The sequence below is a fragment of the Rattus norvegicus genome, chromosome 2 (assembly GCF_036323735.1).
Source record: "Rattus norvegicus strain BN/NHsdMcwi chromosome 2, GRCr8, whole genome shotgun sequence".
Taxonomy (NCBI): Eukaryota; Metazoa; Chordata; class Mammalia; order Rodentia; family Muridae; genus Rattus; species Rattus norvegicus.
This window is the reverse complement of record NC_086020.1, coordinates 192903630-193165095: the sequence shown is the minus strand read 5'-3', so window position 1 is coordinate 193165095 and position 261466 is coordinate 192903630. Positions and strand designations below refer to the sequence as shown.

Here is a 261466-nt window from a genome sequence, read left to right as displayed (position 1 = left end):
ACACACACACACACACACACACACACAATCTTTATAAAACTCGAGAAACAAAACCAGGAAAAAGCATGTTTAAAGAGATTAATCTGTGTGATCAAAGACAGGAGAATAAAATATTAAGTTTAAGATTAGTTTCTTTGTGCTTTTCTTTTCTTTTTTCTTTCTTCCTTCTCTTTCTCTCTTTCTCTCTTCCTTCTTTTTCTTTCTCTCTCTCTTTCTTTCTTTCTTTTTTCTTTCCTTTTTCTTCCTTCCCTTTCTTTCTCTCTCTTTCTTTCCTTCTTTCTTTCTTTCATTCTTTCTTTCTTTCTAAAATAGGGTCTCATTGTGTAGCCCTGGATGGCCTAGAACTCACTATGGAGATCAGGGTGGTCTCGAACTCACAGATATCTGCCTGTCTCTGCCTTCTAGGTGCTGGGATTAAAGGCTGGGATTTAATGCCTGACCCTAGGGTTTGTTTCATTCATTTCTTTTCTTTTTCTCTTTTCTCTTCATCCTGATTCTCTTCTTCCTCTTCCTCCTCCTCTTCCTCATCATCCTCCTCTTCTTGTCTTTCTTCTTTTTTGAGAAAAGGTCTATCTGTGCATTCCTGGCTATCCTGGAGCTCACTGGATAGACCAGACTGTCCTTGAACTCTCAGAAATCCACCTGCCTCTGCCGGTATTAAGAGCATTCACTACCAGGTCTGTCTCTTCATTTTTGGTGAACATTTTCACATTTTACTTTAAACTCAATACATATAAGCAAATGTCTTCCCTACTTTTAGAAGAATTTGATGCTGGAACAAAATATGACATTATAAAGATCTTTTACCCATGACACCTTTTTTTTGTGATTGATAAAATTTACACACTTGGAGAAAATTTGAAATAAATGACTTCTATGATTCTAAGTCAAAAGAGTTTTAAAGTGTTTTGTAAAGGAAGGGAACACACTGAAAATCTGGGAGTGAGGGCTTGTATTTGCAATATTTGTGAAGAGCAGAAGCTTCTTTGATAATAACGGTTCTGAAGCAGTCTAGCCCTTCAGTAATCAATCACCACCGGGATGGGAATGCAGGCGGGTGGGAGAGTACTTAGCACCTATTTTTGGATTTGATCCTAGCACCCTCAGAAACAAAACAAAACAACCCAAACAACAGAAAACAGTCTCACCAATGTAACACAAATAAATGTGTTTGTTTAGGGTAAAATTTTACCTGTAAATCTTACACTTCAACACTGGCAAAGAATAGCCAAACGAAATGAGGTAACAGAGTCCAGGGGAGAGTAGTTAGGCAGGGGTGGCTGCTCTTGACCTGGTAACTGTTAAAACTGAGCTGAATAGTTTAAAAACCAGAGCTGAGATTTTTATTCCTTCCTCGAATTGAAATGGTGAAGCTCCATCTCTCAAGTGACCACCGGAAGAGAGTAAGTGGCCGGGTTTTAAATGGAGTTTTGACTGGTGCAACAGCTCACAGGAGGGAGAGCAGGGAATGGTAGGGGTTACTTTGTGAAAGGAGGTTCAGAAAGAGAAGCAAAAAGCTTTCTCCAGGCAAGTGCTCCAGAAAGGGAGAGGGGTGGTCTGCAGGGGGCGGGACTTTCTGAGGGGCGGAACTGCCTTTGTGGGCTGAACTCAAACTATGAGGGCTTAGAAAAGAGGCTTTTCTGATTATTTTTGTTTATTTTAGGTGGCCACGTATCCTCTCAAAGGAAACTTGAGAGATGCTTAATGGGCTCTTGATATTTTGTAAAATGCAGTTTAAAAAATTCTTATAGGTAATTTACCTATATAGGAGGGTAGAGAGTTGTCTTAATGTGATAAAGATACTCGGTTTAATCTCCTGATGTTATAAAGAAAGACCCTGTCTCAGGATGTCAACTGAGGTATACCAACTGGGAAAAATTACATAACTTTCCAGATCAATGTATATTTAAAAAAAATATTCGGAGAAAAAAACCCTATTTAATTGAAATACTTTAGTTAACTTGATTACTTAACTATAAAGGTAAAATGTTAATAAAAATGAGAAGTAACTAAAAATATCAATGCTAAACTTTGACAATCTTTGTCGTTAGGTTTTTTCCGACGTAGCATTACCAAAAATGCAGTGTATTCCTGCAAGAACGGCGGCCACTGTGAAATGGACATGTACATGCGCAGAAAGTGCCCAGAGTGCAGACTGAAAAAGTGTAAGGCGGTGGGGATGTTGGCGGAATGTAAGTGTCATTGTCTTCTTCGGGGTTTGCTTTTCTGAAGGGATTTAACCTTCCCCAACCTGGCTTACCTGGCAGGGGAGGCATGACAAAGGTGGTGGTTTTCCAGTGCTCACCCATGGCCCTGGGGGTGTGCTGACTGACTCCTGTGGGAAAGTCGGGCGTGTATTTTGTGTTAGTGGAGGACTGTATTCACACTCCCCTCTACATAATAAAATTGAATTTAAAAATAATAAAACTAAAAATCCCCCAACCTCACTGATAGCGTAAAGCATCCTTCAAGAGTTATTTAGAGCACACCCATGTTTGTTTGTGTATGTACACCACACACATGTGTACAGTAGTTGCTCAATACAGATGACCCATTATCAGTTTAAGTAGTGGTTTCCATAAATGTTGCTCTGTACTGTGTTGCTTTAATTTTGAAACCTGTCATAGTTTCATCTAAGTTAAAAGTTCTTTGAGAACTGGAGAGCTAGCTCAGAAGTTAACAGCATTTGCACAGGACCTGGGCCCCATTCCCAGCCTCCACAGAGCAGCTCACAATCATTTCTAATCCCGAGTCCTGAAGATCCCACGACTTCTTCTGACCTCTGCAGGTGTGAACGTAGTGTGCATACACACGTGCAAGCAAAACACTTACACACATGAAATAAAATAAGTCTACGTAATCATTTAAAAGAGATCTTGTATTTTTATGTTACTCAACCTAAAATTATATACTGCCTTGAAAAAGTGCAAAGTTAAAACTAGTAGTTCCCAAAAAGAAAGAGAGGAGGAGAAAGAAGAAAGAAGAGAAAAGGAGGAGGAGGAGAAGTTGTTCTCGGGTACTAACACATGGCAGTCTTAGGACAACTGAAGGGTGAATGGATCCTGGACCCCGACTTCTCTGTGTGCAAAGCCCACTAATGTTCTCATGTGTGTGAGGATCAGTCTCCGAATATCAGCACATCAGAGGGTAGCACTTTAGTGAATGAGTTTTGGGAGATACAATTCAGTCCAAAGCAACCCTTGAAAAAGTTTTATTATTTTATTAACTTAATTGGTATTCAGGATCTCACTATGTAGCTGGCCTGGAACTTGCTATGTATGCCTCAAACTCACAGATCCCCCTGCCTCCACCTTCCAATTTCTGGGGTTAAAAATATGTGCTACCACGCCTGGCCCAAAAGTTGTCTTTTTTTTTTTTTTTTTGTTCTTTTTTTCGGAGCTGGGGACCGAACCCAGGGCCTTGCGCTTCCTAGGTAAGCGCTCTACCACTGAGCTAAATCCCCAGCCCCCAAAAGTTGTCTTTTAACCTGCATCAGGAAACATATGTGAAAGGGAAGATGGAGTCTTCTGAGGACTCTACATAAAATGAATCGTCTCTTTAACTTAAAGGAATTCTGGGAAGGTGAAGCTCAAGAGAATTGGTGAGCACAGTTACCTTAATTGGTGAGCATTAGGTCTTGTCCATGTGTTCACATCCATACCCTGCCACTGCTGCTTGGATCGGCCCACTGCATTTACCCTTCAATTGTCCTAACACCGCCATGTTAGTGTTCTCACGGCCCCTTCTCCTCTCCTCCTCCTCTTTTCCTCCTTTCCTCCTCCTCCTCCTCCTCTTCTTCTTCCTCCTTTCCTCCTCCTCCTCCTCTTTTCCTCCTTTCCTCCTCCTCCTCCTCTTTTCCTCCTTTCCTCCTCTTCCTCCTCCTCCTCCTCTTTTCCTCCTTTCCTCCTCCTCCTCCTCCTCTTTTCCTCCTTTCCTCCTCCTCCTCCTCCTCTTTTCCCCCTTTCCTCCTCTTCCTCCTCCTCCTCCTCCTCCTCCTCCTCTTTTCCTCCTTTCCTCCTCCTCCTCCTCTTTTCCTCCTTTCCTCCTCTTCCTCCTCCTCCTCCTCCTCTTCCTCTTCTTCCTCCTCCCCCTCCTTTTTCCTTCTTGTGGTACTCAGGTTTCCCACTCCTAGACAATCTACCACTAAGCTACACCCAAAGACTCCTTTTCTACTAAACATTATTGCAGACGGGAATCCATTTGAGTCGCCATGGCTGGCGCTCTGGAGTAGTTGGGGTCACAGGTGTTTACTTACATGTTCAATACTTGGTAGGTTTAAAATGGCTTCTTTTTTGTGTATTCTTGTTCTTTGACAAATAATGAAATAATATGGAAGGGCTTTAAGGTTTTTGTTTTGTTCTATACTTCAGCTCCTCCTTAGTTTTTTATTTAACAGGTATGTTTTTTAAATAGTTATGAAAATGACAGGTATATTAATGCTTGAATAATTTTAGTAGCTGCTAAAAGTATTTAGGGTAGATGCTGCTGGTCCAGTAATGGCACAAATGGAAAATTAAACACTCTATAGAAACAACAATCCTCAGGCTGGAGAAACAGTTCAGTGGTTAAGAGCACACACTGGGGGTTGGGGATCTAGCTCAGTGGTAGAGCGCTTGCCTAGCAAGCACAAGGCCCTGGGTTCAGTCCCCAGCTCCGAAAAAAAGAAAAAAGAAAAAAAAAAAAAGAGCACACACTGCTCTTGCAGAGGACCTGAGTTCAGCTCTCAGCACTCATATTGGTGGCTCGCAACCAACTATAGTTCCAGCTCAAGGGGATATGACCCCTCTGGGCTCTGTGGGCACCTGCACTCACGTGTACATTTCCCCATACAGACTCATACAAATAATTATAAAGTATTTAAAAACAAGCACACGAAAACAATCCTAAAATAAATATTATTCACATTTGAAAAAGAATTAAATGCTTTGTCTGGGTTATAGAGAAAATTGACTTAGCTTATTTTAAAAATCCTAAGATAATCTTTCTCAACTTTATTAATAAAACCAGTGATGATAGTTATAGATAATGTAATTCTACTACTTCATAAAATGACTCTCTCACTTCCAAGATGCAACTAATGTATAATTTCTCATGTAAAAATCTAAACATAATTTGGAAATGAAAAATTCCTAATCTTTGTCTGTTATAACTATTTTCTTTTTTATAATTTATTTTTTTATTCTTTAATCCTTCTTTACAGTCCAGAATTCATCAACCCCGCCCCCTGCTCTGTCCTCCAACTGCTCCTCATCCCATGCCTGCTCTCTCACTGCCTTTTCCAAGAGGGTGCTCCCACTCCCCCATAACTGTATTTTCAAGCAGACAAAGTAGCTATGAAGAAAGAAGGAATATAAGCAATTTCATAGATGCATACATGAACAAGAGATGCCTATGGCCATTTACTCCCTCAAGACCACGCTAATCACACCTACAGTGTTGTTTTCCGAGCCAAAAGTACTTAGTGTGAATTTTGTAATATTGCAGGTTTGCTCACAGAGATCCAATGTAAGTCAAAAAGACTTCGCAAGAGCTTTAAGCACAGGCCGACCCTGTCCTCGGCCATCCAAGTGGAAGATGAAGGAACAGACACGAAACACGTGTCATCCACCTCCAGATCTGGAAAAGGGGCAAGACTTTTCTTCCATACAGTGTCTTGTTTCTTTATGAACAGTGTGTGTAACAGGCACACATTACAGGTGCCCCTCTGTGTCCTTACAGGCTCAGGACGACATGACTCTAACTGCAGAGGAACGTCGCCTTCTGAATACCATAGTGACTGCTCATCGAAAGTCCATGGTTCCTGTAGGGGAAATAAGTGCACTTGTATGTATCCACTACTGGCAAGAAATAACGTGCAATGAATGCTATTAAGAAATGATAGCAAGAACAGCAAAAAAAAAAGCCCTCAGTAATTATCAGAAAGAAAATACTATGAATCATTTTTATTTCTTTTTATGGACCAGCTGCAGGAGTATTCCAACCCCGAACTAAGTTTTTTGAGACTCTCAGAGGCATCAATCCTGCATGCGAATTGGCTAATGAAATTTACCAAGGGACTCCCAGGTAAAATTCTGTTTCATTATTTTTTAAGATTTATTTATTTTTACATATATGTGTCATGCATGTTTTGCCTGCAATTATATATTCACACTATGTACACACTGTCTCGTGGAGGCCAGCAGAGAGTGTTGGACCTCCTAGAATTGGAATTACTTACTGATGTCATAAGTTTCCATGTGTGTACTGGAACCAGAGTCTCTCAAAAGCAACAAACGCCCTTAACTGCCGAGCTGCCCTTCCAGCCCCGAACGTTCTGTCTTTAGGATACGGGAGAGTAGAGCAAAGAAAAACTTCTGACTGGTACTGGATGTGCAGCTCAGAGGCAGAGCACCGGTCTAGTGTATGTGAGACCCTGGGTTTTCTAGCGGTGTTGCTTCTAATTTAACAATTGCTTATTTTATCTTTGTCAATTAATCAGGCGAGTGATGACCTAAATATTTACAAAAATTATTATAATGATGTGGGTTTCCTTAGATGAGACAAGGAACGAAGAAAGTTTCCTCCATAGAACAAGCCACAGTTTGACCAAAACGTAGTTATATATGTATTTACAGGTACAGAAACTCTTTATAAAGTTACATTCTTCAAGGCTAACACAGCTATGCTTGATTTGTCCTTGCCATTAGAAAGTGTCACCTAGTTCTGATAAAAAAGTGCCCTAAAATATTACCATGTAGAATCAAGAATTTTATTCAGATTTGAATTTATGTATTAGGGTTATCCCCAAGAAGCACTTAGGGTTAAAAAGGAAATAAATATCTTTAAACATTTAATTTATGAACATAATCTTTTGATTATTTGTTTTTCATGTTTTATTTTTTTAAGGATTTGAAAATTTAACTGCTGAGGATCAGACTGCATTACAGAAAGAGTCAAAAACTGAAGTGATGTTTCTTCATGTAGCCCAGCTTTATGGTGGGAGAGACTCAACCTCTGGAAGTAAAAAGAAAAAAAGAATTTTATTCAATCTTAAGCGTACACACACACACACACACACACACACACACACACACACATTTTGAAACACACACACATTTGTGTTTTGAAAATAGAATCTCATGTAGCCCAGGCTACCTAGAACTCAATAGAAGCTAAGGAGGATCTTGACCTCCTGCTGTGCCTGCCAACCTTAAGACTAGAGACCTGTGTCTCTGTGCCTGGCTTCTGTGGTGCTGGGGACGGAGCCCGGAGCCTGGCCTCGTGCATTAAGCCAGAACTCCCCTGAGTGGGATCGTCAACCTCTCATTTATCTTTCCACTTTACTTTGCCTGCTAGTGTAGGAACAGACGTCTCAAAATAGCTGCTTATAAATAGCTCCACACTCATCTAGCATTTTCTCTCAACAAAGTAATTCTTTCTTTCTTTCTTTTTTTTTCCTTTTCTTTTTTTCGGAGCTGGGGACCGAACCCAGGGCCTTGCGCTTGCTAGGCAAGCGCTCTACCACTGAGCTAAATCCCCAACCCCCAAAGTAATTCTTTTAAAAGTTGTATTTCTTATTCTTCTGAGAAGTTTATACATGTATTAAGTTTTTTTTTAAATCTTAGTCAACTCACTTCCTTCCACCAACTCCCGAAGTCCCCACACATCTCTCTCCTAACTTCATGTCCTCCTCTGATCCTTCTTTTTAAAATTAACCCATCTAAATAGTCTGACTAGTGCTGCTCATGTACACAGCGGGGTGGGGTCATCCACTGAAACATGGCCAACTTTGAGGGCTCAGCTCCTAAAGAACTGGACTCTCCCTCCCCTAGCAGCCAACAGCTCCTCAGCTGTGGGTGGGGCTTCTGTGCTCCTAAGACAGGCTCTTCCAATGAGGAGGACTTTTACAGGTGATCAAACCCTAAGGCATTACGGATTCTAAGACACAAAGGAGCTGTGTGGGAAGGCCTGCTTGAAACTCATAACCACTTGTTTGGGCTACTTGTTTGGGGGACACCTCTGTAGTGGGGTGAAATGTTATTTAGGTTCCTGTTGAACCAAGTATGCAGGACCTCGCTTCCATAAAACTACAAGCATTTTTAAAAAAATCAATAAAGCCAGTATTGTTTAGTGTGTGAAGGTGAGAATTCGGTCTGTAAAGTTGTGTGTTGGTTGAGGACATGAGAAGAGGCAACGTGACAGAATCAAAGCCAAAGCCAACAAAACATTTGCCAGAGGCGCCAGCTGCCTTCACTGACTGCTTGTTACAGTGCGAGTCTTTTTTTTTTTTAATAAAGATTTATTTATTATATTTATATTACACTGCAGCTGTTCAGGCACACCGGAAGAGGGCATCAGATCTTATTACAGATGGTTATAAGCCACCATGTGGTTGCTGGGATTTAAACTCAGGACCCTCAGAAGAGCAGTCAGTGCTCTTAACCACTGAGCCATCTCTCCAGCCCACAGTGCGAGTCTTTTAAAACATCTGTATTTATTCGTTGTTCTTCTCTGCAGACATTAGACCAGAAGGCTGTCAAAGGGAGGCCCTTGATGACCTGGCCCATGATTGCTTGAGTAGTGTTTGCTTAAGAGTCCCCACAGCCTCTGGTGCACTGAGTGGTTTGTGGAGGGGGTGTGTTTAAGAAAGTCATTTCTAGTTTCCACTCCATTATAGTATCATGGACGACTCATTTTGGAGGGGCTTCTGTACAATCTTTTTACAAAATGGGAACTAACATCTGGCTTTATGTTTCAGTAACAAAAATGAGAAAGACACCACTTTAGGGGGTAGGTTTTGTTTCACATAATAGATACGCTGGATTCTGAAAAGATGCTGTATATCCTATTTATATAATGACCAGGAAAGAATATCAGACTCTGTGCCTTCCTCTTTTGCTAGGTACTGTGAGACCAGCAAAGCCCTCAGCTGGGACACTGGAGGTGCATAATCATAGGGGTGATGAATGTGTTTATTCTTCGGAAAACTTTTTCAAGGAAGGCTACCCTTCGGCCACTCTAACCGGTAACCTTGTGCAGTAGGAAGTGTCTATCACCTTGGGTGGACATACTTTCTTTTCTCCCCCTTTCATTTTGTTACAAGGAGAAGCCCTGGGCTTTCTCACAGTTCACAGGTTCTCTGTGGTGGTGACAGCATTTACAGACCCAGCCCATACAGTTGCTAGTGTTGGCAGGTCATCAGTGAGCTTTCTATTTGTAACCATTTTCTTATTTTTGGTAACGTCATGGCAATTCTTTTTCTATTTAATTGGGAAGCTATTTGGGGCCTCTGAATTATTCTTTGGGGTGTTTTTCAAAGTTTCCCAGAATGATGATGATGTAATAATATACAGGCAACATCCCAGTGTCAACCCCTTTTGTGGGTAGAAGGGTAAGCCTTACTATGGATAGTACAGAAACACTGAGAGCGGCTTTTGCAGGTTAAAGGCCCTCAGTCCCACAGCCCCCTACTTGGTCCACATGATTACACCCTCTCATTGTTCTGGTCTTTTTCAATAGCTCACCTAACAAGCCCACTATTGAGGCCCAGACCCCAATTTCAAGGGCACAACAAAGGGGATTGATTGTGCTGGCCACCACACAGGCAGCCATCTTGAACCCCACCCTCATTTCGAGTTTCTTATACTAGTTTGAGAGAAGACAAGGCAATCACAATGGGTTTGCTTCTGTGCTACATTTGGATGAAATTCACTTATATTAATCTTTTCAGGTATTACTAGAGAATTCATTGCTTCACTGTCTTACTTCTACAGAAGAATGAGAGAACTTAATATAACAGATACTGAATATGCTCTGCTTACAGCGACTACAGTGCTTTTCTCAGGTACAGGCTGTGAGAAGGAAGGCCAGGGGTGAGCTCTGGACGGGGAGACGCAAAGTTCTTACTGAGCTATTAGGTGATGTTGAATGTAGCGATCAACCCCATCACGGTTTGATCTCTGTGCGCATTCCTTTAAGCTCACCACTGTGTTATAGTTTCTTGCATCTTAAAAAAAGCTTTCTTGCCCTCGGAACCCCTTGGATATACTCTCCCAAGTCCCTGATAGAGAGAGGTTCTTTAGGGAGTTAGCTATAGTCTAGACTCTGTCTTACTCCTGCTCACTCCTGAGTCCTCCACAGTCACATTTCATTCCACCCTCTCCTCTCCAATCCACTACAACCTCTCAAGATCTTCAGGACTTGGCATTGCTAATCTACTGGCCAACACTCTATCTTTGTCTTACTTGGCCCAGGGATGTATTTTGTAGAGAAGATCACAAATATTTGAAAGAAAATGTGGGGATATCCTGTTTCCTGTGAACCCGTCGGCGGAGCTCTGAAGTTGTGGTGAAGATGTCTGGTGTGTTAGGAGAATTTCTCATTCGTGTGTGTGTGTGTGTGTGTGTGTGTGTGTGTGTGTGTGTGTGTGTGTGTGTGAATTCATAGTCTTCTTGATATGCTTGTAACCTGCATTACATACTGGACCCAGGTTGAAGTAAGACAGTTGCTTAGCATGGGTAACCCATTGCTCAAGCCAGTAAAGTCTCCCTAGGGTACCACTGTCCTGTCTCCTTCACTGATCTGGACATATTTGTGTTCTTTTGTATTCTAACTTGCTGTGATATCAGGACTCACTAGATAGGCACAGCCAAAGTTCAGTCACGTAGGCTCCAGTGCAGCTACGTGATATTGTCCACTTTCCAGTGTTATACTTCATTCCAGGAAGTTTTGTAGGCAACTGTGTGATGAAAAGGATAGGGTAAAGGACTTGGAAGGCTGGAGGGACGGACAGTAGTGTCACTGTCATCTGGATCTGAATATTTGGAAAACCAGCTTGGAGTATTACCTAGGGACAGTTCACCATGGCTGGACCACAAAAGTCTTCTTTCTCTGAGTTCAGCTACGAATTCTGGATGGTGCAGTACCTTAGAGCCTTGGTGTGCTGTGAGAGGATTTATTTCCCTGCCTCTCTGGAGTGGGAGTATCAAAGTCTGTGGCCTTCATCCTTTTCTTCCTGGGTGGATCTTTTTAAACCAGGAATGTGTCATGCTCGCTACGGTTAAGAATGTTTCAATGGGGCCAAGGGCTCCCCTAGATTACAAATTTGTCATGAAGATACGTTTATCACATTCCCTTCAGTTGATCTTTGTTTGTTCAGGGCTAATATTTTATTCCCAAGAACTTACCCTTTCATAATCTTGGCATTCTATGCACCGTTAGGTGGAAACTGGTAAGTTCTCCTTGTAGACTGCAGTCCACCTAACAACTTGCCTCCAGCCTTGTTAACATTCAGAACTACAAAGCAGAGCTAAAATCATGCAGAACACTGCACAAGCACAGTGGTCTCAGGAACTTTCCACTCCAAAATAACCACCCACCCACTAACTCACATGGGTGGTTTTGTTTCTTTTTGTTAAATGTATAAAATTCTATCTATCTATCTATCTATCTATCTATCTATCTATCTATCTATCTATCTATCTATCTATCAATCGTGTGTGTGTGTGTGTGTGTGTGTGTGTGTGTGTGTGTACATGTCATTCATGTGGAGGTCAGAGGACAGCCTATGGGAATTGTTTTTCCACCGTGTGTGTCCTGGGGTTCAGGTAGTCGGTCTGGGTGATAGCATTTTTCCTGCTGAGTCATCCCACTGGCAGTTCTTGTTTCACTGAACCTCTTGAACATCACCTCTCCTGACTTCCACATTCATTGGCTAATCTTTCCGTGTCTTCTTTATTCTGTCCTCTTCGTCTCTCACAAGGACAAATATTTAAGTTGTCCTACGAGTCAGTTTTCTTTTAAATTACTTCATTATTTCATGCATTTGTTTTGCCTGCATCTATGCACCACAGTGTACCTCATGCTGTTGAATTCAGAAGGTGTCAGATCTCTTGGGACTCAGTTTACAGAGGTTGTGACAAGGCCCTATTTTCTTCTGCACTGGCTTCTCTTCCTGATTCCATTCTGACTCTTGGCATTAAAGGCCTGTGTAGGTTTGTTACTCCCAGACTTATCTGTGAACTTGCTGTGCTCAGAATGCATTAAAGCCTCCTCAAGATTTCCATGTGACTGTCAAGCAGGTGTATCAAGTTGAAAATGCCCAAAGCTGGACTCCTGATACCTTTATACCTTAGCTTTTCATATCCTTCCCCCACTTGGACTGAACGATATCTCTGTCTTCCAAATTGCACATGCAATTTGTTTTTATTTTTTTTTATTTTTTTATTTTTTTTTCTTGCTATGACTAATACTTTATTCCTATCTCATGGAGAAGCCCCGCCGCAATTTGTTTTTAATTCTTTCATTTCTTTTCTTCCTCTTATATTCATATCATACATGCACCAATTCTGTTGATTCAACCCTAAGGTATAGCTAGCACTTAACCATTTCCTATTGTGAATAGCCTAGGCAGTGTAGTTGAATCCACTTTTCTGGCTGGATTTTCCAACTCTATCCTCTATAGACTCTCTCTGTATTAGAACACAAGGGTTCCCTGAAAATGTGAGTCAGATGATGGTATTCCTCTGGAGTTGTCGGTGGCTTCCTAGTTTGCACAGATTAAAACCAAAGTTCCTTCAATTAGTCTAGTCTGTCTTGCTTCTTTTTTGTCCTCTCCCTGTCTGCATTGCTTTGACACAAACATCCCTTGAGCCCCGCAGGCCCCTGCCGCAGGCTGCACTGTTCTCCATGCATCTTTCACCCCCTTCGGATGCCCACATGAGGCCTTCTTACACTGCTTTGTCATTTTATCTAGTTCTTTTTTCTTTTACCATTTTGGGTTTGCACTAAATGTTGTTATATCTCTGATTAGTTTTTGCAAGTAGCTACCATCCCTCCCCCCAAGAGTCTTACCTATTTCCCTGTTTACTTTTCTCTATAGCACATCATTATTTTACTTTTGCTTTTTTAAAAAAACATTTTTATTCATTTACTTTTATTGATGTGTATGTCTCCTTTGTCTGTGTGTGCACTCCACGTGTGCAGTATCTGTGAGTCCACAGAAGGTGTCAGGTCCCTTGGAACTGGAGTTATAGATGGCTGTGAGCCACCATGTGCATGTGGGAATTGCACCCCAGTATTTGGGAAGAGCAGCTAGTGCTCTTAACTGTTGATATGTCTCTCCAGCCTCTGTTTTTACTTTTTTAAAAAAAATTATTATATATTTCTTTACTTACATTAGAAAGGTTATTCCCCTTCCTGGTTTCCTGTCCATAAGCCCACATCCCCTCCCCCTCCCCCATATGAGTATTTCCCCTATACATCCCCCTTATTTCCCTCCCCCATATTCCCCTGCATTGGGGGTCCAACCTTGGCTTCCCCTTCCACTGGTGCCCCAACAAGGCTATTCTCTGCTCCATATGCAGTTGGAGCCCTGGGTCAGTCCATGTGTAGTCTTTGGGTAGTGGTTTAGTCCCTGGAAGCTCTGGTTGGTTGGCATTGTTGTTCTTATGGGGTTCCAAGCTCCTTCAACTCTTTCAATACTTCCTCTAATTCTCCCCTGTTTTTACTTTTTAAGATATGTGTAACTCTCTCCTTCCCCACCTGTTTCATATTAAGAGTGTTAGTACAATAAAGGGAGAACATTTTGCCTGTGAGTTTCATCATGGTATAGCCAGCAAAATGACCTGATGAGTGAAGGCTGTCTAAGCCTTCAGAAATTCCTGGTTAGCATATCTTTTATGGTAAGAAACCAAGAAGGCTCGTGCTTTACTGCCTATTGACTGTAGAGAAGTTACTCATGACTATTTTAAAGTTTCAGGCAAGTCTTCATGGCTGTTATATCCCCAACCTTACTCACCAATCCCATTTCAGGGAGCGAATCTGAAAAATGTGATAAAAATAGAATGCAGCTCAATAGACTATAGTGAAGATGAAGTAAAATCACGAACAAAGAGAATTTAATTAGCGAACCTAATTTGTATTAGGGCTCTGTAAGTACTTGTGCTTTTGTAACTTGTGAAGATGAAGTAAATCATGAACAAAGAGAATCTAACTAGCAAACCTGATGTGTGTTAGGGTTCTGTAAGTTCGTGTGATTTTATAACCTAGTAACTCACTGTTTCGAGAGCATTCATTATTTCACCACTTGGAATCAACATTAAGGTAAATATGTTTTTCAGATCGTCCATACCTTAAAAATAAGCAGCACGTAGAAAACCTACAAGAACCAGTCCTGCAACTTTTGTTTAAGTATTCAAAAATGTATCATCCAGAAGACCCACAGCACTTCGCTCACCTCATAGGGAGGCTTACTGAGCTGAGGACTCTGAGTCACAGCCACTCTGAAATCCTTAGCACTTGGAAAACAAAGGACCCCAGGTTGGTTATGCTATTCTCTGAGAAATGGGATTTGCACTCACTCTATTGAAAATTTAGAGTCAACACTAAAGGTTTGCCTTAAAATGTCAAAATCAAAATTGGATGAATGATTTGAAAAATGTGAACAAATCCACTGAGTTATCATACATCGCCATGGAGACCTTAAGTGCTCATCACGTGGACTTTTCAACTCTTAGATGAACACTCCAGGATTCTTCTCAAGATTGGATGCAAAGGAAAAAATAATGGAGCTATGTGGTGGCACAGTCTCTATACTTGAGAGACAGAGGCAAGAGGACCTTACATTTAAGGCAGTCCTGGGTGATGTAATGAGACCTCATCTCAGAAGAAGAAAGAGAAGAATTAATGGCCATTGTTTTTTCTCGAGTCCTCACCTGAAGAAACTATTTTTTTGTTTAGTTAAAATACATAATGTATAGATGTGAACAAAGGTTAGTTATGATTAGGATAAGGCAGTTTGTGTGCCTCACCAATTAAGGATACACGATGGAGTAGAAGCCAATGCTTAGAACCTCTGTTTCATGAGTGACTAAAGAAGAACAAAACCTTTTCAAATTGTATCTGCTTTGTATTTTTAATAAGTATGTGCTAATTGCACAGAATGGTAGTTTCATTATGAAAGTTTCATACATATATATTAGGTATTTCCAGCGTATTTGCCACCCACACTGTGCTCTCCACCCAATACCAGTACCCTTCTCATCCCCCTAATATTTCCCCTTCCCCTTCCATGCCCTAAAGCACCAGATTCACACATGCAAGAAAATATTCGATTCCAGTCTGAGTCTGGTTTGTTTCCTTTGACATGAAGATATCATCTATTTCTCCTGCAAGTGACATATTTTCATTCCTCTTAAGGACTGGATTGTGTGTGTATATCTGTACATAGCACATTCTATTTATCCATCATCTGCTGACGGCACCTGACTGGATTGTGTGTGTATATCTGTACATAGCACATTCTATTTATCCATCCATCTGCTGATGGCACCTGACTGGATTGTGTATGTATATCTGTACATAGCACATTCTATTTATCCAATCCATCTGCTGATGGCATCTAGTTTGATTCTGTACCTTGGCCACTGTGAATTGAAAGACCAGGAAAAATTCAGACCCCCTAGCAAACAGAGTAGAGTCAAAAATGTAGGTCAGCCAGTTCAGTGACTCTGTTCCAGGAACTGGCTGACCATAAAAGTTAGATTAAAATCTTAAGAACAATCTTGAGAAACAGGAAGCTTCTCCTTGTGATTTTTCACTGGTATTCTCGACATTTTCCAATGACGCCATCCCTACCCCCTTGGGTTGTGGTTTCCTCCTTTAAATACCCCTTCTCCCAGATACTCGGGGTTGAACTCCTCTACCCCTGCGTGGGATACGAGTCTCGACCCCAGTGCACTGGTTCCTATCAATAAACCTTGTGTAATTACAGCAAGGATGGTCTCTCGTGAGTTCTTGGGGGGTCGAGTCATCCCGAGACTTGAGTGAGAGTCTCCCCGCTCCGGGGGGTCTTTCAGAATCATGCTGTAGTAAACATGACTATGAAAGTTTTTGAGGTTTTATATAGCTCTCGATTCCTTCAGGTGTACTTCCAGAAGTGGTATGGATTACAATGTAGCTCTATCTTTAGATTTGAAGGTAACTATGTAGTGATTGTCACAGTGACTACCTTCTTCTTAACAGTGTATAAAGATTATTCATTTCCCTTCACAATTCTTGCCAACTTTTGTTTTCCCCTTTCTTTTTTCCTTTTAACTAAAAAAGTGTGTGTGTGTGTGTGTGTGTGTGTGTGTGTGTGTGCTCACGAATGTATACATGCCAAAGCACATACATACCAAAGCACATTTTGGACATTAGAAGACAGCTCTGTGGAACATGTTCTGTCCTTCCACCTTTATGGGCTGTCAGGCTTAGACACAAGTGCCTTTAGCTGCTGAACTATCTCCCCTGACCCTATCCTGCCACAGCCTGCATGGCTTGGTTCTGGGAGCTTGACAGGGGTGATGAGTGAATGAAGAAATGACAAACACAAAGACACAAGTACAGAAAAGCTAGGATTGGGTGGTGTCTTAGTTTCTTTTCTATTGCTGTGAAGAGACACTGGGGCCAAGGCAACTTATGAAAGAACACATTGAGTTGGGAGCTTGCTTACAGCTTCAAAGGGTGAGTCCATGATGATCATGGCAGGCAGCATGGCACTGGGCATGCACTGGAGCAGTATCTGAAGAGCTTACATTCTGATCTGCAAGTTGGAGGCATGGGAGAGAAGAAAGCGGCTGACTGGGCCTGGGGCAGGGTTTGGAATTCTCAAAGCCCATCCCTAGTGATACACCTCCAACAAGGCCACACCCAGTTCCCCTCAAATAATTCTACCAAGTAGGGACCAAGCCATCAAATATAGGAGGGAGTTGGGTCCATGCTCATTCAAACCCTTACAGGTGGGCCTCTGATGGAGGGCACCAACTACACCATAACTTAGAAACTTAGCACATTTATTATGCATACTATAAGGAGTCAGGTTAGCTAGTCTTGGTTGAAGGTTCCTGTGGCTGGGCAGTCAGGTTGTAGTCATTCCAGGGGAGGAAAATGTGGTGCTAGTTTTTGCACACACTGTCAATAGTCACACATGGAACAGAGGAAGGCTTTGCGATTCCCATAGGTCTGAGGCATCGATCTTTGACATGGCTGTACTTCCGTCAATAATCCACATTCACTTAGGATTTCTTCTGGTTTACACTGCTAAATTTACCTCACCAAAGGAAAGACCAGCTGAAGATAAAGGAGCATGCTTTTAATGTTCTGTCAAACACACAGACAACCTGTTTGTATGCATCACACTTTTCTCTTGAGAGTACCCAGTGCAGCTTGATTTCAATAGCTGAAATTTTAAAGGGAGATCTGAAGTAAATGCTAATGAGAGATCTGGCTCTTTGATGAAACTATCAGGGTTGGTGAACTTGTCAGAATTAATGTGAAGCTGAGGAGGTGAAGCTGAAATGCTTTGGAGAGCAGTGTTTTAAAATAGCTCCATTTTTCTTCCTCTTTAGAGCAGATGCAAAGTAAATGGTTTCTGTGTGGATGCACAGTGATATCCTCTTCTGCTGCTTTCTAAATGTAACCCTGTGGGCTTAAACAGCATGCTTACATTTATAGCATGCAAATAATAGCATAGGCTAGAAAAAGAAGCATTTAACCTTATGATCATTATTTACGAAATGCATTGATATGTCTCTTTGGAAAGAGGAAGGGGAGAATGAAAAAAATAGAGCAAAAAAGATAAACAGAAAAGAAATAGTGCCCCCACCCACAAAAAATTAAAAATAGCTATCAAGGTACCTCAGGAAACTTTTGAGTGTGGCTACAATATAAGTAGCCACAGCCACATTCTCCCGCCTCCAGGCTTTCTTCCCAGGACCAACTGTGAACCAAAGTCGCTACTGTTGTTTGATCAGAAGAACAAGAGATGGACATTGGTTCTGAGAAGTTGGACCAGTGCTACAGCAAATCTGGCCTGTGGCTGGGCTTTTGCAAGGAGTTTGTGGCAGGATTTTGGAAACCTGTGGAGTTGTTGCCTAGAGAGACCCTAGCCTGCTTTAAACAGAGCTTAAGTGTGAAGGACCACAGTGCTACTGGTGTGGACAGTAAAGGCCTGGCTCATGAGGCTTCAGAGGGAAACAAAGACTCTAATAGAAATTGGACTAGAGACCATTTTTGTGACATTCTGGCAAAGAACCTGGCTACATTATTTCCATATCCTGGGAAATTGAGGTTTAAATAAAAAGAAATAATAATAACAACAATAATAATAGGCTAGTTTGGTAAAAGTCATTTCAAGATAGCATGTATTGGGCTGTGGTAGTTATTACTTACTGCTTTTAAGCAGTGTTTACAGCAACTGAGCAGAAAGATTTGAAAAAAATGTGCAGTTTTGTGGGTGGAAAGGATCTTGATCAGGCTTAAAGTGGCAGATAGAAGGGTATACATGTTACAAATATTACTGCAGTTTAAGAGAGGCTTTCAAAATGGAGAGGCTCCTTAGGATCAATGACTGATACACTGAGGACTCTAGCTTTCAAAAAAACCCACATTCATTTGGAAGGAGAGAGTGAATTGAGAATGGACCTGAACGAATGGGTTCTCTGCAGGACTCCCTGTCTGAAAAAACCTCCTAAACAAGTGTTTCCCTAGATTTGGCTTTGAAGGCAGATAGAGGATGCTGTAGTTGCAGTCTAAGAGGCCAGCTTATGTCTTCAGATGGTGACAGAACTTGGAAGTCAGCGCTGATTTTGCAAGCAGGCTAGAAGCAAGAACGAGGGGTTATGAAAAGTGTACTGACCACTGAAGTCAGGCAATGCATAGAAGGGTCTGATTCCTTGCAAGGAGGTCCTGGAGGTCACTGTATGAATCCATGAAGGTCAAGCCTAGGTTATAATGGAGACTCCAGCATGGTTGGAGATGCCAGGACTGTGAGAGGCATCTGCTGGGAGAAATTGCAGGCATGAAGTAGAGTCAGCCCAAAAGAAAGGCTATCTGTGCCTTGGGGAGAGTTGGGTCATGGCATCCGTCTCAAGACTACAACGATGATATATCTAGTTAGCCAAGTCTGTTCCTTTGATTTCTTTCCCTTTCACTTAAGTTAAAACACACTAAGTTGACCTTCTGACCAGCTGAGACTTCATCTCCACCATCCCTGTGATCGATCATTCAGATCCTTACATCTTGTCCTAGGTATTAAAACGGGCTCATTCCATAAACCGGAAGCATTCTTCATACTAAGAAGTTTGTTCCAAACATGATCATGCTAACCTTGATGCTCAAAATTTCATGATCCACATCTGTAAAGTCCAAAACATGCCCTTGCCCCCAACCACGGTTTTAGCCTTCATCTCTTTTTATGTCCAGCCTCAGCACTTTCCATTTTCCCACCCAGCACACACACACACACACACACACACACACACACACACACACACACACACACACACACGTGTATCCTACTTCCTAGTCTCTACAGACTCCCTGAGCCATCTTTAGCACCCAGCATCCTCAGTTTTCTTAGAAATGACTCTGTAGGGGCTCACGGCTGTAGCAGAGGACTCGTTCGGGTCCCCTTTTTATGGGGTTTATGGGCTGTAGCAGAGGACTCATGTTTGGTTCCCAGCATCCACAGGACAACTAACAACCATCTGTAACTCCGATTCCAAGGGATCCTACTCCCCGTTATGGCCGCCCAGGACACTGCACGTGGTGCACATGTGTACGCACATACATTCACACGAAATACTCAATAACACAAACCAGAAAGTAATAAATCATTAAAAAAAGAAAGAAGGAAAGAAATGAGACTCCTTTAAATGGCTATAAGCCAATGTGATAGTTGGACGTTAAGGTTGTGAGCGCCTCAGCTCTTTTGTCTGAGCACCAGCCAGGAAAGCTTTCCCAGAGTCCTCTGAATTCTGACTGCAGAGTTGGTGGAGAATCAGAACTCGGCCCCGTGGGAAGGGAAATCCCGCGAGAAGTGTGCACGAGATCCCGGCCAGCTGGATCAACGGTTAAATTTAGCCAGTACAGCCCAGCTGCCCAGTCGGGCGTGTTCTCGGGCTTCTAGGAGGTTCTGAGGCAGAAGCTCTCAGTTCCATTCGATGTCTTCATAAAGAAGCGCTCGCGGGCACGGAGCCTGCCATCGGTGAGGGTGTGGAGGGTTTCCGGGGCCAGGGCCCACGTGCGCAGCTCTGTCACGCATGTCCGGGTGCTTGGCTTCGCGGGCTTCTCGGGCCAGGGAGGCCAGGGCCTGGGCCTCAGGCTGTCGCAGGCGGCCTTCGAGGTTCTGGCTGGGCCTGTGAGTGGGGAGATGGCGGGACCGCGCAGGCCACAGGCGCCGTGGGGTGACACACGGACGCTGGACCCCACTGTGCTTCAGCCTTACTCACCAAGCCGTGTGAACTCTTCCCTTCCCCTGAGGCCCGGTAGGCGCCATGGAGAAGCAGAAGCCCTTCACGTTGTTCGTCCCACCGAGACTGAGCAGCAGTCAAGTGTCGGCTGTGAAACCTCAGACGGCGGGAGGAGACTCCAACTACTTCAAGGTCAGTTTGCATGTGCTCCTTTAACAGTGCCTGGACCCGGGAGAGGACTGGGGAAAGGCACGAAGACCGAGGTCCATCCCCAGAACCCGCGTGGTCAAGGGCAAGAAGCAACTCTGCAGGTTGTTCTGACTTCCACACCACGGCACGGCCGCGAGTCCACAGAGACACACAGAGATAGATGCTAATGAGAAAAGCATGCCCTTTCACTTTGTAATGCTACCGTAATAGCTGCTAGACCCTAACAGTTTGAATGACTTCCCCCCACCCCGGCCCCCAGAATTACAGGCCTTACGGTATGTTGACAACACTCAAAGTTTAAAAGAGTTATTTCAAAGCGATTCTGGTAAAGATCCACGCTGGGCTGGAGAAATCGCTCTGTCCCCAAGAGCACATACAGCTCCCAGTACTTCTGCACTCGCAGGGCTGGGTCTTTGATAGCATTTCTTCTGGTAAAACCATACACGCACATGCATGCACGCATGCATGCACACTCAAAATATTTAAAAGAACTGTTGCTGTAAAACTACATAAATAGGATTTGCTTATTTAAATTATCTCTCTGCTTAAATAATTTGAAACTTTTTAATGTTTCTATTAACATATTAATTGTATGTAATGGGTTCATTATGACATTTTCATGTATGTAAATTATACTTTAAACACAATGTAATTCAAAAGGTTTATAATTACAGTGGCTTATTTTTAAGTCATTGTATGTATGTATGTATATGTGAATATTTATACATACATGCATATATATGCACATGTATATCTACGTATATGTGTACACATATACACACATATACATATATACATATATATGTGGGTATGTATGTATATATATATGCTTAAAATGTATTTTAATATTAACACTGTTGAGTATCAGTGATATTGAATACTATATCTAATTTTTTAAAAAGATGTATTTTATTTATATGAGTACACTGTAACTGTCTTCAGACACACCAGAAGAGGGCATCAGATTCCATTGCAGATGGTTGGGATCCACCATGTGGGTGCTGGGATTTGAACTCAGGACCTCTGGAAGAGCAGTCAGTGCTCTTAACCTCTGAGCCATCCCTCCAGCCCTGAATACAGCCCTGAATACTATATTTAAGAATTTCCATTCTCCTCTCATTCTCCTCCCACTAATTTCTTCCCTTCCCAACTAGCCCCTTCTACTTTGATGTTTCTTTTGTGTGTGTGAGTGATCCAGTGTGTTTCACTAGAGTGGCTTACTGCAGCAGGAGCTCTTACCCAGCGGCTGTACTACTGAAGAGTATGTCTCTCAGGATTTGAGGCAATTTATAAGGAGAAAAATAAGAGAAGGGCATGGATTTTACCAAGGAAAATTAAGTCTCTTTGGACAAATGGCTATATGTGGGTAGTAATTAATATTGTGACTGAGCATCTTAGTAGATAGGGTAAGAGGGAAATTCATTTATTTAGTAAAATTTTAATTGAAAAGAATTATGCAAGATTTCTCAGGTGAAACAGCTTTTTAAATTATTTAAATTTTAAGTGATACTTTCTATGGAAATGATATACAGCTAATATTTTAATTTTACTTGCTGCAGATAATTTCTGCTGTAGCCAAGACATATCACTGATATTTGATTTGTGAAGATCTCAGTTTGGTTGAGGGAGATTGAAGGAAACCATATAGTATTGAAATTACTAATCTAGAATATCTACAAAGCTTCTGTATGTAATCTGTAGTGTAGTCCATCTTACTAGAGGAAATAATTAAAATTGTTGCTTTGTTTGCTTAGTGGAAGTATTTGATATTTTAAACACCATAGATGAAAAGATTTATAATTACAGTGACTTTAGATATTGAATACTACATTTGTATATTACACAGGTATGAAAGTGGTATTGAGCAGAATATTTAAAGAACCTCTTTGTATTTCTAGACTGTCAACAAATGCACAGAAGGTGATTTTGGTGTTCCATTGACAATGTCCAGTCTATCAAAAAATCGGGAAAACATTGATACAGGTAGGTTTGCACAAATATGTAAACTTTCATGGAAACATTTGTTGTACACATTGCCAGTTATACAACACAAGTATTTCACTAATACTCTTGACATTCAGCTTAATACAATAATATAAAATAATGTTCTCTTATTTAGTAACATTTTCTTGTTTTACAGATCCCGCTTTTCAAAAACTTAGCATTTTGCCCATGCTTGAACAGGTTAGTAAGAATGTGTCAGTACAATCTGTTAGAGATTGAATTATTTGAAGAAAAAAATTGGTAGTTGTGGGATTAGTAGTTTTATGTAATTTAGTTCTTAATACATTTATGTGTATATGTGCTTCTGTATATTTGTATATATGTGGGTGTGCACATAACATGATATATGTGTGGAGGTCATACTACAACTTATAGACCTGGACTCAAGTCAGGTTATCATTGTGGCCATCATTGTTAGTCTTGGAACCATTTTGCTAGTAGTCTGGTGTACTTAATTGTCATTTGTTTTAAAAATATAATCTTAAAGGTTTGTTTTTGTTTTTAGGTTGCAAATTCTGGCAGTTGCCACTATCAGGAAGGAGTAAATGACTCTGATTTTGAGGTCAGATATTTCCTTCTTGTTACTGGAATTTCATTTATTATTTGAATATACCTTTTTAAGTTCCCAAAGTATTCATATTGGTTACTGATTTAAAATATATTCTTTGAAGTCAATGTTTTGGTGACTCTGGGGACTAAAGCAGAACCTCACCCTCTAAAGTGGCAGCTATTCTACAACAAGGTTTGTAGCCACACTCCAGACAGTTTCCCTCTTAGAGTATTTGAAGTGCTAAACTTTTGTATTTTCCTAGGTAAAAGGAAACAATTCTTTTGAGGAAATTAAATTTTAAATAAAAAAATTAAAACTAGAGGAATAGAGATAGATATGTGGAAAGGCCAGCACTTTACAAAAATAATCTTTTAACAGATAAAATTGTCATTTTCTGTTTTATTGTATAGGAAATTTATTTATAGAATATGGCATAGTTTTTGTATTATAAGAATCATTCTTACAGAGTATCTTATAAATTAAGGGAAATTTCAGGGCCTGATAAGTGCTGTATGTCTATCGCAAGGGTTAATAGTGTTGTAAAATAAAAAAAAATGGAACCAGTTTATATTTTGGTAACAGGTTAAATGCAATCAGATATCAGTTTATTTTTCAAGTACGACTTGAGTTATACCTTCATGTTAGAGTTATGTTATTTGTTTAGCATGTGAGATGCCCTGAGTTAGCTCCCCAGCTCCAACAGGAAAAGCAAACCTAAGTTTCTCTGGCAGTTATAATGTGATGTGGATAAAAAAGGCAAGAAATCTAAAACCTCAGGTTAATTGAAAAGTATTTGTTAGCTATTTTCTTGTCATATTCTTACTATACTTTTAATTCTCAAATGATTTCTCTAAAGGAAGTGCTTTAAGACAGTTGTTAACATTTAAATATCTCCTATGGAGTGATGCATTTTAGCTGTTACTGAGTCAGCTTCTCTTACTGACTTAAGTTGTTTTGAACTTTAGCATTTTTCAGTCTTGATTTTATTCAGTAATTTTAGCAAAGTATCATATGATGTCTTGATACTATGAAAGTTAATCTTGCTACAGTATAAATTGAATACACAATTTGTCACCATTAGTATATATGTATGTGGTAGGTAACTATTGTTAGTTACATTAAAATTTAGACAATTAACTTTTGGAAATCCATTTAAGTAGAATTCAGAGCCAATGAGCAGACTGTACTCAAAGCTGTATAAAGAGGCTGAAAAGATAAAAAAGTGGAAAGTGAGCATAGAGTCTGAACTGAAGCAGAAAGAAAATAAGTTGCAAGAAAACAGAAAGATAATTGAAGCCCAGCGAAAAGCCATTCAGGAACTTCAGGTATAATGATGTTTTGAATTGTAAATATGGCAGATAAATACTATTTGAATAAAAAATAAAAGAAAAAAGATAAAAATATGGCACACAGTAAACATTAGCACAGTACTGTTGGAAATAGAATAAATTCAATGTTAATTGGGTTAATTTTGTTTATGTGGCAGATATTTGGGAACAAGGCTTTTTGAAATTTCACTAATAAACGTTACTGGTCAGATTCAGGAATGGATACAGGACAAATTCCATAAAATTCCATGAAAATGATTAAGGAAATAATTAGATAATGACAAATTTAGTCACATTCATTCATTAAAAAAGTTTAAAATTTATTAAGTCCTATTATTGATGTTTTAACTCGATGTGTATATATCAGAATGTATTTATAAAACTTTGAAACTGTTTAGTTCTATTATAGCATAACTGAGAAAAAAGTCAAAGTACAAGCAGCTAATACACTTCAGTAGTAGTAGAGATAATAGTCTCTAAATATTATTGAATTCTTTTACTGGTCATTCAGAAATTTTAAGCTGATGAAAGTGAAAGGTTAGTCCCTCCCTTTTTACATTATTTAGTGTATGAATGTGTGTGTGTGTTCAGGTTAGAGGACAACTTCTAGAATTCAGTCTTCTGCCTGTATCATGTAGGTTCTGATGATTGAGCTCAGATCGCTAGGGATAATAGTACATGTCTTAATTGGCTGAGCCATTTTGTACCACCTTTTCCTTTCTTGAGATGGGTTTAGTCTTGTGTAGCTCAGGCTCTGCCCAGACTCCTGATTTCATGCCTCCACCTCCCAAGAGAGACTCATATTTTTATGGAAAATTCATAATCTATAACAAAAATTTTCCTTTTATGTGGAAAGAAAATAATCTTGTAGAATTTGTATAATAACATGCTAATAAAGATAACTTGCTTAATGATTATACTCTATGCTCACTTATTTTTAAATGAAATGTAATTAACTTACTTTATTTTATAAATTAGTTTGAAAATGAAAAAGTAAGCTTGAAATTAGAAGAAGAAATTCAAGAAAATAAAGATTTAATCAAGGAGTAAGTAGTAATTTTACTTCCAAATTTATTAAAATAGTTTTTATTTGTTGAGTCCTTTCTTTGTGCTATATATCATAGCAATAATAGTTTCTATCTGAGTGTTTGGGGAGCCTAGAAAGCCCTGAGTGATTGTGGAGGGAGTGGATGAAGTCCTAAATGAATGTGTATTATTTGATGTTAGCTAAGCCTTAGACCCTCGAGCATGGCAAAGCCTTCCCAGGGTTAGGCGTGAGGGATAACAAAGCTTTCCTCTGGTCTAAGAGAATGTTAACTGTATGCAAGTAAGAATGTCTATGAATGTTTGACTACTGTGTTTAAACACTGGTAACTGAGCTTCTTCCTCCTATATGATTGATACCTGAGACTGCTCCCCTATGGAGTCCTCCTACCAAGACTAACTAGCTCCTCCTAGTGTGTTGTACATGCATTTATTAAGTTTATTAAATAATTTCATATTATTACATATATACAATATAACATTTTATAACCATATAACTATGTAATTACATATAATGTATAATAGAACAACATACTTTTGTAATATGTAATTGTTACATTATGTAATATATATAATATACAAAGTATATGAAATATACGACCTATATTATTTATATGGTATATTTCAAATATTTGTGTGTCCTTTCTTAATTTCTTTGCCACTTCAGTTAGATTTCGAGGACTAAGCCATCAGGTCATGGCATTAATGTTATGGAAAAAAAGGAAGTATACCCATTTTACCTTTTTAGATTTAGCAAGCTGGCTAATGATGAATAACTTCTCACTTTCTAAAATGTCAGGTGTCAGGAAGAATCATTTCCTGAGATCAAAAAAGAAGCCTGAAAACTTGGTATCTAGAACTACCTTGGCATATTGTCCTCCTACCAACACTGGAAGCAACACTTAAAGAGTCAGCTCAATTTGGAATTGCTTTTCCCTCTCAAATGTCTTTTTTAAAAAAATCCTTTTGGGATGTAATAATTCATTTGTACTGTAAAATTAAACTGAATTGTTCTTTATAATAGTAAATTATTACAGATAGAGATCTTATTCACACAATGAGTAATATCTACTGAGAAAATTAACCTTTTGGTTTTGAAAGTTAGGCATTATGCTTTTTTCTTTTCTTTCCTTTTTTTTTTTTAAAGTCTGTTAGAAGCTTGAGTCATCTTGGATGAGGGAGCCTCTAGCAGATTGAATTGTGTGTGGGCAAGTCTGGTACATCTTTTCGATTGATTATTGATGTGGGAGGGCCTAGCCACTATGGGCATTGCCATTCTGGATAGGCAGTCTCAGCTGTTAAAGGAAGCAGGCTGACTAAGCCATGAGGAGCAAGCTAGTAAATCAGCATTGCTCCATGTTTCCTGCTTGCTTGGGTTCCTTCTCTGATTTCCCTCAGTGATTGAATGTGATCAGGACTTGTAGGTCAAACTCTTTTTCTAGTTGGTTTTAGTTATGGTATATCACAGCAATAGAACTCAAACTAGAACAGGCATCAAAAACAGTTTAGGAATAATTAGTAAATGAAAAGTTTATCCCTGTACACTTCTTATCACTTCCCCTAGACAAATCTGGAATTTTTTTCTGAGAGGGTATTCACAGCAATAGTAATTTGGTAGAGACTGGGAAGGGGCTGTCCCTTTTACTTAGAGGAGAAAAGCAGTTAAGTGATTTGCCAATAGTACAATCTCTACTTGATTGCTACTGAGTGATATACAGTACATACAAAATTAATGTTTAAAAATTTCTGAACTGCATGTCTCAACTTTCATGTATGATTTTTGCTTTCAGATCAGATTACACTTAAGGAAACTTATTTTTTTTCAGGAATAATGCTACAAGACATTGGTGTAATTTACTCAAGGAAACCTGTGCTAGATCTGCAGAAAAGACAAGTAAATGTAGGTATCTTTCTTATTTTATGTGGTTTTTATCAATTTATTCATTTAATGGTGAAGGCAGGAGGAGAATCTGCCTTCTCAGTTTTTGGACTTTTGATTTTGATGAACTTTATGTATCTCAGACCTTACTTATGTAAGTAGTGGCTAAGTTTTTCTTTTTGAAAGGTAATAAATGTCAAGAAGTACATATATTTGCAGTTAATATTCGTTTCACTCATTAAACTGTGATTTTTTTTGAAACATGGTTTCTCTAGCCCTGGCTGTCTTGGTACTAACTATAGACCAGGTTGGCCTTGAACTCAGAGATCCTCATGCCCCTGCCTCCTAAGTATTGGGGTTAAAGGTATGAGCCATCATCATCTGACTTAAAGTGTCCTCTTTTCTGTCTAGAACTAGAACTAGAATAAGATATATAGCCATGTCTGTAATAGGAAATAATAGTGCTGTGGGGGGGGTAGGCATGGTATAGTAATACATTTTATAACTACATTAAGGTCAATAATAGAGTACACACAGGGCATTGGTACCATAAAATATAAAGAGTTGAAAATTTTCATCTAGCAATGGATCCTTTGTAACACTCTAGACACAAATTTGTAGTAATGTTGCTGTAAACAAGTTTGCATTGCTAGTTGTGTAAAAGTATATCACATATTAATTATATAATACTTGGATAATAAGCAAGCATTACTGCTTTTTATTTATTTATTTCTTAAAGATTTATTTATTGTATGTAAGTACACTGCAGCTGTCTTCAGACACGCCAGAAGAGGGCATCCGATCCCATTACAGATGGTTGTGAGCCACCATGTGGTTGCTGGGATTTGAACCAGGACCTCTGTCAGTGCTCTTAATCTCTGAGCCATCTCTCCAGCCTACATTACTGCTTTTTAAATTTTCTAGACTATATTTTAGGTTTCTTTTTAAAAATGTGCTTTCATATTAAATAAAGTTAGCTTTAAAATAGCCTGAGGCAAGTCCTTCAGAGATATTCCAGAAGAAAGCATTGTTATCATAGTAACGTTCCTTCTATAGTAAGGATATAAAGAAACTATTTTTGTATAGCTGTATAATATTTTGTTTTGACTCTTGTAGAAATTAAAGTTTATAATGTAAAACAGCTGCAACAAGCTTAGGTTAATTTGTTATTAAAGGAAAACAAAACCAAAATCAGTGTAGTCTAAATGGGCAGGTTACCAGTGGTACGTAGTCATGTTCTAGGCCTTCACATTCACTTACCCCTCACTCATTGACTCATTCAGTAAAACTTACATGGATTACATGTTGGACCAAGTAAGAATATGGGTACAAGACTAGCATGGGGGCACATGCCTCTAATTGCAGGACTTGGGAGGTAGCAAGGCCAGCGTGAGCTATGTAGTGAGACCTTGTTTTAAAAAAGTGAAGGACTGTGAATGTAGCTTAGTGGTAGAGAACTTGTCTAGCATGCTTAAGGCCCTGTGTTTGATCCTAGTACTGAAGAATTTTTAAAAAACTTACATTCATGTATTCCTTCTTTGATGCTTGTTCTTTACGCAGATCTGGATTTCTTACCTATGCTACTTCTTTCTCTCTAAAGAACTTGTAACATTTTTGAAACTTGTGTACTGACAGTAAATTTTCTCACTTTGTTTAGAGAAAGTTTAAAATGTTAAATTACGTTTATTTAGTGTGTGTGTGTGTGTGCGCGCGTGTGCATATGTGTACTATGGCATATTTGTGGAGGTCAGAGGACAACTTTTGGGAGTTGATTGCTCTGATTCACCATGTAGTGCAAGGTGACTATCATTGGGCCTCTGTTTTCTGATCTGAGCCTTACAAATAAAAATGTTTTTATTTACTTTCATATATTATTTGTTTTTATATTTTTATTTATTTTATAATTCTTTGTTTCTTCATTGGTATTTTTCCTTTTAGTTTATCTTTGGTTTCATTTAGGTTGAACATGATAGAATTAGATACAATTTTTTTTCTCTTTTGGTGTTTATCCTGCTTTTGTTCCCTGAATCTCCTGGATATGTAGTTCAATGTCTGAATTTGGGGAAATTATTAACTGTTAGTGTCAGAAATAGTCCTTTTGTTCCTTTTTTCTTTTAGTGTTTCTGTATGCATATATTTTATCTTTTACAACTTTTATCACAATTCTGCTGTTTTTTCCTGAAAATTTCTCCTTAATTTTCATTAAAATTTTTTCTCCATCTTTATTAACTCAGGTATTTCTTATTTACATTTCAATTGTTATTCCCTTTTCCGGTTTCTGGGCCACTATCCCCCTAGCCTCTCCCCCTCCCGTTCTATATGGGTGTTCCCCTCCCTACCCTTCCTAAAATTTTTATTATTTTTTTATGTTTATAGGTAATTCCTGTCATCTCTGCCCTGTTTAATCCTTGTTCTGATGTGTGCTCTGTGGTTTTTTTTCTTACTATTTTATAGCTGGACATGGAACTAGTATAAATTAGGCTTTAGAAAGGGTGATGTTGTATAGACGATAGGGAGAAGTGTAGGATATATTCTGTAGACCTATGATTAGGCCTCAATTTTTTTGTAAATACTTGCCTACAAATTATGAACTTTCAAGTATTTTTCTTCTCTTTAGGTGGGATATGATGCAAAATAGCTAGTGTGTGCTGGAGTTTGCCTTTTAGCCTTCTCTCTTATCTTTCTCCTTTCCTTCTTGCCTTCTTCCCCCTTTTATTCCTTTCCTTTCCCCTCACTTTATTTCCTTCCTTTTCTTCTCCTATATGGTAGTCTAGAGAAGGGTTAAACAATATCTTTTTATTCTTCTATATGGTAGGCTGGAATTGGTTCTCTTTTCTACTCCAGGTCTGTCAGTTTATACTTTTTGCCCTAGTTTAAATAGTTTCTTCCATGGGAAAGCTCTATTAAGAACAGGATGCCTTAATGTATTTTAAATAGTCTCTATTTGCTTCCTCTTTTTGGAACATGAGAATTATCTTTGAACCTAGGAAAAATTTAAGAAGTTAAACGTATAAGGGTGTTGTGCCTACTCAGATTAATCCACGTTGAGTGTCTAGCAATGCCAGTTACAGTTTAAGTATTTTGGCTTTTTTTTTTTTTTTTTTGAATGCTGGCTCTGATTTCTGAATTTTTTTTTGGTCCTGGTCTTTCTGCTCAGATAAGTGGTAAATGTGGTTTTTCCTTCTCATGTCTCTAATTTTGAAGGTTGTTGCTTGCTCTGTGACCTTGCTTCTTTTGGGTCAGAGAATTTTCAGTTTATCTTCTTTATTGTTTATGGAATGGAAACTTTCAAGCTTCTTGCATAACAGATCAAAACTCAGACTATTTCTGATGCTATTTTTAGAAACTCAGAACTGAATTTACCTCAGAATACCTACAGAATTTTAAGCATTTTTATGTTTTCTGAGATAAGTATTGTCTTGTTGATGTTATATTTTAAAATTTAGTTTTGAAGTTTTTAAATAATAATTACAGATGAATATGAGCGAGAAGAAACCAGACAAGTTTATGTGGATCTAAATAATAACATTGAGGTAAGTGTTAGTGAAAATATGATTATTTTAAGTAAAAGAATTTTTAGGCAGAAGGAGTGAGAGCTACAAAGGTTTTGTCAACTGAAATTGCTATAAATTGCAATAAATAAAATTGTTTATTGATGCATAATTAAATCACCAGTAAAATTCTTAAGATTCTAAACTATGAATACTTATGTTTTATATATAGTAGCCCTTTTTTGGAGAGGGGATATAAGACATGGTCTTATTATATAGTCTAGGCTCGTTGTCTTCAGGCCTCAGCATTCTGATGACTGGGGTCATATGTGGAATTGTAATAGCTTCCTCACCCCCTTTTTTATATTTGTGTGTATGTGTGTTCACATGAGTATGAGTGCATGGCTATGCATGTATGGGTGCATGGCTATGGGTGCCTAAGGTTGATATCAGGAATTTTCTTTTAGTGCCTTACCACTTTATCTATTGAAACAAGGGTATCTCAACCAAACCTAGGTCTTGCTGATACGGCTGAGCTTTCTAGCCAGCTTGCTTCAGGGATCTCCTGTCTCTGCCTTTCAGGCAGGCCACCACTCTCACTCAGGATTTACATAGATTTTAGGGATTCAATCTCTGGTTCTCTTGCTATATGGCAAGTGATTTCATTGTAGAGTCATCTCTCCAACTCCATAATACCGCTCAAATTGACATGTTAGTAATATAGTTTAACTTGTTAAACATTTATTGACCATGTGGGTAGGGACAGCACACTGTGACATATAACTATTAATTAAAAAAAGGTGGGTATTGCTAATCTGTATTTTGTTTCTGCTTACGTTTGTTGTTTTGTACCACTGAAGATAGCATAGTTTTTTTTATGTGTTTCAACAATTTCTGCTATAGTTTTTTTGTTTTTTTCCCCTCCCTCCCTCCTTCCTTCCCTCCCTCCCTCTTTCCCTTCTTCCCTCTCTCTCTCTCCCTCCCCTCTCTCTAAATCAGTCAATCTCTCTCTCTCTCTCTCTCTCTCTCTCTCTCTCTCTCTCTCTCTCTCTCTCTCTCTCTCTCTCTTTCTCTGAGGCAGAGTTTCTCTGTATAGCCCTGGCCGTTCTGGAACTCATTTTGTAAACCAGGCTGTCCTTGAACTCGATAGTCCTGTCTCCCGTGAGTGCTAGGATTAAAGGCCTGCACCACCCTGCCTGGTCCTTTTCTGTTTTCTGTTTCTTGTGTTATCAAATACTTTCCGACTTTAATACTGTTTTTTTTTCCCCAGAACTTTTATATTTATGCTCTTATGTATGCTTATGTATGCTTGTGAATATTTTCCCTTTTAGTTGTACTATTTAATTTATTTATTTTCTCTTTTAATTGTACCAAACATTTTTATTCAACTATTCTCTATTTCATTTAACTACTCCTCTTCCTCCTCCTCCTCCTCTTCCTCCTCCTCCTCTTCCTCTTCTTCCTCCTCCTCCTCTTCCTCTTCCTCTTCCTCTTCCTCTTCCTCTTCTTTTTTCTGGAGCTGAGGACCGAACCCAGGGCCTTGTGCTTGCTAGGCAAGCGCTCTACCACTGAGCTAAATCCCCAACCCCTCATTTAACTTTTATGAAGAATATTTAAAACTATATTACAGTTATTTGATATTCAAGCTTATTTTATATGCATGCACACTATTTTCTCATATTCAATGTCAAATTTCTAGATTTTGTGCTGTATCCTAAAGTTTATATCCTAAAATAAGTTCAGACACATAATAGACACTCAGTTAATATTTAGTGGATGAATGAATGAAAAATAATTTGATTTTACAAAGCAAGATTTATTGAATGCTGAGCAAATGCATTCTACCAGGTGATGCAAATACATATTTGAATTTTTGTGGGACTGCCTCACATTAGTGGTGAAGAAAGAAGTTTAATAAGCACAAATAAGTCTAAGATGATAGTTTCGATACTATTATATTTGTTTTTGCTACCCCTTTAAAATCTTACGGATTGTGGCAAGGGATTAGTTAAAATGTGTTATTAAGAGAATAGAGTGAAAATATTCACTTTGCTGTTGTGCTGTGTTATGTGATGTTAGGCATTCTATAATAGTTACATGTATATATTTAAATATACAAACTATTAAAAACATAATTCGTATGTATATGTGTGTGGGTGTGTCTGCCACAGTGTACATGGGGAGGTTGGAGTTGGTTTTTTATTTGTACTGTATGGATTTCAAGGATCAAATGCTGGCTGAAAGGTTTGTTGATAGTACCTTATCAGCTAAGGTATCTTATTGGCCTCATTATAGTAAATTGTTATGGTGTTTTCATTTTTCAACGGTGTATTAATTTATAGCTAAAGATGATGTAAAATTTATTAATATTTTCAAAGTTTAAAAAGTATTTAAAAAGTCTGATTTTAAAGTTAAACTTTGTATTCTAGAAAATGATACTAGCTTTTGAGGAACTTCGTGTGCAAGCTGAGAATGCCAGGCTGGAAATGCACTTTAAGTGTAGGATTCCTATTTACATTTTCATGTTGCTTTTCTGTTACTTATATTTTACTAGATTTTGTTAATATTTGTGTCTCTTTAATTTGATGCCCTCAACTATTGTATATTTCATATTTTCGTTGCTTTTGTAGGCCCCTCAAAATCTTATTGGTGGTAGGGAATTAATATTTGTTACATTTTCTTTTGGTTTTGAAACTACTCTTTCTATGAAATAATACTTTTTTTTTTTTTGGTTCTTTTTTTCGGAGCTGGGGACCGAACCCAGGGACTTGCGCTTCCTAGGCAAGCGCTCTACCACTGAGCTAAATCCCCAGCCCCGAAATAATACTTTTTATGGCTTATATTTAATTTTTAGAGGCATAGTTTTGCCTTACTTATATATTTCTTGGTAAATTATTAAGGTACAAATAACTAAGGTTTGCTATTTTAGATAAGTAGGTACTGTTATAAAAGCTGTAGGATTTTAAGCTATAATTTTGATAGTGTACACAGTCACTAATTTATTAAAAAGAATTGGCAGTTTTAGTGTACTAGAAACTTTTGAGGTTTAATATAACTTTGAGATAAAGAAAAACAATATTTAAATTTAATTAGCAATGGAAAAGTTATGCAATTATGTTAAGACAAGGTTTATTTATTCCTTTTTAAAGTAAAGGAAGATCATGAAAAAATCCAACATCTTGAAGAAGAATATCAGAAGGAAGTAAACAACAAGGAAAACCAGGTTTTAAAAAATAACTCACTATTTATAATCTTTTAAAATTAATAAGGTTTATACAGATTTATAAGGTATGATGTAATGTTTTGGTTTTTGTCCACATTGAGTAGTGATCAAATTAGGTTAGTTAGCATATCATATCCATCACTTAAACTTTATAGTCTGTATATTTAAATTCTATTTGGAGATTAATGCTAAATTCTTTACATTTTTTAACATAAAATGCCTAATATATCAAAAGCATTATTTGCAGACATAGATAATTTATATAAAAAGTTAATATTATATATATTAATCTTTAGCCTTTTGCTTAGTCAAATTAATTTTCATGATTCAATTAGACACTCATTGGAAGGTTCGTCCTTAGTAGTTTTGAATCAATGAATCTATAATATCATTTTACATTGCTACAAGAATATGAGAAATTTTGTTTAAAAAAACCTAATAAATCAAGATGATCATTGACAACTCATTTCCCATTTTGCAGTTTATTTTGAAATTAACTCTCTTTAACACCAATGAAAGGAAACTAAAAAGTTCTCTTGCTTCTTTCACATAGTGGAAATGGTAAGCCTATATTCTCTGATATTTTCAAGAATATCAATTTTAGGTTTGTATTATGCTATCTCTTTTTCATGCCTTATGCTTTTCAAATAGAAAGTGATATATAGTAAGGGATCCTAGTATTTAGGAAGGATCAGCAGCCAGGTTTCTGAATTCAAAGCCATCCTGGTTTACACAATGATTCTTAGGCCATCCAGAGTTTCATAGATCTTGTCTCAAGAATGTGCAAGGGATCCTCTTTATTTCTTTCCATCGCCTCCAGCTTTCTATAAGATAACCTGTTAAGGGGATATCTATTTAAATAATAATAAAATAATTAGAAGTACAGAAATCATGTTTAGAGTTTTTTTTCCATCTTTATTAACTTGAGTATTTCTTATTTACATTTTGATTGTTATTCCCCTTCCTGGTTTCCGGGCCAACACCTCCCTAACCTCTCCCCCTCCCCTTTTCTATGGGTGTTCCCCTCCCCATCCTCCCCCCATTACCGCCCTCCCCGCAACAATCACGTTCACTGGGGGTTCAGTCTTGGCAGGGCCCAGGGCTTCCCCTTCCACTGGTGCTCTTGCTAGGCTATTCATTGCTACCTATGAGGTTGGAGCCCAGGGTCAGTCCATGTATAGTCTTTGGGTAATGGCTTAGTCCTGGAAGCTCTGGTTGGTTGGCATTGTTGTTCATATGGGGTCTCAAGCCTCTTCAAGCTCTTTCAGTCATTTCTCTGATTCCTTCAACGGGGGTCCCTTTCTCAGATCAGTGGTTTGCTGCTGGCATTCGCCTATGTATTTGCTGTATTCTAGCTGTGTCTCTCAGGAGAGAGCTACATCTGGTTCCTGTCGGCCTGCACTTCTTTGCTTCATCCATCTTATCTAATTGGGTGGCTGTATATGTATAGGCCACATGGGGGGCAGGCTCTGAATGGGTGTTACTTCTGCCTCTGTTTTAAACTTTGCCTCCCTATTCCCTGCCAAGGGTATTCTTGTTCCCCTTTTAAAGAAGGAGTGAAGCATTCGCATTTTGGTCATCCTTCTTGAGTTTCATGTGTTCTGTGCGTCTAGGGTAATTCAAGCATTTGGGCTAATATCCACTTATCAATGAGTGCATACCATGTGTGTTTTTCTGTGATTGGGTTACCTCACTCAGGATGATATTTTCCAGTTCCATCCATTTGCCTGTGAATTTCATAAAGTCATTGTTTTTGATAGCTGAGTAATATTCCATTGTGTAGATGTACCACATTTTCTGTATCCATTCCTCTGTTGAAGGGCATCTGGGTTCTTTCCAGCTTCTGGCTATTATAAATAAGGCTTCAATGAACATAGTAGAGCATGTGTGTTTGTTATATGTTGGGGCATCTTTTGGGTATATGCCCAAGAGAGGTATAGCTAGGTCCTCAGGTAGTTCAATGTCCAATTTTCTAAGGAACCTCCAGACTGATTTCAGAATGGTTGTAGATAGTCTGCAATCCCACCAACAATGGAGGAGTGTTCCTCTTTCTCCGCATCCTCGCCAGCATTTGCTGTCACCTGAGTTTTTGATCTTAGCTATTCTCACTGGTGTGAGGTGAAATCTCAGGGTTGTTTTGATTTGCATTTCCCATATGACTAAAGATGTTGAACATCTCTTTAGGTGTTTCTCAGCCATTCAGCATTACTCAGCTGTGAATTCTTTGTTTAGCTCTGAACCCCATTTTTTTTCTTTTTTTTTTCGGAGCTGGGGACTGAACCCAGGGCCTTGTGCTTGCAAGGCAAGCGCTCTACTACTGAGCTAAATCCCCAACCCCAAAGCTTTGCAGTTTTATGAGATTCCATTTGTCAGTTCTTGATCTTAGAGCATAAGCCATTGTTGTTTTGTTCAGGAAATTTTCTCCAGTGCCCATGTGTTCAAGATGCTTCCCCACTTTTTCTTCTATTAGTTTGAGTGTATCTGGTTTGATGTGTAGGTCCTTGATCCACTTGGACTTAAGCTTTGTACAGGGTGATAAGCATGGATTGATCTGCATTCTTCTACATACTGACTTCCAGTGGAACCAGCACCATTTGCTGAAAATGCTATCTTTTTTCCATTTGATGGCTTTGGCTCCTTTGTCAAAAATCAAGTGCCCGGGGCTGGGGATTTAGCTCAGTGGTAGAGTGCTTACCTAGGAAGCGCAAGGCCCTGGGTTTGGTCCCCAGCTCCGAAAAAAAGAACCAAAAAAAAAAAAAAATCAAGTGCCCATAGGTGTGTGGGTTCATTTCTGGGTCTTCAATTCTATTCCATTGGTCTATCTGTCTGTCTCTGTACCAATACCAGGCAGTTTTTATCACTATTGCTCTGTAATACTGCTTGAGTCCAGGGATAGTGATTCCCCCGGAAGTCCTTTTATTGTTGAGGATAGTTTTAGCTATCCTGGGTTTTTTGTTATTCCAGATGAATTTGCAAATTGTTCTGTCTAACTCTCTGAAGAATTGGATTGGTATTTTGATGGGGATTGCATTGAATCTGTAGATCGCTTTTGGTAAAATGGCCATTTTTACTATATTAATCCCACCAATCCATGAGCATGGGAGATCTTTCCATCTTCTGAGGTCTTCTTCAATTTCTTTCTTCAGAGTCTTAAAGTTCTTATCATACAGATCTTTTACTTGCTTGGTTAAAGTCACACCGAGGTATTTTATATTACTTGGGACTATTATGAAGGGTGTCGTTTCCCTAATTTCTTTCTCGGCTTGTTTCTCTTTTGTGTAGAGGAAGGGTACTGATGTATTTGAGTTAATTTTATACCCAGCCACTTTGGTGAAGTTGTTTATGAGGTTTAGTAGTTCTCTGGTGGGATTTTTGGGGTCACTTAAGTATACTATCATATCATCTGCAAATAGTGATATTTTGACTTCTTCTTTTCCAATCTGTATCCCTTTGATCTCCTTTTGTTGTCTGATTGCTCTGGCTAGAACTTCAATAACTATATTGAATAAGTAGGGAGAGAGTGGGCAGCCTTGTCTAGTCCCTGATTTTAGTGGAATTGCTTCAAGTTTCTCTCCATTTAGTTTAATGTTAGCAACTGGTTTGCTGTATATGGCTTTTACTAAGTTTAGGTATGGGCCTTGAATTCCTATTCTTTCCAGGACTTTTATCATGAAGGGGTGTTGAATTTTGTCAAATGCTTTCTCCACATCTAATGAAATGATCATGTGGCTTTGTTCTTTCTGTTTGTTTATATAATGGATTATGTTGATGGTTTTCCATATATTAAACCATCCCTGCATGCTTGGGATGAAGCCTAGTTGATCATGGTGGATGATTGTTTTGATGTGCTCTTGGATTCGGTTTGCCAGAATTTTATTGAGTATTTTTGCGTCGATATTCATAAGGGAAATTGGTCTGAAGTTCTCTTTCTTTGTTGTGTCTTTGTGTGGTTTAGGTATAAGAGTAATTGTGGCTTCATAGAAGGAATTTGGTATGCTTAGTGTTTTAAATTGTGATTGAAATATATTTCAATTTCTAAGCTATGCTTACATTGTGTGAAAGAGTTTTTAAACAGTCTTTTTGTATTTTAACTTTATTTTTTAACTATATTTCTGGAAGAGGGAAGTCTTCTTAAAAATTAAAATTGTGCTTATTTCACAAAATGTAAAGATAGAATAAAATGCTAAAAAAGATCATTTTGTAATTTTTGGTGCCATGTTTGAGTTTGTAGATTGTTAGACTTTCCTAAGTTCCTGTTTGGCCTGTTAGTTTTTTTTCCTGTGAGATTTATATATATATCTACCATTTTTCTAAAGTTTTTTTTATAGACATTCAAAATCCCTGCCTCATGATAGAGTGTGAGAAATGACATTATGTAGCAGAGCTTAGGATTGTAAAGGTCAGTTGAGTGTTACTATTTTTATGCTGACTTTTATACTCCTTTCTTACCTGTGATATCCATTTTAGAGAAGATTTTTCTTTTGTTTTGAGGTTCTTGAGTGTGAACCCAGAATCTTAGGTATGCTAGGTAAATGGTCTGCTACTTCACGATCTCTAATTTAAAGGTTCTTTGCAAAGGTAGAGCAGAGTTACTTCTCTGATGGCATTGGCTGGTAGGTGGTAGAGTCCAGAGTAAAAAAATGAATTTTCTTTTTTTGTACTTAAATCCTTCTGAAGTGTCCATGGCCTTTAGTCATCAAAAAGTTTCAGGACTCTTTGGGTTAAGTTATCTTGGTTCTCATTAGTATCTTCCTCTGTATATTTGTTCCAGTTGCTTTTCTTCTTTACATGTTATAATTTGTGATAAACTATTCTCCACCTATTAAATGAGCCAATTCAAGCCAAATTAAAGTATATAAAACAGGTTTATTGGGAAATAGCCAATTCATCAACTTCGTAGGAGATGAGGGAAGTTGACATGAAGAGGGAGACAAAGGGGAGGGGAAGAGCGAGATTGCGTTCTTGCAGGGAGAGGGAGAGGAAGAAAGGAGAGAGGAGAGAGAGAATGAGAATGTGAGGAGAAACAAGAACCAAAATCCTTGATTATGTAGGGAAGAGCTTTTGGGGGAGGGAAAGCCCAGCCCTCTGGGTTGGAAAGTTCAGCATAGAGGGCTGGGTATATGCCCACCATGCCCTGTAACAGGTAGGGACTGAGGGATGCTAGGAGAACCCCATACACCAGGTTGGCTTTGGTATGTAAAATATGTAGTTTATCTTGGGTCTAAACCCCAATTTGGATTATTGGATTATTAGAGTCAAAGTTATCTCTATTATTTCCTTGGTGAATTTTTAGGTGATTTGGAGATAAAAATAGGGAGTTAATTATTTTTTAAAATTTGAATCTTTAAGTTTGCTATTTCTTTTTTTTTTTTTTTTTTTTGGTTCTTTTTTTTTTCGGAGCTGGGGACCGAACCCAGGGCCTTGCGCTTCCTAGGTAAGCGCTCTACCACTGAGCTAAATCCCCAGCCCCAAGTTTGCTATTTCTTTATACCAACTGTAGCCATCTGAATACTTTTGGTTATCTATATAAAGATATCTCAATAGTTTGTCTTCTTCTTTTTTTTCCTTTTCTTTTTTTTGGAGCTGGGGACCGAACCCAGGGCCTTGTGCTTGCTAGGCAAGCGCTCTACCACTGAGCTAAATCCCCAACCCCAATAGTATGTCTTCTTAAATCAGCCTAGAACAACCATTACTTTTTGCCTGCTTGTCTTGCTGCCTACATTCCTTTCTGATTTTTGAGACAGGGTCTTTCTAAATAGTCCTGGCTGTCCTAGAGCTTGCTATGTAGACCAGGCTGGCCATGAACTTACGGAGAGATCCATCCTTCTACCCCAGTGCTGGGATTAAAGGTATATGCTATTATGTCTGGCTTGCCTGATTAATTTCTATATATCAAGGTTCATTTTAACCCTTTGAAAGTTTTACTACTTTCCACAAGACTGATTTAGATGTTCCTCTCCTAGACACATGCCTAAAGTCTTAGCACTTGGGAGTCAAAGACAGGTGGGTCTCTATGAATTTGAAGTCCTCCTGATCCATATAAAACTCCAAACCAGTAAAGGATACAGATAATAACTCTATCCAGAAAAACAAACACAAAACAAAAGATAAAAAACAAAACAAAAAACCCTAATACAAATACTAGTAAAAAGATTGCTTCTTTCTTGATTTTGATAACTTTTTTTGTTCTATTACTGATGATAATGCTCAGGTGTAATTGTTTGAATGCTGAGTTTCTTAAAGGTGAGCTCTCATTTCTACATATTCAATTTCTGGTGCTCATAATATTGAGCGAATGAATTTTCATTATGTACTTTCTCCTTAAAAGTTTGAAATTAGTAGTTTAATACTGAATATATTATCCAGGTTTACTCATTCATTCAATAAATATTTATTTTATAAGCATGTATTAAATGATATGCACAGTATCTAGAAACATGAAATAAGTATATATAATTATAGGTGATAATGGATATCAAGGTGCTAATTTTAACTTTTTCCATCTAAAATGTTTTTTTAAAATTTATTTTAGGTATCACTACTATTGATCCAAAGTACTGAGAAAGAAAATAAAATGAAAGATTTAACATTTCTGCTAGAGGAATCCAGAGATAAAGCTAATCAATTAGAGGAAAAAACAAGTAAGAATTCATATAAAAATATGAGACTATGCCTTATGCATTCTTTTTCTTTTAAATTTTTGGGTTTTGTCACAATTTTTAATGATACTTTCTATTGCTTTGCTCTTAAACTTGGTTTGATCAGTTGAAGGAGGGCATAATTGAATCACTTGGGAGATCTTTATCAAAACACACATGCTCCTCTTTTTCCCTCTTTCATACTTTTAACCTTCAGTTTCAGCAACATTCTTTGAAAAGACATTAATTTTAGTTGTTTGGGACAATGCATTTTTTGTATATATGATGTACAAGGTACAGTTTTGATTAATGTACATATTACTATTGATCACTTGTCATTACCATTTCTGTCATTACTTTATGATGGGTGTTCTAGTTTGGGTCCCTGCTGCTTTGATAAACACAACAGGACCAAAAGAAAGGTGATGTACACAGTTCATCACCAAGGGAAGTCAACAGGAACGAAAGCAAGAGCAAAAACTGAACCTTCAAAAGAAATTGCCTATGTCTTGCTTTCTAGTTTGTTGCCAGCTCATGTTCACCCAGCTTTTTATTATACAGCACATAATTTGCCAGCAGTTGCACTATCCACAGTGGTCTAAGCCCACATATGCCAATTAGCAATCAAGAAAAACCCATAGACACACAGACCTACAGAGCAGTCTGTTAAAGCAAGTTTTCAGTTGAGATTCTCTTTCCCCAGGTGTGTCAAGTTAACAAAAAACAAAACAAAAACTAAACCAAAACCCCAAAAAACTAAACAGGACAGTGGGCATTTTCACATTCTCTTTTGTTCCTTTGTTCATCTCAAGTGCTTGGAATAGTGCCTGAAACATATGAGGCACTCAGATATTTTATAAATGAGTGAATCCTGTGGGAGTAGTCCTGAAGAAATTACTCAATTTTAGAGCAAGTTTTGGAAAAGCATTGAAAAAATTGTTGAATTTTTCTTTAGATTATTAATAGTTTGCTAGAGAACTCTTCAAGACAATGAATAAGAAGACATGTCTTATAACAATTCATGGGAATGTGAAGGTAAATGCATCTACGGTAAACTGAGGAGTGAGGCTGTTACTTAGAGAACTCAAGCAGATGAGACTATAAATGTGTGTATCTATTGATTCAAGTAGCAAAATATTTAGGAGTTATAATATACTGTGTAAACACCATTTTCCAGAACATAGTAACATTTTTTGTTTTTCTTTTCTTTTTTTTAAAAGACTTAATTCTTTATTATATATAGTGTTCTGCCTGCATGTATGCCTGCATGCTGGAAGAGGGCACCAGATCTCATTTCAGATGGTTGTGAGCCTTCATGTGGTTGCTGGGAATTGAACTCAGGACCTCTGGAAGAGCGGTTAGTGCTCTTAAACTCTGAGCTGTCTCTCCAGCCCCATGTTTTTCTGTTCTTGAGAGAACTTTTTCCAGTGGCTAATATATCTGGGTCCTGCTAACTTAGGCTTCTTAATTTTACCTTATATTACTTTAATATAAATATTGTGTATTTTATATATTTATATACTACTTTATACCTGGTGTACCTTTATAATGAAATTATTTAACTTTTGCCTCATTTTGAATTTTGAATTTTTGTGAGATGTATGAACATTTGTGTGTGTGTGTGTGTGTGTGTGTGTGTGTGTGTGTGTGTGTGTCAAAATGAGAGAGAGGGACAGAGACAACCAGAGAGACATACATACATGCAGACAGACAGAGATAGAGATTAATTTCGTCTTCTGAGGTCAGTGTTTCTCATCCTTTGGGTCGTGACCCACTTGAGGATTGAATGATCCTTTCACAGGGGTTCACCTAAGATTATCAGAAAACACAGACATTTATATTATAATTGATAACAATAGCAAAATATAATTATGAAGTGGCAGTGAAAACAATTTTAATGGTTGATGGTCACAACATGAAGAACTGTATTAAGCATTAAGAAGGTTAAGAACAACTGTCCTAGATTGTTCTTTACCATATAATAAAATATGTAATTAATAATCTATAATATATGTTATGCTATAGTATATTGAGGCATGTTCTCTTCACTTGAACCAGTTCAGCTAGTCTATAGTCATTTTGCTTACGGATGTCTTGTCTTTGCCTTACTGAGTACCGGAAGGCTGCTACTCTGGGATGTTGATATGCTTTGTATCCACTGAGCCATATCCCCAACTGCTTCCTGTTCTGTTCTGTTCTTTTCCTCTTCCTCCTCCTCTTCCTCCTCCTCCTTCCTTCTCTCTCTTTCTCTGTCCTTCCTTCCTTCCTTCCTTCCTTCCTTCCTTCTTTCTTTCTTTCTTTTTCTTTCTTCACTCCAGATTTTATTCCCCTCCCAGTTTCACATCCCATACTTCCTCCCCACCACCCTCCCACCCATTGCCACATGGATGTCCCCACCCACCCCACCAAATCTCCAAACTCCCTAAGGCCTCCCTCCAGTCTCTTGAGGGTTAAGTGCATCTTCTCTGACTGAACCCAGACCCAGTAGTCCTCTGCTGTATATATATTGGGGGACTCATCTCAGCTGGTATATGCTGCCTGGTTGGTGATCCAGTGTCTGAGGGATCTCTGGGGTTCAGGTTACTTGATATTGCTGGTCCTCTTACAGGGATGCCATCCTCCTCAGCTTCCTCGAGCTTTTCCCTAATTCAACCACAGGGGTCTGCAGCCAAGGTGAAGGGCCCAAGTGAGGATGCTTCAGTCCCACTTGGGAGGGAGAAGAAAGCAACCACAAGTGGGGAGGGAGGGAGGGATCTGGGAGGGAAAAGGGGATGGGGGTGGAGAGAGGGGAACATGATCTGGTATTGGGTGGGGGAAAGGAACTGAAGCCCTGAACCTCGGGAGGAAGGAAGTTGGGAGGACCCTCTAGAATGTACCAGAGACCTGGGAAGTGAGAGACTCTCAGGACTCAAAGGGGGGGACCCTAGATGAAATGCCCTACAGTGGGGAGAGGGAACTTGTAGAGCCCACCTCCAGCAGAAAGAGACAGGGCATCAAAAAAGGGATGGTTGCTATTCCACAGCCAAAACTCTGACCAGTAATTGTTCCTGTCTGAAAGAACTGCAGGGATGAAAATGGAGAAGAGCCTGAGGAAAAGAAGGTCCTGCAACAGGCCCAAATGGGGATACAGCTTAAGGGGAGGGCCCTAGTCCTGACACCGTTACTAAGGCTGTGGAGTGGTCACAAAAAGGGGCCAATCATGACTGCCCTCTGAAAGACCCAACAAGAAGCTGAAAAAAATCAGATGCAGATATTTGCACCCAACCAATGAACAGAAGCTGCTGACATCTTATATTCTTACTTCATCCTGTACTTTGGTTATTTCTTCTACCTAAAAGTTGCCTCCTATTTTAAATTTGTTGGTTAAATTGTTATATATCTTTGCTAACCATTCACCCCACCCCTCACCTCCTGAGACAAGGTTTTTCTGTTTCTCTGGCTGTCCTAGAACTCACTCTGTAGACAAGAGTTGGCCTATGAACTCAGAGATCTGTTTGCCTCTGCCTCTCAAGTGCTGGGATTGCAGGTGTGCACAACCACATCCAGCTCCTTCCTTATCCTTGGTAAAGGCCTTCATTGCAATTCATTTGAAAGAGTGGATTCTCTGATTAAGGCATATTTTGAGACAGGATCTTTGACTTAACCAGGATTATACTGGATAGATTCTGTAACTTCTGCTTCCCCACCACAAAATGTGCCTTCTCATCCAGCTTTTTAAAAGTGGGCTCAGGGAATCAAACTCAGGTCCTCATGTTTGCACATCAAGTACTTTACTGATTGAATCATATTCCCATATCCCTGTGGTGGCTTGAATGAGAATGGCCCCCATAGGGTTATATGTTTGAATATTTGGCTTTCAGTGGATAAAAATGTTTTGGAAGGATTAGGGGATGTGGCCTTGTTGGAAAAGGTGTGCCACTAGGGGCAGGCTTTTAGGTTTCAAAAGTCCAAGACATTCCTAGTTTGCTGCGTCTCTGTGCCTTGTGCTGTGGATCAAGTATTGGGAACCAAATATTTAAATATATGACCTTTGGGGGGTTCATTCTTATTCAAACCACCACAAGGAAGATGACTCTATTAGTAAAGCACTCCTAGCCATTGCTTCAGTGACATTCCTGCCTGATGCCATGCTCCTCATCCTGTTGGTAATGGACGTTAATTCTCTGCAACTGTGAGCTCCAAATTAAATGCTTTTTTTTTTTTTGAAAATTAGTTGCCTTGGTCAGGGAGTTTTGTTTTGGCAATTGAAAAATAATAGACACTTAACTTTCTAAAGAAAACAGTCTTCAGGACTGGATAGATGACTCAGTTTTTAAAATTATTTTCATTGTTCATTTTATTTGTTTACATTTCAAATGATATCCCCCTTCCTAGTTACCCCTTTACCAACCCCCATCTGTTCCCCCCTCTCCCCTTTTCCTCTATAGAGTGCTCATCTATCCATTTACCTACTCTTGCCTCACCCCTCCAGCATCACCCTATGCTGGGGCATCAAGCCTCCCCCTACCACTGATGTCAGATAAGGCCATCCTCTGCTACATATGTATCTGGAGTCCAGGCTCCCTCCATGTATACTCTGTGGTTAGTGGTTAAGTCCCTGGAAGCTCTGGGTGGTCCAGTTAGTTGATATTGTTCTTTCTATGGTGTTGCAATCCCTTTCAGCTCTTTAATCCTTCCCCTAGCTCTTCTCTTGGGGTCCCATCTGATGGTTGGCTGTAAGTATCTGCATCTGTATTGGTCAGGTGCTTGTAGAACCTCTCAACAGCCATATCAGGATCCTGTCAACAAGTGCTGACAGGATCAGCAATAGCATTGGGGTTTGGTATCTGCAGATTGGATGGGTCCCCAGGTGGGGCAGTCTCTAGATGTCCTTTCTTTCCTTTGGACAGGAACATTTCTGGGTTAAAAATTTTGAGATGCGTGGGTGGCCCCATCCCTATACTGGGGGCCATGCTTATCTATTTGAGGTGGTCGCTACAGGTTGTATCTCCCCTTTGTTGGATATTTTAGCTAAAGTCATCACCATTGTCTCCTGGGAGCCTCTTGCTTCCCTGGAGTCTGGGTCTTTGTAGTGGCTACACCCAGTTCTCCATCCCTCACTGCTACATGTTTCTATTCAATTTTCTGATTCTCTGTACTTTTCTCCTGTCCCTTCCAATACCTGTTCTTGTCCCCCTTTCCCCCTCTCCCTTCTCTCTCCCTCCCAGGTCCTTTTCTCCCTCTCCCTCCTGTGATTATTTTGTTCCCCCTTCAATGGAGGACTGAAGCATCCACACTTTGATCTTAAGTTCCTTATGGTTTATGGGTTGTATCTTGGGTATTCTGAGCTTTTTGGGCTAATATCCACTTCCCAGTGAGTGCGTACCATGTGTGTTTTGTGTCTGGGTTACCTCACTCAGGATGATATTTTCTAGGTCCATCCATTTGCCTGCGAATTTCATAAAGTCATTGTTTTTAATAGCTGAGTAGTACTCCATTGTGTAAATGTACCACAATTTCTGTATCCATTCTTCTGTTGAGGGACATCTGGGTTGTTTCCAGCTTCTGACTTAGTAGTTTTAAAAGCACTTTTTGTTCTTCCACAGGACATGGGTTCAATTTCCAGCACATATGTGATGGCTCATACCATTTGACCTTTGTGGGCACCATATGCATGTGGTGTATGGACACATGTAGATAAATCACTTACACACATAAAAATAAATCTTGGAAAAAAGTCATCAACCTAACTTTTGAACCTTTGATAGTAAGGAATCTTTTCTTTTTTTTTCTATTTTCTCTTTTTTAGATTTTCTTTATCTTTGTTTTTAGCTATTATAGTATTATACTTTAAGATACCAATACAATTTTATAGTGTCCAGAAATCATAAATTAGTACTCTTTATTTGCTTATGAATTCTCAGCAGTGATCTTTTTTAAATAGTAAGCTGCTCCATAATGTTTATTTTAGATAGGATCTTGCTGTGTAACCCAAATTGACTATATTGCCTTGCTATCTTAACCCAAGCTGGGCCTTGAACTTAGCATCCTCCACCCTTAGCTCTTTGTGAACTGGGGTGTTTTATAGGCATATGCTACCATGTTCTCCTTATTTGTACTACTGATCTGGTTTCCTTTCCTTAGTAAAAAGAATGTCTAGCAAAACCAAAAATAAGAAAAAACAAAAACCAAAAAACAATCCAAAACAAGAGAAAACAAAAGCTATGGTCATTTAAAAATCCTGTTTTCTGACATATTCTATTCTATTAATATCTTTGCTTCAGTATTCTTTAATTTGGCTAATATCTTTTGATCTATCTTGCAATTAATTAATTCTCTTTTTAACTAATTTTTAAGTTACCAAGTAGTAGGTTTCATTTGGTATATCAATACATATATTTCCTTATACTTTATTCTTATTCATTTTCTATTTCCATTATTCTCTATCTTCATTAGAATTTTTATGTGGACTGTATTCAGTCTGTAGTTAATTCTTGGTTATGTAGCTGCTTTCACAATATTCTGTTAATTAAGGAGCATGGAAGTTTTAAATCTAGTTTCTTGTTAAATTTCTGTTTTCAGTGTCTTAAAGTTTTTACTTTAGAAGTCTTTTTTTTAAAATTAGGCTTATTTCTAGGAATTTACTTTTTTGAAGCTTTTGTGAATATGATATTCTTGGTATTCCTTTTACCAAATTTGTTTTTGGTATAATTGAAAACTACTGAGTTTTTTAACATTGATTTTTTGTTTCTTGCAATTTATTAAGTGTTTATCTAATTTAAGAGTGTTCTGGTGCAGTAACCATAGTATTTTAAAAAAAGAATTTTATGTTGCCTGAAACTCTGGATTATTTGACTTCCTCTTTCCCTATTTGTATCCATTTTATATCTTTCTATTGTGTTACTATTTTAGCTAATGCTTCAAGCAGTATATTGAATAAGAGTTTAGAGAGTTCTCTTATTCCAGATCTTTAGAGTAAATACTCTTTCTTCCATTTAGTATAATGATGGTTATAGCTTTGTCACAATAGCCTTTATTATCTTGAGGTATATTCCATCTATTCTTAATATTTTCATGAATTCATGTTGAGCTCTGTCAGCTATCTTTTCTGCACATACTGTGGTGATCATGTGCACTTTTTCTTGTGTTATTTGTGTGGTGTTATTAGATTAATTGATTTGCATATGTTGAGCCTACTTTGCATCAACTTTCATAACCACTTGCTTGTGATATATGATTTTCTTAATGTGTTCTTGAATTTGATTTGCAAGCATTTTGTAGAGAATTTTTGCTATGCTCACCAGATAATTGGTCTGTAGTTTTCTTTTTCTCCCTCCCTAACATTTTTCCTAATAAAATTTTTGTTTCTATTTTGGTGTCAGAACAATACTGACTTTGAATAATAAAACATAGAATAGTTTGAGAAGTATTGGCATTAGGTTTTTTTTTTTTAATAAAACTTTGGAAGAGTTCAACAATGAGTGTACCATGTTCTGGACTTTATTTATGAAAAGCCTTTTAGCTCTTAGTTACTGTTTCACCCTCACTGCTTGTTTTAGTGCTTTCAAAATTGTTTACATATTCTGAGCTGACCATGTTGGTGCATGACTTTTAATCCTAGAAACTGGGAAATAGAGCCAGATGAATTACTGGGTGTTCAAGGTTAGCCTGGTCTATTTACACAGTAAGTACCAGGCTAGCCAATGCTACATATTGAAACCTTGTCTCAAAAAACAAAGCCTGGTTATTCAGGAGTTAATTTTATAGGCCATATGAATTTATAAATTCATCTATTTCTTATAGCTTTTCTAGCTTCTTTGTATATAAAATTTCAAAGTATTATCTAACGGTGTCTCGGCTTTCATTTCAATCTTTTGTAATAAGTCTTGTTTTCATCTCTAACACTACCCATCTACTTAGAGTTTTTTCCCCTTTTGGTTAGTGTGGCTATGGATTTGTTGATCTTGTTGCTCTTTTTAATTTTTGAATTTTAAGTCTCCATTTCATTTTGCCCTAATCTTTATCATTGCTTGTCATCTTTGGTTTCCTTTTCTTTTTCTGGAATTATGATGTGATCATTGTGTTTGTGTGTGTGTGTGTGTGTGTGTGTGTGTGTGTGTGTGTGTGTGTGTGCGCGCGCGCACGCGTGCTTATACTTATAAGCTGTAAATTCCTTCTAAGACTGCCTTGGCTTTATTCTAGAAGTTCTGGTAGGTTGTACTGTTGTTCTCAATTACTTCTAGCCCCTAACTCTAACCAATATTGGTTATATTTGTATATTTGGTTTGTGTCTTTTCTATATTCTTCTGCAACCTCTAGTAAAAACTCATCACTACTTGTCATTGTTTATTGGTCTCCCTTATTGGTTGCATTACAAATACACACACACACATATATATATCTATATCTCTCTCTATATATATATCTCTATATATATCTAGGCCCATTCTCTAGCATACACTACGATTATTAACATAATAATGGCATTTATTGGCTATATATCAGATATTGTGGTTGAACATTTTAAGTTGTATTATAACAGGAAGTCTTTCAAAATGTCAATAGTCAATATTCTGATTTCTCAAGCAGATGGGAATAGTAGAGTCAAAATGGTTAAATATTCTGGCATCTAATAAGAAAAGACAGTAGTAGATGATGAGATGGCTCAACAGCTAAAGGCCTGTGCTCCAAGCTTGATGACTTGAGTTCAGTCCCCAAAATCTGTATGGTGGAAGGAAGGAACCCAGTTACGTAAGTTTTTTCAGATGCATGCTCCCATGCAGACACAGAGACACACACAGATACAGATAGACACACACACACACACACACACACACACACAAGTAAATGTAGTAAATTTTTAAAAAAGAAGCAGTAGTATAATTTGAATCCAGAAAAGATTTATATGAGGTTTAAAAATTAATGCACATATAAGGTACATAGACTATTTAACTGAGACTTAGAATTTAGTGAACACAAACTATTAAGTGGAACCAAAATTGGTCAAAAAACGGGCCTCAACAGGTACAGAAAGATAGAAATAATCCCATGCGTGCTATCGGACCACCACGGCCTAAAACTGGTCTTCAATAACAATAAGGGAAGAACGCCCACATATACGTGGAAATTGAACAATGCTCTACTCAATGATAACCTGGTCAAGGAAGAAATAAAGAAAGAAATTAAAAACTTTTTAGAATTTAATGAAAATGAAGATACAACATACTCAAACTTATGGGACACAATGAAAGCTGTGCTAAGAGGAAAACTCATAGCGCTGAGTGCCTGCAGAAAGAAACAGGAAAGAGCATATGTCAGCAGCTTGACAGCACACCTAAAAGCTCTAGAACAAAAAGAAGCAAATACACCCAGGAGGAGTAGAAGGCAGGAAATAATCAAACTCAGAGCTGAAATCAACCAAGTAGAAACAAAAAGGACCATAGAAAGAATCAACAGGACCAAAAGTTGGTTCTTTGAGAAAATCAACAAGATAGATAAACCCTTAGCCAGACTAACGAGAGGACACAGAGAGTGCGTCCAAATTAACAAAATCAGAAATGAAAAGGGAGACATAACTACAGATTCAGAGGAAATTCAAAAAATCATCAGATCTTACTATAAAAACCTATATTCAACAAAATTTGAAAATCTTCAGGAAATGGACAATTTCCTAGACAGATACCAGGTATCAAAGTTAAATCAGGAACAGATAAACCAGTTAAACAACCCCATAACTCCTAAGGAAATAGAAGCAGTCATTAAAGGTCTCCCAACCAAAAAGAGCCCAGGTCCAGATGGGTTTAGTGCAGAATTCTATCAAACCTTCATAGAAGACCTCATACCAATATTATCCAAACTATTCCACAAAATTGAAACAGATGGAGCCCTACCGAATTCCTTCTACGAATCTACAATTACTCTTATACCTAAACCACACAAAGACACAACAAAGAAAGAGAACTTCAGACCAATTTCCCTTATGAATATCGACGCAAAAATACTCAATAAAATTCTGGCAAACCGAATTCAAGAGCACATCAAAACAATCATCCACCATGATCAAGTAGGCTTCATCCCAGGCATGCAGGGATGGTTTAATATACGGAAAACCATCAACGTGATCCATTATATAAACAAACTGAAAGAACAGAACCACATGATCATTTCATTAGATGCTGAGAAAGCATTTGACAAAATTCAACACCCCTTCATGATAAAAGTCCTGGAAAGAATAGGAATTCAAGGCCCATACCTAAACATAGTAAAAGCCATATACAGCAAACCAGTTGCTAACATTAAACTAAATGGAGAGAAACTTGAAGCAATCCCACTAAAATCAGGGACTAGACAAGGCTGCCCACTCTCTCCCTACTTATTCAATATAGTTCTTGAAGTTCTAGCCAGAGCAATCAGACAACAAAAGGAGATCAAAGGGATACAGATCGGAAAAGAAGAGGTCAAAATATCACTATTTGCAGATGATATGATAGTATACTTAAGTGATCCCAAAAGTTCCACCAGAGAACTACTAAAGCTGATAAACAACTTCAGCAAAGTGGCTGGGTATAAAATTAACTCAAATAAATCAGTTGCCTTCCTCTATACAAAAGAGAAACAAGCCGAGAAAGAAATTAGGGAAACGACACCCTTCATAATAGACCCAAATAATATAAAGTACCTCGGTGTGACTTTAACCAAGCAAGTAAAAGATCTGTACAATAAGAACTTCAAGACACTGAAGAAAGAAATTGAAGAAGACCTCAGAAGATGGAAAGATCTCCCATGCTCATGGATTGGCAGGATTAATATAGTAAAAATGGCCATTTTACCAAAAGCAATCTACAGATTCAATGCAATCCCCATCAAAATACCAATCCAATTCTTCAAAGAGTTAGACAGAACAATTTGCAAATTCATCTGGAATAACAAAAAACCCAGGATAGCTAAAGCTATCCTCAACAATAAAAGGACTTCAGGGGGAATCACTATCCCTGAACTCAAGCAGTATTACAGAGCAATAGTGATAAAAACTGCATGGTATTGGTACAGAGACAGACAGATAGACCAATGGAATAGAATTGAAGACCCAGAAATGAACCCACACACCTATGGTCACTTGATTTTTGACAAAGGAGCCAAAACCATCCAATGGAAAAAAGATAGCATTTTCAGCAAATGGTGCTGGTTCAACTGGAGGGCAACATGTAGAAGAATGCAGATCGATCCATGCTTATCACCCTGTACAAAGCTTAAGTCCAAGTGGATCAAGGACCTCCACATCAAACCAGACACACTCAAACTAATAGAAGAAAAACTAGGGAAGCATCTGGAACACATGGGCACTGGAAAAAATTTCCTGAACAAAACACCAATGGCTTATGCTCTAAGATCAAGAATTGACAAATGGGATCTCATAAAACTGCAAAGCTTCTGTAAGGCAAAGGACACTGTGGTTAGGACAAAACGGCAACCAACAGATTGGGAAAAGATCTTTACCAACCCTACAACAGATAGAGGCCTTATATCCAAAATATACAAAGAACTCAAGAAGTTAGACCGCAGGGAAACAAATAACCCTATTAAAAAATGGGGTTCAGAGCTAAACAAAGAATTCACAGCTGAGGAATGCCGAATGGCTGAGAAACACCTAAAGAAATGTTCAACATCTTTAGTCATAAGGGAAATGCAAATCAAAACAACCCTGAGATTTCACCTCACACCAGTGAGAATGGCTAAGATCAAAAACTCAGGTGACAGCAGATGCTGGCGAGGTTGTGGAGAAAGAGGAACACTCCTCCATTGTTGGTGGGATTGCAGACTGGTAAAACCATTCTGGAAATCAGTCTGGAGGTTCCTCAGAAAATTGGACATTGAACTGCCTGAGGATCCAGCTATACCTCTCTTGGGCATATACCCAAAAGATGCCTCAACATATAAAAGAGACACGTGCTCCACTATGTTCATCGCAGCCTTATTTATAATAGCCAGAAAATGGAAAGAACCCAGATGCCCTTCAACAGAGGAATGGATACAGAAAATGTGGTACATCTACACAATGGAATACTACTCAGCTATCAAAAACAACGAGTTTATGAAATTCGTAGGCAAATGGTTGGAACTGGAAAATATCATCCTGAGTGAACTAACCCAATCACAGAAAGACATACATGGTATGCACTCATTGATAAGTGGCTATTAGCCCAAATGCTTGAATTACCCTAGATCCCTAGAACAAACGAAACTCAAGACGGATGATCAAAATGTGAATGCTTCACTCCTTCTTTAAATGAGGAAAAAGAATACCCTTGGCAGGGAAGGGAGAGGCAAAGATTAAAACAGAGACTGAAGGAACACCCATTCAGAGCCTGTCCCACATTTGGCCCATACATATACAGCCACCCAATTGGACTAGATGGATGAAGCAAAGAAGTGCAGACCGACAGGAGCCGGATGTAGATCGCTCCTGAGAGACACAGCCAGAATACAGCAAATACAGAGGCGAATGCCAGCAGCAAACCACTGAACTGAGAATAGGCCCCCTATTGAAGGAATCAGAGAAAGAACTGGAAGAGCTTGAAGGGGCTCGAGACCCCAAAAGTACAACAATGCCAAGCAACCAGAGCTTCCAGGGACTAAGCCACTACCTAAAGACTATACATGGACTGACCCTGGACTCTGACCCCATAGGTAGCAATGAATATCCTAGTAAGAGCACCAATGGAAGGGGAAGCCCTGGGTCCTGCTAAGACTGAACCCCCAGTGAACTAGTCTATGGGGGGAGGGCGGCAATGGTGGGAGGGTTGGGAGGGGAACACCCATAAGGAAGGGGAGGGGGGAGGGGGATGTTTGCCCGGAAACCGGGAAAGGGAATAACACTCGAAATGTATATAAGAAATACTCAAGTTAATAAAAAAAAAAATTAATGCACATATAAGGTACATAGACTATTTAACTGAGACTTAGAATTTAGTGAACACAAACTATTAAGTGGAACCAAATCTTTTTATATAACATAGCCCACCAATAAATATAATATTTAATATTTATGGTAGAAATTAGAAGCAAAGATAGGAAATTATGAAAATAAAATCATGAATAATTTCATTATTGGAATATAAATTTGAGTACTTTTTGTTAATTTGTTTATGTTCATGGCTTATACAAATACTATTTTAACCTGTCACTTGCTCCTATTTTATGACTGTCAGTGAGATATCTATTGTCATTTATAATGACTACATGGTATATTAGTCTATTTATGTACAATCATAAATTAGTGTCAGCTTTTGAACATTTATGTATTACTCAGTGTTTTGCTATTCTAAAATATTTCATTCAGGCATGGTGGCACATGTCTATAATCCTTTAAGAGAGTCATGCAAGAGATTACCAAGTTCAAAACTAGACTGGATTACACATCAATTTCTAGGCTATCCTGAAATATAAAAATGAGTTTTAGGTAACTAGGGGATGCATAGTGAGTGAGACCTTGTCTCCGAAACAAAAGCAGACACCACTACCACCACTACTAAAACCCTCCAGAACAAAAGACAAAACACCCTCTAGAAACACATGTTTAACATTTTAGAGTTAAATATTCTTTGATGGAACCCAGTTCCACCCTGTGTTATAATAAAAGAAAAAATTCTTTCCTTCAAAATCCCAAATACTGTATTTTTGAAGACCACCTGAGGCTCGGGGTTTTGTATACTACCTATTAGTTATGATATTCATGACCTAACAGAGCCTTAGCTTGCCTCACAATGGACAAAGCCTTTTTTATTTTTAAAACTTATTTTTGAGAAGGAGCATGAGCTACTCAGGGTTTTTTTTCTCCAAGTTTTTAAGACATGGACTTGCCAAATTGCTTAGTTTGGCCTCCAACTTAGAATCCTAGTTCAGCCTCCCTAGTAGGTAGTATTATAGACTTGTACTCACTGGACCTTGCTCCAAAATGTGTTTGTATTAACAAATGGAATAGCATGTGACGTGTATGAGCACTTGACTCCTTGACAGCAATGTATAAATGAAAAATAAGGAATAGTCTATTAGTCTTCCTGTTAAAGCTAGGTTATATGTCTGTTTTTATTCTATTGTAATTATAAATGTATATACTGAAAAATGTTAAAAATGTTCATTTTTAAGGGTTAGGGAAAAACAGTCTTATGAAATTTAGTGTGTATATGTGTATTGTTCTTTTTTTCGATTGTTTTCTAGTTCAGGAAAAGGAGTAATTGCTATAGCAATTAATTTTCCTGATAACCATTTCTAGTAAACAATGCCTATCTATAATTTTACCTTTTAGAATTACAAGATGAAAACTTAAAAGAATTAAATGAAAAGAAGGATCATTTAACATCAGAACTTGAAGATATTAAAATGTCCATGCAAAGAAGTATGGTATGATTTAAAAACTGACTAGTGACTATATACTATTGGTTATAACTAAAATGTATTATGACTCAGAGATTCGAATAGAGAACTCAATTCTACCTTTAAAATGCTTCTAATAAGAGGCATTGGATTAAAAATATCTAAGTACCAATAGAATAACTCAATCTAATAAATTTTCATTAACAGTTCTAAGAGTGGGGAGAACTGTGTGGGCTAACTGCAGGGGAATTCTCTGTGGAGGGGTCAGAACTATAGAGAATGGTTACTTGAAATTTGATAGTGTATGGGTTATTTCAGCATGCCAAGGAAGAACAATGGGAAGGAGGAAGTATGGAGTGCAAAGGCAAACAAATGTATAGAATCAGATGACTTAAGCCTTTAACCATTTTAGGCTTTTGCATTATTCTTTCTGTTCTGTGTTTTATTTTACTTAGAGCACTCAGAAGACTTTAGAGGAAGATTTACAGATAGCAACAAAAACGATTTATCAGCTCACTGAAGAAAAAGAAGCTCAAATGGAAGAACTCAACAAAGCTAAAACTACTCACTCACTTGTGGTGACTGAACTTAAAGCCACTACATGTACCTTGGAGGAATTACTGAGAACAGAACAGCAAAGGTGAAACAATTTTTAAACATATAAATGCATAAAAATGATTTACTTTTGATATTTAGTACCATTAGAAGTCAGGCATTCTTTGGAATAGTTTCCAAGCATGCTTTGCCACAGGGTCAAGCAGTATAGACAAGTTCTTTTTTTTTTTTTTTGGTTCTTTTTTTCGGAGCTGGGGATCGAACCCAGGGCCTTGTGCTTCCTAGGCAAGCGCTCTACCACTGAGCTAAATCCCCAGCCCCTAGACAAGTTCTTAAATGTCCAGTGATAGGACATGTTTATTAATAGTGTGGACCAGTGGTTCTCAACCTTCCTGATGTTGTGACCCTTTGATACAGTTCCTCATGTTGTGGTGACTCTGACCATAAAATCATTCTCATTTCTCCTCAGAACTATAATAGTGCTTTGTTATGAGTCATAATGCAAGTGTTTTTGGAGACAGAGGTTTGCCAGAGGGGTTGTGACCCACAGGTTGAGAACCACTGAGTATGGATTATTAGTGTCACAGGAATAATGTTCAGGTTAAAGAAGTTCTTTTACTGAGGTCTGTAACCTTACTTACAATATCTTTTTAAGATTTTTAATTAATTAATTAATTATTTTTACATTCCAGATTTTATACCCCTCCCAGTCCAACCCCCTGCCCCCACTGCCGACAATTCCATATCCCATATCTTCTCCCCACCCCACCCCTGCCTCTGTGTCTCCACAAGGATGTCCCCACCCCACCAGATCTCTAAACTAACAGTCTCTTTGAGGATTAGGGGCATCTTCTCAGAGTGAATCCAGACCCAGGAGTCCTCTGCTGTATATGCTACTTACAATATTTTAATTTAGCAACTATCTTGGCATAAAGTAAATACTATTCCATATGTGATAAGTACTCATTTGCTTTTAACCTAAATAATATTTGTTTAAAATTAGATTGCTAACAACTGACTCTATTTTCCCTGCTTTTTGCAATTTTAGTATAAAAGTATGTTGAGGCATAGGCATAGGTAATTTTTTGTCCTGTTAGCATGATGTTTAATTAAATTTTGTGGAGTAAAGGAGAGGAACAAATTTCTCTCCTAACTTATATCCTGGGTCTACTTAATTTTCTTCTATACTATACATAGTGAGGATGAAAGTATAGCCTTTTAAATTGTTCTATTATATATTTCTGATTAACTTGTCAAAGCAATTTTAAATAATAAAATTGTAAATTACTGTAGAGTCATCTGTTCCAATTACCTTAGTTAAATTTTTTATTTACTAAAAACTAAAAAAAAAGGACTATGTGTGTATGGGTGTTTTGCCTGCATGTATGTCTCTGTATCACATGCATACAGTATACATGGAGGCCAGAAAAGGGTGTTGAATCTCCCAGAAATAGAGTTACAGACAACTGTAACCCCACTGCTGGGAATCAAACTCAGGTCCTCTGGAAGAGCAGTCAGTGTCCTTAGACACTGAGCCATCTCTCCATCTTATTTAATATATATATACATGTATATATATATATATATATATATATATATATATATATATATATATATATATATATGTATGTGCTTGTGTGTGGAGATCAGAGGACAACTTGTAGGAGTAGGTTCTCTACTGGGGATTAAATTCAGGTTGTTAGGCTTGGTAGCAAGCCCACTTACCTGTTGAGCTATCTCTCCTAAGTTTTATGGTTTAAGGAAACAGAAAATAAGAAAAGCTTAAAATACATTTTTTAAATTTTGTTTTTGTTTTTCCACACAGGATTTCTCTGTGTAGCCTTTCCTGGTTGTCCTGAAACTTGCTCTATAGACCAGGCTGACCTCAAAGATCTGCCTGCCTCTGCCTTCTAAATGCTGGGATTAAAGGTTTACATTACCACCATTCAGTAGTTAAGATACAAATTATAAGCCTTAAGGTTTTAGGTAGATATAATTATTATTACAATTACAATTTTGATTTTAAACTGCATTATACAGATTAATACTTAATGTTTAATTACTGAATGAATCTATTTTAGATATATCAATTGTTACATTGTGTCAGTTTTAGTTATTATAATGAATGGTGACTAAAATAATAATTTGAATTTTAAAATTTATCTCATAAGATTGGAAAATAATGAGGATCAACTGAAACTGATTACTATGGAGCTCCAGAAGAAATCAAGTGAACTAGGTAATATTTAGAAATTAATATGCTTTGATATTACACAAATAAATTTGGGATTTTTGTTAAATGTATTAAAGTTTTAAGAAACACTTACTTAAACTGCTCTTGCAGAGGACTTAGATTTGTTTTCCCCATATGATGCTCACAACTGTTTATAATTCTAGATTCAGGGAATTTTACTTGGCCTCTGTGTATAATATGCATGCATGTGGTATTTATACATACATGCAGACAAAATACTCATGTATATAAAAAATAAATATAAATATTTATTTATATTATATATTTTATATTTATAAATAAATATAAATATAAAAATTAGGGAAAAATCCTAATTGAATATAGAATTTTTTTAAATCTGAAGAAAACTGTTATTTTTTTTATGGGGTTTATAGATGTCTGAATACAAGCCTGAGATGTTTTGTTTTCCTTATTTTAGGATTCAAAGGCCTGAATAATCCTTAGGGAAATGTCAATTACATTTCAATTGAAGAGACAAATTTTGAGGCAGGATCATATTTCATAGTTCAAAATGGTCTTGAAATTTTGATCCTTTTGCCTCATGAATGCTGGGATTACAGAAATGCATCACTTCCTGGATTGACTTGTTTGTTTTTAAAGTCTTGCTATGTAGCTCCAACTGGCCCAGTACTCTCTGTGTAGACCAGGGTAGTCTTGAACTTGCAACATTCTTCCTGCCTCTGCCTCCTCAGTGCTGGTATTACCAATGTGCACTGTCACACCTGGCTCATCTCTATTTTGTGGATCCATAGTTTATTGGAGTTGGATCATAAAATATTTTTAGTAAAAATGATTGTATATTATCATATAATACTGTTAATATTCAAGAACTTACACAGATAAAATAATTTATAATTCTCTGAACTTATGACTAGTAGTTAGCTAATTACAAGTCTATACTTCATATTTATTAGATTGAATATCCGCAAGTATAGACAAAAGATAAAACAAGTTTTTTTCAATTTCAATTAACAGATATTTTTAATTAATATACCTGAATTGACAGGTATTTTTCTATATTATTTTTATAATTTTCTATAAAATTTTATATTAGTTATATTAGTTACATTGTTAGTTGAATTACTTGTACAATTAAAATAATTACAAGTAATATTACTTTGTATTTGAAATGCTTACTTAATATTTTGTAAGTAGTTAGTTCTTTGGTTGATTTCCTTTTTAAAAATATTTTTATAAGCATATATTATACATAACCAGTGTGACATTTTCATACGTTATAAATTTTGATCACATTTATCTTTGCTTGTACCACTCCCATTCCTGATAATCTTCTTGCTTTTCCCAACCAGTCCCCTTTCTAGTTTTATGGTCTGTGTGTATGTGAAAGACTTGCTGAGTTTTATTACAGTGTTTATAGGAGTGTAGGTGACTGTGTTTATTGGAGCAAAAGTACTTTACCAGTGATTGCATCACTGAAATGTCTGTGCTATCCTATCAGATTTGGTTGAATTATTGAATCATATTAATACCTTTCCTTTTTCAGTGCTTACTTCCCACTGTAGATTAATACTTGGTTATCCAACCTTGCAGTGTCCAAATAATTTTATTTATAACTTTACTTCTTAGCATAATTATTAAAGATGGCCAGGCATAATGGCATAGCACTTGAGAGGCAGAGACAGGTGGACCTTTGTGAGTTCAAAACCAGCCTGGTCTACACAATGAGTTCCAGGACAGCCAGGGCTTTATAGACAGACCTTGTCTCAGAAAATCAACTAACTTGGCATCATGGTGGTGGTGCATGCTTTTAATCCCTGTTCTTGAGGGGCAGAGGCAGGCCAATCTCTGAGTTCCAGGACAGCCTGGAACTACAGAGTGAGTTTCGGAATAGCCAGAGATAGACAAATGAACCATGTCTCCCACGCTCCACACCACCAAGGAAAAAACACCAACCAATCAACTATCACCACACAACCCAATTAACTAACTAACCAACCAACTAACCAAACAAAACCCAAATGTAATGGTTAAAGACAATTTCTTTTAAATTCAGAATAAAAGGTATTATTTTTAAATCATTGCACTTACCTACTGTCGTTTGAAGCATTGAATGTTAGTGAACTGATACTATCCCACAGTTCCCTGCACCCAAATCCCATGGGTAAGAGAGCTGAATACCCAGGAGTGCAGACATCCTGAGACTGCAGGACAGACTGCCACCTCTGCCCACATCCCTGGTCCAACGGAAACTGCACAGTGCTTCTGGATACAGGAATATAGGAACAGACAGTGCCTGTACCTGCGGTTCTGATCTGCGCCCAGGACCGAACTGAACCAGCCAAACGGCTCCCTGCACCCAAATCCCATGGGGGAGAGAGCTGGACCCTCAGAAGTGTGGACACTCCCGGCAAGTCAGAGGAGACTACCCTCTATCCACAGTCCAGACCCAAGAGTGAATCACATAGTGCCAACTGTGCCCCCGGGGTCCGAGGACATAGGAGCAATCAGGGGCAGGACCCTTCGATTCCTGCCCATGCCTAGAGCTGAAAGACAGTCTCCAGTAGCACCAAAACACCTGAAATCAGAGCACCTGTTCTCAGGAAAGGCTGAAAGAAAACAGGAAAACAGTTCTACAGGAGTGCTGATACAGAGGCCTACAGCAGGGCCAAGTCACTCCTAGAAAGATCAAGAGAAGCAAACACCAGAGACAACCCAATGGCTAGAGGCAAGCGCAGGAACCTAAGCAACAGAAACCAAGACCACTTGGCATCATCAAAGCCCAGTTCTCCCTCCAGTGAAAATACTGGATATCCAAACACACAAGAAAAGCAAAATTTAGATTTAAAATCACACTTTTTGATAATAATGGAGGACTTTAAGAAAGACATAACTCCTTTAAAGAAATGCAGGAAAACACAAGTAAATAAGTAGAAGCCCTTAGAGAGGAAACACAAAAATCGCTGAAAGAATTACAAGAAAACACAACCGAACAGGTGAAGGAATTGAAAATGGAAATAGAAACAATAAAGAAAGCATAAAGGGAGACAACCCTGGATATAGAAAACCTAAGGAAGAGACAAGGAACCATAGATATAAGCATCAGCAACAGAATACAAGAGATAGAAGAGAGAATCTCAGGGGCAGAAGATACCATAAGAAAACACTGAAACAACCATCAAAGATAATGTAAAATGCAAAAAGCTCTTAGCTCAAAACATCCAGGAAATCCAGGACACAATGAGAAGATCAAACCTAAGGATAATAGGTATAAGAAAGTGAAGACTCCCAACTTAAAGGGTCAGTAAATATACTCAACAAAATTATAGAAGAAAACTTCCCTAACCTAAAGAAAGAGATGCCCATAAACATACATACAAGAAGCCTACAGAACTCCAAATAGATTGGACCAGAAGAGAAATTCCTCCCATCACATAATAGTTAAAACACCAAATGCACAAAACAAAGAAAGAATACTAAAAGCACTAAGGGAAAAAGGCAGACCTGTAAGAATTACAACAGAATTCTCACCAGAGACCATGAAAGCCAGAAGATCCTGGACAGATGTCATACAGACACACAAAAGAACACACATGCCAGCTCAGGTTACTGTATCAAGCAAAAATCTCAACATAGGTGGAGAAACTAAGATATTCCATGACAAAACCAAATTTATACAATATCATTCTATAAATCCACCCCCACAAAGGATAATAGATGGAAAACTTCAACACAAGTTGAGAAACTACACTGTACAGAAAGCAAGAATATAATTTCCTTGCAATGAAACCAAAAGAGATACAGACAAACATAATTCTACCTCTAGCAATGAAAATAACAGGAAGCGATAATCACTTTTCCTTAATACCTCTCAACACCAATGGACTCAATTGCCCAATAAAAAGACATAGACTAACAGACTGGATACATAAAGAGGACCCAGCATTTTGCTGCATGCAGGAAACACACATTAGAGAAAAAGACAGACACTACCTCAGAGTAAGTGGCTGGAAAAGAAATTCCCAAGCAAATGGCCTGAAAAAACAAGCTGGAGGTGCCATTCTAATATCAAGTAAAATTGACTTTCAACCAAAATTCATTAAAAAAGATAAGGAAAGACCCTCCATATTCATCAAAGTAAAAATCCACCAAGATGAACTCTCAATCCTAAATATCTATGCTCCAAATGCTAGGGCACCTACATTCATAAAAGAAACCTTACTAAAGCTCAAAGCACACATTGCAACTCACACGATAATAGTAGGAGATTTCAGTAACACACTCGCATCAATGGACAGATCATGGAAACAGAAATTAAACAGAGACATAGACTAAGAGAAATCATGAACCAAATGGACTTAACATATTTATAGAACATTCCATACTAAATCAAAAGGATATACATTCTTCTCAGCACTTCATGGCACTCTCTCCAAAATTGACCATATAATCGGTCATAAAACAGGCCTCAACAGATACAGGAAGATAGAAATCATTCCATGCATCCTATCAGATCACCATGAACTAAGACTGGTCTTCAATAGCAACAATAATGACAGAAAGCCCACATATACATGGAAGTTGAACAATGCTCTCTACTCAAGGATAACTTCGTCAAGGAAGAAATAAAGAAATTAAAGACTTCTTAGAATTTAATGAAAATGAAGATCCAACATTTCCAAACTTATGGGACACAATCAAAGTGGTGCTAAGAGGAAAACTCATAGCTCTGAGTGCCTGCAAAAAGAAACAAGAAAGAACATATGTCGGCAGCTTGACAGCACACCTAAAACCTCTAGAACAGAAAGAAATAAACCCAAGAGGAGTAGAAGGCAGGAAATAAACTCAGGGCTGAAATCAACCAAGTAGAATCAAAAGGACCATACAAAGAATCAACAAAATCTGGAGCTAGTTTTTTGAGAAAATCAACAAGATAGATAAACCCTTAGCTAGACTAACCAGAGGTCACAGGGAATGTATCCAAATTAACAAAATCAGAAATGGAAAGGGAGACATAACAACAGAGTCAGAAGAAATTAAAAAATCATCAGATCCTACTACAAAATCTTATATTCGACAAAATGAATCTGGAGGAAATGGACAATTTTCTAGACAACTTTTTTTTTTTTTTTTTGGTTCTTTTTTTCGGAGCTGGAGACCGAACCCAGGGCCTTGCGCTTCCTAGGTAAGCGCTCTACCACTGAGCTAAATCCCCAGCCCCAGTACCAAAGTTAAATCAGGAACAAATAAACCATCTGAACAACCCCATAACTCCTAAAGAAATAGAAGCAGTTATTAAAAGTTTCCCAACCAAAAAGAGCCCAGGTCCAGATGGGTTCAGTGCAGAATTCTATCAGACCTTCATATAAGACCTCATACCAATACTGTCCAAACTATTCCACAAAATAGAAACAGATGGAATGCTACCTAATTCCTTCTATGAAGCCACTCTTATACCTAAACCACACAAAGACCCAACAAAGAAAGAGAACTTCAGACCAGTTTCCCTTATGAATATATCAACACAAAAATATTCAATAAAATTCTTGCAAACTGAATCCAAGAACACACCAAAATAATCATCCATCATGATCAAGTAGGCTTCATCCCAGGGATGCAGGGATGGTTTAATATAAGCAAATCCATCAATGTAATCCACTATATAAACCCACTGAAAGATAAGAACCACATTATCATTTCATTAGATGCTAAGAAAGCATTTGACAAAATTCAACACCCGTTCATGATAAAAGTCCTGGAAAGATCAGGAATTCAAGGCCCATATCTAAACATAGTAAACACCATATACAGCAAACCAGTAGCTAACATCAAACTAAATGGAGAGAAACTTGAAGCAGTCTCACTAAAATCAGGGACTAGACAAGGCTGCCCACTCTCTCCCTACCTATTCAGTGTAGTTCTCGAAGTCCTAGCCAGAGCAATCAGACAGCGAAAGAAGGTCAAAGGGATACAAATTGGAAGGGAAGAAATCAAAATATCACTATTTGCAGATGATATGATTGTGTACTTAAGTGACCCCAAAAGTTCCACCAGAGAACTACTTAACCTGATAAACAACTTCATGAAAGTATAAAATTAACTCAAATCAGTAGCTTTCCTCTACTAGGAAGCAGGCTGAGAAAGAAATTGGGGAAATGACACCCTGCACAATAGTCCCAAATAATATAAAACATCTTGGTTTGACTCTAACCAAGCAAGTGAAAGATCTGTATGACAAGAACTTCCAAGTCTCTGCAGAAAGAAATTGAGGAAGATCTCAGAAGATGGAAAGATCTTCCATGCTCATGGAGTGGCAGGATTAATATAATAAAAATGGTGGTTTTGCCAAAAGCAATGTACAGATTCAATGCAATCCCCATCAGACTTCCTACTCAATTCTTTATAGAGATAGAAAGAGCAATTTGCAAATTCATTTGGAATAATAAAAAACCCAGGATAGCGAAAACTATACTCAACAATAAAAGAACTTCTGGGGAATCACCATTCCTGACTTCAAACAGTATTGCAGAGCAATAGTCATAAAAACTGTATGGTATTGGTACAGAGATAGGCAGATAGAACAGTGGAACAGAATTGAAGACCCAGAAATGAATCCATACACCTGTGGTCATTTGATTTTTGACAAAGGAGCTAAAACCATCCAATGGAAGAAAGCATTTTCAATAAATGGTGCTGGTTCAACTGGAGGTCAACATATAGAAGAATGCAAATCGGTCCATTCTTATCACTATGTACAAAGCGTAAGTCCAAGTGGATAAAGGACTTCCACATCAAACCAGATACACTCAAACTAGTAGAAGAAAAAGTGGGGAAGAGTCTGGATCACGTGGGCACTGGGGAAATTTTCCTGAACAAAACAGCAATGGCTTATGCTCTAAGACCAAGAATCGACAAATGGGACCGCATAATACTGCAAAGCTTCTGTAAGACAAAGGACCCTGTTCTTTGGCCAAAATGGCAACCAACAGATTGGAAAAAGATCTTTACATCTGGTAGTGGGCTAATATTAAAAATATAAAAAGAACTCAAGAAGTTAGACTCCAGAGAGCCAAATAACCCCATTAAAAGGGTTAATTATTAGGGCACAGAGCTAAACAAAACATTCTCTGCTGAGGAATATCAATTGGCCGAAAAGCACCTAAAGAAATGTACACAGTGCTACCTGAGGACCCAGCTATACCTCTCCTGGGCATATATCCAAAAGATGCTCCAACATATAACAAAGACACGTGCTCCGCTATGTTCATAGCAGCCTTATTTATAATAGCCAGAAGCTGGAAAGAACCCAGATGCCCTTCAACAGAGGAATGGATTAAAAAAATGTTGTACATCTACACAATGGAATACTACTCAGCTATCAAAAAAAGTGACTTCATGAAATTCATAGGCAAATGGAATTAACTAGAAAATATCATCCTGAATGAAGTAACTCAGTCACAGAAAAACCCACTTGGTATGCACTCATTGATAAGTGGATAGTAGTCCAAAAGCTGAAACTACCAAAGATACAATCCATAAACCACAGGAAGCTCACGAGGAAGGATGACCAAAATGTGGATGCTCCCACTCCTTCAAAAGGGGAAAAAAGATTCATAGAAGGGTATATGGAATAAAGTGTAGAGCAGCAACTGAAGGAACGGCCATTCAGAGCCTGCCCCACATGTGGCCGTTATATACAGCCACCAAAACTAGATAAGATTGATGAAGCTAAAAAGTGCATGCTGAGAGGGATCAGATGTAGACATCTCCTGAGAGACACATACACAGCATGTCCAATATGGAGGTCAATGCTAGCAGCAAACCACTGAACTGAGAACAGGATCCCCTTGTCGGGAATTAGAAGAAGGATTAGAAGAGTTGAAGGAGCCTGCAACCCCATAAGAACAATGCCAACCAACCAGATCTTCCAGGGACTAAACCACTACCAAAAGACTATACATGGACTGACTCAGGACTCCAACTGGGTATGTAGCAGAGAACAGCCTTGTTGGGGCACCAGCAGAAGGGGAAGCCCTTGTTCCTGCCAAGTTTGTCCAAATACAGGGGAATATGGGGGGGGGCAGCAGGGAGGTGGAGGGGATGGTTGGTGCTTATGGACAGGAAACCGGGAAAGGGAATAACATTTGAAATGTAAGTAAAGAAATATATCTAATAAAAAAATTAAAAAATGAATCAGTGAATGTTATAGATTAAGGAATAATCTTAGTACTTTTAAATATATTTGTTGCATATTTATAACAACTTTTTACAACTAAGTGGCTATCATATATTATATTGCAATTTCAATACTTTCCCATACTAGAGAATTATGAAGTTTGTATAAGGAATTTTAGAACTGAAGGAGCAATGTGTATATTTTGGGAACATGAAAGTAGAACACCAAGCTCTTGAGAAATCTTTAATTGCTATTAGGGAAAGGTTAAAGACAATAAAATCACTGGGGTAATAGTATCCGGAATGAGGGGATATACAAAAAATTATGTTAAAGTAAAAAGTGAAAATATCAATGCTTCTATTTTAAGTTATATTTATGGTCAATATAATACATATTTATATTACAATTTTAAAAAACAAATACATTTTCACATTTTTTACACATTTATATATTTGAGGTGATTTATATATTTGAGGTTGGATAGGAGAAAACAAGGATCCCTCTGCACAAAGTAGGTATGTTTTAGAACAGATAAAGTTACAAAAGAAGGGGACATTAAAATACAAAGTGCAGTGATCAGAATGAATTTGAAAAAAAGATCTATTCTTTTAAAGTTGAAAAGAACATGATAAGCCAGATAGATTCAAGAAGTAATGAGTTTTGAAACAAAAGGTACACACCCCATTTCAAATTATTTTATGTAGACTCATTGTTTATTTTGTTTCATGAGTTTTGGATTCATTTGGCTATACATTAACCCAGAAACATGAGTGTTAGTATTTATTTATTATTACTTTTACGTAGTTGATTTAGACTCCATATAAGCTTCCTTAATTAATCTCTTTTTAGGGGTGTATGTGTTCATTTAGCAGCATAATAGTAGTATTTTCTCCCTAGGCTTTATATCCTTTTTAGGCACTGGTTTTTGGCCTGATAAAGGCGCCATATATGGGTTGATTCTTCTTTTCAGATGTCACCATGCTTATTTTTTATCTTTCCTACCTTTTAATCTAGCTATTAACGCATTTTATTTGGGTTATTTTAGAAGAGATGACTAAATTTAAAAATAACAAAGAAGTGGAACTTGAAGAATTAAAAACCATATTGGTATGTATATATTCTTTCTTAATAATATCCTGTAATTACTTTAAAAATAATTTTGAATTACTGGCCTATATTTTCAAGCTATACATATTTCATTCTAATTTTTCTCCTGAATGTAAAACTTTTATATTTGCTTTTGAGTAAAGCTGCAATTTTAAGTATATGTATTTTTATAGATTTTTATTAACTATCTTGGCCAGGATGTTTATAATATTCAAATATGTTGATAGCATACTTAAAGTCAGAACCAAGCATTCATATTATGTTATACCACAAAGATTCAGTGAATAATACACACACTTATCCTACAGTGTTCTGAAATTGTTTAAGTTTGTTTTTTTCAGTTTGATTGGCTATGGGTTTGTCAAATATAGTTTTACTACACTGAGGTATTATTTTTCTATACTCCATGTACTCAAGGATGTTTAATTTTTATTAAAAGCTGTTTATGTGCCTGTTGAAATGATCATGTGATTTATACCCTTGATTCTTTTTATGTGCTATATTGATTTGTGTATGCTGAACCATTCTGGCATTACTGGAATGAAACCAGTCGATCATGGTACATAATCTTCTTAATGTGATATGATTTTGATTTACCAATATTTCATTGAAGGTTTGAACTTATGTTTGTTAAATATATTCATCTGTACTATTCTTTTTATTGTCTTCTTATCAAGTTTTGGTAGAAGGGTAATATATAGGATTTGTAAAATTATTTAAAAATTATTAAAGAAAATTCTGTGGACTGTTGGAAAGAACATATATTCAATAGTCATTGGGTGGGATATTCTGTAAATGTGCATTAACATTTGATCTCTGATGCAGTTTTATTATTTGTACAGTTTATTATATACTTTTTTTTGCCTAGACAATATGTGAACTGGTGAAATTGAACATTGAAATCACTTATTATTATTATCATTCCATCCACTTGTGTCCAGTAGATTTTGTTTTATGAAATTGGGTGCACTAATATTTGATGCAAATTTATTTCCATCCATTATATCATCTTGTTGGATTATCACTTTATTAATTTGTTGTGACCTAGTTTTTGTCTTGAAGTCCACTTTTTCAGATACTAGTATAGCTCCCCTTCTTGTTTTCAGTTTCTGCTTGTTTAATATGTCTTAAAAACTTGCTTAAAAAAACGGGTACAATCAAAAACTCTGGCGACAGCAGATGCTGTTGAGGATGTGGAGAAAGAGGAACCACTCCTCCATTGTTGGTGGGATTGCAGATTGGTACAACCATTCTGGAAATCAGTCTGGAGGTTCTTCAGAAAATTGGACATTCCACCACCTGAGGACCCAGCTATATCTCTCCTGGGCATATACCCAAAAGATGCTTCAACATACAACGAAGACACATGCTCCACTGTGTTCATAGCAGCCTTATTTATAATAGCCAGAAGCTGGAAAGAACCCAGATGCCCTTCAACAGAGGAATGGATACAGAAAATGTTGTACATCTACACAATGGAATATTACTCAGCTATCAAAAACAATGACTTTATGAAATTCACAGGCAAATGGATGGAACTGGAAAATATCATCCTGAGTGAGGTAACCCAATCACAGAAAAACACACATGGTATGCACTCATTGATAAGTGGCTATTAGCTCAAATGCTTGAATTACCCTAGATGCACAGAACACATGAAACTCAAGAAGGATGACCATAATGCGAATGCTTCACTCCTTATTTAAAAGGGGAACAAGAATACCCTTGGGAGGGAATAGGGAGGCAAAGTTTAGATCAGAGGCAGAAGGAACACCCATTCAGAGCCTGCCCCACTTGTGGCCCATACATATAAAGCCACCAAACTAGATAAGATGGATGAAGCAAAGAAGTGCAGGCTGACAAGAACCAGATGTAGATCTCTCCTGAGAGAGACAGCCAGAATATGGCAATTACATAGGCGAATGCCAGCAGCAAACCACTGAACTGAGAATGGCACCCCCGTTGAAGGAATCAGAGAAAGGACTGAAAGAGCTTGAAGGGGCTTGAGACCCCATATGAACAATAGTGCCAACCAACCAGGGACTAAGCCATTACCCAAAGACTATACATGGACTGACCCTGGGCTCCAACCTCGTAGGTAGCAATGAACAGCCTAGTAAGAGCACCAGTGGAAGGGGAAGCCCTGGGCCCTGCCAAGACTGAACCCCCAGTGAACGTGATTGTTGCGGGGAGGGCGGTAATGGGGGGAGGATGGGGAGGGGAACACCCATAAAGAAGGGGAGGGGGAGAGGTTAGGGAGGTGTTGGCCCGGAAACCGGGAAGGGGAATAACAATCGAAATGTAAATAAGAAATACCCAATTTAATAAAGATGGAGAAAAAAAAACCAAAAAACCCCTTAGGTTTCTTTTCACATCAATCTATCTTTGCCAGTTAAATGTGCTTCGTCAAGCGAACAGTTTCATTTTTTAATACAGTTATTTAATCTGTGACTTTTTTTTATTTTTTATTTTATTTTATTTTATTTTATTTTTTTTATTAACTTGAGTATTTCTTATATACATTTCGAGTGTTATTCCCTTTCCCGGTTTCCGGGCAAACATCCCCCTCCCCCCTCCCCTTCCTTATGGGTGTTCCCCTCCCAACCCTCCCCCCATTGCCGCCCTTCCCCCATAGACTAGTTCACTGGGGGTTCAGTCTTAGCAGGACCCAGGGCTTCCCCTTCCACTGGTGCTCTTACTAGGATATTCATTGCTACCTATGGGGTCAGAGTCCAGGGTCAGTCCATGTATAGTCTTTAGGTAGTGGCTTAGTCCCTGGAAACTCTGGTTGCTTGGCATTGTTGTACTTTTGGGGTCTCGAGCCCCTTCAAGCTCTTCCAGTTCTTTCTCTGATTCCTTCAATAGGGGACCTATTCTCAGTTCAGTGGTTTGCTGCTGGCATTCGCCTCTGTATTTGCTGTATTCTGGCTGTGTCTCTCAGGAGCGATCTACATCCGGCTCCTGTCCGTCTGCACTTCTTTGCTTCATCCATCTTGTCTAATTGGGTGGCTGTATATGTATGGGCCACATGTGGGGCAGGCTCTAAATGGGTGTTCCTTAAGTCTCTGTTTTAATCTTTGCCTCTCCCTTCCCTGCCAAGGGTATTCTTTTTCCTCATTTAAAGAAGGAGTGAAGCATTCACATTTTGATCATCCGTCTTGAGTTTCGTTTGTTCTAGGGATCTAGGGTAATTCAAGCATTTGGGCTAATAGCCACTTTTCAATGAGTGCATACCATGTATGTCTTTCTGTGATTGGGTTAGCTCACTCAGGATGATATTTTCCAGTTCCAACCATTTGCCTACGAATTTCATAAACTCGTTGTTCTTGATAGCTGAGTAATATTCCATTGTGTAGATGTACCACATTTTCTGTATCCATTCCTCTGTTGAAGGGCATCTGGGTTCTTTCCATTTTCTGGCTATTATAAATAAGGCTGCGATGAACATAGTGGAGCACGTGTCTCTTTTACATGTTGGGGCATCTTTTGGGTATATGCCCAAGAGAGGTATAGCTGGATCCTCAGGCAGTTCGATGTCCAATTTTCTGAGGAACCTCCAGACTGATTTCCAGAATGGTTTTACCAGTCTGCAATCCCACCAACAATGGAGGAGTGTCCCTCTTTCTCCACATCCTCGCCAGCATCTGCTGTCACCTGAGTTTTTGATCTTAGCCAATCGCACTGGTGTGAGGTGAAATCTCAGGGTTGTTTTGATTTGCATTTCCCTTATGACTAAAGATGTTGAACATTTCTTTAGGTGTTTCTCAGCCATTCGGCATTCCTCAGCTGTGAATTCTTTGTTTAGCTCTGAACCCCATTTTTTAATAGGGTTATTTGTTTCCCTGCGGTCTAACTTCTTGAGTTCTTTGTATATTTTGGATATAAGGCCTCTATCTGTTGTAGGATTGGTAAAGATCTTTTCCCAATCTGTTGGTTGCCGTTTTGTCCTAACCACAGTGTCCTTTGCCTGACAGAAGCTTTGCAGTTTTATGAGATCCCATTTGTCGATTCTTGATCTTAGAGCATAAGCCATTGGTGTTTTGTTCAGGAAATTTTTTCCAGTACCCATGTGTTCCAGATGTTTCCCTAGTTTTTCTTCTATTAGTTTGAGTGTGTCTGGTTTGATGTGGAGGTCCTTGATCCACTTGGACTTAAGCTTTGTACAGGGTGATAAGCATGGATCGATCTGCATTCTTCTACATGTTGCCCTCCAGTTGAACCAGCACCATTTGCTGAAAATGCTATCTTTTTTCCATTGGATGGTTTTGGCTCCTTTGTCAAAAATCAAGTGACCATAGGTGTGTGGGTTCTTTTCTGGGTCTTCAATTCTATTCCATTGGTCTATCTGTCTGTCCCTGTACCAATACCATGCAGTTTTTATCACTATTGCTCTGTAATACTGCTTGAGTTCAGGGATAGTGATTCCCCCTGAAGTCCTTTTATTGTTGAGGATAGCTTTAGCTATCCTGGGTTTTTTGTTATTCCAGATGAATTTGCAAATTGTTCTGTCTAACTCTTTGAGGAATTGGATTGGTATTTTGATGGGGATTGCATTGAATCTGTAGATTGCTTTTGGTAAAATGGCCATTTTTACTATATTAATCCTGCCAATCCATGAGCATGGGAGGTCTTTCCATCTTCTGAGGTCTTCTTCAATTTCTTTCCTCAGTGTCTTGAAGTTCTTATTGTACAGATCTTTTACTTGCTTGGTTAAAGTCACACCGAGGTACTTTATATTATTTGGGTCTATTATGAAGGGTGTCGTTTCCCTAATTTCTTTCTCGGCTTGTTTCTCTTTTGTATAGAGGAAGGCAACTGATTTATTTGAGTTAATTTTATACCCAGCCACTTTGCTGAAGTTGTTTATCAGCTTTAGTAGTTCTCTGGTGGAACTTTTGGGATCACTTAAATATACTATCATGTCATCTGCAAATAGTGATATTTTGACCTCTTCTTTTCCGATCTGTATCCCTTTGATCTCCTTTTGTTGTCTGATTGCTCTGGCTAGAACTTCAAGAACTATATTGAATAAGTAGGGAGAGAGTGGGCAGCCTTGTCTAGTCCCTGATTTTAGTGGGATTGCTTCAAGTTTCTCTCCATTTAGTTTAATGTTAGCAACTGGTTTGCTGTATATGGCTTTTACTATGTTTAGGTATGGGCCTTGAATTCCTATTCTTTCCAGGACTTTTATCATGAAGGGGTGTTGAATTTTGTCAAATGCTTTCTCAGCATCTAATGAAATGATCATGTGGTTCTGTTCTTTCAGTTTGTTTATATAATGGATCACGTTGATGGTTTTCCGTATATTAAACCATCCCTGCATGCCTGGGATGAAGCCTACTTGATCATGGTGGATGATTGTTTTGATGTGCTCTTGAATTCGGTTTGCCAGAATTTTATTGAGTGTTTTTGCGTCGATATTCATAAGGGAAATTGGTCTGAAGTTCTCTTTCTTTGTTGTGTCTTTGTGTGGTTTAGGTATAAGAGTAATTGTGGCTTCGTAGAAGGAATTCGGTAGGGCTCCATCTGTTTCAATTTTGTGGAATAGTTTGGATAATATTGGTATGAGGTCTTCTATGAAGGTTTGATAGAATTCTGCACTAAACCCGTCTGGACCTGGGCTCTTTTTGGTTGGGAGACCTTTAATGACTGCTTCTATTTCCTTAGGAGTTATGGGGTTGTTTAACTGGTTTATCTGTTCCTGATTTAACTTCGATACCTGGTATCTGTCTAGGAAATTGTCCATTTCCTGAAGATTTTCAAATTTTGTTGAATATAGGTTTTTGTAGTAAGATCTGATGATTTTTTGAATTTCCTCTGAATCTGTAGTTATGTCTCCCTTTTCATTTCTGATTTTGTTAATTTGGACGCACTCTCTGTGTCCTCTCGTTAGTCTGGCTAAGGGTTTATCTATCTTGTTGATTTTCTCAAAGAACCAACTTTTGGTTCTGTTGATTCTTTCTATGGTCCTTTTTGTTTCTACTTGGTTGATTTCAGCTCTGAGTTTGATTATTTCCTGCCTTCTACTCCTCCTGGGTGTATTTGCTTCTTTTTGTTCTAGAGCTTTTAGGTGTGCTGTCAAGCTGCTGACATATGCTCTTTCCTGTTTCTTTCTGCAGGCACTCAGCGCTATGAGTTTTCCTCTTAGCACAGCTTTCATTGTGTCCCATAAGTTTGGGTATGTTGTATCTTCATTTTCATTAAATTCTAAAAAGTTTTTAATTTCTTTCTTTATTTCTTCCTTGACCAGGTTATCATTGAGTAGAGCATTGTTCAATTTCCACGTATATGTGGGCATTCTTCCCTTATTGTTATTGAAGACCAGTTTTAGGCCGTGGTGTTCCGATAGCACGCATGGGATTATTTCTATCTTTCTGTACCTGTTGAGGCCCGTTTTTTGAACAATTATATGGTCAATTTTGGAGAAAGTGCCATGAGGAGCTGAGAAGAAGGTATATCCTTTTGCTTTAGGATAGAATGTTCTATAAATATCTGTTAAGTCCATTTGGCTCATGACTTCTCTTAGTCTGTCGACATCACTGTTTAATTTCTGTTTCCATGATCTGTCCATTGATGAGAGTGGGGTGTTGAAATCTCCCACTATTATTGTGTGAGGTGCAATGTGTGTTTTGAGCTTTAGTAAGGTTTCTTTTACGTATGTAGGTGCCCTTGTATTTGGGGCATAGATATTTAGGATTGAGAGTTCATCTTGGTGGATTTTTCCTTTGATGAATATGAAGTGTCCTTCCTTATCTTTTTTGATGACTTTTAGTTGGAAATTGATTTTATTTGATATTAGAATGGCTACTCCAGCTTGCTTCTTCTGACCATTTGCTTGGAAAGTTGTTTTCCAGCCTTTCACTCTGAGGTAGTGTCTGTCTTTGTCTCTGAGGTGTGTTTCCTGTAGGCAGCAGAATGCAGGGTCCTCGTTGCGTATCCAGTTTGTTAATCTATGTCTTTTTATTGGGGAGTTGAGGCCATTGATATTGAGAGATATTAAGGAATAGTGATTATTGCTTCCCGTTATATTCATATTTGGATGTGAGGTTATGTTTGTGTGCTTTCATTCTCTTTGTTTTGTTGCCAAGACAAGTAGTTTCTTGCTTCTTCTAGGGTATAGCTTGCCTCCTTATGTTGGGCTTTACCCTTTATTATCCTTTGTAGTGCTGGATTTGTAGAAAGATATTGTGTAAATTTGGTTTTGTCATGGTATATCTTGGTTTCTCCATCAATGTTAATTGAGAGGTTTGCTGGATACAGTAACCTGGGCTGGCATTTGTGTTCTCTTAGGGTCTGTATGACATCAGTCCAGGATCTTCTGGCCTTCATAGTTTCTGGCGAGAAGTCTGGTGTGATTCTGATAGGTCTGCCTTTATATGTTACTTGACCTTTTTCCCTTACTGCTTTTAATATTCTTTCTTTATTTTTTGCATTTGGTGTTTTGACAATTATGTGACGGGAGGTGTTTCTTTTCTGGTCCAATCTATTTGGAGTTCTGTAGGCTTCTTGTATGTCTATGGGTATCTCTTTTTTTAGGTTAGGGAAGTTTTCTTCTATGATTTTGTTGAAGATATTTACTGGTCCTTTGAGCTGGGAGTCTTCACTCTCTTCTATACCTATTATCCTTAGGTTTGATCTTCTCATTGAGTCCTGGATTTCCTGTATGTTTTGGACCAGTAGCTTTTTCTGCCTTACATTATCTTTGACAGTTGAGTCAATGATTTCTATGGAATCTTCTGCTCCTGAGATTCTCTCTTCCATCTCTTGTATTCTGTTGGTGAAGCTTGTATCTACAGCTCCTTGTCTCTTCTTTTGGTTTTCTATATCCAGGGTTGTTTCCATGTGTTCTTTCTTGATTGCTTCTATTTCCATTTTTAATTCCTTCAACTGTTTGATTGTGTTTTCCTGGAATTCTTTCAGGGATTTTTGCGATTCCTCTCTGTAGGCTTCTACTTGTTTATTAATGTTTTCCTGTGTTTCCCTAAGTGTGTTCATGTCTTTCTTGAAGTCCTCCAGCATCATGATCAAATATGATTTTGAAACTAGATCTTGCTTTTCTGGTGTGTTTGAATATTCCATGTTTGTTTTGGTTGGAGAATTGGGCTCCGATGATGGCATGTAGTCTTGGTTTCTGTTGCTTGGGTTCCTGCGCTTGCCTCTCGCCATCAGATTATCTCTAGTGTTACTTTGTTCTGCTATTTCTGACAGTGGCTAGACTGTCCTATAAGCCTGTGTGTCAGGAGTGCTGTAGACCTGTTTTCCTCTCTTTCAGTCAGTTATGGGGACAGAGTGTTCTGCTTTCGGGCGTGTAGTTTTTCCTCTCTACAGGTCTTCAGCTGTTCCTGTGGGCCTGTGTCTTGAGTTCACCAGGCAGCTTTCTTGCAGCAGAAAATTTGGTCTTACCTGTGGTCCCGAGGCTCAGGTTCGCTCGTGGGGTGCTGCCCAGGGGCTCTCTGCAGCGGCAGCAACCAGGAAGACCTGTGCCGCCCCTTCCGGGAGCTTCAGTGCACCAGGGTTCCAGATGGTCTTTGGCTTTTTCCTCTGGCGTCCGAGATGTGTGTGCAGGGAGCAGTCTCTTCTGGTTTCCCAGGCTTGTCTGCCTCTCTGAAGGTTTAGCTCTCCCTCCCACGGGATTTGGGTGCAGAGAACTGTTTATCCGGTCTGTTTCTTTCAGGTTCCGGCGGTGTCTCAGGCAGAGGTCCTGCCGCTCCTGGGCCCTCCCCCACGGGAGCCCAGAGGCCTTATACAGTTTCCTCTTGGGCCAGGGATGTGGGCAGGGGTGAGCAGTGTTGGTGGTCTCTTCCGCTCTGCAGCCTCAGGAGTGCCCACCTGACCAGGCGGTTGGGTCTCTCTCTCACTGGGTCTGGGCTTATTTTATTTTTTAACTTGAGTATTTCTTATTTACATTTCGAGTGTTATTCCCTTTCCCGGTTTACGGACCAACATCCCCCTAATCCCTCCCCCTTCCCTTTTCTATGGGTGTTCCCCTCCCCATCCTCCCCCCACTGCCGCCCTCCCCGCAACAATCACGTTCAGTCTGTGACTTTTCAACAAAATTGGTATAATCAGAAATCTGTAGAAGGCATTTTGATAACATGAACAATTCAGCAAAACAGTAGCAAGTTCTCTTTTAGGACATAATATATTTTTAATCATGGGTTTTTTTAAAATTAGGTTTACCATACTAGGCATGAAATCAGCCTTTGGACCAGGCCTCGTACCTGATCACTTGACTCTCCCTTTAACAGTGGTTATCCACATTGTGCACTTATAGACACATCTTAGTAGACAGACGAGTATTTTAGTATTCCCTTTGGTTAGTCTAGCTAAGTGTTTATCTATCTTGTTGATTTTTCTCAAAGAACCAGCTCCTGGTTTTGTTGATTGTTTGTATAGTTCTTTTTGTTTCTAATTGGTTCATTTCAGCCCTGAGTTTATTTCCTGCCGTCTACTCCTCTTGGGTGTATTTGTTTCTTTCTGTTCTAGAGCTTTCAGGTGTGCTGTCAAGCTGCTAGTGTATATTCTTTCCAGTTTCTTTTTGGAGGTACTAAGAGCTATGAATTTTCCTCTTAGCACTGCTTTCATTGTTTCCCATAAGTTTTGGTATGTTGTGCCTTCATTTTCATTAAATTCTAAAAAGTCTTTAATGTCTTTATTTCTTCCTTGACCAATCATTGAGTATGGCATTGTCTAGCTTCCGTGTGTATGTGGGCTTTCTGTTGTTTTTGTTGTTATTGAAGACCAGTCTTAGTCTGTGCTGATCTGATAGGATGTAAGGGATTATTTCAATCTTCTTGTATCTGTTGAGGCCTGTTTTATGACCCATTATATGGTCAATTTTGGAGAAGGTAGCATGAGGTGCTGAGAAGTTATATTCTTTTGTTTTAGAATGAAATGTTCTATAGAAATCTGGTAAATCCTTTTGGTTCACAATTTCTGTTAGTTTTACTGTGTCTCTGTTTAGTTTCTGTTTCCATGATCTGTCCATTGATGAGAGTGGGATGTTGCAGTCTCCCACTACTATTGTGTGAGGTACACTGTGTGCTTTCAGCTTTAGTAAAATTTCTTTCTTTCTTTCTTTTTTTTTTTCCGGAGCTGGGGACCGAACCCAGGGCCTTGCGCTTGCTAGGCAAGCGCTCTACCACTGAGCTAAATCCCCAACCCCGTAAAATTTCTTTTATGAATGTTGGTGCCTTGCATAGATGTCCAGGATTAAGAGTTCATCTTGGTGGATTTTTTCTTTTGTGAGTATGAAGTGTCCTTTCATATCTTTTTTGATAACTTTTGGTTTGAAAGTTGATTTTATTCAATATTAGAATGGCTACTCCAGCTTGTTTCTTGGTACCATGTGCTTTGAATTTTTTTTTCAGCCTTTTGCCCTGAGGCATGTCTGTCTTTGTCACTGAGGTGCTGTTCCCTGTAGGCAGCAAAATGCTGTGTCTTGTTTATGTATCCAGTCAGTTAGTCTTTATCTTTTTATTGGGGAATTGAGTTCACTGAGGTTAAGGAAAAGTGATTGTTGTTTCCTGTTACTTTTGTTGTTAGAGGTGGAATTATGTTTGTGCGGCTATCTTCTTTTGGGTTTGTTGAAAGATTCTTGTTTTCTCTAGGCCGTAGTTTCCCTCCTTGTGTTGCATTTTTCTATCTATTATCCTTTGTAGGGCTGGATTGGTGTGAAGATATTGTGTAAATTTGGTTTTGTCATGGAATCTTCCAAATTTCTAAAAGTAACTTTTTCCTTTGTTGCCTCACACCTAAGGTCTGTGAGCAGGCTATTGCCTGGCTTTCTGAATTGTGATTATGCCTTCATTTCAGACCCCTAGAGTAGCTTAGTCTCAACCAATAGACTAATTGTCAAGATAGTACACTGGGACAGCCATCTGAGACAAGAGAAATGACAAAATTGGCTTATTTTCCAGTAGTCATTTTCTTAGCAGATTTAAAATTGGATCCATGTCTTAGCAAGCATTGTGGACTTGTTCTATGTGAAAGACTGGCAGTGTCTTTTCTCTAGGGACATCTGGCTTACCTTTTGGATGAAACTTCTGTCTTTTTTCAGTGTTGGAGCCTCAACTGGAGCAGTGCATTGCCCATTTCTGTTTGCTGTTTTCTTGTGTCTTTCAGCTATGCTTTGTGATTTCTAGTGTTCTTGCAATTATTTCTTCCTTGGAATAGAGCCTGACTTTTGTTAGCCTGACCTTTCTCATTTACTCTGTCCCATGAAGGTGATTTCTGTTTCACCATAGAAATCTCAGTTTTTATATAATTTTTTTTTGCCTCAAGGGTTCTGTTCATTTTTCTTTTTATCAAATTTTGTTTTTGAAATTTACTTAATGACTATTTCTCTATTGAAGCATTTTTAGTCAACAAAACACACTGTAGTTCTTTATGTTATTCTTTGGGAATTTTAATTATTTTCAATATGTATGTAATTTGAACACTCATGGTTTTTATTTCCTACTGTTTTTAGGCAGAAGACCAAAAACTTTTAGATGAAAAGAAACAAGTTGAGAAGCTTGCTGAAGAATTACAAGGGAAAGAACAAGAACTAACTTTCCTTTTGCAAACCAGAGAGGTTTGTTAAAGAAATGTTTGTTCACAATGTTTTGTTAAGAGAATATAGATTTATAAAATATATTATGGTGTAGTTATTTGTTATTTGCTTTGTGAAGGATTTCTTTACGATTTCTTAAAAGTATATGTTCCTATTATATTTAATGTGCTAATGACTGATTTAAAATATACCTAGGGAACCTTCATGTTATAAAGTGGGAGAGAAAGGTCAACATTTAAGAATCCAACTTATCAGAGGCTGGAGAGATGGCTGAGTGGTTAAGATCACTGACTGTTCTTCCAGAGACATGGATTTTAGCACACACTTGGTGGCTTACAACCATTAGAATAAAATGGTTAAAATTATGCATAAACTTTCGTCTGAGCTTTAGGATGTCAAAAAAGAATTTACTTGCATTGAATTTGTTATTGTTAATTTTAAAAATTAAAGTGATTATCACTTAAATTTAAAATATTTAGCTGGACATGATATTTATATCTGTATATAATCCTATTACTTGGGAGGGAAAAGGAGGATAACCAAGGTTCAAAGTTAACCTCATTTTACATAGTGAGTTTGAGACCAGCCTGGCCTGAATGAGACCCTGTCTTAAAAATATTTTTTACTATCCTGCCAAATTTTCTCCACTATATTGCTTGATTACTTAGAACAACCATATCTTTTTTAGTTTTTCTCTTTTTTTTTTTTTGAGACTGTCTATGGAGCTCCTGCTTTGCTGGAACTCACTATGTAGATCAGGATAGCTTTGAACTTATAGAGATCTACCTGCTTCTGTCCCACAAGTCTACAGGATTGTGCCACCATGCCCAGCCTAACTATGTCTTTTATATGGAAAAAAACTACCATAGAACATATGTATTTTATATAAAAAACTGATAGAACATCTGTCATAAATATATACATTTATCTTACAGAAAGAAATCCATGATTTGGAAGTACAAGTAACTGTCACTAAAACAAGTGAAGAACATTATTTAAAACAGGTTGAAGAAATGAAAACTGAGCTTGAAAAAGAGAAGTATGTTTCTCACCTAACTATATATAGTTTAATTACTAAGCTTTATGGTAAAAGTAAATAGTATTTACTATTTATATCAATGGATTTGAAATTGAATGGTGGTGCACAAGTGTAGTCTCAATACTCTGGAAGCTGAAGCAAGAGAATAATGGATTCAGGGACTGTGCTTTGTAGTGAAAACCTTTGTGTCAGGTAAGTTTGTATTGTTTATGTAAAAGAATAAGTAACAAGTTTAAATCATTTCCTATCAGCATATAGTTTTCTCTTGGTGTTTCTGAGCATTTCTCTTGGTGTTCAAGAAACCTTGAACATATACAAATCTGTAGATACTCAAGTCCTACATGCAAGGAGCATAGTACTTGCATATAAACTATACATATCCTCTTGCAAGTAAGTTTTAGCTTACTTCTAAACTATGTGCAGTACTGAATATATGAATTCTGTGTAAGTGTTTGTTCTACTGTATCCAGAAAATAATGGCAAGAAGTTTATGTGGTCAGTCCAGACATATTTTACTAAGCAGTTTCAATCTCTAGATGGATAAGCCCATGGGTGTAAAATTTTAAGATACAGATGGTCTAACAGTAATTTTGGGGGAAGAATTTAGTTTCCCATGAAGATATGTGTTGATAAGATTTCAATGTAAAAATTATTTCTCATATTATCCAAATATTCAGTGGAATGATTGCACTTATTCAGCAAATTTAGTTTGGTAATAATAATTTATCATGGGGAAAGAAGTAAATTTAAATGAATGTTGATGGTAAACATTTTTACCTTTGATTCCTCTCAGGAATTGATAAAAATGGCAAGTAAAGTATTAGGTATGATGCCTTGTGCCTGGAATTCTAACATTTGTGAGGCCGAGGAAGAAGGGTTGCTGTGAATTTGAGGCCAGCTTAGTCTGTATCATGAGTCTCCAGCCTCACCCTTTTCTTATAGCTCCATTCCCTCCTTCTGATATTCTTTCAACAGTTTTTTTCAGGAGACCTAGGTAGCATTCATTTATTAAAAATCCCCTTAAGAATGGAGTGGTTATTTATATTTTAGTACCAAATTATATTATTCTTGCTATATTTGCTCTTTAATCTCTCATTACTTAGGGGGAAAAAGCCTCTTCCTTTCTGCTGAGTTTCCAATATTATTAAGGAGGGGGAAGCAGTAGATGCTTCTGAAATCATTTGGTGTTGCCACACCCTACGTGTCCTTTATTTAAAATAGATACTGGCTTCAGCTAATAGCAACAATAATTTCTCTTTCACTATGGAACATTTGTGACTTTGTAAGAATGGTTGCATTTAATTGCAAATGTTCATGCTTCAAGAACTATTCTAATTAAAGTTTCAGAGGTTTGAAATAAAATATTAGGTATAAAACAATTATTTGAAAAAATGTGTGCTTCATATTTTTAGAAGAAGGAATGATAGTATTGAGAATATACATAGAAATATAATGTGTGGTATATGAAATGTTAATATGGAAATAATTTATATATATTTGAACAAATAATGTAATGAAGCAGCATGAAACTATAACTTTGCTTCAAGAAGTAATGGCAAATCTTATTTGTATCATGCCTTTTCCACCCATTAATATCATTTTGAATTAAATTTTATATCTTTCATTTAATTTTTCTATATGCCTTTTTAAAAAAATAGACTTAAGAATATTGAATTAACTGCAAACTGTGACATGCTTTTGCTTGAGAACAAAAAATTGGTACAAGAAGCAAGTGATATGGTCCTAGAACTCAAGAAACATCAAGAAGATATCATTGTGAGTTGACAGTTATCAGTGACTTTGCTTTCTTACCTTCAAAATTAGAGGTTCTTTAAATATATGACCACTGAGTACCCTTTCAGCTTAAAAAGTTTCATTGTAAAATTATTTCATTGATTTTTTTTATTTTTGAAGAAATATGCATACTATTCTGTGATATGATGATACTGGACAAAAAAATAGAGATTACCAATATATGAAGTTAATATAATTTTAAGCATTAGCAGTTGTATTTAGGGCTGGAGAGATGACTCAGTGGTTAAGAGCAGTGACTGCTCTTCCAGAGGTCTTGGGTTCAAATCCCAGCAACCACATGGTGGCTCACAACCATCTGTAATGAGATCTGATGCCCTCTTCTGGTGTGTCTGAAAACAGCTACACTGTACTTACATAAAATAAATAAATCAACAAATAAATAAATAAATAAATAAATAAATAAATAAATAAGAAGAAACCCAGTTGTATTTAGTAACATTTAGTCATAGATTTCTATGGAAGATAAAATAATGAATAACCTTGTCTTCAAGAACATATGAATTAATATAAAAATAGTGTTCTAGTATTTTAAGTAAAATTAGTATGTTATATATTTTGATAATGTGATCAAGTGTTCTTTGAATTCATCAGTTCACTTCTGCCTTTATGGAAGAGTAGTTGTCAGAGAATAAGATTGATTTTGGTCCTTGAAAGATGAATTATGAATCTTGTAGTTAATGATTAATGAAATACTATGAATAACATAAAAACCTCAAAAGTACCACTGGGAAACCAAACATTTTATTAACTGCTATATATTATTAGGATTGTTTTCAATACATGTCTATAAGCTATAATTATACAAATTAAATAACTCACTGTATTAGTTAGCATTATATTTCTGTGATAAAACACTATGAAAAAAGTATTTTGGGATCAGGAAATGTAGGTTTGTGGGCTAGTGCAACTGGATAGAATGGACCTGAAACAAGAAGTAGGTCAAGAAATATACAGAACCCTGAAATTCTCATCTTGAGACCAAAATCTCACCTTGAAATCAGAAGTAGTGTGGATGGCTCCCTCCCTATTCTCATCCTGCATGCCCCAGGGCATATAGCCTCACAACTCCCCACCTCCATCCTTGGGGAAGTCACAGTAGCCTCTTAGCCAAATTACAGGTTTAAGCACCCAGAATCTCTCTTCATGCAAATAAAGCGTTCCCAGCTCCTCGGCTCTAGCCTATAATGTACACTCTTCTTGAAAAACTCCTACCCACTTCCCAAGGTTTATTTGCATTGTTACCCAGGAATAAAAAGAGCTGCTGTAGCAAACCACTGAACTGAAGGTATCAGAGAAAGGACTGAAAGAGTTTGAAGGGGCTCGAGACCCCATATGAACAACAATGCCATGCAACCAGAGCTTCCAGGGACTAAGCCACTACCCAAAGACTATACATGGACTGACCCTGGGCTCCAACCTCATAGGTAGCAATGAACAGCCTAGTAAGAGCACCAGTGGAAGGGGAAGCCCTTGGTCCTGCCAAGACTGAACCCCCAGTGAACGGGATTGTTGGGGGGAGGGTGGTAATGGGGGGAGGGTGGGGAGGGGAACACCCATAAAGAAGGGGAGGAGGATGTTGGCCTGGAAACTGGGAAAGGGAATAACATTTGAAATGTAAATAAATGCCCAGTTGAATAAAGATGGGGAAAAAAAGGAAAAAAAAAAAAAGAGCTGCTCTTTATGGAATCTCATCTAGAAGAGCTATTTTACTTCCCCCCTCCCCATAAGAAGAGCTCACAACTAATGGTGCTTGAATCCCCTGAGGGCCGAAATAGAGCCAGGCCCACTCATAGAGGTTTATTTGGCTTACATATCTCAAGCATAGTCCATCATGAAGGGAAGTGCTCATTACCAGCTTGCTCCTTGGGGTTTGTACAACTGACATTTTTAGAGTCTAGGACATGTGCCCTGGGGTGATACTGCAGTCAGAGGCCTGAGCCCTCTCAGGTTAATCATCAGTGAAGAAAGTGTCTCATACACTTGCCTACAAGTCAATCTTATGGAGGCAGTTTTTTGACCCTAACTTGTGTTACATTGACCAAAAAATAATTAGTACTCATGTTATTGCTATTTTGTATAATGAAATATAATTTATGCTGACATATGAAGGTTTTAAATATTAATTTCACTTATATTTTTGTTGAAGAAAAGTGATTAACATAAGCATTGTTGATTATTTTTGTAGAATTGCAAAAAGCAAGAAGAAAGGATGTTGAAACAAATAGAAACTTTGGAAGAAAAAGAAATGAATTTAAGGCAAGAGTAATGAGTTTGTCTCTGTCTCAAAAAGGACTTTAGAATTTTTTATTGTTGATTATTGTATAAAGTGAAAAGAAAATTATTTATATTTATTACTGAAACAGTAAAATTATATGAAAATTATTTTAAAGCATCATAAACCTAATTTTTTTCTTTTCTTGGATTTTTTTATTTACATTTCAAATGTTATCCTCTTTCCTGGTTTCTCTCTGCTTCTATGAGGGTGGTCCCCGATTCACCCACCCACTTCAGCCTTCCTACCTTGACATTCCCCTACACTGGGGCATTGAGCCTTGACAGGACCAAGGGCCTCTCCTCCCTTTGGTGCCCAACAAGGCCATCCTCTGCTACATATGCAGCTGGAGCCATGGGTCTGCCTGTGTGTACTCTTTGGTGGTGGTTTAGTCCCTGGGAGTTCTGGGAGGTCTGGTCGGTTGATATTATTATTCCTATGGGGTTACAAACCCCTTCAGCTCCTTCAGCCTATCTTTAACTCCTCCATTGGGGACCTAGTGCTCAGTCAAGTGGTTGACTGGGAGGGTGAACATCCACCTCTGTATTTATCATGTTCTGGCAGAGCTTCTCAGGAGACAGCTATGTCAGGCTCCTGTCAGCATACACTTCTTGGCATCCGCAATATTGTCGGTTTGGTGGCTGTATATGGGATAGATCCCCAGGTAGGGCAGTGTCTAGATGGCCTTTCCTTCAGTCTGTGCTCCACACTTTGTCTCTGTATTTCCTCCTTTGTGTATTTTGTTCTCCCTTCTAAGAAGGACTGAAGCATCCATACTTTGGTCTTCCTTCTTGAGCTTTATGTGGTCTGTGAGTTGTATCTTGGGTATTCTGAGCTTTTGGGCTAATATCCACTTATCAGTGAGTGCATACCATGTATAAACCTAATTTTTTAAAGCTTAAAAATTATACTAACTGCCTCTAGAAAAAAATTAGAATAAAAAATTTAAAAATTACTTTTAAGAGCAACACTATTATATAATGTTAGAATATTTATCTTTACTGTTTTAAAATATTTAATTCTTAGTCATAATCATATATAATCTTAAATTGCAATTAGTATTCTCAGCAATATATTTCTTGATTTTTTTAATAATATATTTGTATATATAATATTGACTTTAGTTTTGGATATTTACTATTTTGTATTTTACACTATTATTAATACTGAAGTAAAAAGGTACATGTGTATTTTCTTTACTTTAGATTTGCGAGAATAACTTTAAAATTTATTAATAAGATCATAGAAATAATGATTCTAGTGACTTGGTAATTAACTGGTTTCTAGTAATTTTTGTTAATTGTGAATTATGAAATACAGCTAAGATCATGTGAAAGCTCTGTTTCCAAAATGTTTCAATTGTTATTTGGTATCATCACTATTTTATTGATAATTTAAGACATAAATAAGAGTTTTCATGATTTTCAGTCATTACATTTTGTATAAACTTTAGGAGTTTCTGAAATTTGCCTATAACTTTTCTTTGTAAAATTATCTGCAAATATCTATACCATTTAATCTTTTAAGGGCTTTATCATTTGCTGTTTACTTAAACATTAACATAGTATTATTTTATTTATAGAATTTCTATAACTTTTTATAGAAATTTTATTTTTGGCAATTTTTTATTTTTTTTATTAACTTGAGTATTTCTTATATACATTTCGAGTGTTATTCCCTTTCCCGGTATCCGGGCAAACATCCCCCTCCCCCTCCCATTCCTTATGGGTGTTCCCTTCCCAACCCTCCCCCCATTGCTGCCCTCCCCCCACCAGTCTAGTTCACTGGGGGTTCAGTCTTAGCAGGACCCAGGGCTTCCCCTCCCACTGGTGCTCTTACTAGGATATTCATTGCTACCTATGAGGTCAGAGTCCAGGGTCAGTCCATGTATAGTCTTTAGGTAGTGGCTTAGTCCCTGGAAGCTCTGGTTGCTTGGCATTGTTGTACATATGGGGTCTCGAACCCCTTCAAGCTCTTCCAGTTCTTTCTCTGATTCCTTCAATGGGGGTCCTATTATCAGTTCAGTGGTTTGCTGCTGGCATTCGCCTCTGTATTTGCTGTATTCTGGCTGTGTCTCTCAGGAGCGATCTACATCCGGCTCCTGTCGGTCTGCACTTCTTTGCTTCATCCATCTTGTCTAATTGGGTGGCTGTATATGTTTGGGCCACATGTGGGGCAGGCTCTGAATGGGTGTTCCTTCAGTCTCTGTTTTAATCTTTGCCTCTCTCTTCCCTGTCAAGGGTATTCTTGTTCCCCTTTTAGAGAAGGAGTGAAGCATTCACATTTTGATCATCCATCTTGAGTTTCCTTTGTTCTAGGCATCTAGGGTAATTCAAGCATTTGGGCTAATAGCCACTTATCAATGAGTGCATGCCATGTATGTCTTTCTGTGATTGGGTTAGCTCACTCAGGATGATGTTTTCCAGTTCCAACCATTTGCCTACGAATTTCATAAAGCTGTTGTTTTTGATAGCTGAGTAATATTCCATTGTGTAGATGTACCACATTTTCTGTATCCATTCCTCTGTTGAAGGGCATCTGGGTTCTTTCCAGCTTCTGGCTATTATAAATAGGCTGCGATGAACATAGTGGAGCACGTGTCTTTTTTATATGTTGGGGCATCTTTTGGGTATATGCCCAAGAGAGGTATAGCTGGATCCTCAGGCAGTTCAATGTCCAATTTTCTGAGGATCCTCCAGACTGATTTCCAGAATGGTTGTACCAGTCTGCAATCCCACCAACAATGGAGGAGTGTTCCTCTTTCTCCGCATCCTCGCCAGCATCTGTTGTCACCTGAGTTTTTGATCTTAGCCATTCTCACTGGTGTGAGGTGAAATCTCAGGGTTGTTTTGATTTGCATTTCCCTTATGACTAAGGATGTTGAACATTTCTTTAGGTATTTCTCAGCCATTCAGCATTCCTCAGCTGTGAATTCTTTGTTTAGCTCTGAACCCCATTTTTTAATAGGGTTATTTGTCTCCCTGCGGTCTAACTTCTTGAGTTCTTTGTATATTTTGGATATAAGGCCTCTATCTGTTGTAGGATTGGTAAAGATCTTTTCCCAATCTGTTGGTTGCCGTTTTGTCCTAACCACAGTGTCCTTTGCCTTACAGAAGCTTTGCAGTTTTATGAGATCCCATTTGTCGATTCTTGATCTTAGAGCGTAAGCCATTGGTGTTTTGTTTAGGAAATTTTTTCCAGTGCCCATGTGTTCCAGATGCTTCCCTAGTTTTTCTTCTATTAGTTTGAGTGTGTCTGGTTTGATGTGGAGGTCCTTGATCCACTTGGACTTAAGCTTTGTACAGGGTGATAAGCATGGATCGATCTGCATTCTTCTACATGTTGACCTCCAGTTGAACCAGCACCATTTGCTGAAAATGCTGTCTTTTTTCCATTGGATGGTTTTGGCTCCTTTGTCAAAAATCAAGTGACCATAGGTGTGTGGGTTCATTTCTGGGTCTTCAATTCTATTCCATTGGTTTATCTGTCTGTCTCTGTACAAATAACATGCAGTTTTTATCACTATTGCTCTGTAATACTGCTTGAGTTCAGGGATAGTGATTCCCCCTGAAGTCCTTTTATTGTTGAGGATAGCTTTAGCTATCCTGGGTTTTTTGTTATTCCAGATGAATTTGCAAATTGTTCTGTCTAACTCTTTGAAGAATTGGATTGGTATTTTGATGGGGATTGCATTGAATCTGTAGATCGCTTTTGGTAAAATGGCCATTTTACTATATTAATCCTGCCAATCCATGAGCATGGGAGATCTTTCCATCTTCTGAGGTCTTCTTCAATTTCGTTCTTCAGTGTCTTGAAGTTCTTATTGTACAGATCTTTTACTTGCTTGGTTAAAGTCACACTGAGGTACTTTATATTATTTGGGTCTATTATGAAGGGTGTCGTTTCCCTAATTTCTTTCTCGGCTTGTTTCTCTTTTGTATAGAGGAAGGCAACTGATTTATTTGAGTTAATTTTATACCCAGCCACTTTGCTGAAGTTGTTTATCAGCTTTAGTAGTTCTCTGGTGGAACTTTTGGGATCACTTAAATATACTATCATATCATCTGCAAATAGTGCTATTTTGACTTCTTCTTTTCCGATCTGTATCCCCTTGACCTCCTTTTGTTGTCTGATTGCTCTGGCTAGAACTTCAAGAACTATATTGAATAAGTAGGGAGAGAGTGGGCAGCCTTGTCTAGTCCCTGATTTTAGTGGGATTGCTTCAAGTTTCTCTCCATTTAGTTTAATGTTAGCAACTGGTTTGCTGTATATGGCTTTTACCATGTTCAGGTATGGGCCTTGAATTCCTATTCTTTCCAGGACTTTTATCATGAAGGGGTGTTGAATTTTGTCAAATGCTTTCTCAGCGTCTACTGAAATGATGACGTGGTTTTGTTCTTTCAGTTTGTTTATATAATGGATCACGTTGATGGTTTTCCTTATATTAAACCATCCCTGCATGCCTGGGATAAAGCCTACTTGGTCATGGTGGATGATTGTTTTGATGTGCTCTTGGATTCGGTTTGCCAGAATTTTATTGAGTATTTTTGCGTCGATATTCATAAGGGAAATTGGTCTGAAGTTCTCTTTCTTTGTTGGGTCTTTGTGTGGTTTAGGTATAAGAGTAATTCTGGCTTCGTAGAAGGTATTCGGTAGTGATCCATCTGTTTCAATTTTGTGGAATACTTTGGATAATATTGGTATGAGGTCTTCTATGAAGGTCTGATAGAATTCTGCACTAAACCCGTCTGGACCTGGGCTCTTTTTGGTTGGGAGACCTTTAATGACTGCTTCTATTTCCTTAGGAGTTATGGGGTTGTTTAACTGGTTTATCTGTTCCTGATTTAACTTCGGTACCTGGTATCTGTCTAGGAAATTGTCCATTTCCTGAAGATTTTCAAGTTTTGTTGAATATAGGTTTTTATAGTAAGATCTGATGATTTTTTTGAATTTCCTCTGAATCTGTTGTTATGTCTCCCTTTTCATTTCTGATTTTGTTAATTTGGACGCACTCTCTGTGTCCTCTCGTTAGTCTGGCTAAGGGTTTATCTATCTTGTTGATTTTCTCAAAGAACCAACTTTTGGTTCTGTTGATTCTTTCTATGGTCCTTTTTGTTTCTACTTGGTTGATTTCGGCTCTGAGTTTGATTATTTCCTGCCTTCTACTCCTCCTGGGTGTATTTGCTTCTTTTTGCTCTAGAGCTTTTAGGTGTTCTGTCAAGCTGCTGACATATGCTCTTTCCTGTTTCTTTCTGCAGGCACTCAGCGCTATGAGTTTTCCTCTTAGCACAGCTTTCATTGTGTCCCATAAGTTTGGGTATGTTGTACCTTCATTTTCATTAAATTCTAAAAAGTTTTAAATTTGTTTCTTTATTTCTTCCTTGACCATGTTATCATTGAGTAGAGCATTGTTCATTTTCCAAGTATATGTGGGCATTCTTCCCTGATTGTTATTGAAGACCAGTTTTAGGCCGTGGTGTTCCGATAGCACGCATGGGATTATTTCTATCTTTCTGTACCTGTTGAGGCCCGTTTTTTGAACAATTATATGGTCAATTTTGGAGAAAGTACCATGAGGAGCTGAGAAGAAGGTATATCCTTTTGCTTTAGGATAGAATGTTCTATAAATATTTGTTAAGTCCATTTGGCTCATGACTTCTCTTAGTCTGTCTACATCTCTGTTTAATTTCTGTTTCCATGATCTGTCCATTGATGAGAGTGGGGTGTTGAAATCTCCCACTATTATTGTGTGAGGTGCAATGTGTGTTTTGAGCTTTAGTAAGGTTTCTTTTACGTATGTAGGTGCCCTTGTATTTGGGGCATAGATATTTAGGATTGAGACTTCATCTTGGTGGATTTTTCCTTTGATGAATATGAAGTGTCCTTCCTTATCTTTTTTGATGAATTTTAGTTGAAAATTGATTTTATTTGATATTAGAATGGCTACTCCAGCTTGCTTCTTCTGACCATTTGCTTGGAAAATTGTTTTCCAGCCTTTCACTCTGAGGTAATGTCTGTCTTTGTCTCTGAGGTGTGTTTCCTGTAGGCAGCAGAATGCAGGGTCCTTGTTGCGTATCCAGTTTGTTAATCTATGTCTTTTTATTGGGGAGTTGAGGCCATTGATGTTGAAAGATATTAAGGAATAGTGATTATTATTGCTTCCTGTTATATTCATCTTTGGATGTGAGGTTATGTTTGTGTGCTTTCATTCTCTTTGTTTTGTTGCCAAGACGATTAGTTTCTTGCTTCTTCTAGGGTATAACTTGCCTCCTTATGTTGGGATTTACCATTTATTATCCTTTGTAGTGCTGGATTTGTAGAAAGATATTGTGTAAATTTGGTTTTGTCATGGAATATCTTGGTTTCTCCATCTATGTTAATTGAGAGTTTTGCAGGATACAGTAACCTGGGCTGGCATTTGTGTTCTCTTAGGGTCTGTATGACATCAGTCCAGGATCTTCTGGCCTTCATAGTTTCTGGCGAGAAGTCTGGTGTGATTCTGATAGGTCTGCCTTTATATGTTACTTGACCTTTTTCCCTTACTGCTTTTAATATTCTTTCTTTATTTTGTGCGTTTGGTGTTTTGACTATTACGTGACGGGAGGTGTTTCTTTTCTGGTCCAATCTATTTGGAGTTCTGTAGGCTTCTTGTATGCCTATGGGTATCTCTTTTTTTAGGTTAGGGAAGTTTTCTTCTATGATTTTGTTGAAGATATTTACTGGTCCTTTGAGCTGGGAGTCTTCACTCTCTTCTATACCTATTATCCTTAGGTTTGATCTTCTCATTGAGTCCTGGATTTCCTGTATGTTTTGGACCAGTAGCTTTTTCTGCCTTACATTATCTTTGACAGTTGAGTCAATGATTTCTATGGAATCTTCTGCTCCTGAGATTCTCTCTTCCATCTCTTGTATTCTGTTGGTGAAGCTTGTATCTACAGCTCCTTGTCTCTTCTTTTGGTTTTCTATATCCAGGGTTGTTTCCATGTGTTCTTTCTTGATTGCTTCTATTTCCATTTTTAATTCCTTCAACTGTTTGATTGTGTTTTCCTGGAATTCTTTCAGGGATTTTTGCGATTCTTTCAGGGATTTTTGCGATTCATCTCTGTAGGCTTCTACTTGTTTATTAATGTTTTCCTGTGTTTCCCTAAGGGAGTTCTTCAAGTCTTTCTTGAAGTCCTCCAGCATCATGATCAAATATGATTTTAAAACTAGATCTTGCTTTTGTGGTGTGTTTGGATATTCCATGTTTGTTTTGGTGGGAGAATTGGGCTCCGATGATGCCATGTAGTCTTGGTTTCTGTTGCTTGGGTTCCTGCGCTTGCCTCTCGCCATCAGATTATCTCTAGTGTTACTTTGTTCTGCTATTTCTGACAGTGGCTAGACTGTCCTATAAGCCTGTGTGTCAGGAGTGCTGTAGACCTGTTTTCCTCTCTTTCAGTCAGTTATGGGGACAGAGTGTTCTGCTTTCGGGCGTGTAGTTTTTCCTCTCTACAGGTCTTCAGCTGTTCCTGTGGGCCTGTGTCTTGAGTTCACCAGGCAGCTTTCTTGCAGCAGAAAAGTTGGTCTTACCTGTGGTCCCGAGGCTCAAGTTCGCTCGTGGGGTGCTGCCCAGGGGCTCTCTGCAGTGGCAGCAACCAGGAAGATATGCGCCGCCCCTTCCGGGAGCTTCAGTGCACCAGGGTTCCAGATGGCCTTTGGTGTTTTACTTTGGCGTCCGAGATGTGTGTGCAGAGAGCAGTCTCTTCTGGTTTCCCAGGCTTGTCTGCCTCTCTGAAGGTTTAGCTCTCCCTCCCATGGGATTTGGGTGCAGAGAACTGTTTATCCTGTCTGTTTCCTTCAGGTTCCGGCGGTGTCTCAGGCAGGGGTCCTGCCGCTCCTGGGCCCTCCCCCACGGGAGCCCAGAGGCCTTATACAGTTTCCTCTTGGGCCAGGGATGTGGGCAGGGGTGGGCAGTGTTGGTGGTCTCTTCCGCTCTGCAGCCTCAGGATTGCCCACCTGACCAGGCGGTGAGGTCTCTTTCCCACGGGGTCTGGGAGCAGAGAGCTGCTGCGGGCCGGGATCCTCGGGTGTCGCAATTTTTTTTTATTAACTTGAGTGTTTCTTATTTACATTTCCAGTGTTATTCCCTTTCCTGGTTTCCGGGCAAACATCCCCTAATCCCTCCCCCTCCCCTTCTTTATGAGTGTTCCCATCCCCATCCTCCCCCCATTGCCGCCCTCCCCCCAACAATCATGTTCACTGGGGGTTCAGTCTTAGCAGGGCCAAGGGCTTCCCCTTCCACTGGTGATCTTACTAGAATATTCATTGCTACCTATGAGGTCAGAGTCCAGGGTCAGTCCATGTATAGTCCTTAGGTAATGACTTAGTCCCTGGAAGCTCTGGTTGCTTGTCATTGTTGTTCATAAGGGGTCTCGAGCTCCTTCAAGCTCTTCGAGTTCTTTCTCTGATTCCTTCAACGGGGGTCCCGTTCTCAGTTCAGTGGTTTGCTGCTGGCATTCGCCTCTGTATTTGCTGTATTCTGGCTGTGTCTCTCAGGAGCGATCTACATCCAGCTCCTGTCGGCCTGCACTTCTTTGCTTCATCCATCTTGTCTAATTGGATGGCTGTATATGTATGGGCCACATGTGGGGCAGGCTCTGAATGGGTGTTCCTTCTGTGTCTGTTTTAATCTTTGCCTCTCTCTTCCCTGACAAGGGTATTCTTGTTCCCCTTTTAAAGAAGAGTGAAGCATTCATATTTTGATCATCAGTCTTGAGTTTCATGTGTTCTATGCATCTAGGGTAATTCAGGCATTTGGGCTAATAGCCATTTATCAATGAGTGCATACCCTGTGTGTTTTTCTGTGATTGGGTTATCTCACTCAGGATGATATTTTCCAGTTCCAACCATTTGCTTACGAATTTCATAAAGTCATTGTTTTTGATAGCTGTGTAGCATTCCATTGTGTAGATGTACCACATTTTCTGTATCCCTTCCTCTGTTGAAGGGCATCTGGGTTCTTTCCAGCTTCTGGCTATTATAAATAAGGCTGCTATGAACATAGTGGGGCACGTGTCTTTTTTATATGTTGGGGCATCTTGTGGGTATATGCCCAAGAGAGGTATAGCTGGATCCTCAGGTAGTTCAATGTCCAATTTTCTGAGGAACCTCCAGACTGATTTCCAGAATGGTTGTACCAGTCTGCAATCCCACCAACAATGCAGGAGTGTTCCTCTTTCTCTGCATCCTCGCCAGCATTTGCTGTCACCTGAGTTTTTGATCTTAACCATTCTCAGTGGTGTGAGGTGAAATCTCAGGGTTGTTTTGATTTGCATTTCCATTATGACTAAAGATGTTGAACATTTCTTTTTTTTTTTTATTTTATTTTATTTTTTTTTTATTATCTTGAGTATTTCTTATATACATTTCAAGTGTTATTCCCTTTCCCGGTTTCCGGACAGACATCACCCTCCCCCCTCCCCTTCCTTGTGGGTGTTCCCTTCCCAAACCTCCCCCCATTGCCACCCTCCCCGCATAGTCTAGTTCACTGGGGGTTCAGTCTTAGCAGGACCCAGGGCTTCCCCTTCCACTGGTGCTCTTACTAGGATATTCATTGCTACCTATGGGGACAGAGTCCAGGGTCAGTCCATGTATAGTCTTTAGGTAGTGGCTTAGTCCCTGGAAGCTCTGGTTGCTTGACATTGTTGTACTTTTGGGGTCTCGAGCACCTTCAAGCTCTTCCAGTTCTTTCTCTGATTCCTTCAACGGGGACCTATTCTCAGTTCAGTGGTTTGCTGCTGGCATTCGCCTCTGTATTTGCTGTATTCTGGCTGTGTCTCTCAGGAGCGATCTACATCCGGCTCCTGTCGGTCTGCACTTCTTTGCTTCATCCATCTTGTCTAATTGGGTGGTTGTATATGTATGGGCCACCTGTGGGGCAGGCTCTGAATGGGTGTTCCTTCAGTCTCTGTTTTAATCTTTGCCTCTCCCTTCCCTGCCAAGGGTATTCTTTTTCCTCATTTAAAGAAGGAGTGAAGCATTCACATTTTGATCATCCATCTTGAGTTTCCTTTGTTCTAGGGATCTAGGGTAATTCAAGCATTTGGGCTAATAGCCACTTATCAATGAGTGCATACCATGTATGTCTTTCTGTGATTGGGTTAGTTCACTCAGGATGATATTTTCCAGTTCCAACCATTTGCCTACGAATTTCATAAACTCGTTGTTTTTGATAGCTGAGTAATATTCCATTGTGTAGATGTACCACATTTTCTGTATCCATTCCTCTGTTGAAGGGCATCTGGGTTCTTTCCAGCTTCTGGCTATTATAAATAAGGCTGCGATGAACATAGTGGAGCACGTGTCTCTTTTATATGTTGAGGCATCTTTTGGGTATATGCCCAAGAGAGGTATGGCTGGATCCTCAGGCAGTTCAATGTCCAATTTTCTGAGGAACCTCCAGACTGATTTCCAGAATGGTTTTACCAGTCTGCAATCCCACCAACAATGGAGGAGTGTTCCTCTTTCTCCACATCCTCGCCAGCATCTGCTGTCACCTGAGTTTTTGATCTTAGCCATTCTCACTGGTGTGAGGTGAAATCTCATGGTTGTTTTGATTTGCATTTCCCTTATGACTAAAGATGTTGAACATTTCTTTAGGTGTTTCTCAGCCATTCGGCATTCCTCAGCTGTGAATTCTTTGTTCAGCTCTGAACCCCATTTTTTAATAGGGTTATTTGTTTCCCTGCGGTCTAACTTCTTGAGTTCTTTGTATATTTTGGATATAAGGCCTCTATCTGTTGTAGGATTGGTAAAGATCTTTTCCCAATCTGTTGGTTGTCGTTTTGTCCTAACCACAGTGTCCTTTGCCTTACAGAAGCTTTGCAGTTTTATGAGATCCCATTTGTCGATTCTTGATCTTAGAGCATAAGCCATTGGTGTTTTGTTCAGGAAATTTTTTCCAGTGCCCATGTGTTCCAGATGCTTCCCTAGTTTTTCTTCTATTAGTTTGAGTGTGTCTGGTTTGATGTGGAGGTCCTTGATCCACTTGGACTTAAGCTTTGTACAGGGTGATAAGCATGGATCGATCTGCATTCTTCTACATGTTGACCTCCAGTTGAACCAGCACCATTTGCTGAAAATGCTATCTTTTTTCCATTGGATGGTTTTGGCTCCTTTGTCAAAAATCAAGTGACCGTAGGTGTGTGGGTTCATTTCTGGGTCTTCAATTCTATTCCATTGGTTTATCTGTCTGTCTCTGTACCAATACCATGCAGTTTTTATCACTATTGCTCTGTAATACTGCTTGAGTTCAGGGATAGTGATTCCCCCCGAAGTCCTCTTATTGTTGAGGATAGTTTTAGCTATCCTGGGTTTTTTGTTATTCCAGATGAATTTGCAAATTGTTCTGTCTAACTCTCTGAAGAATTGGATTGGTATTTTGATGGGGATTGCATTGAATCTGTAGATCGCTTTTGGTAAAATGGCCATTTTTACTATATTAATCCTGCCAATCCATGAGCATGGGAGATCTTTCCATCTTCTGAGGTCTTCTTCAATTTCTTTCCTCAGTGTCTAGAAGTTCTTATTGTACAGATCTTTTATTTGCTTGGTTAAAATCACACCGAGGTACTTTATATTATTTGGGTCTATTATGAAGGGTGTCGTTTCCCTAATTTCTTTCTCGGCTTGTTTCTCTTTTGTATAGAGGAAGGCAACTGATTTATTTGAGTTAATTTTATACCCAGCCACTTTGCTGAAGTTGTTTATCAGCTTTAGTAGTTCTCTGGTGGAACTTTTGGGATCACTTAAATATACTATCATGTCGTCTGCAAATAGTGATATTTTGACCTCTTCTTTTCCGATCTGTATCCCCTTGATCTCCTTTTGTTGTCTGATTGCTCTGGCTAGAACTTCAAGAACTATATTGAATAAGTAGGGAGAGAGTGGGCAGCCTTGTCTAGTCCCTGATTTTAGTGGGATTGCTTCAAGTTTCTCTCCATTTAGTTTAATGTTAGCAACTGGTTTGCTGTATATGGCTTTTACTATGTTTAGGTATGGGCCTTGAATACCTATTCTTTCCAGGACTTTTATCATGAAGCGGTGTTGAATTTTGTCAAATGCTTTCTCAGCATCTAATGAAATGATCATGTGGTTCTGTTCTTTCAGTTTGTTTATATGATGGATCACGTTGATGGTTTTCCTTATATTAAACCATCCCTGCATGCCTGGGATGAAGCCTACTTGATCATGGTGGATGATTGTTTTGATGTGCTCTTGAATTCGGTTTGCCAGAATTTTAAGAGTATTTTTGCGTCGATATTCATAAGGGAAATTGGTCTGAAGTTCTCTTTCTTTGTTGGGTCTTTGTGTGGTTTAGGTATAAGAGTAATTGTGGCTTCATAGAAGGAATTCGGTAGGGCTCCATCTGTTTCAATTTTGTGGAATAGTTTGGATAATATTGGTATAAGGTCTTTTATGAAGGTTTGATAGAATTCTGCACTAAACCCGTCTGGACCTGGGCTCTTTTTGGTTGGGAGACCTTTAATGACTGCTTCTATTTCCTTAGGAGTTATGGGGTTGTTTAACTGGTTTATCTGTTCCTGATTTAACTTCGATACCTGGTATCTGTCTAGGAAATTGTCCATTTCCTGAAGATTTTCAAGTTTTGTTGAATATAGGTTTTTATAGCAAGATCTGATGATTTTTTGAATTTCCTCTGAATCTGTAGTTATGTCTCCCTTTTCATTTCTGATTTTGTTAATTTGGACGCACTCTCTGTGTCCTCTCGTTAGTCTGGCTAAGGGTTTATCTATCTTGTTGATTTTCTCAAAGAACCAACTTTTGGTTCTGTTGATTCTTTCTATGGTCCTTTTTGTTTCTACTTGGTTGATTTCAGCTCTGAGTTTGAATATTTCCTGCCTTCTACTCCTCCTGGGTGTATTTGCTTCTTTTTGTTCTAGAGCTTTTAGGTGTGCTGTCAAGCTGCTGACATATGCTCTTTCCTGTTTCTTTCTGCAGGCACTCAGCGCTATGAGTTTTCCTCTTAGCACAGCTTTCATTGTGTCCCATAAGTTTGGGTATGTTGTACCTTCATTTTCATTAAATTCTAAAAAGTTTTAAATTTGTTTCTTTATTTCTTCCTTGACCATGTTATCATTGAGTAGAGCATTGTTCAATTTCCACGTATATGTGGGCATTCTTCCCTTATTGTTATTGAAGACCAGTTTTAGGCCGTGGTGGTCCGATAGCACGCATGGGATTATTTCTATCTTTCTGTACCTGTTGAGGCCCGTTTTTTGACCAATTATATGGTCAATTTTGGAGAAAGTACCATGAGGAGCTGAGAAGAAGGTATATCCTTTTGCTTTAGGATAGAATGTTCTATAAATATCCGTTAAGTCCATTTGGCTCATGACTTCTTTTAGTCTGTCTACATCTCTGTTTAATTTCTGTTTCCATGATCTGTCCATTGATGAGAGTGGGGTGTTGAAATCTCCCACTATTATTGTGTGAGGTGCAATGTGTGTTTTGAGCTTTAGTAAGGTTTCTTTTACATATGTAGGTGCCCTTGTATTTGGGGCATAGATATTTAGGATTGAGACTTCATCTTGGTGGATTTTTCCTTTGATGAATATGAAGTGTCCTTCCTTATCTTTTTTGATGACTTTTAGTTGAAAATTGATTTTATTTGATATTAGAATGGCTACTCCAGCTTGCTTCTTCTGACCATTTGCTTGGAAAATTGTTTTCCAGCCTTTCACTCTGAGGTAATGTCTGTCTTTGTCTCTGAGGTTTGTTTCCTGTAGGCAGCAGAATGCAGGGTCCTCGTTGCGTATCCAGTTTGTTAATCTATGTCTTTTTATTGGGGAGTTGAGGCCATTGATATTGAGAGATATTAAAGAATAGTGATTATTGCTTCCCCTTATATTCATATTTGGAAGTGAGGTTATGTTTGTGTGCTTTCATTCTCTTTGTTTTGTTGCCAAATGATTAGTTTTTTGCTTCTAGGGTATAGCTTGCCTCCTTATGTTGGGCTTTACCCTTTATTATCCTTTGTAGTGCTGGACTTGCAGAAAGATATTGTGTAAATTTGGTTTTGTCATGGAATATCTTGGTTTCTCCATCTATGTTAATTGAGAGTTTTGCAGGATACAGTAACCTGGGCTGGCATTTGTGTTCTCTTAGGGTCTGTATGACATCTGTCCAGGATCTTCTGGCCTTCATAGTTTCTGGTGAAAAGTCTGGTGTGATTCTGATAGGTCTGCCTTTATATGTTACTTGACCTTTTTCCCTTACTGCTTTTAATATTCTTTCTTTATTTTGTGCGTTTGGTGTTTTGACTATTATGTGACGGGAGGTGTTTCTTTTCTGGTCCAATCTATTTGGAGTTCTGTAGGCTTCTTGTATGCCTATGGGTATCTCTTTTTTTAGGTTAGGGAAGTTTTCTTCTATGATTTTGTTGAAGATATTTACTGGTCCTTTGAGCTGGGAGTCTTCACTCTCTTCTATACCTATTATCCTTAGGTTTGATCTTCTCATTGAGTCCTGGATTTCCTGTATGTTTTGGACCAGTAGCTTTTTCCGCTTTACATTATCTTTGACAGTTGAGTCAATGATTTCTATGGAATCTTCTGCTCCCGAGATTCTCTCTTCCATCTCTTGAATTCTGTTGGTGAAGCTTGTATCTACAGCTCCTTGTCTTTTCTTTTGATTTTCAATGTCCAGGGTTGTTTCCATGTGTTCTTTCTTGATTGCTTCTATTTCCAATTTTAATTCCTTCAACTGTTTGATTGTGTTTTTTCCTGGAATTCTTTCAGGGATTTTTGAGATTCCTCTCTGTAGGCTTCTACTTGTTCTCTAAGGGAGTTCTTTATGTCTTTCTTGAAGTCCTCCAGCATCATGATCAAATATGATTTTGAAACTAGGTCTTGCTTTTCTGGTGTGTTTGGATATTCCGTGTTTGCTTTGGTGGGAGAATTGGGCTCCGATGATGCCATGTAGTCTTGGTTTCTGTTGCTTGGGTTCCTGCGCTTGCCTCTCGCCATCAGATTATCTCTAGTGTTACTTTGTTCTGCTATTTCTGACAGTGGCTAGACTGTCCTATAACCTGTGTGTCAGGAGTGCTGTAGACCTGTTTTCCTGTTTTCTTTCAGCCAGTTATGGGGACAGAGTGTTCTGCTTTCGGGCGTGTAGTTTTTCCTCTCTACAGGTCTTCAGCTGTTCCTGTGGGCCTGTGTCTTGAGTTCACCAGGCAGGTTTCTTGCAGGGGAAAAGGGTCCTACCTGTGGTTCCAAGGCTCAAGTTTGCTCGTGGGGTACTGCCTAAGTCCTCTCCACTGTGGCAGCAACCGGGAAAATCTGTGCCGCTCCTTCCGGGAGCCTCCGTGCACCAGGGTGTCAGATGACGTTTGATGTTTTCCTCTGGCGCCTGGATGTGCACAGAGTGCAGTCTCTTCTGGTTTCCCAGGCGTGTCCACCTGTCTGAAGGTTCAGCTCTCCCTCCCACGGGATTTGGGTGCAGAGAACTGTTTATCCGGTCTGTTTCCTTCAGGTTCCGGCAGTGTCTCAGGCGCAGGGGTCCTGCCGCTCCCGGGCCCTCCCCTACGGGAACCCAGAGGCCTTATACAGTTGCCTCTTGGGCCAGGGATTTGGGCAGGGGTGGGCAGTGTTGGTGGTCTCCTCCGCTCTGCAGCCTCAGGAGTGCCCACCTGATCAGGCGGTGAGGCCTCTCTCCCACGGGGTTTGGGAACAGAGAGCTGCTGCGGTCCGGGATCCGCCGGTGTGGGACTTCCGGTAAACACAGGAAGTGCCCGGCCTTAGAGGAATTTTGCCTCTGTGTGTCCTGAGTTCACCAGGCAGGTTTCTTGCAGGGGAAAAGTTGGTCCTACCTGCAGTTCCAAGGCTCAAGTTTGCTCGTGGGGTACTGCCTAAGTCCTCTCCGCTGTGGCTGCAACCGGGAAGATCTGCGCCGCTCTTTCCAGGAGCCTCCGTGCACCAGGGTTCCAGATGGCGTTTGGTGTTTTCCTCTGGCGCCTGGATGTGCACAGAGTGCAGTCTCTTCTGGTTTCCCAGGCGTGTCCGCCTCTCTGAAGGTTCAGCTCTCCCTCCCACAGGATTTGGGTGCAGAGAACTGTTTATCCGGTCTGTTTCCTTCAGGTTCCAGCATTGTCTCAGGCACAGGGGTCCTGCTGCTCCCGGGCCCTCCCCTACGGGAACCCAGAGGCCTTATACAGTTGCCTCTTGGGCCAGGGATGTGGGCAGGGGTGGGCAGTGTTGGTGGTCTCCTCCGCTCTGCAGCCTCAGGAGTGCCCACTTGATCAGGCGGTGAGGTCTCTCTCCCACAGGGTTTGGGAGCAGAGAGCTCTGAACATTTCTTTAGGTGTTTCTCAGTCATTCGGCATTCCTCAGCTGTGAATTCTTTGTTTAGCTCTGAACCCCATTTTTTAAGAGGGTTATTTGTCTCCCTGCGGTCTAACTTCTTGAGTTCTTTGTATATTTGGATATAAGGACTCTATCTGTTGCAGGATTGGTAAAGATCTTTTCCCAATCTGTGGGTTGCCATTTTGTTTTAACCACAGTGTCCTTTGCCTTACAGAAGCTTTGCAGTCTTATGAGATCCCATTTGTCCATTTTTGATCTTAGAGCATAAGCCATTGGTGTTTTGTTCAGGAAATTTTTTCCAGTGCCCATGTGTTCCAGATGCTTCCCTAGTTTTTCTTTATTAGTTTGAGTGTATGTGGTTTGATTTGGAGGTCCTTTATCCACTTGGACTTAAGCTTTATACGGGGTGATAGAATAGATCGATCTGCATTCTTCTACATGCTGACCTCCAGTTGAACCAGCACCATTTGCTGAAAATGCTATCTTTTTTCCATTGGATGATTTTGGCTCCTTTGTCAAAATCAAGTGCCCATAGGTGTGTGGGTTCATTTCTGGGTCTTCAATTCTATTCCATTGGTCTATCTGTCTGTCTCTGTACCAATACCATGCAATTTTTATCACTATTGCTCTGTAATACTGCTTGAGTTCAGGGATAGTGATTCCCCCTGAAGTCCTTTTATTGTTGAGGATAGATCTAGCTATCCTGGGTTTTTTGTTATTCCAGATGAATTTGCAAATTGTTCTGTCTAACTCTTTGAAGAATTGGATTGGTATTTTGATGGGGATTGCATTGAATCTGTAGATCGCTTTTGGTAAAATGGCCATTTTTACTATATTAATCCTGCCAATCCATGAGCATGGGAGATCTTTCCATCTTTTGAGGTCTTCTTCAATTTCTTTCTTCAGAGTCTTGAAGTTCTTATTGTACAGATCTTTTACTTGCTTGGTTAAAGTCACACCGAGGTACTTTATATTATTTGGGTCTCTTATGAAGGGTGTCGTTTCCCTAATTTCTTTCTCGGCTTGTTTCTCTTTTGTATAGAGGAAGGCAACTGATTTATTTGAGTTAATTTTATACCCAGCCACTTTGCTGAAGTTGTTTATCAGCTTTAGTAGTTCTCTGGTGGAACTTTTGGGATCACTTAAATATACTATCATATCATCTGCAAATAGTGATATTTTGACCTCTTCTTTTCCGATCTGTATCACGTTGATGCATGCCTGGGATGAAGCCTACTTGATCATGGTGGATGATTGTTTCGATGTGCTCTTGGATTCGGTTTGCCAGAATTTTATTGAGTATTTTTATGTTGATATTCATAAGGGAAATTGGTCTGAAGTTCTCTTTGTTTGTTGGGTCTTTGTGTGGTTTAGGTATAAGAGTAATTGTGGTTTCATAGAAGGAATTCGGTAGTGCTCCATCTGTTTCAATTTTGTGGAATAGTTTGGATAGTATTGTTATGAGGTCTTCTATGAAGGTCTGATAGAATTCTGCACTAAACCTGTCTGGACCTGGGCTCTCTTTGGTTGGGAGACCTTTAATGACTGCTTCTATTTCGTTAGGAGTTATGGGGTTGTTTAACTGGTTTATCTGTTCCTGATTTAACTTCGATACCTGGTATCTGTCTAGGAAATTGTCCATTTCCTGCAGATTTTCAAGTTTTGTTTAATATAGGCTTTTATAGTAAGATCTGATGATTTTTTGAATTTCCTCTGAATCTGTTGTTATGTCTCCCTTTTCATTTCTGATCTTGTTAATTTGGAAACACTCTCTGTTTCCTCTCGTTAGTCTGGCTAAGGGTTTATCTATCTTGTTGATTTTCTCAAAGAACCAACTTTTGGTTCTGTTGATTCTTTCTATGGTCCTTTTTGTTTCTACTTGGTTGATTTTGGCTCTGAGTTTGATTATTTCCTGTCTTCTACTCCTCCTGGGTGTATTTGGTTCTTTTTGTTCTAGAGCTTTTAGCCCAGCCACTTTCTTGAAGGTGTTTATCAGGTTTAGTAATTCTCTGGTGGTACTTTTGGGATCACTTAAATATACTATCATATCATCTGCTAATAGTGATATTTTGACTTCTTCCTTTCCAATCTGTATCCCTTTGATCTCCTTTTGTGTAATTGCTCTGGCTAGGACTTCAAGAACTATATTGAATAAGTAGGGAGAGAGTGGGCAGCCTTGTCTAGTCCCTGATTTTAGTCGGATTGCTTCAAGTTTCTCTCCATTTAGTCAATTTTTTATTTATAGAAGTTTAAAATTTTTCTATTTGCTTTTCTTCTTGTGAATTTATGCCATTCTTCTTATATTTATTTTTGTCTTCCTGAATTCACATCCTATTCTTTCTTACTGTTCTTTCAAAATTTGTATACTGATATTTACTTTCCCATTTCTTTTAAAATTGTACAGGCATTTGAATCAGTTACTTGCAACCATATTTATGAATTTATAACATGGTATTTTTATTTTATTTTGATATGGCATTTAAAATATTATTTTATTTTTTAAATTTTTATATATTTTACCATATTCTCCCCATTCCCTCAATTACTACTAGATGTACCCAGATCTCCTTATTCACTGATCTTCATGTCATCTTTTGTTTTTCTTTAAACCTGTCAGTCTAATTTGATAATCATGTGCGGCTAACCCCTGAACCGTGACATCCTAAAAGAAAATTTACTGTCCTTCTCACAGCATCTATCAGTTGTCTACTCTACTTTGTGCATACCTCTCCTGTTCATGCTGGGGTTTTGTCTGGCTTGGGGTTGCATAGGTCTTAGACATGCTATCATCATCACTATGACGTTATATATGCAACTGCCTTGTTGTGTCCATTTCTCTGTTGCCATCTACTATCTTTCTACCTTTTCTACAATGATTGTTGAGCCTTGGCAGAGGGTGCGTGATAGAGATGTCCCATTTATGGCTGAGGACTCTGCAGTCTCTTATTCTCCACACATTGACCAGTTATGGGGGTCTGTGTGTTAACTGCCATCTATTCAAAGAGAAGAATTTCTAATGGGATAGACAGCTGCACTTAATTATAGATCTGAATAAATTTGTCGGAGTCAATTTAGTAATGTATTTAGCAGAATAATAATAATAGGATCCTAATCTGCATGCCTACTAACTGATACATGGATAATGAAAATATGATACATCCACATAATGGAATATTATTCAACTTTTAAGAAAAAAGGAAGTATGAAATTCATAGGTTAACAAATAGAGCTATAAATTATTATCCTGAGTGAGGCAAACCATATCCAGCACAATTATAATATGTGGCTTTTAGCCACATATGTGGCTTTTAGCTTTGAATCTTTAGATATGTGTGTTTCATTTGGAATATGCGTAGTTGTCAGGAATGTAGTAAGGGGCCATGAGTTGGAGGTATTTTTGGGGTGGGGAGATAGAATGAGTGAAACAGGAGAGAAAGGGGGAACAATGTGACAAAAATGGTTAAGTAGGATGAGGATGGGAGGGCAGGGTAGAGGAGAGGGAGTAAGAGGAAAGGTAATGAATGCTAAAGTCTTTAGTAAGTCATATGGAAACCTTCTACTATATGAGCTTCCTAAAATACAAACACAGAGTTTAAATGGAGCTACCTTATAATGGTGGACGATGGCATACAAACTAGCAAATAAAAAGGCTATAACTGGGGCTGGGGATTTAGCTCAGTGGTAGAGCGCTTACCTAGGAAGCGCAAGGCCCTGGGTTCGGTCCCCAGCTCCGAAAAAAAGAACCAAAAAAAAAAAGGCTATAACTAGGGGGGTTGGGGATTTAGCTTAGTGGTAGAGCACTTGCCTAGCAAGCGCAAGGCCCTGGGTTCGGTCCCCAGCTCCGAAAAAAAGAAAAGAAAAAAAAAAGGCTATAGCTAGTGCTGGGATACTTCTTTTGGAGATGTTGGCCACTGTGACTCTATGGACCATACATTATAGGCACCTTTGCTTTTGGTTAACCTCCAGAACTTGATGATAAGACCCTATTACTAAGGACACCACGTACTTGAGTTATAGAACACGGAAAAATCAAGTGTTAGATCTGGAAGCTTTATCTCTATTGGCTCGATTTCATAGTGCTGGAAGGTGCTGAGCATACTATAGGAAGAGAAAAGGTGTCAACACTCTTCTACAGTTGTGAACCCAGTGAGCTAATTACCTAATGACTGGCCTGTCATTATATACTCACCTGTATAATAGTGATATTAATGTTACGGGAGTAACCTGCCACATTTTGATTGGATTTAAGGACTTGTTCACAAGATAGACTTCATATCTGGCACCATTATCAAGGCCAAGGATTTATAGGTAGATAGTTCATTGACCCTAGGGGAAGGGCCTTATGTAGACCAGGCTGCCTTGAACTTGTAGTGATCCTCTTTATCTCTGCCTCCTAGTTTCTGAGGTTGTAGGCATGAACTCCATGCCTGGCTTGATATGCAGTTTTACTATTATCTTCTCAGTCAATCTCTCCCCTGAAACCCCCTCTCTCTCTTTGTGCATTTTAAGTTCTTTTAAATCAATTGATAACTTGAATGCTTTTCAGATATTGTGTGTGTGTGTGTTCTTGTTTACAGTCACATAGAAATTTCTTTTTCTTATGTTTGGATAAAGAATGTATTTTGTAAACTTTTATTTAAAATCCTTAGACCTAATACTGAATTGTTATAGAGATAATATATGAGGTATTATGATTAGAAGTGAATATGGTGCTTGATCCAGTCATTTTTTAATAAATTATTTGCTGTTAACTATTTTCCAGATTTAAAAAACATCTTTTGCCATCCCATGAATGATTTTGACCTGTTTTCTCAGCTTTCTTCTTCAGAAGCAGCTGTTACTTACAGTTTAGATATCTAAGCTGTTTTTTCCCTGTGGTTTAAAAAAGTTTAAATTCATTCACTTAGTTTTTGAGACCAGGTCTCTAATGGTCAGGATAGCCTTGATCTTCCTGCCTCAGACTTACGAGTGTTGTAATTGAGGTTTGTGTTACCACTTCAACAACGAGAGCCTATAGATGTGCACATGTGTGAATACTATGTGAGTGTGTGGAAGCCAGAGAACCTTAGATGTCATTGTTCAGGTACTGGATGTACCCTTTCTAGACATTGATATTTCATTATACCACTTGTCTGGATTTGAAATACGACTAGTTTGGAATTAACCAAGTACGTTAGGATGGCCAACAAGTAATCATCAGGGTTCTACCTGTTTTTCCTTACCAGCACTGGGATTACAATTATGCTCCAACGATCTTCGCTTTTAATGTAGTTTATGGGGATAAAATTCAGGTCAATATTCTTGCAAGGGAAGCACCTTATTCACTGAACTATTTCCTTAGCTCAAGATAGTTTTTAAAACAATATTTGCATTATTTGATTAATATATTCTGAATATCTACATTTAATATGGACTTATGGACCTTTAAAATGAATTATCTATAAACAGTGAACATACTGATTATAAATTTGTATTCAAAGAATAAAGCTAGTGAGATATCTCAGTGATAAAGGTGCTCACTGCTAAGTATCCAATCCCTGCAGTCCACATGGTGGAAGGAAAAACTAACTTTTAGAAGTTGTCCTCTGACCTCCATATATATGCTATTGAAAGTGTACATTCTCTTTCTCTGTCTCTCTCAATAAATAAGCAAATAAATAAATACATGTGTAAATTTTTAGGAAAACTTATTTCCTGAATTCAGTTTCTGAAAGAGCAAATCATTGATTATATTACCAGTGTAATAATGATACAAAGGAAAAGAAATAGAAAAATATTTTCCAGTGTCCATTGAGAAGATCACTAATATTTTCATCTGTAATATACAATAATTTAATGAAAATATTAAAAATTAATATATGAATATAATAAAAAATTCCAGAGGACAAAGGAGCACATGAATAAATGAATAAAGAACAGTATCTTTCATTTGTCTTTTACCTGTCTGGTTTCCCTTACCCAAAGCATCACTGCTCTTATGTTTCTGGGGATTCTCTGAACATGTATAATGATATATGTATATATAAATATCATTAAAATAAATTGTACTTATATTTTAAATTTATTTGTGTAAAATTTTATACGTGTATTAGAATGACTAAGAAAAGAAAATGAAATGTTTGTATAGTTTTTTAAAAGGAAACTGATGACAAGAATGAATATAATTTAAAGATAAATATATATAGTAACTTAAATATGGGAATAGAAATGTGCCCAATAGTCATGCACAATGAGTTACCAATCAAAATGAGAACTCAAACCTAAAAAGTGATAAACAATAATTTAAAAAAGCCTCAGGAAATAAAATGAAAATATTGTTTGGATTATAATGCTATTCTCTTGCTTTTCCTTTTAGGGATGAACTGGAATCAGTAAGAAAAGAGTTCATACAGCAAGGAGATGAAGTTAAATGTAAATTGGACAAGAGTGAAGAAAATGTATGTTATATTTAACAATAGATTAGATTCAAAAATTTAAATTATAAAAACAATATAGACAATAAAGTGACATTACTATTTATTGTATAAATAACTAGTGATCTAGGTACTAAGCCATTAACATTTAAAATATGGTTAGAAGAGACTAGAGAGATGACTTAGCCATTAAAAGCACTTGCTGCTCTTGTCAAGGACCCCCAGGTTCAGTTTTCAGCACCCACGTGATTTATAACTGTCTGAAACTAGTTCTGTGAGATATATAATACTATCTTGTGGATTCTGCAGACAGTGAACACATGTGGTACATATACGTACAAGTAAAACATTTAAATCCTTAAATGATAGGGGCTAAGTTGGGTTTTTTTGCTTATGATACATATCTTTAAGAAGTTGTCATAATTCTAAACATTTGAAAGCTGTTGTCTTAGCTAGGGTTTTACTGCTGTGAACAGACACCATGACCAAGTCAAGTCTTATAAAGAACAACATTTAATTGGGGATAGCTTATAGGTTCAGAGGTTCAGTCCATTATCAAGGTGAGAGCACAGCAGCATCTAGGCAGGCATGGTGCAGGCAGAGCTGTGAGTTCTACATCTTTATCTGAAGGCTGCTAGTGGAAGACTGACTTCCAGGCATAATTCTTAAGCCCACACCCACAGTGCCACACCTACTCCAACAGGGCCACACCTTCTAATAGTGCCACTCCCTGGGCCAAGCATATACAAACCATCACTGATGTTCATTTAAGATTTTTTTTTTCTGTTTTATATATACGGGTTTTCTGCGTGAGTAAATGTCTGTGCACCTTGTGTATGCTTGGTGCCCACAGAAGCCAGAGATCCCCTGGGACTAAAGTTGTAGATAGTTATGAGATACCAGTAGGTGCTGGGAAATGAACCCAGATTCCCTGGAAAAGCAGCTAGGACTTAGCTACTAAGCCATATCTCTAGCCTCAAATGTTCAGTACTTAATTTTGATTTATATTTCTAGGCTACACAGCATTAAAGGTTTATACTGTGTAATAAAAATATCACAGCGTGGGGTTTCTTCTTACCTTTGACCATTTATGTTCCCAGATGAAAGACATACACAGCCTTATATTTTACAATATGCCTTAGGCAGCACAATAGCTGGGCAACTGCCTGCCTACCCTCCATGCTGTTAGAATCTACATTCCTATAATATCTCCGAGTCACTACTTACTAATTTCCGTGTTCTGTATTGGCTGCTCTTAGCCCATATGACCATGCTTTTTAATGGCTCAGCTCTCCCATTGTGGTTCTTCTTCTCCCTCCTGCATGTTATTCCTCTTCCATGGCAGTTCCTTTCTCTTTTTTTCTCTCCTTCCTCCTCCTGGTCTTAAGACTGGGGAAAACCTAAACTCTACCTATATCTCTTCTCCCCAGCTATTGGCTGCTGGCATCTTTATTTACCAATCAAGAATTAACTGGGATTGGGTGTCTCAGTGTCTCATATGAGGAAGGACTCACTTGTTGTTGGAGCAGTTTTGGGAGACCCAAATTAACATTCAAGTACAAGCAGCATTAGGCCAACCCACTACAATGCTGTAATAATAGTTAATATATTAAAATGTGTATATTGTACCTTGAATATGGTTTCAGTAAGATGAGATAAAATATCACAAAACTATGAGAATATAAAGTATGTCACATGATTATACACTATAGTGTCTTACCTAAGTTTGGATATACTTTTTAGAAGAAAGAACATCAGTTGACTTGAGCTAACAAAATTTGTAGAAGGTAGAGTGTAATATGTAGAAGAGTATTTCAAAATTTAAAAAGCCATAAATTATTTGTGAAATAATTGAAAGTATGAAAATCTATCAAGATTTGAACAGTTAAAATGTATTATGGCTGGAATTTTGAAATTTTGAATTTGTGTTGAATCTGTAGATTGCTTTTGATAGGATGGCCATTTTTACTATGTTAATTTTACCAACCTATGAACATGGAAGACATATCCATTATCTGAGGTATTCGATTTCTTTCTTGAGAGACTTCAAGTTCTTTTAATTTAGTATCTTTAATCTTTTTTTACAGTCCTATCATTATTCCCCTCCCATTCTGCCCTCCAACAGTTCCTTATACCATTCTTCCTCCCTTGTCTCCAAGAGAATGTTCCCCCCAACACACACCACACCTCTCCAGACCTTTCCATTCCCTGGGACCTCAAGTCTCTCAAGGGTTAAATGGGTCTTCCCCTCATTGAAGCCAGATGACTTCAACCCATTGGTTGGGTACAAGTATCTGCTTCTGTCTCAGTCAGCTGATTGTTGGGTCTCTTGGAGGACAGCCATGCTTAGCTCCTATTTGTAAGTACATTATAACATTTAGTAATAGTGCCAGGCCTTGGAGCCTTCCCTTGAGATGTGTCCCAGTTTGCACCAGTCACTGGACCTCCTTTCAGATTCCTAGCACCCACATAAAAGGTGAGCACAAGGACACAAAGTCTGAAATCCTAGCTCTGGGAAGGTAGAGACAGGTGTATTGTATCTCTGGAGTTCATTTGTTAGCCAGTTTAAACCAATTGATAAGCCTCAAGCTCAGTGAGAGATCATATTTCACATGTACAGCACACAAGTATATATAACACACATACACACATGAGAGGCAGTGGGGAGGGGACAATAAAGAATTTAAAGTATAATTTGTAATAACTTTTATTAGTATAGAAAATACTAATTAAAGTATAATTAGTATAGAAAATTAGTGATAAGGGGACTTGAGAGATGGCTCAAGCATTTAAGAGCAAGTAATGCTCTTTACAGAATACCTTAGGTTCTCCCGTACTCCTATTGTTTGGAAACACACAGCTGCCTATAATTCTAGCTTCAGGGATCTGACATCTGAACTCCATGGGTACCTGCATTTATGTTCACAGGCCCACACAGATACACACACATACATGAAATTCAAAGTAATAAGAAAAATTCTTTTAAAAAGAAAATATTGATAATCAGGTATGAAGTTAAATATATGATATACTTATATATAAATATAAGTATATTAGCTTATTTCTGTTTTCTGCAGTTGGATTTCATTTTACTAATTAAAAGTTTCCAGATGAATGAAATTATAAATACTTTTAGATAGTTTCCTTGGTGATTAGTTGAATAACACTCCTTTTTTCCCAGTCTACTACCTGAGTTTAGATGGTTATTTTGCACATACTTTACTATCTGAGCTCCACTTTCTTCATGTTTTCAAATAGAATAATATCTATTCTTTATATTTTACTGAATTTCAAGTTTTATATAAATGCTTTTATTAGATGTATATAAGACAGAGATTTATGTACAATATAATTTATGCTAGGTGGCATAAAAGCCCTTAATCCTAGCACTTAGAAGGCAGAAGCAGGCAGATCTCCATGAGTTTGAAGCCAGCCTGGTCTATGGAATATGTTCTAGGACAGCAAGAGATACATAGAGAAACCCTGTCTCAACAAAACAAAACAAAGTAATATGTATTATATGTATATATAGTTTATGCATATATATTGTGAAATATTAAAGTAATTGATACATCACATAGAGGTATATTCTTGTTTAAAAGGACAAGGAAACAAACTAGATGAGCTGATAAATACTTTTGTAAATATGTAAAACTGTAATTTCATTCTAAAATACATAAGAAAATTAATTCTAATTAGTATTTTAAATATGGTTTCAAATAATTTTTTTAGGCTCGAAGCATTGAATATGAAGTTTTAAAGAAAGAAAAGCAGATGAAGATATTAGAAAATAAGGTATTTATCAAATTATTTAAAATTTTTGGGAATAAGAATTTTATGAAAATATATGACAGGATTTTGAAGGATTAGTCTATTTTTTAGAAGGCCTTGAGGAATAAAATTTTTTAATATCTTTTATTATTTATTTTTATTTTTTGTGCATTTGAATTTTGTTTGTATGAGGGTGTCAGATCCTCAGGAACTGAAGTTCCAGAGAATTGTGAGATGTTATGTGGGTGCTGGGAATTGAATCCCCAGTCCTCTGAAAGAACAGCCAATGCTCTCAACTGCTAAGCCATATCTCCAGACTCAATACAGTGTTTTTATTGGTATTTCTCTGAAGAGACTCTGGATTCACCAATTTTAAATAGGCCTTTAAAGAGAAAAATGTATTCAACCCCATTTTAGCTTTTTCTTTTCTAAAATTGTATACTCATAAGTAGCTACAATCATTGTGAATAGTCTTAAAATAACAAGATACTTCTAGAAATCATTGAGCTATTTTGCTCATTTCCAAAATTGAGCTGCAGAAAAATTTCTACCCTCTTTATTTGAAATGGTTTTTACTTACCTGGGTTTTCTTTTCTCTAATTTTACTGTATAACTTGTTCTATACTTAATCTTCCATACAGTGAATAATCTTCTGGAAAATGTAGTTCACTGTCTGAAGACTTTACTTCTAATGAATAATACTCACCATTTTTTTCAACTGAAGAAAAAATTATTTCAGCTTGTAACTAAAATAGTTGTAGATTTGTTAGGAAGCTCATCATGAGGATCATAGTAGCCTTTCTGCCAAAATAAAAATACTTGTTTTTTTTTTAATTTTTACTCCATCTTTATTAAATTGGGTATTTCTTAATTACATTTCAATTGTTATTCCCTTTCCCAGTTTCCAGGCTAACATCCCCCTAGCCCCTCATGCTCCCCTTCTATATGCATGCTCCCCTCCCCATCCTCCCCCCATTACCGCCCTCCCCCCAACAATCATGTTCACTGGGGGTTCAGTCTTAGCAAGACCAAGGGCTTCCCCTTCCACTGGTGCTCTTACTAGGCTATTCATTGCTACCTATGAGGTTGGAACCCAGGGTCAGTCCATGTATAGTCTTTGGGTAGTGGCTTAGTCCCTGGAAGCTCTGGTTGCTTGACATTGTTGTACTTTTGGGGTCTCAAGGCCCTTCAACTCTTTCAGTCCTTTCTCTGAATCCTTCAACGGGGGTCCCGTTCTCAGTTCAGTGGTTTGCTGCTGGCATTCGCCTATGAATTTGCTGTATTCTTGCTGTGTCTCTCAGGAGAGATCTACACCCGGTTCCTGTAGGCCTGCACTTCTTTGCTTCATCCATCTTATCTAGTTTGGTGGCTGTATATGTATGGGTCACATGTTGGGCAGGCTCTGAATGGGCGTTCCTTTAGCATCTGTTCTAAACTTTGCCTCCCTATTCCCTCCCAAGGGTATTCTTGTTCTCCTTTTAAAGAAGAAATGAAGCATTCACAGTGTGGTCATCCTTCTTGAGTTTCATGTGTTCAGTGCATCTAGGGTAATTCAAGCATTTGGGCTAATAGCCACTTATCAATGAGTGCATACCATGTGTGTTTTTCTGTGATTGGGTTACCTCACTCAGGATGATATTTTCCAGTTCCATCCATTTGCCTATGAATTTCATAAAGGCATTGTTTTTGATAGCTGAGTAATATTCCACTGTGTAGATGTACCACATGTTCTGTATCCATTCACTGTTCAAGGGCATCTGGGTTCTTTCCAGCTTCTGGCTATTATAAATAAGGCTGCTATGAACATAGTGGAGCACGTGTCTTTTTTATATGTTGGGGCATCTTGTGGGTATATGCCCAAGACAGGTATAGCTGGATCCTCAGGCAATTCAATGTCCAATTTTCTGAGGAACCTCCAGACTGATTTCCAGAATGGTTTTACCAGTCTGCAATCCCACCAACAATGGAGGAGTGTTCCTCTTTCTCCACATCCTCGCCAGCATTTGTTGTCACCTGAGTTTTTGATCTTAGCCATTCTCACTGGTGTGAGGTGAAATCTCAGGGTTGTTTTGATTTTCATTTCCCTTATGACTAAAGATGTTAAACATTTCTTTAGGTGTTTCTCAGCCATTCGGCATTCCTCAGCTGTGAATTCTCTGTTTAGTTCTGAACCCCATTTTTTAATAGGGTTATTTGTCTTCCTGTGGTCTAACTTCTTGAGTTCTTTGTATGTTTTGGATATAAGCCCTCTATCTGTTGTAGGATTGGTAAAGATCTTTTCCCAATCTGTGGGTTGCCGTTTTGTCCTAACAACAGTGTCCTTTGCCTTACAGAAGTTGTGCAGTTTTATGAGATCCCATTTGTCCATTCTTGATCTTAGAGCATAAGCCATTGGTGTTTTGTTCAGGAAATTTTTTCCAGTGCCCATGTGTTCTAGATGCTGCCCTAGTTTTTCTTCTATTAGTTTGAGTGTATGTGGTTTGATGTGGAAGTCCTTGATCCACTTGGACTTAAGCTTTGTACAGAGTGATAAGAATGGATCGATCTGCATTCTTCTACATGCTGAACTCCAGTTGAACCAGCACCATTTGCTGAAAATGCTATCTTTTTTCCATTTGATGGTTTTGGCTCCTTTGTCAAAAATCAGGTGCCCATAGGTGTGTGGGTTCATTTTTGGGTCTTCAATTCTGTTCCATTGGTCTATCTGCCTGTCTCTGTACCAATACCATGCAGTTTTTATCACTATTGCTCTGTAATATTGCTTGATTTCAGGGATAGTGATTCCCCCTGAAGTCCTTTTATTATTGAGGATAGTTTTAGCTATCCTTGGTTTTTTGTTATTCCAGAAGAATTTGCAAATTGTTCTAACTCTTTGAAGAATTGGATTGGTATTTTGATGGGGATTGCATTGAATCTGTAGATCGCTTTTGGTAAAATGACCATTTTTACTATATTAATCCTGCCAATCCATGAGCATGGGAGATCTTTCCATCTTCTGAGGTCTTCTTCAAAGTCTTGAAGTTCTTATTGTACAGATCTTTTACTTGCTTGGTTAAAGTCACACCGAAGTCCTTTATATTGTTTGGGTCTATTATGAAGGGTTTCGTTTCCCTAATTTCTTTCTCGGCTTGTTTCTCTTTTCTGTAGAGGAAGGCTACTGATTTATTTGAGTTAATTTTATACCCAGCCACTTTGCTGAAGTTGTTTATCAGCTTTAGTAGTTCTCTGGTGGAACTTTTGGGATCACTTAAATATACTATCATATCATCTGCAAATAGTGCTATTTTGACTTCTTCTTTTCCAATCTGTATCCCTTTGATTTCCTTTTGTTGTCTGATTGCTCTGGCTAGAACTTCAAGAACTATATTGAATAAGTAGGGAGAGAGTGGGCAGCCTTGTCTAGTCCTTGATTTTAGTGGGATTGCTTCAAGTTTCTCTCCATTTAATTTAATGTTAGCAACTGGTTTGCTGTATATGGCTTTTACTATGTTCAGGTATGGGCCTTGAATTCCTATTCTTTCCAGGACTTTTATCATGAAGGGGTGTTGAATTTTGTCAAATGCTTTCTCAGCATCTAATGAAATGATCATGTGGTTTTGTTCTTTCAGTTTGTTTATATAATGGATCACATTGATGGTTTTCCGTATATTAAACCATCCCTGCATGCCTGGGATGAAGCCTACTTGATCATGGTGGATGATTGTTTTGATGTGCTCTTGGATTCGGTTTGCCAGAATTTTATTGAGTATTTTTGCGTCGATATTCATAAGGGAAATTGGTCTGAATTCTCTTTCTTTGTTGTGTCTTTGTGTGGTTTAGGTATAAGAGTAATTGTGGTTTCATAGAAGGAATTCGGTAGTGATCCATCTGTTTCAATTTTGTGGAATAGTTTGGATAATATTGTTATGAGGTCTTCTATGAAGGTCTGATAGAATTCTGCACTAAACCTGTCTGGACCTGGGCTCTTTTTGGTTGGGAGACCTTTAATGACTGCTTCTATTTCGTTAGGAGTTATGGGGTTGTTTAACTGGTTTATCTGTTCCTGATTTAACATCGGTACCTGGTATCTGTCTAGGAAATTGTCCATTTCCTGCAGATTTTCAAGTTTTGTTGAATATAGGCCTTTATAGTAAGATTTGATGATTTTTTGAATTTCCTCTGAATCTGTTGTTATGTCTCCCTTTTCATTTCTGATCTTGTTAATTTGGAAACACTCTCTGTTTCCTCTCGTTAGTCTGGCTAAGGGTTTATCTATCTTGTTGATTTTCTCAAAGAACCAACTTTTGGTTCTGTTGATTCTTTCTATGGTCCTTTTTGTTTCTACTTGGTTGATTTTGGCTCTGAGTTTGATTATTTCCTGTCTTCTACACCTCATGTGTGTATTTGGTTCTTTTTGTTCTAGAGCTTTTAGGTGTACCCAGCCACTTTCTTGAAGGTGTTTATCAGGTTTAGTAATTCTCTGGTGGAACTTTTGGTATCACTTAAGTATACTATCATATCATCTGCAAATAGTGATATTTTGACTTCTTCTTTTCCGATCTGTATCCCCTTGATCTCCTTTTGTTGTGTGATTGCTCTGGCTAGGACTTCAAGAACTATATTGAATAAGTAGGGAGAGAGTGGGCAGCCTTGTCTAGTCCCTGATTCTAGTGGGATTGCTTCAAGTTTCTCTCCATTTAGTTTGATGTTAGCTACTGGTTTGCTGTATATGGCTTTTACTATGTTTAGGTATGGGCCTTGAAGTCCTGTTCTTTCCAGGACTTTTATCATGAAGGGGTGTTGAATTTTGTTAAATGCTTTCTCAGCATCTAATGAAATGATCATGTGGTTTTTATCTTTCAGTTTCTTTATATAGTGGATTACGTTGATGGTTTTCCATATATTAAACCATCCCTGCATCCCTGGAATGAAGCCTACTTGGTCATGATGGATGATTGTTTTGATGTGCTCTTGGATTCGGTTTGCAAGATTTTATTGAGTATTTTTGCATCGATATTCATAAGGGAAACTGGTCTGAAGTTCTTTTTCTTTGTTGGGTCTTTGTGTGGTTTAGGTACAAGTGCAATTATGGCCTCACAGAAGGAATCTGATAGCGCTCCATCCGTTTCAATTTTGTGGAATAGTTTGGATAATATTGGTATGAGGTCTTCTATTAAGGTCTGATAGAATTCTGCACTGAACTCATGTTAATCTGGGCTCTTTTTGGTTGGGAGACTTGTAAACAGCTGCTTCTATTTCTTTAGGCGTCATGGGGTTGTTTAAATGGTTTATTTGTTCCTGATTTAACTTCGGTACCTGGTATCTGTCTAGGAAATTGTCCATTTCTTGCAGATTTTCAAGTTTTGTTGAATATAGTCTTTTGTAGTAGGACCTGATGATTCTTTGAATTTCCTCTGATTGTGTTTTTATGTCTCCCTTTTCATTTCTGATTTTGTTAACTTGGACACACTGTCTGTGTCCTCTGGTTAGTCTGGCTAAGGGTTTATCTATTTTGTTGATTTTTCTCAACAATTTTTTTTCTTTACTTACATTTCAAATGTTATTTCCCTTTCTCAGTTTCCTGTCCGTAATCTCCCATCCCCTTTCCTCCCCTTCCCTCATAGGAGCATTCCCCCCATACATCCCCCTTACTGCTCCACCCCACATATTCCCTTGCACTGGGGGTCCAACCTTGGCAGGACCAAGGGCTAAAATACTTGTTTTTAAATAAAAATTTCATGTAAAGATAGTTTTTACCTGTTGTAGTGGTTTTTGTTTATTTTCATTTATTTATTGAGATAGTCAGTGCGGCCTTGACGGGCCTGGAATAGTGAACCAGGCTGGCCTTGAATATATAGAGATGGTCTTGACTCTGCTTCCTTTTAATTCTAGTATTCAGATGGATGTTAGCAAACCTAGTACTAATGTTTCAAATCAGTGTGAAAAATCAGAGAAATGCTTTCCATTTTGTATGAAGCTGTGTTTTACTTAATGTTCTTTTGATATTATTCTCAGTCTTAAGCTTTGGACATCCAAAATTTTAGATCAACTACTTGTAGTCAGAAACAGTGGTACATCCCTGTAATCCCAGTTTATAGGCTAGGCTAGGATATGATGGTTTGGAGTAAGTTTGAGCACACGGTGATACCCTAATTTAAAAAGTAATCACTTGTAAACATAAAAAGCAATGCTATATAAAATTCACTTATATTCAGAATATTAGCTAATGTGGCCATGTGTGAGTATTACAAGGAAAATATTGAACAATATTTGTTGCTAATGAAGGAGACTAAAATTTTTGAAAGTTATCTTATTCCAATGGGTATTAGAGCAGTTTGTATATATAATATTTTAGGACCTCTTAGAAACCTGTGCTGCTTTTATGGTACTTAAGATGTTCCATGGATTAACACAGTTTTTAAAAAAAGTATAGAATAGAGTTTATTTAGAGCATGGTGGTGTTAAAGGGAGTAGAGACAGAGAAAGGCAAGGGTGGGAGAGGGACCCTGTCATCAACACATGAGAGACAGGGGTTAGGGGAATGGGGAAAGAAAGGACAGAGAAGGAAGAGAGTAAGGGTAAGAGAATTAGAGAGTTTTGCATGTATTCAAATGAAATAACCGTACCAAGTAGCACATTAAGAAGTGACTTAGTATGTCAGGAAGAGGAATTGGAATTCCTCAGAGGTAGGATCATATTATGCTTCTCTTCCAACTTTAATAACATTAGAATCTCAAAAATAAGAATGAGAGAACAATGTATAATGAAGAAGACAGTATTTTTATTCTTCCAATTACTGATGCTTTTCTTAGCCCTTCTAGTAATATGACCCAGCCTTCTGTATAACCTTGACCAAGAAGCATATTTTACCTTTAAAATAGTTTAATTTGGGTTGGGGATTTAGCTCAGTGGTAGAGCGCTTGCCTAGCAAACGCAAGGCCCTGGGTTCGGTCCCCAGCTCCAAAAAAAAAAAAAAAGTTTAATTTATATTTATTAAATAGACTTAAGAAATGCCCTCTTTATATACTCATATTTATAAAAATGTGTAGTTTTACATTGACAGAATGATTTGAAATCACAAGTGAGCCTTATATTACTTCATACAATATTTTATTAGTTTCAGATTGTTTTGATTAGAATATTGAGTAAAATTGTATAATTTTCAAAATAATTTTACAGTGTAATAATTTAAAGAAACAAATCGAAAATAAAAGCAAGAATATTGAAGAGCTTCACCAGGAGGTAGGTTTTCTTAATATGTTCTCAAAATCATTCCAGTATTTTCCTGATAGTAAGAGAGCAATGCATTCATTTGCAGTGATTTAAATGTAAGTCATTGGCATTGTAAGACTTTTCTATTTTTTAAATTTTTTAAAATTTATTTTTTACACTCCAGATTTTATTCCCCTCCCTAGGGTTCCACATCCTATACCTTCTCCTTCTCCCCCACCCCCCACGGTCTCCACAAGGATGTTCACCCCGCCTACCCCACCAGATCTTTAAATTTCCTGGGGCCTCCAGTCTCTTTAGGATTAGGTGCATCTTCTCTGACTGAACCCAGACCCAGGAGTCCTCTGCTGTATATGTGTTGGAGGCCTCATCTCAGCTGGTGTCTGCTGCCTGGTTGGTAATCCAGTGTCTAAGAGATCTCAGGGGTCCAGGTTAATTGAGCCTGCTGGTCCTCTTACAGGGTTGCCCTCCTCTTTAGCTTCCTCCAGCCTTTCCCTAATTCAGCCAGAGGGGCCAGCAGCTTCTGTTTGTTGGTTGGATGCACATATCTGCATTTGACTCTTTTAGGTGCTTGTTGAGTGTTTTGGAGAACAGTCATGATAGGTCCCTTTTTGTAAATGCCCCATAGCTTCAGTAGTGGCGTCAGATCTTGGGGCCTCCTCTTGAGCTGGATCCCACTTTGGGCCTGTTGATGGACCTTCTTTTCCTCAGGCTCTTCTCCATTTCCATCCCTGCAGTTCTTTCAGACAGGAAGAATTATGGGTCAGAGCTTTGACTGTGGGATAGCAACCCCATCCCTCACTTGATGCCCTGTCTTTCTGCTGGAGGTGGATTCAATAAGTTCCCTCTCCCTTCTCCTTTCATCTAGGGTTCCCTCTTTGAGTCCTGATAGTCTCTCACTTCCCAGGTCTCTGGTATATTCTAGAGGGTCTTCCCAAACTCCTTCTTCCTGAGGTTGCCTGTTTCCATTTGTATGCTGGCCCTCAGGGCTTCAGTTTTTTTCCCCCATCTAATACCAGATCATGTTTCCCTCTTCCCCTACCCCAGTATGGCAAATCTTAATTAGCTTTTTGATTATTAACTATAATTAACTTTCCATAGAATAAAGCCTTGAAAAAAAAAAGTTCAGCAGAAAACAAACAACTGAATGCATATGAGATAAAGGTATTTGACATTTTTATTTTTGTTTTTTTTAAATGCTAGTAGATACATGAGACTTTGGAAATATTATACTACTTATTTATAATTTAATGGTTACCTTTTAATACTATTATATTTTTGTATTGGAGAGATTAAGTCTTATAGATGTGACAGAATGTTTAGTCTGATTTAGCTGGGTCAGAACCATGTGAACAACTTAAAATACATGCTCTATGTGTGTGTGTGTATATATATGTGTGTGTGTGTTTTATTTTTTAACCCATATGTTGTAAAGCAACTAAGCCTGGAATATGTATATTTTTTATTTAAAAGCTTTTTCATATAATATATTTGGATCATGTTTATCTCCTACCCCATTTCTTCTAGCTATACCCACTTCTCTATTCACCCAAATTTGTTCTTTTTTTCTTCTATTTAAAAAAACAGAAAAAGAAGCACACACAAACCCTGTAAAAACTGAAATAAAAACGCCCAAAGCAAAATGCAATAAAAGCCTTATAAAAATATACTTTTGTTTTGTATTGGTCATCTACTTATTGGCATGGCGCTTGCTCTGGAGTGTGTTAATATCCCTAGTGAGACTCCATTGGAGAAATTTTTGATTTTTTTCTTTGTCAAGTGGTATCAATTGCAAATAACTTCTTGGTTGAGGATGGAAACCTATGTCCACTTCTCCCTGTCTAAGCTGGGGCCCTGTCTGGCTTGGGCTTGAACCTGTGTAGGCCTTGTGTGTGCTTCCACATTGAGTTCATATGTTCATCATATGACTGGGAGATACTGTTTCCTTAGAATTATCCATCACTTCTGACTTTTACAGTTTTTCTACCTCTCTTTCCTCATAGATCCCTGAGCCTTGTGGGGAAGGGCTTTGAGGAAGACATTTAAAACCAAGTGCTCCAAAGTCTGTCACTCTGTATATTCACAGTTGTTATTTTTCTTTTTTCTTTTTTTTTTCTTTTTTTTCTTTTTTTTTTGGGAGCTGGGGACCGAACCCAGGGCCTTGCGCTTGCTAGGCAAGCGCTCTACCACTGAGCTAAATCCCCAACCCCACAGTTGTTATTTTTCATCCATTGCAAGAAGAAGCTTCTCTGATGAGGGCTGAGTGAGGCATTGATTGATGGGTATAGCAGAATGCCACTAGGAGTCATTTATTGTTTTTTTTTTTTCTTTAGCAGAATTAGCAGAATAGTATTAGGTTTTTCTCCTAGACCTGGGTTTCAGGTTCTTGACTATTTTAGCAGAGTCAGGTATGGATTTTAGCTTCTGGAGTGGGCCTAAATTCAATCAGGAATTTGTTGGTTACTTCCATAACATTTGTGCCACTGCTGACACCAGTATATCTTACAGGCGGGTTGCTATAAAATATGTTATCTTACTGCACAAAAGTTAGAGACCCGTCAACTTTTTAGAAAATAAAGCCCTACAGTGTAAGTCTGATGTTAAGAGCCAAAGTTTGTAATCTTTTTCTTTAGGCAATGATTGATACTTTGTAAGTATTCGGTAAGTATTTTGAATCTTAACTGGGAAGCAGTAGTAGTCAACATATTAAAAATGAATATGTTGTTGAAAATAAAGTATTTTATAGTATCTTGAAGTGGTACTTGAAACAAATGTAAAGATTGTAATAAAAAGGCAAATAAGAATTGTAAACTCCTGAAAATTATATAGAAAAATAGTCTACATTTTATAATTATGTACTGAATTCATTCTAGAGACAGAAATTACCAAAAATATTCATAGCAGTATTATTTATAGTAACACCAAATTAGAGGCTATATGGATATCCATTAGTAGTTTGAGATTCATTTTAGAAATTACCCTAAAATAAATCTAGAAGTTGGACTTTGAGCTGAAAAGTGGAATATATTATGAAACAAAAATTCATATGGTCTTGATCATACATTTTTAAAAATGAACAAAGTGTTAGTAAAATTAAAGCTGTATAGGTAGAAATATCAAGGATCACAAAATTTTTTGAAAAGAGAATAGTGCTTCATAGGCCTGTAGACCAGCAACAGATGTCTTAAAATATGTAATATCTTTCTGCAGAAGAGAGGAGAAAAAAAGGACAAAAGGAAATTATTTGTGAGGGACTTACTAAATTTTCCTTATTTTATTTTAAAATAAATTTACCCTCTGACAATTCTGTTTATAGTAAATTCTGATTTTATTCATTCTTCTTGTCTTATGCCCTTCCCATTCTATCATTTAGTCCTGCTTCCACCTAGTACCAATCTCCTTTCAGTTTTGTTTGGTTTTTGATTTGTGACTCAGTGGATTTAACCAGGGTGTATGTGTATGAGTAGGAAGGTGCCCATTGGGGCATGAGTAACTTGTCAGTGCCTACATTATAAAGTTTTTGAAGTTTTGATTAAGAAAAACCTGAAAAACATAAATTTGGGCATTAGCAAGCTTCAAACAAGGTAAATAGAATGAAAACTATACCAAGTTTTATTAGTCAAAGTGCTAAACCAAGGATAAACAGGAACTTAAAATCACACTGGAAAATGTCACAAATGATAACAGATCTTATATAGGACCCATAGACAGTACAGAACAAAGGAGTGGAATATATAAAATGCTGAAGTAGGGGAGTCGTGGCCTGACTTTGTGTAGTTAAGCATGAAGTCCTCTCTGACACAGTCATTTGGAGGCTAGTTGCATATAGGACAGTACATTCATTTGCACTTACCCTTCTGAGGTCATGATTCTGGTATTTTCATTTCGACCGAACCAACTTTTCCTTCAGATTTCAGTGTTGTGGATTAACTTCACGTGAGATGGAAGATTTCCGAGGTATAGCAGAAGAGTCATTTCTGAGCTTCTTAGCCAATTCACTACTTGGTAATAGTGAGGTTTTTGGAAATGTCACTCTTTAAATAAATTTTGACTTGTCCATTGCTGTCTCTACACTTGCCAAGAACAGACCCCGCATTGACAACAGGTGTCCTGATTTCCAGGCATCGTACTTAATTGAAGGGAGGCTTTCAGTTCCTTCTGCACCATCTTCCAGTTGCCAGAGTGACAACACTGAACCAAGAGAGTACGACTCGGTTTTCAGGGTGATGATTCTGCTACAAGGAAAAAAAAAACTACATAGAAAGTTCACATTTGTCATGTGCTCTCATGAAACCAAGAGCAGAAGAGAAGTAAGCTAACACTGCCTCTGTTAAGGGTCAGAATCTTCTGGATAGTTTCCCCTCTGCAACAAGTACCAGATTCAGCTCTTGATTTTTACTTAAAATCATGAACAAATAATCAAGACCACAAGATTGCCATGCCTGATGCTAAGAAGTATCTCGAAGCCAAGAATTCAAACAGTAATTTCAGGCACACAAGCTTATTAGACAATGAGAAACTTTTTTTTTTCTTTTTTCGGAGCTGGGGACCGAACCCAGGGCCTTGTGCTCGCTAGGCAAGCGCTCTACCACTGAGCTAAATCCCCAACCCCGACAATGAGAAACTTTTAACACTGTCAAATTTGGACAATTCCTTGGATGATGATATTAATAATGAAGAATTTTATGATAATCATTTAGAAGCATATTTTGAACAACTAGCCATTCCAGGCATGATATATGAAGCAGGAGGCCAGGAGTCACCAGAAATTGTTTTTAAGTTCCCTGTAAATGAAAATAATATCTTAAACTGTGAGTTTCAATCAGAAAATAACAGCTCTCTGATTTTCCAAGATGCATGTACTTCAGGAAATTCTCATACTACTCACACAGAGTCTGAGGAAGGCCATGGTTGTCTGCCAGGCACTAGTGGCTGTGTAGGTATTGTAGATAATACAGAGCAGGTAGAGAATGTGTTATCACTTTACTCTCATACCTGGAGGGCTGAGAAGGAAGGGGGACCCAATTTGAAGGATATTGTTCCAAATCAAAGCAGAGAATGTGGAGGAGAGGCTATTCTGGTGAAGAGACTGCATGTGTGGATGAGGCTCTCAGATCTACTTATCATCACTGCACAAATGAAACAAAAGGTGGTTTTGAGCCAACTGACTACATAAAACAGGATTCAGAATCTCCTCAACAAAACAAGTATTTGGCTTCAGATTTAGAAATGTGGATAGATGCTTAAATACAGAGATTCCTACAATGTTTATTTAAAGAGATGGGAACATTACATCTTTGGAGACTAATGGCGACAATGGAATTAATTCTCCTGATACTCTTTGGTCACCAACTTGTGAAAGGAGAACATGTGAATTTTATGAGTCTGGTGCAAAGACTAATGATAAAATAGATCTCTCACAGAATGTAGTCTACCAAAATGAGGACAGCAGATGGGTCATCGACCTTGCCTACTACACATTTTTTTTCTTTTTTTTCCCCGGAACTGGGGACCGAACCCAGGGCCTTGCGCATGCTAGGCAAGCGCTCTACCACTGAGCTAAATCCCCAACCCCCTACTACACATCTTTTATTGATCAACAAGATGTACGGATGTCTCCAAATAATGAAATGAATGAAGACTTCAGATCTGGTTCTGAAGCATTGGATTTAATTGCAAAAGATGAGGAAGAATTCAATAAAGAACATCCATTTATACAGGTTGAAAAAATAGATGTTCAGAACACTTCGGTGGTACTCAGTGATGCATCCTGGGTAGCAATAGTTAATTACCATTTATTGAGAAAATCATTTGGCACATCAGAGTTAGATAAAGATGATGGCAATTTCCTATGCCTGTCATTAGGAGAGTTATTTGCAGAAAGATCTGAAGCTCTTGGTTGCCTTGGTGGTGGTAAGGTGTGTAAAGACCATCATTTGGTTATTTTATTAGATCACCAGAGGAGAGAGAACCTGTTGCGTTAACAAAATCTGATTTGTCAAGAAGTAATTTGGAAAACACAAACCTAATTCCACCTCTAACAATGAAAATAACAGGAAGTGACAATCACTATTCTTTCATATCTCTCAACATCAATGGACTCATCTCCCCAATAAAAAGACATAGAATAATAGACTCATACACAAAGAGGACCCAGTATTTTGCTGCATGCAGGAAACACACCTCAGAGACAAAGACAGACACTACCCAATCACAGAAAAAAACACTTGGTATGCACTCACTGATAAGTGGATGTTAGCCCAAGAGTTTGAATTACCCAAGATCCAATCCACAGACCACAGGATGCTCAAGAAGAAGGATGACTAAAATGCAGATGCTCCCATTCCTTCTTAAAAGGGGAAAAATATCCATAGGAGGGGATATGGAAGCAAAGTTTAGAGCGGAGACTGAATGAACGGACATTCAGAGCTTGCCTCACATGTGGCCCAATAAATATACAGCCACCCAAAACTAGATAAGATTGATGAAGCTAAAAAGTGCATACTGAAAGGGACTGGATATAGATCTCTCTTGAGAGACACAGCCAGAGCATGTCAAATACAGAGGTCAATGTTAGCAGCAAATCACTGAGCTGAGAACAGGACCCCCTTTGGGGGAATTAGAGGAGGGATTGAAAGAGTTAAAGGAGCTTGCAACCCCATAAGAGCAACAATGCCAACCAACCAGAGCTTCCAGGGACTAAACCACTACCCAAAGACTATACATGGACTGACCCAGGGCTCCAACTGCGTATGTAGCAGAGAATAGCCTTGTTTGGGCATCAGTGGAAGGGGAAGTCCTTGGTCCAGCCAAGGTTGGAGTCCCAGTGGGGGGGAATATCGGAGGAGGGACGGTAAGTAGGTGGATGGGGGGAACATCCGTATGGGGAATGGAGGTTTGGACAGGAAACTGGGAAAGGGAATAACATTTGAAATGCAAATAAAGAAATATATCTAACAAAAAATGCTGAAGTAAAGCTGTTACTATGGCCCTTTTTTATATAGAAAAATTAGCATTAAAATCTATACTACAAGAAGTGTTAAAAGAAATCTTGAGGCTGAAAAAATAACATTAAATTGAAATTTAGATTATTGAGAAGAATGAAAAACACTAGAAATGGTAAATATTAAATATACAAAGATATGACAGATTTTATATTTTAGCTCCTTTTTAAAGGGATATACATATTGCTGCTTAAGATTTTTCATAATTAGGCATTGTGGAGTTTCTGAGTGGTATGTAAGTTTGTATAGCACCAGGGCTTAGAGAACATTGTGGAAAAGGGGACAGAAAGACTGTTAGAACTAGAGGATCAGGGAGTTTGCTGTGAGATTACATCTCCTAGTAATATCAAAAGCTACATACATAAAGTTTCATTATCATGATTACCCAGATGTGAGGTGAACAAAGATGATATAAATGGACATGCCAAATTGGATAGGGAAAAATCCATGAGTCCTCAACTCCTACACAAAGAATTCCAGGCAACAAAGAAAAGCTTGGAGTGGAAGAGATAGTTTTCTCCACAGAAGAGTACTTCACTTGGTTGTTCAATGCCAAATGGTGTCAGCCCTGAAAATATACATACAATGAACAGTGTATGAACTGAATAGGTTATATTTAGGGATATATATGTATATACATATACATACATATATGGATACAATGATAATGGTTAAACAGACCATGAATTTGAGGAAAGCAGGGAGAGGTATATGAGAGGGTTTGCAAGGAGGAAAGGGAAGGGAGGAATGTTGTAATTATAATCTCAAAACATTTGAAGAATTAGGCATTGTAGAGTTTATAAGTTCATAATGTCTATCTAGCACAAAGGATAGGCATGAAAATATAACTTCCTTATATATACTTAAAATACATTTTGCAGCTGGTGCCGAACCTTGCTAATCCTGGCCCACAGCTCCCTGCTCCCAAACCCCATGGGAGAGAGAGCTCATCGCCCAGACATGTGGGCAATCCTGAGACTGCAGGGCAGGAGAGACCGCCACTTCTGCCCACCTTTGCCCACATCCCTGGCCCAAGAGGAAACTGTATACGGCCTCTGGGAACAGGAAGATAGGGGCAGTCAAGCTGCAGGAGCCCTGCAGTCCAGACTGCACCCGGATCTGAATGGACCTGGTCAAACAGCTCCCTGCACCCAAATCCAAGAAAAGCTAGACCTTCAGAGGGGCAGACACTCCTGGAAAACCCTATTAAATAAATAAATAACCCTATTAAAATGGGGTTCAGAGAAACAAAGAATTCACAGCTGAGGAATGTCGAATGGTGGAGAAGCACCCAAAGAAATGTTCAACATCTTTAGTCATAAGGGAAATGCAAATCAAAACAACCTTGGGATTCCACCTCACAACAGTCAGAATGGCTAAGATCAAAAACTCAGGTGACAGCAAATGCTGGCGAGGATGAGGAGAAAGAGAAACACTCCTCCATTGTTGGTGGAATTGCAGACTGGTACAACCATTCTGGAAATCAGTCTGGAGGTTCCTCAGAAAATTGGACATTGAACTATACCTCTCTTGGGCATATACCCAAAAGATACCCCAACATATAAAAAAGACACGTGCTCCACTATATTCATAGCAGCCTTATTTATAATAGCCAAAAGCTGGAAAGAACCCAGATTCCCTTCAACAGAGGAATGGATACAGAAAATGTGGTACATCTACACAATGGAATATTACTCAGCTATCAAAAACAATGACTTTATGAAATTCACAGGCAAATGGATGGAACTGGAAAATATCATCCTGAGTGAGGTAACCCAATCACAGAAAAACACACATGGTATGCACTCATTGATAAGTGGATATTAGCCCAAATGCTTGAATTACCCTAGATGCACAGAACACATGAAACTCAAGGGTGACCAAAATGCAGATGCTTTACTCCTTCTTTAAACAGGAGCAAGAATACCTTTGGCAGGGAATCGGGAGGCAAAGTTTAGAACAGACGCTGAAGGAACGCCCATTCAGAGCCTGCCCCACATGTGGACCATACACATACAGCCACCAAACTAGATAAGATGGATGAAGCAAAGAAGTGCAGGCTGGCGGGAACTGGATGTAGATCTCTCCTGAGAGACACAGCCAGAATATGGCAAATACATAGGCAAATCCCAGTAGCGAACCACTGAACTGAGAACGGGACCCCCGTTGAAGGAATTAGAGAAAGGACTGAAAGAGCTTGAAGGGGCTTGAGACCCCATATGAACAACAGTGCCAACCAGCCAGAGGTTCCAGGGACTAAGCCACTACCCAAAGGCTATACATTGACTGACCCTGGGCTCCAACCTCATAGGTAGCAATGAAAAGCCTAGTAAGGGCACCAGTGGAAGGGGAAGCCCTTGGTCCTGCCAAGGCTGGACCCCCAGTGAACATGATTGTTGGGGGGGAGGGCGGTAATGGGGGGAGGTTGGGGAGGGGAACACCCATATAGAAGGGGAGAGGGAAGGTTTAGGGGGATGTTAGCCTGGATACTGGGAAAGGGAATAACAATTGAAATGTAAATAATAAATACCCAATTTAATAAAGATGGAAAAATATATTTCGCTTATATATGCTTATATATTTTGCTTCATTTCATATGGAGTAGTAAATAATTCATTTCTGTGTGAGTGTGTGTGCATGTGCATGGATATGCATTCATGGAGGCCAGAGGATAACTTGGGTGTTTTATAAACATGACTTATGTACCTTCAGATAAGGTATATTTTATATTTGTTATGTGAAATAATTAGCAAGATTGTTAATCTTGTCTTTAAATTTATATATCCTTTTGATTCTCTATGTTAAAAATAGTTCACATGATTACAGATTTCTCTTTTTTGGTAATTCAACTTTATTGTAAGGCTACACTATTGTATGATTATGTTTTTATTTTTATCTTTTTGTGGTTATTAATAATGTAAAGCTTTTTGTTATATAAGATGAAACTTGTTATGAATATTTGGTCTGTATCTTATATACTTATATGTGATATAAATTTATTTAAGGTTTATTTAAGGTTATCTTTATCTCTAATAACACATTTGCTTTAGAACAGAATTTTCTAGTGACATTTTGCATACATTTTTGATACTATGAACTCAGGCATAAGTCAGTCTGCCTTTAGGGATTCATTTATTTTTAAAGTTTTTGATTCTCTCTCTCTCTCTCTCTCTCTCTCTCTCTCTCTCTCTCTCTGTCTCTCACTCTCTCTCTCTCACTCACACACACACACACACAGAGAAAGAGAGAGAGAGAGAGAGAGAGAGAGAGAGAGAGAGAGAGAGAGTATGAGGGGTGGTAGTGTGCATCCATGTGTGGCATAGCATACATGTCAAGGTCAGAGAACAATTTTGTGGAGTTGGTTCTCTCCTTTCACCTTTATATGGGTTCTGGGGATTAAACTCAATTTGCTATGCTTGCACAGTAAGTGCCTTTACCTACCTTGCTATTTCTATGGCCTTGCTGTTCGTATTTTAAATTGTTACTTAGGAAGATAATGAGAATATCTTATAGTAAAGTTAAAAATGCAACATGCTCATGATTCAGACATTCCAATTTTAGGTACTTATCGTAGAAAATTACTATATATTTGTACCACAGATGTTCTTAAGAACATAGAATTAAGGATCTAAGAATAATTGAACACATAAACAATCTGTGATATATTCATGTAATGGAATATTAACCAGAGAAAATGAATAAAGTTTATTATACATAAAACTATTTGGTGCAAGCTTTGCATCAAAAAAGCAAAAGAAAGAATATATATACCATGAAAGTTTTGGATAAATTTCAAAAACAAATAGTCATTTGAGAGAATATATAAAACTGATCAATAGTATTTGAGGAAACATGCAAAACAGAAAAATATTAAGTAATATTTACTGGTTTGACAGATGGCTCAGTTGCTAAAAGCAGCTGCCACTAAATCTGAGAACCAGAGTTAAGATTCTTGGGTCCACATGGTAGAAAGAGAAAACTGACTCCTGCCAGTTGTTCTCTGATCTCCACATGAATGTGGTGGTACTCTTCTGACCCTTTCTATATAAATAGATAAATATAATAAAAAATTAAAAATACTAAAGCAGTCCTTACTTATAAACATTAATACTTGTAACTCCTTTGAGGAGTCTGTAGGGGAAACCAAAAAAGATGAGCAAAAGTCATTATTGATATTGGTAATGCCTGTACCTTAGAGTTAATAGTTAATTTATGGATACTCAATGCTTTCTGTTAAACTGCTAACACTATATCTTCTTGATGGTATTCTTGTCACCTGCTGTGACACATTTCTTTAGTTACAATTTATGTCTCAGGTAAAGTGAATGTGGATAGTAGGTTCTGGTTCAGGGTTCTTTGTATCTCTTGATAATTACCGTATTTGAGGCATATAATATATACAATATGAGAAAGCAAAAACATTTAAAAGCATTCTTTACAGAAAATACACAATATATTTTTATTTTAATGCATGGGATTTCAGTTGGAAGAGTTAATTAAAAATTACCAACATAAATATTTTTAAGGACTTTATTAAGGGCTAGGCATGGTGGCATAGCCTTTAGTCCCAACACTCCGGAGGCAGAGGCAGAGTCAGGCATATTCTGTGAATTCAAAGACAGCCAGAGCTACATAGAGAAACCTAGTCTAAAGAGTCAAGAAGAAAAAAGAAAATGAAAAAGAAATTCATTAAAAATAAATATGTGGTAATAACCCAGAAACAAAGACAGCATGGCAAGAACCTACACCTGTGAGAAAGGCTCCTACCTTGGTTATGATAAACCACACATACTGGCAGATGTGCTTGTGGATGGTGGTGGTGGGAAAGAGTCTTTGATTGGGTATAGACTCACAATAGATGCCAGAGAGCTCTCAGACACCTGAGTTCTGCCACTAGTGAAAGATCTGATTTTTCTAAGTGGTTTTCTGCTTTGACATCACAAAGAAGTTGTAATGTAGCTGATATTAACCAGATAGAATGTATTAATTTAGATCTATGTGTAAGAAACCTATATGCATGCCAGGTTTACTCTTCAAACTCCCAAGATTCTTTTAGAGGAATGCATTTTTGGTTTTGAGCTCCGTTCTGGGTGAGTTAGCCACAATGAATTTTCTTCTACTAGCTTTGCTTCCTGTAGCTGCTGCTGCTGCTCTGCCCTTATCACCACAAGGGACACGGTAGACCATTTTATTTTCGTGTGCCTTGGTAGTTGTAAGTTCACGTATATAGTATGCTTACATTATTCAAAGCTGGATTTAAAGTTTAATTCAATCTGATAGAATATGCTAGGGCATATCAGTGGAAGCTTGTATATATTTTTATGGAGTATTATAATTTTTAAGTAAAATGTTTTGCAATAAAAAATGTGGTTATTGATATTATATTGCTTGGCAAGACTAAATTCATATTTTAAGAGTCAAGTTAGACTTTGAAAATTGAAACACATCTCTGAATATGAAAAATGCAAAAAAACGATTCAATCATAATTTTCAAGAATCTTAGGGTTTACAAAACTACAGGTGGATATGGACTATTTTCAAGAAATCTATGGGGGTTGGGGATTTAGCTCAGTGGTAGAGCGCTTGCCTAGCAAGCGCGAGGCCCTGAGTTCGGTCCCCAGCTCAGGGGGAAAAAAAAGAAGTCTATGGAATTTACTAAAATTAATGTTACTTTTTTTACTTATAGGTCAATAAATTAGAGTTGGAATTAGCAAGTACCAAGCAAAAATTTGAAGAAATGATTAACAACTACCAGAAAGAAATTGAGATAAAAAAGATTTCAGAAGAAAAGCTTTTGGGAGAGGTAGAAAAGGCTAAATATGTCAAGAACTTATTGTGTTAAAATATTTGTTGATTAGCTTTAAAAATTAGTACTTTTGCTGGGGGGTGGGGTGTACGCCTTTAACTCCAGCACTGAGGAGGCAGAGGCAGGTATGGATCTCTGTGAGTTTGAGGCCAACCTGGTCTACAGAGTTAGTTCTAGGACAGCCAGGGCTACACAGAAAAACCTTCTCTAAAAATAAAATAGTACTGTTAACTTTTAAATTGTTATTTAAGAAGTTTTAATATATTCATAATAAGGAAAATTATCAGATATAGAAAATCTAAATTTTTAAATATAGAATAACTTGTAATTTAAAATTTTTTACAATATTTATGAAACTATTTATAATACATTTTACTTTTTGAAACATCCTAAAATAAATCAAACAAGTAATTCCTTTTTTTATTTGTTTCATTTCTAATTTTCTGCTGTTTTATATATTTAATATAAGTAGAATATATGATTCTTAAGTGGAAAAGTTGAATTTTTAAAGTGGTAGAAGGTTCAGCACCAATAAATAAAAGAAATACTTTTTAAAATATTTGATAGGTTGAGAAAGCCAAAGCAACAGTTGATGAAGCCGTAAAGTTACAGAAAGAAATTGATTTACGATGCCAACATAAAATAGCTGAGATGGTAGCACTTATGGAAAAACATAAGGTAACAATATAATAAAATTAGAACTCAGAGCATATTTCTATTAAAATGAACTTTAAGGCAGTCTTGTGATTTATCAAAGAGGTATTTTTTATACAAGAATAACTCAGTATAGTTTGAATATTATTGATCCCCTGTCTCTTAAGTTCAGATTTTAACCACTCAAAGTTGAGCTGAGCTGCTACCGTACCTGGTACCTCACATCCCGTTATCACTTATAGTAAAGAGAAGTAGTCATGTTTTCTGAATTCTTCTAGTAGTCTCATAGCACTTAACATCTTTTATTAACTACATACCAGGATATTTCTCATTAATAATTTCTATTTACTAAATGTATCTGACATTTACAAATTGAACAAATTTTATCAAGGGAATAAATAAATGAAAAACTTATAGTTGTGAGCATAGCCTTTAATGGCTGATCCATCTTTCCAGTCTGGGAAAAGACTTTTTTTGTTGTGAGTACATTTTATTTTTGTGTTGTTGGGTAATTCTTCTTTTAGGAATGATTAATTTTCCTTCAAATTTGGAAAGGAAGTAGGGTAACTTCACCTATTAATTTTTAAATAATGGTTCCAGAATCTAACATTATTATGAGGTAATATATCAATAGTAATTGGAATTCCGACTTTAAGTAATATTATAAGCTAATAGATTCAAATTTGGAAGGTTTCAGTCTAGTGCATTTTCTAGTCTGTATCAAAAAGTTTGTTTTGTCTTTGTCCCAGAAGAGCCTCTCCAAACTGATAAGCAAGTCCTTTTGATCTGATTTGAAAAGTCTTTGATTTCTTTTTGTCCTGTCAAAAAATTTTTAAGGCTTGTATTGTGTTTTTGGTCTTAGATTTAGAGTCAGTAACTTTTCTAAGACATCTTGGTGTCATGTTCATATTGAACAAGACTGACTTTGTAGCCCAGCTCTGCATTAACCTTGTAATAGTCAAGTCCCAGCCTCCCAAGTGCTAGGTTTATGGACATGGTGAACCTATCCAACTCAGCTATACTTAAGAGATGGGTTTTAGTGTTTCCAACTAAGGTAACAATTTCTTGTTGTGTCGGACTGGATCTCAGACTTGTCTGTTTCACTGTTTAGGTTGTTAGAATATATACGAAAGTACATATTCACATAAATGTATAGTGACACTTGCCTTTTGGTGTAGCGTACCAATATATTTTTTTTCTCTGCAGAGCTGTAGAATCTCCTGATGCACTCTGGGGGGCACTGTGCAGCCCCACCAAAGGCGCATACCAATCTTATAAAACATAATTTATTTCATTTTAATATGCCTAAAATGCCTTTTTTGTTTAATACAGCACCAATATGATAAGATTGTTGAAGAAAGAGACTCAGAATTAGGACTTTATAAAAACAGAGAACAGGAACAGTCTTCAGCAAAGGTTGCTTTGGTAAGATACAGAACAAATATCGATAAAGGCCACCTTTTTAAATGCCAGAATTGAAGAAAAAGAATAACACTAAGTAGAGCCATGATATTTGATCTGTAGAATCTGAAAGGATTTTACCTATTTTCTAATTGAATGCTTTTCCAATTTATTTTATATTGTAGTCTAAAGTGTCTTTTCAACATAGGTATTAAAAAGTCAGTTAAACCTAAAGACTATACATGGACTGACCCTGGACTCTGACCCCATAGGTAGCAATGAATATACTAGTAAGAGCACCAGTGGAAGGGGAAGCCCTGGGTCCTGCTAAGACTGAACCCCCAGTGAACTAGACTGGTGGGGGGAGGGGGACAATGCGGGGAGGGCGGGGAGGGGAACACCGATAAGAAAGGGGAGGGGGGAGGGGGATGTTTGCCCGGAAACTGGGAAAGGGAATAACACTCGAAATGTATATAAGAAATACTCAAGTTAATAATAAAAAAAAAAAAACAATGACTTCATGAAATTCATAGGCAAATGGATGGTATTAGAAAATATAATCCTGAGTGAGGTAACCCAATCACATAAAAGTACACATGGTATGCACTCACTAATAAGTGGATATTAGACTGAAAGCTCTAATTACCCAAGATGCAATCCACAGACCACATGTAACTCAAGAAGGATGACCAAAATGTGGATGCTTCACTCCTTCTTAAAAAAGGGAACAAACTGGAAGAGCTTGAAGGGGCTCGAGACCCCATATGTACAACAATGCCAAGCAACCAGAGCTTCCAGGGACTAAGCCACTACCTAAAGACTATACATGGACTGACCCTGGACTCTGACCTCATAGGTAGCAATGAATATACTAGTAAGAGCACCAGTGGAAGGGGAAGCCCTGGGTCCTGCTAAGACTGAACCCCCAGTGAACTAGACTGGTGGGGGGAGGGTGGCAATGGGGGGAGGGTTGGGAGGGGAACACCCATAAGGAAGGGGAGGGGGAGGGGGATGTTTAAATTAAATAAAAAAAGAAAAAAAAAGTCAGTTAAACTGATTTTAAAGCCTGGATGTTTAGGAGAGGAGAGTGGAGTGGAATTAGAGAATATGTGTATATGTATGTTTATATGTATAATATGCCATTTTAGTCCTTAGAGAAAACTATGAACAACTTGAAACTTATTTACATTGTGTTAGGTTATGTTCTATTATGAATGTTCATGTTTCTAAGTTAATTCTTTCTAGAGCTGAATTTATTTAGAGCACTGGATTACAGTTTCATTGATTTGAGAAAGTGTAGAAGCACTTATGCATTTCATCTTTATTTTTCTTTTTTTTGTTTTTTTTCATCTTTATTTTTCTTTAGGAGACTGAATTATCTAATATCAGAAACGAACTTGTATCCCTTAAGAAGCAACTTGAAGTAGAAAAAGAAGAAAAAGTAAGTTTTGTGGCATTACATATAAGATAACTCTAGGATTTTGGTATGGTTCAACTTTATGTTTTAGAAATGTTATAAAATATTTTGACAAATTTTGGTAATTAATAGTAAGAAAACACAGCTTTCTCTCTATCTTTCCCTACAAGTATTTTGCATATTTCATTTAAATATACATACATACATAAATATATATTTTAGGAATCCAAATGCTTTCAGATATGCAGTATTTGTTTGAGAAATATCTCAAGAGCATGCACTTGATTGCAGAGGATCCAAATTCAGTTCCCAGCACCCACTCCAGGCAGCTCACAGCTGCTTATAATTATAGCCAGGGGGAAATCAAATACTTCTAGCCTCTTGCAGACACCTGCAAATACCCAACTCAGATAGGCACAGATAATTAAAAATAAGCCTTAAAAAGGAAATATTGTCTCATAGTAAATGCTTATATATTTAATGTGAGTTTTCAAAAGGATATTCATAGTTATAGAAAAAAATTCTTACATACTATATATTTTGTAGTTTTTGCAAGGTGCTTTAGCTAACACTTAAAATACCAAATCTCCTTTAAAATTTGTTTGTATGGGATATATTCTTCTAGGTATAAATAGCTTAATAATTATTAAACAGCATATGCAATATTAACTATCTTTTGTAATGGTTAGGTTATATGTTCAAGGTTACATAAGAAAATAGCATAGCTAGAATCAATTATATATTTTTTAAAGACTTATTTTATTTATATGAGTACACTGTAGCTGTCTTCAGACACACAGAAGAGGGCATCAGATCCCATTTCAGATGGTTGTGAGTCACCAGATGGTTGCTGGGAATTGAACTCAGGACCTCTGGAAGAGCAGACAGTGCTCTTATCTGCTGAGCCACCTCTCCAGCCCTTATTTGTGTTTATTAAAGAGGAAAAATTGATTCAAACTCTGGAAACAAAATAAAATTTTAAGAAAGTTCATGGTGGGCTGGTGAGATGGCTCAGCAGGTTCATTTACTCAATGGAATACTACTCAGCCATCAAGAACAAGGACATCGACCCGCGGATCCCGGCCCGCAGCAGCTCTCTGCTCCCAAACCCCGTGGGAGAGAGACCTCACCGCCTGGTCAGGTGGGCACTCCTGAGGCTGCAGAGCGGAGGAGACCACCAACACTGCCCACCCCTGCCCACATCCCTGGCCCAAGAGGAAACTGTATAAGGCCTCTGGGTTCCCGTAGGGGAGGGCCCAGGAGCGGCAGGACCCCTGTGCCTGAGACACAGCCGGAACCTGAAGGAAACAGACCGGATAAACAGTTCTCTGCACCCAAATCCCGTGGGAGGGAGAGCTAAACCTACAGAGAGGCAGACAAGCCTGGGAAACCAGAAGAGACTGCACTCTGCGCACATCCAGACGCCAGAGGAAAACACCAAACGCCATCTGGAACCCTGGTGCACGGAGGCTCCCGGAAAGAGCGGCGCATATCTTCTCGGTTGCTGCCGCCGCGGAGAGGACTTAGGCAGTACCCCACGAGCACACTTGAGCCTCGGAACCGCAGGTAGGACCAACTTTTCCCCTGCAAGAAACCTGCCTGGTGAACTCAGGACACACAGAGGCAAAATTCCTCTAGGACAGGGCACTTCCTGGGTTTACCGGAAGTCCCACACCCGCGGATCCCGGCCCGCAGCAGTTCTCTGCTCCCAAAACCCGTGGGAGAGAGACCTCACCGCCTGGTCAGGTGGGCACTCCTGAGGCTGCAGAGCGGAGGAGACCACCAACACTGCCCACCCCTGCCCACATCCCTGACCCAAGAGGAAACTGTATAAGGCCTCTGGGTTCTCGTAGGGGAGGGCCCAGGAGCGGCAGGACCCCTGCGCCTGAGACACAGCCGGAACCTGAAGTAAACAGACCGGATAAACAGTTCTCTGCACCCAAATCCCGTGGGAGGGAGAGCTAAACCTACAGAGAGGCAGACACGCCTGGGAAACCAGAAGAGACTGCACTCTGCACACACATCTCGGACGCCAGAGGAAAACACCAAACCCCATCCGGAACACTAGTGCACGGAAGCTCCCGGAAAGGGCGGCGCATATCTTCCTGGTTGCTGCCGCCACAGAGAGCTCGTGGGCAGCACCCCGTGAGCACACTTGAGCCTCGGGACCACAGGTAAGACCAACTTTTCTGCTGCAAGTGACCTGCCTGGTGAACTCAAGACACAGGCCTGAGGAACAGCTGAAGACCTGTAGAGAGGAAAAACTACACGCCCAAAAGCAGAACACTCTGTCCCCATAACTGGCTGAAAGAAAACAGGAAAACAGGTCTACAGCACTCCTGACACACAGGCTTATAGGACAGTCTAGCCACTGTCAGAAATAGCAGAACAAAGTAACACTAGAGATAATCTGATGGCGAGAGGCAAGCGCAGGAACCCAAGCAACAGAAACCAGGACTACATGGCATCATCGGAGCCCAATTCTCCCACCAAAACAAACAAGGAATATCCAAACACACCAGAAAAGCAAGATCTAGTTTCAAAATCATATTTGATCATGATGCTGGAGGACTTCAAGAAAGACGTGAAGAACTCCCTTAGAGAACAACTAGAAGCCTACAGAGAGGAATCGCAAAAATGCCTGAAAGAATTCCAGGAAAACATAAATAAACAAGTAGAAACCCATAGAGAGGAGACACAAAAATCCCTGAAAGAATTCCAGGAAAACACAATCAAACAGTTGAAGGAATTAAAAATGGAAATAGAAGCAATCAAGAAAGAACACATGGAAACAACCCTGGATATAGAAAATCAAAAGAAGAGACAAGGAGCTGTAGATACAAGCTTCACCAACAGAATACAAGAGATGGAAGAGAGAATCTCAGGAGCAGAAGATTCCATAGAAATCATTGACTCAACTGTCAAAGATAATGTAAAGCAGAAAAAGCTACTGGTCCAAAACATACAGGAAATCCAGGACTCAATGAGAAGATCAAACCTAAGGATAATAGGTATAGAAGAGAGTGAAGACTCCCAGCTCAAAGGACCAGTAAATATCTTCAACAAAATCATAGAAGAAAACTTCCCTAACCTAAAAAAAGAGATACCCATAGGCATACAAGAAGCCTACAGAACTCCAAATAGATTGGACCAGAAAAGAAACACCTCCCGTCACATAATAGTCAAAACACCAAACGCACAAAATAAAGAAAGAATATTAAAAGCAGTAAGGGAAAAAGGTCAAGTAACATATAAAGGCAGACCTATCAGAATCACACCAGACTTCTCGCCAGAAACTATGAAGGCCAGAAGATCCTGGACAGATGTCATACAGACCCTAAGAGAACACAAGTGCCAGCCCAGGTTACTGTATCATGCAAAACTCTCAATTAACATAGATGGAGAAACCAAGATATTCCATGACAAAACCAAATTTACACAGTATCTTTCTACAAATCCAGCCCTACAAAGGATAATAAATGGTAAAGCCCAACATAAGGAGGCAAGCTATACCCTAGAAGAAGCAAGAAACTAATCATCTTGGCAACAAAACAAAGAGAAGAAAAGCACACAAACATAACCTCACATCCAAAGATGAATATAACAGGAAGCAATAATCACTATTCCTTAATATCTCTCAACATCAATGGCCTCAACTCCCCAATAAAAAGACATAGATTAACAAACTGGATACGCAACGAGGACCCTGCATTCTGCTGCCTACAGGAAACACACCTCAGAGACAAAGACAGACACTACCTCAGAGTGAAAGGCTGGAAAACAACTTTCCAAGCAAATGGTCAGAAGAAGCAAGCTGGAGTAGCCATTCTAATATCAAATAAAATCGATTTTCAACTAAAAGTCATCAAAAAAGATAAGGAAGGACACTTCATATTCATCAAAGGAAAAATCCACCAAGATGAACTCTCAATCCTAAACATCTATGCCCCAAATACAAGGGCACCTACATACGTAAAAGAAACCTTACTAAAGCTCAAAACATACATTGCACCTCACACAATAATAGTGGGAGATTTCAACACTCTACTCTCATCAATGGACAGATCATGGAAACAGAAATTACACAGAGACATAGACAGACTAAGAGAAGTCATGAGCCAAATGGACTTAACAGATATTTATAGAACATTCTATCCTAAAGCAAAAGGATATACCTTCTTCTCAGCTCCTCATGGAACTTTCTCCAAAATTGACCATATAATTGTTCAAAAAACGGGCCTCAACAGCTACAGAAAGATAGAAATAATCCCATGCGTGCTATCAGACCACCACGGCCTAAAACTGGTCTTCAATAACAATAAGGGAAGAATGCCCACATATACGTGGAAATTGAACAATGCTCTACTCAATGATAACCTAGTCAAGGAAGAAATAAAGAAAGAAATTAAAAACTTTTTAGAATTTAATGAAAATGAAGGTACAACATACCCAAACTTATGGGACACAATGAAAGCTGTGCTAAGAGGAAAACTCATAGCGCTGAGTGCCTGCAGAAAGAAACAGGAAAGAGCATATGTCAGCAGCATGACGGCACACCTAAAAGCTCTAGAACAAAAAGAAGCAAATACATCCAGGAGGAGTAGAAGGCAGGAAATAATCAAACTCAGAGCTGAAATCAACCAAGTAGAAACAAAAAGGACCATAGAAAGAAGCAACAGAACCAAAAGTTGGTACTTTGAGAAAATCAACAAGATAGATAAACCCTTAGCCAGACTAACGAGAGGACCCAGGGAGTGTGTCCAAATTAACAAAATCAGAAATGAAAAGGGAGACATAACTACAGATTCAGAGGAAATTCAAAAAATCATCGGATCTTACTATAAAAACCTATATTCAACAAAACTTGAAAATCTTCAGGAAATGGACAATTTCCTAGACAGATACCAGGTATCGAAGTTAAATCAGGAACAGATAAACCAGTTAAACAACCCCATAACTCCTAAGGAAATAGAAGCAGTCATTAAAGGTCTCCCAACCAAAAAGAGCCCAGGTCCAGACGGGTTTAGTGCAGAATTCTATCAAACCTTCATAGAAGACATCATACCAATATTATCCAAACTATTCCACAAAATTGAAACAGATGGAGCACTACAGAATTCCTTCTATGAAGCTACAATTAGTCTTATACCTAAACCACACAAAGACCCAACAAAGAAAGAGAACTTCAGACCAATTTCCCTTATGAATATCAATGCAAAAATATTCAATAAAATTCTGGCAAACCGAATCCAAGAGCACATCAAAACAATCATCCACCATGATCAAGTAGGCTTCATCCCAGGCATGCAGGGATGGTTTAATATACAGAAAACCATCAACGTGATCCATTATATAAACAAACTGAAAGAACAAAACCACATGATCATTTCATTAGATGCTGAGAAAGCATTTGACAAAATTCAACACCCCTTCATGATAAAAGTCCTGGAAAGAATAGGAATTCAAGGCCCATACCTAAACATAGTAAAAGCCATATACAGCAAACCAGTTGCTAACATTAAACTAAATGGAGAGAAACTTGAAGCAATCCCACTAAAATCAGGGACTAGACAAGGCTGCCCACTCTCTCCCTACTTATTCAATATAGTTCTTGAAGTTCTAGCCAGAGCAATCAGACAACAAAAGGAGGTCAAGGGGATACAGATCGGAAAAGAAGAAGTCAAAATATCACTATTTGCAGATGATATGATAGTTTATTTAAGTGATCCCAAAACTTCCACCAGAGAACTACTAAAGCTGATAAACAACTTCAGCAAAGTGGCTGGGTATAAAATTAACTCAAATAAATCAGTAGCCTTCCTCTACACAAAAGAGAAACAAACCGAGAAAGAAATTAGGGAAACGACACCCTTCATAATAGACCCAAATAATATAAAGTACCTCGGTGTGACTTTAACCAAGCAATTAAAAGATCTGTACAATAACAACTTCAAGACACTGAAGAAAGAAATTGAAGAAGACTTCAGAAGATGGAAAGATCTCCCATGCTCATGGATTGGCAGGATTAATATAGTAAAAATGGCCATTTTACCAAAAGCGATCTACAGATTCAATGCAATCCCCATCAAAATACCAATCCAATTCTTCAAAGAGTTAGACAGAACAATTTGCAAATTCATCTGGAATAACAAAAAACCCAGGATAGCTAAAACTATCCTCAACAATAAAAGGACTTCTGGGGGAATCACTATTCCTGAACTCAAGCAGTATTACAGAGCAATATTGATAAAAACTGCATGGTATTGGTACAGAGACAGACAGATAGACCAATGGAATAGAATTGAAGACCCAGAAATGAACCCACACACCTATGGTCACTTGATTTTTGACAAAGGAGCCAAAACCATCCAATGGAAAAAAAATATCATTTTCAGCAAATGGTGCTGGTTCAACTGGAGGTCAACATGTAGAAGAATGCAGATTGATCCATGCTTATCACCCTGTACAAAGCTTAAGTCCAAGTGGATCAAGGACCTCCACATCAAACCTGATACACTCAAACTAATAGAAGAAAAACTAGGGAAGCATCTGGAACACATGGGCACTGGAAAAAATTTCCTGAACAAAACACCAATGGCTTATGCTCTAAGATCAAGAATCGACAAATGGGATCTCATAAAACTGCAAAGCTTCTGTAAGGCAAAGGACACTGTGGTTAGGACAAAACGGCAACCAACAGATTGGGAAAAGATCTTTACCAATCCTATAACAGATAGAGGCCTTATATCCAAAATATACAAAGAACTCAAGAAGTTAGACCGCAGGGAAACAAATAACCCTATTAAAAAATGGGGTTCAGAGCTAAACAAAGAATTCACAGCTGAGGAATGCCGAATGGCTGAGAAACACCTAAAGAAATGTTCAACATCTTTAGTCATAAGGGAAATGCAAATCAAAACAACCCTGAGATTTCACCTCACACCAGTGAGAATGGCTAGGATCAAAAACTCAGGTGACAGCAGATGCTGGCGAGGATGTGGAGAAAGAGGAACACTCCTCCATTGTTGGTGGGATTGCAGACTGGTACAACCATTCTGGAAATCAGTCTGGAGGTTCCTCAGAAAATTGGACATTGAACTGCCTGAGGATCCAGCTATACCTCTCTTGGGCATATACCCAAAAGATGCCCCAACATATAAAAAAGACACGTGCTCCACTATGTTCATCGCAGCCTTATTTATAATAGCCAGAAGCTGGAAAGAACCCAGATGCCCTTCAACAGAGGAATGGATACAGAAAATGTGGTACATCTACACAATGGAATATTACTCAGCTATCAAAAACAACGAGTTTATGAAATTCGTAGGCAAATGGTTGGAACTGGAAAACATCATCCTGAGTGAGCTAACCCAATCACAGAAAGACATACATGGTATGCACTAACTGATAAGTGGCTATTAGCCCAAATGCTTGAATTACCCTAGATGCCTAGAACAAATGAAACTCAAGATGGATGATCAAAATGTGAATGCTTCACTCCTTCTCTAAAAGGGGAACAAGAATACTCTTGGCAGGGAAGAGAGAGGCAAAGATTAAAACAGACATAGAAGGAACTCCTATTCAGAGCCTGCCCCACATGTGGCCCATACATATACAGCCACCCAATTAGACAAGATGGATGAAGCAAAGAAGTGCAGACCGACAGGAGCCGGATGTAGATCGCTCCTGAGAGACACAGCCAGAATACAGCAAATACAGAGGCGAATGCCAGCAGCAAACCACTGAACTGAGAATAGGACCCCCGTTGAAGGAATCAGAGAAAGAACTGGAAGAGCTTAAAGGGGCTCGAGACCCCAAAAGTACAACAATGCCAAGCAACCAGAGCTTCCAGGGACTAAGCCACTACCTAAAGTCTATACATGGACTGACCCTGGACTCTGACCTCATAGGTAGCAATGAATATCCTAGTAAGAACACCAGTGGGAAGGGAAGCCCTGGGTCCTGCTAAGACTGAACCCCCAGTGAACTAGACTGTTGGGGGGAGGGCGGCAATGGGGGGAGGGTTGGGAGGGGAACACCCATAAGGAAGGGGAGGGGGGAGGGGGATGTTTGCCCGGAAACCAAAGAATTATTATTAAGTATTAAATAAATTAAAAAAAATAGTGGGGGACATCAATGTCCCATTCTCAAAAAAAAAAAATCTGGAACACATAGGCACTGGAAAAAATTTCCTGAACAAAACACCAATGGCTTATGCTCTAAGATCAAGAATCGACAAATGGGATCTCATAAAACTGCAAAGCTTCTGTAAGGCAAAGGACACTGTGGTTAGGACAAAACGGCAACCAACAGATTGGGAAAAGATCTTTACCAATCCTACAACAGATAGAGGCCTTATATCCAAAATATACAAAGAACTCAAGAAGTTAGACCGCAGGGAAACAAATAACCCTATTAAAAAATGGGGTTCAGAGCTAAACAAAGAATTCACAGCTGAGGAATGCCGAATGGCTGAGAAACACCTAAAGAAATGTTCAACATCTTTAGTCATAAGGGAAATGCAAATCAAAACAACCCTGAGATTTCACCTCACACCAGTGAGAATGGCTAAGATCAAAAACTCAGGTGACAGCAGATGCTGGCGAGGGTGTGGAGAAAGAGGAACACTCCTCCATTGTTGGTGGGATTGCAGACTGGTAAAACCATTCTGGAAATCAGTCTGGAGGTTCCTCAGAAAATTGGACATTGAATTGCCTGAGGATCCAGCTATACCTCTTTTGGGCATATACCCAAAAGATGCCTCAACATATAAAAGAGACACGTGCTCCACTATGTTCATCGCAGCCTTATTTATAATAGCCAGAAAATGGAAAGAACCCAGATGCCCTTCAACAGAGGAATGGATACAGAAAATGTGGTACATCTACACAATGGAATATTACTCAGCTATCAAAAACAACGAGTTTATGAAATTCGTAGGCAAATGGTTGGAACTAGAAAATATCATCCTGAGTGAGCTAACCCAATCACAGAAAAACATACATGGTATGTACTCATTGATAAGTGGCTATTAGCCCAAATGCTTGAATTACCCTAGATCCCTAGAACAAACGAAACTCAAGACGGATGATCAAAATGTGAATGCTTCACTCCTTCTTTAAATGAGGAAAAAGAATACCCTTGGCAGGGAAGGGAGAGGCAAAGATTAAAACAGAGACTGAAGGAACACCCATTCAGAGCCTGCCCCACATGTGGCCCATACATATACAGCCACCCAATTAGACAAGATGGATGAAGCAAAGAAGTGCAGACCGACAGGAGCCGGATGTAGATCGCTCCTGAGAGACACAGCCAGAATACAGCAAATACAGAGGCGAATGCCAGCAGCAAACCACTGAACTGAGAATAGGTCCCCTATTGAAGGAATCAGAGAAAGAACTGGAAGAGCTTGAAGGGGCTCGAGACCCCAAAAGTACAACAATGCCAAGCAACCAGAGCTTCTAGGGACTAAGCCACTACCTAAAGACTATACATGGACTGACCCTGGACTCTGACCCCATAGGTAGCAATGAATATCCTAGTAAGAGCACCAGTGGAAGGGGAAGCCCTGGGTCCTGCTAAGACTGAACCCCAATGAACTAGTCTATGGGGGGAGGGCGGCAATGGGGGGAGGGTAGGGAGGGGAACACCCATAAGGAAGGGGAGGGGGGAGGGGGATGTTTGCCCGGAAACCGGGAAAGGGAATAACACTCGAACTGTATATAAGAAATACTCAAGTTAATAAAAAAAAAAAAAAGAACAAGGACATCCTGAGTTTTGCAGACAAATGGAACTAGAAAATATCATCCTAAGTGATGTAACTCAGACCCAAAAGGACATGCATCTTATGTTCTCACTAATGTGTGGATATTACCCCACCCCACCCCAAAAAGTACACAATATCCAAGACACAGAATACAGAACTCAAAAAGGTCAACAAGCTGAAGGGCCCAAGTGAGGATGCCTCAGTCAGTCCCACTTTGGAGGAAGAAGAAAGCAACCAAAAGTGGGAAGAGGGAGGGATCTGGAAGGGAAAGGGGATGGAGGGGAGGGGAGGGGTACATGATCTGGTATTGGCTCTGAATGGCCATTCCTTGAGTCGCTGCTCTAAACTTTGCTTCCATATCCCCTCCTATGGATATGTTTTCCCCTTTTAAGAAGGAGTGGGAGCATCCGCACTTTGGTCATCCTTCTTCCTGAGCTTCCTGTGGTCTGTGGATTGCATCTTGGGTAATTCAAGCTTTTAGGCTAATATTTACTTATCAATGAGTACACACCAAATGTGTTTTTCTGTGATTGGGTTACCTCACTCAGGATGATATTTTGTAGTTCCATCCATTTGCCTATGAATTTCATGAAGTCATTGTTTTTGATAGCAGATTAGTATTCCACCGTGTAGATGTACCACGTTTTCTGAATCCATTCCTCTGTTGAAGGGCATCTGGGTTCTTTCCAGCTTCTGGCTATTATAAATAAGCCTGCTATGAACATAGTGGAGCATGTGTCTTTGTTGTATGTTGGAACATCATTTGGGTTTATGCCCAGGAGAGGTATAGCTGGGTCCTCAGGTAGTGGAATATCCAATTATGTGAAGAACCTCCAGACTGATTTCCAGAGAGGTTGTACCAGTTTGCAATCCCACCAACAATGGAGGAGTGATTCTCTTTCTCCACATCCTCGCCAGCATCTGCTGTCACCTGAATTTTTCGTCTTAGCCATTTTGACTGGTGTGAGGTGGAATCTCAGGGTTGTTTTGATTTGCATTTCCCTTATGACTAAAGATGTTGAACATTTCTTTAGGTGCTTGTTGGCCGTTTGATAGTCCTCAGCAGAGAATGTTTTGTTTAGCTCTGTACCCCATATTTTAATGGAGTTATTTGGCTCTCTGGAGTCTAACTTCTTGAGTTCTTTGTATATTTTGAATATTAGCCCTCTACCAGATGTAAAGATCTTTTTCCAATCTGTTGGTTGCTGTTTTGTCCTAAGAACAGGGTCCTTTGCCTTACAGAAGCTTTGCAGTTTTATGAGGTCCCATTTGTTGATTCTTGATCTTAGAGCATAAGCCATTGGTGTTTTGTTCAGGAAAATTTCCCCAGTGCCCATGTGATCCAGACTCTTCCCCACTTTTTCTTCTATTAGTTTGAGTGTATCTGGATTAATGTGGAGGTCCTAGATCCACTTGGACTTAAGCTTTGTACAGGGCAATAAGAATGGATCGATTTGGATTTGTATTCCTCTACATGCTGACCTACAGTTCAATCAGCACCATTTGTTGAAAATGCTATCTTTTTTTTTTTCCGATTGGATGGTTTTAGCTCCTTTGTCAAAGATCAAGTGACCATAGATGTGTGGGTTCATTTCTGGGTCTTCAGTAATATTCCACTGGTCTACCTGTTTGTCTCTGTGCCTGTAACATAAAGTTTTTATGACTATTGTACCGTAATACAGCTTAAAGTCAGGGATGGTGATTCCCCCAGAAGCTCTTTTATGTTTATTATAGTTTTTGCTATTCTGGGGTTTTTGTTTCTCCAAATGAACTTGCAAATTACTGTTTCTAAGTTTATGAAGAATTGAGTAGGTATTTTGATGGGGATTGCATTGAATCTGTAGATCGCTTTTGGTAAAATGGCCATTTTTACTATATTAATCCCACCAATCCATGAGCATGGGAGATCTTTCCATCTTCTGAGGTCTTCTTCAGTTTCTTTCTTCAGAGACTTGGAAGTTCTTAGCATACAGATCTTTCACTTGCTTGGTTAAATTCACACCGAGTTATTTTATATTATTTGAGACTATTATGAAGGGTGTCGTTTCCCTGATTTTTTTTTAATATAAATTGTATTTATTTGTTGTCTTTATTATTTTGTGCATTATCAATAAATGGATGTTAGCTTGATATTTTCTTTTTTTTTATTAAATTGAGTATTTCTTATATACATTTCGAATGTTATTCCCTTTCCCGGTTTCCGGGCAAACATCCCCCTCCCCCTCCCCTTCCTTATGGGTGTTCCCCTCCCAAGCCTCCCCCCATTGCTGCCCTCCCCCCATAGACTAGTTCACTGGGGGTTCAGTCTTAGCAGGACCCAGGGCTTCCCCTTCCACTGGTGCTCTTACTAGGATATTCATTGCTACCTATGGGGTCAGAGTCCAGGGTCAGTCCATGTATAGTCTTTAGGTAGTGGCTTAGTCCCTGGAAGCTCTGGTTGCTTGGCATTGTTGTACTTTTGGGGTCTCAAGCCCCTTCAAGCTCTTCCAGTTCTTTCTCTGATTCCTTCAATAGGGGACCTATTCTCAGTTCAGTGGTTTGCTGCTGGCATTCGCCTCTGTATTTGCTGTATTCTGGCTGTGTCTCTCAGGAGCGATCTACATCCGGCTCCTGTCGGTCTGCACTTCTTTGCTTCATCCATCTTGTCTAATTGGGTGGCTGTATATGTATGGGCCACATGTGGGGCAGGCTCTGAATGGGTGTTCCTTCAGTCTCTGTTTTAATCTTTGCCTCTCCCTTCCCTGCCAAGGGTATTCTTTTTCCTCATTTAAAGAAGGAGTGAAGCATTCACATTTTGATCATCCGTCTTGAGTTTCGTTTGTTCTAGGGATCTAGGGTAATTCAAGCATTTGGGCTAATAGCCACTTATCAATGAGTGCATACCATGTATGTCTTTCTGTGATTGGGTTAGCTCACTCAGGATGATATTTTCCAGTTCCAACCATTTGCCTACGAATTTCATAAACTCGTTGTTTTTGATAGCTGAGTAATATTCCATTGTGTAGATGTACCACATTTTCTGTATCCATTCCTGTGTTGAAGGGCATCTGGGTTCTTTCCATTTTCTGGCTATTATAAATAAGGCTGCGATGAACATAGTGGAGCACGTGTCTCTTTTATATGTTGAGGCATCTTTTGGGTATATGCCCAAGAGAGGTATAGCTGGATCCTCAGGCAGTTCAATGTCCAATTTTCTGAGGAACCTCCAGACTGATTTCCAGAATGGTTTTACCAGTCTGCAATCCCACCAACAATGGAGGAGTGTTCCTCTTTCTCCACATCCTCGCCAGCATCTGCTGTCACCTGAGTTTTTGATCTTAGCCAATCGCACTGGTGTGAGGTGAAATCTCAGGGTTGTTTTGATTTGCATTTCCCTTATGACTAAAGATGTTGAACATTTCTTTAGGTGTTTCTCAGCCATTCGGCATTCCTCAGCTGTGAATTCTTTGTTTAGCTCTGAACCCCATTTTTTAATAGGGTTATTTGTTTCCCTGCGGTCTAACTTCTTGAGTTCTTTGTATATTTTGGATATAAGGCCTCTATCTGTTGTAGGATTGGTAAAGATCTTTTCCCAATCTGTTGGTTGCCGTTTTGTCCTAACCACAGTGTCCTTTGCCTTACAGAAGCTTTGCAGTTTTATGAGATCCCATTTGTCGATTCTTGATCTTAGAGCATAAGCCATTGTTTTGTTCAGGAAATTTTTTCCAGTGCCCATGTGTTCCAGATGCTTCCCTAGTTTTTCTTCTATTAGTTTGAGTGTGTCTGGTTTGATGTGGAGGTCCTTGATCCACTTGGACTTAAGCTTTGTACAGGGTGATAAGCATGGATCGATCTGCATTCTTCTACATGTTGCCCTCCAGTTGAACCAGCACCATTTGCTGAAAATGCTATCTTTTTTCCATTGGATGGTTTTGGCTCCTTTGTCAAAAATCAAGTGACCATAGGTGTGTGGGTTCATTTCTGGGTCTTCAATTCTATTCCATTGGTCTATCTGTCTGTCTCTGTACCAATACCATGCAGTTTTTATCACTATTGCTCTGTAATACTGCTTGAGTTCAGGGATAGTGATTCCCCCTGAAGTCCTTTTATTGTTGAGGATAGCTTTAGCTATCCTGGGTTTTTTGTTATTCCAGATGAATTTGCAAATTGTTCTGTCTAACTCTTTGAAGAATTGGATTGGTATTTTGATGGGGATTGCATTGAATCTGTAGATTGCTTTTGGTAAAATGGCCATTTTTACTATATTAATCCTGCCAGTCCATGAGCATGGGAGATCTTTCCATCTTCTGAGGTCTTCTTCAATTTCTTTCCTCAGTGTCTTGAAGTTCTTATTGTACAGATCTTTTACTTGCTTGGTTAAAGTCACACCGAGGTACTTTGTATTATTTGGGTCTATTATGAAGGGTGTCGTTTCCCTAATTTCTTTCTCGGCTTGTTTCTCTTTTGTATAGAGGAAGGCAACTGATTTATTTGAGTTAATTTTTTACCCAGCCACTTTGCTGAAGTTGTTTATCAGCTTTAGTAGTTCTCTGGTGGAACTTTTGGGATCACTTAAATATACTATCATATCATCTGCAAATAGTGATATTTTGACCTCTTCTTTTCCGATCTGTATCCCCTTGATCTCCTTTTGTTGTCTGATTGCTCTGGCTAGAACTTCAAGAACTATATTGAATAAGTAGGGAGAGAGTGGGCAGCCTTGTCTAGTCCCTGATTTTAGTGGGATTGCTTCAAGTTTCTCTCCATTTAGTTTAATGTTAGCAACTGGTTTGCTGTATATGGCTTTTACTATGTTTAAGTATGGGCCTTGAATTCCTATTCTTTCCAGGACTTTTATCATGAAGGGGTGTTGAACTTTTGGGATCACTTAAATATACTATCATATCATCTGCAAATAGTGATATTTTGACCTCTTCTTTTCCGATCTGTATCCCCTTGATCTCCTTTTGTTGTCTGATTGCTCTGGCTAGAACTTCAAGAACTATATTGAATAAGTAGGGAGAGAGTGGGCAGCCTTGTCTAGTCCCTGATTTTAGTGGGATTGCTTCAAGTTTCTCTCCATTTAGTTTAATGTTAGCAACTGGTTTGCTGTATATGGCTTTTACTATGTTTAAGTATGGGCCTTGAATTCCTATTCTTTCCAGGACTTTTATCATGAAGGGGTGTTGAATTTTGTCAAATGCTTTCTCAGCATCTAATGAAATGATCATGTGGTTTTGTTCTTTCAGTTCGTTTATATGATGGATCACGTTGATGGTTTTCTGTATATTAAGCCATCCCTCCATGCCTGGGATGAAGCCTACTTGATCATGGTGGATGATTGTTTTGATGTGCTCTTGAATTCGGTTTGCCAGAATTTTATTGAGTATTTTTGCGTCGATATTCATAAGGGAAATTGGTCTGAAGTTCTCTTTCTTTGTTGTGTCTTTGTGTGTTTTAGGTATAAGAGTAATTGGGGCTTCGTAGAAGGAATTCGGTAGGGCTCCATCTGTTTCAATTTTGTGGAATAGTTTGGATAATATTGGTATGAGGTCTTCTATGAAGGTTTGATAGAATTCTGCACTAAACCCGTCTGGACCTGGGCTCTTTTTGGTTGGGAGACCTTTAATGACTGCTTCTATTTCCTTAGGAGTTATGGGGTTGTTTAACTGGTTTATCTGTTCCTGATTTAACTTCGATACCTGGTATCTGTCTAGGCAATTGTCCATTTCCTGAAGATTTTCAAATTTTGTTGAATATAGGTTTTTATAGTAAGATCTGATGATTTTTTGAATTTCCTCTGAATCTGTAGTTATGTCTCCCTTTTCATTTCTGATTTTGTTAATTTGGACGCACTCTCTGTGTCCTCTCGTTAGTCTGGCTAAGGGTTTATCTATCTTGTTGATTTTCTCAAAGAACCAACTTTTGGTTCTGTTGATTCTTTCTATGGTCCTTTTTGTTTCTACTTGGTTGATTTCAGCTCTGAGTTTGATTATTTCCTGCCTTCTACTCCTCCTGGGTGTATTTGCTTCTTTTTGTTCTAGAGCTTTTAGGTGTGCTGTCAAGCTGCTGACATATGCTCTTTCCTGTTTCTTTCTGCAGGCACTCAGCGCTATGAGTTTTCCTCTTAGCACAGCTTTCATTGTGTCCCATAAGTTTGGGTATGTTGTATCTTCATTTTCATTAAATTCTAAAAAGTTTTTAATTTCTTTCTTTATTTCTTCCTTGACCAGGTTATCATTGAGTAGAGCATTGTTCAATTTCCACGTATATGTGGGCATTCTTCCCTTACTGTTATTGAAGACCAGTTTTAGGCCATGGTGGTCCGATAGCACGCATGGGATTATTTCTATCTTTCTGTACCTGTTGAGGCCCGTTTTTTGACCAATTATATGGTCAATTTTGGAGAAAGTACCATGAGGAGCTGAGAAGAAGTTATATCCTTTTGCTTTAGGATAGAATGTTCTATAAATATCCGTTAAGTCCATTTGGCTCATGACTTCTCTTAGTCTGTCGACATCACTGTTTAATTTCTGTTTCCATGATCTGTCCATTGATGAGAGTGGGGTGTTGAAATCTCCCACTATTATTGTGTGAGGTGCAATGTGTGTTTTCAGCTTTAGTAAGGTTTCTTTTACGTATGTAGGTGCCCTTGTATTTGGGGCATAGATATTTAGGATTGAGAGTTCATCTTGGTGGATTTTTCCTTTGATGAATATGAAGTGTCCTTCCTTATCTTTTTTGATAACTTTTAGTTCGAAATTGATTTTATTTGATATTAGAATGGCTACTCCAGCTTGCTTCTTCTGACCATTTGCTTGGAAAATTGTTTTCCAGCCTTTCACTCTGAGGTAGTGTCTGTCTTTGTCTCTGAGGTGTGTTTCCTGTAGGCAGCAGAATGCAGGGTCCTCGTTGCGTATCCAGTTTGTTAATCTATGTCTTTTTATTGGGGAGTTGAGGCCATTGATATTGAGAGATATTAAGGAATAGTGATTATTGTTTCCCTTTATATTCATATTTGGATGTGAGGTTAAGTTTGTGTGCTTTCATTCTCTTTGTTTTGTTGCCAAGACGATTAGTTTCTTGCTTCTTCTAGGGTATAGCTTGCCTCCTTATGTTGGACTCTACCTTTTATTATCCTTTGTAGTGCTGGATTTGTAGAAAGATATTGTGTAAATTTGGTTTTGTCATGGAATATCTTGGTTTCTCCATCAATGTTAATTGAGAGTTTTGCAGGATACAGTAACCTGGGCTGGCATTTGTGTTCTCTTAGGGTCAGTATGACATCAGTCCAGGATCTTCTGTCCTTCATAGATTCTGGCGAGAAGTCTGGTGTGATTCTGATAGGTCTGCCTTTATATGTTACTTGACCTTTTTCCCTTACTGCTTTTAATATTCTTTCTTTATTTTGTGCGTTTGGTGTTTTGACAATTATGTGACGGGAGGTGTTTCTTTTCTGGTCCAATCTATTTGGAGTTCTGTAGGCTTCTTGTATGTCTATGGGTATCTCTTTTTTTAGGTTAGGGAAGTTTTCTTCTATGATTTTGTTGAAGATATTTACTGGTCCTTTGAGCTGGGAGTCTTCACTCTCTTCTATGCCTATTATCCTTAGGTTTCATCTTCTCATTGAGTCCTGGATTTCCTGTATGTTTTGGACCAGTAGCTTTTTCCGCTTTACATTATCTTTGACAGTTGAGTCAATGATTTCTATGGAATCTTCTGCTCCTGAGATTCTCTCTTCCATCTCTTGTATTCTGCTGGTGAAGCTTGTATCTACAGCTCCTTGTCTCTTCTTTTGGTTTTCTATATCCAGGGTTGTTTCCATGTGTTCTTTCTTGATTGCTTCTATTTCCATTTTTAATTCCTTCAACTGTTTGATTGTGTTTTCCTGGAATTCTTTCAGGGATTTTTGTGTCTCCTCTCTATGGGCTTCTACTTGTTTATTTATGTTTTCCTGGAATTCTTTCAGGGATTTTTGCGATTCTTTCAGGCATTTTTGCGATTCCTCTCTGTAGGCTTCTAGTTGTTCTCTAAGGGAGTTCTTCATGTCCTCCTTGAAGTCCTCCAGCATCATGATCAAAAATGATTTTGGAACTAGATCTTGCTTTTCTGGTGTGTTTGGATATTCCATGTTTGTTTTGATGGGAGAATTGGGCTCCGATGGTGCCATGTAGTCTTGGTTTGTGTTGCTTGGGTTCCTGCGCTTGCCTCTCGCCATCAGATTATCTCTAGTGTTACTTTGTTCTGCTATTTCTGACAGTGGCTAGACTGTCCTATAAGCCTGTGTGTCAGGAGTGCTGTAGACCTGTTTTCCTCTCTTTCAGCCAGTTATGGGGACAGAGTGTTCTGCTTTCGGGCGTGTAGTTTTTCCTCTCTACAGGTCTTCAGCTGTTCCTGGGGGCCTGTGTCTTGAGTTCACCAGACAGCTTTCTTGCAGCAGAAAAGTTGGTCTTACCTGTGGTCCCGAGGCTCAAGTTCGCTCGTGGGGTGCTGCCCAGGGGCTCTCTGCAGCGGCAGCAACCAGGAAGACCTGTGCCGCCCCTTCCGGGAGCTTCAGTGCACCAGGGTTCCAGATGGTCTTTGGCTTTTTCCTCTGGCGTCTGAGATGTGTGTGCAGGGAGCAGTCTCTTCTGGTTTCCCAGGCTTGTCTGCCTCTCTGAAGGTTTAGCTCTCCTTCCCACAGGATTTGGGTGCAGAGAACTGTTTATCCGGTCTGTTTCTATCAGGTTCCGGTGGTGTCTCAGGCAGGGGTCCTGTCGCTCCTGGGCCCTCCCCCACGGGACCCCAGAGGCCTTATACAGTTTCCTCTTGGGCCAGGGATGTGGGCAGGGGTGAGCAGTGTTGGTGGTCTCTTCCGCTCTGCAGCCTCAGGAGTGCCCACCTGACCAGGTGGTTGGGTCTCTCTCTCACGGGGTCTGGGAGCAGAGAGCTGCTGCAGGCTGGGATCCGCGGGTGTGGGACTTCCGGTAAACACAGAACGTGCCCGGTCCTAGAGAAATTCTGCTTCCGTGTGTCCCAAGCTCACCAGGCAGCTTTCTTGCAGCAGAAAATTTGGTCTTACCTGTGGTCCCGAGGCTCAGGTTCGCTCGTGGGGTGCTGCCCAGGGGCTCTCTGCAGCGGCAGCAACCAGGAAGACCTGTGCCGCCCCTTCTGGGAGCTTTAGTGCACCAGGGTTCCAAATGGTCTTTGGCTTTTTCCTCTGGCGTCCGAGATGTGTGTGCAGGGAGCAGTCTCTTCTGGTTTCCCAGGCTTGTCTCCATTTCCCTGATTTCTTTCTCGGCTTGTTTCTCTTTTGTGTAGAGGAAGGCTACTGATGTATTTGAGTTAACTTTATACCCAGCCACTTTGCTGAAGGTGTTTATCGGTTTAGTAGTTCTCTGGGGAAACTTTTGGGATCGCTTAAATATACTATCATATCATCTGCAAATAGTGATATTTTCATTTCTTCCCTTCCAATATATATACCTTTGATCTCTTTTTGTAGTCTGATTGCTCTGGCTAGGACTTCGAGTACTACATTAAATAAGTAGGGAGAGAGTAGACTTGTCTAGTCCCTGATTCTAGTGGGATTGCTTCAAGTTTCTCTCCATTTAGTTTGATGTTATTTATTGGTTTGCTGTGTATGGCTTTTACTATGTCTAGGTATGGGCCTTGAATTCCTGCTCTTTTCCAGGACTTTTATCGTAAAGGGGTGTTGAATATTTTCAAATGCTTTCTCAGCATCTAATGAAATGATCATGTGGTTTTTATCTTTCAGTTTGTTTATATAGTGGATTATGTTGATGGTTTTCCATATATTAAACCATCCCTACATAGCTGGGATGAAGCCAGCTTGATCATGATGGATGATCGCTTTGATGTATTCTTGGATTTGGTTTGCAAGAATTTTATTGAGTATTTTTGTGTCAATATTCATAAGGGAAATTGGTCTGAAGTTCTCTTTCTTTGTTGGGTCTTTGTGTGGTTTCGATATAATAGTATTTGTGGCTTCATAGAAGGAATTTGGTAGTGCCCTGTCTGTTTCTGTTTTGTGGAATAGTTTGGATAGTATTGGTATGAGGTCTTCTCTGAAGGTCTGATAGAATTCTGCACTGAACCCTTCTGGACCTGGGCTCTTTTTGGTTGGGAGACCTTTAATGATGGCTTTTATTTCTTTAGGAGTTATGGGGTTGTTTAGATGGTTTATTTGTTCCTGATTTAACTTCGGTACCTGGTATCTGTCTAGGAAATTGTCCATTTCCTTCAGATTTTCAAATTTTGTTGAATATAGGCTTTTGTAGTAGGATCTGATGATTTTTTAAATTTCTTCAGATTCTGTTGTTATATCTCCCTTTTTATTTCTGATTTTGTTAATTTGGACACACTGTCTGTGTCCTCTGGTTAGTCTGGCTAAGGGTTTATCTATCTTGTTGATTTTCTCAAAGAACCAGCTCCTGGTTTTGTTGATTCTTTGTATAGTCCTTTTTGTTTCTACTTGGTTGATTTCAGCTCTGAGTTTGATTATTTCCTGCCTTCTACTCCTCCTGGGTGTATTTGCTTCCTTTTGTTCTAGAGATTTTAGTGTGCTGTCAAGCTGCTGACATATGCTCTTTCCTGTTTCTTTCTGCAGGCACTCAGAGCTATGAGTTTTCCTCTTAGCACAGCTTTCATTGTGTCCCAATGAAAGCTTGGGTATGTTGTACCTTCATTTTCATTAAATTCTAAGAAGTCTTCAATTTCTTTCTTTATTTCTTCCTTGACCAGGTTATCATTGAGTAGAATATTGTTCAATTTCCATGTATATGTGGGCATTCTTCCCTTTTTGTTATTGAAAACCAGCTTTAGCCCATGCTGGTCTGATAGGACGCATGGGATTATTTCTATCTTTCTGTATCTGTTGAGGCTTGTTTTATGACCAATTATATGGTCAATTTTGGACCATGAGGTGGTGAGAAGAATGTATATCCTTTTGCTTTAGGATAGAATGTTCTATAAATATCTGTTAAGTCCATTTGGTTCATGGCTTCTCTTAGTGTATCTATGTCTCTGTTTAATTTCTGTTTCCATGATCTGTCCATTGATGAGAGTGGGGTGTCGAAATCTCCTACTATTATTGTGTGAGGTGCAATGTGTGCTTTGAGCTTTAGTAAGGTTTCTTTTATGTATGTAGGTGGCCTTGTATTTGGAGCACAGATATTTAGTATTGAGAGTTCATCTTGGTGGATTTTTCCTTTGATGAATATGAAGTGTCCTTCCTTATCTTTTTTGATGACTTTTAGTTGAAAATCGATTTTATTTGATATTAGAATGGCTACTCCAGCTTGCTTCTTCAGACCATTTGCTTGGAAAGTTGTTTTCCAGCCTTTCACTCTGAGGTAGTGTCTGTCTTTTGTCTCTGAGGTGTGTTTCCTGTAGGCAGCAGAATGCTGGGTCCTCATTACATATCCAGTTTGTTAATCTGTGTCTTTTTATTGGGGAATTGAGTCCTTTTATGTTGAGAGATATTAAGGAACAGTGATTGTAGCTTCCTGTTATATTCGTATTTGGGTGTGACATTATGTTTGTGTGCTTGTCTTCTGTTTTGTTGGAAAATGATTAGTTTCTTGCTTTGTCTAGGGTGTAGCTTGCCTCCTTATGTTGGGCTTTACCATTTATTATCCTTTGTAGGGCTGGATTTGTAGAAAGATATTGTGTAAATTTGGTTTTGTCATGGAATATCTTGGTTTCTCCATCTATGTTAATTGAGAGTTTTGCAGGATACAGTAACCTGGCCTGACATTTGTGTTCTCTTAGGGTCTGTATGACATCTGTCTAGGATCTTCTGGCTTCATAGTCTCTGGTGAGAAGTCTGGTGTGATTATGATAGGTCTGCCATTATATGTTACTTGACCGTTTTCCCTTACTGCTTTTAATATTCTTTCTTTGTTTTGTGCATTTGGTGTTTTGACTATCATGTGACTGGAAGAGTTTCTTTTCTGATCCAATCTATTTGGAGTTCTGTAGGCTTCTTTTTTTTTTTTTTTTTTTTTTTTCGGAGCTGGGGACCGAACCCAGGGCCTTGTGCTTGCTAGGCAAGCGCTCTACCACTGAGCTAAATCCCCAACCCCCTGTAGGCTTCTTGTATGTTTATGGGCATCTCTTTCTTTAGGTTAGGGAAGTTTTCTTCTATTATTTTTTTTGAAGATATTTACTGGTCCTTTGACCTGGGAGTCTTCACTCCCTTCTATACCTATTATCCTTAGGTTTGATCTTCTTATTGTGTCCTGGATTTCCTGTACATTTTCGCCAGTAGCTTTTTCCGTTTTACATTATCTTTGACAGTTGTGTTGATGATTTCTATGGAATCTTCTGCTCCTGAGATTCTCTCTTCTCTCTCTTGTATTCTGTTGGTTGATGCTTGTATCTATGGCTCCTTGTCTCTTCCTTTGGTTTTCTATATCCAGTGTTTTCTCCCTTTGTGCTTTCTTTATTGCTTCTATTTCCATTTTTAATTCATTCACCTGTTTTGATTGTGTTTTCCTGTAATTCTTTCAGGGATTTTTGTGATTCCTCTCTATAGGCTTCTACTTGTTTATTTATGTTTTCCTGCATTTCTCTAAGGGAGTTCTTTTTGTCTTTCTTGAAGTCCTCTATCATCATGATCAAATGTGATTTAAAATCTAGATCTTGCTTTTCTGGTGTGTTTGGGTATTCAATGTTTGCTTTGGTGGGAGAATTGGGCTCCTATGATGCCATGTAGTCTTGGTTTCTGTTGCTTGTGTTCCTGCACTTGCCTCTTGCCATCAGGTTGTCTCTGGTGTTACCTTGTTCTGCTATTTCTGACCGTGGCTAGACTGTCCTATAGGCCTGTGTGTCAGGAGTGCTGTAGACCTGTTTTCCTGTTTTCTTTCAGCCAGTTATGGGAACAGAGCTTTCAGGTGTGTAGTTGTTCCTGTCTACTGGTCTTCAGCTGTTCCTGTGGGCATGAGTCCACCAGGCAGGTCACTTGGATCAGAAAAGTTGGTCTTACCTCTGATCTCAGGCCTGAAATCACTCGTCGGGGGCTGTGTTTCAGCTCTCGTGAGGGCAGCAACCAGAAGGGCCTGCCCCACCTTTTCTTGGGTCCCTGTGCACAGGGGGCCCAGATGGCACTAGGCATTTTTCTCTAGAGTCAGAAATGTGGGCAGAGAGTAGTCTCTTCTGGCTTCCCATGTGTGTCTGCCCCTCTGAAGGTTTAGCTCTCTGTCCCACGGGATTTGGGTGCAGGGAGCTGTTTGAGCAGGTCCCTTCAGATCCAGGTGAGGTCTGTACCGCAGGGGACCTGCAGCTTGAGTGCCCTTATCTTCCTTGTCCTCCTGTATTTCTTTAAGGGTGTTATTTATGTCCTTCTTAAAGTCCTCTATTATCATCATGAGATGTGATTTTAAATCCAAATGTGTTGGGTTATCCAGTACTTGCTGTAGTGAGACAACTGGGTTCTGATTGTGCTAACTAGTCTTGGTTTCTGTTGCTTAGGTTCTTGTGCTTGCTTCTCACCATCTGGTTATCTCTGATGTTAGTTGATCTTGCTGTCTCTGACTGGAGCTCATCCCTCCTGTGCGCCTGTGAGCCTGTGATCTTAGGAGGGAGTGCACTCCTGTGAGATCAACTCTCTCCTGGCAGGTTTTGGGTCTGGAGGGCTTTGGGACAGCCCTAGCTTTGGGTGCAGATGGCTATCAGAAGGATCAATATTCTAGATCTTTAGAGTAGATAGATACCAGTTGTCAGTTATATCCAAAGACTAAACACCTGTAGATGATGCATAATAAGAAAGATAAATACTATGACTATTAAACCCTTTAACTGCCAAATTATTGCGTAGTAAAGCTTTGGTTAGGGACAGTATTGTGTGAGAGAGAGCATGGCATATACAAGATGAATGATTCAGTATGGATATATACTGGCATAGGCATCATGAACAGCAAAGTGAGTTTGTCAAAAGTTGTGCACCTCGTTGATAAGTGGCTATTAGCACAAATGCTTGAATTGCCCTAGATGCACAGAACGCATGAAACTGAAGAGGGATGACCAAAATGCGAATGCTTCACTCCTTCTTTAAAAGGGGAATAAGAATACCTTGGCAGGGAATAGGGAGGCAAAGTTTAAAACAGAGGCAGAAGGAACACCCATTCAGAGCCTGCCCCACATGTGGCCCATACATATACAGCCACCCAATTAGATAAGATGGATGAAGCAAAGAAGTGCAGGCTGACAGGATGTAGTTCTCTCCTGAGAGACACAGCCAGAATACAGCAAATACATAGGCGAATGCCAGCAGCAAACCACTGAACTGAGAACGGGACCCCTGTTGAAGGAATCAGAGAAAGGACTGGAAGAGCTTGAAGGGGCTTGAGACCCCATATGAACAACAATGCCAAGCAACCAGAGCTTCCAGGGACTAAGCCACTACCCAAAGACTATACATGGATTGACCCTGGTCTCTAACCTCATAGGTAGCAATGAATATCCTAGTAAGATCACCAGTGGAAGGGGAAGCCCTGGGTCCTGCTAAGACTGAACCCCCCAGTGAACATGATTTTTGCGGGGAGGGCGGTAATGGGGGGAGGATGGGGAGGGGAACACCAATGTGGAAGGGGAGGGGGAGGGGCTAGGGGGATGTTGGCCTGGAAACTGTGAAAGGGAATAACAATCAAAATGTAAATAAGAAATACTCAAGTTAATAAAGGTAAAAAAAAAAGTTGTGCACACTAAGAGAATTTAGCTTCTCTGACCTTTATGCTTCAGGGAGGCTATCACTTGTCTGTTTTATATGTTACTATCATATTAAAAAGCTTCTACATGTCTTAGTTTAGGTTTCATTGCCATCACCATAAGAAAGGGTTTATTTCATCCCACACTTCCATATCTCCGTCTCTTATCAAAGTGAAGTCAGGGGAACATGTCAAGCAGGAACTGATGGAGGCTGTGGAGGAGGCTGCTTACTGGCTTGTTCCCCATGACTGCTCAGCCTCTTTTCTATGTACCCCTAGGATTACTACCCAGTAACGGCACCACATACTATGGGCTGGGCCTTCCCAAATCATTAATCAAGAAAGTGTACTGCAGGCATATCTGGTAGTGGCATTTTCTCAGATGAGGTTTCCTCTTCTAAAAGGACCATAGCTATGTTATGTTGACATAAAACTAGCCATCATCACAATACATTCTTATATCTATGAGCAAGTCTTAGGTTTTCTTCTTTAGCTACTGAATAATTCCTATAATCCAGTGTGCTATACTTTTAACATAGTCTCATTTTTTTTCTTGACTCTTTCTATACATTTATCTTCTTCTTCACCCAAAGTTAGATATTGTTTAAGTTTATACACTTTTTGGAACTTACTACTATGATTATTTTTGCTTCTCAGCATATTACTTTATACTTTATTTTGTTTTAAAAGTTAGTTCATTATTTAAAGTACCACTGAAATGAACTTTCTTAACATCTAAGGGAAAAGCTGACTGAATCTCTCAATATAGATTATGATTTGGATTTTTTGTAACATGTAGTTATTTAGGTACTTGTCTGTAACCCTTACTCTGTAGGGTTGCTTCATTCATTTCAAAATTTAAAAGTAAGAAAGTCGAGATTCAAAACTCACTAGTGATTTCACAGATGCACAGGAGAGATGGAATAGAACCAAAAAATAAAGCCAAATAGAAACCCTGTAGAAATGATTGTTTAAACAGTTTGTTTTGATTTGTGTTAATAGTAATATTTGTTATATAATTTGTTATTTATTTTTAATAGGAGAAATTAAAAATGGAACAAGAAAACACAGCTATTCTCACAGATAAAAAAGACAAGGTAAGAGTTTTATGCCATTCTATTTTTTTTATAACCAATATATTTTCAGTTCAGTATGTTGGACCTAGGCTCTTATGTGTGTCAGGTAAATGCTGTGCCACTGGGATATATCATTTTTCAAACAATAATTAGAAATAGTTCTTGTTGCTCATAAGTATAAAAATAACTCTAAAAATATATCATTTTGTTTCCAAATTTTTTCTTGCTATATTAATTTAAAGGCATTAGCTAATTTTTTATACATTTACTATTTTATTTTGTTTTAGACATTTAGAGATTGCTTCAATTTAATTCTTTAAAAATTCATTCTGTGTGTGTGTACATGCAGGAATTTCTGTGTTGAAGTAGAGGACAGTTTGTGGAAGCTGGTCTTCCTTGCATTATGTGAGTCCTGGGGATTGGATGAAGGTCAGCAGGCTGTTTGCTGAGCCATCTCACCATATAGAGAAAAATAATAAAACAATAGTAAAAATGTATTTGTAAAGCTTTCCACTGTAATGAAGTTTCATTGTGGGCATGAAGAGTTAATCTAGAGCCTCTGACTTACAAGTCTTGGGTTAAGTTGTTATTTTCTTCATAATCACACGGCCTTTTAGTAGACATTGCTATGATATTTACATTGAAGTCAGAGACAGAGTAGTCTGGAAATAACTCGGTTGTTAGGCATAGACAATGCCTCAGCCTTGTGACCTTTGAGTTAAAAAAAGAGAAGGTAGTATTTAACCTATTCGTGAGTACCTTGTGCTTTATTTTCACAGAGATTGTACTAGACACTTGAAATGATTATCACTGAAGATATTACCATACTAAAATTAACCAGCAAGATTACAGTCAGTGCAATAGCTGATAAGATGAAAAATAGGGGTTGGGGATTTAGCTCAGTGGTAGAGCACTTGCCTAGGAAGCGCAAGGCCCTGGGTTCGGTCCCCAGCTCCGAAAAAAAAAAAGAAAAAAAAAGATGAAAAATATTTAGTCACTAATATTCTTTTATAGATTTAGAACATTCATATAATTAAATTATATGCCATTTTTCTAGAGATAGACTGATTCATATTTAATTCTATAATATATACTTAAGTATATATTATCAGATTAGTAAGTGATATATTTTTTATCTGACAATTTTACATGTTATATATGCTGTAAATGAACAAAATTATTAAAAACTTGAAGAAATTTAAATAGGCTTTTGAGAATTACACTTTTCTAACAATACTGGAATATCACAGACCTAATATGAACATTAAATTTACCAAATGTTTCTGATTTTTTGTAAGTTATTTAAATTCTTCATGCCATAATTTTCTCTAAATGGTTTTCCTTACCTATATTTTCAGTTAGTTAGGAAGATTAAGTGCGATGGTATTGTAATCCATTTAATCTTCAGCATAGAGTAAATGTCATATAAGATACATACATGAGAAGCTTAAGTCCAAGTGGATCAAGGACCTCCACATCAAACCAGATACACTCAAACTAATAGAAGAAAAAGTGGGGAAGCATCTCGAACACATGGGCACTGGAGAAAATTTCCTGAACAAAACACCAATGGCTTATGCTCTAAGATCAAGAATCGACAAATGGGATCTCATAAAACTGCAAAGCTTCTGTAAGTCAAAGGACACTGTGGTCAGGACAAAACGGCAACCAACAGATTGGGAAAAGATCTTTACCAATCCTACAACAGATAGAGGCCTTATATCCAAAATATACAAAGAACTCAAGAAGTTAGACCGCAGGGAGACAAATAACCCTATTAAAAAATGGGGTTCAGAGCTATACAAAGAATTCACAGCTGAGGAATGCCGAATGGCTGAGAAACACCTAAAGAAATGTTCAACATCTTTAGTCATAAGGGAAATGCAAATCAAAACAACCCTGAGATTTCACCTCACACCAGTGAGAATGGCTAAGATCAAAAACTCAGGTGACAGCAGATGCTGGCGAGGATGTGGAGAAAGAGGAACACTCCTCCATTGTTGGTGGGATTGCAGACTGGTAAAACCATTCTGGAAATCAGTCTGGAGGTTCCTCAGAAAATTGGACATTGAACTATACCTCTCTTGGGCATATACCCAAAAGATACCCCAACATATAAAAAAGACACGTGCTCCACTATGTTCATAGCAGCCTTATTTATAATAGCCAATAGCTGGAAAGAACCCAGATGCCCTTCAACAGAGGAATGGATACAGAAAATGTGGTACATCTATAGAATGGAATATTACTCAGCTATCAAAAACAACGGCTTTATGAAATTCATAGGCAAATGGATGGAACTGGAAAATATCATCCTGTGTGAGGTAACCCAATCAGAGAAAAACACACATGGTATGCACTCATTGATAAGTGGATATTAACCCAAATGCTTGAATTACCCTAGATGCACAGAACACATGAAACTCAAGAAGGATGACCAAAATGTGAATGCTTCACTCCTTCTTTAAAAGGGGAACAAGAATACCCTTGGGAGGGAATAGGGAGGCAAAGTTTAGAACAGAGGCAGAAGGAACACCCATTCAGAGCCTGCCCCTCATGTGGCTCATACATATACAGCCACCAAACTAGATAAGATGGATGAAGCAAAGAAGTGCAGGCTGACAGGAACTGGATGTAGATCTCTCCTGAGAGACATGGCCAGAATACAGCAAATACATAGGCGAATGCCAGCAGCAAACCACTGAACTGAGAACGGGACCCCCGTTGAAGGAATCAGAGAAAGGACGGAAAGAGCTTGAAGGGGCTTGAGACCCCATATGAACAACAATGCCAACCAACCAGAGCTTCCAGGGACTAAGCCACTACCCAATGACTATACATGGACTGATCCTGGGCTCCAACTGCATAGGTAGCAATGAATAGCCTAGTAAGGGCACCAGTGGAAGGGGAAACCCTTGGTCCTGCCAAGACTGAACCCCAGTAAACGTGATTGTTGGGGGGAGGGTAATAATGGGGGAGGATGGGGAGGGGAACACCCATAGAGAAGGGGAGGGGGGATATTGACCTGGAAATCGGAAAGGGGAATAACAATCGAAATGTAAATAAGAAATACTCAAGTTAATAAAGATGGAAAAAAAAGATACATCAGAGAGAATCAGTATAAGTTCTGTATCATTTGAAATACATTATGACAAATTGTGTTAAAGAAATATGCATTTCTGTGATTATTTCCATTATTATAAAGAAATATGTATTCTCCAAGGGATATGTGTGTGAAAGTCAGGCTTGTTTTTTAGGCTACCAAATAAATGGTATTTCCCTGACATGACCACAAGGTGGTGGAACAGTGACTTTAAAGTTCCACTCAGATCTACTTGGGGAAAATATGTCCTGGAAAAGCTACAGTTGGAGGTTTCAAATACACAAACTGTTATCAAATCCATATATTCAGTTATAGTGTAAAATATGTACAAAAAGACAGAAATACAATTGAAAAAAAAGGTCCAGTCCTTTACTTCTGTATTTAGGAGGTGAGGATTGGTGCAAGTTCAAAGACAGCTTGATTTTCATATGGAGTCTCAGACCAGTTCTCAAAACAAAGTTCAGGAAAATAGAAAATAAAAAATTCCTATGTGCTGGAAAATGATTATAAATAGATTATTAGAACAAGGCAGAAACTCAATCATTTTCATATAGTACCTCGATATTCTAAATAGGCAAATTTAAATCTGAAAATGTACTTGTAATCACCTAGAATGACAGTAGTATACACAGAGAAAAGAATACTGTATGCTCCTACTTTAGTGACTTTTAATAATACCTGTTGTCACTTAAACCTTTTTTTTGTTTGCCTTCAAGTCTTTATTTTTAATGTTTATTTTTAATGTGCTTGGGTGTTCTGTTTGCATTGATTTCTTTGCACTATGTGCTTGCAGTGAGAAGGCCAGAAGAGGGCATCAGCTTCCCTGCAGTTGGAGTTACAATTGATTTTGAACTACCATGTGGGTGCTGGAAATGGAATTGGGGTACTCAGGAAGAGTATCCAGTGGTTTTAATTGCTGAGCAAAATTTCCAGCCTTTTGTAATCATTGTTTTTAGTTGTGTACCTATATCCCCTAGTTTAAAGTCACTCTCCAAGTTAAAATAGCAAACTTTTGAAAGTTCTCTCCCCTGTGTGTGTGTGTGTGTGTGTGTGTGTGTGTATGTGTTGTGCACACATGTGTATCTGTATGTATTTAATTGAATGTTTTCCGTAATTGATTTTGTGGAAATGATGATGACCAAAGAAGAATAGAACATGATGTATTTGGGATTCAATATTCAACTAAAGAAATTATTATTACTTTTTGAGAGCTTAGGATGCTACGCAGTCCTAGAGGACTTTCTACCATGTATAAGGCTCTAGGTTTAATCCCAACACTCAGTTCTTTCTCCCCCTGTCTCAGTGTATGAGTGTATTTTAGTAGGAAAATTTTTATCTCTTACTAGGTTATATATAACATATATGGAAAGAAATTACTAGCAATTTACCACATGAATTGCTAAGGAAGCTGTATACAAATAAAGAAAAAAAATGGGTTGAAGTAAAGGCAAAGTATTTAGAGTAAATTTTCTCACAATTGGAGCAAATGCCCATTTTTTCAGTTTTTTCCAGAAAATTTCCGTATTTAATTTTCCCCCCTCACTTTAAAAATGAATTCGACTACAAAGCTAAAGCACTGTGGAGTTTGAAGTTGATATGGGCTTCATAATGAGGCATTATTAAGAAACAAAATTAACATGGTTTTATTCGCTTTTATCCAATGTAGAAAATACAGGCATCTTTGCTGGAATCACCTGAAGCCACTAGTTGGAAATTTGATTCTAAAACAACTCCCTCACAAAATATATCTCGGCTTTCCTCATCAATGGATAGTGGCAAATCCAAAGATAACAGAGATAGTCTGCGGGCATCTGCCAAAAGCATTTTATCTACAACAGTTACAAAGGTTTGTTGACAAATTTCTAAGATGATAGTAATTTTTCAATAGTTTTGGTATTATATACCATAGATTCATATACAAATAAAATTAATTTTTGGCAAAGATCATTTTTTTGGTGGCATCAAAAAGGAATGGTTTTGTTTTTTAAATCATTTTTCCTTCATTATGTCCAAACTTAATGGCATCTTGGGCAGATTTCATAACTGGCTGTTCATTTACCAATGCATAGTGTTGAATATGCGAAGTCTGGTTCTGATTTGAAGCTTTATAGCACTGCTGTAGTTACCACCCCCATTGCTATTTGTTCTACATCATTTTTTTTTTTGCCTTTTATTTAGCAGTCATTTTATGGTAATTGCCAGTATCTGCCTTCGTGGGTTTTTTTTTTTTTTTTGACTTTTTTTGAGACAGGGTCTTCTTGTGTAGTCTTAGCTGTCTAGAGTTTGCTATGTAGACTAGGCTAGCCTTGAACTCACTGTGATCTCTCTGCCTCTGCCTCTGAAGTGCTGGGATTAAAAGCATGTGCCACCATGCCCAGCTCACAGATTTATTTAATCTGTAGGGAATAAGTATAGAATTTTATTCTGACAACCCCTCTTTTATATGCCATTCTACTCTTTTTTTTTTTTTTATTAACTTGAGTATTTCTTATATACATTTCGAGTGTTATTCCCTTTCCCGGTTTCCGGGCAAACATCCCCCTCCCCCCTCCCCTTCCTTATGGGTGTTCCCCTCCCAACCCTCCCCCCATTGCCGCCCTCCCCCCATAGACTAGTTCACTGTGGGTTCAGTCTTAGCAGGACCCAGGGCTTCCCCTTCCACTGGTGCTCTTACTAGGATATTCATTGCTACCTATGGGGTCAGAGTCCAGGGTCAGTCCATGTATAGTCTTTAGGTAGTGGCTTAGTCCCTGGAAGCTCTGGTTGCTTGGCATTGTTGTACTTTTGGGGTCTCGAGCCCCTTCAAGCTCTTCCAGTTCTTTCTCTGATTCCTTCAATAGGGGACCTATTCTCAGTTCAGTGGTTTGCTGCTGGCATTCGCCTCTGTATTTGCTGTATTCTGGCTGTGTCTCTCAGGAGCGATCTACATCCGGCTCCTGTCGGTCTGCACTTCTTTGCTTCATCCATCTTGTCTAATTGGGTGGCTGTATATGTATGGGCCACATGTGGGGCAGGCTCTGAATGGGTGTTCCTTCAGTCTCTGTTTTAATCTTTGCCTCTCCCTTCCCTGCCAAGGGTATTCTTTTTCCTCATTTAAAGAAGGAGTGAAGCATTCACATTTTGATCATCCGTCTTGAGTTTCGTTTGTTCTAGGGATCTAGGGTAATTCAAGCATTTGGGCTAATAGCCACTTATCAATGAGTGCATACCATGTATGTCTTTCTGTGATTGGGTTAGCTCACTCAGGATGATATTTTCCAGTTCCAACCATTTGCCTACGAATTTCATAAACTCGTTGTTTTTGATAGCTGAGTAATATTCCATTGTGTAGATGTACCACATTTTCTGTATCCATTCCTCTGTTGAAGGGCATCTGGGTTCTTTCCAGCTTCTGGCTATTATAAATAAGGCTGCGATGAACATAGTGGAGCACGTGTCTCTTTTATATGTTGAGGCATCTTTTGGGTATATGCAAATATGAGATCATCAGGCAGTTCAATGTCCAATTTTCTGAGGAACCTCCAGACTGATTTCCAGAATGGTTTTACCAGTCTGCAATCCCACCAACAATGGAGGAGTGTTCCTCTTTCTCCACATCCTCGCCAGCATCTGCTGTCACCTGAGTTTTTGATCTTAGCCAATCGCACTGGTGTGAGGTGAAATCTCAGGGTTGTTTTGATTTGCATTTCCCTTATGACTAAAGATGTTGAACATTTCTTTAGGTGTTTCTCAGCCATTCGGCATTCCTCAGCTGTGAATTCTTTGTTTAGCTCTGAACCCCATTTTTTAATAGGGTTATTTGTTTCCCTGCGGTCTAACTTCTTGAGTTCTTTGTATATTTTGGAAATAAGGCCTCTATCTGTTGTAGGATTGGTAAAGATCTTTTCCCAATCTGTTGGTTGCCGTTTTGTCCTAACCACAGTGTCCTTTGCCTTACAGAAGCTTTGCAGTTTTATGAGATCCCATTTGTCGATTCTTGATCTTAGAGCATAAGCCATTGGTGTTTTGTTCAGGAAATTTTTTCCAGTGCCCATGTGTTCCAGATGCTTCCCTAGTTTTTCTTCTATTAGTTTGAGTGTGTCTGGTTTGATGTGGAGGTCCTTGATCCACTTGGACTTAAGCTTTGTACAGGGTGATAAGGATGGATCGATCTGCATTCTTCTACATGTTGCCCTCCAGTTGAACCAGCACCATTTGCTGAAAATACTATCTTTTTTCCATTGGATGGTTTTGGCTCCTTTGTCAAAAATCAAGTGACCATAGGTGTGTGGGTTCATTTCTGGGTCTTCAATTCTATTCCATTGGTCTATCTGTCTGTCTCTGTACCAATACCATGCAGTTTTTATCACTATTGCTCTGTAATACTGCTTGAGTTCAGGGATAGTGATTCCCCCTGAAGTCCTTTTATTGTTGAGGATAGCTTTAGCTATCCTGGGTTTTTTGTTATTCCAGATGAATTTGCAAATTGTTCTGTCTAACTCTTTGAAGAATTGGATTGGTATTTTGATGGGGATTGCATTGAATCTGTAGATTGCTTTTGGTAAAATGGCCATTTTTACCATATTAATCCTGCCAATCCATGAGCATGGGAGATCTTTCCATCTTCTGAGGTCTTCTTCAATTTCTTTCCTCAGTGTCTTGAAGTTCTTATTGTACAGATCTTTTACTTGCTTGGTTAAAGTCACACCGAGGTACTTTATATTATTTGGGTCTATTATGAAGGGTGTCGTTTCCCTAATTTCTTTCTCGGCTTGTTTCTCTTTTGTATAGAGGAAGGCAACTGATTTATTTGAGTTAATTTTATACCCAGCCACTTTGCTGAAGTTGTTTATCAGCTTTAGTAGTTCTCTGGTGGAACTTTTGGGATCACTTAAATATACTATCATGTCATCTGCAAATAGTGATATTTTGACCTCTTCTTTTCCGATCTGTATCCCTTTGATCTCCTTTTGTTGTCTGATTGCTCTGGCTAGAACTTCAAGAACTATATTGAATAAGTAGGGAGAGAGTGGGCAGCCTTGTCTAGTCCCTGATTTTAGTGGGATTGCTTCAAGTTTCTCTCCATTTAGTTTAATGTTAGCAACTGGTTTGCTGTATATGGCTTTTACTATGTTTAGGTATGGGCCTTGAATTCCTATTCTTTCCAGGACTTTTATCATGAAGGGGTGTTGAATTTTGTCAAATGCTTTCTCAGCATCTAATGAAATGATCATGTGGTTCTGTTCTTTCAGTTTGTTTATATAATGGATCACGTTGATGGTTTTCCGTATATTAAGCCATCCCTGCATGCCTGGGATGAAGCCTACTTGATCATGGTGGATGATTGTTTTGATGTGCTCTTGAATTCGGTTTGCCAGAATTTTATTGAGTATTTTTGCGTCGATATTCATAAGGGAAATTGGTCTGAAGTTCTCTTTCTTTGTTGTGTCTTTGTGTGTTTTAGGTATAAGAGTAATTGTGGCTTCATAGAAGGAATTCGGTAGGGCTCCATCTGTTTCAATTTTGTGGAATAGTTTGGATAATATTGGTATGAGGTCTTCTATGAAGGTTTGATAGAATTCTGCACTAAACCCGTCTGGACCTGGGCTCTTTTTGGTTGGGAGACCTTTAATGACTGCTTCTATTTCCTTAGGAGTTATGGGGTTGTTTAACTGGTTTATCTGTTCCTGATTTAACTTCGATACCTGGTATCTGTCTAGGAAATTGTCCATTTCCTGAAGATTTTCAAATTTTGTTGAATATAGGTTTTTATAGTAAGATCTGATGATTTTTTGAATTTCCTCCGAATCTGTAGTTATGTCTCCCTTTTCATTTCTGATTTTGTTAATTTGGACACACTCTCTGTGTCCTCTCGTTAGTCTGGCTAAGGGTTTATCTATCTTGTTGATTTTCTCAAAGAACCAACTTTTGGTTCTGTTGATTCTTTCTATGGTCCTTTTTGTTTCTACTTGGTTGATTTCAGCTCTGAGTTTGATTATTTCCTGCCTTCTACTCCTCCTGGGTGTATTTGCTTCTTTTTGTTCTAGAGCTTTTAGGTGTGCTGTCAAGCTGCTGACATATGCTCTTTCCTGTTTCTTTCTGCAGGCACTCAGCGCTATGAGGTTTCCTCTTAGCACAGCTTTCATTGTGTCCCATAAGTTTGGGTATGTTGTATCTTCATTTTCATTAAATTCTAAAAAGTTTTTAATTTCTTTCTTTATTTCTTCCTTGACCAGGTTATCATTGAGTAGAGCATTGTTCAATTTCCACGTATATGTGGGCATTCTTCCCTTATTGTTATTGAAGACCAGTTTTAGGCCGTGGTGGTCCGATAGCACGCATGGGATTATTTCTATCTTTCTGTACCTGTTGAGGCCCGTTTTTTGACCAATTATATGGTCAATTTTGGAGAAAGTCCATGAGGAGCTGAGAAGAAGGTATATCCTTTTGCTTTAGGATAGAATGTTCTATAAATATCCGTTAAGTCCATTTGGCTCATGACTTCTCTTAGTCTGTCTACATCACTGTTTAATTTCTGTTTCCATGATCTGTCCATTGATGAGAGTGGGGTGTTGAAATCTCCCACTATTATTGTGTGAGGTGCAATGTGTGTTTTGAGCTTTAGTAAGGTTTCTTTTATATATGTAGGTGCCCTTGTATTTGGGGCATAGATATTTAGGATTGAGAGTTCATCTTGGTTGATTTTTCCTTTGATGAATATGAAGTGTCCTTCCTTATCTTTTTTGATGACTTTTAGTTGGAAATTGATTTTATTTGATATTAGAATGGCTACTCCAGCTTGCTTCTTCTGACCATTTGCTTGGAAAGTTGTTTTCCAGCCTTTCACTCTGAGGTAGTGTCTGTCTTTGTCTCTGAGGTGTGTTTCCTGTAGGCAGCAGAATGCAGGGTCCTCGTTGCGTATCCAGTTTGTTAATCTATGTCTTTTTATATGGGAGTTGAGGCCATTGATATTGAGAGATATTAAGGAATAGTGATTATTGCTTCCCGTTATATTCATATTTGATGTGAGGTTATGTTTGTGTGCTTTCATTCTCTTTGTTTTGTTGCCAAGACGATTAGTTTCTTGCTTCTTCTAGGGTATAGCTTGCCTCCTTATGTTGGGCTTTACCATTTATTATCCTTTGTAGTGCTGGATTTGTAGAAAGATACTGTGTAAATTTGGTTTTGTCATGGAATATCTTGGTTTCTCCATCAATGTTAATTGAGAGTTTTGCTGGATACAGTAATCTGGGCTGGCATTTGTGTTCTCTTAGGGTCTGTATAACATCAGTCCAGGATCTTCTGGCCTTCATAGTTTCTGGCGAGAAGTCTGGTGTGATTCTGATAGGTCTCCCTTTATATGTTACTTGACCTTTTCCCCTTACTGCTTTTAATATTCTTTCTTTATTTTGTGCGTTTGGTGTTTTGACAATTATGTGACGGGAGGTGTTTCTTTTCTGGTCCAATCTATTTGGAGTTCTGTAGGCTTCCTGTATGTCTATGGGTATCTCTTTTTTTAGGTTAGGGAAGTTTTCTTCTATGATTTTGTTGAAGATATTTACTGGTCCTTTGAGCTGGGAGTCTTCACTCTCTTCTATACCTATTATCCTTAGGTTTGATCTTCTCATTGAGTCCTGGATTTCCTGTATGTTTTGGACCAGTAGCTTTTTCCGCTTTACATTATCTTTGACAGTTGAGTCAATGATTTCTATGGAATCTTCTGCTCCTGAGATTCTCTCTTCCATCTCTTGTATTCTGTTGGTGAAGCTTGTATCTACAGCTCCTTGTCTCTTCTTTTGGTTTTCTATATCCAGGGTTGTTTCCATGTGTTCTTTCTTGATTGCTTCTATTTCCATTTTTAATTCCTTCAACTGTTTGATTGTGTTTTCCTGGAATTCTTTCAGGGATTTTTGCGATTCCTCTCTGTAGGCTTTTACTTGTTTATTAATGTTTTCCTGTGCTTCCCTAAGTGTGTTCAGGTCTTTCCTGAAGTCCTCCAGCATCATGATCAAATATGATTTTGAAACTAGATCTTGCTTTTCTGGTGTGTTTGGATATTCCATGTTTGTTTTGGTGGGAGAATTGGGCTCCGATGATGGCATGTAGTCTTGGTTTCTGTTGCTTGGGTTCCTGCGCTTGCCTCTCGCCATCAGATTATCTCTAGTGTTACTTTGTTCTGCTATTTCTGACAGTGGCTAGACTGTCCTATAAGCCTGTGTGTCAGGAGTGCTGTAGACCTGTTTTCCTCTCTTTCAGTCAGTTATGGGGACAGAGTGTTCTGCTTTCGGGCGTGTAGTTTTTCCTCTCTACAGGTCTTCAGCTGTTCCTGTGGGCCTGTGTCTTGAGTTCACCAGGCAGCTTTCTTGCAGCAGAAAATTTGGTCTTACCTGTGGTCCCGAGGCTCAGGTTTGCTCGTGGGGTGCTGTCCAGGGGCTCTCTGCAGCGGCAGCAACCAGGAAGACCTGTGCCGCCCCTTCCGGGAGCTTCAGTGCACCAGGGTTCCAGATGGTCTTTGGCTTTTTCCTCTGGCGTCCGAGATGTGTGTGCAGGGAGCAGTCTCTTCTGGTTTCCCAGGCCTGTCTGCCTCTCTGAAGGTTTAGCTCTCCCTCCCACGGGATTTGGGTGCAGAGAACTGTTTATCCGGTCTGTTTCCTTCAGGGTCCGGCGGTGTCTGTGGCAGGGGTCCTGCCGCTCCTGGGCCCTCCCCCACGGGAGCCCAGAGGCCTTATACAGTTTCCTCTTGGGCCAGGGATGTGGGCAGGGGTGAGCAGTGTTGGTGGTCTCTTCCGCTCTGCAGCCTCAGGAGTGCCCACCTGACCAGGCGGTTGGGTCTTGCCATTCTACTCTTAAGTTTTCTTTCTGAACTCAACTAGACACAAGAATAGCTAAATACATTTATTACACAGGTTCATAACTTACCAGAAAATGAGGTACTCCTCCTCCACTGTTGAAAACCAGTCCTTACAAGGACACTTCTTTTGCAAGTTGAAGTAAAATGTATCTGAACCTGTTTATACTCTAAGTTGAAAATTTACATCTTGTTTTCTTATTTTTTTTTAAATAAATGGGAAGAAGTGTTTGCTAGTCATAGGGTTAGTTCTTTCACTTTTAAATAAGATTCAGAGATGAATTTGGCCTGCAGTATATTTCATGTTCTTTATGATGTGGGTTACTACCCAACTTGGAGTTCTGGTTGACCATTCCAGCATGAAAGAAAAAGTTTTCAGTCCTTTTATAATAAACATACACAAATATTATTCAACTTGTGAAAATTACTCAACTTTAGTTCCAACTTCTTTTCTATTGTTGTGAAACAGCCCATCATGGAGGAAAATCAGGGCAGGAACTCAAGGCAGGAACTAAAGCAGAGGCTATGCAGGGGTGCTGATTAGTGGCCTGATTCTCATTGCTTGCTCATGCTACTTTCTTTCTTTTTTTAATTGAATTTTTAAAATTTACATTTCAAATGTTCTTCCCTTTTCTGGTTTCCTGTCCATAAGCCTCTTATCTCCTCCCCCTCCCCTTCTTCTATAAGGGTGTTCCTTTCCCCATCCAACCCCCACTTCCTACCCTCCTCATCCTACTTTCTTATAAACCCAGGACCACCTGCCCATGGTGGTACCACACCCAGTGGACTGAGCCTTCTCTCATCAATCATTAATCAAGAAATTGCTGCACAGAGTTGCCTACAGCCTAGTCTTATGGAGGCATTTTCTCAATTGAGGATCCCTCTTTCTAGATGATTCAAGTTTGTGTCAAGTTGACAACTATCCAGCCAACATGAATATATAGCTTAGAAAAACCTTTATATTAAATTATTCATACACTGCTTGTTTAAAATGTAAAGCAATATTAAATAATAACTTCACTTTAAAAACCTAATTGAAATATTTTTAAGAAAAATTACAGATCTTAATTATTCACCTAAAATTAAACCAAACATAACTTCACAACCAACACTCAGATTAAAATGGAGCTTTACTGGTTTTTCAGAAAAGCTCCAATCACTAGTCCTTCTTCTAAGATCAGTTATTGATCTCTGTTCCTCATGTAGCACATATTCTTTTTATCTGTATTTCCTTTATTGCATGTTTATTAGTTCATCCATGTTGTAGCTTAAATGTTACATACCATTTTTACTAGTATTTAACATTGTAGTGTGTGATTTTTACAGTTTTTTACTTGTACGTAAACATTTTTATTCACAGATCAGTGTTAACATCTTTTAAAACAAAATTCATCAAATAGTTTGAGTTAAAGTTTCTTGAAATGAACATCTTCCTAAGGAGTCTGGACAGGTTCTCATCAAGTTATTTGAGGAAAGTAGATGGTGTTGTGACCTCTTTTATGCTTTCTGAAATCTCAGTATTTGTGTTACAGATTTTTTTGGTCAGTTGTGCTAATGAATACTTTGGTAGTTTTCAGTTTAGACTTTTATGAAAAGTATTGTTCTAGTACCTGACACATACATTTTAGTTGTATATGTACAAAGAAATGAAATTGCTAGATTGTGAAGATATATTTTACAATATATTGCCACTCATTTTTAGTGGTTAATTTAAATAATTTACATTGATTTAGTTGGTAAATTAATTTACTAAAAAATTACTAAATTACGTGTGGCAGTATATACTAAAATCTCCACACTGTAGCAATTATACTTAGAGTCAACAAATGTTCTAATGGCTCTATATTCTTAGCTTTTCATTTAATTAGTCATTCTAGTGGGCATGGTTTTCTTTTTCTTTTTTCGGAGCTGGGGTCCGAACCAAGGGTCTTGTGCTTGCTAGGCAAGTGCTCTACCACTGAGCTAAATCCCCAACCCCAGTTACCTGTTTTTAAAGTAAACTAATTGCAATTGTGTATTTTCACAAACTTACTGTAAGGTAATACATAGAAGTTGTGTGTATCTTTTATCCAGATTTTTCTACAACATGATACATTTGTTAAAACTAAAAAGCCTACATTAGTATATTATTTACTAACTAAATGAGCTTTTATATGAATTTTACAGTTTTTTCTTTTTTATTAAAGATACAATTAATATACCAATTGCATTATATTGTCATCTCTTTATTCTTTGTCTTTTTCTTTTAACCTATTTTATACTGTAGCCAAGACTAGGCTGACACTTGATATGTTACCTGTGCTCTGCATAAATTCCTGAATGCTGGAATTATAGATGTGAGCCATCAATTGTGCCTGGCTTCTTGATTTAAGTTTTAATGAAGGCATTTGTAGCTACAGTTTTTCCTCCAAGAATTGATTTTACTATACCCATAGATTTCCATATACCATTTTTCATAAAAATGGTTTCATTTTTATACATCTCAAAATATTTTCTAGCTTCTTCTTTGTAACTCTTCTTAAATGTTTGTTTTAGTTAAAGTTTCTCTGTGTAGTACTGGCTTTCTTGGGACACTGTAGATGAGGTGAGCCTCAACTGCAGATCTGCCTGCCTCGCTTCCTGTGTGTGGCACCACACCTGACTGCTATAACTCTTTTTAACTTGTGAGTTAAGATATTTATAAGATACTTTTGAATGTACTATAAATTTCCCTAATATCTATTTCGTTGTATTATAAAATCTTTTAAACCTTGTGTTTCCTTAGCTTCTGTTTAGTTGCTTTGCTAGTTAGTAAAAGTGAAGGTTTGAAATCACTATTCTTTTCTGGTTTAGGCTCATGTGTTTTGGAGGTCTGCTTATAACATATTTTGATAGATTAAACTCTTAAAAGTATCATTGTTTATCTCACATTTTACTGAGTAAGAATGTAGGTACTTCAAACTTATTTTCTTTTCTTTTTTTTCTTTTTTTTTCTTTTTCTTTTTTTTGGAGCTGGGGACCGAACCCAGGGCCTTGCGCTTGCTAGGCAAGTGCTCTACCACTGAGCTAAATCCCCAACCCCCAAACTTATTTTCTTTAGTACAATGTATAATTTTTTACCTTTTATTGTTAATTTCTGCCATTAGACCTAAAGTCGGTCTTCTGTGAATAATAATATATATCTTTTCCACATAATTTATTCTATTACTCTTTGTCCTTTCGAGTGATTATTGACATGGAATTAACTACTGAGATGGTAGGATATACTTTCACCATTTTGTTGCTTATGCAAAGTCTTTTTTTTTTCTTTTCTTTTTTTCAGAGCTGGGGACCGAACCCAGGGCCTTGCGCTTGCTAGGCAAGCACTCTACCACTGAGCTGAATCCCCAACCCACTTATGCAAAGTCTTACATTTATTTTTTTTCTTGATTCTGCTTTCCTTTTAGTTTAAGTAGATTCTTTTCAGAGTGAAGTTTTAATTTTTGGTTTTTACTGTTTTAAGAGTCATTGCTTGGTAGTGCTTTGACAATTATAACACCTTAAATTAAAATGATTTAATTTGAATTAGTGATTTCAACATTATTAAAAGCATTTGCTTCAATATACCTTTATTTCATTTTAGACTAAAAGGTCTCACTTCATACAAGTATTTCTTGTATGAAAAGTCTATGTGTGACAGTTTATCTGGAAATTATATGTTATTATTCTATATCACATATTAGTAATACATTACATTAATTGATTATATATTAAGTTCTCTTTACTGTTAGGTGGTTGGGGTCTGGGCTAGGTGTTCCAGGTTCTTGTTCTCTTACCTAAAGAATTTAAAACAAGACCTCACATTTCCAAAACAGGCAAAGTAATCTTATTTGAACCAAAGTGATATTGCAAATTACAGAGGGATCCATGGTTAAGACTGAGAGTTGAGTGAGAGTATTCAAGAATCTGATTATTGTTCAAGGTACCCCCCTCATGTAACTATTCTATAACAAATGTAAATTATTTTACAGGTCCTTTAATTATCATTTCATCCTGAAGGGAATAGTTAATTTAACCATTAACAAAGTACCATGTTAAAAAAAAAGCTATAAGACAGTAAAGTACTTACATACCTCACTGTCTACATTATGAAGTATTCTGAATGAGTCATGATAAACTAAAATTATTTCAGTTTTGATACTGCATAGTGACATATCTAGCAAATCAGGATGCGTACTATCAGATATGTATGTCTTTGTGTTCATCTCTCCTGCAAAAAGTTGGATGAGAGTTTGAAGCAATGATTTGGGTCAGATTGCATCCCACTCCTAAGATGTTTGCTTATTTCAAGTTTTGCTTCCTCTGGTAATTCTACCAGAGTCAACCTAGTAGGAAAGAGTCCATAGACTAGCAACTTTACAACTTTTGAATTTTCAGGTAAAACATGTAGATTAACCTTTAGAAAAACCTCTAAGATTATTTACACTAGTGAATATTTTTACAGTTTAGAAAAATACAAATGGTTATTGCTGATGATCATTCTTCCTCTACTGGATCTTCTCTCTGGCTTATATTATATTATACACTTAAGAATTACCTCCACTCCTGTTATGGTTAATTTAGAAACTAGAAAATCTACAAAGGAAGCTTTTTGTAAATATAGAAGAAACATTATTATGAGAGACCCCTTATCACAGAAAACCAACCATAACCCTTTTTCATGAAGAAAAGGTTTTCATGAAAGGCCTATGTAGAACATTTTCTTAGAGATTCTTGAACATACTAACAATCAGAAGTTTTTTTTTTATACCTGAAAGACGAATTCATTGATTTTTACTCTTATTTTTTAAAGAAATAATCATTTATGTCCTGCTAAAGAGAGCTTTGATACTGCTGTATAAACATCATGACAATAAATATTTAAACTTTTATTAAATACTTGCTTGTTTCCTAGGTAAGAACAAAATGAAAACACTTTCCTTTGTCCACTATTACCCATGCCCAGATCCCCCAAAGCCTGGCCTTCAAAGTCTACCAAGGAAAGCATCTTTAAAATAGACTGCAATAGAAAGAGAGATAAGCTAGACCATTTAGTTATGTATGTAGGTTCCTTTTTGTTATTCCTGAGCCTTAGTGGAAACCCCATTCAAACTTTCCAGTCCTGTCTTACCTATGTGATGGGAGGCAAGGCACAAGTTAATGTCATGAATAGTTTGGATTAAAGGGGGACAGTCTGAATATGCACATCAGGTGGTAACTAGGAGGTTCTCACTTAAAGGTTAATAGATTTCAGAGTTTTGTCCTACTCTACATGCATCCAAAAGCAGGATCAGATCAGTCTTTGTATTCTTCATAAGCAGATAAGTTGGGAATACTTATCTGAATAGAAATCTAAATTTAATTGTTGCTAGGAGTGGGGAAACTTACACTATTGTTCAGAGATAGGAGGAGGTGCAGAGTTTGGGGTTGAGGTTGGAGAGATTCTGTGGTTGCTAAGCACATTGTTTGAATAAGGATGCATATGTATATGTGCAGGCAAAGGAACTAAGCTGCCAAGTGCATTACTACAAGATGGGACATGTGCATAACTCCAAATCAAATCAGAGTCCCAGCTAAACTCTCTCCTATGCTTGTTTGTCTTAATACTTCACCTTAATACTAGGTGAACATGGACAGTCCTTATTTTAACCATTTTGAAAATGTCAGCCCGTGTTCTTTAGGACTCTGAGGACTGGATGGTTGGTTATTCATTAACATTTATTTATTTGTATGCTTTTAAAAATCCTTTATGGATAATGATTAGCTAAAGATCAGCAATGATGGGGACAAGAGTAAATTAAAACATCACAAAGCTCTCCAGACGAGTGTAAGACTTTTAATAATTTCCAGAAGACTGAGAAAGAAATTCTCATCATTTTTACCAGTGTGTTTAATGTTGTTACAGAGGAGTGAGTTTTTAGAGCTCTCTACTATGGCAGTTTTGCTTATATTCTTTTAAATTGAAGCATATTTTCTCATAAAGAAATGAGTTTTATGGGAAAAGCAAAGTTTATTAAATATTTGGTTCTCAAGTACAGTTAGAAAAATTAAACTTGTAAAGAGTATTGATTGCTGAAGCTGGGATAGAAATTTGTCCTCCTTGCTCTGATGTTTTTGTAGTCTGTCAAAGGAAAGACTAAAATCCAATATTCTAAACATTTTAAAGAAAAAAATTATATCAAAATCATTTGTATTAAATATCTGTCCAAAATGTCTGCTTATTATGTTTGCTAATAATGAAACTTATTGCCAGTTTCAAATTGCCTTGAAGTCCATTAACTAGAACTGGCAATGTTGTCCAGGTTGACCTCAAACTCATCATCCTGCTTCTTCAGCCCCCTGAAGGGATTATAGGCATATTCCACTACATTAAGCACTCATGTATGTTTTTTCTTTTTACATAGGAATATACAGTGAAGACACCAACTAAAAAGAGCATATATCAAAGAGAAAACAAGTATTTACCTACTGGAGGAAGTAATAAAAAGAGAAAAACTGTCTTTGAATTTGATGTTAATTCAGATAGTTCAGAAACTACTGATCTTTTGGTAAAAATATTATGAAGAAGTAGCATTTTTTACTTATTCATGTCATTATTTGTGTTGTTTCTTGATATAAATATGTAACATTATCTACCACTGTGATACTAAAATACACCAAAACTGTCACAACACAGAATTATATGTTTTCTTGCCATTTGACAAAAATTAAGGTTCAAACAATTTTCTTTTAAATTTCAGAAAACTTGACACATAAATCATAAAATATTATATACTCTTGACATGTGAGATGACTAATTGTCATGATTTCCAGAAAAGTAATATGAATAATGTTTTACTACATTTAAAACATGAAAGTGGGATTAATATTTTAATACCTTTTTGCATATTTGTTGCTTTATTTTATACTGCTACTGATTGGCATTTATATCACAGTATTAACAACTGTAATATTCTGTCACTCCTAAGGAGTAATGTAAGGATAGCATATTTAAGGAAGCTACTATTTTTATAAGAATGATTACTTTAAAGAATGGCTAGAGATAGCCTGGACTTTGGAGGTAAACATTCCAATGTTGTAATTCTGCTGTGTTTCTACCAGAGTAATCTTGACCAATTTCTTAGCTACTGTGATATTCAAGATGCCTTTATTTCATTTTCATTTTTAAAGAGGAGAGTTGTATGGGTTAAGGTTATAGCTCAGTGGTAGTATTTGTCTTGTATTGGTGCCTGAGCCTTAACTCCCCAACACTGCAAAACTATGCAAAGAAAAACGAAATTATTGTGCATGGCCCCGGGAACATGGTAAAGTGGAATATACCAGGAATCTCTCACAAAGGCAACACTTATGCTGGCAGAAAGAAATGAACTATTTTGGAACTCTGGAATTTTATTTAAGTTCCTATATTTTCTATTGAAAATATTGGTTGGCAGTTTTTTTTTTTTGTTTTTTTTTTTTTTGGTCAAGTTCAGCCTTAAATGGTAGTGACTAGTGGTACACCCCAAACAACCTACAGCGCTATAGCAGACAGCCACACCTGTGTTTCTGGCATGGTTTTCTAGAGTTATGTGCACAATAAGTATTTTGCTTCCAAATCTCAGGGTGCAAATGTTACAGGTCCTATTTTCTTTAATTTTCTTTTGCTACCCCATTTCTTTTTTTGGGGGGGGGGTTATTAACTTGAGTATTTCTTTCTTTTTTTTTTTTTTTTGGTTCTTTTTTTTCGGAGCTGGGGACCGAACCCAGGGCCTTGCGCTTCCTAGGCAAGCGCTCTACCACTGACCAACCCCAACTTGAGTATTTCTTATTTACATTTCGAGTGTTATTCCCTTTCCAGGTTTACGGGCCAACATCCCCCTTATCCCTCCCCCTCCCCTTCTTTATGTGCTACCCCTTTTCTTTTACTCAATTTACCTCTCATTCTCCTCATCGGTGATATCTTGACAACGTTTTAATAGAGTAATACTAAATAACTGTAACATTTTATTTTTGTATTTTTCTTTTTAGAGCTTGGTTTCAGAGGAAGATATATCAAACAGGATTTATAATAATAATACACCAGATTCTCATCTATTAGTCAAAACTCCCAAACAGGTAGCTGTTAAATTTCCAGAAAGCAAAATTTAAAAGCTGATGTCATTTTCTAAATATATTAAAATATTGTTTTACTTTATTTTGTATTTAGACTCCTTTATCTTTATCAACTCCTGCATCTTTTACGAAGTTTGGAAGTCTGAAAAAAATGAGAGAAGACCGTTGGGCAACGATTGCTAAAATTGATAGGAAAAGAAGACTAAAGGAAGCAGAAAAGTTATTTACTTAATTTCAGAAAATCAATGTTGGTTATAGAGACTAATAGTTAACTTTATTATTTCCCAGAGAGCCAAACTTTACTGAGGAATTCAGACTTTAAAATTAATTACATAAATAATTTGTTTGTTATGTTTGTGGTCTAAATATAAAGTAACTATATTTGAATTTTTTTATTGTATTCAGATACTTAGATTTTGTTGCTTTTACTTGCAATGGATATTGAAATTCAAAGGTTTTTTTTTTTTTTTTTTTTTTTTTTTGTCTTCTCCTCCCTACCCCCAAGAGCTGAGGACCAAACCCAGTGCTTTGTGCTTGCTAGGCAAGCGCTCTACCACTGAGCTTAATCCCTAACCCTGAAGTTCAAATTTTTTATTTTGAGCTTTTGACCATTAGAAATGCATTATCGAGACTTATAATTTATTCTTTATTATTAAAATATTTTGGATGCAAATAAACATTTCTCAATGATTTTTGTGCGGGCCTCTGAAGAGCTAATCATAATTTTGAGAGGTGGGAGTGATAAATTATATTAAATAATGTTCCTCAGAGATAAAGTGAAATTGTTGGGGAGAACATTGGCAATTTTTCTAGTAGTTTCAGTGATTGGAAGAATTTAAGGAGAGAACGAGAAGAAATGGAGACAGCTTTTGCTATTAAATGTAAAAAGCTCAAGAAGTCCTACTTTGAAGGAAGTTAAATGGGGTAATTACTAGAGAAGAAGCGAGTTAGCAGAAGCAAACTATAGAAGATGTTACACTAGGCAAGAGAGGTAGAATTCATCGGTTAAATAAAGTATAAAACATTAGGAAGAGTCGCCATTTCTACAATACTAACAGGTAAAAGGAAGTAATATATATCACAAAGTGATTGTAAATGAGTGGAAGTTTATAGGATTTTTGGTTTTACATCTTAAGTTTTCTTAGTTTTCCTGGTTAGTTTTTTGTCAACTTGACAAAAGGTAGAGGCATCTCGGAAAAGGAACTTCAATTGAGAGTGCCAGAGTGCTGCCTGTCAGATTGCTTGTAGGCAAATCTATAGGACATATTCCCCTCCTCTTCTTTTTATTTATGCATTTATTCACTTTACCTCCCAATTGGACCCCCCTCAAAGTTCCATACCGTCATCCCTTCACTCTACTTCTCCTTCTCTTCTGAGAAGGTTAGTACCCCCACCCCCCACCCCCATGGGTACTAACCTGTCCTAGCAAATCAAGTCTCAGCAGGACTAGGTGCATCCTTTCCCACTGAGGCCAGACAAAGCAGCCCAGCTAGGGGAAAGGGATCCAAAGAGAGGCAACAGAGTCAGTCAGCTTCCACTCCACTAGTTAGGGGATCAACATGGTGACTATGCTTCATTTTCTTGATTAATGATTATTGTGGAAGGGCCTACCTCATTGGGGGCCAGTGCCACACATGGGCATGTGGTCTCAGGTGGTATAAGAAGGCAGGATGAGTAAGCCAATAAGTAGTACTTTTCCATGGTGTCTGCTTCAGTTCCTATCTCTAGGCTCCTATCCTGAGTTCCTGCCCCAATTTCCTTTTGATAGATGGTAAGCTGTAAGATCAAATAAATCTTTTCCTTCCAAACTTACTTTTGGTTGTGTTCATTATCACAGCAAAGAAACCAAAGACAATGATAGAATTTAGATAATGTGCTAAGAATAAGTATAAGGGTAAAAATGTTGAAGACTGAGAGAAGAGTAGGTATAAAGGATTTAAAGGAGGAAAATAAATGGTCTTTATATAAAAAAATAACAAATAGTTTTCAAGCTGTGTGCAGATAATTATTACATAATGAGATATATGATCCCCTTATGGGAGGGACTTTTTTTTTTTGATAAGGCTAGAAAAAAATTAGAATTTCTGTAATGTTACAGAAGTTCTGTTCCTTCAACTTGTGTGACTGTATATACTTGTATAATTTAGCTATGTTAGGATTTTTGACCTCTTTAATTGAAATTTCATTAATCCACTACAACAATAATTTTTTGAGGATTAGATAAGTCTTTAAAATATTCTTAAAATTTTTAACTCATTTTGAGATTTTCATACATGAGTACTATGTTTTCACTATTATTGCTCCTCTTTTCTTCCTCCAACTCAGTCCATACTCTCCTCCTTCCCTCCCTCCCTCCCTCTCAAATTCATGATCTCTTTTTAAATTATTAATGTTTTACACACACACACACACATACACACACATATTTAGTGTTGCTCATATATACATGTGTTTAAGGCTGACCGCTTTGGATTGGATAATGTATTACTGCCATATTTCTGGAAAAGACTGATTCTTCCCCTTTCAGCAGCCATTGATTGCCTGTAGCTCTGCGTTTAAGTATAGGACCCTATAGAATGTCAACTGATATTATGTTGATCTTTTAAAGGCAACTGCACTGTTGAAAATCTCTTAGTGTAGGTTCCTTGTTATGTCTAGAAGGTTATTTTACAGTAGGCATCCTAGTTCTCTGACTCTTATGTTTCTGCTGGCCGTTATAGTGTTTCTGCCCTCTCTTCCACTATTTTCCCTAATCCCTAAAGTGTTTATGATGATTAATCTTGGTTGTCATCTTGACTACATCTGTGTTTAACTGGGACCCAAGGTGATGAGCACTCCTGTGGGGGGATCTTTTTAATCAGATTACTTGAAACAGGAAGACTCACCCTAAATCTGGAATACACCCTCTGGTGTAGACATGAAAAGACATGGAAAGAAAACTTTGCTTTTTGTCTACTTGCCCCCACTTTCATTGGAAAGTTCATTTTTTCTGTTGCCGCCAACTTCTTCAGGATATCAACAGACCAAAGACATCATCCTCATGGATTGAATTAACTACCAGATTCTCTGCATTCTCACTGTTGTTGGACTACCAGACCACATCCTATAAGCCAGTCTAATAAATTACAATTTAATGTGTATTTATTTTATCAGTTCTGTTCCTGAGGGCAGAAGGCATGAAGAGGTGTTGCTTACTATCTTGTTTCCCCTCACTTGTTCTGGATCTCATGGAGGCATTTCTCCAAATGCAGCTCCTCCTCTAATGACTAGCTTGTGTCATATCCGATAGCTCTGGTACATAAAAAACACTGGGGTCTCCAATGCAATCCAGGCTTCACTTTTACAGCTTCATGTGATGGCCTCTCTGGGCCTCCATTGCAGGGTCTCCTGCTACAATGCCTGGCCTAAATGGCTTTCCTTAATTACAGAGGAAGATTCCACAAACCATTAAATTCTCATTTTAGGGTTTTACTGCTATGAACAGATACTATGACCAAGGCAAGTCTTACAAAGGACAACAGTTAATTGGTGCTGTCTTACAGGGTTCAGTCCATTATCATCAAGGTGGGAGCATAGCAGTATCTAGGCAGGCATGGTGCAGGAGGAGCTGAGAGTTCTATATCTTCATGTGAAGGCTGCTAGCAGATTACTGGGTTCCAGGCAGTTAGGACAAGGGTCTTAAAGCCCATACCCATAGTGACACACTCCAACAAGGCCACACCTACTTTAACAAGACCACAGCTCAAAATAGTGGCACTCCCCGGGCCAAGAATATACAAACCATCACACTTGTAGCCTTCATAACTCTAAAGCACAACCTGACAAATGATTTGAAGTCTATTTTGTCAGACATTAGAATAGAAACTTCTGTTTCTTTTCTGGTTCCATTTGTATAGAATACTTTTTCTATCCATTCACCCTAGATAGTATTTATCTTTGGTATAAAGTATGGTTATTGGAGGCAGCAAAGGAAGTTTTTGTTTTTTAATCTAAACTCTTTTGATGGGTCAATTGAGACCATTAGTACTCAGAGTTATTGAGATATTACGTCCTGTCATTTTGTTGGTTTTGTAGTATTTGAGGCTTAGTTTTCTTTTGCTTAGTGTCATAGTGTCATTTATCCCCCTCCCCTCCACTCCCGGATGGAGTGTATCTCTGTGTTAGACTGAAGTATTTCTTCTATTTAGTATCTTTGTAGGGGATTAGTTGTTGATCATGGTTTTCTTTAGCTTGTTTTTATCTTGGAAAGTTTTTCTTTCACCAGCAATTGTGACATAGGCTCGGCTGTAGTGGTTGTTCATAGTTTGAAAAATCAGTCCACACCCTTTTGCTTTCATGTTTTAGATAAAAAAAAAAAGTCAGCAGTAATTCTTATTGGTCTGCCCTTGTATGTAACTTAACCCCTCCTTTTAAAAATTATTTTTTTTACTTATTTACTTTACATCCCACTCACTGTCCCCCTCCTGGCCTCCTCCCACAATCCTTCCCCCTCCCCATCCCCCTCTCCTCTGAGCAGGTGGTGCCCCTCGTGAGTATCCTCCCTGGCACTTCAAGTCTCTGTGAGGCTAGGCGCTTCCTTCCCACTGAGGCCAGACAAAGAAGTCCAGTTAGTAGAACATATCCCATGCGCAGGCAACACCTTTTGGAATAACCCCTATTCCAGTTGTTCAGGACCCACATGAAGGTCAAGCTGTGCATCTGCTACATATGAGCGGGAAGACCTAGGTCCAGCCCATAAATGTTCTTTGATTGGTGGTTCAGATTCTGAGAGCCCCAAGGATACAGGTTAGATGACTTCGTTGGTCCTCCTGAAGGATTTCTATTCCCTTTGGGCCCCACAATCCTTCCTCCTAGTCTTCCATAAGACTCCTCAAGCTCCATCCATTTTTTGGCTGTGGGTGTCTGTATCTGAGTCAGCTACTGGGGGAGCCTTTCAGAGGACAACATGATCCTGTCTGCAAGCATGACAGTATCATTAATAGTGTTAGGGATTAGGGCTTGCCCATGGAATGGCTCTCAAGTTGGACTCATTATTGTTTGGATATTCCTTCAGTCTCTGCTCCCTCGTACCTGCATTACTTGTAGACAGGATACATTTTGGGTTGAAAGTTTTGAGAATAAATAGTTTGGCGTCTCTGTCACTCCATTAGAGTTCCTGCCTGGCTACAGGATATCCCCAGTGAAGTGAGTCACAACTAAGGTTACCTCCATTGATTGTTGGGAGCCTTCCTTATCCCAGGTCTTTATCTTATCCTGGAGATGCCCTTGACCTCCTCACCCCTGTGTGACACCGCTCCGTGGGGATGGGGAAGCACAGTCTGAGGCGTGGGGACACAGCCTGAGCTGGCTCAGGGGTCCCCTGGTCTGTAAGGAGGCCAGGGGCGTTGGTTTTCAGACTCTTGGGCATCTAGGAGCCACTGGGATGGCACAGAAGAACTGAGAACAGAATGGGGGCTGGCTGGGCTGGATCTAGTTTGGGGCCAAGGGGAAAATGGGCTGGTTCTGCTGGGGGAGAGTCTTTGGCTGGTTGGTGGTGGCAGGCTTGGGCTTAGTGATGGCAAGGCTGGGAGCCCAGGGAGGTTTCTTCCAGAGATTAGATGACAGCTCTGTAGGCTAAGGCCTTCTCTGTGGCTCTCCACAGCGGATCCCATGAAAAGAGATAGTCCATGGTTTCAAGGTTCAAGGTTGTCATGGCAGAAAGTGGATGAGTAAAACTGTACCCCACTTTTCAGGATGGGCCTGAGATTAAATGCCGGGAGGAGTGTCTGGGAAGGAAAGCTTCATTGGCTAAGCCTGCAGGCCTTTAGGTTCCTCATTATAATGGAGCCTACATGACCTGTGGTCATGTCCTCTACCTATGGAGGAGGGGCTTGGGGCATTGCCCTTATGTGATTGATAGCCACAAATCTATGGAGGGCTGAGGACCAGTGACCGGCCTGGTTTCCTGGGAGTCAGGTGAAATGCCTACTTTCCCTTTCAGGGTCACCGGGGTTTCAAGCCTCCTCAACAAGGAACCAGGGTGTCTTTCACTGCCCCACAGATATCCATTTATTTTCATGGCCATCTAGCCACCTCTCCTGTGCTTCCCCAGAGCTGATCCGGAATCTGCCATTCCTCTCCCCATTCTGTCTCCCTTCCAGTTCCCTCCCTCCATCTGCCTCTTATGACTATTTTATTCCCCCTTTGAAGTAAGATTCAAGCTTTCTCTTTTTGGCCTTCTTGTTTAGCTTTGGATCTGTGGGTGTAACATGGTACTTGTATATTATAGCTAATATCCACTTGTGAGTACATACCATGTACGTCCTTTTGGGACTGGATTACCTCACTCACGATGACATTCCCAAGATGTATCCATTTTCCTGCAAAATTCATGATAGCTTGGTTTTGATAGCTGAATAGTATTCCAAGGTGTAGATGTACCACCTTTTTTTTTTTTTTTTTTTTTTTTATTAACTTGAGTATTTCTTATATACATTTCAAGTGTTCTTCCCTTTCCCGGTTTCCGGGCAAACATCCCCCTCCCCCTCCCCTTCCTTATGGGTGTTCCCCTCCCAACCCTCCCCCCATTGCCGCCCTCCCCCCATAGTCTAGTTCACTGGGGGTTCAGTCTTAGCAGGACCCAGGGCTTCCCCTTCCACTGGTGCTCTTACTAGGATATTCATTGCTACCTATGGGGTCAGAGTCCAGGGTCAGTCCATGTATAGTCTTTAGGTAGTGGCTTAGTCCCTGGAAGCTCTGGTTGCTTGACATTGTTGTACTTTTGGGGTCTCGAGCCCCTTCAAGCTCTTCCAGTTCTTTCTCTGATTCCTTCAACAGGGGACCTATTCTCAGTTCAGTGGTTTGCTGCTGGCATTCGCCTCTGTATTTGCTGTATTCTGGCTGTGTCTCTCAGGAGCGATCTACATCCGGCTCCTGTCGGTCTGCACTTCTTTGCTTCATCCATCTTGTCTAATTGGGTGGCTGTATATGTATGGGCCACATGTGGGGCAGGCTCTGAATGGGTGTTCCTTCAGTCTCTGTTTTAATCTTTGCCTCTCTCTTCCCTGCCAAGGGTATTCTTTTTCCTCATTTAAAGAACGAGTGAAGCATTCACATTTTGATCATCCGTCTTGAGTTTCCTTTGTTCTAGGGATCTAGGGTAATTCAAGCATTTGGGCTAATAGCCACTTATCAATGAGTGCATACCATGTATGTCTTTCTGTGATTGGGTTAGCTCACTCAGGATGATATTTTCCAGTTCCAACCATTTGCCTACGAATTTCATAAAGCTGTTGTTTTTGATAGCTGAGTAATATTTCATTGTGTAGATGTACCACATTTTCTGTATCCATTCCTCTGTTGAAGGGCATCTGGGTTCTTTCCAGTTTCTGGCTATTATAAATAAGGATGCGATGAACATAGTGGAGCACGTGTCTCTTTTGTATGTTGAGGAATCTTTTGGGTATATGCCCAAGAGAGGTATAGCTGGATCCTCAGGCAGTTCAATGTCCAATTTTCTGAGGAACCTCCAGACTGATTTCCAGAATGGTTGTACCAGTCTGCAATCCCACCAACAATGGAGGAGTGTTCCTCTTTCTCCACATCCTCGCCAGCATCTGCTGTCACCTGAGGTTTTGATCTTAGCCATTCTCACTGGTGTGAGGTGAAATCTCAGGGTTGTTTTGATTTTCATTTCCCTTATGACTAAAGATGTTGAACATTTCTTTAGGTGTTTCTCAGCCATTCGGCATTCCTCAGCTGTGAATTCTTTGTTTAGCTCTGAACCCCATTTTTTAATAGGGTTATTTGTCTCCCTGCGGTCTAACTTCTTGAGTTCTTTGTATATTTTGGATATAAGGCCTCTATCTGTTGTAGGATTGGTAAAGATCTTTTCCCAATCTGTTGGTTGCCGTTTTGTCCTAACCACAGTGTCCTTTGCCTTACAGAAGCTTTGCAGTTTTATGAGATTCCATTTGTCGATTCTTGATCTTAGAGCATAAGCCACTGGTGTTTTGTTCAGGAAATTTTTTCCAGTGCCCATGTGTTCCAGATGCTTCCCTAGTTTTTCTTCTATTAGTTTGAGTGTGTCTGGTTTGATGTGGAGGTCCTTGATCCACTTGGACTTAAGCTTTGTACAGGGTGATAAGCATGGATCGATCTGCATTCTTCTACATGTTGCCCTCCAGTTGAACCAGCACCATTTGCTGAAAATGCTATCTTTTTTCCATTGGATGGTTTTGGCTCCTTTGTCAAAAATCAAGTGACCATAGGTGTGTGGGTTCATTTCTGGGTCTTCAATTCTATTCCATTGGTCTATCTGTCTGTCTCTGTACCAATACCATGCAGTTTTTATCACTATTGCTCTGTAATACTGCTTGAGTTCAGGGATAGTGATTCCCCCTGAAGTCCTCTTATTGTTGAGGATAGCTTTAGCTATCCTGGGTTTTTTGTTATTCCAGATGAATTTGCAAATTGTTCTGTCTAACTCTTTGAAGAATTGGATTGGTATTTTGATGGGGATTGCATTGAATCTGTAGATTGCTTTTGGTAAAATGGCCATTTTTACTATATTAATCCTGCCAATCCATGAGCATGGGAAATCTTTCCATCTTCTGAGGTCTTCTTCAATTTCTTTCCTCAGTGTCTTGAAGTTCTTATTGTACAGATCTTTTACTTGCTTGGTTAAAGTCACACCGAGGTACTTTATATTATTTGGGTCTATTATGAAGGGTGTCATTTCCCTAATTTCTTTCTCGGCTTGTTTCTCTTTTGTATAGAGGAAGGCAACTGATTTATTTGAGTTAATTTTATACCCAGCCACTTTGCTGAAGTTGTTTATCAGCTTTAGTAGTTCTCTGGTGGAACTTTTGGGATCACTTAAATATACTATCATGTCGTCTGCAAATAGTGATATTTTGACCTCTTCTTTTCCGATCTGTATCCCCTTGATCTCCTTTTGTTGTCTGATTGCTTTGGCTAGAACTTCAAGAACTATATTGAATAAGTAGGGAGAGAGTGGGCAGCCTTGTCTAGTCCCTGATTTTAGTGGGATTGCTTCAAGTTTCTCTCCATTTAGTTTAATGTTAGCAACTGGTTTGCTGTATATGGTTTTTACTATGTTTAGGTATGGGCCTTGAATTCCTATTCTTTCCAGGACTTTTATCATGAAGGGGTGTTGAATTTTGTCAAATGCTTTCTCAGCATCTAATGAAATGATCATGTGGTTCTGTTCTTTCAGTTTGTTTATATGATGGATCACGTTGATGGTTTTCCTTATATTAAACCATCCCTGCATGCCTGGGATGAAGCCTACTTGATCATGGTGGATGATTGTTTTGATGTGCTCTTGAATTCGGTTTGCCAGAATTTTATTGAGTATTTTTACGTCGATATTCGTAAGGGAAATTGGTCTGAAGTTCTCTTTCTTTGTTGGGTCTTTGTGTGGTTTAGGTATAAGAGTAATTGTGGCTTCATAGAAGGAATTCGGTAGGGCTCCATCTGTTTCAATTTTGTGGAATAGTTTGGATAATATTGGTATAAGGTCTTCTATGAAGGTTTGATAGAATTCTGCACTAAACCCGTCTGGACCTGGGCTCTTTTTGGTTGGGAGACCTTTAATGACTGCTTCTATTTCCTTAGGAGTTATGGGGTTGTTTAACTGGTTTATCTGTTCCTGATTTAACTTCGATACCTGGTATCTGTCTAGGAAATTGTCCATTTCCTGAAGATTTTCAAGTTTTGTTGAATATAGGTTTTTATAGTAAGATCTGATGATTTTTTGAATTTCCTCTGAATCTGTAGTTATGTCTCCCTTTTCATTTCTGATTTTGTTAATTTGGACGCACTCTCTGTGTCCTCTCGTTAGTCTGGCTAAGGGTTTATCTATCTTGTTGATTTTCTCAAAGAACCAATTTTTGGTTCTGTTGATTCTTTCTATGGTCCTTTTTGTTTCTACTTGGTTGAATTCAGCTCTGAGTTTGATTATTTCCTGCCTTCGACTCCTCCTGGGTGTATTTGCTTCTTTTTGTTCTAGAGCTTTTAGGTGTGCTGTCAAGCTGCTGACATATGCTCTTTCCTGTTTCTTTCTGCAGGCACTCAGCGCTATGAGTTTTCCTCTTAGCACAGCTTTCATTGTGTCCCATAAGTTTGGGTATGTTGTACCTTCATTTTCATTAAATTCTAAAAAGTTTTTAATTTCTTTCTTTATTTCTTCCTTGACCAGGTTATCATTGAGTAAAGCATTGTTCAATTTCCACGTATATGTGGGCATTCTTCCCTTATTGTTATTGAAGACCAGTTTTAGGCCGTGGTGGTCCGATAGCACGCATGGGATTATTTCTATCTTTCTGTACCTGTTGAGGCCCGTTTTTTCACCAATTATATGGTCAATTTTGGAGAAAGTACCATGAGGAGCTGAGAAGAAGGTATATCCTTTTGCTTTAGGATAGAATGTTCTATAAATATCCGTTAAGTCCATTTGGCTCATGACTTCTCTTAGTCTGTCGACATCACTGTTTAATTTCTGTTTCCATGATCTGTCCATTGATGAGAGTGGGGTGTTGAAATCTCCCACTATTATTGTGTGAGGTGCAATGTGTGTTTTGAGCTTTAGTAAGGTTTCTTTTACATATGTAGGTGCCCTTGTATTTGGGGCATAGATATTTAGGATTGAGACTTCATCTTGGTGGATTTTTCCTTTGATGAATATGAAGTGTCCTTCCTTATCTTTTTTGATGACTTTTAGTTCGAAATTGATTTTATTTGATATTAGAATGGCTACACCAGCTTGCTTCTTCAGACCATTTGCTTGGAAAGTTGTTTTCCAGCCTTTCACTCTGAGGTAGTGTCTGTCTTTGTCTCTGAGGTGTGTTTCCTGTAGGCAGCAGAATGCAGCTTCCTCGTTGCGTATCCAGTTTGTTAATCTATGTCTTTTTATTGGGGAGTTGAGGCCATTGATATTGAGAGATATTAAGGAATAGTGATTATTGCTTCCCGTTATATTCATATTTGGATGTGAGGTTATGTTTGTGTGCTTTCATTCTCTTTGTTTTGTTGCCAAGACAATTAGTTTCTTGCTTCTTCTAGGGTATAGCTTGCCTCCTTATGTTGGGCTTTACCCTTTATTATCCTTTGTAGTGCTGGATTTGTAGAAAGATATTGTGTAAATTTGGTTTTGTCATGGAATATCTTGGTTTCTCCATCTATGTTAATTGAGAGTTTTGCTGGATACAGTAACCTGGGCTGGCATTTGTGTTCTCTTAGGGTCTGTATGACATCAGTCCAGGATCTTCTGGCCTTCATAGTTTCTGGCGAGAAGTCTGGTGTGATTCTGATAGGTCTGCCTTTATATGTTACTTGACCTTTTTCCCTTACTGCTTTTAATATTCTTTCTTTATTTTGTGCGTTTGGTGTTTTGACAATTATGTGTCGGGAGGTGTTTCTTTTCTGGTCCAATCTATTTGGAGTTCTGTAGGCTGCTTGTATGTCTATGGGTATCTCTTTTTTTAGGTTAGGGAAGTTTTCTTCTATGATTTTGTTGAAGATATTTACTGGTCCTTTGAGGTGGGAGTCTTCACTCTCTTCTATACCTATTATCCTTAGGTTTGATCTTCTCATTGAGTCCTGGATTTCCTGTATGTTTTGGACCAGTAGCTTTTTCCGCTTTACATTATCTTTGACAGTTGAGTCAATGATTTCTATTGAATCTTCTGCTCCTGAGATTCTCTCTTCCATCTCTTGTATTCTGTTGGTGAAGCTTGTATCTACAGCTCCTTGTCTCTTCTTTTGGTTTTTTATATCCAGGGTTATTTCCATGTGTTCTTTCTTGATTGCTTCTATTTCCATTTTTAATTCCTTCAACTGTTTGATTGTGTTTTCCTGGAATTCTTTCAGGGATTTTTGTGTCTCCTCTCTATGGGCTTCTACTTGTTTATTTATGTTTTCCTGGAATTCTTTCAGGGATTTTTGTGTCTCCTCTCTATGGGCTTCTACTTGTTTATTTATGTTTTCCTGGAATTCTTTCAGGCATTTTTGCGATTCCTCTCTGTAGGCTTCTACTTGTTCTCTAAGGGAGTTCTTCACGTCTTTCTTGAAGTCCTCCAGCATCATGATCAAATATGATTTTGAAACTAGATCTTGCTTTTCTGGTGTGTTTGGATATTCCATGTTTGTTTTGATGGGAGAATTGGGCTCCGATGGTGCCATGTAGTCTTGGTTTCTGTTGCTTGGGTTCCTGCGCTTGCCTCTCGCCATCAGATTATCTCTAGTGTTACTTTGTTTTGCTATTTCTGACAGTGGCTAGACTGTCCTATAAGCCTGTGTGTCAGGAGTGCTGTAGACCTGTTTTCCTCTCTTTCAGTCAGTTATGGGGACAGAGTGTTCTGCTTTCGGGCATGTAGTTTTTCCTCTCTACATGTCTTCAGCTGTTCCTGTGGGCCTGTGTCTTGAGTTCACCAGGCAGCTTTCTTGCAGCAGAAAATTTGGTCTTACCTGTGGTCCCGAGGCTCAAGTTCGCTCGTGGGGTGCTGCCCAGGGGCTCTCTGCAGCGGCAGCAACCAGGAAGACCTGTGCCGCCCCTTCCGGGAGCTTCAGTGCACCAGGGTTCCAGATGGTCTTTGGCTTTTTCCTCTGGCGTCCGAGATGTGTGTGCAGAGAGCAGTCTCTTCTGGTTTCCCAGGCTTGTCTGCCTCTCTGAAGGTTTAGCTCTCCCTCCCATGGGATTTGGGTGCAGAGAACTGTTTATCCTGTCTGTTTCCTTCAGGTTCCGGCGGTGTCTCAGGCAGGGGTCCTGCCGCTCCTGGGCCCTCCCCCACGGGAGCCCAGAGGCCTTATACAGTTTCCTCTTGGGCCAGGGATGTGGGCAGGGGTGAGCAGTGTTGGTGGTCTCTTCCGCTCTGCAGCCTCAGGAGTGCCCACCTGACCAGGCGGTTGGGTCTCTCTCTCACGGGGTCTGGGAGCAGAGAGGTGCTGCGGGCCGGGATCCGCGGGTCGATGTACCACCTTTTAAAAAATATTTTATTGGTCATTTTATTTATTTACATTTTAAATATTATCCCCCTTCCCAGTTTCCCTTCCACAAACCCCATTTCTCCCCCCCCCGCCATGAGAGTGCTCCCTCACCCGCCTACCCACTCCCACCTCAGTGCCCTAGCATCCCCCTACTCTGGGTCATTGAGCCTCCATAGGGCCAAGGGGCTCCCCTCCCATTGATGCCATATAAGGCAGTCCTCTGTTACATATGTGGTTTGGGCCGTGGGTTTCCCCATGTGTACTCTTTGGTTGGTGGTTTAATCCTTGGAAGCTCTGGGGTGTCTAGTTGGTTGATACTGTTGTTCTTCCTATAGGGTTGCAAACCCTTCAGTTCCTTCAGTCCTTGCCCTAACTTCTCCATTGGGGTCCACATGCTCAGTCTGATGTTTGGTTTCATGCATCCACATCTGTATTGGTCAGGCTCTGGCAGAGCCTTACAGGGGACAGCTATACCAGACTCCTGTTAGCAAGTACTTCTTGGCATCAGCACTAATGCCTGGGACTGGTATCTGCAGATGGGATGGATCCCTAGGTGGGGCAGTCCTCCAATGGCCTTTCCTTCAGTCTCTGCTCCACATTCTTTTTGACAGGAGGAATTCTGGATTAATATTTTTAAGGTGGGTGGGTGGCCCTATCCCTTAACCTGGGCCCGTGCCTATCCATTGGATATGGTCTCTATAAGTTCTATCTCCCCTTTTTTTGGGTATTTTAGTTAATGTCCTCCTTGTTGGGTTTTGGGAACCTCTTGGGTCCCTGGCACCTGAGAATTTCTAATGGCTACTCCCAGTTCCCCCTCCTTTACTACTACACACCTCCTTTTAAATTCCTGGCCCTCTGTACTCCCCATCTCCTCATCTGAACTGCTTTCCCTTTCTCCTGCCCCCTCTTCTCTCCCTACCAGATCCTTCTCTCCCTCTACTTCCTGAGATTATTTTCTTCCCCCGTCTGAGTAGGACCATAGCATCCACACTTTGCTGTGGTCTTCCTTCTTTGTAGGTTTCATATGGTCTGTGAGTTTTATGGTGAGTATTCTGAGATTTTCTTTGGCTAATATCCACTTACCAGTAATTACATACCATGTGTGTTCTTTTGTAATTAGGTTACCTCACTCAGAATGATATTTTCAAGTTTCATCCCTTTGCCTGCAAATTTCATAAAGTCATTGTTTTTGGTAGCTGAGTAATATTCCATTGTGTAGATGTACCACATTTTCTGTATCTATTCCTCTGTTGAAGGACATCTGGGTTCTTTCCAGCTTCTGGCTATTATGAATAAGGCTGCTATGAACATAGTGGAGTATGTGTCCTTGTTTTATGTTGGGGCATCTTTTGGGTATATGCCCAAGAGAGGTATAGCTGGGTCCTCAGGTAGTTCAATGTCCAATTTTCTGAGAAACCACCAGACTGATTTCCAGAATGGTTGTACCAGCTTGCAATCCCACCAACAATGGAGGAGTGTTCCTCTTTCTCCACATCCTCGCCAGCATCTGCTGTCACCTGAGTTTTTGATCTTAGCCATTCTGACTAATTCATTTTGATTTGCATTTCCCTGATGACTAAGGATGTTGAACATTTTTTTAAGTGCTTCTCAACCATTTGAGATTCCTGAGTTGAGAATTCTGTTTAGCTCTGCACCCCATTTTTAATAAGGTTATTTGATTCTCTGGAGTCTAACTTCTAGAGTTCTTTTTAAGAGTTTGGATGTTAGCCTACTATTGAATGTAGAGTTGGTCTAATCTGTGGGTTGCCATTTTGTCTTTCATATTTTGTCCACACACCTTCATGTTACAAGTATTGGAGAGATCAGGAATTCAAGGTCCATACCTAAATATAATAAAAGCAATATACAGTGAACCAAAAGCCAACATCAAACTAATTGGAGAGAAACTTGAAGCAATCCCACTAAAATCAGAAACAAGACAAGGCTACCCACTCTCTCTCTATCTATTCAATATAGTACTCGAAATTCTACCCAGAGCAATTAGGCAACAAAAGGAGATCAAAGGGATATAAACTGGAAAGGAGGAAGTCAAGATATCACTATTTGTGAATGATAAGATAGTATACATGAGTGACCCCCCCCAAAAAATCCCTGAGAGAAATCCAACAGCTGATAAACAACTTCAGCAAAGTGGCTGGATATAAAATTAACTCAAATAAATCAGTAGCTTTCCTCTACTTAAAGGACAAATGGGCTGAGAAAGAAATTAGGGAAATGACACCCTTCACAATAGTCACAAATAATATAAAATACCTTGGTGTGACTCTAACCAAGTAAGTGAAAGATCTGAATGAACTTCAAGTCTCTGAAGAAAGAAATTGAAGATTTCAGAAGATGGAAAGATCTCCCATGCTCATGGATTGGCAAGATTAGCATAGTAAAAATGGCCATCTTATCAAAAGAAATCTATAGATTCAATGCAATCCCCATCAAAATTCCAACAATTCTTCACAGAGAAAGAGCATTTCTCAAATTTATCTGGAATAACAGAAAATCCAGGGTAGCAAAAACTATTCTCAACAATAAAAGAACTTCTTGGGGAATCACCATCCCTGATCTCAAGCAGTATTACAAAACAATAGTGATAAAAACCACATGGTATTGGTACAGAGACAGGCAGGTAGATCAATGGAATAGAATTTAAGACCCAGAAATGAACCCACATACCTATGGCCACTTGATCTTTAATAAAGAAGCCAAAGCCATTCAGTGGTAAAAAAGACAGCATTTTCAACAAATGGTGCTGGTTCAACTGGCAGTTGTCATGTAGAAGAATGAAAATTGATCCATTCTTATCTCCTTGTACAAAGCTCAATTCCAAGGGGATCAAGGACCTCCACATAAAACCAGATATGATTTTATATCTAATAAAATAAACCAGAATCTAATAGAAGAGAAAGTGGGAAAGAACCTTAAACATATAGGCAAAGGGGAAATTTTTCTGAACAGAACACCAATGGCTCATGCTCTAAGATCAACAATTGACAAATGGGACCTCATAAAATTGAAAAGCTTCTGAAAGGCAAGGTACCATGTTTTCTTTATCCAGTCTTCAATTGAGGGTGTCTAGGTTGTTTATAGTTTCCAGCTATTATGAATAATGCTGCTATGAACATAGTTGAGCAAGTGTCTTTGTGAGATGTTGGAGCATTTTTTAGGTATATGCCCAGGAGTAGTATAGCTGGGTCTTGAGATAGAACTCTTCCCAGTTTTCTGGGAAATCACAGTTTTATTTCCAAAGCAGTTGTACAGGTTTGCTCTCCCACCAGGAATGGAGGAGTTCTCCTTGCTCCACATCCTCACAGCACATGCTATCTCTTGAGCTTTTTATCTAAGCCATTCTGATGGGTGTAAGATGGGACCTCAGAGTTGTTTTGATTTCCCCGATGACTAAGGACCTTGAACATTTTTAAAAGTAGTTCGTGGCCATTTAAGAGTCTTCTGTTGAGATTCAATGCAATCCCCTTCAAAATACCAATCCAATTCTTCAAAGAGTTAGACAGAACAATTTGCAAATTCATTTGGAATAACAAAAAACCCAGGATAGCTAAAACTATTCTCAACAATAAAAGGACTTCAGGGGGAATCACTATCCCTGAACTCAAGCAATATTTCAGAGCAATAGTGATAAAAACTGCATGGTATTGGTACAGAGACAGACAGATAGACCAATGGAACAGAATCGAAGACTCAGAAATGAACCCACACACCTATGGGCACCTGATTTTTGACAAAGGAGCCAAAACCATTCAATGGAAAAAAGATAGCATTTTCAGCAAATGGTGCTGGTTCAACTGGAGGTCAACATGTAGAAGAATGCAAATCGATCCATGCTTATCACCCTGTACAAAGCTTAAGTCCAAGTGGATCAAGGACCTCCACATCAAACCAGACACACTCAAACTAATAGAAGAAAAACTAGGGCAGCATCTTGAACACATGGGCACTGGAAAAAATTTCCTGAACAAAACACCAATGGCTTATGCTCTAAGATCAAGAATCGACAAATGGGATCTCATAAAACTGCAAAGCTTCTGTAAGGCAAAGGACACTGTGGCTAGGACAAAACGGCAACCAACAGATTGGGAGAAGATCTTTACCAATCCTACAACAGATAGAGGCCTTATATCCAAATATACAAAGAACTCAAGAAGTTAGACCGCAGGGAGACAAATAACCCTATTAAAAAATGGGGTTCAGAGCTAAACAAAGAATTCACAGCTGAGGAATGCCGAATGGCTGAGAAACACCTAAAGAAATGTTCAACATCTTTAGTCATAAGGGAAATGCAAATCAAAACAACCCTGAGATTTCACCTCACACCAGTGAGAATGGCTAAGATCAAAAACTCAGGGGACGGACTTCAAGAAAGCCATAAAGAACTCCCTTAGAGAACAAGTAGAAGCCTACAGAGAGGAATCGCAAAAATCCCTGAAAGAATTCCAGGAAAACACAATCAAACAGTTGAAGGAATTAAAAATGGAAATAGAAGCAATCAAGAAAGAACACATGGAAACAACCCTGGACATAGAAAATCAAAAGAAAAGACAAGGAGCTGTAGATACAAGCTTCACCAACAGAATTCAAGAGATGGAAGAGAGAATCTCGGGAGCAGAAGATTCCATAGAAATCATTGACTCAACTGTCAAAGATAATGTAAAGCGGAAAAAGCTACTGGTCCAAAACATACAGGAAATCCAGGACTCAATGAGAAGATCAAACCTAAGGATAATAGGTATAGAAGAGAGTGAAGACTCCCAGCTCAAAGGACCAGTAAATATCTTCAACAAAATCATAGAATAAAACTTCCCTAACCTAAAAAAAGAGATACCCATAGGCATACAAGAAGCCTACAGAACTCCAAATAGATTGGACCAGAAAAGAAACACCTCCCGTCACATAATTGTCAAAACACCAAACGCACAAAATAAAGAAAGAATATTAAAAGCAGTAAGGGAAAAAGGTCAAGTAACATATAAAGGCAGACCTATCAGAATCACACCAGACTTTTCGCCAGAAACTATGAAGGCCAGAAGATCCTGGACAGATGTCATACAGACCCTAAGAGAACACAAATGCCAGCCCAGGTTACTGTATCCTGCAAAACTCTCAATTAACATAGATGGAGAAACCAAGATATTCCATGACAAAACCAAATTTACACAATATCTTTCTACAAGTCCAGCACTACAAAGGATAATAAAGGGTAAAGCCCAACATAAGGAGGCAAGCTATACCCTAGAAGCAAGAAACTAATCATCTTGGCAACAAAACAAAGAGAATGAAAGCACACAAACATAACCTCACTTCCGAATATGAATATAACGGGAAGCAATAATCACTATTCCTTAATATCTCTCAATATCAATGGCCTCAACTCCCCAATAAAAAGACATAGATTAACAAACTGGATACGCAACGAGGACCCTGCATTCTGCTGCCTACAGGAAACACACCTCAGAGACAAAGACAGACATTACCTCAGAGTGAAAGGCTGGAAAACAATTTTCCAAGCAAATGGTCAGAAGAAGCAAGCTGGAGTAGCCATTCTAATATCAAATAAAATCAATTTCCAACTAAAAGTCATCAAAAAAGATAAGGAAGGACACTTCATATTCATCAAAGGAAAAATCCACCAAGATGAAGTCTCAATCCTAAATATCTATGCCTCAAATACAAGGGCACCTACATATGTAAAAGAAACCTTACTAAAGCTCAAAACACACATTGCACCTCACACAATAATAGTGGGAGATTTCAACACCCCACTCTCATCAATGGACAGATCATGGAAACAGAAATTAAACAGAGATGTAGACAGACTAAGAGAAGTCATGAGCCAAATGGACTTAACGGATATTTATAGAACATTCTATCCTAAAGCAAAAGGATATACCTTCTTCTCAGCTCCTCATGGTACTTTCTCCAAAATTGACCATATAATTGGTGAAAAAACGGGCCTCAACAGGTACAGAAAGATAGAAATAATCCCATGCGTGCTATCGGACCACCACGGCCTAAAACTGGTCTTCAATAACAATAAGGGAAGAATGCCCACATATACGTGGAAATTGAACAATGCTTTACTCAATGATAACCTGGTCAAGGAAGAAATAAAGAAAGAAATTAAAAACTTTTTAGAATTTAATGAAAATGAAGGTACAACATACCCAAACTTATGGGACACAATGAAAGCTGTGCTAAGAGGAAAACTCATAGCGCTGAGTGCCTGCAGAAAGAAACAGGAAAGAGCATATGTCAGCAGCTTGACAGCACACCTAAAAGCTCTAGAACAAAAAGAAGCAAATACACCCAGGAGGAGTCGAAGGCAGGAAATAATCAAACTCAGAGCTGAAATCAACCAAGTAGAAACAAAAAGGACCATAGAAAGAATCAACAGAACCAAAAGTTGGTTCTTTGAGAAAATCAACAAGATAGATAAACCCTTAGCCAGACTAACGAGAGGACACAGAGAGTGCGTCCAAATTAACAAAATCAGAAATGAAAAGGGAGACATAACTACAGATTCAGAGGAAATTCAAAAAATCATCAGATCTTACTATAAAAACCTATATTCAACAAAACTTGAAAATCTTCAGGAAATGGACAATTTCCTAGACAGATACCAGGTATCGAAGTTAAATCAGGAACAGATAAACCAGTTAAACAACCCCATAACTCCTAAGGAAATAGAAGCAGTCATTAAAGGTCTCCCAACCAAAAAGAGCCCAGGTCCAGACGGGTTTAGTGCAGAATTCTATCAAACCTTCATAGAAGACCTTATACCAATATTATCCAAACTATTCCACAAAATTGAAACAGATGGAGCCCTACCGAATTCCTTCTATGAAGCCACAATTACTCTTATACCTAAACCACACAAAGACCCAACAAAGAAAGAGAACTTCAGACCAATTTCCCTTACGAATATCGACGTAAAAATACTCAATAAAATTCTGGCAAACCGAATTCAAGAGCACATCAAAACAATCATCCACCATGATCAAGTAGGCTTCATCCCAGGCATGCAGGGATGGTTTAATATAAGGAAAACCATCAACGTGATCCATCATATAAACAAACTGAAAGAACAGAACCACATGATCATTTCATTAGATGCTGAGAAAGCATTTGACAAAATTCAACACCCCTTCATGATAAAAGTCCTGGAAAGAATAGGTATTCAAGGCCCATACCTAAACATAGTAAAAGCCATATACAGCAAACCAGTTGCTAACATTAAACTAAATGGAGAGAAACTTGAAGCAATCCCACTAAAATCAGGGACTAGACAAGGCTGCCCACTCTCTCCCTACTTATTCAATATAGTTCTTGAAGTTCTAGCCAGAGCAATCAGACAACAAAAGGAGATCAAGGGGATACAGATCGGAAAAGAAGAGGTCAAAATATCACTATTTGCAGACGACATGATAGTATATTTAAGTGATCCCAAAAGTTCCACCAGAGAACTACTAAAGCTGATAAACAACTTCAGCAAAGTGGCTGGGTATAAAATTAACTCAAATAAATCAGTTGCCTTCCTCTATACAAAAGAGAAACAAGCCGAGAAAGAAATTAGGGAAACGACACCCTTCATAATAGACCCAAACAATATAAAGTACCTCGGAGTGACTTTAACCAAGCAAGTAAAAGATCTGTACAATAAGAACTTCAAGACACTGAGGAAAGAAATTGAAGAAGACCTCAGAAGATGGAAAGATTTCCCATGCTCATGGATTGGCAGGATTAATATAGTAAAAATGGCCATTTTACCAAAAGCAATCTACAGATTCAATGCAATCCCCATCAAAATACCAATCCAATTCTTCAAAGAGTTAGACAGAACAATTTGCAAATTCATCTGGAATAACAAAAAACCCAGGATAGCTAAAGCTATCCTCAACAATAAGAGGACTTCAGGGGGAATCACTATCCCTGAACTCAAGCAGTATTACAGAGCAATAGTGATAAAAACTGCATGGTATTGGTACAGAGACAGACAGATAGACCAATGGAATAGAATTGAAGACCCAGAAATGAACCCACACACCTATGGTCACTTGATTTTTGACAAAGGAGCCAAAACCATCCAATGGAAAAAAGATAGCATTTTCAGCAAATGGTGCTGGTTCAACTGGAGGGCAACATGTAGAAGAATGCTTATCACCCTGTACAAAGCTTAAGTCCAAGTGGATCAAGGACCTCCACATCAAACCAGACACACTCAAACTAATAGAAGAAAAACTAGGGAAGCATCTGGAACACATGGGCACTGGAAAAAATTTCCTGAACAAAACACCAATGGCTTATGCTCTAAGATCAAGAATCGACAAATGGGATCTCATAAAACTGCAAAGCTTCTGTAAGGCAAAGGACACTGTGGTTAGGACAAAACGGCAACCAACAGATTGGGAAAAGATCTTTACCAATCCTATAACAGATAGAGGCCTTATATCCAAAATATACAAAGAACTCAAGAAGTTAGACCGCAGGGAAACCAATAACCCTATTAAAAAATGGGGTTCAGAGCTAAACAAAGAATTCACAGCTGAGGAATGCCGAATGGCTGAGAAACACCTAAAGAAATGTTCAACATCTTTAGTCATAAGGGAAATGAAAATCAAAACAACCCTGAGATTTCACCTCACACCAGTGAGAATGGCTAAGATCAAAACCTCAGGTGACAGCAGATGCTGGCGAGGATGTGGAGAAAGAGGAACACTCCTCCATTGTTGGTGGGATTGCAGACTGGTAAAACCATTCTGGAAATCAGTCTGGAGGTTCCTCAGAAAATTGGACATTGAACTGCCTGAGGATCCAGCCATACCTCTCTTGGGCATATACCCAAAAGATGCCTCAACATATAAAAGAGACACGTGCTCCACTATGTTCATCGCATCCTTATTTATAATAGCCAGAAACTGGAAAGAACCCAGATGCCCTTCAACAGAGGAATGGATACAGAAAATGTGGTACATCTACACAATGGAATATTACTCAGCTATCAAAAACAACGAGTTTATGAAATTCGTAGGCAAATGGTTGGAACTGGAAAATATCATCCTGAGTGAGCTAACCCAATCACAGAAAGACATACATGGTATGCACTCATTGATAAGTGGCTATTAGCCCAAATGCTTGAATTACCCTAGATCCCTAGAACAAAGGAAACTCAAGACGGATGATCAAAATGTGAATGCTTCACTCCTTCTTTAAATGAGGAAAAAGAATACCCTTGGCAGGGAAGGGAGAGGCAAAGATTAAAACAGAGACTGAAGGAACACCCATTCAGAGCCTGCCCCACAGGTGGCCCATACATATACAGCCACCCAATTAGACAAGATGGATGAAGCAAAGAAGTGCAGACCGACAGGAGCCGGATGTAGATCGCTCCTGAGAGACACAGCCAGAATACAGCAAATACAGAGGCGAATGCCAGCAGCAAACCACTGAACTGAGAATAGGTCCCCCATTGAAGGAATCAGAGAAAGAACTGGAAGAGCTTGAAGGTGCTCGAGACCCCAAAAGTACAACAATGTCAAGCAACCAGAGCTTCCAGGGACTAAGCCACTACCTAAAGACTATACATGGACTGACCCTGGACTCTGTCCCCATAGGTAGCAATGAATATCCTAGTAAGAGCACCAGTGGAAGGGGAAGCCCTGGGTCCTGCTAAGACTGAACCCCCAGTGAACTAGACTATGCGGGGAGGGTCGCAATGGGGGGAGGTTTGGGAGGGGAACACCCATAAGGAAGGGGAAGGGGGAGGGTGATGTTTGTCCGGAAACCGGGAAAGGGAATAACACTTGAAATGTATATAAGAAATACTCAAGTTAATAAAAAAAAAAAAACTGAAAAAAAAAAAACTCAGGGGACAACAAATGCTGGCGAGGATGTGGAGAAAGAGGAACACTCCTCCATTGTTGGTGGGATTGCAGACTGATAAAACCATTCTGGAAATCAGTCTGGAGGTTCCTCAGAAAATTGGACATTGAACTACCTGAGGATCCAGCTATACCTCTCTTGGGCATATACCCACAAGGTGCCCCAACATTTAAAAAAGACAGGTGCTCCACTATGTTCATAGCAGCCTTATTTATAATAGCCAGAAACTGGAAAGAACCCAGATGCCCTTCAACAGAGGAATGGATACAGAAAATGTGGTACATCTACACAATGGAATATTACTCAGCTATCAAAAACAATGCCTTTATGAAATTCATAGGCAAATGGTTGGAACTGGAAAATATCATCCTGAGTGAGGTAACCCAATCACAGAAAAACACACATGGTATGCACTCATTGATAAGTGGCTATTAGCCCAAATGCTTGAATTACCCTAGATGCATAGAACACATGAAACTCAAGACGGATGATCAAAATGTGAATGCTTCACTCCTTCTTTAAAAGGGGGAACAAGAATATCCTTGGCAGGGAATAGAGAAGCAAAGATTAAAACAGAGACAGAAGGAACACCCATTCTGAGCCTGTCCCATATGTCGCCCATACATATACAGCCACCCAATTAGACAAGATGGATGAAGCAAAGAAGTGCAGGCAGACAGGAGCCGGATGTAGATCGCTCCTGAGAGACACAGCCAGAATACAGCAAATTCAGAGGCGAATGCCAGCAGCAAACCACTGAATTGAGAATAGCACCCCCGTTGAAGGAATCAGAGAAAGAACTGGAAGAGCTTGAAGGGGCTCGTGACCCCTTATGAACAACAATGCCAAGCAACTAGAGCTCCCAGGGACTAAGCCACTACCTAAAGAGTATACATGGACTGACCCTGGACTCTAACCTCATAGGTAGCAATGAATATCCTAGTAAGATCACCAGTGGAAGGGGAAGCCCTTGGTCCTGCTAAGACTGAACCCCCAGTGAACGTGATTGTTGGGGGGAGGGCGGCAATGGGGGGAGGGTGGGGAGGGGAACATCCATAAAGAAGGGGAGGGGGAGGGATTAGGGGGATGTTTGCCCAGAAACCGGGAAAGGGAAAAATATTCGAAATGTAAATAAGAAATACTCAAGTTAATTAACAAAAAATAAAAAAAGAGTTTTCTGTTGAGAAGTCTCTGTTTAGTTCTGTACTCCATTTTTAATTGGGTCATTGGGTTGTTGGTGTCTAACTTCTTGAGTTCTTTGTAGTCTGTCAGATGTAGGGTTGGTGAAGAGTTACAATCTGTGGGATGCTGATTTGTTCTATTGACAGTGTTCTTTGCCTTACAAAAGCTTTACAGTTTTATGAGGTCCCATTTATCAATTGTTGATCTTAGAGCCTGATCCGTTGTTGTTCTGTTCAGGAACTTGTCTCCTGTACCAATGCCTTCAAGGGTATTTCTCATGAATACTCTTTCTATAAGATTTAGTGTATCTGGTTTTATGTTGAGGTCCTTGATACACTTGGACTTTAGTTTTGTCCAGGGTGATAAGTGTGGATCTGTTTTACCTCTTCTACATATAGACATCCAGTTAGTTCTTCACCATTTGTTGAAGATGGTTTAATTTTTCCATGGTTTGGTTTTGGCTTCTTTAGAAAAAAAAATCAAGTGTCCATGGGTGTTTGGGTTTATTTCTGGGTCTTTGATTTGATTCCATTGATTATTTTCTGTTTCTTTTAAAACTATATTTATTTATTTTATTTATATGAGTACACTGTTGCTCTCTTCAGACACACCAGAAGAGGGCATCAGATCCCATTACAGATGGTTGTAAGCTACCATGTGGTTGCTGGGAATTGAACTCAGGGCCTCTGGAAGAGCAGTTAGTGCCCTTAACTGCTGAGCCATTTCTCCCAGCCCCAATGTTATGTTTCTGTACAAATACGATGCAGTTTTTTTTATTGGATATTTATTTATTTATTTACATTTCAAATGTTATTCCCTTTCCCGGTTTCCTGTCCATAAGCCCTCTATCCTTTCCCCCTCCCCTTCTTCTATAAGGATGCTCTCCTCCCCATTCATCCCTCTTCCCACCTCCTGACATTCCCTTACACTGGGGGGGGGGGCTCCAACCTTGGCAGGACCAAGGGCTTCTCCTTCCTTTGGTGCCCAACAAGGCCATCCTCTGCTACATATGCAGCTAGACCCATACCATGCAATTTTTATCACTATTGCTCTGTAGAACAGCTTGAGGTCGGGGGTGTTGATTCCTCTAGGAATTCTTTTATTCAGGATTGTTTTGGTTATCCTAGTTTTTTCTATATGAAATTGATAATTGTTCTTTCAAGGTCTATAAAAATTGTTTTGGAATTTTGATGAGGATTATATTGAATCTGTAGATTGCTTTTGGTAAGATGGCCATTTTCACAATGTTAATCCTATCCACGAGCATGGGAGATCTTTTCATCTTCTGATGCATTCTTCAATTTCTTTCTTCAGGGACTTGAAGTTCTTGTTACACCAAGATATTTTATATCATTTGTGGCTATTATAAAGGGTGTTATTTCCCTAATTTCTTTCTCTGCCCATTTATCATTTGTATAAAGGAGGGCTACTGATGTCTTTGAGATAGATTGTATGTAGTCTCTTTGATGAAGGTGTTTATCAGTGATAGGAGTTCTCTGGTAGATTTTTTTGGGGTTGCTTATGTATTCTATATCATCCACAAATAGTGATATCTTAACTTCTTCCTTTCCAATTTGAATCCCCTTGATATTTTTTAGTTTTCTTATTGCTCTGACTAGAATTTCAACTATATTGATTAGATAGGGAGAGAGTGGGCAGCCTTGTCTTGTCACTGATTTTAGTGAGATTGGTTCAAGTTTCTCTCTATTTAGTTTGATGTTGGCTATGGCTTGCTGTATATTGGTTTATGTTTATGTATGTACCCTATATTCCTGATTTCTCTAATACCTTTAACATGACTTGTTCAACACTTATTTAAATAATCTCGATTTTTTCAGTTTGTTTATATGGTGGATTATGTTGATGGATTTTCATATATTGAACCATCCCTACATCCCTGGGATGAATATTTGATCTTGATGGATTATGTCTTTGATGTGTTTCTGGATTCAGTTTGTGGGTATTTTATTGAGTATTTTTGCATCAATGTTTGTAAGATAAATCCATCTGAGCTTCTCTTTCTTTGTTGAGTATTTGTATGGCTTAACTATCAAGGTGACTGTGGTCTCATAGAATGTGTTGGCACTGTCCTTCTGTTTCTATTTTGTGGAATAGTTTGAGGAGTATTGGAATTAGCTCTTTGAGAGTCTGGTAGAATTTTGCAATAAAACCATATGGCCCTGAGCTTTTTCTACTTTGGCTAATTTTATTACTGCTTGTATTTCTTTAGGGGTTATGGGCCTATATCAATAGTTTACCTGATTTTGATTTAACTTTGGTAAGTGGTATCTGTCTAGAAAATCACCCATTTCATTAAGATTTTTCAACTTTGTTGAGTACAAGTTTTTTTTTTTTTTTTCTTTATTAACTTGAGTATTTCTTATATACATTTCGAGTGTTATTCCCTTTCCCGGTTTCCGGGCAAACATCCCCCTCCCCCCTCCCCTTCCTTATGGGTGTTCCCCTCCCAAACCTCCCCCCATTGCCGCCCTCCCCCCATAGACTAGTTCACTGGGGGTTCAGTCTTAGCAGGACCCAGGGCTTCCCCTTCCACTGGTGCTCTTACTAGGATATTCATTGCTACCTATGGGGTCAGAGTCCAGGGTCAGTCCATGTATAGTCTTTAGGTAGTGGCTTAGTCCCTGGAAGCTCTGGTTGCTTGGCATTGTTGTACTTTTGGGGTCTCGAGTCCCTTCAAGCTCTTCCAGTTCTTTCTCTGATTCCTTCAATAGGGGACCTATTCTCAGTTCAGTGGTTTGCTGCTGGCATTCGCCTCTATATTTGCTGTATTCTGGCTGTGTCTCTCAGGAGCGATCTACATCCGGCTCCTGTCGGTCTGCACTTCTTTGCTTCATCCATCTTGTCTAATTGGGTGGCTGTATATGTATGGGCCACCTGTGGGGCAGGCTCTGAATGGGTGTTCCTTCAGTCTCTGTTTTAATCTTTGCCTCTCCCTTCCCTGCCAAGGGTATTCTTTTTCCTCATTTAAAGAAGGAGTGAAGCATTCACATTTTGATCATCCGTCTTGAGTTTCGTTTGTTCTAGGGATCTAGGGTAATTCAAGCATTTGGGCTAATAGCCACTTATCAATGAGTGCATACCATGTATGTCTTTCTGTGATTGGGTTAGCTCACTCAGGATGATATTTTCCAGTTCCAACCATTTGCCTACGAATTTCATAAACTCGTTGTTTTTGATAGCTGAGTAATATTCCATTGTGTAGATGTACCACATTTTCTGTATCCATTCCTCTGTTGAAGGGCATCTGGGTTCTTTCCATTTTCTGGCTATTATAAATAAGGCTGCGATGAACATAGTGGAGCACGTGTCTCTTTTATATGTTGAGGCATCTTTTGGGTATATGCCCAAGAGAGGTATAGCTGGATCCTCAGGCAGTTCAATGTCCAATTTTCTGAGGAACCTCCAGACTGATTTCCAGAATGGTTTTACCAGTTTGCAATCCCACCAACAATGGAGGAGTGTTCCTCTTTCTCCACATCCTCGCCAGCATCTGCTGTCACCTGAGTTTTTGATCTTAGCCAATCGCACTGGTGTGAGGTGAAATCTCAGGGTTGTTTTGATTTGCATTTCCCTTATGACTAAAGATGTTGAACATTTCTTTAGGTGTTTCTCAGCCATTCGGCATTCCTCAGCTGTGAATTCTTTGTTTAGCTCTGAACCCCATTTTTTAATAGGGTTATTTGTTTCCCTGCGGTCTAACTTCTTGAGTTCTTTGTATATTTTGGATATAAGGCCTCTATCTGTTGTAGGATTGGTAAAGATCTTTTCCCAATCTGTTGGTTGCCGTTTTGTCCTAACCACAGTGTCCTTTGCCTTACAGAAGCTTTGCAGTTTTATGAGATCCCATTTGTCGATTCTTGATCTTAGAGCATAAGCCATTGGTGTTTTGTTCAGGAAATTTTTTCCAGTGCCCATGTGTTCCAGATGCTTCCCTAGTTTTTCTTCTATTAGTTTGAGTGTGTCTGGTTTGATGTGGAGGTCCTTGATCCACTTGGACTTAAGCTTTGTACAGGGTGATAAGCATGGATCGATCTGCATTCTTCTACATGTTGCCCTCCAGTTGAACCAGCACCATTTGCTGAAAATGCTATCTTTTTTCCATTTGATGGTTTTGGCTCCTTTGTCAAAAATCAAGTGACCATAGGTGTGTGGGTTCATTTCTGGGTCTTCAATTCTATTCCATTGGTCTATCTGTCTGTCTCTGTACCAATACCATGCAGTTTTTATCACTATTGCTCTGTAATACTGCTTGAGTTCAGGGATAGTGATTCCCCCTGAAGTCCTTTTATTGTTGAGGATAGCTTTAGCTATCCTGGGTTTTTTGTTATTCCAGATGAATTTGCAAATTGTTCTGTCTAACTCTTTGAAGAATTGGATTGGTATTTTGATGGGGATTGCATTGAATCTGTAGATTGCTTTTGGTAAAATGGCCATTTTTACTATATTAATCCTGCCAATCCATGAGCATGGGAGATCTTTCCATCTTCTGAGGTCTTCTTCAATTTCTTTCCTCAGTGTCTTGAAGTTCTTATTGTACAGATCTTTTACTTGCTTGGTTAAAGTCACACCGAGGTACTTTATATTATTTGGGTCTATTATGAAGGGTGTCGTTTCCCTAATTTCTTTCTCGGCTTGTTTCTCTTTTGTATAGAGGAAGGCAACTGATTTATTTGAGTTAATTTTATACCCAGCCACTTTGCTGAAGTTGTTTATCAGCTTTAGTAGTTCTCTGGTGGAACTTTTGGGATCACTTAAATATACTATCATGTCATCTGCAAATAGTGATATTTTGACCTCTTCTTTTCCGATCTGTATCCCTTTGATCTCCTTTTGTTGTCTGATTGCTCTGGCTAGAACTTCAAGAACTATATTGAATAAGTAGGGAGAGAGTGGGCAACCTTGTCTAGTCCCTGATTTTAGTGGGATTGCTTCAAGTTTCTCTCCATTTAGTTTAATGTTAGCAACTGGTTTGCTGTATATGGCTTTTACTATGTTTAGGTGTGGGCCTTGAATACCTATTCTTTCCAGGACTTTTATCATGAAGGGGTGTTGAATTTTGTCAAATGCTTTCTCAGCATCTAATGAAATGATCATGTGGTTCTGTTCTTTCAGTTTGTTTATATAATGGATCACGTTGATGGTTTTCCGTATATTAAACCATCCCTGCATTCCTGGGATGAAGCCTACTTGATCATGATGGATGATTGTTTTGATGTGCTCTTGAATTCGGTTTGCCAGAATTTTATTGAGTATTTTTGCGTCGATATTCATAAGGGAAATTGGTCTGAAGTTCTCTTTCTTTGTTGTGTCTTTGTGTGGTTTAGGTATAAGAGTAATTGTGGCTTCGTAGAAGGAATTCGGTAGGGCTCCATCTGTTTCAATTTTGTGGAATAGTTTGGATAATATTGGTATGAGGTCTTCTATGAAGGTTTGATAGAATTCTGCACTAAACCCGTCTGGACCTGGGCTCTTTTTGGTTGGGAGACCTTTAATGACTGCTTCTATTTCCTTAGGAGTTATGGGGTTGTTTAACTGGTTTATCTGTTCCTGATTTAACTTCGGTACCTGGTATCTGTCTAGGAAATTGTCCATTTCCTGAAGATTTTCAAATTTTGTTGAATATAGGTTTTTATAGTAAGATCTGATGATTTTTTGAATTTCCTCCGAATCTGTAGTTATGTCTCCCTTTTCATTTCTGATTTTGTTAATTTGGACACACTCTCTGTGTCCTCTCGTTAGTCTGGCTAAGGGTTTATCTATCTTGTTGATTTTCTCAAAGAACCAACTTTTGGTTCTGTTGATTCTTTCTATGGTCCTTTTTGTTTCTACTTGGTTGATTTCAGCTCTGAGTTTGATTATTTCCTGCCTTCGACTCCTCCTGGGTGTATTTGCTTCTTTTTGTTCTAGAGCTTTTAGGTGTGCTGTCAAGCTGCTGACATATGCTCTTTCCTGTTTCTTTCTGCAGGCACTCAGCGCTATGAGTTTTCCTCTTAGCACAGCTTTCATTGTGTCCCATAAGTTTGAGTATGTTGTATCTTCATTTTCATTAAATTCTAAAAAGTTTTTAATTTCTTTCTTTATTTCTTCCTTGACCAGGTTATCATTGAGTAGAGCATTGTTCAATTTCCACGTATATGTGGGCATTCTTCCCTTATTGTTATTGAAGACCAGTTTTAGGCCGTGGTGGTCCGATAGCACGCATGGGATTATTTCTATCTTTCTGTACCTGTTGAGGCCCGTTTTTTCACCAATTATATGGTCAATTTTGGAGAAAGTACCATGAGGAGCTGAGAAGAAGGTATATCCTTTTGCTTTAGGATAGAATGTTCTATAAATATCCGTTAAGTCCATTTGGCTCATGACTTCTCTTAGTCTGTCTACATCACTGTTTAATTTCTGTTTCCATGATCTGTCCATTGATGAGAGTGGGGTGTTGAAATCTCCCACTATTATTGTGTGAGGTGCAATGTGTGTTTTGAGCTTTAGTAAGGTTTCTTTTACGTATGTAGGTGCCCTTGTATTTGGGGCATAGATATTTAGGATTGAGAGTTCATCTTGGTTGATTTTTCCTTTGATGAATATGAAGTGTCCTTCCTTATCTTTTTTGATGACTTTTAGTTGGAAATTGATTTTATTTGATATTAGAATGGCTACTCCAGCTTGCTTCTTCTGACCATTTGCTTGGAAAGTTGTTTTCCAGCCTTTCACTCTGAGGTAGTGTCTGTCTTTGTCTCTGAGGTGTGTTTCCTGTAGGCAGCAGAATGCAGGGTCCTCGTTGCGTATCCAGTTTGTTAATCTATGTCTTTTTATATGGGAGTTGAGTCCATTGATATTGAGAGATATTAAGGAATAGTGATTATTGCTTCCCGTTATATTCATATTTGGATGTGAGGTTATGTTTGTGTGCTTTCATTCTTTTTGTTTTGTTGCCAAGATGATTAGTTTCTTGCTTCTTCTAGGGTATAGCTTGCCTCCTTATGTTGGGCTTTACCATTTATTATCCTTTGTAGTGCTGGATTTGTAGAAAGATATTGTGCAAATTTGGTTTTGTCATGAAATATCTTGGTTTCTCCATCAATGTTAATTGAGAGTTTTGCTGGATACAGTAACCTGGGCTGGCATTTGTGTTCTCTTAGTGTCTGTATGACATCAGTCCAGGATCTTCTGGCCTTCATAGTTTCTGGCGAAAAGTCTGGTGTGATTCTGATAGGTCTCCCTTTATATGTTACTTGACCTTTTTCCCTTACTGCTTTTAATATTCTTTCTTTATTTTGTGCGTTTGGTGTTTTGACAATTATGTGACGGGAGGTGTTTCTTTTCTGGTCCAATCTATTTGGAGTTCTGTAGGCTTCTTGTATGTCTATGGGTATCTCTTTTTTTAGGTTAGGGAAGTTTTCTTCTATGATTTTGTTGAAGATATTTACTGGTCCTTTGAGCTGGGAGTCTTCACTCTCTTCTATACCTATTATCCTTAGGTTTGATCTTCTCATTGAGTCCTGGATTTCCTGTATGTTTTGGACCAGTAGCTTTTTCCGCTTTACATTATCTTTGACAGTTGAGTCAATGATTTCTATGGAATCTTCTGCTCCTGAGATTCTCTCTTCCATCTCTTGTATTCTGTTGGTGAAGCTTGTATCTACAGCTCCTTGTCTCTTCTTTTGGTTTTCTATATCCAGGGTTGTTTCCATGTGTTCTTTCTTGATTGCTTCTATTTCCATTTTTAATTCCTTCAACTGTTTGATTGTGTTTTCCTGGAATTCTTTCAGGGATTTTTGCGATTCCTCTCTGTAGGCTTTTACTTGTTTATTAATGTTTTCCTGTGCTTCCCTAAGTGTGTTCATGTCTTTCTTGAAGTCCTCCAGCATCATGATCAAATATGATTTTGAAACTAGATATTGCTTTTCTGGTGTGTTTGGATATTCCATGTTTGTTTTGGTGGGAGAATTGGGCTCCGATGATGGCATGTAGTCTTGGTTTCTGTTGCTTGGGTTCCTGCGCTTGCCTCTCGCCATCAGATTATCTCTAGTGTTACTTTGTTCTGCTGTTTCTGACAGTGGCTAGACTGTCCTATAAGCCTGTGTGTCAGGAGTGCTGTAGACCTGTTTTCCTCTCTTTCAGTCAGTTATGGGGACAGAGTGTTCTGCTTTCGGGCGTGTGGTTTTTCCTCTCTACAAGTCTTCAGCTGTTCCTGTGGGCCTGTGTCTTGAGTTCACCAGGCAGCTTTCTTGCAGCAGAAAAGTTGGTCTTACCTGTGGTCCCGAGGCTCAAGTTCGCTCGTGGGGTGCTGCCCACGGGCTCTCTGCAGCGGCAGCAACCAGGAAGACCTGTGCCGCCCCTTCCGGGAGCTTCAGTGCACCAGGGTTCCAGATGGTCTTTGGCTTTTTCCTCTGGCGTCCGAGATGTGTGTGCAGGGAGCAGTCTCTTCTGGTTTCCCAGGCTTGTCCGCCTCTCTGAAGGTTTAGCTCTCCCTCCCACGGGATTTGGGTGCAGAGAACTGTTTATCCGGTCTGTTTCCTTCAGGGTCCGGCGGGGTCCTGCCGCTCCTGGGCCCTCCCCCACGGGAGCCCAGAGGCCTTATACAGTTTCCTCTTGGGCCAGGGATGTGGGCAGGGGTGAGCAGTGTTGGTGGTCTCTTCCGCTCTGCAGCCTCAGGAGTGCCCACCTGACCAGGCGGTTGGGTTTCTCTCTCACCGGGTCTGGGAGCAGAGAGCTGCTGAGGGCTGGGATCCGCGGGTGGGGGACTTCCGGTAAACACAGAACGTGCTGGGTCCTAGAGAAATTCTGCTTCCGTGTGTCCCAAGCTCACCAGGCAGCTTTCTTGCAGCAGAAAATTTGGTCTTACCTGTAGTCCCGAGGCTCAGGTTTGCTCGTGGGGTGCTGCCCAGGGGCTCTCTCGAGTACAAGTTTTTGAAGTAATACCTAGTGATTCTTTGAATTTCCTCAGTGTCATTTGTTAGGTCTCCCATTTCATTATTGATTTTGTTTATTTGGATACTGTCTCTCTGTCTATTGGTTAGTTTGGCTAAGGGTTTGTCTTTCTTGTTGATTTTCTCCAAGAATCAGCTCTTGGTTTCATTGATTCTTTGCATTATTTTCTATGTTTCTAACTGATTGATTACAACCCTGATTTGGATTATTTTCTGCCTTCTACTCCTCTTTGGTGTGCTTTCATCATTTTCCCCCTAGGGTATACTTTTAAATGGTTATATGAGAATTTTCTAATTTCTTTATGGAGGCACTTAGTGCTATGAGCTTTCCTCTTAGCACCTCTTTCATTGTGTCCCATAAGTAAGTTGTGCCTTTCATTTTCATTGAATTCTAGAAAGTTTTTAATTTCTTTATTTGTTCCCTGACCCAGAGATCATTTAGAAGAGTTGTTAAATTTCCATGAGTATGCATGTTTTCATGTTTCTGTTGTTGTTGAAGTCCAGCTTTAATCCATGGTGGTCTAATAAGATACAAGGCATTATTTCAATTTTCTATTATCTGTTGATAATACTATATGGTGAATTTTGGAGAAGGATCCATGAGATGCTGAGAAAAAGGTATATTCCTTTGTGTTTGGGTGAAACATTCTGTAGATGTTTGTTAGGTACATTTGTTTCTTTCCTTTTTTTAAATTAAGTATATTTCTTTATTTACATTTCAAATGTTATTCCCTTTCCCAGTTTACTGTCCCTCTCCCTCCCCCATACGGATGTTACCCCCATCCACCCACTTACCGCCCCTCCTCCGATATTCCCCCCCACTGGGACTCCAACCTTGGCTGGACCAAGGACTTCCCCTTCTACTGGTGCCCAAACAAGGCTATTCTCTGCTACATACACAGTTGGAGCCCTGGGCCAGTCCATATATAATCTTTGGGTAGTGGTTTAGTCCCTGGAAGCTCTGGTTGGTTGGCATTGTTGCTCTTATGGGGTTGCAAGCTCCTTTAACTCTTTCAATCCCTCCTCTAATTCCCCCAAAGGGGGTCTGTTCTCAGCTCAGGGGTTTGCTGCTAACATTGACCTCTGTATTTGACATGCTCTGGATGTGTCTCTCAAGAGAGCTCTATATCCGGTCCCTTTCAGTATGCACTTTTTAGCTTCATCAATCTTATCTAGTTGTGGTGGCTGTATATATATTGGGCCACATGTGGGGCAGGTTCTGAATGTCTGCTCCTTCAGTCTCCACTCTAAACTGTGCCTCCATATCACCTCCTATGGACATTTTTGTTCCCCCTTTTAAGAAGGGGTGGGAGCATCTGCATTTTGGTTTTCATTCTTGTTGAGCTTCATGTGGTCTGTGGATTGCATCTTGGGTAATTCGAACTTTTTGGCTAATATCCACTTATCAGTGAATTCATACTAAGTGTATTTTTCTGTGATTGGGTTACCTCACTCAGGATGATATTTTCCAGTTCATTCTATTTGCCTGTGAATTCCATGAAGTCATTGTTTTTGATAGGTGAGTAGTACTCCATTGTATAGATGTACCACATTTTTTAAAAATCCATTCCTCTGTTGAAGGGCATCTGGGTTCTTTCCAGCTTCTGGCTATTATAAATAAGGCTACTATGAACATAGTGGAGCATGTGTCCCTGTTATATGTTGGGGCATCTTTTGGTTATATGCCCAGGAGAGATATAACTAGGTCCTCAGGTAGTGGAATGTCCAATTTTCTGAGGAACCTCCAGACTGATTTCCAGAATGGTTGTACCAGTCTGCAATCCCACCAACAATGGAGGAGTGTTCCTCTTTCTCCACATCCTCGCCAGCATCTGCTGTCACCTGAGTTTTTCATCTTAGCCATCCTGACTGGTGAGAGGTGAAATCTCAGGGTTGTTTTGATTTGCATTTCCCTGATGACTAAGGATGTTGAACATTTCTTTAGATGTTTCTTAGCCATTCATTATTCCTCAGCTGAAAATGTTTTGTTTAGCTCTGTACCCCATATTTTATTAGGGTTATTTGGCTCTATGGAGTCTAACTTCTTGAGTTCTTTGTATATTTTAGATATTAGTCTTCTATCAGATGTAGGACTGGTAAAGATCTTTTCTCAATCCGTTGGTTTCCTTTTTGTCCTAATGACAGTGTCCTTTGCCTTACAGAAGCTTTGTAGTTTTATGAGGTCCCATTTGTTGATTCTTGATCTTAGAGCATAAGCCATTGGTGTTTTGTTCAGGAAATTTTTTCCAGTGCCCATGTGTTCCAGATGCTTCTCTAGTTCTTCTTCTATTAGTTTGAGTGTATCTGGTTTGATGTGGAGGTCCTTGATCCACTTGGACTTAAGCTTTGTACATGGTGATAAGAATGGATCAATTTGCATTCTTCTACATGCTGACCTCCAGTTGAACCAGCACCATTTGTTGAAAATGCTATCTTTCTTCCATTGGATGGTTTTGACTCTTTTGTCACAAAGATCAAGTGACCATAGGTGTATGGGTTCATTTCTGAGTCTTCAATTCTGTTCCACTGATTTATCTGTCTGTCTCTGTACCAATACCATACAGTTTTTATCACTATTGCTCGGCAATACTGCTCGAGGTCAGGGATGGTGATTCCCTCAGAAATTCTTTTATTGTTGAGTATACTTTTTGCTATTCTGGGATTTTTGTTATTCCAAGTGAATTTGCAAATTGCTCTTTCTATCTCTGTAAAGAATTGAGTAGGAATTTTGATGGGGATTGCATTGAATCTGTATATTGGTTTTGGCAAAATGACCATTATTACTATATTAATCCTGCCAATTCATGAGCATGGGAGATCTTTCCATCTTCTGAGATCTTCTTTAATTTCTTTCTCCAGAGACTTGAAGTTCTTGTCATACAGATTTTCCACTTGCTTAGTGAAACTCACACCAATATATTTTATATTGTTTGGGACTATTGTGTAGGATGTCATTTCACTAATTTCTTTCTCAATCTGTTTATCCTTTGAGTAGAGAAAAGCTACTGATTTGTTTGAGTTAATTTTATACCCTGACACTTTCCTGAAGTTGTTTATCAGGTTAAGTAGTTCTCTGGTGGAACTTTTGGGGTCACTTATGTATACTATCATATCACCTGCAAATAGTGATATTTTGACTTCTTACTTTCCAATCTGTGTCCCTTTGACCTCCTTTTGTTCTCTGATTTCTCTGTCTAGGACTTCGAGTACTATATTGAATAAGTAGGGAGGAGTGGGCAGCCTTGTCTAGTCTCTGATTTTAGTGGGATTGCTTCAAGTTTCGCTGTATATTGCTTTTACTATGTTTAGATATGGGTCTTGAATTCCTGCTCTTTCCAGGATTTTTATCATGAAGAGGTGTTGAATTTTGTCAAATGCTTTTTCAACATCTAATGAAATGATCATGTGGTTCTTATCTTTGAGTTTGTTTATATAGTGGTTTACATTGATGGATTTCCATATATTAAACCATCCCTGCATCCCTGGGATGAAGCCTTACTTGGTCATGATGGATGATCACTTTGATGTGCTCTTGGATTCGGTTTGCAAGAATTTTATTGAGTATTTTTGTGTCAATATTCATAAGGGAAATTGGTCTGAAGTTCTCTTTCTTTGTTGGGTCTTGGTGTGGTTTAGGTATAAGAGTGGCTTCATAGAAGGAATTAGGTAGCATTCCATCTGTTTCTATTTTGTGGAATAGTTTGGACAGTATTGGTCTGAGGTCTTCTATGAAGGCTATGAAGGTCTGACAGAATTCTGCACTAAACCCATCTGGTCCTGGGCTCTTTTTGGTTGGGAGACTTTTAACAACTGCTTCTATTTCTTTAGGAGTTATGGGGTTGTTTAGATGGCTTATTTGTTTCTGATTTAACTTTGGTACCTGATCTCTGTCTTGAAAATGGTCCATTTCCTCCAGATTTTCCAGTTTTGTTGACTATAGGATTTTGTAGTAGGATCTGATGATTTTTTAAATTTCTTCAAATTCTGCTGTTATGTTTCCCTTTTCATTTCTGATTTTGTTAATTAGAATGTACTCTTTGTGACCTCTGTTTAACCTGGCTAAGGTTTTATCTATCTTATTGATTTTTTCAAAGAACTAGCTCCTGATTTTGTTGATTCTTTGTATAGTCCTTTTTGTTTCTACTTGGTTGATTTCAGCCCTGAGTTTGATTATTTCCTGCCTTCTACCCCTCTTGAGTGTATTTGCTTCTTTTTGTTCTAGAGGTTTTAGGTGTGCTGTCAAGCTCTGATATATGCTCTCTCCTGTTTCTTTTTGCAGGCACTCAGAGCTATGAGTTTTCCTCTTAGTACCACTTTCATTGTTTCTCATATGTTTGGGTATGTTCTATCTTCATTTTCATTAATTTCTAAGAAGTCTTTAATTTCTTTTTTATTTCTTCCTTGACCAAGTTATCCTTGAGTAGTGTTGTTCAACTTCCATGTATATGTGGGCTTTCTGTTGTTATTATTGTTATTGAAGACTTAGTACATGATGATCTGATAGAATGCATGGGATTATTTCTATCTTCCTGTGTCTGTTGAGGCCTGTTTTGTGACCAATTATAGGGTCAATTTTGGAGAAGGTACCATGAGCTGTTGAGAAGAAGGTATATCCTTTTGTTTTAGGATGGAATGAATGTTCTATAAATATCTGTTAAATCCATTTGGTTCATAACTTCTGTTAGTTTCTTTCTTTCTTTTTTTTATTAACTTGAGTATTTCTTATATACATTTCAAGTGTTATTCCCTTTCCCGGTATCCGGGCAAACATCCCCCTCCCCCCTCCCCTTCCTTATGGGTGTTCCCCTCCCAACCCTCCCCCCATTGCCGCCCTCCCCCCACCAGTCTAGTTCACTGGGGGTTCAGTCTTAGCAGGACCCAGGGCTTCCCCTTCCACTGGTGCTCTTACTAGGATATGCATTGCTACCTATGAGGTCAGAGTCCAGGGTCAGTCCATGTATAGTCTTTGGGTAGGGGCTTAGTCCCTGGAAGCTCTGGTTGCTTGGCATTGTTGTACATATGGAGTCTCGAGCCCCTTCAAGCTCTTCCAGTTCTTTCTCTGATTCCTTCAACGGGGGTCCTATTCTCAGTTCAGTGGTTTGCTGCTGGCATTCGCCTCTGTATTTGCTGTATTCTGGCTGTGTCTCTCAGGAGCGATCTACATCCGGCTCCTGTCGGTCTGCACTTCTTTGCTTCATCCATCTTGTCTAATTGGATGGCTGTATATGCATGGGCCACATGTGGGGCAGACTCTGAATGGGTGTTCCTTCAGTCTCTGTTTTAATCCTTGCCTCTCTCTTCCCTGCCAAGGGTATTCTTGTTCCCCTTTTAAAGAAGGAGTGAACCATTCACATTTTGATCATCTGTCTTGAGTTTCATTTGTTCTAGGCATTTAGGGTAATTCAAGCATTTGGGCTAATAGCCACTTATCAGTGAGTGCATACCATGTATGTCTTTCTGTGTTTGGGTTAGCTCACTCAGGATGATATTTTCCAGTTCCAGCCATTTGCCTACGAATTTCATAAAGTCGTTGTTTTTGATAGCTGAGTAATATTCCATTGTGTAGATGTACCACATTTTCTGTATCCATTCCTCTGTTGAAGGGCATCTGGGTTCTTTCCAGTTTCTGGCTATTATAAATAAGGCTGCAATGAACATAGTGGAGCACGTGTCTTTTTTATATGTTGGGGCGTCTTTTGGGTATATGCCCAAGAGAGGTATAGCTGGATCCTCAGGCAGTTCAATGTCCAATTTTCTGAGGATCCTCCAGACAGATTTCCAGAATGGTTGTACCAGTTTGCAATCCCACCAACAATGGAGGAGTGTTCCTCTTTCTCCACATCCTCGCCAGCATCTGTTGTCCCCTGAGTTTTTGATCTTAGCCATTTTCACTGGTGTGAGGTGAAATCTCAGGGTTGTTTTGATTTGCATTTCCCTTATGACTAAAGATGTTGAACATTTCTTTAGGTGTTTCTCCGCCATTCGGCATTGCTCAGCTGTGAATTCTTTGTTTAGCTCTGAGCCCCATTTTTTAATAGGGTTATTTGTTTCCCTGTGGTCTAACTTCTTGAGTTCTTTGTATATTTTGGATATAAGGCCTCTATCTGTTGTAGGATTGGTAAAGATCTTTTCCCAATCTGTTGGTTGCCGTTTTGTCCTAACCACAGTGTCCTTTGCCTTACAGAAGCTTTGCAGTTTTATGAGATCCCATTTGTCGATTCTTGATCTTAGAGCATAAGCCATTGGTGTTTTGTTCAGGAAATTTTTTCCAGTGCCCATGTGTTCCAGATGCTTCCCTAGTTTTTCTTCTATTAGTTTGAGTGTGTCTGGTTTGATGTGGAGGTCCTTGATCCACTTGGACTTAAGCTTTGTACAGGGTGATAAGCATGGATCGATCTGCATTCTTCTACATGTTGCCCTCCAGTTGAACCAGCACCATTTGCTGAAAATGCTATCTTTTTTCCATTTGATGGTTTTGGCTCCTTTGTCAAAAATCAAGTGACCATAGGTGTGTGGGTTCATTTCTGGGTCTTCAATTCTATTCCATTGGTCTATCTGTCTGTCTCTGTACCAATACCATGCAGTTTTTATCACTATTGCTCTGTAATACTGCTTGAGTTCAGGGATAGTGATTCCCCCTGAAGTCCTTTTATTGTTGAGGATAGTTTTAGCTATCCTGGGTTTTTTGTTATTCCAGATGAATTTGCAAATTGTTCTGTCTAACTCTTTGAAGAATTGGATTGGTATTTTGATGGGGATTGCATTGAATCTGTAGATTGCTTTTGGTAAAATGGCCATTTTTACTATATTAATCCTGCCAATCCATGAGCATGGGAGATCTTTCCATCTTCTGAGGTCTTCTTCAATTTCCTTCTTCAGTGTCTTGAAGTTCTTATTGTACAGATCTTTTACTTGCTTTGTTAAAGTCACTCCGAGGTACTTTATATTATTTGGGTCTATTATGAAGGGTGTCGTTTCCCTAATTTCTTTCTCGGCTTGTTTCTCTTTTGTATAGAGGAAGGCAACTGATTTATTTGAGTTAATTTTATACCCAGCCACTTTGCTGAAGTTGTTTATCAGCTTTAGTAGTTCTCTGGTGGAACTTTTGGGATCACTTAAATATACTATCATATCATCTGCAAATAGTGATATTTTGACTTCTTCTTTTCCGATCTGTATCCCCTTGACATCCTTTTGTTGTCTGATTGCTCTGGCTAGAACTTCAAGAACTATATTGAGTAAGTAGGGAGAGAGTGGGCAGCCTTGTCTAGTCCCTGATTTTAGTGGGATTGCTTCAAGTTTCTCTCCATTTAGTTTAATGTTAGCAACTGGTTTGCTGTATATGGCTTTTACCATGTTCAGGTATGGGCCTTGAATTCCTATTCTTTCCAGGACTTTTATCATGAAGGGGTGTTGAATTTTGTCAAATGCTTTCTCAGCATCTAATGAAATGATCATGTGGTTTTGTTCTTTCAGTTTGTTTATATAATGGATCACATTGATGGTTTTCCGTATATTAAACCATCCCTGCATGCCTGGGATGAAGCCTACTTGATCATGGTGGATGATTGTTTTGATGTGCTCTCGGATATGGTTTGCCAGAATTTTGTTGAGTATTTTTGCGTCGATATTCATAAGGGAAATTGGTCTGAAGTTCTCTTTCTTTGTTGTGTCTTTGTGTGGTTTAGGTATAAGAGTAATTGTGGCTTTGTAGAAGGTATTCGGTAGTGATCCATCTGTTTCAATTTTGTGGAATAGTTTGGATAATATTGGTATGAGGTCTTCTATGAAGGTTTGATAGAATTCTGCACTAAACCCGTCTGGACCTGGGCTCTTTTTGGTTGGGAGACCTTTAATGACTGCTTCTATTTCCTTAGGAGTTATGGGGTTGTTTAACTGGTTTATCTGTTCCTGATTTAACTTCGGTACCTGGTATCTGTCTAGGAAATTGTCCATTTCCTTAAGATTTTCAAGTTTTGTTGAATATAGGTTTTTGTAGTAAGATCTGATGATTTTTTGAATTTCCTCTGAATCTGTTGTTATGTCTCCCTTTTCATTTCTGATTTTGTTAATTTGGACGCACTCTCTGTGTCCTCTCGTTAGTCTGGCTAAGGGTTTATCTATCTTGTTGATTTTCTCAAAGAACCAACTTTTGGTTCTGTTGATTCTTTCTATGGTCCTTTTTGTTTCTACTTGGTTGATTCAGCTCTGAGTTTGATTATTTCCTGCCTTCTACTCCTCCTGGGTGTATTTGCTTCTTTTTGTTCTAGATCTTTTAGGTGTGCTGTCAAGCTGCTGACATATGCTCTTTCCTGTTTCTTTCTGCAGGCACTCAGCGCTATGAGTTTTCCTCTTAGCACAGCTTTCATTGTGTCCCATAAGTTTGGGTATGTTGTACCTTCATTTTCATTCAATTCTAAAAAGTTTTTAATTTCTTTCTTTATTTCTTCCTTGACCAGGTTATCATTGAGTAGAGCATTGTTCAATTTCCAAGTATATGTGGACATTCTTCCTTGATTGTTATTGAAGACCAGTTTTAGGCCGTGGTGGTCCGATAGCACGCATGGGATTATTTCTATCTTTCTGTACCTGTTGAGGCCCGTTTTTTGAACAATTATATGGTCAATTTTGGAGAAAGTACCATGAGGAGCTGAGAAGAAGGTATATCCTTTTGCTTTAGGATAGAATGTTCTATAAATATCCGTTAAGTCCATTTGGCTCATGACTTCTCTTAGTCTGTCTACATCTCTGTTTAATTTCTGTTTCCATGATCTGTCCATTGATGAGAGTGGGGTGTTGAAATCTCCCACTATTATTGTGTGAGGTGCAATGTGTGTTTTGAGCTTTAGTAAGGTTTCTTTTACGTATGTAGGTGCCCTTGTATTTGGGGCATAGATATTTAGGATTGAGAGTTCATCTTGGTGGATTTTTCCTTTGATGAATATGTAGTGTCCTTCCTTATCTTTTTTGATGACTTTTAGTTGAAAATTGATTTTATTTGATATTAGAATGGCTACTCCAGCTTGCTTCTTCAGACCATTTGCTTGGAAAGTTGTTTTCCAGCCTTTCACTCTGAGGTAGTGTCTGTCTTTTGTCTCTGAGGTGTGTTTCCTGTAGGCAGCAGAATGCAGGGTCCTCGTTGCGTATCCAGTTTGTTAATCTATTTCTTTTTATTGGGGAGTTGAGGCCATTGATGTTGAGAGATATTAAGGAATAGTGGTTATTGCTTCCCGTTATATTCATATTTGGATGTGAGGTTATGTTTGTGTGCTTTCATTCTCTTTGTTTTGTTGCCAAGACGATTAGTTTCTTGCTTCTTCTAGGGTATAGCTTGCCTCCTTATGTTGGGCTTTACCCTTTATTATCCTTTGTAGTGCTGGATTTGTAGAAAGATATTGTGTAAATTTGGTTTTGTCATGGAATATCTTGGTTTCTCCATCTATGTTAATTGAGAGTTTTGCAGGATACAGTAACCTGGGCTGGCATTTGTGTTCTCTTAGGGTCTGTATGACATCAGTCCAGGATCTTCTGGCCTTCATAGTTTCTGGCGAGAAGTCTGGTGTGATTCTGATAGGTCTGCCTTTATATGTTACTTGACCTTTTCCCTTATTGCTTTTAATATTCTTTCTTTATTTTGTGCATTTGGTGTTTTGACTATTATGTGACGGGAGGTGTTTCTTTTCTGGTCCAATCTATTTGGAGTTCTGTAGGCATCTTGTATGCCTATGGGTATCTCTTTTTTTAGGTTAGGGAAGTTTTCTTCTATGATTTTGTTGAAGATATTTACTGGTCCTTTGAGGTGGGAGTCTTCACTCTCTTCTATACCTATTATCCTTAGGTTTGATCTTCTCATTGAGTCCTGGATTTCCTGTATGTTTTGGACCAGTAGCTTTTTCCGCTTTACATTATCTTTGACAGTTGAGTCAATGATTTCTATGGAATCTTCTGCTCCTGAAATTCTCTCTTCCATCTCTTGAATTCTGGCGTCACAAATGTGGGCAGAGTGTGGTCTCTTCTGGCTTCCCAGGTGTGTCTGCCCCTCTGAAGGTTTAGCTCTCCCTCCCACGGGATTTGGGTGCAGAGAACTGTTGACCGTTTCCCTTCAAGTCCAGGCAGTGAATGGACTGCGGCTGAACATTTCTTTAAGTGCGTCTCAGCCATTTGAGATTCTTCAGTTGAGAATTCTTTACCTCTATAGCTGTACTGGCTGATTTTTTTGTCAACTTGACATAAGCTAAAGTTATTACAGAGAAAGGTGCCTCAGTTGAGGAAATGCCTCCATGAGACCAAGCTTCTGTTCTTGGTGATCATCCTATGATACTGGCATCTCAAATATACTGGAGTCTTTTGCTGCAATGAGGCTTCTCCAATAGCCTCTCATAGGCTCTCTTCATTGTGCTAAGCCTCAAATCCTTTATATGACCCCTTCAGTCCTTGGCTGTCAACTACAACTGAGGCTGCACCTTCACTAATGGCCTTCCATGGCCTCTCACAGTGCCCAGCCCCAGCTATTCTTCATGACCCCTCCATACCTTCAAAACCAGCACCACCTAGATGACTCTTACACATTACCAAGTACAGCTACAGCATGGGGTACAACTTGGCTATCTCTGGAACATAACTTCTTTGTGCTCTCAGAAAACACTTCCCAGAAGATATCACCTTATTGATGATATATCTTCTTAATCACCACTAATTTCTTAGCTCCAGCTAGTCAGCATCAGTTGTCCCAGTAGTCCCTTCTATTTTTCACTCTCAAGTCAGAGTCACATGGCCAAAGGTGCCATGTTCTGCTGCTTTCTGGGACTGGAATATGGTCCCCTTATTCTATTACCAGCTTTGTGTTTTCTGACTCCCGCTCTGCCTAAGCTTGGCTTTCCTGGAACTTGCTCTGTAGATTGACCTGGAACTCAGAGAGCTGAATGCCTGTCTTCTAAACAATGGGATTAAAAGTGTGGTCCACCAAACCTGGATTTAAGTTCCCCTTCACTTAGAGAATGCTCTGTCTCAGGCTGGCCTTGAACTCAGAAATCCACTTGGCTTTATCTCTTTGGATTAAAGGTAAGTACCACCTTGCATGGATCTAAATTTAGCTGGGTATGATCTTGCCCCAAGTCCCACTCCCTTAATCTGCTATCTCCTAGAACTCAGGATTCAGCTCCATTTCACTTCTTGGTGTCCCTTTAATACTTGAACTATATATTTTGTATTTTTCCTTTCTCAACTTGCTCCTTTTAATTAAAATGCTCTTCATAAGAGTGAACTTTAGTAACCACAAATAGAATTAAACCAGGCTGTTTTGAGAATTCCTTAGTCAATGCAATTTATCTGACTCTCTTCACCTTATCCTCAGGCAGACTCTTCAGACAAGGGCAAAAAGCAGCCATGTTCTTCACGAAAATACTACAAGAACAGTCGCTAGGCCACATACTGAAGATCTTCTTCACTGAAATCTCTTGGGCCAGGTCTGGACAATTCAAATCACTCTCAGTAACAAAGTCTTCCCTATCCCTACTAGGGTAGCCCATTAAGCCCCAATTAAAGCATTCCACTGCTTTCCAAATCCAAAGTCCCAAAATCCACATTCTTCCAAACAAAAGCATGGGCAGGCCTATCACAGCCGTACCCCAATCCTTGGTACTAATTTCTGTCATAGGGTTTAACTGCTGTGAACAGACACCATGACCAAGGACAACATTTAATTGAGGCTGGCTTACAGGTTCAGAGGTTCAGTCCATCATCATCAAGGTGAGAGCAGGGCAACATCCAGGTAGGCATGGTGCAGGCAGAGCTGAGAAGAGAACTCCACAGCTTCATCTGACGTCCAGGCAGCTGGTGTGAGGGTCTTAAGCCCACACCCACAGTAACATACCCACTCCAACAAAGCCACACCTACTCCAACAGGGCTATACCTTCTAATAGTGCCATTCCCTGAGCTGAGCATATACAAACATCACAGATGGTTAACTGAGATGCCTATTTAGCATATCAAATATCCCACCAGCTGCTGCCAGGTTCTCCCTGAGACCCTACTCCCTACCCTAAATTCTAGCCCAGGAGCTGGGCTTCCCTTCCCTATATAATCCAGGCATTTTGTCTACTTGGACCTTTCCCCTTCTTGTCTCCCTTTTTACTCTCCTGGCTCTCCTCTACCTTACCACCTTTCCTCGTATGGCTGGGATCAGGGTCATGTTCATGGATCTCTGGCTTTGCTCTCCTTTTTTTTTTTTTTTTTTTTTTTTTTCCTACAGAATAACTCATCTGGAGATTTCATCATACCTAGAAGCAGCCATGTCCTTTTTTATTCATTTTTCTCACTTCATTCAGATGTGACACAGAGGAGAGGGACATACATAAGTGCAGGAATAATTCAGGCAAAAAAAAGTGAGATGGATATGTGGGAATTTTGGTTAATGGTATACTAAAAAAGGGAGGCAAAAAATATACCAAGAGATCATAAACCAGGTCTTCTTCTGGGTTTCTGGACACTGTAAAAGTAGTGGGGTGGGTATCATAAAAGAGAATGGAAGAAAAAAGACAAAAATGGGGGGGGGGGGCAGAGAGAAACAGAGACAGAGACAGAAACAGCAAACAGTAAAAGGTGTGGACAGTAGGGGGCAGTGTTGGCCTGCTACAGAGTCCTTCTGAATGAACTAGTAGACATGAAATAGCTGTGGGGAGGGAAGAGTTGGCTGGACATACAAGATAATAAAAGATAGCTGCAACAGAAAAGAAGGGCTAAGTGGAAATGTAAGAAAATGAAATAATTTAAATTTGGTTATTTAGCTTTGAAATTTTTATAAGAACTATAATATTAATGACTTTTAGAAGTTAAGAGCATATTAAAGATTATTTTAGGAAAGAGCTTCTATTTTTGGCTTGTTGGAAACTCCTTTTGTCTTGAGCTACTATTAAAGGATTGATTTCATTTCATTAGAGTTTAGGATGAATAGGCTTAGTGAATACCTGTTCTACGTCTCTCTTGGGCACCGAGATTCTTGCGTGACTTCATACTCTGATCTATGCTCTGCTTTTACAAGGCAGGTAGAAAAGTGATTCTGTTATGAAGGGATACATTTAATTTAGGAGACCATTAGAAAATCCAAGTACTTTGTAAAGGAAATATATTAGCCTTTAATGGAACTAAATAGGATACTAATATTGAATCCTGATAGGATTTTGGTGGCAATATCTGAGTTTTCCCTTGTTGAATTATTGAATCCCATAGTAGCCTTATATTTACAAGAGCCTCTGGTTTTGTCATAAAATTATACTATATTTATTGTGGGTGTGGTGTGGTGTGTGTGTGTGTGTGTGTGTGTGTGTGTGTGTGTGTGTGTGTGTGCCACTGCACATGCATGAAAGCTGATTTTCCTTCCATTTGGGACAAAATAGTTTGTCAGGTTTGATGGTGTCTTAGGGTTTCTATTCCTACACAAACATCATGACCAAGAAGCAAGTTAGGGAGGAAAGGGTTTATTCAGCTTACACTTCCACATTGCTGTTCATTGGAGGTCAGGACGGGAACTCAAGCAGGTCAGGAAGCAGGAGGTGATGCAGAGGCCATGGAGGGATGTTACTTACTGGCTTGCTTCCCCTGGCTTGCTCAGCTGCTCTCTTATAGACCCCAAGACTACCAGCCCAGGGATGGTACCACCCACAATGGGCTGGATCCTCCCCACCTCACTTGATCACTAATTGAGAAAATGCTTTACAGCTGAGTCTCATGAAGGCATTTCCACAATTGAGGCTTCTTTTTCTGTGATAACTCCAGCTTGTGACAATTTGACACACAAAACTAGCCAATACATAGGGCAAATGCCTTTCCTTGCTGAGCCGTCTTGCTGGCCTAGAATTTATTGAGTTTTAGATTATTGATTTTAGTGATTTTTATATTAGCTTTGAAACAAAAATGGGTATCTTTTTTTTCCTCACAGACTAACTTTTTTTTTTAGCAACTCACCTCATTTGAACATTTATTTGTAAACAACAACAGCAAAAAAAAAATCACAGGACGAATTATTTAAAGTAAAACAGCAGTAGTCGCACATAAACACATAAACATGAAATTTCAGACGTTAGGAATTTGTTAACCGAGAGCAAACTTCTACAGCAGGCAGTATTCTACAACAATTCTTCATACAGAACTCTGATACAGATGCATGGTCACAGGGGAAAGTTATGAAATGGCAGACTAACTTTTATTTATTTATTTTTTCCATCTTTATTAACTTGAGTATTTCTTATTTACATTTCGATTGTAATTTCCTTTCCCAGTTTCCTGGCCAACATCCTCCTAACCCCCCCTCCCCTTCTTTATGGGTGTTCCCCTCCCCATCCTCCCCCCATTACCGCCCTATCCCCAACAACCTTGTTCACTGGGGGTTCAGTCTTAGCAGGACCAAAGGCTTCCCCTTCCACTGGTGCTCTTACTAGGCTATTCATTGCTACCTATGAGGTTAGAGTCCAGGGTCAGTCCATGTATAGTCTTTGGGTAGTGGCTTAGTCCCTGGAAGCTCTGGTTGGTTGGCATTGTTGTTCATATGGGGTCTCGAGCCCCTTCAAGCTCTTCCAGTCCTTTCTCTGATTGCTTCAACGGGGGTCCTATTCTCAGTTCAGTGGTTTGCTGCTGGCATTCGCCTCTGTATTTGCTGTATTCTGGCTATGTCTCTCAGGAGAGATCTACATCCAGTTCCTGTCGGCCTGCACTTCTTTGTTTCATCCATCTTATCTAGTTTGGTGGCTGTATATGTATGGGCCACATGTGGGGCAGGCTCTGAATGGGTGTTCCTTCAGTTTCTGCTCTGAACTTTGCCTCCCTATTCCCTCCCAAGAGTATTCTTGTTCCCCTTTTAAAGAAGGAGTGAAGCATTCGCACGCAAATGGGTATCTTAATATTGCCTGTATGTCACAAACTTCAGGAGAGTAACAGACTCAAAAAAAAAAAAAAAAAAGGACTTCCTGGGGGTAAGAATATGAGGAGAATGCAAGGTTTGATTTTTTTTCCCCCTTATACTGGGGATTATGGTGGTTTGAATGAGAAATATCTCCTATGTAGGTTACCTTGGGTTTGATATATTATCACATTAATAGAAAAGTAACTAATACAGGAACAGAACTTCAAACTTGCTAATCAGACAGGCTACCACTGAGTTACATCTCCAGCCTGAAAAAAACAAACAAATTGGATTTGATGTACTTCTGGCCATGCATGATGTTAGAAGCCTCATAGCTATCCAGGTGGCAATGTTAGACAAATACAGCTTGAATACTCCAAAAGGGTCAGTATTTAGTAATTACTGGCATAAAAGTACCATTTAAAGTCTTGGACTAGGGCTTGCAAGATGGCTCAGAGGTTAGCAGTGTCTGATGTTCTTCCAGAAGACCCCAGTATTGTTCCTGACATCAACACCAGGAGGCTTACAACTACCTGTAACTCTAGTTTCAAGGGCTTTGCTATCTTTTTTTTTTCTTTATTAACTTGAGTATTTCTTATTTACATTTCGATTTTAATTCCCTTTCCCGGTTTCCAGGCCAACATCCCCCTAACCCCTCCTTCCCTTCTTTATGGGTGTTCCCCTCCCCATCCTCCCCCCATTACCGCCCTCCCCCCCAACAACCTCGTTCACTGGGGGTTCAGTCTTAGCAGGACCAAAGGCTTCCCCTTCCACTGGTGCTCTTACTAGGATATTCATTGCTACCTATGAGGTTAGAGTCCAGGGTCAGTCCATGTATAGTCTTTGGGTAGTGGCTTAGTCCCTGGAAGCTCTGGTTGTTGGCATTGTTGTTCATATGGGGTCTCGAGCCCCTTCAAGCTCTTCCAGTCCTTTCTCTGATTGCTTCAACGGGGGTCCTATTCTCAGTTCAGTGGTTTGCTGCTGGCATTCACCTATGTATTTGCTGTATTCTGACTATATCTCTCAGGAGAGATCTACATCCGGTTCCTGTTGGCCTGCACTTCTTTGCTTCATCCATCTTGTCTAATTGGATGGCTGTATATGTATGGGCCACATGTGGGGCAGGCTCCGAAAGGGTGTTCCTTCTGCCTCTGTTTTAATCTTTGCCTCCCTATTCCCTGCCAAGGGTATTCTTGTTCCCCTTTTAAAGAAGGAGTGAAGCATTCATATTTTGATCATCCTTCTTGAGTTTCATGTGTTCTGTGCATCTAGGACAATTCAAGCATTTGGGCTAATATCCACTTATCAATGAGTGCATACCATGTGTGTTTTTCTGTGATTGGGTTACCTCACTCAGGATGATATTTTTCCAGTTCCATCCATTTGCCTATGAATTTCATAAAGTCATTGTTTTTGATAGCTGAGTAATATTCCATTGTGTAGATGTACCACATTTTCTGTATCCATTCCTCTGTTGAAGGGCGTCTGGGGGGTTGGGGATTTAGCTCAGTGGTAGAGCGCTTGCCTAGGAAGTGCAAGGCCCTGGGTTCGGTCCCCAGCTCCGATAAAAAGAACCAAGAAAAAAAAAAAAAAAGAAGGGCGTCTGGGTTCTTTCCAGCTTCTGGCTATTATAAATAAGGCTGCTATGAACATAGTGGAGCATGTGTCTTTGTTATATGTTGGGGCATCTTTTGGGTATATGCCCAAGAGAGGTATAGCTGGATCCTCAGGTAGTTCAATGTCCAATTTTCTGAGGAACCTCCAGACTGACTTCCAGAATGGTTGTACCAGTCTGCAATCCCACCAACAATGGAGGAGTGTTCCTCTTTCTCCACATCCTCGCCAGCATTTGCTGTCACCTGAGTTTTTGATCTTAGCCATTCTCACTGGTGTGAGGTGAAATCTCAGGGTTGTTTTGATTTGCATTTCCCTTATGACTAAAGGTGTTGAACATTTCTTTAGGTGTTTCTCAGCCGTTCGGCATTCCTCAGGTGTGAATTCTTTGTTTAGCTCTGAACCCCATTTTTTAATAGGGTTATTTGCCTCCCTGCAGTCTAACTTCTTGAGTTCTTTGTATATTTTGGATATAAACCCTCTATCAGTTATAGGATTTGTAAGATCTTTATCCCTGAACTCAAGCAGTATTACAGAGCAATAGTGATAAAAACTGCATGGTATCAGTACAGAGACAGACAGATAGACCAATGGAATAGAATTGAAGACCCAGAAATGAACCCACACACCTATGGTCACTTGATTTTTGACAAAGGAGCCAAAACCATCCAATGGAAAAAAGATAGCATTTTCAGCAAATGGTGCTGGTTCAACTGGAGGTCAACATGTAGAAGAATGCAGATCGATCCATGCTTATCACCCTGTACAAAGCTTAAGTCCAAGTGGATCAAGGACCTCCACATCAAACCAGATACACTCAAACTAATAGAAGAAAAAGTGGGGAAGCATCCCAAACACATGGGCACTGGAGAAAATTTCCTGAACAAAATACCAATGGCTTATGCTCTAAGATCAAGAATCGACAAATGGATCTCATAAAACTGCAAAGCTTCTGTAAGGCAAAGGACACTGTGGTTATTACAAAACGGCAACCAACAGATTGGGAAAAGATCTTTACCAATCCTCCAACAAATAGAGGGCTTTGCTATCTTTTCAGGTTCGTGAAAGCTCTTGTATCTATGACAAACGACACATTTGTGTGCTCGTGTTAACACATGGCCGTGTGTGCACGCGTGCGCGCGTGCACGCACACACACACACACACACACACACACACACACACACGAAGGGGGGCGCAGACACAGAGACACAGAGACAGAGAAAAAAATAGAGAATAAAGCAAAAATCCTAAAAATCAAGTCTTGGACTGGAAGTACACTTTTTAGATAATATGTAATTATAGAATAGAAAGGATTTAATGCAGGAGCTTGAAGCAAGAATATATGAAAAAGGGGTTGGGGATTTAGCTCAGTGGTAGAGTGCTTGCCTAGCAAGAGCAAGGCCCTGGGTTCGGTCCCCAGCTCCGAAAAAAAGAAAAAAGAAGAAAAAAAAAAGAATATATGAAAAAAGGGGGGGTTGCCTAAGAAAGAGAGGCTAGTAGAGAAGGGGAAGCCTAAGGAGAATAAGACATTTTGCAGACCTAGGAACAAAGTGATTTAAGAAGGGAGTATTCATGCTTATCAAACCCTACTGAGAGGCCGTACCTAAAGGCAGAAAGAAGTCATTGGATTGGGAATTGTTGGAAATAATATAGTCTCTAATCTCAAGGACATAGTCAAGTAGAAATATTTTATGTAAAAATAAACAGATCTCTTATAATTAGGTAATTTGACAGTAGCCATGTCTACAGGCTACAGAAGGGTAGATGATAATTTTACATAATTTATTCAGGTCATTTAGGACATTGACTTTTGGGCATAAATAGGAAGACTAGAGTTGAACAAGACCAAGAAAGCAAATATATAAGAAATAGCAATATAAAAAAATAGAATGAGATGAAGAATAAATAATTAGGAAAACAATCTACATTTATTTATGTAGGACCATATCAACTGTTGTACTGCAGTTTGGGTTCAAAAAATAGAATAGTGTTTAAGCAAGTAAAACAGACCTTATTGTTTAAGATACCATCTTTTGAAATTTTTGAAGATTATGAAGTATATGGACTTTTAATCCTGACCCATCTTTGCAGCTGAGTACAAAACTTGTTTTAGGAAGATCACTAAGAATAGTAGGCAGGAAAAGGCTATTGTAGTCATTAAAATGGTTCAATAAAAGTTGACAACATTTTAGATTGTTTTGGATTAGGCCTAATACCTGTCCTGTGACAAATACCCACAGCTTCATCACTCTGGCTGGTGATAAGTGTCCTCTACTGCATATAAATGGAATTCAATGGTGCTGAAAGGCAAATTGTGTTGGTTGGTACAAAGGTTAGAGATATATTATTCATAATTCGGGCAACCTGAATTCAAACTATAGTACTACATTAAGAACATCAGTGACAGATTAACTGTGGATTACAAACAGAAAATGACAAAAAAGAAAGGTAGGCTTAATAGCACTTCAGTTATGAAATCAGAGGCCTTGGAGCCTCCCCTTGAGATGAATCCCAAGTTGGGCTGGTCATTGGACTCTTTCCTTCAGTTTCTTCACTATTTTTGGCCCTGCAGTTCTTTTAGACAGTAACAATTCTGGGTCAGAATTTTTTCTGTGGGATGGCAACCCCATCCTTCCCCTTGATGCCTGTCTTTCTATTGGAGGTGAACTCTCTAAGTTCTCTCTCTCTCTACTGTAGGGCATTTCATCTAAGGACCCTTTGAGTCCTGAGACTCTCTCACCTCCCTGGTCTCTGGTACTTTCTAGAGGCTCCACGCCACCTCCCATACCCGAGGTTGCACATTTCCATTCATTCTGCTGTCCCTCAGGACTTCCCTCCTGTATCCTCCTGCCCCCAATACCTGATCATCTTCCCCTCTTCCTTTCCCTCTCCCACCAAGGACCCTCCCTCCCTCCCCCTCCTCTGATTGCTTTTTTTCTCCCTCTCAAGTGGAATTGAAGTATCCTCACTTGGGCTCTTAGGCTTGTTAACCTTGAGTTCTGTAGATTGTATCCTAGATACTCTATATTTTTTTTGGCTAATATCCACTTATTAATAAGTACATACCATGCATACCCTTTTGGGTTGAGTTACGTCACTCAGGATGATATTTTCTAGTTCCATTCATTTTCCTGCAAAACTCATGATGTCCTCGTTCTTTTTTTTTTAAGATTTATTCATTTATTATATATAAGTACACTGTAGCTGTCTTCAGATACACCAGAAGAGGGCATCGGATCTCATTACAAATGGTTGTGCCACCATGTGGTTGCGGGGAATTGAACTCAGGACCTCTGGAAGAGCAGTCGGGTGCTCTTAACCACTGAGCCATCTCTCCAGCCCAATGTCCTCATTCTTAATAGCTGAATAGTATTCCATAGTGTAAATAAATCACATTTTCTGTATCCATTCTTCTTTGGGGGACATCTGGATTCTTTCCAGCTTCTGGCTATTACAGATAAGGCCAATATGAACACAGTGGAGCACGTGTCCTTGTTACATGTTGGAGCATCTTTTGGGTATATAACCAGGAGTAAATGATATAGCTGGGTTCTCAGATAGAACCATTTTCAATTTTCTGAGGAAATGTTAGATTGATTTCTAGAGTGGTTGTACCAGCTTGCAATCCCACTAGAAATGGAGGAGTATTCCTCTTCCTCCACATCCTTGCCAGCATCTGGTATCACCTGAGTTTTTGATCTTAGCCATTCTGGTGTGATGGAATCTCAGGGTCATTTTGATTTGCATTTCCCTGATGATTAAGGACTTTGAACATTTCTTTAAGTGCTTCTTGGCCATTCAAGTTTCCTCTGTTGTGAATTCTCTGTTAAGCTCTATAGCCCCATCCCCCCCCCCCTTTTTTTGGTGGTTAGCTTCTTGAGTTCTTTATGTAATTTTTTGATATTAGCCCTTTATCAGATGTGGTGTTAGTGAAGAATTTTTTCCCAATCTGTAGGTTGCTGGTTTGTCCTATTGACTGTCCTTTGCCTTACAGAAGCTTTACAGTTTCATGAAGTCTCATTTATCAATTCTTGATCTTAGAGCCTGAGCCACTGGAGTTCTGTTTAGGAAATCCCCTCCCTCTGTCCTGTACCAATGAGTTCGAGACTCTCTTCTATTAGATTCAGTGTATCTGGCTCTATGTTGAGGTTCTTGATCCACTTGGACTTCAGTTTTGTGCAAGGTGACAAATATGGATCTATTTTTATTTTTCTATATACAGACTGACAGTTAGACCAGAACTATTTATTGAAGATGCTGTCTTTTTTTCCCATTGTATAGTTTTGGCTTCTTGGTCAAAGATCAAGTGTCCATAAGTGTGTGAGTTTATTTCTGGGTCAGTTCTATTTCCTTGATCGCCCTGTTTGTCTCTGTACCAATATCATACAGTTTTTATCACTATTGCTCTGTAGTACAGCTTGAGATCAGGGATAGTGATTCACCTAGACGTTCTTTTTATTGTTGAGAATGGTTTTTGCTATCCTGGGTTTTTTGTTTTTCCATATGAAATTGAGAATTGTTCTTTCCAAGTCTTTGAAGAATTGTATCAGGATTTTGGTGGGGATTGCATTGAATCTGTAAGTTGCCTTTGGTAGGATGGCCATTCTTACTATGCTAATCCTACCGATCATGAGCATGGGAGGTCTCTCCATCTGAGGTCTTCTTTCACTTCTTTCTTGAAGTTTCTGTCACACAGATCTTTCACTTGCTTGGTCAGAGTCACACCGAGGTATTTTATATTATTTGTGAATATCGTGAAAGGAGTTGTTTCCCTAATTTCTTTCTCAGCCCATTTATCATTTTTATAAAGGAAGGCTACTGATTTGTTTGAGTTTATTTTCTATCCAGCCACTTTGCTGAAGTTGTTTATCAGCGTTAGTAGTTCTCTGGTAGAATGTTTGGGGTCACTTATGTATACTGTCATATCATCTGCAGACAGTGATGCCTTTACTTCTTCTTTACTACTTGGTATCCCCTTGATTTTCTTTGTTGTCTTATTGTTCGATAAAGGGAGAATAGACAGCCTTTTCTTGTCTCTGATTTTAGTGGGATTGTTTCAAGTATCTCTCCATTTAATTTGATGTTGGCTGTTGGTTTGCTGTATGTTGCTTTTATTATGTTTTGGTATGTGCCTTGAATTCCTGATCTCTCAAATATTTTTTAACATGAATGGGTATTGTATTTTGTCAAAGGCCTTTTCAGCATCTACTGAGATGATCATGTGATTTTTTCCTTTGAGTTTGTTTATATAGTGGATTAAATCGATGCATTTCCATATTTTGAACCATCCCTGCATCCTGACTTTCTCTCTCCCTCCAACTTTTCCTGGATTTCCTCTGTGGTGATTTGAATGAGAAGTGTCCTCACAGGCTTGTGTATTTGAACACTTGATCTCTAGTTAGTGGCCTTGTTTGGGAAGGTTATGGAACCTTTAGGAGGTGAAGCCTTACTAGAAGTATGTCACTGGGGGAGTGCTTTCAGGTTAGATGGTCTGGGCTTCCTGTTTTCAGTCTTTGCTTCCTGTGTGTGGATCCCATCTGCCCAGCCAGCTTGTGCTCCTCCCACCATTCCTCTGCTTAGCCAGATTCTGCTCCTCCCACCTTTCCTTCCTTATCTGTTACCAAGCTTTCCTTCCATGACAGACTTCATCCCTTAGGAACCAGAAGGCAAAACATATCCTTTTTCCTCAAAGTTGATTTTTGTCAGGTTATTCTGCTATAGCAACAGAAAAGTAACAACTATTCTCCCTCTGTCTTCCAACTTCATGACTTCTTTTTCTTTTTAAATAATACACTAAGTTCAATTAATGCTGCCCATATATGAAGAGGTGTGGGACTATCCTCTGATAGCATGGCTCAGAGATCACATCTCTAAAGAAAACCAGTCTTCCCTTTATTGGCAGCTATCAGATATCAAAAACTACTCAACTAGGGTAGGCTTTCATATGCCTGTCCCCTCCATGAATGTTGACTGACTTGATCTTGTACAGGTCTTGTGCAGACAATCACAGGTGCTGTGATTTCATGCTTGGTGGTCCTGTCATGTCCTGAAGACAGTTTTCTTCAGTCTTCCCTGACAGTCTAACTCCCCCTCCCATAATCCATAATGTTACCTGAGCCCTGGGGGTGTAATACAGGTATACCAGAGCTCTGTAGACAATTTTTCTTTACACTTTGACCACTTGTGAGTGGTTCTCTGTATTAGCCATTGTCCATTGGACCAAGAACCAATAACCATAATTAATACCCATGTGCATCACCCAGGTTCTTGAAAGCAAAGTAACTTGGAGAATGAAATTCCTATAGATGAACACATGAAGGGTAAAATCAAGCGACTCTGACCATAGTAGATCTTCACAATGTAATTCATCATAATAAGCAAATATGCAGAAAAAACAAGGTCAAACTAATCTTAAGAAATTAGAAGCATTCCTTAGCTCAAAATTTAGTGTTTTAGTCATGACAGGACCATTACACTCATTCACATATAATTAGAAGGTCTTGGAGCACTGCCTACTAATATTAACTCCAGTGATGGAATCCACTCTTTATATATATAATTTTACATGTAAACTGTGTTACTTTTGGATAGTACTTTATTTTTCTTACTAATATTTTTTAATTTTGTGTGCATAAATGTGTATATGTTTGGACACACGTGTAATGGCACATATGTGATGTCATAGAACAACTTGCAGGAATTCTATTGTTCACCATGTAGAATTGTTAAGCTTGGTGGCAGGCATTTTTATAGGCTAAGCCATATCACTGGCTCCTATAAAAGATAATTTAAAGTTTTTGTCTGTCACTTCTTGCCACCAAGTGAAACCTTTAGTGTCAGGAATAGGTTATATATAGTTCAGTCACTGGCCAAGGGGGACTATAGAAAACCCCAATATCACAGGCTATTGTCAAGGCTTATTGGCTGCTCTCCACACACTGACGGTAATAAGGCCCTATTGCTGAAGGCAACAAGTACATATCTTATTGAACATGAAGAAATTGAGATGTGTCTAATGAGAGCCTGCACCTAATGTTCATCATACTAGAAAGCATTCTGCATGTTACCAGAGGAGAAAAGTAACCACTAACCCAGCTACAAACCCTGTGATCTACAATGGTGACTTACATACATGATGTGCTGGTGCAACTGAGGCACAAATGTTGTGGAAGAAACCAAGCACTCTGATTTCAGGCTCACTCCACAAGATGGAACTCATGCCTGACTTGGATGGCCATGAACCTGAGGCTACATAGGTCATGGGCCTAGGGGAAAAACAAAAACTATTGGTCTGCTGAAGAAGCATAGCAACAAAATGACCCCTAATGACATTCTGCTATACCCATAGACTGGCACCTCACTCTGCCACCAGAGCAGCCTCCTCTCTCAGTACATGGGAAGACACACATAACTGGACAATGTGCAGAGGCAGAGATTTCCGGGCACTCGGTCCAGTGGTTGTCTTCATCATACGTCTCCCTGACCATCTCAGGCAGCTATGTGGAAGAGGAGGCAGAAAGAGTGCAAGGGCCAGAGGGGATGGATGACAATGAGGAAACTGTCTTCCAGACACAAGAGTCCTGATGCACACATGAACTCACAGAATGTGGCAGCATGCACAGGGTCTGCTCAGGATTAAGTCAGACACGGTTCTTGTGCTGAGAGTGGGAACTGGACACAAGCTCCTATCCCTAATCAAGAAGCCATCTGCAAGTGACACTCTCTAACAAGGAAAAAACCCTTAGCACCATGCCCAGTCATAGACGCCAACACAAACGAACTCAGTGATATTCTCATAGACCTTCTGTCTTATACTGCCTTGTCTAGGCGTTTTTGTCTTTTACATGTATATCATAATGATGTATGTGTATAATATGGTTTCTGAGTTTGTGTTTTATGTTTTTGTATGAGAGGGAGTATATTGTATAAGTGTGTTTATGGTTTTCTTTTTTCTTTTTTGCCTGTTTTCTAGAGAAAAAAAGGATGTGGAGTTGGGTAGGTGGGAAGGGAGTGGGGAGGATCTGGGAGGAGTTGGGGGAAAGGAAAAAACCAAAAAAAGAAAACATTTTTGTCTCTGTACTGTACTATTTCTGTGTCTGTTTCTAAATATTGATTTTATATGTCATATATTTCTATTGTTTGCATGTGTAGTAATTTTTGTTTGTGGCAGATACTTTAGATTTTACATTTTAATGTATTCAAATTTGCACATTAGATTTGTTGCTTTTCTTGCAGGATGCAGGAGTTGGTTCTTGCACATGTTTATATCACTCCTGGGTAACTTAATTTTTGGAAAGTTGCTTAATTTTTTTTTGTCCAGAGCAGTCTAAACTATGGCTGTTATTACTCTGTCGTGAAAATTCTAGTTACTTAACTTCTTTTCTTCTCACCTCAACAAGGCCGTCCATCTTTGTTTAGTTTCTACTCTCTGTGCTGTGGCCTAGAAACTGCCTTTAGGCAGCAAAGGAGGGAAAACACCACGCCTAAGTTATGTTTCATTTTCTTTTTATCAGCCTTGTGTCTGTTGTCCAGTGTCTGTGAGCTGTTGGTTCAAATACTTTCTTTTCTAATTCTATGAAGTAGGAAGGCAATTCTGGATTTTAATATGTTATGGATGGAAAGAAAAAGATATGTGGGGCTTTGGGGAAAGTTGAACAGTGCAGGTAGTAAACAATAAGAAAAATTGTTAATGGGCTAGGCTCTGAGATGCCTCTTGGGCAAAGCAGGGGAAGTCTTTTGTGATTTTGGTTTCATCAAGGAATAGTTTCCACTGAATATGTTTGGGCCTTCTTTTACTTTACATGTTGGGAAGCTCACTAAACCTAATTGATTTGAGGCAAGAACAGCTGGCTTTGTTTTGTTCTGCCTTTTTCTAGAAGCAAGTCCAGAAGGTAATATACTGACCCAAGAACGAGAGGCATACAACTCAGCTGAGGGATTTGGTAAGCACAATATATTTGAGGTTTCTGTTCAATATCTAGTTAGCGATGTCTTGATATAGGCAGTTTTATATATGGGTTTGGAGCTCAAACATGTAGAGAGGATATCTATATTATCTATGTGAGGATAGTGGGTATTAGTCAGGGTTCTCTAAGTAACAGAATTTATGGAATATCTCTCTATATTAAGGGAAATCATTGGAATGATTTATAGCCTGAAATCCAACTCATCCAATAATAGGCAGCTGTAAATGAGAAGTCTAAGACTCCAGTAGTTGCTAATACAATGAGACTAGGTGTTTCAGCTAGTCTTCTGTATAAGATGGGATCATGAAGAAGTGGCTCCAACAGATGTGCTGGCAAGCAAGTGCAAGCAGGTGGAGAAGGAAGCCTTCCTTTTTCCATTGTCCTTATGTAGGCCTCCATTAGAAGGTGTAGTCCAGGTTAAAGGTGTGTACTACCACTCCTGGACCTAAGCTGTTCGTTACTTAGAGCTTGCTCTGTCCCAGGCTGGCCTTGAACTCAGAGAATTGCTTATGTCTGACTCGGTCTAAACTTTTCATAGCCACTATACCTCAAGATCCAGATCAAAAGCATATGTCTTCCAGCCTCAAGATCTGGATCACAGGTGTGGCCACCATTTCTGGCCTATAGGTCATTCCAGATATAGTCAAGTTACTTTTCTAATCATTGTAACAAAAGCAACTTGAGGAAGGAAATGTTTATTTTGGCCCACAATTTGAGGTAATATCCACCATGGTGGAGAAGGTATGATGGAGGACATGAGACAGCATGAAGCAAGAGAGAAATGAATGCTGGTGCTCAGCTCACTTTCTCTTTTTATTCAGTTTGGAACCCCAGCCAATGAGTTGGTGCCACCCAAATTTAAAATAAGTCTTCACACCTCAGTGAACTCAACCCAGAAATTTCCTCACAGGTGTGCTCCGAGTTTGTTTTTCCCCTAGGAAAGTTTAGATCCCACCAGGCTGACCATCAACATGAACCAGCACAGTGCGTCTGGTGGATGGCTACTAAGAATGAACTGTTTGAGGGCAGCTTCTGCCATGATGTGGGACTTACTAAACAAATGAGTAAATGGATTCCTGAACATCGACCATCCTCACTTAAAGATAATTTTAAACACGTGGACAAATTCACACATATATAGTGAGGAAAGTTGATTGTATTATGAGTTGATTATTACTTGATAACACTGATTACAAAATATCCTAGCTGAATCTTTTAGTGATTTTTGAAAATAACAGTACTGTTAATGTCTTTTAAAAGTAAAGGTTTGCTAAGGGGTTGGGGATTTAGCTCAGCGGTAGAGCACTTGCCTAGCAAGCGCAAGGCCCTAGGTTCAATCCCCAGCTCCGGAAAAAAAAGAAAAGAAAAAAAAAAAACAAAAAAAAGTAAAGGTTTGCAGAACCAAGATAAGAAAAAGTTAATTCTTTTAATAAGATCAGTAGCATATTGCTGGTTTGCTGCTGAGAAGTTACACCTGTTATTATGAGTACAATTAATTCTACTCATATTATTCATCCAGAGAACTATCTAATTACGAAGAGGTTACATAAAGTAATATAAGTAGCAATGCAAAATGTTATACTGAGGAACAGAGAAACTGGTGTGATACACAGGAAATACTGATGCTGATCTGACTTTATAACACTATGAATTGTATTACAGGAGATGCTAGCAATTCTTATTAACATTTATATATGACCTTAATTTTTTTAAAAATGTTTTTTAATAGACTTTAGAGAGCTTGTATAAATTCATATAAATTTGGAGTATTAGGGGCTTTCATCTGTTACCAAAAGAGAGAAGCAAATTGACTTGTTCCATATTTAAATCAAATTTGTCATACACTTAGGAGCTTTAGAGGATAAAACGATCAATCACATTAGAGCCAGCTCTACCTGAGTTGTATGCATTGGTTGTGGAGCAAACATCACAAGAAGTTAGGTAAACAAACGGCTTTGTTTTAAATGGCAGGTCATTTTAATGTGGCTCTCACAGGTAACTACTGATTTGAAAGAAAATCTGCTGCCCCCAAATTAGAATCTGATGGAAAGAGAGAATATTAGAAACTAGAAAAGCACCTGCCCTCCAAGGAGGGGAGGATGTTAACAAATCTGTTTCATAGTATAATGAGACTCCCTTTTTGAGCTTCTTAGGATGGGTGAATAGGTTTTGGTTTTTTTTTTTCTTTTCCTTGAAAATGAAAATGAATTAAACTTTTAATGTAATATAGCAGATGTCGAAAGCTTGTTTTTAAGCTTGGCTTTGCCTTCAGCTTCACTGGAACATCCGAGTGTTTAGTAGTTTTGGAATGCCTTTAAGTATGTTCTTTAGTGTTTCCATTTGCTTATACAACCAACAAGTACCTATTTTGAATACATTTGAACTTTTACTGGTTTGAATTCTGAGAATACAATGGTGGGTGAATGAGACAGAGCCCCTTGCCTTAAAGGCGCTTACATCCAATTTTGCAGGTGAAGAAAAAAGAATACACATTAGTAACTAGTAACCAAATTACTATCAGGAATGACATATGCGATGAAGTGAGGGGATAAAAATGACAGAAAATGTGCCTGGTTAGATGTGATGGCTAGGGAAAACTTTTATCAGGCTGAGATGACAAAGAGGAAGCCATTTTAAAATCTGATGAAAGGGTTCTTTGTAAGAAACAGGCAGGAGGCTGAAAGCCCTGATGCAAGAAGAAGTTTGGAATGCTCAGTGGAATATGGTGTCAACCAGGGTGTTCAGGTGAATGCTGGGGGAACAGAGGAGTAAGTAGGTCATGTGCACTACTGGACTTTAGGGCAGCTTTGTTGGGTATTATTGAACAGTAAACTTCCTGTATTGGTTTCCTCTCTCCTGCTTCTGGCTGTCTTTAAGAGTAGAAAGTCTACTTTGATTTTCATGGTATTCTCCCATTCATGTTGGTGTGTAACTTTCTCCCAAGCATATCAATAGGGGCCTGTTCTATTCCAATATGACTGAAATCAGATATACTAGAATTTAGAATTTCATAGAAGAACTGTGGAGTTATGCAATACAAAACTGCATATATTTAAAGCGCACAGCTCAATGAGATGAATATATGCTGTGAGTCATCTTAAATCAAGAACATGTTTATCTTTCCAATGGCCCTCTTTCCCTTAGCCACCTTTCTCCAACCTTAGGCAATCATTAATTTTCTTCCTGCTTTATTTATTATTATTAGAATCAGATTGCATGTACTTGTCTTTTGGATCTGGTTTTTCTTACATATAAAAACTATTTTAAAAATGCATTGTTGTGCCAATGGTTTATTCCCATTTATTGTTGACAGCCATTCTGTTATATTTGCTATGACTTGTCACTGTGGACCACTATTGGGTTGTTTCTAATTTTAGTTCATTACAAACAAAGGCTCTGTGAATGTTGGCATACAAGTCTATGTGTGCAAACACATGGTTATGTTTCCTTTGAATAAATGCTTAGTAGTGGAATGGTTGAGGTATTTTGTATGTGTATATGTGCTATCATGTTAAATATGATGCAAGAATAACAAAGGAAGAAGCCTGGGAAATGAGAAGATACAAAAGAATCAACTACTGTTCAGTGTAAATGAAAAGAAGAAAGAAATTTGAGAAGATTTTTATAGAAATAAAATAACAAGAGATTAGAAAAAGTGGGAAAAAACAAGAAGTGAATCCTGATTGTGAGAAAGTTCAAATGAAAATTAGATGAACTTAGAAATGGGAATAAAATAACATTTCTTTAAACAGCAACAACAATAACAAATGCTACTAATAATATAGTAGTGGGGAGAAAGGGGTTGTGAGGTTCAAATTGAACCTCTATTGGGACCTCCTGAAATGAAACTCACAGAGGCGGTGATCGATACAAAAGCAAGAGGAGTTTAATCATTCGTACATGTTGAGGTCATCTCACTTCAAGGGAGAGACAACCCAAGCAGATTTTAACAGAGGATTATATTCCTTGCAAACAATTGGGGCAGAATTCAAACAATTGGGGTAGAGTTTGCACAGTGTTTAACCAGGCAGGGTACTATGTGCATTTGGTGGAGCAAAACAACTTTCAAATCGACTCAGTGTACCATTCAGGACTTTTCCAAGGGGGGTGGGTTGGGAGTCAGGTAGCTCTGTGTGACAGTTTGGCTTGCAGCTGTTCCAGGAACTAAACTGGCTTTTTTTTCTTCCTGGAAGGGAGGGGCCCTTGTGCTCAGAGGTTTGTGGTGGGAATCTTCCCACTGGGCCCAAGTTGGACCCAACTCTGGCTCTTTCAGAGTCAAACACAGAAGGCTCCTATGAAAGAGAGAAATGAAAGGAAAAGAATGAAGATTATCTGATAATAATAATAAATAAATAAAATTAGACAAATGTAAGAGAAATAAAATGTAATAATGTATAGTTGGAAGGAAGCACAGTGTATGTGTGTGTGTGTGTGTGTGTGTGTGTATGGGAGGTGAGAAACCTAAAAAATAAAGGGCTGAGGCAGCTTCTTTCTGGATTTTCACAAATTGTAGACTGCTGGTTATGTGCATGGAAACAGGGAGGGTGAGCAGACTGTAGATGGTTGTCTTTGCTGTTGCTTATCCTGATATTGAGCCTGTTAGACAAGTGTCCATATCTACCGGAGCTGTCTCATTTTAGTAGCTGCTCTTTTTTGCCTACAAGGGGCCTCTGCTGGTCATACTTAGTTTTGCAGTCTGAGGGTTAGGCAGGTTCCCTCCCACTCCCTGAAACTCCACAGATATACCCCCTGACTGGTTACTGTCCTTGAGGAAGAGGAGTTAGCTTCCAATTGTGAGAAAGTGAGGAACAGTCAGAGCACTGAGATCCATACAAGGGGAGGACTTGCCTTTACATTTTCAAACTCTTTAGGTATCAGTCACTCTGCTAGAGAGATGTTATAGAGGATATGAACCAAAGCACTGGAGCTTCAGCTCTGGAACTCCATAGTAGTGGGTAATGGGTAGATGAGATGAGGTATGAGAGCCGTGGCCTTGTCCTAGAGGCAGTACTAGGACCACCTGGCCCTTTGGAGGAGTCTTTTGCTTTCCTGAATAGTCAAATTGTCTTTCAAAGGTGTTTGAATAATAGTGCAAATATCTTACTTATACTTACAAGCCCTTCCCAGAGCTTTTCAGTCCTCAGTGTGGATCTTGATTTACAATCTGGTATAATTCCCTTCTGTACAGGTCCACTATGATAAATTCTTTCAGATTTTGCATAACTGTATCCCTTACATGTCATCCTTTCTCTTCAACTTTGAAGGATGATTTTCAATGACTGAAGAATTTTTGAGGACTTTAATTTCTTATAGAATTTAATTTAATTTCTTAGAATCATGACATTTTTTCTGAATTCATCAAATCTTAGTTATCTTTTCAAATTGTTTTCATTTAGTCTCATTCAGCATTGCTTATATTAAATATCTTCAGCTTTATTAATCTTTTCCTTTATAGTATCTAATTGTTACATATAATTGTCTGTTACAGCATATTTTTATGAGAAAATTGTTGCCTTCATATTTAAAAGTTAAGTTTTGTCTTTTATGCCTCTACTTAATCTTTCCTCTAATTTCTTGAGTTTATGGAAATTGGTTATAAAGTAATGCCTAGCTCATTATTGTTATATTAATTCTTTTCTGTATGCTAGTTCTAGCTCTAGCTCAGTTCCAATTAGTCATTTCCTCTTTGTCATGAACTGTACTTTTTTGCTTCTTTGCATTCCTAGAGTTTATCTTTTTAAATTGATGCCACATGTTATGGCTTACTCCTTGTTGGGCACATTCTCCATGAAATATGAGATTGAATTGTGGCAGGCAGTTGAGGATGCCGTGCCTCACCCTGGGTGTGCTGGACGGTTCTCTTTTGTCCTCTCAGGATCTGCCATACCAAATTTCAGCTAGTTTTCATCTGAGCACAAAACGATCCTCTGCACTCTGCAGAGGATCGCTTTGTGGATCTCTGTTCTTCCCAGAGTCTTCTGTGTGAGCTCATGGTGCACTGGGTCCCATGGACTCCCAAGCTTCCCATGTCAATTAGAAGTACTTTACTCTTGCCTTTACTGTCTTTCCCTCTACCATGATCAAGACACCATCTTCACGGAGTAAAATTTACATCTTTTGTTTCCCTTCTCTTTGGCATCAGTCTGTAATTTTTTCCCCTAATGCCCAGTGTGTGTGGAATGGTGATTTCACATATTTTGTCCTACTTTGCAGTTATTTTAGGTGGGAAAACAAATGTGTCAGAACTGCAAGTTCAATACATATGGGTTCACTCATGCATTCACTGTGTGTATGCCCATGTGTGTTCCTCTCTCTCTCTCTCTCTCTCTCTCTCTCTCTCTCTTTCTCTCTCTCGCTACTTATTTACCTACTATGGGTAGCTGTGCATATAAATATACTGGAAACTAAGTTTCTGAATTAATGTTTTATGTAACAGAGGTACAAGTCCCATAAGAAACACCTAATACTTCTTTTGTTAACATACTTTTGTATTAGTAAATTGCCTGGAATCATTCAAGCAAGATTTTTGACACCTGACTTCTACTTTTCCTACTTTCATAGTTATATTCCTCCATAGTAATTTGTATTTCTTCTTTTTTTAATTTTTGAGATTATAATTATAACATTTCTCCTGTCCGTTTCCTCCCTCCAAACATTCCCATGTCCCTCTCCCTGTTCTTCAAATTTATGGCCTCTCTCTCTCTCTCTCTCTCTCTCTCTCTCTCTCTCTCTCTCATTGTTACTACATGCATATATGTATATACATATATATTCCTAAATATAACCTGTTCAGTCTGTATAATGTTCCTTATATGTTTAGGGCTGACTGGTTGACACTGAACAACTAATTGGTGTGCTTTCCTCTGGGGAGGAATGCCTCATGTGCCTACAGTTCTCTGTGTGGGGTTGAGGTGTTGTACACTCTCCCTCATCCACCTCATCATCCTCATCCTTGTGTCCTTGCTTAGCTCACCTTTGAGCAGTTGTGTGGCTGAGACTATGGCTATAGCTTCTGATGTTACCCAGAAACAGGGTCTCGAGGCCAACGGGCCTATCTTCTGGTTCCTACCATCTTTCTGCCCTCTTTTCCTCAATGCTGTCTGAGCCTTAGGTTAAGAGAGTGTTTTGTAGATGTGTTTATTTGGACTGGGCTCCACAATTCTGCCTTTTGGTTGCTTGTGGTTTTCTGTTGTGGCTCCCATCTGTGGCAAAGAGAAGTCTCCTTGTTGAGGGTCAGAGACTGCTTATCTTTGCGTATTTGTATAAGGACAGATGCTTACACTGTTGTTAGGGCGTATGCTGCTTTAGTAACTTAACGGTTATAGATTCTTCTCCAGTAACAATGAATTTACTAGCATTGAGTAGTTAGATTTCTAGTACAAAGCAAGCCATAGAGTTTAATATGTAGTAGCTTGTATTTTTAAGACATACAGTCCCTGGACTAGATATTCTTGTTTTATAGCTGTTAAACTATATATTGTTTGTGAATACCTCCAGAGGGAGTCCCTACTTAATGGACTGCAACCAAGTTTAGTATGCACACTAGCTGAAAACCCATCTTAGTACACTTGTGGCAAATAGATGTCTTAGTCACCATAGCAGTTCGACCTCATCAATCACGAGCAGCCAACTGATCAGAACATATTCATGTAAGCCATACTCTGGACAGCACCCAGTCAGACTGTCTGTGCCTCACTCTGCTCTCTGTCCACAGATGCTCTGGCCTGTGGTGCTGCGGAGCTCTCCGTAGCTTTATTTTCACAGGGCCATCTGATTTGTGGATCTTTCTTTGTTCAGTTGAACTTCATTAAATGTTTTTATGCCAGAAATCATATTTTGTCTCTAATTTACATTAATAATAAAGGTTAAAGGAAGTGAAGACAAATGAGATTTTCAATAACCCCTAAGAATAGCTAGGATTTTACTCAACATCTACCATATGCGAGGGGTTCTATGAATCTAATTCTCTTAAAACTCCTAATCATTGGAAAAGCCTTGACTAATCAGAGAAGGCTTTGCATAGGTGGTGTTTTCTAAGATAAGCCATGGAAGATGGCAGGGCTGGGGCATAGGATGAAGCCCTGGGCAGGTGTTCCAATAGAGGGAGCAGAATATTCCCAAACGGAAAAGAAACAAATGTGACTAACTAGAATCTCAGCGCAGCTTGTCTAAAACCACAGGGAACACAGAAAATGTGTGACTTGGAGATCTAGGGAGGAGTGGGGGGTTAAGTAGGATAAGACCAGAGGGCCAGAATGCACCATGAGGACTTTAAAAGTGATACCAACTCTGACGGTGTTTTTCTGAGGGCAATTTAGAAGTGCAAGTTTTGGGCATGTTATAGTGTGGTAAACATGGGTTAAATGAGTAAAACTAAGACGTAGGTATAAAGATTAGGAAAAAGTGTAGATTAGTTCCAAATATTGAGGAATTGTCTTCCCCAGTCATTTACACATTTAATGAATATATTGGCTGAATATTTATCAAATGTTTTTGCGTTATCATCAATTAACATTTCTTATGGAGTGCTTGCTGCACACCAGGTACCTTAGATAAACAGTGATCTTAGTTTTTCATTGAGACAGGACCATACTATGTAGCCCATTCTGGCCTCGAACTCTCCATTCCTCTGCTTCCTGAGTTCTAGGAACAGGAACGCACACCAGCATGCCTTTTGATAGGCGAGGGAACTAAAATAAGCAGAACTCATGAGTGCTGGCGACATTACTAGTGAAGGGCCAAGACAGAATTTGATCTCAGGTCAGTTTGGCATCCTGCCAGATTTAGCCACGCTACTCAGAGAAACATTTCACACTAAGTTACGTTAACACTAAAATTCAAGGAAGAAAAACAATAACAATATAACAATTTTGAACTAAAATGTTTTTATTATCGTACATGGTTCAGTTGGCCTAGATTTCCAGATAAGTTTCCTTCGCTTTATAGATGAATAATTATGTGTATGTATCTCTATATGAACAGGCAGAGTCTGAAACCCTCAAGCCCCATATAAATTTGCCTTCTAAGGACTTTTCCCACTGCTTCTGTGGTCTATCCTTCGTAAATATGAGAAGATATTAATGCCTGTTATTAACATTAACATTTAAAGGATATATTTCAAATAGGAGAGAGGAAGATGCATGCTATAATAATGTCAGGGTTTCCAGGGAGAGGATCTAGTGAACCTGTTTGTCTAAACACGTTTTATTTGGGGTTCAGTATGAATTTTCAATAGATGCTTTTCAGATAAGAAAGCAGCAATTCGAATGCAATTATATAAACAAGAAGATCAGAGGGGAATTATCCCGAAGGGTATAAAATGAACAGAGTCTGGGTCATCACAGCATTAACTCGCCAGTGCAAAGTAAGGTAGGTCTCTACCCGGAGCAGGACCTGTAAAATGAAGTGCCTTTGCGATCATTTCATTGTATTTTAACAGCTGTAGCATTAAGATTGCAAATGCTGAGACAGTGTTTTCTTTGATGAATTCTAAAGTTTGTAATTATTGCTCCAAATCCTGCAGTAGTGGGCAGAGAAGAGTGAGCCGGGAATGGGTGGCTGAGGCGAGAGTCCATTGACTTAAAGAATGGAAGCAGCCTTTCCATCTCCTGATGAAGGGTGAACAGCTGCATGACTCTCCTACCTACATTCCAACTTCAATGTTTTATCACCTGAATACCCTGTGTACTTAATCCTTGCGATTACTAATGGCCATCTTTGAGGAAAGTACATTTTAGGGGAGTTTTAGAGTAAATTAAGTTTTGAGTATGTATAGGGTATAGCATTTTAAGTACCTTCACGGACAGTCCATGTTGCAAGATATTAGTTATTTAATAGTGAAACTCTCAATACATATAACTCAGTAATATAATACACTTTTTCTTTTTAGAAAATATTCTGCTTTAGTGAAGTGCTGGGGTTGTTTAGAGGTGGAGAAAATGATTCTTTTCGTTGTTCAGTAAATAATTATGGTAGAAAAAAGAGGTAATAAACATTAGCAGAGCAGAGAGAAATGTGTTTAATAATGAAAATAGTAAGAACTGAAAGAAAATATGGAGAAAGGGTCAAAGGAAAGAACACAGGAAAAATGTGGAATAAAAGGATCATATTAACACTGGTTTATGTATTACTATAGAGCTAAGGAAATCTTCTTATGGAGGATTCACAGGAATTATTTTATTTTATTTTAGAATTTTAGGAAACAGTATACATAAATTGAAGACCCAAAGATACTGAACTGCTCAACGGGATAAATCAGAGTGAAATCTGAGAGCAGAGTCGTGTTCTTAGGCCGGGGTCTGATGGTAATTGAGCACAGCTTATTCGCTCTGTGAAGACTTTCTTGATGATCTTTTGATGTTACACTTTCCTTTTATAGATAAGGAAATTGAGGGGTAGGAAGGTTATGTGGGCAAAGTCCTATTATTTATAATGAAGTAAAAGAGAAGGGAGCATTCATACTCTGCATCATCACAGTGTCCTAATACTGTGACCAGTGATCCAGTCGGTTTTCATTGCTTTGCTTTTGTTAGCTTAAGCTTCTATAATTATAAAAGGGACTCTTTAAACAGTGTCACTCTTGTTTAGGGTATCAATGGGGGGAAACCATAAAATAATTTTTATCTTAAAAATTTTAAAGGAGATTTTTATTATTTTAAAAATAGATGTGTGCACGTGTGCTGTGTCTGCGGGTGCCTGTGTAGACCAGAGGCATCTACCCCCAGGAGCTGGAGACAGGGATGGGGAGCTGTCTGATGTGGGTGTCTGTAAGAGCAGCTCTTGCTCTTAGCCCCTGAGGCACTCTTGCAGCCCAGCCATAGGAGGTTTCAGAGAGTCAGTGTGTCCATCTGTTTTATCGTGCAAGTGGGTAAATAAGATTACATGCTTTTACCTGGTTTCTACAGCCCGTGGGAAAATTCTGTTCCTTACATTCTGGTCCAATATTCTGATTATAGGCTACAACGTGTGCTCTTCCACATAGAATTGTGAATCTAGAAGTTGTTTTCTGTGGTAAAACCCACTGGAGAACTGTGAACTGTGAAGACGATAGGGGAGTATGAACAGCAAGGGCTGGCGTTCTCTTGCATTTACCTGGTTGCTATTTTTAAGATTCTTTGGAGAATCCTCTGGATTTGCATCACTGAAATAACAACCAACTGAATGCTATAGAGGGAGCTTGTATTTTATGAAACACTTGGCAAAAATCAGATTCCCTGACAAAGGAATTCCTGTGATTTCAGCAGGGAAAGTGTGTCCTAATTGTTGAGCTGAATATGGGGCATGGTATGTGTGAGTCTCGGCTCCAGCCCACCGGAGTGCATAAACCAACATAACCAGGAATTCGTGGTTTTCCTTCTTAATGCAAATATTTAAAAAATACTGAAAGGGATGCCTAGGTATATAATGTTTACAGAGTTTACAACCAAATACGTTTTCCTAAACGGTTACTTCACTTCTTTGTCTACAATGTAGCAAATGCAAGGAAATCTTTTTAACTGGGGGGATGTTAGAGTCCTAACTTGGACTTTCACAGAACTTAGAACAACCTGCATTTTTACATTTGTGCTCATACTTGGTTCCTCCTGAATTGTAAGGACTACATTAATACAACTCTCAGTGCTTACTCCAGAGGCTCAGTACATATGTGTTCATCCAATTTCAGAAATTCTGTGCTAGGAATAAGAGATTGGTTGAAATGGCTATAGAAGTAGACATTTAGAATTCATCCCTAGTAACTTATATAAATAATTTTTGTTTAATATATTTATTGGAAACAAAGTTCTAGTTACCTGAGACTAACTTACTTACAAGGCTTCAGTAAGTAGAAATTTTAAAGCACACAGCTTAAAAGTGCTGACGACATAACCCACAGGTTTGAGAGAACGTTGATACTTCTTTGATAATTGAATAAAATGTTTAGTGAATTTTTTTCCATTTATTTTGGGATGTGCTGGGGGAGCACTGCGGAGTGCATAGAGAGGTCAGAGGACAACTTCCAGGAAGGAGTATGTTCTCCCCATCCATCACGTGTGTTCCGGGAATTGAACTCATGTTATCAGATTAGAGATGCAAGTGCTTTTACTTCCGAGCCTTCTTGCCGGCCAGTGAATAGTGATAATTTAATAGAATAAACAAACAACCATGTGCTTATAGATAACAATATTGCCTCAGTGTTGGCACTACATATATATTTATATAAGTTTATATATTTACTGGCAATGATAGTTGAGAAGAAAAAAAGATCCAAACATAACTAGCTAGTGGTACAAATATTAGTAAAGGGGAATCAAAAGTCTTTAATCTTAGAGGTGATCAACTTACATCTAAAAGTCTGAAATTTGATTACCCCCTATCAGTAGCAGAACCAAAATAAGTACAAGTCACAACATTCTCCAGATTGTTACAATTGCTCAACTGCTACCAAGTAGCTTCTGCATCAGCCAGGCTCTCCACACCGCCCAGCTGCATGTTCTGCTCGGTGGCCCCTCTGCTGCATCCCATCCAGCCACTGCTAACGAATCTGGACAACCCAGGATGGCCGCTTTCTTGGCTGAATTACTCTGAAGGTGCCACACTAATTTTTTCCAGCTCTCCATATGTTTTAAAATAATGAATGCCATACAACTTCTGTATAAAATGATCTTTTATTTCAACTTGAAAATTTTCAACTCTATTAGAATACCCTAACGATTCAGAAGAGACTGTCTAACTGGTGTTAACACCAGTCATGATTTCAGCTTAATATTCAGGGCCTTCTTCAGTTTCCTTGACTAGCAACAGGTAGAATTATAGGGAAGATTACATACACTGGGTGGTACTAAAGTTTGCTTGTGATTTTTCTTGGCTTCTTTCCATCTTTAATTATATGAACCTAAGCTACTGAACCAAAATTTTTAGGAACTTTTATTTCTGGGAAAGTCCTTTCTAAAGAATATTTATTAATTTACTTCTTACAAAGACAGGAATTTTATTACAGCTTCGTTGAATGAATTATTTTACACCTAGTTAACAGAAAGCTGTCAATTTTCTTAGTGATGTTGCAGACTCACATGTTGCTTTCCAGGGGAGCCCAATGGCACGTGTAGGCAGCAGACTTCTAAAATGTGAGCTTCTGTACTATGGGTATACATGGTCATAGCTGCATCTGACTGTGTGTGAGAAGGTTTGAGAGGACTGAATATGCAGGGCCCAGGATAGGTAACCATTCAGTATATCTTATCTGTTCTGGGGTTTATATACCCATAAGCTTTCCACAGGCACGCCTCTGAATGTGGAAAGGACACTTATGAGCTCTGTGGTCTTTCCCTCTGATTTAGCATGAATGCTGTCGTTCTCTTTTCCGTGCTTTTCGCTCTTGCTTGTGGGCAAGTGTCATCGTTTTGTATTCCCACTGAGTATATGATGTACGTGGACAGGAGAGAGTGTGCCTACTGCCTGACCATCAACACCACCATCTGCGCTGGGTATTGTATGACACGGGTATGTTGGTCACTGCGTTTCTTTTAGCTGTAAATTGTACAGGTCTAAAGTTGTCTGTTAATATTTTAGAAAGGAAGTGGGATAAATCATAGTCTCCTCTTTGGGAAGCCAAGCACACTGCTTTCAGAATTATAATTATGTGATTCTACACAGAAAAAGTACAGATACATTGTAACAGTTTACCCTAAAGTGTTTGTTCTGCTCAATGGTAGATGAGAAGAAAGTGTCCTTTTTTGTCTCTGAGGGGTTAAGTGTAGATGTGTGGGTAACAGAGCTCAGGAGTCCTTTAAGATCATCAGGAAACAAAGGGATATTAGTCATTCTATTACACTAAGTTGCATGCAGTTTATCATGTTAAGATCTCTTTTCTTCCACAGGATATCAATGGCAAACTGTTTCTTCCCAAGTACGCACTCTCTCAGGATGTCTGTACATACAGAGACTTCACCTACAGAACGGTGGAAATACCGGGATGCCCACACCATGTTGCTCCTTATTTCTCCTACCCCGTTGCCCTGAGCTGCAAGTGTGGCAAGTGTAACACTGACTACAGCGACTGTACACACGAGGCTGTCAAAACCAACTACTGCACCAAGCCACAGACATTCTATCTGGGGGGATTTTCTGGTTAACTGTAATGGCAATGCAATCTGGTTAAATGTGTTTACCTGGAATAGAACTAATAAAATATCATTGATATGTCTTGCCTGCCATTTAATCCATAGGCACATCCACAAGGCATTAGAGAGCTTACACAACTTTAGAAGCAGAGGCGTTATGGAAGCTGTGTTGGTTTCCATGCAGAGTAGAGCAGAGCAGAGGTGAAAAGGAAAGCAGAAATGTGAGCTGCTTCAAGCAGGCCCCAGGAGATTTCCTTACTGACAACAGGGGGTCTATCTTGACCTAGAAAGCAAATGTGAGAATCCTGCAGAGTTCCAGGGAGAAAGAGACTGCCATCAGAAGGTGGAGGAACACACAGCACCAGGGGCCTGGAAACATTGTCCCTTTAAAGGCATCAGCACTGGAGACAGGGACATATGAAATCTGGCACAGAAAGCATTATCCTCATCACTCAAGCGCTCTGCATAAAATGCCACCAAAACTCAGACAAGAGCCTGGGCACCATTCTCTTTAATTTAATTACTGTGGTGGGCCAACTGACTGGTGAAAGGTATACCCCAGAAGGTCAGCGTATAAAGCCTACAAAAGAGGCCACGATCATCTTACATGTGGAAGCCTAAATCCTTCATAGTCCCTCAAGTAATAAGAGATACTTTCCAGCATTTAGGCTGAAAGCAACTTGTTCTTTTGGGCTTTGGGTATCATGAAACACTAGTACAATCACCACAGGTCTAGGGGCAGGAGAGAGGGCTAAGAGATTCAATGGAGTGGATTGCGGTGTTTTAACCTTTGCCCCAATGCAGAGTGAGACATTGCTTTAGGCGAATAGGCTTAGTTGAGGGTTATTTTCTTTCCCATCCTTACATGCTCCTTCTCAAGAGTTGAACTTTAAGTGGTGTTCTGAGGACTCAACCTTTAGAAGACCATCTTTTATTTGGCCATTAATTGTCACCCTGAAGTTGACAACTACTTGTAGGGCTTAGAGTGGCTGTGCTGCCCAGACATTGGTTAAGCTTAGCTAGACATCTTGCGAGTACCTGCATGCTGACAGAGCCACAGGGGAGGTGGTGTGGTGCAGGTAGAGTAGTACCAAACCCACCAAGCTGTGCATTTCCACGCAAGAGTCAGGAATCTACCTACTCTTACCTTACTACCTAAAGTTGACCCTTGCATGACCAATCACTAAACCTTAAAACAAGACTCAGGGTTCTCATGCCAGCCAATAGTAAGCACACAATTATTTAAGATTGTTTATCAAATATAGGTCTTTGACAGATGTGTAAAATTTGTAAAGTTCAAACCTAGCTGGCATTACCCTCAGATGATTCTCAAGCATGCTGAAAGTGATTTTCGTCAAAAGATGTGGACTCTAGAGTGATGAAACTCACGGACATCCCGGCTTTGGCAGATTTTATTCTATTCTTTTAAATTACTTTAATAAATTTCCTGAATCTTCAGGGATGGGGCCAGCTCAGAACATGGTATAGCCAGCCTGCACTGTCAGCAGCACAAGAGCCGAGAGTGGCTGCATGAGAGAACTCACTGAAGGAAGTCTGTCTGGGAGACGCACATGTGAAAGTGGGATGGTCCCAAACACAAACAGGCTGGAGCTCGGAGGCTGAGGTGCTCAACGACTCACCTTAACTGGGTCCATGGGCTTGGTGATACGGGAGCTCTGTTTTGAGGGACATTGGTGTCCTTTTGGTTTAACACGAGGAGGATGGATAGGCAGGCTCCAAAGTACGAGGATGAAGACTCATTGCTTGCCATGTGGGAGAGCGGTAAGCACTGGACATCATCAGGTGTCATCATTAAATCCCCTGTAAAGTTTAAAGGAATCAGATCTCACCAGAGGAAGTTTGAAACTCAGTACTCCAAGAGAAAAAACCTTCCTCACTTGCCTGACATATAAAGAGCCCTTCATAACTCAAGGATTTAGGTCACAGCTGCCCCAGTCTTTAACGGTCAAGTTCCTTGAGAATAAGTGAACGTACCAGAATGGATGCATCCCAGGTTAACAGCATAGCATGGTACTTCCTGGTAATAATAGGAAATTCTAATAATAGAAAGTCTTTTTTATATAATAAAAGTGTCTTTAAAATGTAAGGGTAGTGTGTCTGAGCCAAACACAAAAATTGAGGTAACTTCCTCTCTAGCCTATTTTCTCAATGCTGTTTCTTTCTTGTCTGTAGTAGTTAATTTCTCCTTTTCTGTCTTTTAAGACAATCTGGTGTCAGTTTCCTTGGCTCTCCTTTATTCACTGTCATGACTACTTACTAAACATGTCTTTCCTTCTGTAGCTGTACGCCGATTCTCTCCTGGTCTCAGTGCTCACTGCAAGTGGTCTGAGTGGGGCTGATGGAGATGGGCGTGGTATTCAGGTCATGAGCTGGCCATACAGTGGACTACATTCCCTCCCAGTAGGAGTCATTCCCAGACCTTGGTTTCACCTATAGAAAAAGGATTGCTTGGCTTTGAGGTTAATAGAATGGGAGCCTGAAGCTGCTGGTGGCCATCTTTGGCATCTCTTAGAAGCAGTGTGAGACAAAAAAGCCAGGCCAGAGGGGACTGAGAAGCCCACGGCAGAGAAACAGGCCTCCTGATCACACTTGAGTTTAATCTGGAGCCAATAGCACCCTTAAAGAAGCCATATTGTCCTCTTTAGACACTTGGAAAGCTTTGGCTGGCACAGTGGCTTTAGTTGGTCCCAATACTGTCCCTCAGGTGGGCATCTTTTCTTGCTGTTTCTCATGGCTTTTTTTTTTCCTCCTCTTCTTTGATCTTTCTTGGTGGGAAGCATCCGTGATCTCCCTCACACATCTCGAGTTTCTGTTTTAAAGTCCACCATAGTAGCCGCAAACCTTTTTACTTCCCACTCTCCTCTTAGTCAACTACAACTTGGGGTAACAGTGCCTAGCTAGTGATCCAATACTCAGGCAACTCTTGTCTTGACCTCTGTGCTTCCAAAGGGTTATATAGAGCCACACCATTTATAATTAGCCATGATGAGGATGAGACCAACTTTTTCTCATTTTTCTTTGAGACGAAGTTTCAGTCTAGGCTGGCCTTGACCTTATTGTGTTGCCCAGCTGGCTTCAAGCTTGTGGTCCTCTTGTCTTGGTCTCCCAAGTGCTGAGATCACAGGTATGCACCATGATGCCTAACCCATATCCTAAAAAATGAATTTTCTTTTGAATCTTCTTTCTCAAAGATGACTTAAAATCTATGACATAGTCATTAATTAGTAATAGTAATGTGGGTTTGGACTGGTTTTGGGGGTAAATTAAAGCTGCTATAGGTATAAAGATTCTAAACTTTGAAGAAAAGACTCAATCTCTAGAAACTTTATGTGTCTGTCCTGTTGGTCCTTTGGACACTGCTAAGTAAAAAACTTGAGTATGTATTAATTGGTCCTTGGATGTCCAAAGGATGTATCCATTTCAGTTATCTGAAGCTGGCTTCCCCCTTAAGGAAACTGTAGCTTCCCCTTTCTGTCTAATTAGAGGTGAGATACCAGTTGTCAGCTACTGAAAGAACACAGGCATCTCAGAGAGAGTTTGCAAGTGTGAGGTTAAGAAATATGTGGGCAATTAAATAACTCTTATGGGATTCTAACTTACAAGCATAGAGATCTCTAAGTTTTAAAAAGTTTAGATTTGTTTATTTTATGTGAATAACTGTTTTGCCTTTGTAGATGTATGTGTATATGCCTGGTATCCACAGGTCAGGCATGGGATCCCCTGGTTGTGAGGGTTGCGATCTACTACGTAGGTACTGGAGATCAAACCTGGGACCTCTATAGGAGCAACGAGTGCGCTAATTTCTTAAACTTAATGTTCTCATGAAGACTTTAAAAAAAATAAAGATTTATCCTCACCCCCACCGTGTGTGTGTGTGTGTGTGTGTGTGTGTGTGTGTGTGTGTGTGTGTGCCCCATGCTGTATTTGTGGAGGTCAGAGGACAATGTGTGGAGTCTATTCTCTCTTTCTACTGCATGGGATCTAGGGTTGAACTCGGGTCATTAGGCTTGCTAACAAGTGCCTTTATCTATGGAGTCACCAGCCCCGTATTTTCTCTTGAATGACCTGCTGGCAGCTCCACTCACACTGTTACCATCTGCTTCTCCTCCTGTGCATCTCTCTTCTGGCCACCAAGTCAGAAGCCTGTGTGTTAGCCCAGGTTCCCCTCTCATGCCTCATTTCCCATCTCTGTGATCACATTGTGTTAGGATGTGTGTCTATGGAATCCGTTGATTGATCTTTGCCATCTAATCTCATTCTTTATCATAGTTATCTTTAAAAGTCGTAATACTTGAACGTCTAGTTTGTTAAAAGCTTTATTTAATAACTCACTGCTTAAATTTTTTTTATTTCTTTAGGACAAAAATAAGATTTGTTTAAAAGAAGATTCCTGATTACCAGGGCTCTTCTTAATTTTGTTTGGGACAGCCCCTCCTAAAATGTTTTCATGCACTATTTCAGAAACTTCTTGTGTTTTCCTTAGGAAACAAAACCACACTTTTTCTTTTTTCTACCTTGGCCAGCATGTAAGAATTTTCCAGGATTCAGGTCAAAATAGCTAACATCAAGGAAGTCTCTCTCCTGACCACTCTTTCCAAGTTTGAGTGGGCCCACTCTTGGTTAATGATTATCATAGTGCTCACAGAAAGACAGGCCTGCTTTTCCAAACTCTGCTTGTTGGGTCAATATTATCCTAAGGGATCAAGTCAGTAAGACAGTAGCCTCAAACAGTCACAAAACAAAACAAACAAAAAGCCCATCTCTTGTGTAGGATGCATATTATGAAGAGCAGGCACAGAGAAAATATACTGATGCCATTTGTAAGAACTATATAGCTTTTGAATAAAACAGAATTGGGGAATGTAGTGAAGGTTATTAATGAGCTCAACAAATGTTTCTATAACTAACATAGTTCTTGTGGAACTATGTTCATTTTTGCATGATTTTTAGAAAATTATTTACCACAGAGACCTCTTTTTCAGGGTATCAACATAATTGTACCAGCTAAATTCAGTAGTTCTTGTAAGTCTTTGTAAATTAGTTATTGACTTATTTAATAATTAACATGCAATTTAAATTTTTTTAATTTTTTTTTTGCTGTTTAATAGAAGTAAAAGAAATCATAAAATAGACAGGAAACACACCACAAACACAAAGAATGTTTCTGTTAACAACACTTTGGGAACCACAGGATATATTACTTGTATTCGCCATGTTTCTCTGTTTCCCCAGGGGCAGCATCTGGACTGTGAATCCCTTAGTTGTTATAAGAACACCAAACAATAATGTTTTGTATTGTTGTAGTATTTTCACTTTTAAAAGACATCTATATACAAAATACCTTTTATAGTAAAAAAAATGGAGGATGTTTAAAAAAAATAGAAAATCTCAAGTCTTAAAATACACACAAAAACCAAATTGACTCACGTGAGCTTAAGCTGGCTCTACCTTCGAGAGACATAAATTGCTCTTTCCTGGGTATGGGAAACAGGCTTGGTGTTCAAGAGCATGTCAATGGGGCCTTGAAAGCTGGGCTGTGGCTGGCCTCTGGGCCATAGAAACCACCTTTACCAATGACAAGAGAGCAAATATTTGGTAAACTTATTTCAGAAGGGAGAACACGCTATCCTCTTTGCTGATTACGAGATTATTATCATCTCTCTGGGCCTCATCCTCACCCAGCTACATCGATTAGATTCCTCAGAGGGAAAGGAGGGCTGTCTGTACAGGAGGGCCACATTGGACCCAGGATCACCTCCACAGACCAAGCCACAGATAACCAAGTTTTCTTGGAGGAAGGAGGAACAACTTGGGTGAACTAGTGTGAGCTGAAGTACAACTATATGTAATTAGAACCCTAGGGGTGTTGCTTTTGAACCCGCTGTAAGTAACAGCATGGAAGGGTTACCAGTCTGCTTTTTCTATATTGTTTGGGTGAACTGGTAGGTAACACATTGAATAAGTCACATGAATGTGTTAAGAAGATACAGTAAGATTTTAAGATAACTCAAACAGTGTAAGTACATAGAAAATTTAATTTAAAATAACTTAAAATGTTTGGGTCTGATCTCAAATTAGTTCAGGTAAACAGAAATAACTGTAAATTTACATACATGTACATGTGTATGTATACAAACATTTATCTCCATAGTTTCCACCAGGCACACATGTATTAAGTTACATATGTATATATCCTTAAGAGATACGTATTTAAGGTATGTATAGGTTCAGGACAGAGGGGTTATATATCTCTACAGATATAGCTTTATCCATTCACATAAAGATATATATCCATCTTCACTCAGAGATGGAATTCTCTATTTTTACCCAGTACATTCTTTGGAAAGCTTAACCCTCAGAGAGGTACACTAATCACACAGGATACGGATTTCTAGACTTATTCCTCTGCATTAAAAAATTATTCTTCTGTCTATAGTTACTGTGGTTTTCTTTAAACTCACTCACTCACTGAGGAACGAAACTTACTTCTGAGGAACGGGAAATAACTCTGAGCTGGAGAACCTGAGTACACTCTGGAGCCTGTCCTCTGTCTTCAGGAAGACAGATAGACTAAAGCTAAAAGAAGGACTGATCGCTCTTTGTCTGCCTGAAAAGCTGGCCTTTGTCAGCCACTGGGGTACAAACATCAAGAAGTGATGTTTTTTAAATACTCTTTTGCATCTGTAGGTAAAGTAGTCATACAGTTACACTTTTAACTCCCTCAGTTTTTCTCCAAAGCTAGGAGCAGTAGCAAGCATATCTGAAAAGAGAGAGGTGGCACTCTGTGGGCAAGACATCCCAGCAGTTGTGTGTCCTCAGCAAAACACTTGTAAAAGTTTCCTGAAACATGGTACTTTGTTCTAGCACACATCAAAGTCTTATGTTCTTAGCGGGCACAGAAGCTTCCCTGATGGTTTCCAGAATCCCTCACACCTTCATTTTTTTGTGTGGTCAAATACAATCTTAAGAATTCACAATTTATATCCTTTAACAAGTTGTTCTGTTCTAAAAAATGTGCCAATTTAGACCCCGCTGTGGGTTTCCCCACTTAAAATCAATCACTCAGGTATCCACAGAGCCTGAGCATTTATTCCCACAGGGATTTGCTAAGAAAGAATATATTTGTGCTGCAGCTGTATGCATGAAACATTTTGGATTCATTAACTTGCCTTTGCTGCGTGTATATATATTGAAGAAGGTGTTTATCTTGGTTTAGTCAGGGTACTCATAACATACATCTGAATTACAGGGGGTCTACTTATTTTAAAGAATAAAACTGTATTCTTAATCTATGAAGAATTCTCTGCACTGATAAATAAGAAAAATGGAAAACAATGAGGAAAGTATGTAAACTCAAGCTACGAGGTATTCCAGAGGCACAGTGCCAGCGAGGTCCCCCACTGTCACACTGCACAGTTCTTGCTTTCCTCTGTCACCACATCTGGAGAAGCACTGAGTATGAGGGAAAGCCCTTGTGGAAAGGTGAGGCTTCCAGCAGTTCAAAGCAGAGTCAGGAGAGAAGAGGGCTAAAGCAACATTTACATGCCACTGGATAACAGCATTTCCCCCTTAAAAGTTGTTATTTTTAGTCCTAAAAGCACTCGCTTTTATGGGGCACATGCTTGTCTATGTGACTTCTCTTTCCAGAGAGAGGTTTTCTGTTTTTAAATGCTAAGAAAGCATGACTTTTTCAAATTATATTTTTCCATGCTATATTTACTTTTACAGATGTGTTTAGTTCTAAAACTGTGGTTTACTGTATTCTGGGGAGAATTTTTTTTTTAAAGAAACCTTTACATTCAACTCAGACACAGTCAATCTATGGCCCTTCAATTCTTATATCTTATTGCTTCCATTAACTAGAAATCCTGCATTCTCTTTATGTATCTCATTTTCATGGCTAAAATCTGAGAAATGGACCCATTATTACATTTCCTGAATAGCCAAGTTTTAAATATCTCTCATTGCTTTTTTCTGGCAATTAAATAGGTTATTCTTGCATACAAGAACTAGGGTTTCCCAGGAAACAGCTATCAGTATGTGCAATGCATATCCAGAAACACAGAGACATTCACTCCAGGAGCAAATCAGTAATGAATCAAACATACATACATGTGCAAATATACAGTTGACAGAAAATTATTTTAGCTTCTAATATCCTGAATATTAAAAATGAGCCACGAGCTCTTGTGATAATTAGCACGAACACTCTAGATTGCAATTTTCATGAAGTATCTTCAAATCACATCGCGTGAGTTCCGTATTGCACAGCAGAGCACCATGCTGAATATCATGCCAAAGATCTGCAACAGAAAGAACCTCATTAGCAGCTTTCACATGTGGATCTGATCAAAGGTCAGCAAACGGTGGCACTGAAGCTCAAGTTACTGACCAACAACACTGGCTGTAAATGACATTTTCATATGTTTCTCAAGAAGGACAATTAAGCAAGAGGTCTGTGTCCGCCCTGCCGAGTTCTACGTTATCCGTCTTTTTTTTTTAAATTTAGAGAATACTTTATTAGTTTTTGTAATCAAACCCACGTAGATAAGACCTTACATATTTAATACAGTGTGTTACCCCTGTACAAATGGAAAACACTTAAGTTCAACATTTCTAGACCAATATGGCTGTTAATTTCTGTACAGTGCCAACTCAACACAGTAAACGGGGATACTTTTTTCCAAAGTTGACAGCACAGCTAAAGTTTCAAAAAATTCAAATTATATATCTGATATATATATTTATATTTATATAAAAAGACCAATAATAGCAGTGTGTTATGCATCAACAGCAGCAACAGCTTTTCCAGGTTCTGCAGTCATCTGAACAAAACTGTAGAGACATCCAGCACACTCCATTAAAAAAAAAAAAGTAAAAAAACAAAACCCGAGAAAACAGCACAGTTCTGTTACTCTTGTGGTACCTGGCACCATTTTTTTTTAAAATTAGCTTCTCAATCATCATCTGGAAAGAAAACATTCTGAGCAACATCATTAAAAACAGCTCTGATAAAGCACGGTCACTACTACGTATCATAAAGCAGGTACAAGCTATTTTACATCCACAGAGGTATGATACAGTACTGTCCTACATCTATAATACTAGAGGATACAATTTAAAAGGCATTATTTGAGACTTGATTCTACTTTTCCAGCAGAGGGCCCAAAGGATGGTGTGACACAGCTTTGTTTTTTTGTTTTTTTTTTTTTGTTTTTGTTTTTGTTTTTTTTTTTGCTTCATCCATCTTGTCTAATTGGGTGGCTGTATATGTATGGGCCACATGTGGGGCAGGCTCTGAATGGGTGTTCCTTCAGTCTCTGTTTTAATCTTTGCCTCTCCCTTCCCTGCCAAGGGTATTCTTTTTCCTCATTTAAAGAAGGAGTGAAGCATTCATATTTTGATCATCCGTCTTGAGTTTCGTTTGTTCTAGGGATCTAGGGTAATTCAAGCATTTGGGCTAATAGCCACTTATCAATGAGTGCATACCATGTATGTCTTTCTGTGATTGGGTTAGCTCACTCAGGATGATATTTTCCAGTTCCAACCATTTGCCTACGAATTTCATAAACTCGTTGTTTTTGATAGCTGAGTAATATTCCA

The 261466-nt window shown here is 38.9% G+C and overlaps 4 protein-coding genes across 15 annotated transcripts in view; 3 read left to right on the top strand and 1 right to left on the bottom strand.

Annotated features, from left to right (window-relative positions):
- Nucleotides 1-15734, top strand: part of Nr1h5 (nuclear receptor subfamily 1, group H, member 5) — a 26337-nt gene extending 10603 nt beyond the window's left edge. The window contains exons 4-11 of the mRNA XM_003749366.6: nt 2052-2192; nt 5485-5627; nt 5719-5823; nt 5964-6063; nt 6886-6999; nt 8882-9004; nt 9710-9823; nt 14100-15734. Of these exons, the coding sequence (XP_003749414.1) occupies nt 2052-2192; nt 5485-5627; nt 5719-5823; nt 5964-6063; nt 6886-6999; nt 8882-9004; nt 9710-9823; nt 14100-14347 (1088 nt within the window). The 3' untranslated portion in view covers nt 14348-15734. The remainder of the gene's footprint in view (nt 1-2051; nt 2193-5484; nt 5628-5718; nt 5824-5963; nt 6064-6885; nt 7000-8881; nt 9005-9709; nt 9824-14099) is intronic.
- Nucleotides 15735-19861: 4127 nt separating this feature from the next.
- Nucleotides 19862-179932, top strand: Sycp1 (synaptonemal complex protein 1). Of its 10 annotated transcripts, none has more exons than XM_063281327.1 (33): nt 19862-20005; nt 20281-20402; nt 22319-22403; nt 22561-22604; nt 22930-22986; nt 24135-24299; nt 25281-25348; nt 27173-27246; nt 30700-30758; nt 33146-33215; nt 33866-33939; nt 40472-40580; nt 54862-54956; nt 55385-55569; nt 57656-57723; nt 66918-66979; nt 78450-78554; nt 79469-79572; nt 81231-81348; nt 83573-83643; nt 106376-106457; nt 110166-110228; nt 117363-117425; nt 118515-118577; nt 130104-130220; nt 130791-130901; nt 132210-132302; nt 133645-133719; nt 159189-159245; nt 163994-164173; nt 177556-177699; nt 179159-179245; nt 179337-179932. In XM_063281327.1, the coding sequence occupies exons 2-33, from the start codon at nt 20295-20297 to the stop codon at nt 179472-179474; spliced, it is 2994 nt and encodes a 997-aa protein (XP_063137397.1). In that variant the 5' UTR covers nt 19862-20005; nt 20281-20294; the 3' UTR covers nt 179475-179932.
- Nucleotides 179933-241606: 61674 nt separating this feature from the next.
- Tspan2 (tetraspanin 2) overlaps nt 241607-261466 on the bottom strand; it is a 57278-nt gene continuing 37418 nt past the window's right edge. The window contains exons 8-11 of one of the 3 annotated variants that reach the window (XR_005500365.2): nt 259976-260166; nt 254121-254293; nt 253483-253663; nt 241607-242035 (exon numbers count right to left, since the gene is read on the bottom strand). Coding sequence is in view for 1 of the 3 variants with exons in the window: in NM_022589.2 (NP_072111.1) it covers nt 260101-260166 (66 nt within the window). In the remaining 2 variants the exon portion in view is untranslated. Of the gene's footprint in view, nt 242036-253482; nt 253664-254120; nt 254294-256957; nt 260167-261466 lie in introns of those variants that run through there. The other 2 variants (XR_005500364.2, NM_022589.2) reach the window with 2 other exon arrangements.
- On the top strand, nt 247042-251925 carry Tshb (thyroid stimulating hormone subunit beta). The gene is made up of 3 exons (NM_013116.2): nt 247042-247112; nt 251060-251222; nt 251600-251925. Exons 2-3 carry the CDS (start codon nt 251061-251063, stop codon nt 251852-251854), a joined length of 417 nt encoding a protein of 138 aa, NP_037248.2. The 5' UTR covers nt 247042-247112; nt 251060; the 3' UTR covers nt 251855-251925.

Excerpts from the sequence above, each read along its gene's own strand:
- Sycp1 (XM_063281327.1), top strand. The coding sequence starts at position 20,295 with ATGGAGAAGCAGAAGCCCTTCACGTTGTTCGTCCCACCGAGACTGAGC. Across the intron at positions 22,987-24,134 it reads TAAATGACTCTGATTTTGAG|AATTCAGAGCCAATGAGCAG; the intron begins GTCAGATATTTC and ends CCATTTAAGTAG. Across the intron at positions 117,426-118,514 it reads TTGAAGAGCTTCACCAGGAG|AATAAAGCCTTGAAAAAAAA; the intron begins GTAGGTTTTCTT and ends AACTTTCCATAG.
- Tshb (NM_013116.2), top strand. The coding sequence starts at position 251,061 with ATGAATGCTGTCGTTCTCTTTTCCGTGCTTTTCGCTCTTGCTTGTGGG. Across the intron at positions 251,223-251,599 it reads CTGGGTATTGTATGACACGG|GATATCAATGGCAAACTGTT; the intron begins GTATGTTGGTCA and ends TTTCTTCCACAG.